This window comes from Amblyraja radiata, chromosome 2, assembly GCF_010909765.2.
Source record: "Amblyraja radiata isolate CabotCenter1 chromosome 2, sAmbRad1.1.pri, whole genome shotgun sequence".
Lineage (NCBI taxonomy): Eukaryota > Metazoa > Chordata > Chondrichthyes > Rajiformes > Rajidae > Amblyraja > Amblyraja radiata.
Genome location: NC_045957.1, coordinates 146214879 through 146497128, shown reverse-complemented (window position 1 = coordinate 146497128; position 282250 = coordinate 146214879). Strand labels below are relative to the sequence as shown.

The 282250-nt window shown below is 43.5% G+C and overlaps 2 protein-coding genes, 2 long non-coding RNA genes and 1 other non-coding gene across 5 annotated transcripts; 1 reads left to right on the top strand and 4 right to left on the bottom strand.

The window, feature by feature from the left end:
- Positions 1 to 112525: 112525 nt before the first annotated feature.
- On the bottom strand, positions 112526 to 113308 carry LOC116970213 (tissue factor pathway inhibitor 2-like). The gene is made up of 2 exons (XM_033016905.1): positions 113166 to 113308; positions 112526 to 112735 (listed from the first exon to the last, which is right to left on the bottom strand). The coding sequence occupies exons 1-2, from the start codon at positions 113299 to 113301 to the stop codon at positions 112563 to 112565; spliced, it is 309 nt and encodes a 102-aa protein (XP_032872796.1). The 5' UTR covers positions 113302 to 113308; the 3' UTR covers positions 112526 to 112562.
- Positions 113309 to 133768: 20460 nt separating this feature from the next.
- LOC116985528 (collagen alpha-6(VI) chain-like) lies at positions 133769 to 272097 on the bottom strand. The gene is made up of 23 exons (XM_033040304.1): positions 271487 to 272097; positions 268183 to 268806; positions 263356 to 263916; positions 256608 to 257174; positions 255610 to 256179; positions 244544 to 245107; positions 243304 to 243531; positions 205179 to 205321; positions 202109 to 202162; positions 197479 to 197550; positions 197362 to 197388; positions 197192 to 197236; positions 196545 to 196598; positions 195316 to 195378; positions 177615 to 177668; positions 163876 to 163938; positions 158048 to 158110; positions 153660 to 153710; positions 152530 to 152565; positions 152390 to 152429; positions 137184 to 137219; positions 136146 to 136160; positions 133769 to 134277 (listed from the first exon to the last, which is right to left on the bottom strand). Exons 1-23 carry the CDS (start codon positions 272094 to 272096, stop codon positions 133769 to 133771), a joined length of 5049 nt encoding a protein of 1682 aa, XP_032896195.1. The 5' UTR covers position 272097.
- On the bottom strand, positions 152374 to 153709 carry LOC116970221. The gene is made up of 3 exons (XR_004411067.1): positions 153660 to 153709; positions 152530 to 152565; positions 152374 to 152429 (listed from the first exon to the last, which is right to left on the bottom strand). It is a non-coding gene; the product is annotated as an uncharacterized LOC116970221 (long non-coding RNA).
- LOC116970230 lies at positions 154998 to 163934 on the bottom strand. Its single transcript, XR_004411074.1, has 3 exons — positions 163876 to 163934; positions 158048 to 158110; positions 154998 to 155061 (listed from the first exon to the last, which is right to left on the bottom strand). It is a non-coding gene; the product is annotated as an uncharacterized LOC116970230 (long non-coding RNA).
- Positions 184918 to 185109, top strand: LOC116970580. Its single transcript, XR_004411199.1, has one exon. It is a non-coding gene; the product is annotated as a U2 spliceosomal RNA (small nuclear RNA).
- Positions 272098 to 282250: the final 10153 nt, after the last annotated feature.

Genomic DNA, 282250 nt, shown 5'->3' with positions numbered 1-282250 from the left:
GCATGTCCATTCTTTAGCCGTCGACATGGATGCTGCCCTGGTGGAATAAAATTTGTACATGTTAGTGTTTATCCCAGCAGTTTCTAGCACCTGCTTGAGCCATCTCGCAATAGTTTGGCTCGTACCCCACCATAAGGTTTTTGTGACTGACCCACAAGGCTTTTCATCTCCCTCGAATATTCTGGTTGTGTCTATGTAGGATAGTAGGTGGGTCATGGCACATAACCGTGGTTCTTGTGGGTAAGCCACAACTGGATTAGGTGTTCCTGGTCTGCTCTGTTTGACCAGTCGCTGGATAACGACAGATCTGGTCTGGAGCTGTGATCATGTTGTCCAGTCGCAATAGGTGTAGTGACTGGACCCTCTGAGCGGATACAAGTGCCATCAACATGAGCGTCTTTAGTGTAGCTTGCTCGAGGCCGGGGGATCTGGCTGGTGGCCATTCCCTGAGATATGTCAGGACCACACTGATATCCCAAATATGGGTAGACCTGGGCTTAGGGCTTGATATTGTAAATGCCCTTCATCAGTTTTAGCACCAGTGGATGGGATCCCATCGCCTGTTGTCCTGGCGCTGGTTTGAGATAAGCAGAAAGAGCACTCTGCGCTGTGTTGATGGCACTGTAGCTGATCCCTACATCGTGGTGTAGATGGCCAGGAACTCCAGTAGGTTGGTGGCTGTAGCTGTTGCGTATGATGTCCATGTTTCCTGGCAGTACTTCTCCCTTTTTTGATGCTGGTTAAGTACTGCCTCTTGGTGGATGTTCGAAGGGATGCCGACATGGTGGTGATGGTTTGTTTGGACAATCCCAGTTCCAGGTAAGGTCTGTTCAAACTTGCAACCCAGGCGTTTAATTTTCTCATGGCATGGGTGTTTAGCTTACCTGGTAGGTAAGTAGCTGATAGCCAAATATGTCTTTCGACATACCATTGCCAAATCATGTTGACCAATTTGTCGCATGATAATGATTTTATGCCACCCATATGGTTAATATAAGCCATCACCGTAGTATTTATCAATTTGTAACCGAACATGCAAGTGCTGCATATTAGATACATATGCTTTTAAACCATAAAAGGCGCCCAACATCTCTAGATAGTTAATGCCCAGTGTAAGTAGTAATGATGACTCTAGTTTAGTCCATCTATCACTTGTGCTGGATATGGAGTTAGTCGCTCCCCAGCCTTGAGCACTGGCATCTGTTTGAATAACTAAAGTAGGGTTAGTGATAAAGATAGGGCTGAAACTATGCCAAACGTTTTCTGCCCACCACTGTAGCTCTGATATTGCTTCAGTGGGTAAGTTCATGACACGATCATAGTGACCTGTATGTCGTTTTATTGCCCGTACCTTTGCTCTCTGTAAATCTTTTGATAGTGCAAAGGTCCGAATTGTGTAGCCGGAAATGCTGCTACCATTTCCCCAATTACTCTTGCTACTTGTCGAATAGTTGGTCGCTCGTTGACCATTAATTTGTTGCATGATTGTGCTAATTCAACCATTTTTGCCTTTGGCAAGGTAACAGTCATATGGACTGAGTTAATTGTGAAGCCCAGGTAGTCCATGATAGTGGATGGCTTCAACTTAGATTTATCTGGATGTAGGACGAACCCCAGAGTTTCGAGGAGCTGTTTTGTAGCTGATACTGCTGCCACAGCCAATTCCATCGTTTTCCCTACTATCAGAATATCCTCCAGATATGCCATGACAATATGTTTTTGTTTTCTTAGTATTGCCATGGCTGGGTTCAATATTTTGGTGAATAATCTTGGGCTGAAGTTCGCCCATAGGGCAATGCTTTGTACCATCCAGATAAATTTTAGGTATCTGCGATGATCCTTGTATATGGGTACTAGATAGTAAGCATCTTTAAGATAAATGCTTGCCATGTAGTGTCCTTTGGAATTCAGTTGTTTGGCAGTAACATATGTCTCCATTTTGAAATGTATATACTTAACAAATTTGTTTAATGATGTTAAGTCAATGATGATGCGACAGACACCATCTTTTTTGGTTTTAGTGAATATATTCGATACAAATTCCAAAGGTTCATGTTTGGTCTTTTCGATGACCCCCTTTGTGATAAGTCTCACCAGTTCAGCTTGTCCCTCACGTTTCTCTTTGACGGAGGGAGAAATACCCTTTGGGGCCATTGTTGAACTGGCGGCGTTTTTTCTGACATGAATTGTATTTTATATCCTGTAATGTTGTTGAGTATATACTTGTCACTCGTGACCATACCCCATGCTTCTTTAAACAAGTGTAATCTCCCCCCTGTTAATAAAGCACCTTTATTCTCTATATGCTGGTAGGGACCAGAACCACCTACCTCCATGGTTATTGGCGATTCTGTTTCTTCATTTTCCTGAAGATTTTGTTCTGACGTGCTGGCGATGTTGGGAGGAGGCGCATTTTCCAGAGGGTCCGCTGCGGGCCCTGATCTAAAAGATCTTTGGGGATAATGTGCGGACCCCAAACGTTCACCAGTCCCATATTGCGGACGTCGACTGGTGGATGCCGTGGGGTGCTGCCGCTTGGGTATCGGAGGTCTTGGTTTGCTCGTCCCGGGGCCTGCCCTCATTAGGCCGAAGGTTTTTGATGCTTCCTGCATCTCCTTCAGTTTTTTATTGAAATCTTTCCCAAATAGCAGCGCGTCCGTCTCCGCAGCTGGGGCTTTACACAAGCCAGCAAATTTGGGATTGAGGGCAGGTCTTATGTTTCCCTCCGGAGATTGTTGATCTCAAATTGTGTGGTACACATTAATGCCAGCACATCCTGCTGGCAGGTATCCATCTCCGTGGTCTCCACGGAACGAGCAAAGGCTGTGATGGCTGACGTCAGGAGCCTTAGGATCCGCTGTAGCTTGAGTTCTTGGGTCTGGATGTGTGACCCACATGCCCCCAGATTTGGCTGTTGACACTTTTTACTTTGAGGGCCTCACCGTTTTCTGGTGCTGTGTTGTTTCAGCACCTCAGCGAGCACCTTTTCCAGTAATGGTTGATGCTGGCCGCCATTCTTGGTTCCAGCGGTGCTCCAGCCCGTGGGGTTGCTACAAGCGGTCCATCACACCCAACAGCTCTTCATGTTCCTGCACCCCTGGCATACTCCCGAATTCGTCCGCCTGCCCCTGTTCCAGACCAGCTCAGCCCTGGTCACCAATGCTAGCCTCCAGTAATGAGGGAGCAGAGGGCAGTGCATGAAGCACTGTGGAGGGGGTGCCTGACCTCCCTCCGCGAGAGCGCTCTTTCTGCGCATCTCGCTGGAGCTGCTCCAATTGCTGTTGGATGCAGCTCAGGCGGCTGTCTCTCCTCCATTTAGGTGGAGACATGTCCCCGTCCGACGAATCGGACGCCACCGGCCGGATGCCTGTTCGGATGGCTAGACATCCAGCCCGCAGTTCAGGTACTAGCGGGACTGGGCTCGGCGCGGTGATGGGGATAGCGGTGCGACCGGTAATTATTCCTACCGCCTGTTGCTGCCCCCCCTGTAATGGAACGCTCCTCCGCTGGAGTCGAGCGGGGGACAGGTTCTTCTGGAGCTTTTGTGCCTTGTAGTAGCGAGAACGCCCCTCAAGCAGCGCGTCTCGCAGGCACCTGCTCCGTGAGCCGCTCCAGCGGCACAGGCGGCTCTCTCTCCCCCCGTGCGGGTGGAGAGACGTCCCGTCCGACATCGGGAACACCTGCCGGATGCCTCTCGAGTGGCTATGCATCCAGCCCGCTGCTTCAGGTACTAGCGGGCTGGCCTCGGCACGGTGTCGGGGAATTACGGAACACCGGGTAACGCTCCTACCGCCTGTTGCTGCTCCCCTCCCCAACGGGAAAACGGGGGACAGTTTTGTTCCAGAGCCTTTTTCTCTGCCTGTAAAAAACACAAGCAGAAAAAGGCTCACCTGTAAAAGAAAACCCGACCTCAGGGTACTCACCTGATGGTCCGGTTCATCCTGTAACGGGAGTGCCTAACACCCATGGCAGCCGCTGTTGCACTGCTGGCGTAATGCCGCACCTGCGCACTGAGCGGGTTCTTCACGTGGTCACTCACGTGACTCCGAAGTAAAATTCTATACGGCCATCGTAGAGCCTGTCCTCACCTTCTCCATCGTGGTCTGGTTTGGCTCAGCCACCAAGCACGACATCTGGAGGCTGCAACGAATCGTCCAATCAGCAGAGAAGATTATTGGCTGCAACCTTCCCTCCATTAACAAACTGTACACTGCAAGGGCCAGGAAGCGAGCGGGCAAGATCATCTCTGACCCCTCTCACCCTGGCCACAAACCCTTTGAATCACTTCCCTCTGGAAGGCAACTCCAGACTGTCAAAGCTGCCACAGCCAGACATAAAAAAGTTCCACGAGTAGTAGCTCTACTCAATAACCAAAAATCTGTAGCCTCCTTTTGCTCCGGTATTTTATTTAATTCACATGATTAATCGATGATGTTTTGTTATTAGTGTTTAATGTTTTATGTATCATCCCTAACTTTCACTGAACCCCTGTTGTCACATGCAGGGGGAGCACCAAGGCAAATTCCTTGTGTGTGAATACTTGGCCAATAAACTTGTCAATTAATTAATCAATTAATTAATCAAACAATTAATTAATTAATTGATAAATTGATCCAATCCCCTCGTCCAAATCATTAATATACAACGTGAAAAGTAGCGGCCCCAGCACCGACCCTTGCAGAACTCCACTAGTCACTGACAGCTAAGGCACTGGCATTCTCAAAGTACTTGGGCAAATGTTTTCAAACTGGGTTTACCATTCATAAAACCATGTTGACTTGGTTTGATTTACCATTCAGCAAAAAAATGTTGACTTGGTCCGCATGCAATGATCTTCTCAAAATGATTATTTCTTCATTGATAACAGATGGCAGCATCTTGCCAGCAGCACATATTAAGCTGACAGACCTATAGTCATTGCTTTTTGTCTTTCTCCCTTCTTGAGCAATTCATGTTTTTTCATCAGGCCGTGGAGGCCCGATGACTTGTCTGCATTCAGTCTCATTAGCTTTTCCTGTAGTCTGTGTCTCACAACAATGATTGCTGCAGGCTCTTCCATAATTTTCCTCAGTATCCCATCTGAAATCATTGGCATGTTTGCAGTGGCAGTGAAGATTATAGCAAAGTATTGGTTTAACCGATCCCCCCAATTTCTTGTTTCCTGTCATTAACTCCCTAGTCTCACTGTCTCGTGCTCACACACTTAGCATTGGCTAACTCTTATTATAAATCCATAAAATGTCTGGTTTTTGTTTTGATATCATGGTTCATGCACAATCAATGTTCTCCCTCCTGATTAATATTTTAGTCTCTTGAATGTCTGCTGAACAGACGCCAAGATAAACTAGTCTCCTCTGCTCCACATTTTCCATTTCCCTCCACTCCCTGCTTATCCATGTGCCTATCTATAAGGTTCTTAAATGCCACTACTGTATATGTCCCGCTGAGTTACTCAAGCAATTTATGTCTATCTTCCTTTTACTCTTACTGGAGCCCCACTTGATGTTCCATAAACACACCGGGGCCCTATTCTCAGGCTCCTTTGAACTTGCTGGTGTTCAGTTCCCTTTAAATCAGAATCAGATTTTATTCACCAAGTATGTTTTGGAACATACGAGGAATTGCACTGGCCAGGTCAGTCATACAATTAAAAGCAACAGACTCAAAAACACATTTTAACATGAACATCCACCACAGTGACTCCTACACATTCCTCACTGTGATGGAAGGCGAAATAAAGTTCAAGTCCTTCCTTTTGTACTTCCTCGGTCGTGGGCCTCGAGCCCTCCGTTGACGGGACGGTCTTGACTCCCGTAGCCGGCGGCATTCGGGCACTCCGCGTCGAGGCGTTCAGCTCCTGCATCGGGGGGTTGTCAGCTCCCCGCTCAGGGCGACCGAACCTCGCGTCAGGGCTGGTATAACCTTCTTCGGCATTGGAGCTCCCGACTAGCCTCTCCCGAGACTGCGAGCTCTTGATGGTAAGTCCGCGGGTCGCGGTGGGAGCGATCCCAGGCAAGGGATCCGCTCCGATGTTAAGTCCGCTCCCCGTGGTGGGGCTCACGACAATCCGAGGTGGCTCCCAGCTCCAGCGATCGTAGGCCGCAGAGCCCGGAGAATGTGATCCGAAAATTGATCACATCTCCGGGAAGGTAAGAACTTGAAAAAAAGTTTCCCCTCATCCACCACAGTGATTCCTCCGCATTCCTCACTGTGAAGGAAGGCGAAAAAAATGTCCCTGTTTAAGAATGAACTGCAGATGCTGGAAAATCGAATGTAGACATAAATGCTGGACTTTCTCCTCCCCTTCTCAGCTCTCCCCCAGCCCACTGGCTCCACCTCTTCCTTTCTTCCTCCCGCCCCACCCTCACATCAATCTGAAGAAGGGTTTCGACCCGAAACGTTGCCTATTTCCTTCACTCCATAGATGCTGCCTCACCCGCTGAGTTTCTCCAGCATCTACCTTCAATCTCTTCCCTTATTTGTTCTCCCACGGTCATATGCATGCTTTACTTCAAATCCTATGTCAAAAATGTACAGTTGTTTGATAACTCTTTTGTTTTAATCTTTATTATCAAACTTAGCACCGCTGTTTGTAATAAATAACTAGTATAACCTGTCAATCCTATTTATTTTATAAACTATGCAGTTTAAACATAATATAGTACAGCGTTTTTAAAAATCTTTTATTGTTTCCAAATATCTGTAATACTTTTTCTGAAATAAAATGTTATAACCGCAGGATGTGTCAACATGGAAATATTTTGAGAATTAATTGTACTTGATAGGAGCTATCATCACAGTGGGAACACTTTTATAAATTCAACATGTGGCTGAAGACTGAGATGCAGAACTAATGCTTGAATACATCAGTCTCAAAAATTCGCTCATATATTTTACTTAGGCCTGGTTCTCAATTATGCTTTGCATTGTAATTCCACATTTTCCATCACCATAAGAGTGGTAAAACTGCGGGTACGTTACTGGCACAACATAAATGCAGGGTCTCCTATTAATACTACAGGACAGCTCCGGGTCGGAATTTCTCGATTGATGCTTTTACCACAACCATTGTTGGGCCAAGTTCTCCAGATGTAATTTTCTGTTTTTTGCTGAGTTAGGATGATGGATGTGATTTATTCTTTCGCCAATTGCCTCAATTTGCATTTCAGTGTCCAGAGTATATCATAAGACATCAGATATTGAGCAAGGTCGGACCTTATGCCTCCTAAACAATGGATTTGTCCATCTCAATTTATATAATTGGACACAAGTCTCATGTTGATGGAGATACCAGGCAAGATGATGGCAGATTTAAGCCAGCAATTCTTAATATACATTGAAGCCATATATAATACTACATTGTCTTCACTTTATGTCACAAGTTTCATAGATATACAATTCTCTATGCCCATGGCCTTTCTCCAGCATGGTTTCCAATGAAATGACTCGATAAAATCTGTTCATTGCCAAATTATAAATGGCAGTTGAATATCAAGATGGGTCTCGACCCGAAACATCACCCATTCCTTCTCTCCAGTGATGCGGCCTGTCCCGCTAAGTTATAGCCCTGTCCCACTGTGCGAGTTCATTCCAAGAGCTCTCCCGAGTTTAAAAAAAATCAAACTCGTGGTAAGCACGGAGAATGAACTTAGCGGGTACGTCGGAGCTCGGGACGTCTCTTAGCGCTAATGGCAGGTACTCGGGAAGACTCGCTAACGGCAGGTAAGCATGGGAAGACTCGTGAAGATTTTTCAACATGATGAAAAATGTCCACGAGAGCCCCGAGTGCCAACGAGTGGCCATTACCGTCAATCTCCGAGTTCGAATCAGGGCAAACGCAGGAGAACTCTTGGAATGAACTCGTACCGTGGGACGTTGATTTTACTCCAGCATTTTGTGGCTATCTTCAGTTTAAACCAGCATTTGCAGTTTCTTCCTGCACAGGTGAATATCCTCTGTTATTTAGCAGGCAGCAATTATTGTCAGACTTGTCTTGGAGATTTGCAGAGAAATCTTGTCCCACAGTGGCAGAGTGCGTATGTTAATTGTTACCACTAACTGGTTTATCTAATGGATTAGAATTCTTCGGATGATCCTTTTATGTGACGTGGATTGTTAATCATCACATGGGGATTCCAAAATTATAGCTCCAATTCACTGAGATCTGAAAGGTTGCAACATCATTTGTTAAATTAAAAACACATGTACAGGGACTCAAACCCGAAAATATGTTGAGCCAGTAACGAAATTGAAGTTTTCTGCCAATAAGATTGTTTCAATTGATAATTATCTTTTGAAAGCAGTTAATCATTAGCTTTCCACATTAGGAAAGTTAGGATATCTATCCATGTGTCATCGCCCTTTGGAAACAGGCCCTTCAGCCCATATTGTCCTAGCTGATCAAGTTGGCATACTGGGTTTGTCCCATTTGCCTGTAATTGTGAAAAACTCTCTAAACCCATACATATGTCCAAATGTCTTTGAAAAGTCACAATTATATCTGCTTCTACACCTTCCTCTGGCAGCTCAATCCAGATATGGATAAAGCTCGGAGTGAAAAAGCTGTGCCTGAGGTCCCTTCATGCTGTATTTCAAAACTAAATCTCTCCCATCTCTCTTTAAGTCGATGCCCTCTAGTTTTAGAATTCACTACCTTGGGAAAAAGTCTGTCAGTATCACTTTATCCATGCCTCTCGTGATCTTCTACACTTCAATATGGTCACCCCTCAACCTTTTGTGCTTCATGGAAAAAAGTCTCAATCTAACCAGCTTTTTCCTGTAATTCAAGCCCACAAAGCCCATTTAACATCTTCGTGAATATCTGTTGCACCCTTTCGAACTCAATGCAACATAGCAACAAGATGTCCTCAAGTAGGATGCAAGTTATTTAGACAACTTCCAATAACATGTAGTCACTTTGCAACCTTAATGGGGCTTTTTCACGGGGCGAGTTGACGCAAGATGTCACCAGAGTGAAGAGGTCGTGGTCCAGCACGAGTCTCGCACGATATAACAGGGGTAGATAAAGAGTTCCCACGGTACTCGGCATTTCTGTTATTTGTGCGAGTGACTTGTCCGTTTCCCGAGCTTTCGCGTTAAATCTTGAATGAACACCGTGAACTACACGTGACACAAATGATGTAACTTTTTTTTTCACACACTATAAATATCCTCCCTTGGTTGAATTGGCTCATTTGGAGACATGCCTATACTAAGTAATTTCGAGTACAGGATGGTGGTTTTTTTCATTGACGCGCTGTCTGCGACTTTTTTACTTTGCAGCTGCAGGGCACAGACAGACTTATAAGAGAAGTTTAAGTTAACTGCAAACACAGCACTTTTACATCAATAGCAATGTATGTTTTTAAATCTTGGATAACATGAAATGGTTCTCCTCTTGATGAACTTATATATCGTTATATAAACTCACATGAGCACTCGGGAAACTTGGCAGCCTTCGTCTCCAGCAGGTTCCTTTTTCTCTCCCTGTTTCTATAATCCTCTCTGGATTTATCGTAGAGAATCTCGTTAAATTGGTACCATTCTACAAGTTCCCCCTCTTGTTCCCTGGTGAAGTTATATGGCCTTACCTTCTGCCATCTTCCCTTTACATAAGCGTCTGTAGACGCTATTCCTACAACAGCTACTGGGGAGGCAATCTGAAATCCACCTTGCTCACCCTCTCCCTGCTCCAAGGAGCCCACAGGCAGTGTTATCTGTGGCATCTCCTGTTGCCTCTCCACCTGTCTCCACCACTCACCTTCTGTCCCCTCTGTCCAGCTTCCGGGTTCACTGTTCGCAGGAGTTCCCACGGTACCCGCAAGAGTTATTACGGATATCGCACTGGCTACTACGTTCATATAATGTTGCAATACTCAACCACAAGTGTACAAGTCAATCTTGGAGAAATTCAAACTTTCTTGAATTTTCTCCCGAGTGACCAAGTTACACGATGACCTGCCGTTAGCGCTACGGTGGTCCACGGTGGTCCACGAATGCCGTACTGTTATCGCACGAGGTTCCCACGATGTTAAACTCCGGTTAACTCTTGCGTCAAGTCGCCCCGTGAAAAGGCCGCTTAACAGTTTCATTGGATTACTTAATTAACTTTTATTGAGGGATGGATCACTCAAATATCTTCCAATTTAAGATAGGATTTTAAATTGTCTCACTGCAAGAGTGGAGTTTCATTTGTCTTGCAAAATATGTGCAGAGTGAATCAATTATTTTCTCTATGGGGAATGGCCATGGCAACAAGAGAGAGTGTTAGCCAGCAAATTGCTCAAAATAATAACCTATTTATTCTTAATAGACAAATGAAATATAATGCATAAAGTTTAATATTAACCATTAATATATTAATGCCATGTGGAGATTCTAGAAGTACAGACAGATGATTGAGAGTGTGTAGGATTGAGAGAGGTGGCATCTTTTGAATATGACATTAAACCATGGTCCTATCTTTCCATATATTTTGAACAACAAATGAGTTCTCCTGGTGTCCCGGCCATTATTTCTCCTTCAACCCTTATCTTTAAAACAGTTGATAATTGATCATTCATCCCATCCAGTCAGAATGGTTTTTTTTCCCAGGGTGGAAATGTCAAATGCTGGTGGTCATTGCTTAAAGGACAGCTTTTAAGGGGGAAAGTGTTTTCCACAGAGGTGCCTGGAATGTGCTGCCAGGAGAGGTGATAGAAGCAGATAAGATAGTAACTTTTAAGAGGCATTTAAACAGACACATGGACATGCTGGGAATGTGGGGAATGCAGGCAGATGTGCAGCTTAAATTGGCATCATTATCGACATAAACATTGTGGGCTGGAGGGCCTGTTCCGGTGCTTTACTGGTTTATGTAAATTGAGAGTATATTTTTAAAGTATTCTAATATCTGTAGCATGACTTGAGACATCCTGAGTGGGGGGGGACCGCCATGAGGGAGGTGGGGGGAGAACAATGGGCAATAGGAATGGGGGGGGGGGGGAATGGGGAACAATAGGGACCTGGCGTGGGGGAACTGTTGGGGGAGAGGGGGGGCAAAAGGAGAAGCCGGCAAGCATTGTAACTTTGTCAGCACCGTAGGTGGCTGCTATGTGTATACATTGTGTATGCAAGCAAAGAATCTCACTGTGCCTATTCACATGTGACAATAATGTATTCCTATTCCTTTCATAAGGTCATGACGTGCACTAAGGGCCTGAAATTCTATACAGAACACAATATTTTGTGCCGGACATATTTAAATGTTATGAAAAACCTGGCTTTCACTGGCATTCAATGTCCTATGTTATTTGGTCACCTTCACTGGTTTATTTTGAAGTTTCCTAAAGTCTCTTGAGTTCAAACTATTTGAGATACTTAATTCTTCTTCAGAAACGGAGTCACAATCAGCTCTATTGCACCATGTGTATCAAAATAACGGTCTTTGCAGCAAGATGAAATAAAACAACCATCGAGTAATTCCTGTACTGCAATTGAAAACCATTGAACAGTGTTCCCATATCACTGTAGCCGTTTTGTCATTGAATTACTTTATTTAATTGAAAGCAAATATAGTTAATTCAAGCCCATGTGTAGAAACTATACTTAAGAATTGAAAAATGTGAACTTAGTTCTGGATTTTTTTTAAAACAAGAAATAATTATCTCTTTGTAATATTTTCTACTTGTTCTCACAAATGCAATGGAATTATGCTGACTTTGCATCACATTAGAGTGACGCTGGTTTCCTGAGGTGTCTTTTAACGGCCCAGTGAATAAATTCCACGTGTTCTTCCTGACAACATTCAACAATCCTGTTCTGTTCGGACAAGCAACATGATCCTTCAGGTAATCTTTTGCTTCCTTACACGTATTTCCTTTAAGCTTTGCATTTGAAATTTGTTGCATTAGAAATGCCTGTTTGCAGGGACAGACCATGAGAGTGAAAGGAAATAAGAAATGGGAATCCCTAGAACATAGAAAGACTAATAGAGAGCGAGTGACAGAGTGTGACGGACATAAAGGGAGAGAAAAACACAGTCATAGTGAGATAAATAGGAAAACCTTTAGGAAAAAGAGAGGTTAGAATCTCCGGTGGACAAAAATGCTGGAGAAACTCAGCGGGTGAGGGAGCATCTATGGAGTGAAGAAAATAGGTGACGATTCGGGTCGAGACCTTTCTTCAGACTGATATGGGGGTGGGGGGGCAGGAAAAAGAAAGGAAGAAGCGGAGACAGTGGGCTGTGGGAGAGCTGGGAAGGGGAGGGGAAAGAAGGAGAAAGCAAGGACTACCTGAAATTGGAGAAGTCAATGTTCATACCGCTGGGGTGTAAACTACCCGAGCGAAATATGAGGTGCTGTTCCTCCAATTTACGGTGGGCCTCATTCTGGCCATGGAAGAGGCCCAGGACAGAAAGGTCGGATTCGGAATGGGAGGGGGAGTTGAAGTGCTGAGCCACTGGGAGATCAGGTTGGTTAATGCGAACCCAGCGGAGGTGTTGGGCGAAGCGATCGCCAAGCCCACGCTTGGTCTCACCGATGTAGAGCAGCTGACAGCTAGAGCAGCGGATGCAATAGATGAGGTTGGAGGAGATGCAGGTGACCAACCATAGATGGTATTGTCCGAGAAACCTGTGAGGCGATCATCCAATTTTATTCAGCTGAAGTGATGGAATGCCCCAGTACACCAGATGCGTGGAAGAGAGTTGCACTGGGGTTTGAAAACAGGTGGAACTTTGCTCACACATGTGGGGCTTTGGATGGCAAGCATCTCTGCAAGTCTTACTGTGAAAAAGATTCTCAAACAATGACAATTAGGTGGGACATCCTCGATGGACACATGGTCCATTGGCGATATTGAGACCACCTTTTTTACTCACCTTATGTCCCCTCTGTCAAGCTTCCGGGTTTACCGTTCGCAGGAGTTCCCACGGTACCCGCAAGAGTCATTACGGATCTCGCACGGATATCGCACTGGCATCCGCGTTCATACAATGTTGCAACGCTCACCAAAAAGTGCTCAAGTCACTCTTGGAGAAATTCAAAAATGTTTGAATTTTCTCCCGACCTTACAAAGTTACACGACTACCTGCCGTTAGTGCCACGGAGGTCCTCGGTGGTCCACGAATGCCGTACTGTTATCGCAGGAGGTTCCCACGATGTTAAACTCTTGTTAAGTCTTGCGTCAGGTCGCACCGTGAGAAAGCCCTTTTACATTGTCTCCAGACAACATCTACTCCCTGTATTCATCAATCCCCTTAGATACCTTATTTATGAGTCAAGATTTCCCATGCACAGAGCAATCCTGACTATCCTTAATCAGTCCTTGTCTTTCCGAATGCCGGTAAATCCTGTCTGGCAGAACCCGCACCAGATACTTTCCACCACTGATGCAAGGCTCAATGGCCTGTAGTTTCCTGACTTGGCCTTGCAGCCCTTAAACAAAGGTGGTATGTACTCCATCTTACATAGTGCTCATGTTATTGAAAGAACATGAATACAGCTCCATATTGTACATCGAGTTCTTAAATCTCTTTTACACTTGATTGTTTCCAAATGTGCTTTCATTTGGAGATGATGTACATATTTAATAACAGATGCATTTTCTATATCAAAGCATCGCATTCCCTTTATAGTGGGGAAACATACTTTATATTCTAAAGGAATGGCCAGAGCAGAGATCTTTCACATTTTGTCAAACATTCTCACAAACAGACACCCATGAAACAATTTTGCTTTCAAGATCTAACATGTTTTTGTTGATGGATTAGGAGGCAAGTGAGAGGTGCCATTAAATAATAAACTACAGACATTTTAAACTTTTCCTATGAAGAGTAAACCTTTCATGATATGAAAGTTAATAAATAGTAGTAGAATTACCCATTGGATAGGCTGCCATAAAGCAAAAATATGGGAAATAACTGTATTTAGGTTCGGTCTCAAAGTAAATTTCAAGAGAATTGCTAATTGATCACATTTTTTTCAGAACTTTCATTTTTCAATTTTTGTTTTTCCATATTTCAGAAGATGAACAAATGTAAATCCATAGTTCCTTGCAAGCAGGTGCACAAGTGGATAGTGTGACCAAAAGGCATAAGACTCATTCTATACCCATGACTGCGTAGCCAACCACAGTGCGAACTCCATCATCAAGTTCGCTGACGACACCACTATTGTGGGGCGTGTCACTGATGGGGATGAGTCAGAATATAGAAGGGAGATCGAGCAACTGTCCATATGGTGCCAGCGCAATAATCTGGCCCTCAACACCAGCAAAACCAAGGAACTGATTGTGGACTTTGGAAGGAGTAGGATTGGAAGGAGTAGGAGTTGAAAGAATAGAATAGAATATAGAATAGAATAGAATATAACTTTAATTGTCATTCAGGTATACACATAGACACAGTGCACATAGAACGAAATTTGCATTTGCATTGACTCTTCAAAGTAGCAGCAGAATATAACATTTATATCAGGCGATCAGTAAAAGTGCTTAGTGTGTCCATAAAAAGTGCTTCATGTGCATAGTTCTGTAAAATAGATATATAGGAAAGTTTTTAAAAGTGGCAATGTATAAGAAAGTTCTAGCATCGGATTGATTGTGAGTTCAATAGTCTCAGAAAGGCACTACTTCCTGCAAATGGTGGCTTGGTTGCTTTGGCTTGAAGTTGAAAGGCACTATTACTGCAAATGGTGGCTTGGGTGTGACTTGAAGTTGAAAGGCACTACTTACTGCAAATGGTGGCTTGGGTGTGACTTGAAGTTGAAAGACACCACTTACTGCAAATGATGGCTTGGGTGTGGCTTGGGTGTGGCTTGAAGTTGAAAGACATCACTTACTGCAAATGGTGGCATGAAGTTGAAAGGCACTACTTACTGCAAATGGTGGCTTGGGAGCTTTGGCTTGAAGTTAAAAGGCACTACTTACTGCAAATGGAGGCTTGGGAGCTTTGGCTTGAAGTTAAAAGGCACTACTGCAAATGCACTTACTTCCTGTTTGCACTGTATATTGATTTTAGATAAAACGATACCACTTACGGCTGTGATTTTTGGCCATCTTACTCAGTCCCCCCTCCGCTGAGCAGGTGCAGAGAATTCTTCCCATCAATGAAAAATAAAAGTGTTATTAGTTTTTTTTTAAATGTTGAGAATCTCTCTCCTGTCAATCACTCCATGAAAGCCACACCTTTTCCGGTGGGGGGGGGGGGGGGGGTTATAAAACCTGGAAATGTGGTGTGGCTCAGTCTCTGCAAGATGGCGGAGGGAGAGGTCACGACTCGCTGTCTTTAGTGACTTTGCACCCTACTTCAAATGGTATGAAACTGCACTTGAATTTGGTGGCCTTGCACCCTGCTAGAAGTGGTAAGAAACTGCACTTGAATTTGGTGGCCTTATACCCTGCTTGAAATAGAATTTCAAGGATTAGCCGTGAGTCAACTACCAGCCCACCAGCCGTGAGTGAGTGAGTTGCCAGCACAACAGGCTTGATTGACTGAGACGCCAGCCCAAGAATCCATTTGGCGCACAATTTGCATACTAGCCCTCTGGAAACCAGTCCCTTCAGCCCACAACATCCTAGCGCTCCAGAACGCCGCCCCCCCCCCCCCCAACTGGCCACCAATATTAGAATTGGTGGAGAGGTGGAATATTGCGTTGGATGACCAGCCCTCCTGTGATGCTGGGACCCAACGGGTCCCACTTAGTCTAGTATATATTATAAATTACTTGGGTCCTGGCACCGAGCCTTGCGGCACCCCACTAGCCTCTGCCTGCCATTCTGAAAAAGACCCTTTAATTCCTATGCTTTGCTTCCTTTCTGCCAGCCAGTTCTCTATCCATGTCAATACCCTACTCCCAATACCATGTGCATTCATTTTACATAATGATTTCTTCTGTGGGACCTTGTCAAAGGCTTTTTGAAAGTCCAGATACACCACATCCACTGGCTCTCCCTTATCCATTATATTTGTTACATCGTCAAAAAATTCCAGAAGATTAATCAAGCATGATTTCCCCATCATAAATCCATGCTGACTTTGTCTGATCCTGTCACTACTTTCCAAATGAGCTGCTATAACATCTTTAATAATCGACTCAAGCATCTTCCCCACTACTGATGTACGGCTAACTGGTCTATAATTCCCCGTTTTCTCTCTCCCTCCCTTCTTAAAAGTGGAGTTACGTTAGCTACCCTCATATTCCTCCTCAGTGATCCACACAATGACATAAACAATTAACTCTCTACTTTCAGGTAGTCCTATCCTGTCCCTCTATTCACCTTGACCTTCCCACACATACCTTTCCATCTCACCATATCCTAGCTCCCTCACACCCAGCTTCTTCCTCACCCACATCATCGGCCCATCACCCACATACCTCATGTACCAGTCCAAATGTCTCTTAAACATGACCGAACATCTCTTATGGACTCCATCCACCAATCCACCAATCCACCCCTCCTCACCTGGGTTCATCTAATGCATGCCAGCTCTTAGCCCACCGCTCCCTCCTCATTATCCTGGCTATTTCCCCCTCACTTTTTCTGACCAGAGGAAAGGTCTCGACCCAAAGCATTGGCTGTCTATATCTCACCACAGATGATGTCTGACTCGCTGAGTTTCTTGAGCAGATTGCTTTTGGCTCAAGATTTCATCATCTGCAGTCTGTTGTATCTCTGTAACTTTAAGATACGTAAGCCAGTTGCAGTATTGTGCTCTTGGTAAGGAATATAATCATTCAGCAGATTAGGTTAGAGCTGGCTGCTAGCTGCTATTATGCAAGTGTTCCACAGTGTTGTACTGCCCCCATGAAGTAACCAGTGTGGGTTATTCCTGCATCCAGATCCCCTGCATGTATCACTCAACTCAACATGCCCACCCTACCCCCTTATCTGCTGCTATCTTTTTCCCAATATTTGCTTCGGTTTGTCAAAATTTTATTAGATTACGTTAATCGGTCATTAAAAGTCTAATATTAATTTCTACTCTGTTTGAAAATTGTTGTTCTCCAATAAACCTTCACAGTTCCAAGGCTGGCAATCAGTAGATAGCAGAGTAAACATTCCTCAATCTGCTTGTCATGTGCTGTGTGTAACAGCCAACTCCATAATAACAAATTAATTGGTGATTTGTTTGTTGAACACCATGAAATTTGAAGGCTGAATTGAGAACCAGAGTGCATATAATTACTTTCTTTCAAGCATTACGCCAAATTGATTAACTGCTGAATAAAAGTTAACATTTTACTTCTGTCATTAGTTTATTTTAGCTTAGAGATACAGCACGGACTCGGTGGGCCGAAGGGCCTGTTTAATTTAATTTAGTTTAATTTAGTTAAATTTAGTTTAGTTTAGTTTAGTTTAGAGATACAGCACGGAAACAGGCCCTACGGCCCACCGAGTCCACACCGACCAGCGATCCGTGCACACTATCGCTATCCTACACACACTAGGGACAATTTACAATTATACTAAGCCAATTAGCCTACAAACCTTTGAAGTGTGTGAGGAAACCGGAGCTCCTGGAGAAAACTCACTCATGTCACGGGGAGAAGGTACAAATCATGAGAAGGATCAAACCTGGGCCTCTCGCGCTGTGCCACCGTGCCGCATATTTGTAGTGGTAATCAGTTCCCGGTTATCTATATTACTAAAAGTCTGATCTTGACCACTTCCTGTTGTTCTGCATATTGATTTTAGAAAAAACGCTGCCACTTACGGCTGTGATTTTTGGCCATCTTACTCAGAGTCCCCCTCCGCTGCGCAGGACTAGAGCATTTTTCCCATCGATGAAAAATAAAAGAGTTTAAAAAATGTTGAGATACTCTCTCCTGAAGGGAGTCCTAGTCTCCAGAGGGACTATAAAAACCCGGAAGTGTGGAGGTGCCTCAGTTCTCTGCAAGATGGGGGAGCGAGACGTCGCAATTCTCAGTCTGCGATGTGAATAACACTGAACACATGTCTGCTAAACTGTGAGTGGTTTTACTGACCCATCAGTGCCATTAATGTGGTTTGAAAATGTAGTTCAAAAATGCAAAAGTGTGTTTTGGTTTAGAAAGTGCTAAAGGAAGCTGTGTTGCCGTTGGTTTTGAAAGTGTTAAAGCAAGCTGTGTTGCCTTTGGTTTTGAAAGTGCTAAAGCAAGCTGTGTTGCCTTTGGTTTTGAAAGTGCTAAAGCAAGCTGCGTTACCTTTGGTTTTAAAAGTGCTAAAGCAAGCTGTGTTGCCTTTGGTTTTGAAAGTGCTAAAGCAAGGTGCGTTGCCTTTGGTTTTGAAAGTGCTAAAGCAAGCTGCGTTGCCTTTGGTTTTGAAAGTGCTAAAGCAAGCTGCGTTGCCTTTGGTTTTGAAAGTGCTAAAGCAAGCTGCCTTGTCTAATTAGAGCTGCCTTGCCTAATTAGAGCTGCCTTGCCTAATTAGAGCTGCCTTGCCTTCTATATAATTAAAAGTTTAATCTTGACCACTTTCTGTTTGCGATTTTAGAAAAAACGCTACCACGTATGGCTGTGATTTTTGGCCATCTTACTCAGAGTCCCCCTCCGCTCATCAGGTGCCGAGGATTTTTTCCATCGATGAAAAATAAAAGAGTTATTAGTGTTTTAAAAATGTTGAGATTTTCTTTCCCCTGTCAATCACACCATGAAGGCCACGCCCCTTCTGGTGGGAGGGAGGGAGGGACTATAAAACCTGGAAGTGTGGGTGTGGCTCAGTCTCTGCTAGATTGGGGAAGGAGAGGTCATGACTCGCTGTCTTTAGTGGCCTTGCACCCTGCTTGAAATGGTATGAAACTGCACTTGAATTTGGTGCCCTTGCACCCTGCTTGAAATGGAATTTCAAGGAATAGCCGTGAGTCAACTGCGAGCCCAGCAGCCATGAGTGAGTGAGCTGCCAGCACTACAGGCTTGAGTGACTGGCCGCCAGCCCAAGAATCCATTCGGCCCACATTGTCCATACTAGCCCTCTGGAAACCAGTCCTTTCAGCGCACAACACCTATACTAGCGCTCCAGAAAGCCCCCCCGACACTGGCCACCAATATTGGAATTGGTGGAGAGGTGGAATATTGTGTTGGGGGACCAGGCCTTCCGTGTGATGCTGGGACCCAATGGGTTCCACTTTGTCTAGTTTTATATATTTCTTTGTGGATTTTCTCCTTCATTAAGTTGAGAGATATTTATTTAGAGCAATGAAACAATTTTCATTGACTAGGTTAATTTAATTGACATTCATTTGCAATGCTAGGTGGAAACACTCCCAGGTGATTCATTGCATTGGTGAGTTCCATCTATACCATCCCACAATGTTCCTGTGTTCCATTCTCAAACAGTATTGCCAAGTGCAGCAGTGAGATTACTCTCATGCCCTACAAAATTCTGGAGTTTTAATGACCAACACAGTAGTTCTAATGTGTTGGTCATTAAAACTCCAGAATTTTGTAGGGCATGAGAGTAATCTCACTGCTGCACTTGGCAATGCTGTTTGAGAATGGAACACAGGAACATTGTGGGATGGTATAGATGGAACTCACCAATGCAATGAATCACCTGGGAGTGTTTCCACCTAGCATTGCAAATGAATGTCAATTAAATTAACCTAGTCAATGAAAATTGTTTCATTGCTCTAAATAAATATCTCTCAACTTAATGAAGGAGAAAATCCACAAAGAAATATATAAAACTAGACAAAGTGGAACCCATTGGGTCCCAGCATCACACGGAAGGCCTGGTCCCCCAACACAATATTCCACCTCTCCACCAATTCCAATATTGGTGGCCAGTGTCGGGGGGGCTTTCTGGAGCGCTAGTATAGGTGTTGTGCGCTGAAAGGACTGGTTTCCAGAGGGCTAGTATGGACAATGTGGGCCGAATGGATTCTTGGGCTGGCGGCCAGTCACTCAAGCCTGTAGTGCTGGCAGCTCACTCATTTTCTAAATTAATACTATTTTTGGAATAGCTCGAGAAACTAGATAATTCAGTCTCAATATATTTTTTATTATTGTCAAATTGAGGAATTTCTTCATTAAAAATCAGTGCACAATAGTAATTTGATCTAAATTTATTAATTTAAATGTAGGAGAATAAATTGGGAGCAGTTGCTATTAAGTAAGTCCACATCTGGCACGTGGAAGTAATTTAAAGGCCAGCTGATCAGAGTTAAAGACCAGTACGTTCCATGGATGGGGAAGGATAAGGATGGCAAGGGATCCTTGGAGGATGAGCAAAGTTGTAAATTTGTTTTGTTTTTTTAAAGAAAAGGGAAGTGTATGTATCGTTTAGAAAGATTAAATCAGACAGGTTCTTTGAGGAATATAAAGCAAACAGGAAATAAATCAAGTGGGCATTTAGAAGGGCCAAAATGGGTCATGAAATGTCATTGGTGAGTTGAATTAAAGAAACTAACTAAGCGTTTTATATGTATATTAAAAACAAAAAGGTAGAAACATCGAAAATAGGTGCAGGAGTAGGCCATTCGAGCCAGCATCGCAATTCAATATGGTCATGGCTGATCATCCAAATTCAGTACCCCGTTCCTGCTTTTTCCCCCCATATCCCTTGATTCCATTAGCCCTAAGAGCTATATCTAACTCTCTCTTGAAAACAGAGAGAAGGCAAGGTAACCAGAGAGAAGGTAGGGTCGCTCAAGGGTAAAGGAGAGAATTTATGCAGGCGAGGTACCAAGTACTATGTATCTGTATTCACCAAGGAGAAGGACATGGAGGACAACAAGATCAGTGTCCAGCTGTAAATCAAGGCCTGAGATCCATTTAATGGCATTGATTGTTACTTACACCAGGATTACCAACTTCTCCCAAAACACTGAGCTTAGTTTACAATGTGATCAGTTGTTTGAGTTGATGTTTTTATCTGACATTTGTGCTGTCAATAGCTATTCTGCATTTACCCATTGAAACTACAATTCAGGACTATCCGAGCCATGTTTGCAATGGGGATCAATTTGTGAGACATCTTTTAAAGTCATAAAGAAATAGAGCATTGAAAGAAGACCTTAGGTCCACTGAGTCCATGCTGTCCATCAAGCACCTATATATCCTAATCCCTTTATGTTTTTCCCAATTTCCCCAACTACTTCCCCCAGATTCAACTATTATACGTGCCTACACACCAGGGGCAATTTACAATGGCCAAGTAACCTTTCAACCAATATGTTTGGGATATGGGAGGAAACGGGAAAACCCAGTGAAAAAGAAAATGTGCAAACTCCACGTAGACAGCATCAGAGACTGAACTGGGGCCACTGGAGCTGCTACTGGGCTACTGTGCTACCGGGTCTTTGAAATTTCATCTGCACCTACTGTTGCTGTCCGTTCACGAGTCCTTCCAATGACTTGGCAGAAAGTGGCTCCATTACCCGAGACTTGCAATGGTGAACTAGTTGGGCTAGTAATATTTCAATCAGACTGATGGAGGAATCTGCAAGAACTCTTTAATTTGGGGTTGTACTCTTGATTATACTCTGATCACAATAAACTAATGGTGACTCAGTGTTTGAAAGGACAGGGAGTCATTCAATCTACATCAGTTTAAAGGCTCCAGGTGCTATTTTAGTCAGCAGATATTAAATAGACATCAACGTGGAAGCTGTTAACTCGTGTTAAACAGCAATAACCTATGGTGTCGGCTGGTGGTCAGAAGGATGGAGGTGACAAATCAATGGGACTGATTGTGTACTTGGGATAGGCAGGTTAGTTCTGGTGAACAACTCCAGATGGTGTGATCTCAGATATCTGGCAGGTTAATTCCCGGATGGCGGGACGGACATATGATGAAAGAATGGGCCGCTGGACTTATATTCACTGGAATTTAGAAGGATGAGAGGGTATCTTATGGAAACGTATAAAATTCTTAGATTGGACAGGGTAGATGCAGGAAAAATGTTCCCGATGTTAGGGGAGTCCAGAACCAGGGATCACAGTTTAACAATAAGGGGTAGGCCATTTAGGACTGTGATGAGGAAAAACTTCTTCACCCAGAGAGTTGTGAATCTGTGGGATTCTCTGCCACAGAAGGCAGTGGCGGCCAATTCGCTGGATGTTTTCAATAGGGAGTTAGATTTAGCTCTTAGGACTAAAGGAATCAAGGGATATGGGGAAAAAACAGGAACAGGGTACTGATTTTAGATGTGTAAGAAGAAACTGCAGACGTTGGTTTAAGCCTAAGATGATCAGCCTTGATCATATTGAATGGAGGTGGTGGCTCGAGGGGCTGAATGGCCTACTCCTGCATCTATTTTTCTATGTTTTTGGGTCAGTACATTGGTTGCCAATGCTGCTCATGCTTTTCCTCAATTTTTGCACTGCTGAAGGCTGGTGAGGCTGGTGATTCATCATGGTAAAGTCACAGAGTGTCTTATGGTGAAAGCTTCTACATTTGTCTTCCTGGATGCTGTATTGTTATTAGTGCAGAACAATGACATGCAGTGTACAAAACAATCATTTCAAAAATATATGAAAATATTCAATAACAATTTAACGTTTTACTGTCCGATATTACCGTGATCAGTATCTTACAGTGCCCGAGGCCCAGGTTTAATCCAGACCGTGGGTTCTGTCTGTGTGGAGTTTGCATGTTCTTCCTGTTTCCTCCAAGTCCCAAAACCATGTGGACTGACAGGTTAATTGGCTGATATAAATAATCCCTTGTGTGTAGGTGGGTGATCGAATCTGGGGGGGGGAGGGTTGATAAGAATGTGCGAAGAATTAAAAAAAAAAGATTAAGGGCCTGCTCCACGAGCATGCGGCAAGCGCGACCAAACCGGAAGCGTGGGTCGCGCCGGGGTCGCGCGGAGGTTGAGTGTTCCCCGTACAGGGCCGGTCCCACCAGCATGCGACTGCATGCGGCGAACGCGACCAAACCGGAAGCGGGGGCCGCACGGAGGTCTAGTGAGTGACGTGAAGTTCGAGCGAAGTCCGCGGGATGTTCGCGTGTGACGTACGGCATCTAGATGCTGCGTGGATAGGGGAGAACCAGTGGATGTGGTGTATCTGGACTTCCAGAAGGCTTTCGACAAGGTCCCACATAAGAGATTAGTTTACAAACTTAAAGCACACGGCATTGGGGGTTCAGTATTGATGTGGATAGAGAACTGGCTGGCAAACAGGAAGCAAAGAGTAGAAGTAAACGGGTCCTTTTCACAATGGCAGGCAGTGACTAGTGGGGTACCGCAAGGCTCAGTGCTGGGACCCCAGCTATTTATAATATATATTAATGATCTGGATGAGGGAATTGAAGGCAATATCTCCAAGTTTGCGGATGACACTAAGCTGGGGGGCAGTGTTAGCTGTGAGGAGGATGCTAGGAGACTGCAAGGTGACTTGGATAGGCTGGGTGAGTGGGCAAATGTTTGGCAGATGCAGTATAATGTGGATAAATGTAAGGTTATCCATTTTGGTGGCAAAAACAGGAAAGCAGACTATTATCTAAATGGTGGCCGACTAGGAAAAGGGGAGATGCAGCGAGGCCTGGGTGTCATGGTACACCAGTCATTGAAAGTGGGCATGCAGGTGCAGCAGGCAGTGAAGAAAGCGAATGGTATGTTAGCTTTCATAGCAAAAGGATTTGAGTATAGGAGCAGGGAGGTTCTACTGCAGTTGTACAGGGTCTTGGTGAGACCACACCTGGAGTATTGCGTACAGTTTTGGTCTCCAAATCTGAGGAAGGACATTATTGCCATAGAGGTAGTACAGAGAAGGTTCACCAGACTGATTCCTGGGATGTCAGGACTGTCTTATGAAGAAAGACTGGATAGACTTGGTTTATACTCTCTAGAATTTAGGAGATTGAGAGGGGATCTTATAGAAACTTACAAAATTCTTAAGGGGTTGGACAGGCTAGATGCAGGAAGATTGCTCCCGATGTTGGGGAAGTCCAGGACAAGGGGTCACAGCTGAGTCACCATTAGAATGATGGAGCTGAGAAAAGTGCATACACTTTTCCATGCTGATTAGCTCTGTAATCTCAACAGTGGTAGGCAATTGTGGTGGCACAGTGGTGCAGCTGGTAGAGCTGCCACCTCATAGTACCAGAGACCTGGGTTCAATCCTAACTTCAGGTACTATCAGTGTGGAGTTTGCACGTACTACCTGTGACTCTGTGGGTTTCTTGCAGGTGCTCCGATTGCCTCCCACATCCCAAAGACGAGCGGCTTTGTAGCTTAATTAGCCTCTGTAAATTAAAGCAATTGTGTAGGGAGCGGATGAGTGTCATAATGTCAATCAAATGTGAATGGGTGAGTGATGGACTTGGTGGGGTGAAGGGCCTGGTTCCATGCTGCATCTCTAAAGTAAGCTAAACTAAATAATGTGGAATAAATCATCTCTGACATACTGTTAGATTAGATTCGTTTTATTGTCATTCAGACCTTTCGGTCTGAACGAAATTTTGTTTCCCTGCAGTCATACATATATTAAAAAATATAGAACTTCAATAATTAAATACTTATTTAAAAAATGACAAAAACACACAATCAACACAAATCCAACATCCACCACAGTGAGTTCACCAAACACCTCCTCACTGTGGTGGAAGGCAAAATCTTAAAGTCTCTGTCTCTTCCCTCCCCGTTCTCCCTCTGCGCCGAGGCGACGGTTCAAACTCGCGGGTGGTCGCTGCCTCCGCCACAGCTTCGGGGCCGAGTCGGGTCTCCACTGCTGCCGCCGCTGCTGCTGCTGTTGCCCCATCCAAAGGAGGCAAGTAGCCTTATAAAAGTACTGAAGAAGGGTTTCGGCCCGAAACGTTACCTATTTCCTTCGCTCCATAGATGCTGCTGCACCCACGGAGTTTCTCCAGCATTTTTGTGTACCTTCGATTTTCCAGCATCTGCAGTTCCTTCTTAAACAAGTAGCCTTACAACATGCACAAAGTCATAATGTCACTTATAGCTGAAACTGTAGCCACAAAATAAATAAATGTTTCTATCACTGCTTAGCTGTACAGTGCGTGTGAATTTAATCATATAGAACTTCAATAATGGGTGATGCACAATGGAAGAGTCCCACCGAGTCCACGCCAACCAGCAATCCCTATACACTAACACTATCCTACACACTAGGGACAATGTTACAGTTATCAACACCACTTAACCTACTAATCTACACGTCTTTGCAATGTGGGAGGGAACCGGAGCACCCAGAGAAAACCCACATGGTCACACGGAGAACGATCAAACTCTGTACAGATATCCCCCATAATCAGGATTGAACCAGGGTCTCTGCCACTACAAGGCAGTAACTACCGCTGCGCCACCGTGCCGACCCAAGTAGAGACCATGCATTCAGTTTTTATTCTGGATTCAAACAACTACAATCTCTGTTATCTAACCCTGAGCATTCTTCCCTTAACCACTTATGCTGCCTGCAAGCTGTTATGCAGGATCTCAAGAATCACTGCCAACTCCCCGCCACAAACTTCAACACTGACACTTCATAATCTGAAACAGAGTCTCGACCTTGATATTCTCTGAATGGTGAAGAAAGACTGGATAGACTCGGTTTGTACTCGCTAGAATTTAGAAGATTGAGGGGGGATCTTATAGAAACTTACAAAATTCTTAAGGGGTTGGACAGGCTAGATGCAGGAAGATTGTTCCCGATGTTAGGGAAGTCCAGAACAAGGGGTCACAGTTTAAGGATAAGGGGGAAATCCTTTAGGACCGAGATGAGAAAAACATTTTTCACACAGAGAGTGGTGAATCTCTGGAATTCTCTGCCACAGAAGGTAGTTGAGGCCAGTTCATTGGCTATATTTAAGAGGGAGTTAAATGGGGCCCTTTTGGCTAAAGGGATCAGGGGGTATGGAGAGAAGGCAGGTACAGGATACTGAGTTGGATGATCAGCCATGATCATATTGAATGGCGGTGCAGGCTCGAAGGGCCGAATGACCTACACCTGCACCTAATTTCTATGTTTCTATGTTTCTATGTACGGCGTCGAGACACTGCGTATGCCCGTCGAGGCGGTGCGTATGGCGCAGAGGCGGCTGCGGGCCGGCAGGCCGTTGCCGCACGGAATTTTTGAACAGTCAGTTTTTCGGTGCCCCGCGCGATGTCGGGACCAGCTCCGCACAACTATATACGGCTCCAGCGATCGAAGTGGGACAGGCCCTTTGGTATAACCTTAGTGTTATACAGGCGCACAGCTCGTGGCGCAGGCCCTTTGGTATAACCTTAGTGTTATACAGGCGCACAGTAGAGAGCAAGTTGACTGGCTGCATCATTGTCTGGTTCGGCAACTTGAACGTCTGGGAGCGGAAGAGACTGCAAAAAGTTGTGAACACTGCCCAGCCCATCAACTGCTCTGACCTCCCTACCATCGAAGGGGTTTATCGCAGTCACTGCCTCAAAAAGGCAACCAACATCATCAGACACCCTCACCATCCCAGATTCACACATTTCACCACTGCCATCGGGAAGAAGGTAAACCGTAACGTTCAGGTTCAGGAACAGCTTCTTCTCTACAGCCATCAGGCTATTAAACACTACAACCTCATATAGGCTCTGAACTACAATAGACTATTATTTTTTATTGTTGCACTGCTTTGTTTGATTTTTGAGTATGTGTGTATGTGTATATATATATATATATATATATTCTGTTGTGCTGCAGCAAGTAAGAATTGCATTGTTCTATCTGGGACAATAAAACACTCTTGACTCTTGACTCTTAATGGATGGTTCTTGGTTCTTGGTTTCTTGGTCCTCCAAAATATTCCAAATGGAATTTAAATTGGAGGTTGATGGTTAGCAAGGAACCAATGGGCTGAAGGGCCTGTTTCTGTGCTGTATGTCTATGAGTCTCCAAGACCCTATATTGCTGTAAAAGGACACAAAGTGCTGGAGTAACTCAGCATGTTTAAGAAGAAACTGCAGATGCTGGAAAATCGAAGGTAGATAAAAATGCTGGAGAAACTCAGCGGGTGAGGCAGCATCTATGGAGTGAAGGAAATAGGCAACGTTTCAGGTCGAGACCCTTCTTCAGACTGATGTGAGGGTGGGGGGCGGGAAGAAGAAAGGAAGAGGCGGAGACAGTGGGCTGAGGGAGAGCTGAGAAGGGGAGGAGAAAGCTGGGACTACCTGAAATTAGAGGTCAATGTTCATACCGCTGGGGTGCAAACTGCCCAAGCGAAATATGAGGTGTTGCTCCTCCAATTTACGATGGTCCTCACTCTGGCCATGGAGGAGGCCCAGGCAAGAAAGGTCAGATTCGGAATGGGAGGGGGAGTTGAAGTGCTGTAACTCAGCAGATCAGGCATCAGTCTGAAGAAGGACTTTGCTTCCTTTTGTGCAGTTGTGTATCATCTGTAGTTCCTTGTTTCTCTGCATTGCTAGAACTGATCCTGGACATGATCGAAGGTGGACCAATTCTGGTGTGAGATGGGCATGCAACCACTGCTGTGCATGTAAAACGGGCAGAGTACTAATTAATTTCTGGGACCACATTTTTCAAAGGAAGACAATTTGGCTCTTTTGGCATTGCAACGGCTACATCAACTATGTCACGCAACGTCATGTTATAGTGATCGAGAGAAAAAGCTATAGCATTGTACAAAGGGATTTTTTAATCAGAACTTACACGTACGCTGTGATACATTCAACATAGTTTCACAAAATATCCTGGAAAATTATGAAGATAGCACATAAAAATTCTTAAATGCAAGTCTATGCGGGTGATACTGCCCACCGGAAGTGCAGTTAAATAAAATCACCTCTATTATGGACACAAACTTTGATCTTGACAGGATAGCTGGAGGTGGGCGGTCAACATTTGCAGAGCTCCCACTGAGCATTGCAATGTAAATGAGAGGAGGACAACTGCGCATAATGTTATCAAGTGGCATCAAGTGTGGGGGGGATACCAGAGTAGCAGCTTCTATCAATACAAACAAGGACCAGTTTGATGTTAAGACTATCAAGAGTGAGTAGTATGATTCCTTCTGCTCATGATAAGCGGAACAATGATCTTAACTGACTCCCTGGAGAGAATAATGTTTTCTCTCTTTGACTTGATGACAAGAATGATGACTTAGCTGACTGCATTAACAAGCTCTGTTCACCTCTGCCATAAGACACATGCTGGAGGCACAGGAGAGGAATCTCCGACCAATTAAACAAAACTACTTGAGATTAAATAAATAAATATAGAAGCTACTTCTAATTAAACGAGAAGTCATGGTGATGCTATCACTAATCAGATCTCTGTGAACCTAAACAAGAAATTCTTAGGGAATCAGTGTGACATGCAGAGAATGGATGAAGGCAGCCCACTGAATTTAAGGGGGCCCCAGTGCTGAAAATGGAGGAGGGGGAAAGGGCAGACTGCAAATGAGATTACAAGAGGCAGTCTCGTGCTCATGAAAGATTTTCATTAATACGCACCTCCTCATGCGGTGGGTGTTAACTGTGAGACATGAAGAAAGTGTAACTTGTTGAGACATTAGCGCAGCTTTTCTCTCCTCTTTGGTGGGATTCAGAGCAGGAATGCGTCAAAGGCAGGATTTACGCTCTTCCAATGACCCCACACTGGCCTCGTTGAATTTGCCAGGATCTTCATTGAAATTTCTTAGGACATCCCCAAACAATCTTTCTACCTTTGATAAAGGGAATGGGAAATGATGCTCTGGGAATTAGCAAGCTGATAGGTCAGGCAGTAGTCTATATAATAGTTAGATCATTAAATTATGAAATGTTCAGATACTGAGCCCTTAAATTTAGTACGACTTCCGACACACTTAAATTCAGATGAGATGCAAGGCTCTGTTTTGGGACAGAGAGAAGGCTGGAAAAGAGAGTTGTGGGAAAAGGTCACATTTACAGCAAGTGTACTTTCACTTCCATGCTTGACAATTCAGTGTAGCAAAACATTAAATGGTGCAACTACAAATAACCATGACACAAAATAAGTCGTCGGCACAACGGACTGCAGATGCTGGTTTACCAAAAAAAAAGCCCCCCAAAAAGTGACAAAATAAGATTGGTTGCATCTCTAGTTCTATACTCCATCCATTTGTATTGCTTATCGAAGTTAATGGGATGTAAAATTAGGCAGAGTTTAAAAGCAGGGTTTCATCTGATCCAAAACACAAAAGACTGCAGGAACTCAGTGGGTCAGGCAGCATCTGTGGAGGGAATGGACAGACGACATTGTGGGTCAGGGCACTTTTTCAGTCCAAAGAAGGATCTTGACTCAAAACGTCCTCTGTCCATTCCCTCCACAGATGCTGCCTGACCCATTGAGTTCCACCAGCTGTCTGTTATTTTTTGCTCAAAATTCCAGTAAACTGCAGTGGCATGTGTCTCCATATCATCTAAAATAGTGTTTTTTTCTGGTCTAGTTAATTAGATATAAACTACCTGCAATAATTGTTTGACATTGGGTAAAAAAGAATTAGGCACTACATCCATGTCAGTTACAGTCACCTACCTCTTCCTGGTATTAAGTTCTTTAAGAGATTCCTATAAATAAAGAGTAATGCCCCTGTCCCACTTAGGAAACCTGAACGGAAACCTCTGGAGACTGTGCGCCCCACCCAAGGTTTCTGTGCGGTTCCCGGAGGTTGCAGGTGGTTGCCGGAGGTTGCAGGTAGTGGAAGCAGGTAGGGAGACTGACAAAAACCTCCGGGAACCGCACGGAAACCTTGGGTGGGGCGCAAAGTCTCCAGAGGTTTCCGTTCAGATTTCCTAAGTGGGACAGGGGCATAAGAAAGAACAGCAGATGCTGGTATAAACTCTGAAGAAGGTTCTTGACCCGAAACGTCATCCATTCCTTCTCTCCAGCGATGCTGCTTGTCCCGCTGAGTTACTCCAGCTTTTTGTGTTGTCTTCCGATAAATATCTATTGACCCATCTCCTCACCTCTTTATACTGGACCTCCCCTCCACATTTCAGTCCAGAGAAAGGCTCCCGACCTGATACATAGGCTGTCCATTGATCTTTCACGGATGCTGCTTGACCTGTTGAGTCATTTTCATTTTTGCTGCAGATTCCAGCAGTTTCACTTCAGCTCCAGATTCCAGCATCTGCAGTCTTTTGTGTTGTAACTGGTTCCACACCCACCTGTTGACAACAGGCCAAGTTGCTTTACTTGGTACCAAAAGGGCATTCACATTTATCACCTGAAGTGATGCTTGAAAATCACAACCAAACTCCTGGATGAAGATGTCAGCAACTCCCTCTGTAACTAGATCCTCAACTTCCTAATTTGTAGACCACAATCAGTGAAGATAGGTGACAAAATATCCCCTACATACAGTTCAAATCCAATTTATTTAAAAATAAATTGGATAGGTATATGGATGGGAAAGGAATGGAGGGTTATGGTCTGAGTGCAGGTAGATGGGACTAGGGGAAAATAAGTGTTCGGCATGGGCTTGTAGGGCCGAGATGGCCTGTTTCCGTGCTGTAATTGTTATATGGTTATATGGTTATATGGTAAAATATCTTCCATGATAATTCTCAACTTTGTACACAAAATGCATTCACAGCCCTTCATTAAACTCCCTCTACAGTCACGATGTGTGGCCATATCTTGCTCTAACTCCCTTCGTTAGAGCAAGATATGTTTGTCTATCATGTATATATTGTTCGTCTATCATGTATACCGAGGTAGAGTGAAAAGCTTTGTTTTGCATGCTCACCATTCAAATCAGATAATATTATCCATAAATACAATCAAACCAAACTTGAGTACAATAGGTAGAGTGAAGGGAAAGATATAGATTGCAGAAGATAGTTTCCAGCTTTGAAACGCACACAGTTTTAGAGACAAAGTCTAATGTCTGTATTGAGGTAGAGGAGAATTGGTCAGTACCCTAGCTTCTGGAAGAACCATTCAAAAGATTGATAGCAGAAGGGAAGAAGCTGTCCCTGATTTGGTGCTGTGTGCTTTCAACCTCCTGTATCTTGTATGAGGGAGTGCAGCGTAGGTTTACAAGGTTAATTTCCGTGATGGCGGGACTGTCATATGCTGAGAGAATGGAGCAACTGGGCTTGTATACTCTGGTGTTTAGAAGGATGAGAGGGCATCTCATTGAAACATATAAGACTGTTAAGGGCTTGGACACGCTAGAGGCAGGAAACATGTTCCCGATGTTGGGGGAGTCCAGAACCAGGGGCCCCAGTTTAAGAATAAGGAGTAAGCCATTTAGAATGGAGACGAAGAAACACTTGTTCTCACAGAGAGTGGTGCGTCTGTGGAATTCTCTGCCTCAGAGGGCGGTGGAGGCAGGTTCTCTGGATGCTTTCAAGAGAGAGCTAGATAGGGCTCTTAAAATGAGCAGTCAGGGGATATGGGGAGAAGGCAGGAACGGGGTACTGATTGGGGATGATCAGCCATGATCACATTGAATGGCGGTGCTGGCTCGAAGGGCCAAATGGCCTACTCCTGCACCTATTGTCTATTGTCTATTTTGCTTGACGGGAGCAGGCAGAAGGAATGATCCGGTTGGGACAAGTCGTTGATTAGGAAGACTTTTCCAAGGAAGTGTGAAGTGTAAGTGGAGGCAATGATGGAGAATCTGGTGTGTTTGATGGACTGTGCTACATCCACAACTCATTATGATGCAACCTGACCAGATGCTTTGCATGATGCATATGTACAACTTTGTGAGAGTCACTATCGGCATGCCAAATTTCTTCAATCTCCTTAGGAAGTTAATGTACCTTCTTGACTCTCACTTCAATGTGATTGGTCCATGACAGTTTGTTGGTAATATTTCCACCTAGGAACTTGAAATTCTCAACCATCTCCACTTCAACACCACTGATGCTGATTGGGGCCTGTATTCTCAGGAGAGCAGCCAAAATAATCAAGGACCATTTTCACCCCAGTCATTTGCTCTTCTCTCCTCTCCCATAAGGCAGAAGATGCAAAACATGAAAGCGAATATTATCAGATTCTTGCCTGTTGTTATCAGTCTTCCCGTAAGCTAGGGAGTGAGTAGTCCTGATATTCCAACCGATCTTAATGCAGAACTTTGAACTTTCAACTTGCTAATGTATAACTTGGAAGGTACACAAAAATGCTGGAGAAACTCAGCGGGTGCAGCAGCATCTATGGAGCGAAGGAAATAGGCATTGCCTATTTCCTTCGCTCCATAGATGCTGCTGCACCCGCTGAGTTTCTCCAGCATTTTTGTGTACCTTCGATTTTGCAACATCTGCAGTTCCTTCTTAAACACATAGTGTATGACTTGATTGTACTCAGGCCTGGTATGATTTGACTGGACAGCATGCAAACATATATTTTCATTGAATCTCGGTACATCACAATAATAAACCAATGTCAATAACAAAATATGTCTGTAAGACGGGAAAGAGATCCCCTACATATAGTTCAAATCCAATTTTTGCTGTCACCCATTGATGCAACAATTCAAAAATGAATTTTTAAAAGTTACAAATCTCCTCCAATTGTCATTAGAGGACAGTAATAATGAAGAACAAATACGAGCAAATGTTAGTTTGAGGATTTGGTAGTTGTCGGCAGAATATACATTGTTGTGAGATGTTACCTGCCCCCTTTCTAATGATTCATATGAAGAAAGACTGGATAGACTCGGCTTGTACTCGCTAGAATTTAGATGATTGAGGGGGGATCTTATAGAAACGTACAAAATTCTTAAGGGGTTGGACAGGCTAGATGCAGGAAGATTGTTCCCGATGTTGGGGAAGTCCAGAACAAGGGGTCACAGTTTAAGGATAAGGGGGAAATCTTTTAGGATTGAGATGAGAAAAACATTTTTCACACAGAGAGTGGTGAATCTCTGGAATTCGCTGCCACAGAAGGTAGTTGAGGCCAGTTCATCGGCTATATTTAAGAGGGAGTTAGATGTGGCCCTTGTGGCTAAAGGGATCAGGGGGTATGGAGAGAAGGCAGGTACAGGATACTGAGTTGGATGATCAGCCATGATCATATTGAATATCGGCCCTTCAAGCCGGTGCAGGCTTGAAGGGCCGAATGGCCTACTCCTGCACCTAATTTCTATGTTCCTATGTTTCTATGATTATTTTCAGTGTTATTCCATTTGAAGGTTTAAGCCAAGCTCAGAGACCCGACTCACTCAGATTTCCAGTTAAATAAAAGTAGACTGCCCTAGTTGTCAGTACCGATGTTATTTCCTGCTCTTTTTGAGGAGGATCTGGGGAGGCAAGATAAGTAAAATGATTCAGAAAAACATAGGTGAATAATGGGGTAACAAAAAAATCTCAGTGAAAGCTAACCAGTGTACTGGCATTTTGTTTCACAGCCACTCACACCACCCCCACCATAATACCCTCCTTATCCCCTACAGTGATTTAGTTTATCTCTTTTAATATGCATGACCACCTCACCAAGTCACCATCTATGCATAGAAGAAACACCTCTAGCTGTTAGCAGTGATTACAAGTTGGAATTAAAAAGGGACATTTTTGTTTGACACTAAAACCTTGTTGCTCAGTCGACACTTTTCATGCTTTGTGTGGTTGATCCTATCTTAATAGATTCAATGTTGCTCCTGGTCCTGTGCACTTCACTATTTTCATTTAAATGCATTGACCGCAGGAGACCTTGCAGCTTCTCTTGCGCATTTCCTTTATTCCCTGTTATGAGAATGAAGAGAAGGTTACGGAAAAAAAAACAATACAGAGAAGTCACACTAACCCACCTCTATGGTGTATCGGCAGCACTGATAAAAGGTTGTGTGTTTTTAAGTTCCACTTCAAAGATTTGATCAGAGAACCTTGGTTAACACTCGAGTTAAACGCATCAAAGGACCTGAGTGACACCAAGATCTTCTCCACAAAATCCTATCAATCCATTGGTGGCATAAACAAACCAGGCTACCATTCCCAGTAAGCACAGTAGAATTACACTCAGCTAACTCTGTAGATGGCCCACATCAACAAGTGGTAGAGTTGTTGCCTCACAGCGCCAGAGATCTGGGTTCGATCCTGACCACGGGTGCTATCTGTTACGGAGTTTTACGTTCTCCCTGTGACTGTGTGCACTTTCTCCGAGTGTTCCGATTTTCTCCCACACTCCAAAGACGTGCAGGTTTGTAGGTTAATTGTCTTCTGTAAATTGTCCCTAGTTTGCCTCATAGTGCTAGTATACAGGGTAATCGGTGGTTAGCGCGGACTCAGTGGACCGAAGGACCTGTTTCCACGCTGTATCTCTAAACTAATCATTTACATTCTCAATCCAAGATTCCTGAAAGGCACTCTGTTTTGAGCTCTAAAAAACAAGAAATTGCCAGAAGGATATGGAAAAGCTTGTTCTCATGGCACTCTAGAATACCCTCGCCATCTTGTGGGAACACATGTCCCTGTCCAGTCATAATGGAGAAGTACCATTTGGGTTGGCAACAAGAATCTTAGAAACATAGAAAATAGGTGCAGGAGTAGGCCATTCGGCCCTTCGAGCCTGCACCGCCATTCAATATGATCATGGCTGATCATCCAACTCGGTATACTGTACCTGCCTTCTCTCCATACCCCCTGATACCTTTAGCCACAAGGGCCACATCTAACTCCCTCTTAAATATAGCCAATGAACTGGCCTCAACCACCTTCTGTGGCAGAGATTTTCAGAGATTCACCACTCTCTGTGTGAAAAATGTTTTTCTCATCTCGGTCCTAAAAGGTTTTCCCCTAATCCTTAAACGGTGACCCCTTGTTCTGGACTTCCCCAACATCAGGAACAATCTTCCTGCATCTAGCCTGTCCAACCCCTTAAGAATTTTGTAAGTTTCTATAAGATCCCCCCTCAATTTTCTAAATTCTAGTGAGTACAAGCCGAGTCTATCCAGTCTTTCTTCATATGAAAGTCCTAACATCCCAGGAATCAGTCTGGTGAACCTTCTCTGCACTCCCTCTATGGCAAGAATGTCTTTCCTCAGATTAGGAGACCAAAACTGTACGCAATAACTGTACAGTCACCAAGACCCTGTACAACTGCAGTAGAACCTCCCTACTCCTATACTCAAATCATTTTGCTATGAATGCTAACATACCATTTGCTTTCTTCACTGTCTGCTGCACCTGCATGCCTACTTTCAATGACTGGTGTACCATGACACCCAGGTCTCGTTGCATCTCCCCTCTTGAGTCCGTTCGTCAGGAACATATGGAAACCCACCAAATTTATGGGAAGAAGCAACCTAGTCTTCAATGGCATCCATGCACCTATCCTGTCAAGTCACTTGTTCCATCACTGGCAGTGTCTGCAAATCCCACATTATTGGCCATATCAGGCATCTCAGAACTGGGGTGAAAGCAAGTCATTCTTTTCTATGAGAGCCCACACAGAAGAGCACCGAGATAATTGTTTTTAAACACAAAATACTGGAGTAACTCAACGGGTCAGGCAGCATCTCTGGAGAAAAGGAGTAGGTGATGTTTCGGGCCGAGACGCTTTTTCAGACTGCCAGTGTTTCATTGTTTTGTCCAATGCTATCCATCCATCCTATTTAAAGGTGGAATTCTCCAGGTGTCCATTTCTCATGTACTGTAAATTGAATACCATGTTGAGATGCCATGTTGACTGCATTATTTGCATCAGCTCTATCAACTACCATCCGTGGCGGCGCTGCCCTGGCAGCAGCGGCTCGCCTGCAGTCCGTTTGTTTTTACTTTTTTGTGTTGTTTTTTTTCGTTTTGTCTAGTTAAGTTTATGGTTTTTAGGTTGTGTTTATGTGGGGGGGGGGGGTTGAAACAGGGCTTGCTGTCTCTCCCTTTGGGGGAATGCGACTTTTGTCGTATCCCCCTTCTCTGCCTCCGTCTGCACTGAGGCCTAATGACGGAGCTGGCGACCTCGAGACTCCGGAGGCAGAGCCAGTCAGGACTTGCCCTGGGCTCGCTCCCGTGAGGGCGGTCTGGCTCGGGGCTGGAACGGCGCTCCCGTGAGGGGCTGTGACTCTCCCGTGAGGGCGGCCTGGCGCGGGGCTGAGACTCTCCCGTGAGGGGCTGTGGCGCTCCCGTCGGGGTGGCCCAGCCCGAGGGTGGAACAGCACTCCCGTCGGAGCGGCCCAGCTCGAGGGAGGAACGGCGCTCCTGTCGGAGCGGCCCAGCTCGAGGGAGGAACGGCACTCACATGAGGGCGATCCGGCTCGGGGCTGGAACGGTGCTCCGGTGGCTGGGACCGGGGTTCAGCCGCGGGCCAGCGGCTGCGTCCACTGGACTGGAGGGCGGCAGCTTCGACCACCCCGGGCCGCGGTTTTTGAGCCGGCCCGTTTGCGGGGTTCAGTGAGCCGTGGGACTGTTTGTACCATCGCCCGGTGGGGTATCGCCTCAGCGCAGAGGGAGAAGAGGAGGGAAGAGACTGCAGCCCTAAGATTTTTGCCTCCACCACAGTGAGGAGGTGTTTGGAGGATACACTGTGGTGGATGTTAATTTGTGTTTATTGTTGTTTATTATTGTATTATTGTATGTATGACTGCAGGCACGAAATTTCGTTCAATAAAGGAAATTCTAATTCTAAATTCTAATTCTAAACTACCTTCTGATAATTGTGCCAATCACGATTTGCCCTTAATAAATCCAAAATGGCTTGTTTTGATCCTCCTTGTGTTTATTACTCTCTTCCCAAACTAATCCCTCTATAAAGCTAAAGATAGACACAAAATGCTGGAGTAACTCAATGGTAAAGTAACATACTTTTTTGCATATCTTTCATTCATTTGTTCTATATCGCTCTACATCACTGTCTATATCTCTTGTTTCCCTTTCCTCTGACTAGTCTGAAGAAGGGTCTTGACCCAAAATGTCACCCATTCCTTCTCTCCAGAAATGCTGCCTGTCCTGCTGTTACTCCAGCATTTTGTGTCTATCTTATACAATACAATACAATACAATACGGTTTATTTGTCACATTGCACACAGTGAAATGAATTTGCCAGCAGCGGTACAATAATAAAGAACACACACAAAAACACAATAAAAATTTAACATAAACATCCACCACAGCATTCATCACTGTGGTGGAAGGCACACAATTTGGCCAGTCCTCCTCCATTTTCCCCCGTGGTCGGGACCTCAACCCTCCGCAGCCGTTGCTGCGGGCGTCCAGATGGTAAAAGGACAAGGTACAAGTCCAGGTAAGTCCAGAGTCGGCTCTTCCCCACCGGAGACCGCGGCTTTAAATTGGTGTAGGCCGCAGGCCGGCGGTCGAGATTTAAAGTTTAAAGTTCCCGCCGCGCCGCAGCCAGAAGCACCGCAGACCGCAGGGCCGGCGGTCGAAGCTTCCCTCCAGGGGTGATGGGAAGTCGCCACCGCGCCCGCGGTAGAAGTTGGCCGCGGGCCGGCAATGATGGCTTCTTCTTCCCCCGGGTACCCACGAGGGATCCCGGGCCATAGACGCCACGCCAGCTGGAGCTGTGCAGACCGCGGCTTCAGGCTGCCCACTGCCCCGGGCCAGCGAAACGGAGCGCTCCCCTCCAGCGAGCCCCAGCGAGGGCTCACCCGTTCCACGACGAGAGTCCACGCTGTGCCCGCCGCTGAAGCCCCGGGCGCGTCTCTGGGAAAGGCCGCGCCGATCCTTGTTGTTAGGCCACGGGGGAGGCGACCTGGAAAAAGTCGCCTCTCCATGGAGGAGGCGACCGAAGCGGTTTCCCCCTTAACCCCCCACACCACCCCCCACACAATACACACCTAGAAACATCAAACACATACTTTAAAACAGACAAAAAAAACAAATAAAGTTGGAAAATCTAACGCGCTGCTGACAGGGCTGCCGCCATTGCAGCGCCCCCACCGACCAAATCTTTGGTTTAAACCAGCATCTGTAGTTCCTCTTACATTCTCTATAAAGCTTTGCCAGGACTGAGGTTAAGTTGTATTTGCTGAGATTCTTTTTTCTCGAACAAGATTGTAACATTTGCCATTCTCCATTCATCTGATACCAATCCTGTATCTGATGGGCATTGAAAGATTAGTTTGTTTCCTCACAATTTCCTCAGCTTTTCTCAAAATTATGGAATGCATCCATTCCAATTCCGTTGATTTGTTCATTTAAAATTCAGCCAACCTTTCTGAAACCTCCATACTATCAGTTTTAAATGTATCAATTGTCTAAACTCTTTCCTGTTCTCTATTATCTTGGAAGCACCTTCTCTGGTGAAGCCAAATGCAATAAACATACATGTACCTTAATACTGCAGATGACACCAGTGCGGTGGGCTGCTTCATGAGCAGTGATGAGACAAAACACAGGAAGGAGATAGAGAACTTAGAGACATGGTGCCAGGGCAAAAATCTTTCCCTCAGTGTTAGCAAGCCAGAGGGGTTAGTTATTAACTTCAGGAAGCATGGTGGAGTATATGCCCCAATGAGCATCAATGATGCAGATATGGACATGGTTGAGATCTTCAAATTCCTTAGCATTTAAAATGACCAAAGATCTGTCCAACAACAACCTGATTGATGTGACAAAGAAGGCACTCCATTGCTGCTTTTTCCTGAATAGAAGGAGGAAATTTGCCATTGTTCCAGTGACTCCTACAAACCTCAACAGATGCGCCATGCTGTCGGGCTGCATCACAACTTGGTTTTGGAACAGTTCTGCCCAAGACCGCAAAAAATAGCAGAGAGTTGTAGATGTAGCCCAGACCATACTTCCCACCATTGACTCCATCTACACTTCAAGCTGCCTTGGAAAAGCAGCCAAAATAATCAAAGACATGACCCAACCTGGTCATTCCTTTTTGTTTTTGCTTTCCTCTGGCGGAAGGCACAGAGGCATGAAAGCACGCACCACCAAGACTCAGGAACAGCATCTTCCCCACCATTATCAGGCTCTATAAGCTAGAGTATAGTTCGATTCACCTCTTTTGTCTCACATCTTTTGTTTTTTTTCTAGCTATCTTCCTTTCAAAAACATGTACTTTTACAGGGAACCGCATTACGGACATTCAGGTATTGGATATTTGCCCTTGCGGAATTCATGAATCATAGAAACATAGAAACATAGAAATTAGGTGCAGGAGTAGGCCATTCGGCCCTTCGATCCTGCACCGCCATTCAATATGATCATGGCTGATCATCCAACTCAGTATCCCGTACCTGCCTTCTCTCCATACCCTCTGATCCCCTTAGCCACAAGGGCCACATCTAACTCCCTCTTAAATATAGCCAATGAACTGGCCTCGACTACCCTCTGTGGCAGGGAGTTCCAGAGATTCACCACTCTCTGTGTGAAAAAAGTTCTTCTCATCTCGGTTTTAAAGGATTTCCCCCTTATCCTTAAGCTGTGACCCCTTGTCCTGGACTTCCCCAACATCGGGAGCAATCTTCCTGCATCTAGCCTGTCCAACCCCTTAAGAATTTTGTAAGTTTCTATAAGATCCCCTCTCAATCTCCTAAATTCTAGAGAGTATAAACCAAGTCTATCCAGTCTTTCTTCATAAGACAGTCCTGACATCCCACAAATTAGATATGAAATAAAATTCACTTATGGAATTTATGCACAAATGTAGTTTAAAAAAAACATTTTTTTCACACTTAATTTCTTGACACAATCGCAGATCATGCTGTTGTGCATTACAGAAAATCGCATTACGGTTTTCTTGATATACAATCTCCTCCGTATCACCAGTGTTGACCTGAAATATCATTGACCAATGTCATTAACTATCTCCCTTCACAATCATTGACTGAGCAACTCAGCATTTCCAATATTTTCTGTTTTTCCTTCTACAGTTGGCAGTTGTTTTATCTCTTCTTAATATTTGCACTTTCCTTTAGGAGAAATGTCTTTGCTCGGGTCTTGTCATATGGGCAAGGGGATGAATAAACTATTGGGGCCACATGGTGTTACTTGTGGCTCATCTCGTTAATTTTGACTTGCGGACCTCATTGCAATATCATTGAAGCACTTCACTTACAAATTGTTTTTCAAACCAAGCAACCTGCTCAATTTTTCAATGCAATTTCCAACAAATATACAGAGGCTACATCGCAAGTTCACAAGTTATAGGAGTAGAATTAGGCCATTCGGTCCATCAGGTCCACTCCGCCATTCAATCATGGCTGATCTCTGCCTCCTAATCCCATTTTCCTGCCTTCTCCCCATAACCCATGACACCCATTCTAATCAAGAATTTGTTTATCTCTGCCTTAAAAATACCCACTGACTTGGCCTCCACAACCCTCCGTGGCAATGAGTTCCACAGACTAACTACCCTCGAATGAATTTTAAAGTGAGAATTCTCCTCCTTTCATGGGTTAATATAAAATTGTCTTGTGTTCTTTTTTGGAAAAGTAAGGAGAGCATTCTTATCACAGTGCTGAAATCCTGTGTTACCTAGATCTCCCTCGGTGCAGGAGTAGAGATCATGTGGGAACGTTGCCTGAGTTACTTAATGCTGAATGATGATGCACTGGGCTGGCAGATGGCAGACAGTGCTCGCAGCAACATCTGGGGATCCAGACCCGTGTACAAAGATGTTTAAAGGCTCCATAAGAACAGCAAGGTAGATGCAATCTCTCCACTATACTCAAAAACCTCTGAAAATGTGCCTCCCCCTCGCCCATCACCCTGAATGATTCCCTCCTTTCCATTACATTTTTCAGCATTCAATGGCAACAAGAAACTTCTAAACCTGTACATCTCGTTCAAGGAAACTCCCTCCTCATGTATTATGTGCATACCAGATGCTGACTGTCTTCCCTGCTCACATTCAGGCATTTCCACAAACACCAGTTGCTCTTAAAACCCCTTCTTCATCACATTCCAACTGCTCACCTTGACTCAATCCTCATGCTTTTCCTTTGTTGTCAATGTAAGTATTATCTCCACCAGCACTGGCCTATTCTATAGCTACTTGTTAACTGGGTGTGGAAACGGCTCCTTTGGTCCACCAAGTCCACGCCGACCAGCAATCACCCGGATTTCATTCCACATGTCAAATCCACACATAATGTCGGGGGGTAGGATCTGAGCCAGCAGTGGCATGATTTCCATCAGATGCTCATCTGTAGTTTAGTGGCCCAGCAAATTCAGCGATTGGAAAGGTATAGGTTGGCTGGATATGGGGGTCTCAATGTTACTAAATTCCAATATCCCCCTCAATAAATGTTCAGTCAGCTTCACCACTTTGGTCATCATTCACTGGTCCATCACCTGCAGTGTGCACTGTCTCAGTACTAGTTTAACTCTTGGTCGTTCTCTAATTTATTTGAAACACCAAAGGTACACAAAAATGCTGGAGAAACTCAGCGGGTGCAGCAGCATCTATGGAGCGAAGGAGATAGGTGACGTTTCGGTCCGAAACCCTTCTTCAGGCTTCTTTGAAACACCAGGTCACCGCAGGAGGTGACACAGCTGAAGGATCCTACATATGAACCCCAAACAATTACTGTAGCACCAGCACCATCTCTCCTTCATCTAGCCTGGTTACTACATTCCTGTCCTATTCTGTTCTAGTCCTACACCTCCCGATCAAAAACAAGAGAACAATAGTTCACCAATTACAATGTTTAAAAGGCATTTGGACAGGTATCTGGATATAAAAAACACTGGAGATATACGAGCCAAACACAGGCAAATGGAACCAGCTCAGATAGACAACTTGGGTGGCATGGGGTGGTTTCTGTGCTGTATAACTCCATGAATGTATGACTCTGTGACTCTGCCAACATGACTACTGCAGAGCAGCTGAAGAGACTGCTGCAAGAGGCACTAGAGATAGCTCTTTTTTCACTTCAGGCCAAAATCAGACGCTCCATAACACTGCATGAATGGCGATTATTGTGCTTGTAATTGAGAGAATTCTGCTTCTTATCATATCTTGCGTGCCATTTGACAATATTAGCCAACGGCTGGAAATAATGTTACTTCACCTTGGTTAATACAAAACACACTGACTCATGTCTGACACTCAAGGACAGCTTTCAGTCCGAAAGCAAGTTCTAAAAAAAATGACCTTGAGTTTAGTCACTGTTAGTCAATGTGGCTAAGAAAGTTCTGTGCTGACTTTGTGTTAACACCCACATATTCTTCTGCCTCATAATGGGAGGGGGGGGGGGGGGGGGGGGGGAGGGCTGGTAGCAAGATTCTAGGTTGGTTGTCTATACTTAAATTATTAATGGTGTGAAAAAAAGTGTCAACGTATGCATCAATGCATTTATGAAAACAGTGTTGTCCACATAAAAGGATCAGGCCAAATACTTACAGCCAGTTTTCAATATGTGGATATGCATAATATTATTGGGGAGTGAGGCTTTCTATATTTACATTCTTAGCAAGTTATCTCTGAGGCTTTATATGAAGTGCACATTTACTGTTATGCCACAAATAGTGAATGGAAGGTATCATCGTACAAAGTTAGGGAGGTTTATTCTTGCAACTCCAACCTTCACCTTGAACCACACAAGCAATCCATAATGGATTTACTAAAGGAACAACAGATTGAATTTAAAGGATAGTCCGGCAGCATTGTTCATGGGGACTGCAGCACGCTTGTGCTGTTTAAATAGATGCTATTCCAAGATGAGGAGGCGAAGCACAGCATGCAGCCATGAGTGGAGGGGGAGGGGCACTGAGCAAGTGAAGGGAGACGGGGCTTTAAAATGAAAACTACCGGTTCTGGAAAGTAGAATTTTACCCTTGTAATCGTATCATTGGGATAAAGAACAGTGCCAGCAGGTGCCAGATATTGTAGAAAACATTTTATCTTCAAACCAATTTTCTGATTAATTAGATATAATTTAGATATAATTTAATTGCCACACAACCAAGGTCGGTGGTATTTGGGTTGCCAGCAGCGGTACAATAATAAAGAACACAACCACAATAAAATTTTTACACAAACATCCACCACAGCATTCATCACTGTGGTGGAAGGCACAGAGCTTGGCCAGTTTCCCCCGTTCCCCCGATCGGCGCGTCTCCGGGAAAGTCCGCGCCGATCCTTGCTGTTAGGCCACGGGGGAGGCGACCTGAAAAAGTCGCCTCTCCATGGAAGAGGCGGCCGAAACGGTTTCCCCCTCATCCCCCCACACCACCCCCCACACATAACACACAAAGAAACATTAAAAACAGACTTTTAAACATACTAAAAAAAAATTAAAAAGTTGAAAAAAAACGGACACGCTGCCGACAGGCTGCTGCCAGTGCAGCGCCCCCTTTAAAGTGCCTGTAAATGAGAGAAAAAATTGTCTTTGTTCAATTTCTTATGGCACCAGGTTTGTATTTTAACTCCATGCTGATGCCAGCATATCACTGACGATTTTTAAACTAATGTCCCATTGGCGTAGTGAATTGGAACCTCACTTATAGCACAAATGGGGCCAGGGCTATTTCGAGTCTCATTAACATTTGCTTTCATCTGGAACAAGTAGCTGTTGACATCCAAAAGGTTTGAAGTGGGGCGAAATCTCTTATGGGAAGGAAGGTAGGCATGGAGATCCGAGAGGAACAACTTGTGTCTTGTTTATTGTCATATATACAAGTATGACGAGACATGGGTACAATTAAAATCTTGCTTGCAGCAGCATCACAGACACATAGAGACACAGTGCACAAAACCTGAATAATGAAAGCCAGTGCAAAGAAAGACTGTGCAAAACAAGGCATTCATGCAAAAACGCGGTTAGATAGCCTATGGAGGTGGTCCATAACGTTCCATCACTGAGGTAGGATTAAGGTTGTGCAGGTCGAATCAAAACCTAACGATTGCAGGAAATTAGCTGTTCCTACCTGAACCTGGGGGTGTGAGGCTTCAGGCGTCTGTACTTTGTGCCGATGGTAGCAGTGATAAGATGGCATGGCCTGGATGGTGAGGACCCTTGATGTTAGATACTGTCTTCTTGTAGATGCTTTCGGTGGTGGAGAGGCTATGTCCGTGATTGACCGTGCTGAGTCTATCATTTTCTGCAGTCTCTAGTGTTACTATGCATTGGAATTGCTACCAGGCCGTGATGCACCAGTCAGGTTCTACACCATTGTTATTGGGCCTAGAGGAGTATTCATCTGGCTCCATAAAGGCACATTTCAGAGTCACACAATAGCATGGTTAATGTGTTGGGCTATCAACCAGAACTGGAAAACCACTGTGGCAGCCCTGGGAATTTACTTTCAGGTTATTGAATTCATGTGATTTATTTTTAAAAAGCTACTCAATGGTAGGATGGTGACATTACAGTAATCTGACAAAAAAAACAAGAGGCCTGGGGTACCAAGCGGGCGGCACGGTGGCACAGCGGTAGTGTTGCTGCCTTACAATGCTTGCAGCACCAGAATCCTGGGTTCGATCCTGAGGTGCTGTCAAGATTCAAGATTCAAGCTCCGGGGGAACTGGCACAGTAGCATAGTTGAAGCCTAGATTAGATTTGTGGGCGGCACATTGGCGCCAGAGACCCGGGTTCGATCCTGACTACGGGTGCTGACTGTACAGCATTTGTATGTTCTCCTGTGGCCTGCGTGGATTTTCTCTGGGTGCTCGGGTTTCCTCCCACATTCCAAAGCCATACAAGTTTTTTGTAAGTGTTCGGCACAGACTTGAAGGGCCGAGATGGCATGTTTTCCGTGCTGTAATTGTTATATGGTTATAAGAGAGTTTATTGTCATGTGTCCCACATAGGACAATGAAATTCTTCCTTTGCTTCAGCACAACTGAATATAGTAGGCATAAATACAGAACAGATCAGTGTGTTCATATATACTATTGAATATATATATATACACACATAAATAAATAAACAGATAAAGTGCATTGGGCTATTAATGTTCAGAGTTTTGTTTGAGTTGAGTTTAATAGCCTGATGGCTGTGGGGAAGTAGCTATTCTTGAACCTGGATGTTGCAGATTTCAGGCTCCTGTACCTTCTACCTGAAGGTAGCAGGGAGATGAGTGTGTGGCCAGGATGGTGTGGGTCCTTGATGATGCTGCCAGCCTTTTTGAGGCAGTGACTGCCATAGATCCCCTTGATGGTAGGGAGGTCAGAGCCGATGATGGACTGGGAAGTGTTTACTACTTTTTGTAGTCTTTTCCGCTCCTGGGCACACAAGTTGCCGAACCAAGCCACGATGCAACCGGTCAGCATGCTCTCTATTGTGCACCTGTAGAAGTTCGAGAGAGTCCTCCTTGACATATCGACTCTCCGTAATCTTCTCAGGAAGTAGAGGCGCTGATGTGCCTCTACATCAAAAGCATCTACAAGAAGACAAGAAATTCTTTATAATTGCATCAGTGTTCTTTGACCAGGAGAGATCTTCAGAGATGTGCACGCCCAGGAATTTTAAGCTCTTGACCCTTTCCACCATTGATATAAACGGGACTGTGGGTCCCCATCCTACCACTTCCAAAGTCCACAATCAGTTCCTTGGTTTTGCTGGTGTTGAAAGCCAGGTTATTGTGCTGGCACCATTTGGTCAGTCGGTCGATCTCTCTTCTATACTCTGACTCATCTCCATCAGTGATACGTCTCACAACAGTGGTGTCGTCAGCGAACTTGATGATGGAGTTCGCACTATGACCGGCTACCCAGTCATGAGTATAGAGTTTGTACAGAGTTTGTATGTTCTCCCCGTGACCGTGTAGGTTTTCTCCGAGATCTTCGGTTTCCCACCACACTCCAAATACGTACAGTTTTGTAGGTCAATTGGCTTGATATAAATGTAAATTTCCCTAATGTGTGTAGAACAGCGTTAATGTGCGGGGATCACTGATTGGCGCAGACCCGGCCGGCTAAATGGCCTGTTTCCGCGATGTATCTCTAAACAGACCTGAATTTCAATTCCATGACGAGGACAGTGGAAAATAAAGAAAAACTACTAACCTGTAACAAAAAACCCCTGCAGGATTTAATGTGAAATCTCCCAATTCTAAAATGTTCATCAGGGGTGGAGATCTGCTCCCCTTTATCTAATTTGGCCTTTAGGCATTTACAGGTGCACCAAAGTATATGGAGTAAGCCATTTAGGACGGAGACGAGGAAACACTTTTTCTCACAGAGAGTGGTGAGTCTGTGGAATTCTCTGCCTCAGAGGGCGGTGGAGGCAGGTTCTCTGGATTCTTTCAAGAGAGAGCTAGATAGGGCTCTTATAAATAGCAGAGTCAGGGGATATGGGGAGAAAGCAGGAACAGGGATGATCAGCCATGATTACATTGAATGGCGGTGCTGGCTCGAAAGGCCGAATGGCCTACTCCCGCACCTATTGTCTATTGTCTATAAAGAACATGCTGTCAGAGGAACTCAGTAGGTCAAGCAGCATCTGTGGAGGGTAAGATGGGGTAGGAGAATGAAAAGCAAGAATAGTCAATACTCGGGGTGAGACCCCGCAAGGGGACTAAATCACCAGACTCGCCAATGTGTTTGGTTCTTATAAGTAGTTTGTGAAATGGCAGAAACACTCCATTAACAGGCAACTTGCCAGAGATACCAGATCCTAATGAATGAATGATTGAAGAGCTGAGACTACAGCACAGAGTTGCACAGAGCCTAACTGGTCCACTGATATCTTATAAGGAAAGAAACCTGAGAAAAAACACAAAGTGCTGGAGCAACTCAGCAGGTCAGGCAGTACCTGGGGAGGGAATAGACAGGTGATATTTCAGTCGGGATCCTTCTTCAGACACCTGTCAATTTCCTCCTCAGATGCTGACCTCTGAGTTCCTCCAGCGTTTTGTGTTTTGCTCAAGATTCCAGCATCCGCAGTCTCTTGTGTCCAAGGAAGGAATCCTGCCATCCTTTCGCAGCCTGGCCTACACCCGACTCCAGACCTACCATAGAAAGACACAAAAAGCTGGAGTAACTCAGCGGGGCAGGCAGCACCTCTGGAGGGAAGGGTCTTGACCCGAAACATCACCCATTCCTTCCCTCCGGAGATACTGCATCTGAAGAAGGGTTTCAGCCCAAAACGTTGCCTATCTCCTTCGCTCCATAGATGCTGCTGCACCCGCTGAGTTTCTCCAGCATTTTTGTGTACCTTCGATTTTCCAGCATCTGCAGTTTCTTCTTAAACATACTGTCTGTTCCTCTGTTACTCCAGCTTTTTGTGTCTATCTTCGGTTTAAACCAGCATTTGCAGTTCCTTCCTGCACATCCAGACCCACCATAGTGGTTGACTCTAAACTGCCACTTCAGAAGCAATTAGTAAAAAATGTCTGCATAATTGATCAGATGCAGTGAAGAAACTATAACCAGTCACAGCTCTTTTCAGCTTTCTTGGAAATTCATGATGGAGTTGGACCTAGATCTGTACCTTAGTAAAGAAACCTTCCATTCACAAGCCGCATAAAACGTATGATTATACAGGGAGGAATAACTAAATCAGACAACCCTATAAATTGGGTTTCTTAGCACACGGTAGTTTGAAATCATCCTCCTTCCTCATAAATACAGTAGTCCCAATTTGCCCTGCACAGAGGAAGCTGGATACATTTTGTAAGCATAAGGTAATCTCGGCTCCATAAAGTACATTGGGATTTCATGAGTGCTGCACAAGTGATTTTCTGTACAAATTTAATAGAGAGAAACTTGAAGACAGTATATCATCAATTTCCTGATGTGGATTTGCAGTGAGGGATCCCCCCTCCCCCCCCCCCATGCATTCTTGGAATGCTGCATGCCAGTAATTAACAGAGGAAACTGTTCCGTTTAAGTTCACCTAAATACCTGCAGCTGGGCATCCTGCTCTGATTAAAGCTTCCTCAATATTTTCCTGTCTGTACAGCTGGTGTAATTTTAAAAGCATGTCCCTTTCAATCAGTAGGGATGACGTATCTTTTTTTCGGTGAGGGCAGCGCTAGCTCCAGCAGGTTCTAGGCTGAACATCAAGGACCCGGCGATCGACTCGCTCCCATGTTTGCCATTTGCTCTGTGACCTTACCACCACTGGCCACCCCAAAAAAATTGTGCTCTGTGCGGCATTAGCCACATCACGAGTGCCTGCAGGGTTTTGTCTGTGGAATATGCTTTGAGTTGTTGCCCAGCAGCTGCCATTGCCGTCAGGTATTGCTGGTTGCTCAGCTGTTGTAATGAACTTTAGGCCTTTAAGTACTGGTTAAGTGCCTAATAATTGCTACTTAGGAGGACTCATTATGTAAACACTGGCAGCAGAAAAGTTCATAAGCTGTAACGGAACGGGTCATGCTGGAAGCATTCTGCATAAAATAGGAAGTAGCTAAAACTTTATGACTGGAAGTAGCAATTTCAGTCGGTAATGGGATCAATGCTTTTCTTGTGCACTGAAAATAACTCCTGTGCCAGAATTTGGAAGATGCTCACAGGGTGAAAGCGAAGAAGGTTGAGAGAGGCACTCCAGATTTATCAATGGGGGAAGATGTGTAGTCAACATGGATGTAGCAGTTTATTTAATGTAACATTTAATCACAAAACAATTATCAAGCTTCAATTAATGAGTAATAAATTCTTTTTTTTTTTTTTTTTAATATATTTTTTTATTAAAGATAATCAATTACAATGCTTCAAACAACTTTATATCAAATTAATTCAATTTGCATTAAGTAAAACACTAGTAATACTTATCTATTATTTTTTTAGAAATAATGATAGAGAAAGAATAGAACAGTTATAAATCATTAAGAGAGTGATTAAATAATAATTTGATTATATATAAGAAAGAAAAGAGAAACGAAAAAAAAAAAAAAAAAATTTGAGTAACCACAATATGTATTATTAATAACACTACTACAACACTACTACTACTACATATATTATCAATAAAGACATATATGTTAATTCCAAAAATGAATTATTCTCACCAAATCCCGCAGGGTGCACGCCGAGCTGTGTTGCCAAGAACAGCTACTTCTCTAAATACTGTATATATGGAGACCATATCTGTTCAAAAGAATTATACTTGTCCAATAGGACAAATCTAATTCTTTCCAGATGTAACGTCTCCATCATCTCTGTTGCCCACATTTTGGTTGTGGGGGATAATGTTCCCTTCCAAAATTTCAATATGATTTTTTTCCCAATTATCAAACAGTAATCAAAGAAATTTCTTTGATTTACTGTAAGTGATAGATGTAAATCCGGAATTCCAAATATTATTAGCTTTGGGTTAGGGTCCAATTTAACTTTGATGACTTCAGAAATAACTTTAAAAATTTCTGTCCAGTAATAATTCAATTTAGGACATGTAACGAAACTATGTATTAAATTTGCCTCTGCTTTCTTGCACTTATCACAAATAGCGGAGAGATTCGGAAAAATACTATTTAATTTAGTTTTCGAATAGTGTAACCTATATAATACTTTAAATTGTATCAGTATATGTCTGGCGTTTAATGAACACTGGTGTATTCGTTGTAGACTTTCTTCCCAGTTTTCTTTTGTTATAGCCAATCCCATTTCATTTTCCCATGCTTGACGATATGTTTCCGTTATTGGATTCTCCTTATCCAAAATGATGTTATATATATAGGCTATTAATTTTTCTGTATTTGGATGTAAATTAAACAGTTCGTCTAACAATCCTGCTTCTTTATTTTTATAATCTTGTGTATTGGATTTAATATAATCTCTAATTTGTAAATACCTAAACAAATGTTGTGGAGACAATCCATAAATATCTTGTAACTCCTGGAATAAAAGAAATTTTCCTTTTCTATAAAGGTGTTCTATCCTTGTAATTCCTAAATCATCCCATTGTTTAAACCCCCCATCTAATATAGCAGGTTTAAACGATGGATTATTCATAATTGGTAATCTAAATGAGAGATTATCCAAATGTAGAGTCTTAACTATTTGTTTCCAAATACGTCTATTATTATATATTATTAGGTTGTCTTTATAATATTTTTTTTGTACTTCCGTTGGTGCAAAAATTATCGAACCTACATTGAAAGGTAGACAGTCTTCCTTTTCTATATTTAACCATGTCGGTTCATGATCCATATTTACCCACCAGAAATTCATATTCTTAATCTGAACAGCCCAGAAATAATATAAAAAGTTTGGAAGTGCTAATCCTCCATTTATCTTAGCTTTGCATAGATGTTTTTTATTTATTCTGTGATTTTTATAATCCCAAATAAAACTATTGACAATATTATCAATTTTTTAAAAAAAGTTTTCGGAAGAAAAAAAGGAATAGCCTGAAACAAATATAACAACTGCGGTAGAAATACCATCTTTATGGCACTTATTCTACCAATCATGGATATAGGAAGTGTTTTCCAATATAAAATATTTTTTCTAAGTTTATCTAATAGTTGAGGATAGTTGGATTTTATTAATGAGTTATGAGTTTTAGTTACGTTAATCCCTAAATATTTAAGTTTGTCTGTAACTACTTTTAATGGGTATTGTTGTAATGTATTTAGATTTATTCCTGTTATTGGCATAATCTCGCTTTTATCCCAATTAATCCTATACCCAGAAAATGCACCAAACTTAGTTATAATGTTTAGCAGGTTGGGAATACTAATTTCCGGTTTTGTAATGTAAATCAAAACATCATCTGCATATAAAGAAATTTTATTAATTGTTGTATCAGTATTATAGCCATATATTTCAGGTTCAGATCTAATTTTTTCCGCCAATGGTTCTATCACCAATGCGAACAATAAGGGTGATAACGGACATCCCTGTCTGCATCCCCTAGAGAGTTTGAATTTGGCTGATAAAATTTGGTTAGTCAAAATTCTTGCCATAGGATTCGAGTATAAAATTCTTACCCATTTACAAAATCTATCCCCCAATTGAAACTTTTCCATTATATTAAATAAATACATCCATTCCACCTGATCAAACGCTTTTTCTGCATCTAGTGATATAACCGCTAGTTCCGTATCTCGTATTCTTTTTGAATATATAATATTAAACAAACGTCTGAGATTATGGGATGAGTAACGTTTTGGGATAAAACCTGTTTGATCATAATGTATTAATTTAGAGATCACTAAACTTAATCTCCTAGATAAGACCTTAGTTAATATTTTTTGGTCTGTATTTAAAAGGGCAATCGCTCTATATGATCCAGGATCTTCCAAATCCTTATCTACTTTAGGGATGAGTGTAATTGTGGATTCATTTAAAGATTCTGGTAATTTTCCTTGGTCATATGCATATCTATACATTATTTGTAATCTTGGGGAAATCAGATCTTGAAATTTTTTATAAAATTCTGCACTCAGGCCATCTGGGCCCGCTGCTTTTCCGTTCTTTAGCGAACTAATTGATTCTATAATGTCTTTTACTGTTATTTCAGCATTTAACAATTCTCTACCTTCCTGATCTAAGCTATTGATTTGACATTCTTGTAAAAATATTTCCATACTATCTGTTTGTCCTGTTAGTTTTGACGAATAAAGATTTTTATAATATTGTAAAAATCTATCATTAATATCTTTTGGAGTAATTAATATATTTCCATACTCAGATCTAATTCCGTGTATCATCTTCTCATCTTCTAATTTTCTAAGCTGTCGTGCTAGTAATTTTTGTGGCTTATCTCCAAATTCAAAATACACTTGCTTAGTTTGTTGAAAAAGTTTAATCACTTGATTAGAATATATTTTATTTAATCTATATTTTACTGATGCAATTTTATTACTTAACTCTTTGGAAGGCTGTTTTATATTTTCATTATCTAGACGTTTTATCTCATTTTCTAAATTTTGTTCTATTTTTCGATTTTCTTTATTGAGATGTGCTTGTGCGGATATTATTGCGCCACGCATGAATGCCTTAAATGTGTCCCAAAATAGTGATGGAGAAGTTTCAGGATTATCATTAGTTTCAAAAAATAATTTAATCTGATCCATCACATATTTACAACAGTCATTGTCCTTTAATATCTGAGGGTTAAATCTCCAGGTAGTAGTTTTATTAGATATATCTTTTAATTTTATCTTAAATGTTAATGGCGCATGATCCGAGATGATAATATTATGATATTTTGCATCATACGTAAAAGGAAGTAATTTAGAATCTATTAAAAAATAATCTATCCTCGAATAGGTTCCATGTACGGGCGAGAAAAAGGAATATTCTTGTCCGGATGGATTATCTAACCTCCAGATGTCTTTAATATTAGATGTATTGATAAAAGCATTTATGAATTTACTTGATTTCGAGGCGGCTTTCCTTTTTGCAGATGATCTATCTAGATAGTTATCTAAAGTACAATTTAAATCACCTCCAATTATTAAATTGTGTTGAGTGGATATAGGAATATTATTAAATATTTTCTTAAAAAATAATGGATTATCAAAAATTAGGGGCATATATATTCATTAAAATTACCTTTTTTGAATATAATTCCCCTGTAATTATTACATATCTGCCTTCTTTATCCTCTATAATAGAACTTTGTATGAAAGGTATACCTTTGCGAATAATTATTGCAACTCCTCTAGATTTATGAATAAATGTAGAATGATACACCTTAGAAATCCATTTAGCTGTTAATCTATGTTGAGCATCTTTTTTAAGATGAGTCTCTTGAAGGAAAATGACATCTGTCTTCAATCTGTTCAACTGAGCTAACACCTTTCCCCTTTTAATTGGTTCATTAATTCCTTTTACATTCCAACTGCAGAAGGTTACTCCATCACCCCCAGTCTTCACCTTTATATCATGCATTTTACTATTAGGGCGGCTTTTTTTGGAGTAGCCTTCTTGACTCCCTCAGCTCCCCGTTGCACCCGGACATCAATCCAATGAGAATTTCTATCCACCTTAATCCGCATCTATGTCTTCTTAAACTAAATACACAATATCCTTCACATCTACATTCAAATAATATATAATATAAGATCAATAAAAAACAAAAACAATAAGAAATATCAATAATAAAAAAAAAGTAAAGGGTGTTAATAGGGTGCTCAGAAAAAAAAGAAACTACACTTGTATAGTGTGTAGTATGTGAAGGTGAAAGCCACACTAACGTGGCCATTAATCTAAAGACTTCCGTTTTTTTAATAAAAAAAAAAGATGTTGATTATACCAGCTCCTATCTCAAATGCTATATATATTGGGGTGGGGTACTAACTTTATATACTTAGTACTTAGTAATTATTTCTATTATTCATATTACTATTTGCTAATTACTAATATCAATTATATTTAATACTATAATATGTAATACTATTATCATGGAATAATTAAATATTTTCTAATAATTAATACAGAACTACTACTAAATGCCCATTATTCCACTTCCTTCTAAGTGAATATTTCATAACCACAGGTCGATGATAAAAGTTCAGTCCTCTCCTTCTCCTTCTCCCTCGGGTTCTTCCTCCGCATCTTCTCTCTCTTCATCTTCTGGCTTCTGCTGTATGTCTCGGGCGAATTTCAATGCTTCAGTATGCTTAACGAAACGATATTCCTTGTCATCATAAGTTACTCTCAGTATTGCTGGGTACATCAAGCCATATCTCAGATTCTTAGTATTCTGTACATTCCTCAGGATACCTTTTGTTTCTTTAAATAGTGCTCTTTTCTTGGCCACTTCTAAAGTCTCTAAAAATACTGATGTTGTCTCCCTCGTATTTCAGGTTTCTCTTTTTTATTATTATCTTCATCATTTCTTCGAAGACATGGTCAAAGGCGACTTTTACAATCATTTGTCTGGGCGATGAACCTATCCCAGGGGCCCGTCTTAGAGCCCTATGTGCACGGCTCAACAGGGGTTCATGATCCAAATTCAGAATATCCATTAAAAGTTTTGCAACAAATTTTCGAGGATCTTGACTCCCCTCACGACCTTCGCTCAGACCAACTATACGCAAATTTTTACGGCGTTGGCGTCCCTCCAGATCAATACATTTCTCGTTTGTTTTACGTAATAATTCTAAGAGGCGTTTGTTCTCGGCACGGAGTTTTTCGGTCTCCTTAGTATTCACTTCAGCAATTTTAGTTAGCACTTTAATTGCTTCGCCTTGTTGGTCTAGCGAAATTTTAGTAGGATCTATCTTGTCATCCAGATTTCTTTCCATCCCAGCAGCTATATCCTTTACATCCTCAATTTGAGTTTGTAACTCGGCATTAGCCTTTTCCTTCCACTCATCCATCATACTTTTTACCGTCGTTATAACTTGTTTTATTAAGTCTTCTTTATCTTCTTTATTTTTCTCGTGAGACACCAGCATATCCGCTTTTAAACTTTTTATCTCCTCCATATACTCCTTCCTCTGCTTCTTTATCTCCTCCATATACTCCTTCCTCTGCTTCTTTATCTCACCTAGAATGGTAGTCTTAAGTTCCTCCATTTCAGCTTTCCTCTGTGAGATATCTTCTTGAGAAGCAGCAGCAGCAGCAGCTCCCGAGCTGAGGCCAGTTTCCCTTCTCGTGGCTTTTTTTCCAGTGGTGGGGGGAGGGGAGCGCTGGGTCATAATTTCTTCTTAAAATCGCGCGCCTGATGACGTCACGCACCTTTTAAACGCTGCCGGAGCCGTTCACAATCGATCTCCTGTGGTAAGTGCGTTTGTTTGACCCTTTTACCCCCGTTTTAAATTCTGTTTTTTGCGGAGCTGTAATGGCGCGATTCCACTCACATCGTGGCGCCAACCGGAAGTCTATGAGTAATAAATTCTTGTCATCCAATTTTCTGCCATGTGCCCTGCACAACAATGAAAGCATACCTCAGGAATTCTTTCCCTTTTAAGTAGGAATGTTTATAGGAAACTCATAAAAATCAATATTAATTAGTTGTCTCAAGAAGAGGAGACAAAGAAAAAATCTCTAATTGGCAACTAGGTTAAAGTTGATAAAGATAAGAAAAACGCGCAGTGCTCTCCACAATCACCACCCACCACAATGGATTTGACTCATTAATCTCATTCAGAGATATGGGTCCACAAAACATCGCCATGTTGCGGGGTTATAGATAAACTAGGAAGTTTACTTTTAATTTCATATGACAAAATTGATAAGCAGCAGAAACAAGGAACTGCAGATGCTGATTATCTAAAATTGGAGAATTCAATGTTCATAATGTCTGAAGAAGGGTTTCGGCCCGAAACTTTGCCTATTTCCTTCGCTCCATAGATGCTGCTGCACCCGCTGAGTTTCTCCAGCATTTTTGTGTACCTTCAATGTTCATACTGTTGGGTTGTAAACTACCCAAGCGGAATGAGGTGCTGTCCCTCCAGTTTGCGTGTGGCCTCACTCTGGTAATGGAGGAGGCCCAGGACACAAAGGTCAGTGTGGGAATGGGCAGGGGAGTTAAATTCTTTGTAACCGGGAGATCCAGTGGTCCTTGGCAGACCAAGCGCAAGTGTTCAGCGAAGAGTTTTCGTCTGACTGTGGGTTAAAGTTTACACACCTCACAATGGGTACAGAGATATTGCTGTGTAATTACTCTTGATAGCAATGTATGGAGCAACGTTATGCTGTTTTCTCATTTCAAAGATACCAGCATCCAGTCAGAATAAAACTGTAATTTATTAGATTATAAAAGGGTTCCAATATTGTGAGAGGTTATCTCTAGTTAAAGCTGAACTGGTTAAAACTATCCACAATTCATAGAGGGGAGATGTTATGTACTTTGAGCAAGTGCTGGCAGACATTCATAAAAGTGAGTCTAAAACGTGCAGCGTTGAAGAGTGGGACAAAGTGGATGAGGAACAGGCTAAAGATGTTCAGATACTTTGCTGGAGGCTGAGTGAAGAGAGTGCAAAGTGTGAGGGAGAACCTGGGTCTGCCTGGAGCCAGGAGGACATCTAGAACCATGATTCGAAGGCAGAGAGCCAGGAGTCATCCCAGGGAGCGGGATGCTAGTTGTTCAAAGAACCACAGGTGGCCACGGTGGCGCAACGGTAGAGTTGCTGCCTTACAGTGCTTGCAGCACCGGAGACCCGGGTTTGATCATGAATACGGGTGCTGTTTGTACGGAGTTTGCACGTTCTCCCTGTGACTGCGTGGGTTTTCTCCGCGGCCTTCGGTTTCCTCCCACACTCCAAAGATGTACAGGTATGTCGGTTAATTGGCTTGATGTAAGTGTAAATTGTCCCTAGTGTGTGTGTAGTCCCCCGCATAGTGTTAATGTGCGGGGGTCGCTGGTCGGTGAGGACTCTGTGGGCCAAAGGGGAAGCTCTCATGATGGCAATGACGAATGCAAGGCGTGGGCGGGTAGGAGAGGGACCGGGCATTGACTACAGCGCCTTCAAGGCCGTCCCGTCCCCCCCCCCCCCCCGGGTACCTGCAGCAGCCTGGCCTTACCTAGTTCGGGGGCGCTCCAGTACTTCCAACTTTTGTGGGTTGTGCAAAAGGAATTTCACTATGCTGTGCACACGTGTCAATAAAGAACTATTGAACCATTAACAAGAACAGGCCCTTCAGCCCACATTGTTTGTACCGAATATAATGCCAAGACCAACTCTTATCTGCCCGCACATAATCCATATTCCTCCATTCCCTGCATATCCATATGCCTATCCAAAAGTCTCTCAAATGCCACTGTCACATCTGCCTCAACCACCATTCCTGGCAGCACATTCCAGGTACTCACCACCCTCTGGGTAAAAATAAACTTGCCCTGCACATCTCATTTAAATGTTGTCCCTTCCACCTAAAGCTAAACCTTGGGTAGCACGGTGGCGTAGCGGTAGCACTATTGCCTTACAGCGCCAGAAACCCGAGTTCGATCCTAACTACGGGTGCTGTCTGTACAGAGTTTGTACGTTCTCCCCGTGATCTGCATGGGTTTTTTCGAAAATCTTCGGTTTCTTCCCACGCTCCAAAGAAGTACAGGTTTGTAGGTTAATTGGCTTTGTATAACTGCAAATTGTCCCTCGTGTGTGTAGGATAGTGTTAGTGTGCGGGGATTGCTGGTCGGTGCGGACTTGATGGGCCGAAAGGCCTGTTTCCGCGCTGTATCTCTAAGCTAAAAAAACAATGCCCTCGAGTATTTGATTTTTCCATCCTGGGAATAGGTTCTGACTGTCCATCCTGTCTATGCCTCTCATCATTTAACATAATTCTATCATGTCTCCTCAAAATCTCAGGCATTCCAGAGAAAACAATCCAAGTCTGTCCAACCACTCCCTGTAGCATCATTCTGGTAAACATCCTCTACACCCTTTCCAAAGCCCCCATATCCTTCCTCGAATGCGGTGACTGGACCTGCACACAACATTTCAAATGTGGCCTAACCCATGTCCTATAAAGCTGCATCATGACTTCCTGACTCTTATACTCAATGCCCCGACCTATGAAAACAAACAAACCTTATAGAAACATAGAAACATAGAAATTAGGTGCAGGAGTAGGCCATTCGGCCCTTCGAGCCTGCACCGCCATTCAATATGATCATGGCTGATCATCCAACTCAGTATCCCGTACCTGCCTTCTCTCCATACCCTCTGATCCCCTCCCCTTAGCCACAAGGGCCACATCTAACTCCCTCTTAAATATAGCCAATGAAATGGCCTCGACTACCCTCTGTGGCAGAGAGTTCCAGAGATTCACCACTCTCAGTGTGAAAAAAGTTCTTCTCATCTCGGTTTTAAAGGATTTCCCCCTTATCCTTAAGCTGTGACCCCTTGTCCTGGACTTCCCCAACATCGGGAGCAATCTTCCTGCATCTAGCCTGTCCAACCCCTTAAGAATTTTGTAAGTTTCTATAAGATCCCCTCTCAATCTCCTAAATTCTAGAGAGTATAAACCAAGTCTATCCAGTCTTTCTTCATAAGACAGTCCTGACATCCCAGGAATCAGTCTGGTGAACCTTCTCTGCACTCCCTCTATGGCAATAATGTCCTTCCTCAGATTTGGACGCAATACTCCAGGTGTGGTCTCACCAAGACCCTGTACAACTGCAGTAGAACCTCCCTGCTCCTATACTCAAATCCTTTTGCTATGAAAGCTAACATACCATTCGCTTTCTTCACTGCCTGCTGCACCTGCATGCCCACTTTCAATGACTGGTGTACCATGACACCCAGGTCTCGCTGCATCTCCCCTTGTCCTAGTCGGCCACCATTTAGATAATAGTCTGCTTTCCTGTTTTTGCCACCAAAATGGATAACCTCACATTTATCCACATTATACTGCATTTGCCAAACATTTGCCCACTCACCCAGCCTATCCAAGTCACCTTGCAGTCTCCTAGCATCCTCCTCACAGCTAACACTGCCCCCCAGCTTAGTGTCATCCGCAAACTTGGAGATATTGCCTTCAATTCCCTCATCCAGATCATTAATATATATTGTAAATAGCTGGGCTCCCAGCACTGAACCTTGCGGTACCCCACTAGTCACTGCCTGCCATTGTGAAAAGGACCCGTTTACTCCTACTCTTTGCTTCCTGTTTGCTAGCCAGTTCTCTATCCACATCAATGCTGAACCCCACAATGCCGTGTGCTTTAAGTTTGTATACTAATCTCTTATGTGGGACCTTGTCGAAAGCCTTCTGGAAGTCCAGATACACCACATCCACTGGTTCTCCCCTATCCACGCTACTAGTTACATCCTCTAAAAATTCTATAAGATTCGTCAGACATGATTTACCTTTTGTAAATCCATGCTGACTTTGTCCAATGATTTCACCACTTTCCAAATGTGCTGCTCTCCCATCTTTAATAACTGACTCTAGCAGTTTCCCCACTACCGATGTTAGACTGGTCTGTAATTCCCCGTTTTCTCTCTCCCTCCCTTCTTAAAAAGTGGGGTTACGTTTGCTACCCGCCAATCCTCAGGAACTACTCCAGAATCTAAAGAGTTTTGAAAGATTATTACTAATGCATCCACTATTTCTGGAGCTACTTCCTTAAGTACTCTGGGATGCAGCCTATCTGGCCCTGGGGATTTATCGGCCTTTAATCCATTCAATTTACCCAACACCACTTCCCGGCTAACCTGGATTTCACTCAATTCCTCCAACTCCTTTGACCCGCGGTCCCCTGCTATTTCCGGCAGATTATTTATGGCTTCCTTAGTGAAGACGGAACCAAAGTAGTTATTCAATTGGTCCGCCATATCCTTGTTCCCCATGATCAACTCACCTGTTTCTGACTGCAAGGGACCTACATTTGTTTTAACTAATCTCTTTCTTTTCACATATCTATAAAAACTTTTGCAGTCAGTTTTTATGTTCCCTGCCAGTTTTCTTTCATAATCTATTTTTCCTTTCCTAATTAAGCACTTTGTCCTCCTCTGCTGTTCTCTGAATTTCTCCCAGTCCTCCGGTATGCTGCTTTTTCTGGCTAATTTGTACGCATCATCCTTCGCTTTGATACTATCCCTGATTTCCCTTGTTATCCACGGATGCACTACCTTCCCTGATTTATTCTTTTGCCAAACTGGGATGAACAATTTTTGTAGTTCATCCATGCAGTCTTTAAATGTCTTCCATTGCATATCCACCGTCAACCCTTTTAGAATTAATTGCCAGTCAATCTTGGCCAATTCACGTCTCATACCCTCAAAGTTACCTTTCTTTAAGTTCAGAACCATTGTTTCTGAATTAACAATGTCACTCTCCATCCTAATGAAGAACTCAACCATATTATGGTCACTCTTGCCCAAGGGGGCACGTACAACAAGACTGCTAACTAACCCGTCCTCATTACTCAATACCCAGTCTAAAATAGCCTGCTCTTTTATGCCACCTTTACCCCTCTAAATACTTGCCACTTTGAGGGAGATATGGACTTGTATCCCAAGATCCATCTGTACATCAATTCTTTTTTTATTTTTTATTTATTTATTAGAAGTAGACATATTATACAATGTAATTACATATTATAGTAGAAAAAAAACTTTTCATATACATCAGTCATACATTATTAAAATTTTCCATTATCAATTACTTCTGCTTCTAGTATTTTTATTTTTTATAGAAAGCGAGAAAAAGAGAGGGTAGAAAGTTACAAATAAAAAAGAAAGCAAAAAAAAAAACACAACAGAAAAACAAGGGAGGTGGAATGGGTTACCTGTGATACATCAATGGAGATAGGTTCGTAGGTTATAAAGTATAGAGTATAGTTTTTCATCTGTTCCTGAGTTCAAGTTTCAGCTGGGTCCTCGTGCTGTGCCAGTCTATCCCTTCAGATAGTTAATGAATGGAGCCCAAATTTTATGGAAAAGATCTTGTTTGTCCATTAAGACAAGTCTAATTCTTTCTAAGTATAGGGTCTCCGACATTTCCGTAATCCACATTTTGATTGTGGGGGTTGTAGGGCCTTTCCAAAATTTTAATATTAATTTTTTTCCGGTTATTATACTGTAATTGAGGAAGTTTCTTTGGTTTGTTGTGAGTGTTAAGCTTTGTTCTGATATTCCAAGTATTATTAATTTTGTGTCTGGGTCCAGTTTTGTATTAATAACTTTTGAAGTTATTTCAAAAATATCTGTCCAGAAATGTTTAAGTTTTATACAGTTTGCAAAAGTATGTGTTAAATTAGCCTCTAAATGTAGACATTTATCACAAATAGGAGAGATTTGTGGGAAAATTCTATTTAGTTTTATTTTAGAGAAGTGTAGTCTATGTAAGACCTTGAATTGTATTAAAATATGTCTGGCATTTAATGAACATTGATGTATTTGTTGTAAACTTTCGTCCCACATATCTTTCGTGATAGGATGACCTATTTCAATTTCCCATTTGTATCTATGTAGTTCGGTCGGTGGTACCTCGTTATTTAGTAGGGTGTTATAAATATAAGCTATTAGTTTTTCAGTATTAGGATGCTTGTTCAGACACTCATCAAGAATTTCTGATTCCCTATTCTTGTAGACTTGTGTATTAGATTTAACATAATCTCTAATTTGTAGATATCTGAAAAAATTATTTGAGTGCAGTCCATAATTCAGTTGTAACTCTTGAAATGAAAGAAAAGTACCTTTCCCATAAAGATGTCCTATATTTTTCCATTGTGTGAAACCTTTGTCCATAAAGGATGATTTGAACAAAGGATTATTTACAATGGGAAGGCAGAGTGGTATATTATTCAATTTTAAATCTTTTTTTATTTGTTTCCAAATTCGTATTCCACTATGTATTATGGGGTTTTCTTTATAGGTTTTTTTGTGCTGTTTTGTGGGGGCAAATATGATCGGTCCAATTTCAAAAGGTAGACAGTCTTCCTTTTCCATCATTAGCCAATCTGGTTGTTGGTCCATTTCTTCCAGCCAAAAATTCATGTTTTTAATATGGACTGCCCAAAAATAAAATAAGAAATTTGGCAAAGCCAGACCTCCATTTATCTTTGATTTACATAAGTGTTTTTTACTTATTCTATGATTCTTATAATCCCAGACAAAACTTGTAACAATGGAGTCGACTTTTTTGAAAAAAGTTTTTGGGATATATATCGGAATTAATTGAAGTAGGTACAGTAGTTGCGGTAAAAAAATCATTTTTATAGCATTAATTCTCCCAAGCATTGAAATGGGGAGTGTTTTCCAGTATTGAATATTCTTATGTAGTTTATTCAGTAAGGGTGGGAAATTTAGTTTAAATAAAGAGGTATATGTCTTAGTTACCCAGATTCCTAAGTATTTAAATTTATCTTTAACTATTTTAAAAGGGGATTGTTGTATTGTATGTAAATTAAATTTTGTTATTGGCATGATTTCGCTTTTATTCCAATTGATTCTATATCCCGAAAACTGACCAAATTGAGTTATTAGATTTAATAGGTTTGGAATACTAGTTTCTAATTTTGTAATATATATTAGTATATCATCTGCATATAAAGAGATTTTATTCCTTGTGTCTCTAGTATTGTATCCAAATATTCCTGGATGGTTTCTAACGCTTTCTGCTAGGGGTTCAATTGCAAGAGCAAATAATAGTGGGGATAGTGAACATCCTTGTCTACAGCCTCTAGAGAGATTAAATTTAGTTGATAACATTTTGTTTGTTAATATTCTAGCTGTTGGGTTAGAATATAACAATTTAACCCATGTACAGTACTTCTCTCCTAGTTGAAATTTTTCCATCACTGAAAATAAATATGGCCATTCTACCTGGTCAAATGCTTTTTCAGCATCTAACGAGATAATTGCTCGCTCTGCGTTGGGGATTCTATTGGAGTATATAATATTAAATAATCTTCTCAGATTAAAAAATGAATACCGTTTGGGGATAAACCCTGTTTGGTCAGGATGTATTAATTTACTGATCACTAAGCTCAATCTATTAGATAGAATCTTAGTTAATATTTTCTGATCAGTATTTAAGAGGGCTATAGCTCTGTATGAACCTGGGTCTTCAAGATCCTTGTCCGTTTTTGGTATAAGTATGATTGTTGATTCATTTAGAGTTTCTGGGAGTTTCTGTTGAGTATAAGCATATTTGTACATTGTCTGTAGGCGTGGGGAAAGCAAGTCATAAATTTTTTTATAAAATTCCGAATTTAGTCCATCGGGTCCTGCCGACTTTCCATTTTTTAAGGACTTTATTGATTCTTCAATGTCTTTTATCGTAATTTCAGCCCCTAGCAATTCTGTACATCAATTCTGTTAAGGGTCATAACATGAATTGGATATTTTCCCTTTACGTTTGACCTCCCAAAATGCAACACCTTACCCTTGTTCCGATTAAACTCCACCTGATATTTTTCCGTCCATTTCTGTAGCTGATTTATAGAAACACTAGACCAAGTGCAGACCCGTTGGGTCTGCTCCCCCAACACAGCCGTTCCCTACCCGTAGCTCCCACAGGAGACGTGGTCCTCCAACTCAGGCGGCTCAGGAATCAGCAGTGCGGCTGTTTTTAAATGGCGCCTTTGAGGCGAGATGCGGGCGCCAGCAGTCATTATGGTCGCTGGCCAGCAGGAGGCGACAAACTGAGTGAGTGGGGGGGGGGGAGAGAAGGATTTTATTAAAAATGTGTACATAAACACGACAAAATTTAGTGAGGAGTGGAAACTTGGAATGAAAAGTGAAATCTCAACCAAAATGGAAAAAACTCGGCGTTGCTGGGTCTGACGTTGGCGTAGCAACTGAATCAAAGGCTGGCAGCCACGTCAGGCAGAAACACACACAGCCAGCCGGCAGCCGCACAGTTTTAATATTATATAGATAAATAGAAACATAGAAAATAGGTGCAGGAGTAGGCCATTCGGCCCTTCGAGTCTGCACCGCCATTCAATATGATCATGGCTGATCATCCAACTCAGTATCCTGTACCTGCTTTCTCTCCATACCCCCTGATCCCTTTAGCCACAAGGGCCACATTTAACTCCCTCTTAAATATAGCCAATGACTGGCCTCAACTACATTCTGTGGCAGAGAATTCCAGAGATTCACCATTCTCTGTGTAAAATATGTTTTTCTCATCTCAGTCCTAAAAGATTTCCCCCTTATCCTTAAACTGTGACCCCTTGTTCTGGACTTCCCCAACATCGGGAATAATCTTCCTGCATCTAGCCTGTCCAACCCCTTAAGAATTTTGCAAGTTTCTATAAGATCCCCCCTCAATCTCCTGAATTCTAGCGAGTACATGCCGAGTCTATCCAGTCTTTCTTCATATGAAAGTCCTGACATCCCAGGAATCAGTCTGGTGAACCTTCTCTGCACCCCCTCTATGGCAAGAATGTCCTTCCTGCTGTATACTTTGACAGTTTTCCACACAGCTCGCAGTTTACCGCAACTCCAGCAAAATTGATGTCATCTGCGAACTTACTAATCAACCTGTCTACGTTTACATCCAAGTCATTTATATATATCTCACAAACAGCAGAAATCCCGGCACCTTGATCAGATTGGATGTTGGGCCGAAGGGCCTGTTTCCCTACTGTATTATTCTATGTTTAGATAAATGTCATACTCTGTCAACTGCTGGGTTGGCTACTCCCACGGCTTAAAGCACCATAACTCAGTCACTTGTATATTAACTACCAGTATTTCTAACTTCACGTAACCCTTACATCCCCTCTCCATCCTGCCCCTAGTCATCGTACTAGTTTCACTGTTGTCCTGCTGAGTTTCACTGTCTTACGCATTATCACCTTCCCCACAGCCAACAATTAGAACATTGTGGGCTCCACCTATCCTTGATCATCATTGCTGGCTTGGATCTGTCTTTTTGCATAACTTTCATTAATTTGTTCTATGTACCTTTTCATATCTCTCAGTTCCTTCTCCCTTGACTCTGTCTGAAGAAACGTCACCTATTCCTTTTCTCCAGAGATGCTGCCTGACCTGCTGAGTTTCACTAGCTTTTTATGACTATCTTCGTTGTTAATAATCTCTGTCAGTAAGTTCTTATGCTTACTATCCATGGGCTCCACTGCACCCTGGGATGAATGGCATTGCTACAATTCCACATCTCAGTGCTTATACACATTATTCACCCAGTCTTGTCAGCTAAGGTTTAGAGGGCAGGCAAATGGAATTAGCTCATAACGAATAAACTGAATGAGAAATGTCAAGATTTAGAGGCCAGGTCAAGGAGGCAAAATTTGAGAATAGTAGGAGTTAAAGAGGGTGCTGAACACAGCCTTCAAATGCGTGATTTTATTACTAATCTACTTAAAGATGTTTTCAAACTTCCAGAAAAACCAAAGATAGATCTGGCTCATCGAGTGGGTCGCTTCCAAAAACATGATAATGCTAAACCAAGGCAAATTATTGTAAAGTTCCTGGATATTTCAACTTTGGAAACTCTATTAAAGAAGATAACCTATGGAGAAAATCTTACATTTGCTGATAATATCGTAAGATTCTACAGGGATTATCCTCGGGAAACTTTGGCAAAAAGACGCGAGTTTAAAAGGGCAAGCAGTATTTTATATGGACATTCTGAAGTTCGTTATGGCGTGATCTATCCAGCGAAAATGCTAATTACGTTTAATGCTAAGCAACGTTCATTCACGGACCCGGACTCTGCTTGCAAATATGCCCAGGAGATTTTAAACAAAATTCAAGGAGGAACATAGACATTTTATCTGTGGAACTTTGTTTTTTCTGTTTCAATTAAGACACTAGAATGCTTCAGACGGTTACCAGACAGGCTTATCTGGCAAGAATGTGTTGTTCAATAACAGAGGCCGAATTAAACTTCTGAACTGAAAGCACAGATGGAAGCTCAAGGTCGCAAGCTCGTCACCAAACCCCTCAGCACGGAGAACTATGAGCCCGTCTCCTTTTGAAATGGCCATGATATGAGGCATCTGTTCCACACTATATCAATAAACTCAACTAACGTTAAAGGCGTAATGTACTATACTAACACGACTAACTATATAGCAGGAAGGATAGGGGAGGTTAGACATATATTTTAAATACTAAATACTAATTATGAATTAATTAACATACAGGTAAATGAAAAGTGTAATTATTGACGAGGTACTTTAACCCATAATTTATTTTATTTTAATCCAAATCTTCTACCTTCCCTTTTATTTTATTTTATTTTATTTTAAACTGTTCAGCGATTAACTGACCTGATATGATAATTTTGGTAACAATTAGAGGGAACCGACTAACGTTGGGTCAAATTCTAATAGGGGGATAAGGCCCAGTGCATAATCTCATCGACGGAGGTCAATTTAAAAACAAACCTAGCTACCTTAGGTGGCTTTTTTGCAATTTGTCGCTTTTTTGATCAATTACATTCACTTTTTTTGTTTATTCACAATTATGTGTTGTATGACTTAATAATTTTTATGTACACTTTATTTTATGTTTTTCTCTTTGCCTTAATTATGTTTAATAGTGTCAGGAGATGTAAAACTACTGTAGAAATTATGAAGGACAACTCTGGATTCGGGATTCCGAGGTACTTGGCTGCATCACATGAATCATACAGTCTGGTAATAATAGCCAATGCAAGATAATAGTCGAATAAATATCGGAGGTCTCACCTTCTGTAGTTGGAACATCAGAGGTGCGAATGAGCCAATTAAGAGGGGTAAAATTCTGGCACAATTAAAATCATTAAATATGGATATTGCTTTCCTACAAGAGACACATCTGAAACAACAAACTCAGGTCAGATTAAGGGCAAATTGGATAGGTCAAACCTATTACTCCTCATTCACCTCTAAAGCAAGAGGCACGGCTATTATAATTTGGAAGGGTATACCTTTTAAATTAAAGAAATCTATATCTGATAAAGAGGGAAGATATGTTATAGTCATGGGAGAAATTTACAATACACCATTAATTATGATAAATATTTACGCGCCTAATTTTGATAACCCACAATTTTTTAGGAAAATAATAGATTTAATCGCAGAGCATAATTATCAAAATATAATAATGGGGGGAGATTTTAACTGTGTTATAGATCCATACTTAGATAAATCAATAAAGCTAGGGAAGCGTCTTGTTAAAACTAAGACCTGTGAATTTTTAAATACTTATATAAAAAATAATAACATAGCTGATATTTGGAGAATAGCAAATCCAAGTGGTAGGGAATACTCATTTTATTCATCAGTTCACAAAACTTATTCGCGAATTGACTATTTTTTATTGGACACAAAATTAATCCCGTATACGAATAAACCATCATATCATAATAGTATTATTTCTGATCATTCACCATTGACTTTTATACTTAAAATTGAGGGAATGCCGAGTATAAAACCTTTTTGGAGATTCAATGTACATATATTAAATAACCCGCAGGGTTATGAGTATATAAAAGAACAAATAAAACTTTTTTTCGAAATAAATGACACGCCGGGTATTTCTGCACCGCTATTATGGGAAACCTTCAAGGCATATATTCGCGGTGTCATAATTTCTTACCAAAGTTTTCAAAATAAGGAAAATAAAAGAGAACTTCAGCGGATAGAACAGAAAATAAAACTACTAGAACTGGACAATGCAACTGACCCAACCATAAATAAACACAATAAGATAACTTTATTGAAATATAAAGTCAATAGAATACTATCGGCTAGAGTAATAAGATTATTCCAAATTACAAAACAAGCACACTTCGAATTTGGGGATAAGCCACATAAACTACTTGCGAGGCAACTGAAGCAACGAGAAAAGGAAAAAACTATTACTAAAATTAAATCGGATAAGGGTGAGTTTTTAACACTGCCTAAGGATATTAATAAGAGGTTTGCCCAATTTTATCACAATTTGTATACATCTAAAATAAATACAGATGTAAGTAAAATTACAAATTTTTTAGATAATTGCAAGCTCCCAAAATTGGATAGTTTAGAACAAGAGCAATTAGGAGCACGGATTACTAATGAAGAAATAAAACAAATAATAAACTCACTGAAAAATGGGAAGACCCCAGGACCAGACGGTTTTAGTAATGAATTTTATAAAAGATTTCAGGAGTCAATTGTACCAAGATTATTCAATTTATACATGCAGGCTTATACTGAAAATAAACTACCAGAAACCCTAGCAGAAGCAACAATAACACTTATACCAAAAAAAGGTAAAGATTTAGATGAACCGGGTTCTTATAGAGCTATTTCACTACTAAATACGGATCAGAAATTTTTTAGCAAAGATTCTAGCTAGAAGGCTAAATAATTATATTAACAATTTAATAAATACGGATCAAACGGGATTTATACCCAAAAGACAATCATTTAATAATTTGAGAAGGCTTTTCAATATAATGTACTCTCATAATGAGGACAATGAAGATATTTCAGTTGTCACGCTGGATGCAGAGAAGGCATTTGATCAAGTAGAATGGCAGTATTTATACAAGGTACTCGAAAAATTCAATATGGGAGAGAATTTTATTAGATGGGTTAAACTACTTTACGATAGACCTACGGCAAGAATACTAACTAACAATACGCTATCTCCAAAATTTTATTTATCAAGGGGTAATAGACAAGGGTGTGCCTTATCACCATTGCTATTTGCCCTTATGATAGAACCGTTGGCCGAAATGATTAGAAATCACCCGAATATTCACGGATATAACACTAAGGACTCAAAGAATAAAATTTCACTATATGCTGATGATATCCTTTTATATATTACTAATACACAAACGAGTATACCCACCTTATTAACACTAATTGAGGAATTTGGCTCTTTTTCAGGATATAGAATAAATTGGAATAAAAGCAAAATTATGTCTTTAAAACCACAGAAATCGAGACACTTACTAAAATTCCCCTTCAAAATTGCAACAGAAAAATTCAAGTATCTGGGTATTCAAATTACGAGAAGACACAAATCATTATTTAGTGCCAATTTTATACCACTATTAAATAAACTGAATGATATGATTACATTTTGGAAAACACTTCCGCTCTCATTGATAGGTAGAATTAACACTATAAAAATGACTTTCTTACCACAATTAATATATTTGTTTCAAGCGATCCCAATATATATTCCAAAATATTTTTTCAAAAAAATAGATTCCACTATCACTAATTTTATATGGGATTACAGAACACATAGAATTCAACGAAAGCATTTGTGCAAATCTAAAGAAGTTGGGGGTTTATCATTACCTAATTTATGTATTACTACTGGACAGTGCATATTAAGAACATAATGTACTGGCTGGAAAGTTCCACTCAGCAGTTGGAGTGGATAAGAATGGAGAAAGAGGAGTGCTATCCGCACGATATAGGAACGACCCTGCTCTCACCGATAAAATAGTAAGATTAAACGAGAACTTACCAGTTTGAAGTTTGATCTGTATTTTATGAGGAGTTACGATGAGGGATTACGTGAAGAACCCACTTACGACGCATGCGTGTCATTCTTCAAAGCAGCGGTGTGGAATCACAGATAACTATAATGACTAAACATAGTAAGATTAGACAACAGATACCAGTTCAGACTATGATCAAGGGTGGGAGCGGAGGGCACGTAGTCCCTCAACGTTGCTCCTCATAAAATAAGGATCAAACTTCAAACTGGTAAGTTCTCGTTTAATCTTACTATTTTACTTCGTAGTCACGTGAGTGACTACGTGAAGATTTTAAAGCTCTGTGATTTCATGCCGTGGAACGAGTCCATGCATCACATCTGCCTTGATTTTTGGGGAGAGTAGAGTTAACAACATTAGACATCAATACGATATTGAAATCCAACAGTAAAATTATGAACACCAATTATTGCCCCTATTTATGGGTCTATTATATTACAGAACTTAAATTTGTTTCTGTAAATGTTTCAGGTTCAATGACTGGTTTGTTATAAAGTCGTTGGAAAATTCCTCCGTTGGCCATCCTGCTGTCTTGAGGATTTGGTCCATTGGTACGTCCAACTTCATAGCTGCTAATGTAGCTGCAGCCCTGGTGGAGTGAGATTTGAAAAGCTAGTTCCCACTCCAGCCTATTTAGGACTTGTTTTAGCCATCCAGAGATGGTCTGGACTGTCACTGTTTTAAATGGCTGTTAGTAGCTGATTAAAGTGACATTCCTCCCCTCTGATGATCTTAGTATACTTCAAGTATGATAGTGAGTGTGTTATAATACAGAGGCGACCATCTGTAGGGTAGGCCTTGAATTCTGTTTTTTAGGCCTGCTGACCCCTGTCTGTTCTGTATGACTATTACACTGATGTAAACCTTAAATTCCAGATGAATTAATCATGTTGTCCAATCTTGTTTTCTGTGGTGACTGGACCCTTGTGGCGTGACCAGGACCATCAGCATGACTGTTTTCATAGTCAGTTCCCGTAGGAACAGAGCTGTAGCTGGAGACCAGTTTCTTAACATGGTCAGTGCAATGCTCACACCCCATATTTGGGAGTACCTGGTTCTTGGGGACTAATTTTAAAAATGCCCCTCATGAGTTTGTTTACCAGGGTTTGTCCCAACAGAATGCCGCTCTGTACCTTTGACAGGTATATTGACAGAGCACCTCTGGCGCAGTTGATGGCACTATGACTGAGCCTCTCATCGTAATGGAGGCTTGCCAGGAATTCCAGAACAGACGGGATGTTCATAGATCTGTGGGTGATGATTATTGTTATGACAGTACTTCCCATTACTAGATGATACCAAGTACTGATGTTTAGGTGGACAGTCTGTGACCCGCTGAAATAATTCCGCATTCGGTCCGTCAGTCCCAGGTGTAGAAGAGATGCTTTCAACTCTAAATAAATAGGTTAATAAATAATAGTGACGGGTAACTCCCCTTGTTGCGGGAAGACCCAGTAAGTTAGGTCTATGATGGATGGTGATGTATGGTTCTGACCCATGTTGATATCACCAGTACCCCGGTTGCGTAGGGCAATCAGGTATATCAAGATTCGAGACGTGTAGTCTATAGTTTCTTCCTAAATAACCGACTGATGAGGCAAAGGGAGGGATGCATAAATGATCCCCCAATCAGCGAAGATACATCTGAACCACTGCCCCAGGTTCTGGCTCCCAAGAACATAATTTGATAACTGGTAAGAGCATGGAGGTGAATAGGTCGTCATCTGGTGTTCCATACCAGCTGTTCCAGCAATACATATTTTATCCAACATCCATACAGAGTTTTTAGACTTAGCGTGACCTGTTGTCTGCCACTAAATTCAGTTTCCCTGGTAGTTGGAAGCTGATATCCAATCTCTATCTGGATACGCTATTAATCCAGATTAACAGAGACAGTGACTCTAAGACTATTGCCTGCATCACAGTGAGGAGGTACCCGGTGAACTCACCGCGGCGGATGCCAGCCCGTGTCCATTGTGTGCTGCTAGTATTACATGTATGGCTGCAGGCAACAACATCTCGTTCAGACCGAAAGGTCTGATTGACAAGAAGGATTCAATTCAATTCAATTCACAAATAGTGTTGGCCAGATAGTCACATGGTGTCGATATGTTTCTACCCATATGGTTGACATATGCTACCCCGGTGGTGTTGTCAATTTGTAGATTAACATACTGGTGTTATAACCCAAAACAATTTGACTTAAAGCCATGACTAGCTCTCACTTCCCCAGGTTAGTAGTGATGCCTCCTGAGCATTCCATCTCCCCCACAGCTGGAGATGGAATTAGTAGCATCCCAATCCAAGGCCCATCAGTATGTGGTTCCATAGACGGGTAACTGTGTTTGGTTGTTTCATAAGTCTGTCAGAATGACCCCCACATAATTTCTTGAGTGACGCGTGTTGCGCTCTGTACTATGATTATGTAAAGGTCCGATATCATGTGGCTGTCACACAGCCCCTAATGCCAATTATTCTACTACCAGTCTGATGGCTGGTTTAGTTCCCTGGAAGCCTCCATAAAGGCTGTACCCTTTCTTACGGCAAAGTACTGCCATGTGAAGTGTGTTAACGGTGGACCGCAGACGATCTGTTGAGTTAAATACATCTGTGGGCACCTTCAATGAGTCCTATATAGCAAGCGTATTTTAATACCATGCTTGCCATGTAGTACCCTAGGATCAATCCCTTAGTTGCACCAAAGGTTCCCATCTGTAATGAATATAAAGTACGAAGTATTCAAATTAGTCAATCTAAAATGAAGTGGCAACCACCTCTAAATTATGATAAGGATATTTAGGACACGAATTCCTGTGATTCGTGTGGATGTCCTCCATAACTCCTATATATGGGCACTGTAGTTCAGTGTGCGCTTTAGTTGTTTCTTTCCCTGTGAGCATGAACATTCAGTTCGGTACATGCTGAACTGGAGGATAATGGAATGAAGAATTCTGAGGTATTCCCCTGTACTTCTGAATTTTAAGTGTCGGTAGAATAATTATATGCATACAGATAGATCTGTTATCCCCCACCAACCTCCCTGGTTCCTATTAGTAGGTTAGTTACGATTTCGGCATCCTCCGTGGTCGTTGAGGTGCCGGTGTCTGATGAGGGTAGCACATTTCTCAGGAAGTAATTTTTAAGACGTTCCTTAATATGTCCCAAAGTTCCATGTGAGGATCTTTCCCTGTTAAGATAGGATGCCTCCAAATTTTAATATAGGAGGTTGGGAGGTTCCAGGTTATCATGTTAGGACTTAGAACATTCTTTCGTTTCAATTCCCTGCCCTACCATGTTTTGGTTGATACTGGGAACATTCAGGTTTTGCAGTTCCCTGATGGTAAGTGTTTTCCCCATAGGGTTTCCGCACCCTAAGTGTACTAGGGGTATGTTCTGCTCCCCTGTTCAAGTGGAGCCCAAACTTGACCCCCTATACTCCCCTCTGATGAGGGAGAACACTGTGCAGCCCTACAAGAGGTACTGCTGTAGGACTCACTAGCTGCCCCTCTGTGACTAGTCTCCATCTCATGGAGCTGCCACTTACATGCTCCAACAGCCGCTCCAGCTGGTCCCGATGCTCTCCGGCACCCAACCGGCTCCAATGCACATGATCACTGGCCATCGCGGCTGCTCCTGAAGCCGTTACTCCTGAGGCTGCTCCTGCTGCAGTACCTGCAGCCACTCCATCCGGCTCCAATGCTCACGGGCAATGGCCGTCACGGCTGCTCCTGAAGCTGCTCCTGTTCCAGCTCCTGCAGCCAGCCCAGGATTGAGTCTCGGTGTTCCCCTCTGATGAGTGAGAAACTCTGTGCCGCCCCACAAGGAGTACTGCTGTGGGACTTATTAGTTGCCCACTGTGGCTTTGCCACTTTGGAGTATTTCCACTCTGCAGCCCCACAAGGGGTACTGCTCCTGCAGCCGGTCCAACCGGCACCTATGCTCTCGGGCACTGGCCGCTCCCGGCTGCTCTTTATCCTGCATGCTGCAGCCGCTCCAACCGGTCACGGGCACTGGTCGCTCGCGGCTGCTTGCCATCTCCTCCAGCCGCTCAAACCGACCCCCATGCACACGGGCACTGGTCGCTCGTGGCTGCTCCTCTCCCGACCGGCCGGGGCCGGCGCGGGAGCGAAGTCGGGTGCGAAATCGGGCACAGCTGTTCCCATTACGGGAGATCAGCGTGCCGTTTGCTGCTGCTGCTGCCGGCTGCCCGCAATTTTGCGGTTCTCCCCCGCCAGCTTTCCCGCTCCTTCCAGCGCCTCGGACCCATGTATAGGTCCGTGGGGCTGTAGTCCGAGTCGTCGGCAATGACTGCTCCAGAAATGCTCCACCGCTGTCGGCGTTCTCCTGGAGCTGAAGTTGGCTCCGGCTCCCGTTTAGGGGAGATAGCAGCGACCCGGCCGTTGCTGGCTGCCTGCAGTTCTGCAGACTCTCCCCAGCCAGTTCTCATCAGCCTTCTGTAGGAAAAAAAATGTAAGTAAAAGAAACGACGTTCCCTCACCTTACTGTTGCAGGTTCAACCCCTGCCGTTTGGGAGGAACGTCCTTCCTCCAGCAATGACGAGTTCGAATGCGTGTAGCGTAATGACACGCATGCGTCGTAAGCAGGTTCTTCACGTAGCCACTCACGTGACTCCAAAGTAAAATTGAATAGTATAATATATAAGAAGAACCCAATTATTCACAATATAATAAGAATTTGGAAACAAATAAAAGTATCCTTGAAATTAAATAATTTATCAGTACTAACCCCACTATTGAACAACCCCACATTCAAACCTTCTCTCATCGACAACACATATCAACAATGGGATAGACTGGGGATTAGGAAAGTAGGGATATGTATGAATTGAGCAAACTGTTATCATTTCAACAATTAAAATTTAAATTTAAATTGAAGGATAATCAATATTTTAAATATATACAGGTATGTGACTTTATGAAGAAATATACACATAGATTTCAAACTATATTTTTAGACCCTTTAGAAGAAGCAATGAATATTAAGGCTGATTCTCAAAAATTAATATCATACTTTTATAATAATACTAGACCAAGTGCAGACCCGTTGGGCCTGTTTCCCCAACGGCGTTTGCGGGGGGGGGGGGGTGGGTGAGAAGAGGGGAGGGAGAGGAGAGGAGGAAACGGGATAGATTTGGGAGGGAAAGGAGAGCGGGGTAGGGGGTGTGAGATGGGGAGAGAGATGTGGGGGAGGGGGGATGGGGAAGATGGGGAGGAGGGAGGGAGGGGGAGAGGGGTGGGGGAGAGAGGGGAAAGAGTGGGGAGGGAGAGTGGAGGGGGAGGGGGAGAGAAGTGGAGGAGTGGGGAGGGAGGAGGAGAGGGGTAGGGGGAGTGATGGAAGAGGGACAGAGGGATAGGGGGAAGGGGGTGGGGGGAGAGAGGGAAGGGGGTGGGGTAGAGAGGGAAGGGGGGTGGGAGAGAGGGATGGGAGAGGGGTGAGGAGGGGGGAGGAGAGAGTGGGAGAGAAGTGGCAGAGTGGGGAGGGAGGGAGGGGTAGAGGGGTAGCGGGAGTGGTAGAAGAGGGACGGGGGAGTGGTTGGAAGAGGGACAGAGGGGAAGGGGTGGGGGAGAGAGGGGAAGGGAGCGGAAAAGAGAGGGGTGGGGGAGGGAGAGGCGTAGGGTAAGGGGATAGAAGTGGAAGAGTGGGGAGGGAGGGGTAGGGGGAGTGGTGAAAGAGGGACAGAGGGGTAGGGGTAAGGGGGTGGTGGTAGAGAGGGAAGGGGGGTGGGGGAGAGAGGGATTGGTGGGAGAGGGGTGAGGAGAGGGAAACATAGAAGCATGGAAATTAAGTGCAGGAGTAGGCCATTCGGCCCTTCGAGCCTGCACCACCATTCAATATGATCATGGCTGATCATCCAACTCAGTATCCTGTACCTGCCTTCTCTCCGTACCCCCTGATCCCTTTAGCCACAAGGGCCACATCTAACTCCTTCTTAAATATAGCCAATGAACTGACTCAACTACCTTCTGTGGCAGAGAGTTCCAGAGACTCACCACTCTCTGTGTGAAAAATGTTTTCCTCATCTTAGTACTAAAGGATTTCCCCTTTATCCTTAAACTGTGACCCGCTTGTCCTGGACTTCTCCAACATCGGGAACAATCTTCCTGCATCAGACAAATGCAATTCAGGACTTTTCTCTTCACAAGCAAAGTCAGAATGACGGTTAGTGAAGCATTCGAATATTCGCTGAGCGTTCAGATGATGCGCGCGCCTCCTGCACCAAAGGCCCCTGCATCAAAGGGAGAGATGGATGGAAGAGGGGGGGGGGGAGCGTGTGTCGTCACACACAAAGATCTTGTAGCGGAGAGTTCCGCTATAAGATCTTTGGTCACATACTAAGCACGCGCCTCCACAAACAGATGAGCGTCTTCTTGAATGGAGAGCGCGTGGCCGCCTCCACAAACAGTCACACACACTGAGGACCCGCCCCCACAAAAAATATTTTGTGAGGAAGGGGAGGAGGAGTGTGGAGAGGGAGAGGGGGAGGGGGGGGGGGGGAGAAGAGGATGGGGGAGAGAGGTGAAGGGGGTGGGGGGAGGGGTTGGAGCGGGCATGCATGACTCGAGAGAAGAGAAAAGGGTAGAGAGAGAGAGAGAGGCTGGTACAACAACAAAAACGCTGGATAAACTCAGCGGGTGCAGCAGCATCTATGGACCGAAGGAAAAGGGCAACGTTTTCGGCCGAAACCCTTCTTCCGGGTTTCGGCCAAAAACGTTGACCATTCAATTCGCTCCATAGATACTGCCGCACCCGCTGAGTTTATCCAGCTTTTTTTATGTCTACCTTCGATTTTCCAGCATCTTTAGTTCCTTCTTAAAGACAGAGACTGTGCACGGTAAGGGAATGAGGAGGGAGAGGGGGAAGAGTGTGGAGGGAGGGGGAGAGTGGAATTGGAGGGGGAGAGGGGTGGGGGGAGAGAGAAGTGGAAGAGTGGGGAGGGAGGGGTAGAGGGACTGGTGGAAGAGGGACAGTGGGGTTGGGGAAGGGGACGGGGGAGAGAGGGAAAGGGTTGGGGTAGAGAGGGAAGGGGGGTGGGGGAGAGAGTGATGGGAGGGAGAGGGTTGAGGAGAGGGAATCATAGAAACATAGAAATTAAGTGCAGGAGTAGGCCATTCGGCCCTTCTAGCCTGCACCACCATTCAATATGATCATGGCTGATCATCCAACTCAGTATCCTGTACCTGCCTTCTCTCCATACCCCCTGATCACTTTAGCCACAAGGGCCACATCTAACTCCCTCTTAAATATAGCCAATGAACTGACCTCAACTACCTTCTGTGACAGAGAATTCCAGAGATTCACCACTCCCTGTGTGAAAAATGTTTTTCTCATCTCTGTCCTAAAGGATTTCCCCCTTATCCTTAAAGTGTGACCCCTTGTTCTGGTCTTCCCCAACATCCGGAACAATCCTCCTGCATCTAGCCTGTCCAACCCCTTAAGAATTAAGGGCAGCATCACACACACTAACCACCCCCACACACAGAGTTGGAAAAGTGTATAAAGACCGTTCCCTACCTGTAGCCCCCAGGGGAGACGTGGTCGTCGAAGTCTGGTCCCGGCGTGTTGTCGCCAGCAGGAGGCGACAACATGAGTGAGTGGGGGGGGGGGGGGGGAGAAGGTTTTAATGAAAAAAATGGACTTAAACATAACGAAATGTAATGAGGAGTGGATAGCTGGAAGGGAAAGTGAAATGTCTACCGAAATGGCTGCTTGTATGGGTGAGAAGCCAGTTTATTTTTGAAAAACTGGTGGGGGGGGGGGGGGGGGGGGGTGGGGGGGGGGGGGGGTGGGGGGGAGAAGGATTTGATTAAAAACGTGTACTTAAACACGACGAAATGTAATGAGGAGCGGATACTTAGAAAGAAAAGTGAAATCTCTACCGAAATGGAAAAGATGTTGGCGATTCTGCTTTCCCCCTTATCCTTAAACTTTGACCCCTTGTTCTAGTCTTCCTCAACATTCGGAACAATTTTTTTTGCATCTAGCCCGTCAAACCCCTTAAGAATTTTATACGTTTCTATAAGACCCCCCCTCAATCTTCTAAAATCTAGCGAGTACAAGGCGAGTCTATCCAGTCTTTCTTCATATGAAAATCGTGACATTCCAGGAATCAGTCTGGTGAACCTTCTCTGTACTCCCTCTCTATGGCAACAATGTATTTGAGCATTGGGCATTGTGACATCACACGATGGAACGTTCACCATTGGCTGGGGCTCCTGCATAGGCATATGTAAATGAATCCATTCCGATTGGACATATGTGAGCATTGGGCATTGTGACATCACACGATGGAACGTTCAGCAGGGGCTGGGGCTGGTGAAGCTTCTGTGGGTGTGAAGCCAGTTTAGTTTTGAAATATTGGGGGGGGGGGGGGTAAGGATTTGATTAAAAACGTGTACTTAAACACGACGAAATGTAATGAGGAGCGGATACTTAGAAAGAAAAGTGAAATCTCTACCGAAATGGAAAAGACGTCGGCGATTCTGCGTCCGGTTTCGGAGTTGCAGGGAATCAAAGGAAGAAATGCGGCCGGAAGTCGTACATGTAAATGGATCCGATCCGATTGGACGTCCGCGAGCGTCGGGCATCGCGATTGGACGTCTGCGAGCATCGGGCATTGTGACATCGCACTGGCGGGAACGAATCGAAAGGCAGTAAGGCAGCCGGACGGATGTCGGACGGATGGGGCGAGAGTTTTAATGTATAACTAGACCAAGTGCAGACCCGTTGGGTCTGTTTCCCCAACGGCGTTTTGCGGGGGGGGGGGGTTGAGAAGAGGGGAGGGAGGGGAGAGGAGGAGGAGGAAACGGGATAGATTTGGGAGGGAAAGGAGGGCGGGGTAGGGGGTGAGAGATGGGGAGAGAGATGTCGGGGAGGGGGGATGGGGAAGATGGGGAGGAGGGAGAGGGGTGGGGGAGAGAGGGGAAAGAGTGTGGAGGGAGAGTGGAGGGGAAGGGGGAGAGAAGTGGAAGAGTGGGGAGGGAGGGAGGGGTAGGGAGAGTGATGTACCTGCCTTCTCTCCATACCCCTTGATCCCTTTAGCCAACGCAGCCGTTCCCTACCTGTAGCCCCCACTGGGGGGGGGGCGGCATCACACACACTAACCACCCCCACACACAGAGTTGGAAAATTGTATAAACACCGTTCCCTACCTGTAGCCCCCAGCGGAGACGTGGTCGTCGAAGTCGGATCCCGGCCGTCTTAAAATAGCGTATCTTGAAGTCGTCGAAGTCGGGTCCGTCTCAGCAACGCGGGGGGGGGTGAGGGGTGGCGGGGCGGCATCACCCACACGAAGCATCCCCACACACAGAGCCTTAAAAGTGTAATGCCCCAACGCAGCCGTTGCCTACCCGTAGCCCCCACGGGAGACGTGGTCCTCGAAGTAGAGCCGTTCCCGAAAGGCCGTTTTTAAATGGCGTCGCTTGAGGTTGTGCTGCGGGCGCCAGCAGCCGTTATGGTCGCTGGCCAGCAGGAGGCGACAAAATGAGTGAGTTGGGCGGGGGGGGGGGGAGGTGAAGGTTTTAATGAAAAAAATGGACATAAACATAACAAAATGTAATGAGGAGTGGATAGCTGGAAGGGAAAGTGAAATGTCTACCGAAATGGCTGCTTGTATGGGTGAGAAGCCAGTTTGTACTCTGTACTGTCACTATGGCAATGATGTCTTTGAGCATTGGGCATTGTGACATCACACGATGGAACGTTCACCATTGGCTGGGGCTCCTGCATAGGCATATGTAAATGAATCCATTCCGATTGGACATATGTGAACATTGGGCATTGTGACATCACACGATGGAACGTTCAGCAGGGGCTGGGGCTGGTGAAGTTTCTGTGGGTGAGAAGCCAGTTTAGTTTTGAAATTTTGGGGGGGGGGGGGGGATTTGATTAAAAACGTGTACTTAAACACGACGAAATGAAATGAGGTGCGGATACCTAGAAAGAAAAGTGAAATCTCTACCGAAATGGAAAAGACGTCGGAGATTCTGCGTCCGGTTTCGGAATTGCAGGGAATCAAAGGAAGAAATGCGGCCGGAAGTCGTACATGTAAATGGATCCGATCCGATTGGACGTCCGCGAGCGTCGGGCATCGCGATTGGACGTCTGCGAGCATCGGGCATTGTGACATCGCACGGCGGGAACGAATCGAAAGGCAGTAAGGCAGCCGGACGGATGTCGGACGGATGGGGCGAGAGTTTTAATGTATAACTAGACCAAGTGCAGACCTGTTGGGTCTGTTTCCCCAACGGCGTTTTGCGGGGGGGGGGGGGGGGTTGAGAAGAGGGGGGGGGGGGGAGGGGAGGAGGAGGAAACGGGATAGATTTGGGAGGGAAAGGAGGGCGGGGTAGGGGGTGAGAGATGGGGAGAGAGATGTCGGGGTGGGGGGATGGGGAAGATGGGGAGGAGGGAGAGGGGTGGGGGAGAGAGGGGAAAGAGTGTGGAGGGAGAGTGGAGGGGAAGGGGGAGAGAAGTGGAAGAGTGGGGAGGGAGGGAGGGGTAGGGAGAGTGATGTACCTGCCTTCTCTCCATACCCCTTGATCCCTTTAGCCAACGCAGCCGTTCCCTACCTGTAGCCCCCACTGGGGGGGGGCGGCATCACACACACTAACCACCCCCACACACAGAGTTGGAAAATTGTATAAACACCGTTCCCTACCTGTAGCCCCCAGCGGAGACGTGGTCGTCGAAGTCGGATCCCGGCCGTCTTAAAATAGCGTATCTTGAAGTCGTCGAAGTCGGGTCCGTCTCAGCAACGCGGGGGGGGGTGAGGGGTGGCGGGGCGGCATCACCCACACGAAGCATCCCCACACACAGAGCCTTAAAAGTGTAATGCCCCAACGCAGCCGTTGCCTACCCGTAGCCCCCACGGGAGACGTGGTCCTCGAAGTAGAGCCGTTCCCGAAAGGCCGTTTTTAAATGGCGTCGCTTGAGGTTGTGCTGCGGGCGCCAGCAGCCGTTATGGTCGCTGGCCAGCAGGAGGCGACAAAATGAGTGAGTTGGGCGGGGGGGGGGGGGGGGGGAGGTGAAGGTTTTAATGAAAAAAATGGACATAAACATAACGAAATGTAATGAGGAGTGGATAGCTGGAAGGGAAAGTGAAATGTCTACCGAAATGGCTGCTTGTATGGGTGAGAAGCCAGTTTGTACTCTGTACTGTCACTATGGCAACGATGTCTTTGAGCATTGGGCATTGTGACATCACACGATGGAACGTTCACCATTGGCTGGGGCTCCTGCATAGGCATATGTAAATGAATCCATTCCGATTGGACATATGTGAGCATTGGGCATTGTGACATCACACGATGGAACGTTCAGCAGGGGCTGGGGCTGGTGAAGTTTCTGTGGGTGAGAAGCCAGTTTAGTTTTGAAATTTTGGGGGGGGGGGGGGGATTTGATTTAAAACGTGTACTTAAACACGACGAAATGAAATGAGGTGCGGATACCTAGAAAGAAAAGTGAAATCTCTACCGAAATGGAAAAGACGTCGGAGATTCTGCGTCCGGTTTCGGAGTTGCAGGGAATCAAAGGAAGAAATGCGGCCGGAAGCCGTACATGTAAATGAATCCGTTCCGATTGGACGTCCGCGAGCGTCGGGCATGGCGATTGGACGTCTGCGAGCATCGGGCATTGTGACATCGCACGGCGGGAACGAATCGAAAGGCAGGAAGGGATTCGGACGCCAGCCGGACGGATGGGGCGAGACTTTTATATAATAGATAGATAGATAGATAGATATTATATAGAGAATCACCCTCAACAGAAGCACTAAGGGAAGAATGGGAACATGAGCTAATGATAAAGATCTCGAAGGATAGATGGGAAAAGTATTTGACGAATACACATAACTGTTCTATTAATGCAAGACATAATTTAAATCAATTCAAATTATTACATAGACTATATTATTCAAAAACTAGGTTGAATAAATTTTATCCAAACGTCTCTCCCAGATGCGATAAATGTTTGTTTCAAAACGCTAATATAACACATTTATTTGTACGATGTACAAAGTTGAATAAATTTTGGAGTGATATATTTGATATATTTACAAAGCTCTTCAAGTCAAGAATAGAACCCAAAATGCAATGGATTATATTTGGAATAATAGGAGAAGATACCAATTTAAATAAAGACCAAAATGTTTTTTTTAATTATGGGTTAATAATTGGAAAGAAATTGATACTTAAATTTTGTAAAAATACAACCATACCAACTGTTAAAATGTGGATTAGGAATATGATGGACATAGCACGCCTTGAAGAAATGAGATTCCGACTAATAGATAAATATGACCAATTCTTAAGGAGTTGGTCTCCTTTCATCGACTTTTTGGAATCATGTGATGCAGCGGTACCATAAGGATTGCTGATTTCAGTTCATGACGTGGATAGATTTACATCTCCGATTATAGATTTGAAAAATTCTCTTTTAAGGGGCCTTCTCTTCTATTTCTACTTTCCACTTTTTTTATTTATTTTTTTTTTTTTTACATACACACTTCACGGTTTTCTACTCTCTACCATCTATTTTCCACTTTTTCCCCTTTCTATTGTTTTCTTTTTCTTGTCTTGCTTACTTCCTTCTCATAACATAAAACTAGAGGTTGTACATAGAATGGATTACGGTATGACATAGTTGGCACCTAAAATTAGGTGCAACTGTATTGTTTTGTACTGTATTAACTTCTAATAAAATAAATTAAAAAAAGCTCAGGAAGGCACCTTGGTTGCACGTACAACTTGGGTCAAGGGGCCTATTTCCATACTGTATGACCCTCTATGACCCTAAATATTTTACCACTCGAACTTTCCGCAAGCTCGGAGTAAAAGGGAACAGATCATGACATTGCCACCCAGTGGAAAAAGCTTGTGACTGCACGCAGAATTACTTCGGCTTTGCAATTTGCCTTCTTTACTCACACTTCAGTCAATTATGAAGCATTAGGCTGTCATGTAATGTTAGTTCAAAACCAGGACACTTAATTTACACTGAAATTCCTTTAACTCAGCGCCATCTGCAGGACTAACTGGCATGGTTTTATAATGAGTTTTCCCTGTGAGATAGTGTTGGAAATCGCTTTGGAGTTCTGATTCTAACTTCTAGCTCCCCAGCGTAACTATATGTAGAGGGCTTCCAACAGGAGACTGGCCAAGTGGAAGCAGCACATCTTCATTGATGTAGCGGAGAAAGAGTTGGGGGATGGTGCCAGTGTACGTGTGGAGCAAGGACTGTTTGACATAACCTATGAAAAGGCAAGCGTAGCTCAGGCCTATGCAAGTGCCCATGGCTGCACCTTTAACTTGGAGAGGTGAGACGAGTTAAAAGAGAAGATGTTGGAGGCTGAGAACGACGGGCCGGGAAAATCATCAAGGACCCCTCTCACCCTAACCATGGACTGTTTGCCCTCCTCCCATCAGGGATGCGGTACAGGAGCCTCAGGTCTCGCACAAGCAGGCTGAGGAACAGCTTTTTCAACAACATCATTACACTGCTGAACTCAGAGTCCCGTCGCTAGCTATCTCTAGACTCTCCCATTTGTATACAGTTATTTGCCTATGTACCAGTTTTAATTCATCCACAATCCACACATTGTTAACCAGTATTTTTTATTTTTATTGTATGCTTATTTTGTTTTTTTATTTTTACTTCTACTATCTTGCACTATGACTATGACCAGACGCTAAACTGCATTTCGTTGTACCTATACTTGTATTTGTGCAATAACAATAAAGTTGAATTGAATTGAATTGAATTGAATTTCAACCAGGCGGAGGAGGATGTTAGTGGAGGGAAATTGATTGGGTCTCTGTTCAAGGAAGAACTGGAGGGCCTAGAGAAAATTAAACGATGAGTTTCTCCAGCATTTTTGGCTACCTTCGATTTTCTAGCATCTGCAGTTCTTTCTTAAAAATTAAACACTTACCATTTTATATCTATTCCAGGGCAAACATATAAAAACAATTGAACCACTACTCGAAAAGGACAAATTTACAGATTATGAAGAGAAAGTCAGACCATTAAGTAAGAGCAGGTATAATGAACAGTTGACACAATTTAGTACATTACTCAACCAAGCCAAACAAATATACTAAATAAACTACTATATATTACAATCCCCATCGAGGATAAATTCCACCCCACGTGGTGCCCAACGGTCCCGGAAATCCCCCAGGGCATTGAGGGCGCCCTTGGACCACACGTAGTCCCTCTCCAGTGTAAATGGGGCACGGACGTAACCCCTGAAAAGAGGCAGGGTGCTGGGCCATGTGTGCAGTCCAGACATGGATCAAATCAGCAATATTGTTTGATCTACAGCCGGGGCTTTCCTCGTGTGGCCCGTGTGCCTGGCTCTCTCCACTGGTAAGTGATCCGTGGTGTATCACGATCAGGGTTCGCGGGCTTGGGCCCAGACCTTGCCAGCAGGCGTAGTGCAGGGCATCGGCATGTTACCATCGGCGCTGCCCCGTGTTAGGTTTCACCACGTTAGGGGGTACAGGATAGGGGGCTGAGGGTTAGACGGGACCGTGGGGCGGGAATCAGGGCCAGAAGTTCGAGCTCGGAACCTCGGTGGGGGCAGCACGGGTTTCGTAGATACCCGAAGAGTCGTCGGCGCCACGTGCGGGCCGCGACCCGTCAGCCGGTGAGTGGCCGAGCGAATGTACCGCTGCCGGGTAATCTGCCGAAATCACGCTAGGCCGAGGGGCACCTCTCAGAGGCCATGATCTCTGTTGGACCGGCAACACTGTTAATCCAGAAAGCCTCCGGAACCAAGGGTGCTGGAAGATCAGTGGTGGACTTGTACAACCCCCCGATTAAAGTGACCTCCCCTTCTTATTCCTAGTTTCTACCCATTTACCCATTTAGCCTCGTCAACCCTGCGAACCATTATTGAGATCTTGTCAAAGACTTTGCTAAAGTGGGTGTATGTTAGTGCATTTCCTTTAACATATCATTACTGTCTCAAGAGATCTCCCAGCTCACTGCAGTCAATGAAGTGTATTCAATGTGTAGTCGTGGCTGTGAAATTGGAGAATGACCATAGGATGTAGGAACGTGATCATGATCTGTTTCTCTCCAGTGAAGTTTATTGAGGAAAAGCTATTGGCCAGGACACTGGGAGAACCTGCCAACAATGTTTCCAAATATTCAACTCTTTTGTATTTTCATTCTTAAGGTAAATTTACAATCAGGAGCAGACTTGTGTGAACACAAATAACTCCAAAAAACACTTCGAATGTTTTGCATCACATCACATTATACACTAACAATACTTTGGAGGTGATGATTTTTCTAACAATTGCATTAGTTTAGTTTAGAGATACAGTGCGGGAACAGGCCCTTTGGCCCACCGAGTCCACACCAACCAATGATGCCCGCACATTAGCACTATCCTACACACACCAGGACCAATATTTACATTTATACCAAGCCAATTAACCTACAAACCTGTACGTCTTTGAAGTGTGGGAGGAAACCAAAGTTCTCGGGGAAAACCCACGCAGGCCATGGGTAGAATGTACAAACACCGTACAGACAGCGCCCGTAGTCTGGATCGAACCCGTGTCTCTGGCGCTGCAAGGCAGTAGTTCCATCGCACTCCAATGCTGCCCTAATTGGAGATAATTGGCTCATTTCCAGTACAATCAATATGATAACCTGAACCAGAGGAAACAACAGGCATGAGACCTCTGGACCCTGACCAAAGACAGGCACAGTGTGAACATGAAAGAAAGAAGATGTTGGAAGGAACTAATTATGAACCTTCCCATCTTGGGTTAGACAGTAAGTGAGAACATGATTAATTTAGTGAAGATGTTGTAATGTGTATCAAATTGTTATGCTGTGTACAATAAAAGAAAGAAAATGAATTACACCTAAGGTGAATGGGTCTCTCTCTCTCCCCCCCCCCCCCCCCCCACACACACACACACACACACACACACACACACACACACAACACACACAACACACACACACACACACACACACACACACACACACACACACACACACACCCACACACACCACACACACACACACAATCCCTCTCCCACCCACACTCTTGAATAAGTACATTTGTTTCATCTGAGAATGGACGAGCAAGTGATCCCTTACTCCACAATGCTGCCTCCTTATGGAAGAAAACAAATTGTGGAACTGCATGTGTTGGAAAAAAGGGAAGTTTTGGATCGATCATCAGTTTCAAAAGGTTGTGAGCCGGGCATCTGCTCATTACTATGTGTGAAAAGAAAGAGATTAGTTAAAACAAATGTAGGTCCCTTGCAGTCAGAAACGGGTGAGTTGATCATGGGGAACAAGGATATGGCGGACCAATTGAATAACTACTTTGGTTCCGTCTTCACTAAGGAAGACATAAATAATCTGCCGGAAATAGCAGGGGACCGCGGGTCAAAGGAGTTGGAGGAATTGAGTGAAATCCAGGTTAGCCAGGAAGTGGTGTTGGGTAAATTAAATGGATTAAAGGCCGATAAATCCCCAGGGCCAGATAGGCTGCATCCCAGAGTACTTAAGGAAGTAGCTCCAGAAATAGTGGATGCATTAGTAATAATCTTTCAAAACTCTTTAGATTCTGGAGTAGTTCCAAATTTACAGATTATGAAGAGAAAGTCAGACCATTAAGTAAGAGCAGGTATAATGAACAGTTGACACAATTTAGTACATTACTCAACCAATTCGGAAATATATGAATTTAGCCTGGCACAACAAATTCTGTTATTTCTTTGTTCATTCCAGATATTTGCTTTCTCGAATGGGATATGGGAGACTGTGAGGATTATGCCTTAAAGTGGCACTTTGATGAAGATGTTCAGGCTTGCAATCAGTTCTGGTATGGTGGATGTGGAGGAAATGCGAATCGATTCAATACCCTTGAAGAGTGTGAAGACTACTGTGTCAAATCACAGTAGAAAATGTTTAATCAGTTATGGGCAACAAAATGACTGCTTTAAAATCTGTAAACTCCAGAGCACAATGGTCTTACCCTGTGAATTAGTCAGAAAATATCAAATTTGGTTTAGTTTAATGATACAGTGCAGAAACAGGCCCTTCGGCCCAGCGAGTCCATGCCGACCATCGATCACCAATACATTGATTCTATGTTATCCCACTTTCAAATCCTACACACCAGGGGCAATTTACAGAAGCCAATTCACCTGCACGTCATTGGAATGTGGGAGGAAACCGGTGTACCCAAAGAAAACCCACGCAGTCACAGGGAGAATGTAGAGACAGCATCCGAGGTCAGGATCGATCCCGCGTCTCTGGCTTGTAACAGCACATGGAGGATCACCATGAGTAACTAGGATGGCTTTATTTAGTTAACAAATGTCATAAAACATGGTCCAGTACGGCACCGCAATGGGCATTTCGGCCGACAATGTTTGTGCTGAAAATGATGCTAAGTTAAACTGATTTCATCTGCCTGTACATGATCCACATCCCTCTATTCCTTGCACTTCCATGTGCCAATCTAAAAACCTCTTACACACTACTCATGTATCTGCCTCTACCATCACCCCAGGCAATGAATCGCAGGTCTCCACCACTCTCTGCATAAGAAAATCCTGCCCCAGACATCTCCATTAAACTTTCCCCCTCTCACCTTACAGCAATGCTGCTAAGTGTCAATGCCACAAAATGGTTAATGACAACAGCAACACACTCCCCAATGCAAAGGCCATCCTTGATCATCCACGGTTCCTTTACCTTGCCATCCTTATCCCTCTCCCTTACTGGAACATGCTGATCTTGTACTTTGATCAGCTGGCCGTTAAATAACATCCATATGTCAGCTGTGGACTTACCCAATAACAACTGCTCCCAACCTTCCCTCCCTAGCTCCTGCCTAATGACATTATAATTTGCTTTTCCCAATTCAGTACCCATCCAGATTTATTCCTATTCAAAACAATCTTAAAATGTATGCTGTGATCACAATCTCCAAAATGTTCTTGCACCATAACACCGATCATCTGGCTAGACTTGCTTCCCAATGTAAGGTTCAGTACGGTCCCTCTTTGAGTCGGACTGTACCCATACTGTTTAAGAAAACCTTCTTGGATACACCTGACACATTCTGCCCCGTCTAGTCCCTTTGCACTGCGTAAGTCCAAGTCAATATTGGGGAAGTTAAAGTCACCCACTACATCAACCCTGTGGTTCTGGCATGCTTCCATAATCTGTTCTGTAAACTGTAATATGTTGATGTAGTATCATGTAGAGTATTATTGTCTTTCTGTATTCACAGCCATTGTCTTAGAGTTTGGTCATGTATATGTTTCATCAACAAAAATATTGCTATTTGATTTGAATAAAAACAAAGTAATCTGCAATTATATTTCTATCACTGGTTTATCTTCTGTCCATTCACCAACATTGCTACATGTTTTGTAAGAAAAGTTGCATGTGAGCATAATCAGTCCATCAGCATTGTGTGTTAATGCACCACATTGCTCAGATAATACAATACATGAATGGGTTGAGCATCATTGCAATAAAAAGAGGACTCTAGTTGTGAATGTCCTATAGGCAACGGGCATTGGAGGAACAAATATGCTTGGAGCTTGCAGGTAGCTGTAAGGTTAATAGGCCTTTCAATAGACAATAGGTGCAGGAGTAGGCCATTCGGCCCTTCAAGCCAGCACCGTCATTCAATGTGATCATGGCTGATCATCCTCAATCAGTACCCCGTTCCTGGGGTCAAGGAAAGAGCGTTCACGTTGCGGCCCTGTTTCAACCAATCTTTCCACCACCACGCACAAGACGCACAAGAAGCGCAAGACAGACACCATTGTGCAGATGCCGAGAAGTGTGTTCAGCTCTTGCTGAACAACTTCTAATCTTGTGTGTGGACACGATAAGAAGAAGAAGACCCCGTTCCTGCCTTCTCCCCATATCCCAAGACGCCACTATCTTTAAGAGTTCTATCAAGCATCCAGGGAACCGGCCTCCACCGCCCTCTGAGGCAGAGAATTCCACAGACTCACAACTCTCTGTGAGAAAAAGTGTTTCCTCATCTCCGTTCTAAATGGCTTACCCTTATTCTTAAACTGTGGCCCCTGGTTCTGGACTCCTCCAACATCGGGAAGATGTTTCCTGCCTCCAGCATATCCAAGCCCTTTATAATCTTGTATGTTTCAATAAGATCCCGTCTCATCCTTCTAAATTCCAGAGTATACAAGCCCAGCTGCTCCATTCGCTCAGCATATGACAGTCCCGCCATCCCGGGAATTAACCTTGTAAACCTACGCCTCACTCCCTCAATAGCAAGAATGTCCTTTCTCAAATTAGGGGACCAAAACTGCACACCATACTCCAGGTGTGGTCTCACTAGGGACCTATAGAACTGCAGAAGGACCTCTTTGCTCCTATACACAACTCCTCTTGTTATGAAGGCCAACATGCCATTTGCTTTCTTCACTGCCTGCTGTACCTGCATGCTTACTTTCATTGACTGATGAACAAGGACCCCCTGATCCTGTTGTACCTCCCCTTTTCCCAACTTGACACCATTTAGATCGTAATCTGCCTTCCTGTTTTTGCTACCAAAGTGGATAACCTCACATTTATCCACATTAAACTGGATCTCCCTAGTAAGGCCCACTCACACAACCTGTCTAAGTCACCCTGCATTCTCATAGCATCCTCCTCACAGTTCACACTGTCATCCAGCTTTGTGTAATCTGCAAATTTGCTAATGTTACTTTGAATACCACATCCAAATCATTGATGTATATTGTAAATAGCTGCAGTCCCCGCACCGAGCCTTGTGGTACCCCACTAGTCACTGCCTGCCATTCTGAAAGGGACCCGTTAATTCCTACTCTTTGTTTTGGGTCTGCCAACCACTTCTCTATCCATGTCAGCACTCTACCCCCAATACCTTGTGCCCTAATTTTGCCCACTAATCTCCTATGTCAGACCTTATCAAATGCTTTCTGAAAGTCCAGGTACACTACATCCACTAGCTCTCCCTTGTCCATTTTCCTAGTTACATCCTCAAAAAATTCCAGAAGATTAGTCGAGCATGATTTCCCCTTCGTAAATCCATGCTGACTCGGACCGATCCTGTTACTGCTATCCAGATGTACCGCTATTTCATCTTTTATAATTGACTCCAGCATCTTCCCCACCACCGATCATAGTAGGGAATTTTAACTTTCCCATTATACCTGGGACTGCCACATTGTCCAAGAGTGTAGATGGAGTGGAATTTGTCAAGCCTGCTCAGGAAAGTTTCCTCAGGCAATGTGCAGAGGGCCTTACAAGGGAGATGACAAAAGCCTCAACACCTCTTAGGGAATTGAGAAGGGTAGGTGATTACGTATCAGTGGATGAGCATTTTGGGACCAGCAGCCACAGTTCTATTAACTTTGAAATAGTTATATAAGGACAGGGCTGGTCCTCAAGTCAAAGTTATAAATTGGGGCAAGGCCAACTTTGATGGTATTAAACATGATCTATTCGCTTTAAAATATGCTTTAATGGGCAAAGTCCGGTGCCTGTGGAAAAGTCCGGCACCCGGGCCAAAACTCCTCAGCTGGCACAAGGGCTGGGCTTTATAAAAATTAATTATTAACAATAATATTTACAGTACAAAATAAAACCCACCACCACAATACAAGCCAAACAAATATACTAAATAAACTACTATATATTACAATCCCCATCGAGGATAAATTCCACCCCACGTGGTGCCCAACGGTCCCGGAAATCCCCCAGGGCATTGAGGGCGCCCTTGGACCACACGTAGTCCCTCTCCAGTGTAAATGGGGCACGGACGTAACCCCTGAAAAGAGGCAGGGTGCTGGGCCATGTGTGCAGTCCAGACATGGATCAAATCAGCAATATTGTTTGATCTACAGCCGGGGCTTTCCTCGTGTGGCCCGTGTGCCTGGCTCTCTCCACTGGTAAGTGATCCGTGGTGTATCACGATCAGGGTTCGCGGGCTTGGGCCCAGACCTTGCCAGCAGGCGTAGTGCAGGGCATCGGCGTGTTACCATCGGCGCTGCCCCGTGTTAGGTTTCACCACGTTAGGGGGTACAGGATAGGGGGCTGAGGGTTAGACGGGACCGTGGGGCGGGAATCAGGGCCAGAAGTTCGAGCTCGGAACCTCGGTGGGGGCAGCACGGGTTTCGTAGATACCCGAAGAGTCGTCGGCGCCACGTGCGGGCCGCGACCCGTCAGCCGGTGAGTGGCCGAGCGAATGTACCGCTGCCGGGTAATCTGCCGAAATCACGCTAGGCCGAGGGGCACCTCTCAGAGGCCATGATCTCTGTTGGACCGGCAACACTGTTAATCCAGAAAGCCTCCGGAACCAAGGGTGCTGGAAGATCAGTGGTGGACTTGTACAACCCCCGATTAAAGTGACCTCCCCTTCTTATTCCTAGTTTCTACCCATTTACCCATTTAGCCTCGTCAACCCTGCGAACCATTATTGAGATCTTCTCAAAGACTTTGCTAAAGTGGGTGTATGTTAGTGCATTTCCTTTAACATATCATTACTGTCTCAAGAGATCTCCCAGCTCACTGCAGTCAATGAAGTGTATTCAATGTGTAGTCGTGGCTGTGAAATTGGAGAATGACCATAGGATGTAGGAACGTGATCATGATCTGTTTCTCTCCAGTGAAGTTTATTGAGGAAAAGCTATTGGCCAGGACACTGGGAGAACCTGCCAACAATGTTTCCAAATATTCAACACTTTTGTATTTTCATTCTTAAGGTAAATTTACAATCAGGAGCAGACTTGTGTGAACACAAATAACTCCAAAAAACACTTCGAATGTTTTGCATCACATCACATTATACACTAACAATACTTTGGAGGCTGATGATTTTTCTAACAATTGCATTAGTTTAGTTTAGAGATACAGTGCGGGAACAGGCCCTTTGGCCCACCGAGTCCACACCAACCAATGATGCCCGCACATTAGCACTATCCTACACACACCAGGACCAATATTTACATTTATACCAAGCCAATTAACCTACAAACCTGTACGTCTTTGAAGTGTGGGAGGAAAGCAAAGTTCTCGGGGAAAACCCACGCAGGCCATGGGTAGAATGTACAAACACCGTACAGACAGCGCCCGTAGTCTGGATCGAACCCGTGTCTCTGGCGCTGCAAGGCAGTAGTTCCATCGCACTCCAATGCTGCCCTAATTGGAGATAATTGGCTCATTTCCAGTACAATCAATATGATAACCTGAACCAGAGGAAACAACAGGCATGAGACCTCTGGACCCTGACCAAAGACAGGCACAGTGTGAACATGAAAGAAAGAAGATGTTGGAAGGAACTAATTATGAACCTTCCCATCTTGGGTTAGACAGTAAGTGAGAACATGATTAATTTAGTGAAGATGTTGTAATGTGTATCAAATTGTTATGCTGTGTACAATAAAAGAAAGAAAATGAATTACACCTAAGGTGAATGGGTCTCTCTCTCCCCCCCCCCCCCCCACACACACACACACACACACACACACACACACACACACACACACACACACACACACACACACACACACACACACACACACACACACACACACACACACACACACACACACACACACACAATCCCTCTCCCACCCACACTCTTGAATAAGTACATTTGTTTCATCTGAGAATGGACGAGCAAGTGATCCCTTACTCCACAATGCTGCCACCTTATGGAAGAAAACAAATTGTGGAACTGCATGTGTTGGAAAAAAGGGAAGTTTTGGATCGATCATCAGTTTCAAAAGGTTGTGAGCCGGGCATCTGCTCATTACTATGTGTGAAAAGAAAGAGATTAGTTAAAACAAATGTAGGTCCCTTGCAGTCAGAAACGGGTGAGTTGATCATGGGGAACAAGGATATGGCGGACCAATTGAATAACTACTTTGGTTCCGTCTTCACTAAGGAAGACATAAATAATCTGCCGGAAATAGCAGGGGACCGCGGGTCAAAGGAGTTGGAGGAATTGAGTGAAATCCAGGTTAGCCGGGAAGTGGTGTTGGGTAAATTAAATGGATTAAAGGCCGATAAATCCCCAGGGCCAGATAGGCTGCATCCCAGAGTACTTAAGGAAGTAGCTCCAGAAATAGTGGATGCATTAGTAATAATCTTTCAAAACTCTTTAGATTCTGGAGTAGTTCCTGAGGATTGGCGGGTAGCAAACGTAACCCCACTTTTTAAGAAGGGAGGGAGAGAGAAAACGGGGAATTACAGACCAGTTAGTCTAACATCGGTAGTGGGGAAACTGCTAGAGTCAGTTATTAAAGATGGGATAGCAGCACATTTGGAAAGTGGTGAAATCATTGGACAAAGTCAGCATGGATTTACAAAAGGTAAATCATGTCTGACGAATCTTATAGAATTTTTCGAGGATGTAACTAATAGCGTAGATAGGGGAGAACCAGTGGATGTGGTGTATCTGGACTTCCAGAAGGCTTTCGACAAGGTCCCACATAAGAGATTAGTATACAAACTTAAAGCACACGGCATTGGGGGTTCAGTATTGATGTGGATAGAGAACTGTCTGGCAAACAGGAAGCAAAGAGTAGGAGTAAACGGGTCCTTTTCACAATGGCAGGCAGTGACTAGTGGGGTACCGCAAGGCTCAGTGCTGGGACCCCAGCTATTTACAATATATATTAATGATCTGGATGAGGGAATTGAAGGCAATATCTCCAAGTTTGCGGATGACACTAAGCTGGGGGGCAGTGTTAGCTGTGAGGAGGATGCTAGGAGACTGCAAGGTGACTTGGATAGGCTGGGTGAGTGGGTAAATGTTTGGCAGATGCAGTATAATGTGGATAAATGTGAGGTTATCCATTTTGGTGGCAAAAACAGGAAAGCAGACTATTATCTAAATGGTGGCCGACTAGGAAAAGGGGAGATGCAGCGAGACCTGGGTGTCATGGTACACCAGTCATTGAAAGTGGGCATGCAGGTGCAGCAGGCAGTGAAGAAAGCGAATGGTATGTTAGCTTTCATAGCAAAAGGATTTGAGTATAGGAGCAGGGAGGTTCTACTGCAGTTGTACAGGGTCTTGGTGAGACCACACCTGGAGTATTGCGTGCAGTTTTGGTCTCCAAATCTGAGGAAGGACATTATTGCCATAGAGGGAGTGCAGAGAAGGTTCACCAGACTGATTCCTGGGATGTCAGGACTGTCTTATGAAGAAAGACTGGATAGACTTGGTTTATACTCTCTAGAATTTAGGAGATTGAGAGGGGATCTTATAGAAACTTACAAAATTCTTAAGGGGTTGGACAGGCTAGATGCAGGAAGATTGCTCCCGATGTTGGGGAAGTCCAGGACAAGGGGTCACAGCTTAAGGATAAGGGGGAAATCCTTTAAAACCGAGATGAGAAGAACTTTTTTCACACAGAGAGTGGTGAATCTCTGGAACTCCCTGCCACAGAGGGTAGTCGAGGCCAGTTCATTGGCTATATTTAAGAGGGAGTTAGATGTGGCCCTTGTGGCTAAGGGGATCAGAGGGTATGGAGAGAAGGCAGGTACGGGATACTGAGTTGAATGATCAGCCATGATCATATTGAATGGCGGTGCAGGCGCGAAGGGCCGAATGGCCTACTCCTGCACCTAATTTCTATGTTTCTATGTTTCAACTGCATTTGGATTCTGTGAGTCAAAGCAAAAAGTAACCCAGTGAACCTGGAGAAGAGCGGGTTCATGAGCTTCACAGTTCCTGAAAATACAGACCCTGGCAGGTGTTACATTCAAGTGTCAATAGACAGATTTACAAAATGTGTGGGAAGGAACTGCAGATGCTGGTTTAAACTGAAGATAGATGCAAAATGCTGGAGTAACTTAGCGGGACAGGCAGCATCTCTGGAGAAGGGTCTCGACCCGAAACGTCACTCATTCCTTCTCTCCAGGGATGCTGCCTGTTCCGCTGACTTACTCCAGCACATAAGTTGCACTAGCTTCTCGTTTTCACCGAACAGCTAACAATGGCCTATAACCATATTTCCATAAAACAATTACGGCACGGAAACAGGCGATCTCGGCCCTTCTAGTCCGTGCCGAACACTTACTCTTACCTAGTCCTATCTACCTGCACTCAGACCATAACACTCCATTCCTTTCCCGTCTATATAGCTATCCAATTTATTTTTAAATGATAAAATCGAACCTGCCTCCCCCACTTCCACTTGAAGCTCATTCCACACAGCTACCACTCTCTTAGTAAAGAAGTTCCCCCTCATGTTGCCCCTAAACATTTGTCCCTTAATTCTCAAATCTTGTCTTCTTGTTTTGAATCTTCCCTACTCTCAATGGAAAAAGCTTATCCACGTCAACTCTGTCTATCCCTCACAACCTTTCTCTGTAACTTAGGTGCTGAAACCAAGGTAACATTATAGTAAATCTTCTCTGTACTCTCTCTATTTTGTTGACATCTTTCCTATAATTTGGCGACCAAAATTGTACCCCATACTCCAGAATTGGCCTCACCAATGCCTTGTACAATTGTAACATTACATCCCAATTTCTATACTCAATGCTCTGATTTATAAAGGCCAGCACACCAAAAGCTTTCTTTACCACCCTATCTACATGAGATACCACCTTCCGATTCAGATTCAGATTCAATTTTAATTGTCATTGTCAGTGTACAATACAGAGACAACGAAATGCATTTAGCATCTCCCTGGAAGAGCGACATAGCAAATGATTTAAATAAATAATAATAAGTGATAATAAGTGTCCGGGGGGTGGGGGGGTGATTGGCAGTCACCGAGGTACGTTGTTGAGTAGAGTGACAGCCGCCGGGAAGAAGCTGTTCCTGGACCTGCTGGTTCGGCAACGGAGAGACCTGTAGCGCCTCCCGGATGGTAGGAGGGTAAACAGTCCATGGTTGGGGTGAGAGCAGTCTTTGGCGATGCTGAGCGCCCTCCGCAGACAACGCTTGCTTTGGACAGACTCAATGGAGGGGAGCGAGGAACCGGTGATGCGTTGGGCAATTTTCACCACCCTCTGCAAGTGCCTTCCGGTCGGAGACAGAGCAGTTGCCATACCATACTGTGATACAGTTGGTAAGGATGCTCTCGATGGTGCAGCGGTAGAAGTTCACCAGGAATCTGAGGGAGACAGATGGACCTTCTTCAGTCTCCTCAGGAAGAAGAGACGCTGGTGAGCCTTCGTGATCAGAGTTGAGGTATTGTGGGTCCAAGAGAGGTCATCGGAGATGTTGACTCCCAGGAACCTGAAGCTAGAAACACGTTCCACCTCCGTCCCGTTAATGTGGATGGGGGTGTGCGTGCCGCCCCTGGACTTCCTGAAGTCTACAATGAGCTCCTTGGTCTTCTTGGAGTTAAGGGCCAGGTTGTTGTCAGCGCACCATGCTGCTAAGTGCTGGACCTCCTCCCTGTAGGCCGACTCATCGTTGTTGCTGATGAGGCCAATCACCGTTGTATCATCTGCATACTTGATGATGGTGTTAGTACCATGTACAGGTGGGCAGTCATAGGTGAAGAGGGAGTAGAGGAGGGGGCTCAGCACACAGCCCTGTGGAACGCCGGTGTTCAGGGTGAGGGTTGAAGAGGTGTGCTTGTCTAACCTAACAGACTGGGGTCTGTTGGTTAGAAAGTCCAGTATCCAGTTGCAGAGGGAGGGGTCGATGCCCAGGTTACCGAGTTTGGTGATCAGTTTTGATGGTATAATGGTGTTGAAAGCTGAGCTGAAATCGATGAACAGCATTCTTACGTAAGTGTCTCTGTTGTCGAGGTGGGAGAGGGCGGAGTGAAGTGCCGTTGAGATGGCATCCTCCGTACTCCTGTTCTTGCGGTAGGCAAACTGATAGGGATCCAGTGTGGGGGGTAGGCAGCCTTTGAGGTGTGCCAGGACCAGCCTCTCGAAGCACTTGGTGATGATGGGGGTAAGTGCAACTGGGCGGAAGTCGTTGAGGCTTGCCGCAGTGGAGTGTTTTGGCACTGGCACGATGGAGGTGGTTTTAAGGCACGTGGGGACAACTGCTTGGGCAAGTGACAGGTTGAAGATGTCAGTCCAGACGTCTGTCAGCTGCGCAGCACAGGCCCTGAGCACGCGCCCGGGGATGCCGTCAGGGCCAGCAGCTTTACGTGCATTAGTCCTACTCAGTGCCACGAATACGTCGTAGGGGGTGAGTGTGAGGGGTTGGTGATCGGCAGGTAGCACAGCCTTGATGGCTGTCTCTAGATTGTCCCTGTCGAAGCGGCCATAGAAGTGGTTAAGCTCCTCAAGGAAGGAGGCGTCGCTGGATGTGAGGGTGGTGTTGGAGGGTCTGTAGTCCGTGATGGCCTGGATGCCTTGCCACATGCGTCGGGGGTCAGAGTTGTTGTTGAAGTGCTCCTCAATCCTGAGCTTATGGCAGTGCTTGGCCTTCTTGATGCCCCTCTTCAGGTTAGCCCTGGATGAACTGTAGGCTCGAGCATCGCCTGACCTGAAAGCAGTGTCCCGTGCTTTCAGCAGTAGCCTAACCTCGCTGTTCATCCATGGCTTCTGATTCGGGAATATGGTCACCTGTTTGAGGGAGGTGACACTATTGATGGTGGAGTTTATAAAGTCCAGAACAGAGGATGTGTAGGAATCAATGTCCGTGTGGGAGTCAAGGGTGGCCTGGGCTGCAAACGCCTTCCAGTCAGTGTTTCCAAAACACTGCTGAAGTGTGAAGTCCGCTTCCTCTGACCAGACTTTAACTGTCCTCACAGTTGGTTTAACCCGTCTGATGAGTGGGGAGTACTTAGGGAGCAGGAACAATGAGACGTGATCAGACTGACCAAGGTGGGGGAGGGGGATGGCTTTGTAAGCTTCAGCCATGTTGGTGTAGACTTTGTCCAGTGTCTTGTCTACTCTAGTGGGGAAGGAGACATGTTGGTGGAATTTGGGGAGTACAGTCTTCAGGTTGGAGTGATTGAAGTCACCCGCAACAATGAAGGCTGCCTCGGGGTTGTGCGTCTGTTGTTTGCTAATGGCAGTATGCAGCTCTTTCATTGCAAGCTTGGCATTAGCATCAGGAGGGATATAGGCTGCAGTCACAATAGTGGAGGTGAACTCTCTGGGCAGATAGAACGGTCTGCATCTAACCAAGAGGAACTCAAGGTTAGCTGAGCAGTGACTCTCGATGATGGTGGAGTCCGTGCACCATGCTTTATTTACATAAATGCACAGACCCCCACCTCTGGTCTTACCGGAGTCTGATGTCCTGTCCGCTCGGAGTAAATGACGCCCCGATAGCTGGATGGCGCTGTCAGGAACGTCAGTGTTGAGCCAAGTTTCCGTGAAGATCAGGATGTTGCAGTCCTTGATCCAGTTGTAGGAGGTGATCCTTAGCCGGAGTTCGTCCATTTTGTTTGCCAGTGAGCGCACGTTGGCGAGGAAAAGGCTAAGAATCGCTAGCCTGTGTGGGGCTAGCTCTAACCTGGCCTTTAACCCACCTCTGCGTCCCCGGCGGTGTTTTCGTACGCGTCGCCGTCTGTTGGTGCTTCTGGTCGGCCGAGCTGGCTTGGTGCGCGCTGGTGTTCTGCCGCTCCGTTGCTCCGCGTCTGCGTCTCCGTGACTCCGCAGGCGTTCTTCAGCCCCACGGCTCTGCTGATGGTCTCCAGCCCCGGGGCTCACCTGGCGTTCTCCAGCCCAGCGGGTCGGCTGGCGTTCTCCAGCTCCGCGGTGTTCTCCAGCTCCACGGGTCGGGTAGCGTTCTCCAGCTCCACGGGTTGGGTAGCGTTCTCCAGCTCCACGGGTCGGGCAGCGTTCTCCAGCTCCACGGGTCGGGTGGCGTTCTCCAGCTCCACGGTGTTCTCCAGCTCCACGGGTCGGGTGGCGTTCTCCAGCTCCGGGACTCACCTGGCGTTCTCCAGCTACACGGGACGGTTGGGCTCCGCGGGTCGGGTGAGGGCCGCGGGTCGGGTGAGGGCCGCGGGTCGGGTGAGGGCCGAGGGTCGGTTGGGCTCCGCGGGTCGGATGGCGGTCTCCAACCCCGCGACTCACCTGGCGGTCTCCAGTCGGGTGCTCTGTTGCTCTGATGAGCTCAGACGGAAGACGGACATCGCCCAGAAAGTTGTTGCAGCCGCAGGAACCGAAGTCCAGAAGTTCCTGTTGGCTGTACGAGATGGATACAAGACTGCTCCGAGTGAGCAGCCTTGAAACAGGTAAGGGGATCGTCGCTATTTTTCCCATTTTAGGGAGACACAGGGCGTCGCGGTGTGCCCGCGCCGGCTTCAGGGAACTATGCACAGTTATTCCTAGATTCCTCTGTTCAACTGCATTCCTCAATTCCCTACCATTTATCATGTACGTCCTATTTTGATTTGTCCTGCCAAGATGTAGCACCTCACACTTATCAGCATTAAACTCCATCTGCCATCTTTCAGCCCACTATTCCAAATGGCCTAAATCTCTCTGTAGACTTTAAAAATTGACTTCATTATCCACAACACCACCTATCTTAGTATCACCTGCATACTTACTAATCCAATTTACCACACCATCATCCAGATCATTGATGTATATGACAAACAACAGTGGAACCAACACAGATCCCTGAGGCACCCCACTAGTCACCGGCCTCCAACCTGACAAACTATTCATAGAAAGTAGGTGCGAGAGTAGACCACCAGGTCCGTCGAGCCCGCACCGCCATTCACTCATGGCTGAACACTAAACAGACACACTTACCCACAAACAGCAGACACAAGACACAGAACACAAGACACTACCCTCCCCTTTATACCGCTATCACCCCTCTCCACCCCAAGAACCGCGTGATCTCCTGGGGGAGGCAAAAAACCGGATAAAAACCCAGGTCCAATTCGGGAAAAAAATCCGGGAAATTCCTCTCCGACCCCAATCCAGGCGATCGACACTTGTCCAGGAGATCACTCAGGTCTACTATACTAACCATACCTAGGTCCATATCCCTGCCCTCTCCCCGTAGCCCCTTATCCCCTTGGCAGCTAAAAAACCATCTATTTTTTACTTAAATATATTTAACGTTTCTGCTTCCACTGCTCCCTGGGGCAGTGAATTCCACAAACTAACCACCCTCTGGGTGAAGAAGTTCTTCCTCATCTCAGTTTTAAAAGAGCCCCCCCTCACTCTGCAACTATGTCCCCTAGTTCTAGCCTCCCCGATCATTGGGAACATCCTCGGTGCATCCACCCGATCAAGGCCCCTCACGATCTTATACGTTTCAATGAGATCGCCTCTCATTCTTCTAAACTCCAAAGAGTAGAGTCCCAGCTTACTTAACCTTTCCTCATATATCAATCCCCTCATTGCAGGAATTAATCTTGTAAACCTTCGCTGCACTGCCTCCAGGGCTAGTACATCCTTTCTTAAGTATGGACCCCAGAACTGTACACAGTATTCCAAATGTGGTCTCACTAATACCGTGTACAGCTGCAGCAAGACCTCCGTGTTTTTATACTCAATCCCCCTAGCAATAAAGGCCAAAACTCCATTGGCCTTCCTGATCGCTTGCTGCACCTGCATACTGACTTTTAGTGAATCATGTACTAATACCCCTAGATCCCTTTGCGTTGCATTACAACGCAGCTCCTCCTCATTTAGAAAATAACTTGCCCTATCATTTTTTTCCCCAAAGTGAATGACTTCACATTTATTAGTATTAAATTTCATCTGCCAAGTTGTTGCCCACTCACCTAGCTTATCTATATCCTTTTGCAGACTCTTCCTATCCTCCTCATCCCCTACTTTCCCTCCCATTTTCGTATCGTCCGCAAATTTTGATATATTACACTTGGCTCCCTCCTCCAAATCATTTATATAAATTGTGAACAACTGTGGTCCCAGCACCGACCCTTGCGGAACCCCGCTAGTTACCGGTTGCCATCCCGAGTATGAACCATTTATCCCCACTCTCTGCTTCCTATTTGTTAGCCAATCCTCTACCCATGCTAATATATTACCCCCAATCCCACAATATTTTATTTTTAGCAATAGTCTCTTATGTGGCACCTTGTCAAAAGCCTTTTGGAAGTCCAAGTATACCACATCCACCGGTTCCCCTTTATCCACTCGGCTTGTCACTTCCTCAAAGAATTCGAGCAGATTCGTTAAACACGACTTCCCCTTCACAAAACCATGCTGGTTCTGTCTGATGAAGTCATGTTTATCCAAGTGGCCCGTTAGTGATTCTTTAATAATTGTCTCCAACATTTTACCCACCACCGATGTTAGACTAACCGGTCTATAGTTACCCGCCTTCTGTTTACTTCCTTTTTTAAATATAGGTGTTACATTGGCCATTTTCCAATCCACTGGGACCGTTCCTGCCTCCAGGGAGTTTTGGAAAATTATCACCAATGCATCCACAATCCCCACTGCTATCTCCCTCAAGACCCTTGGATGTAATCCATCAGGTCCAGGGGATTTATCCTCCTTCAGTCCCATTAATTTCCCTAATACCACCTCCTTGGTGATCTTAATAGTATTTAGCTCCTCCATTCCTACCGCCTCCTGTTTAACCAGCGTTGGAATATTTTTTGTGTCTTCTATGGTGAAGACTGATACAAAATACTCGTTTAATGCCTTTGCCATTTCCATGTTCCCCACCAACAACTCTCCAGTCTCACCCTCCAATGGACCAACGTTCACCTTAACCACCCTTTTTCTTCTTATATAGCTATAAAAACTCTTACTATTAGTTTTTATGTTGTTCGCTAAATTCCTTTCATAGCCTATTTTCCCCGTCTTAATTAATCTCTTAGTTACTTTTTGCTGACCTTTAAATGCTTCCCAATCCTCTACCCTCCCACTACCTCTGGCTACCTTGTATGCCCTTGCCTTCAGCCGAATACTATCCTTTATAGCTTTACTGAGCCATGGCTGACTGTTCTTACCCTTACCCCTTTTTTTCTTCATAGGAATAAATTTATCTTGAAGGTTATACAGTAGACCTTTAAACGTACACCACTGCTCATGTACCGTCTGATTCTTGAGTCTACTATCCCAGTCAACTTTGATCAGCTCAGTCCTCATACCTTCATAATCCCCCTTATTTAGACTAAGCACCCTAGCCTGAGTTTCAACCTGCTCCCCTTCTATCTGAATATGGAATTCGACCATATTGTGGTCACTTGTTCCCAACGAGTCCCTAACTATGACATTTTTAATTAATCCTGCTTCATTACACAGGACCAGATCTAAGATTGCCTACCCCCTTGTCGGTTCCGTGACATACTGTTCTAGGAACCCGTCTCTAATACATTCTATAAACTCCTCCTCTAGTCTACCCTGCCCAGTTTGGTCTGCCCAATTAATATGAAAATTGAAGTCCCCCATGATTACAGCAGTTCCCTTTTTACATGCGTCAACTATTTGCAGATTTATGTTCTGACTAACAGCGTCACAGCTATTTGGAGGTCTATAAATTACACCCACTAGTGTTTTTTTCCCTTTGTTATTCTCTATCTGTACCCAAGCTGTTTCACTATCCTGATCCTTCAACGCAATATCCTTCCTCTCCATTGCCGTTATTCCCTCCCTTATTAAAAGGGCCACCCCTCCTCCCTTTCTTTCCTGTCTATCTTTTCTAATTGTCGAGTACCCCTCTATATTTAACTCCCAGTCCTGATCCCCTTGCAGCCATGTCTCCGTAATGGCCACGATATCATAACTATATATACTTAATTGCACCGTTAATTCATTTATCTTATTTTGAATACTCCGCGCATTTAGATAAAGCACTTTCAGATGATTTTTACTACCCTTCCTTTCCGTTTTTGCCCCTTTTACATCTAGAGCTTTATCTTCACACATTCTGGATCCTCCTGTCACATTTTGATTTTCCGCTTCCCTAGCCTCCCTTAGCTCACCGTACCCTTACTAAATCACTGTACCTTTAACCAGAAAGCAGAAATGCTAACCTGAGGTTGCACCCAATCAGCTGCTTCCTCTAGTCTGCTCCCACCAATCAGCGGCTTCCCCAGAAACCCTCCCTATGGAGTGTGGAACGTTACGGGATTGGTAAGCTCTGACCCTCCACCGCTGTCTCCAACGGTCCTGGGTCTCTGTGAGAACAAGCCCCGTGCCCGATTCAAGCCCTCACCGCTCTGACCCTCCACCGCTGTCTCCAACGGTCCTGGGTCTCTGTGAGAACAAGCCCCGTGCCCGATTCAAGCCCTCACCGCTCTGACCCTCCACCGCTGTCTCCAACGGTCCTGGGTCTCTGTGAGAACAAGCCCCGTGCCCGATTCAAGCCCTCACCGCTCTGACCCTCCACCGCTGTCTCCAACGGTCCTGGGTCTCTGTGAGAACAAGCCCCGTGCCCGATTCAAGCCGTCACCGCTCTGACCCTCCACCGCTGTCTCCAACGGTCCTGGGTCTCTGTGAGAACAAGCCCCGTGCCCGATTCAAGCCCTCACCGCTCTGACCCTCCACCGCTGTCTCCAACGGTCCTGGGTCTCTGTGAGAACAAGCCCCGTGCCCGATTCAAGCCCTCACCGCTCTGACCCTCCACCGCTGTCTCCAACGGTCCTGGGTCTCTGTGAGAACAAGCCCCGTGCCCGATTCAAGCCCTCACCGCTCTGACCCTCCACCGCTGTCTCCAACGGTCCTGGGTCTCTGTGAGAACAAGCCCCGTGCCCGATTCAAGCCCTCACCGCTCTGACCCTCCACCGCTGTCTCCAACGGTCCTGGGTCTCTGTGAGAACAAGCCCCGTGCCCGATTCAAGCCCTCACCGCTCTGACCCTCCACCGCTGTCTCCAACGGTCCTGGGTCTCTGTGAGAACAAGCCCCGTGCCCGATTCAAGCCCTCACCGCTCTGACCCTCCACCGCTGTCTCCAACGGTCCTGGGTCTCTGTGAGAACAAGCCCCGTGCCCGATTCAAGCCCTCACCGCTCTGACCCTCCACCGCTGTCTCCAACGGTCCTGGGTCTCTGTGAGAACAAGCCCCGTGCCCGATTCAAGCCCTCACCGCTCTGACCCTCCACCGCTGTCTCCAACGGTCCTGGGTCTCTGTGAGAACAAGCCCCGTGCCCGATTCAAGCCCTCACCGCTCTGACCCTCCACCGCTGTCTCCAACGGTCCTGGGTCTCTGTGAGAACAAGCCCCGTGCCCGATTCAAGCCCTCACCGCTCTGACCCTCCACCGCTGTCTCCAACGGTCCTGGGTCTCTGTGAGAACAAGCCCCGTGCCCGATTCAAGCCCTCACCGCTCTGACCCTCCACCGCTGTCTCCAACGGTCCTGGGTCTCTGTGAGAACAAGCCCCGTGCCCGATTCAAGCCCTCACCGCTCTGACCCTCCACCGCTGTCTCCAACGGTCCTGGGTCTCTGTGAGAACAAGCCCCGTGCCCGATTCAAGCCCTCACCGCTCTGACCCTCCACCGCTGTCTCCAACGGTCCTGGGTCTCTGTGAGAACAAGCCCCGTGCCCGATTCAAGCCCTCACCGCTCTGACCCTCCACCGCTGTCTCCAACGGTCCTGGGTCTCTGTGAGAACAAGCCCCGTGCCCGATTCAAGCCCTCACCGCTCTGACCCTCCACCGCTGTCTCCAACGGTCCTGGGTCTCGTTATCCACCATTACTCTCTGGTATCTCCCATTCAGCCACTGTTGAATCCATCTTGCTACTCCACTATTAATACCCAACAATAGAACCTGCTTAACCAACCTTCCATGAGGAACCTTGTCAAAGGCCTTACTGAAGTCCATATAGACAACATCCACTGCTTTACCCTCATCAATTTCCCTAGTAACCTCTTCAAAAAATTCAAGAAGATTAGTCAAACATGACCTTCCAGGCATAAATCCATGTTGACTGTTCCTAATTAGACCCTGTTTATCCAGATGATTATATATATTATCTCTAAGCATCCTTTCCATTAATTTGCCCACCACTGACGTCAAACTAACAAGTCTATAATTGCTAGGTTTACTCTTAGAACCCTTTTTAAACAATGGAACAACATGAGCAGTACGCCAATCCTCCGGCACCATTCACGTTTCTAATGACATTTGAAATATTTCTGCCATAGCCCCTGCTATTTCTACACTAAGTTCCCTCAATGTCCAAGGAAATATCCTGTCAGGACCTGGAAACTTATCCACTTTTATATTTTTCAAAAGTGTCAGTACTTCTTTTTCTTTGAATCTCATAGTATCCATAGCTACTCTACTTGTTTCCCTTACCTCACATAATTCAATATCCTTCTCCTTGGTGAATACCGAAGAAAAGAAATTGTTCAATATCTCCCCCATCTCTTTTGGCTCTGCAGATAGCTGTCCACTCTGACTCTCTAATGGACCAATTTTATCCCTCGTTATCCTTTTGCTATTAATATAGCTGTAGAAACCCTTTGGATTTACTTTCACCTTACATGCCAAAGCAACCTCATGTCTTATTTTAGTTTTTCTAATTTATTTCTTAAGATTCTTTTTACATTCTTTATACTCCTCAAGCTCTTCATTCACTCCATGCTGCTTATAATTATTGTAGATCTCTCTCTTTTTCCGAACCAAGTGTCCAATTTCCCTTGAAAACCATGGCTCTTTCCAATTATTACTCTTTCCTTTCAACCGAACAGGGACATAAAGATTCTGTACACTTAAAATTTCACCTTTAAATGTCTTCCATTTCTCTACTACATCCTTCCCATAAAACAAAATGTCCCAGTTCACTCCTTTTAAATCCTTTCATATTTCCTCAAAGTTAGCCTTTCTCAAATCAAAAACTCAACTCTTGGTCCAGTTCTGACCTTCTCCATAATTATATTGAAACTAATGGTATGGTGATCACTGGACCCGAACTGTTCCCCAACACATACCTCTGCCAGCTGACCTGTCTCATTTCCTAACAGGAGGTCCAGCACTGCCCCTTCTCTAGTAGGTACTTCTATGTATTGCTGCAAAAAACTATCCTGCACACATTTTACAAACTCCAAACCATCCAGCCCGTTTCCCAGTCCATGTGTGGAAAATTGAAATCTCCCACAATCACTGCCTTGTTCTTCCTCCTAATATTTGCTATCTCCTTACATATTTGCTCTTCCAATTCTCGCTCCCCATTAGGCGGTCTATAATACACCCCTATACGTGTTGCTACACCTTTCCCATTTCTCAGTTCCACCAAAATAGCCTCCCTAGACGAGCCCTCTAATCTATCCTGCCAAAGCACTGCTGTAATATCTTCCCTGACAAGCAATGCAACACCTCCACCTCTTGCCCCTCCAATTCTATCACACCTGAAGCAATAAAATCCTGGAATATTTACTTTCCAATCACAGGCATCCTGCAACCATGTTTCACTAATCGCCACAACATCATACTTCCAGGTGTCAATCCAGGCTCTAAGCTCATCCACCTTTCTTACAATGCTCCTAGCATTAAAATATACACATTTAAGAAACCCACCACCTCTTATTCTCTGTTTATTCTCTTTTTCTTCTTTCTCCCCTACATGTTGGGTCTGAGTGCTTCCCTTCTCTGCCTCCTGCCTCACACACTGTCTACTAGCTTTCTCTATTTGAGTCCCTCCCCCCAACCGTTCTAGTTTAAAGTCTCCCCAGTAGCCTTTGCAAATCTCCCCGCCAGGCTATTGGTCCCCCTCGGGTTCAAGTGCAACCCATCCTGTTTCCTTTATCATAGTTACTTTTTTTGCATTTATTTTATTCATTGTCCTTTATCTCTCTATATCATCGTCTATATCTCTTGTTTCCCTCATCTCTAACCAGTCTGAAGAAGGGTCTCGACCCGAAACATCACCCATTCTTTCTCTCCAGAGATGCTGCCTATCCTGCTGAGTTACACCAGCTTTTTGTGTCTATATTCAGTTTAAATCAGCATCTGCAGTTCCTTCTTACACATTATGTGTCTACTGACAGATTTACAAAACCATCTTCCAATCGAGAGCTTTTATCAGGAATTCAAAAGTGTGCTCACATAATTTTCTACCTTAATTCCCAATTTCCACATTCAGTGGATATGATACATTGATTGAACACAGCTCAATGAATATCAGGCCACCAAATCTCAATGTATCTTTTAGCCACAAATACCCACTGACTCGTTGGTGCCAATATTTATACAAAATTCAGGAAAGATAAATGTTTATTGAGGGCCTTGGATGTGATGGAAACACAGAGAGAAATCTCCCATTTAAATTGGCAGGATCTCAATCATTTTTAATGAACTCTGATTCTTATCTTGCAGCTGATCATAATAAGCTGCTGACAGCTGCAGTGCAGAAAGGTCACTGGTGGAAAGACACAGTCTGACCTATGGACTGGTGCCCACCACAGTTGTGACGATGAGATCAACATTTGGGGGAAATGAAACATAGAAACATAGAAATTAGGTGCAGGAGTAGGCCATTCGGCCCTTCGAGCCTGCACCACCATTCAATATGATCATGGCTGATCATCCAACTCAGTATCCCGTACCTGCGTTCTCTCCATACCCTCTGATCCCCTTAGCCACAAGGGCCACATCTAACTCCCTCTTAAATATAGCCAATGAACTGGCCTCGACTACCCTCTGTGGCAGGGAGTTCCAGAGATTCACCACTCTCTGTGTGAAAAAGGTTCTTCTCATCTTGGTTTTAAAGGATTTCCCCCTTATCCTTAAGCTGTGACCCCTTGTCCTGGACTTCCCCAACATCGGGAGCAATCTTCCGAAAGCATGAAGCAAGAGTGGGTTTGGCAGGTGTGTGCACTTATTTCACATACATTTTTTTGTAATCCTGCCATGCCACCCCTCTTTTTGAAAAGCTTCGTACGAGCCATGTGTATAATATTTTTGACACTGTCATAGGCCTTTCTTACATATGCTGTCACAACTCACTGTAGTCTCTAAACAACACTTCAGTAATTTTCCTTGCCCTCCATTTCAGAATAATAGTGTTTTAAGCCGATAACTCGACACTAGCGCTGGAAATAAATAAAAAGCGCAGCTTTCAGCCCCTCATCTCATTGGCCACGCTCGGCTGCACATCGGTGTCGATCTGGTGGACTCTTCCATCTTCCTCTGGTCATGAGGGTGGGGGATTGGGAGGGGCCTCACAAGTGGAATAGCCTTGGGCCTCTCTTTATCTAAATTCGGCCCTGCGTGCAGCCGCCTGGCAGGCGACGGCAAATCCATCCCCATTGCTCAGCTTATCGTTACCGACACACTGACCAACACTCACAATTTCTCCCGCAAAAGTGTGCACCTCAAACAGCAGTACTTTTAAATTTACTCCCGTACGTGTGTACATCACGAACCAAATCGAAAGAAATCATGAACCAAGTGGCGAAACGGTGAACCAAGCGTGCTACTCATGGGCTAACACAGTAGAGTGTATGAACCAGGCGTGCAACTCATGCACGGCAAATGACAGGACATCAACCAAGTCACGAAACACCCTAGTACCAGATGTTCTGTGCACTCAGTCCGTCCAGGACAATTCATTAACCGACTCAGCCGTGGCTGGGTGAATGATGAGTTGACCCGGGTGCTAGACTGCACACATGGCCCAGCACCCTGCCTCTACTCAGGGGTTACGTCCGTGCCCCGTTTGCACTGGAGAGGGACTACGTGTGGTCCAACGGCGCCCTCAACGCCCTGGGGGATTTCCGGGACCGTTGGGCACCATGTGGGGTGGAATTTATCCTCGATGGGGATTGTAATATATAGTAGTTTATTTAGTATATTTGTTTGGCTTGTATTGTGGTCGTGGGTTTTATTTTGTACTGTAAATATTATTGTTAATAATTAATTTAAAAAAAGCCCAGCCCTTGAGCCAGCTGAGGAGTTTTGGCCCGGGTGCCGGACTTTTCCACAGGCACCGGACTTTGCCCATTAAAGCATATTTTAAAGCTAATAGATTCTGTTTAATACCATCAAAGTTGGCCTTGCCCCAATTTATAACTTTGACTTGAGGACCAGCCCTGTCCTTATATAACTATTTCAAAGTTAATAGAACTTTGGCTGCTGGTCCCAAAATGCTCACCCACTGATACGTAATCACCTACCCTTCTCAATTCCCTAAGAGGTGTTGAGGCTTTTGTCATCTCCCTTGTAAGGCCCTCTGCATATTGCCTGAGGAAACCTTCCTGAGCAGGCTTGACAAATTCCACTCCATCTACACTCTTGGACAATGTGGCAGTCCCAGGTATAATGGGAAAGTTAAAATTCCCTACTATGATCGGTGATGGGGAAGATGCTGGAGTCAATTATAAAAGATGAAATAGCGGTACATCTGGATAGCAGTAACAGGATCGGTCCGAGTCAGCATGGATTTACGAAGGGGAAATCATGCTCGACTAATCTTCTGGAATTTTTTGAGGATGTAACTATGAAAATGGACAAGGGAGAGCTAGTGGATGTAGTGTACCTGGACTTTCAGAAAGCATTTGATAAGGTCCGACATAGGAGATTAGTGGGCAAAATAGGGCACATGGTATTGGGGGGAGAGTGCTGACATGGATAGAAAATTGGATGGAAGACACAAAACAAAGAGTAGGGATTAACGGGTCCATTTCAGAATGGCAGGCAGTGACTAGTGGGGTACCACAAGGCTTGGTGCGGGGACCGCATCTATTTACAATATACATCAATGATTTAGATGATGGTATTTAAAGTAACATTAGCAAATTTGCAGATGACACAAAGCTGGATGGCAGTGTGAACTGTGAGGAGGATGCTATGAGAATGCAGGGTGACTTAGACAGGTTGGGGGAGTGGGCCTTACAGGGGAGAAGCAAAGAGGTCCTTCTGCAGTTGTATAGGGCCCTAGTGATCCCACACCCGGAGTATTGTGTGCAGTTTTGGCCCCCTAATTTGAAGAAGGACATTCTTGCTATTGAGGGAGTGAGGCGTAGGTTTACAAGGTTAATTCCCGGGATGGCGGGACTGTCATATGCAGAGAGAATGGAGCGGCTGGGCTTGTATACTCTGGAGTTTAGAAGGATGAGACCGGATTTTATTGTAACATACAAGATTATTAAGGGCTTGGATATGCTGGAGGCAGGAAACATCTCCCCGATGTTGGGGAAGTCCAGAACCAGGGGTCACAGTTTAAGAATAAGGGGTAAGCCATTTAGAACGGAGACAAGTAAATACTTTTTCTCACAGAGAGTTGTGAGTCTGTGGAATTCTCTGCCTCAGAGGGCGGTGGAGTCTGGTTCCCTGGATGTTTCAAGAGAGAGCTAGATAGGGGCCTTAAAGATAGTGGCATCTTGGGATATGGGGAGAAGGTATGAACGGGGTACTGATTGGGGATGATCAGCCATGATCACATTGAATGTCGGTGCTGGCTTGAAGGGCTAAATGGCCTACCCCTGCAACTATTGTCTATTGAAAATCCTATTAACCTTACAGCTACCTGCAAGCTCCAAGCATATTTGTTCCTCCAATGCCCGTTGACTATAGGACATTCACAACTAGAGTCCCCTTTTTATTGCAATCTTGCTCAACCTGAAGGAACTGATTGTGGACTTTGGAAGGAGTAGGAGGGGGACCCACAGCCCCATTTATATCAATGGGTCGATGGTTGAAAGGGTCAAGAGCTTCAAATTCCTGTGCGTGCACATCTCTGAAGGTCTTTCCTGGTCCGAGAACACTAATGCAATTATCAAGAAAGCTCATCAGCGCCTCTACTTCCTGAGAAGATTACGGAGTCGGTTTGCCAAGGAAGACTCTCTCTAACTTCTACAGGTGCACAGTAGAGAGCATGCTGACCGGTTGCATCGTGGCTTAGTTCGGCAATTTGAGCGCCCTGGAGAGGAAAAGACTACAAAAAGTAGTAAACACTGCCCAGTCCATCATCGGCTCTGACCTTCCTTCCATCTTGGGGATTTATCGCAGTCGCTGCCTCAAAAAGGCTGGCAGTATCATCAAAGACCCACACCATCCTGGCCACACACTCATCTCCCTGCTACCTTCAGGTAGAAGGTACAGGAGCCTGAAGACTGCATCAACCAGGTTCAGGAATAGCTACTTCCCCACAGCCATCAGGCTATTAAATCTGGCTCGGACAAAACTCTGATTATTAGTAACCCATTTTCTGTTATTTGCACTTTATCAGTTTATTTATTCATGTGTGTATATATTTATATTATGGTATATGGACACACTTGTCTCTTTTGTAGTAAATGCCTATTATGTTCTGTGTGCTGAAGCAAAGCAAAAACTTCATTGTCCTATACAGGGACACATGACAATAAACTCACTTGAACTTGAACTTGAACCCATTCATGTATTGTATTATCTGAGTAATGTGGTGCATTAACACACAATGCTGATGGACTGATTATGCTCACATGCAACTTTTCTTACAAAACATGTTGTAGCAATGTTGGTGAATGGACAGAAGATAAACCAGTGATAGAAATATAATTGCAGGTTTACTTTGTTTTTATTCAAATCAAATAGTAATATTTTTGTTGATGAAACATATACATGAACAAACTCTAAGACAATGGCTGTGAATACAGAAAGACAATAATACTCTACATGATACTACATCAACATATTACAGTTTACAGAACAGATTATGGAAGCATGCAAGAACCACAGGGTTGTTGTAGTGGGTGACTTTAACTTCCCCAATATTGACTTGGACTTACACAGTGCAAAGGGACTAGACGGGGCAGAATGTGTTAGGTGTATCCAAGAAGGTTTTCTTAAACAGTATGGGTACAGTCCGACTCAAAGAGGGACCGTACTGAACCTTACATTGGTAAACAAGTGTAGACAGATGATCAGTGTTATGGTGCAAGAACATTTTGGAGATTGTGATCACAGCATACATTTTAAGATTGTTTTGAATAGGAATAAATCTGGATGGGTACTGAATTGGGAAAAGCAAATTATAATGTCATTAGGCAGGAGCTAGGGAGGGAAGGTTGGGAGCAGTTGTTATTGGGTAAGTCCACAGCTGGCATATGGATGTTATTTAAAGGCCAGCTGACCAAAGTCCAAGATCAGCATGTTCCAGTAAGGAAGAGGGATAAGGATGGCAAGGTAAAGGAACCGTGGATGATCAAGGATGGCCTTTGCATTGGGGAGTGTGTTGCTGTTGTCATTAACCATTTTGTGGCATTGACACTTAGCAGCATTGCTGTAAGGTGAGAGGGGGAAAGTTTAATGGAGATGTCTGGGGCAGGATTTTCTTATGCAGAGAGTGGTGGAGACCTGAGATTCATTGCCTGGGGTGATGGTGGAGGCAGATACATGAGTAGTGTGTAAGAGGTTTTTAGATTGGCACATGGAAGTGCAAGGAATAGAGGGATGTGGATCATGTACCCTGGATCAGCATCAATTTGCGTATAGAGCCAATAGGTCAATGGAAGATGCCATCAACATAGCTCTACATTCTGCACTGACACATCTGGAGCGCCCTGGCTCATATGTGAGGATGTTATTTGTAGATTTTAGTTCTGCATTTAATCCAATCATCCCCAGCAGAATGGTGGACAAACTGTCTGATCTAGGTGTTAATGCAAATACATGCGGATGGATTAAGGACTTTTTAACAGACCGCCCACAGACTGTCAGGATGGGGTCCAATTACTCCCCAGTCCTGACGCTCAGCACAGGAGCGCCACAAGGTTGTGTGCTGAGTCCCATCTTGTACACAATATACACTTATGACTGTATACCAACACACAGTACAAACAGGATCATTAAGTTTGCGGACGACACGATTGTGGTGGGACTGATAAACAACGATGACGAGTCTGCCTACAGGGATGAAGTCCAAAAACTGACTGTCTGGTGTACAAAAAACAACCTGGTACTCAATCCATCAAAGACAAAAGAGCTGGTCGTTGACTTCAGGAGGAAGAGGAGAGAGGAACCTGCTCCCTTATACATCAAAGGAGACATGGTGGAGAGAGTCACTGGCTTTAAGTTCCTGGGAATAAACATCTCCCAGGACCTCAAATGGCAAATGAACATCATCACTCTCGTGAAGAAGTCACATCAGCGGCTGTATTTCCTGAGGTCTCTGCGGAGAGCAAACGTCTCACAGCCGCTGCTGTTGTCCTTCTACCGATGCGCCGTGGAGAGTATCCTCTCCTATGGAATCCTGGTGTGGTTTGCTAGCTGTACTGTGGCTGAGAGGAGGGCGCTGCAGAGAGTTATAAAAACTGCACAGAGCATTACAAACGCTCAACTGCCCTCCTTGGATGATATATATAGGGCCCGATGCTTGCGCTGGGCCACAAACATCAAGCAGGACACATCCCACCCTGCCAACCACCTTTTCACTCTGCTACCCTCTGGGAGGCGATTCAGGACTCTGAAGGCTCGCACCGGTAGACTAAAAAATAGTTTCTACCCATGTGCGATAAAAGAGCTAAATTCCAACAGAGAATGCTGGGGAAACAAAATGTAATTCCAAGAAATGCCGCCAAATTCTTTTAAATTCTTTTAAATTCTTTTAAAATACCTATTTATTTTTTACTAATAAGTGTACATATGTGTTAATGGTTGTCGTGTTTGTATTTTTTTAACCGGAGGAGATGAAATGGAATTTCGTTGCACAGTATTGTGCAATGACAATAAACGTATTCATTCAATTCATTCAATGTACAGGCAGATGAAATCAGTTTAACTTAGCATCATGTTCAGCACAAACATTGTCGGCCGAAATGCCCATTGCGGTGCCGTACTGGACCATGTTTTATGACATTTGTTAACTAAATAAAGCCATCCTAGTTACTCATGGTGATCCTCCATGTGCTGTTACAAGCCTGAGACCCAGGATCGATCCTGACCTCGGATGCTGTCTCTACATTCTCCCTGTGACCGCGTGGGTTTTCTTCGAGTACACCAGTTTCCTCCCACATTCCAATGACGTGCAGGTGAATTGGCTTCTGTAAATTGCCCCTGGTGTGTAGGATTTGAAAGTGGGATAACATAGAATCAATGTATTGGTGATCGATGGTCGGCATGGACTCGCTGGGCCGAAGGACCTGTTTCTGTACTGTATCATTAAACTAAACCAAATTTGATATTTTCTGACTAATTCACAGGGTAAGACCATTGTGCTCTGGAGTTTACAGATTTAAAGCAGTCATTTTGTTGCCCATAACTGATTAAACATTTTCTACTGTGATTTGACACAGTAGTCTTCACACTCTTCAAGGGTATTGAATCGATTCGCATTTCCTCCACATCCACCATACCAGAACTGATTGCAAGCCTGAACATCTTCATCAAAGTGCCACTTTAAGGCATAATCCTCACAGTCTCCCATATCCCATTCGAGGAAGCAAATATCTGGAATGAACAAAGAAATAACAGAATTTGTTGTGCCAGGCTAAATGCGTATATTTCCGAATTGGTTGAGTAATGCACTAAATTGTGTCAACTGTTCATTATACCTGCTCTTACTTAATGGTTCTTTGTGGACTATTTCCATTGGAACACAGGGCAATTAGAAATTACACCAGCCTGCACGTGTGTGAATGTGATCAAACATTTCTTAGCGTGGACCAAGTGTACATTGGAATATTTAAGTCAATGCTAAATCATGCACACTAAGTAAAATGAAGAAGGGACATTAAAAAAATGGGATTAAGAGAGAATAAAGACAGAAAGAAGAGTAAAAATCTTTTTTTAACCAATGCAGTTAAAATATGAAGAAGTGAGAGTTTTCAAATAGCTTAGGTTTAAAAAAAAGTGTCCATAAACATATAATTGGGCTTACCGTGATGTGTGTGTATTTGTTCCTCAGCTTCTTTTTTTCCTGCGTATTCTTCAAATTCTTCCTCATCTTCAAGTGGATTGCAAATAAAAAATGTTTTATTATCAGAGAGGTTAGTGGAGAGTAATAAGTTAACCATTGTACCACGAGAAGATCGATAGATTTGGAATGTACCATGTCTATCTAACATTGACTGGTTAAACATAGAAACATAGAAACATAGAAATTGGTTACTTTGGCAAGCATTCCACCTGTTCTAATGACAAGTCCCTTGATAATGTACTTGAATAGTCAATCAACTGCAGGAACTGGGAAAGCAAATGGAGCATAAACAAACTGCCTGAGGAACTCAGTGGGTCAGCAGCATCTGTGGAAAAAAGGAAACAGACAAATCCAGGGCCATTTTTCAACATTATTGTATAAGCCTGAAGGCTTTGTGTCTCAATGCAAGGAGTATTCGTAATAAGGTGGATAGGTTGAATGTGCAGATAGCTATTAATGACTATGATATAGTTGGGATCACGGAGACATGGTTCCAGGGTGACCAAGGCTGGGAGCTGAACATCCAGGGATATTCAATATTCAGGAGGGATAGACAGAAAGGAAAAGGAGGTGGGGTAGCGTTGCTGGTTAGAGGGGTGATTAACGCAATAGAAAGGAAGGATATTAGCTTGGAGGATGTGGAATCGATATGGGTAGAGCTGAGAAACACCAAGGGGCAGAAAACGCTAGTGCGAGTTGTCTACAGGCCACCTAACAGTAGTAGTGGAGTTGGGGATGGCATCAAACAGGAAATTAGAAATGCGTGCAACAAAGGTAAAACAGTTATAATGGATGACTTCAATCTACATATAGATTGGGTGAATCAAATTGGCAGGGGTGCTGAGGAAGAGGATTTCATGGAATGTATGCAGGATATTTTCTAAACCAACAAGGGTATGAGATGTGAATTGGCCAAGATAGAGTGGCAATTGATTCTTAAAGGGTTGACGGTGGATATGCAATGGAAGGCATTTAAAGGCTGCATGGATGAACTACAACAATTGTTCATCCCAGTTTAGTAAAAGAATAAATCAGGGAAGGTAGTGCATCCGTGGATAACAAGGGAAATCAAGGATAGTATCAAAACAAAAGATGAAGCATACAAATTAGCCAGAAAAAGCAGCCTATCAGAGGACTGGGAGAAATTCAGAGTCCAGCAGAGGAGGACAAAGGGCTTAATTAGTAAAGGGAAAATAGATTATGAAAGAAAATTGGCAGGGAACATAAAAACTGACTGCAAAAGTTTTTATAGATATGTGAAGAGAAAAAGATTAGTTAAAACAAATGTAGGTCCCTTGCAGTCAGAAACAGGTGAATTGACCATGGGGAACAAGGACATTGCAGACCAATTGAATAACTACTTTGGTTCTGTCTTCACAAGGGAAGACTTAATGAATCTGCCAGAAATAGCAGGGGACCAGGGGTCAAATGGAGGAACTGAGTGAAATCCAGGTTAGCCGGCAAATGGTGTTAGGTAAATTGAATGGATTAAAGGCCGATAAATCCCCAGGGCCCAATAGGCTGCATCCCAGAGTACATAAGGAAGTAGCCCCAGAAATAGTGGATGCATTAATGATAATTTTTCAAAACTCTTTAAATTCTGCAGTAGTTCCTGAGGATTGGAGGGTAGCTAATGTAACCCCACTTTTTCAAAAGGGAGGGAGAGAGAAAACGGGGAATTACAGACCAGTTAGTCTAACATCAGTAGTGGGGAAACTGCTAGAGTCAGTTATTAAAGATGGGATAGCAGCACATTTGGAAAGTGGTGAAATCATTGGACAAAGTCAGCATGGATTTATGAAAGGTAAATCATGTCTGACAAATCTTATAGAACTTTTTGAGGATGTAACTAGTAGAGTGGATAAGGGAGAACCAGTGGATGTGTTATATCTGGACTTTCAGAAGGCTTTCGACAAGGTCCCACATAAGAGATTAGTATACAAACTTAAAGCACATGGTATTGGGGGTTCAGTATTGATGTGGATAGAGAACTGGTTGGTAGACAGGAAGCAAAGAGTAGGAGTTAACGGGTCCTTTTCAGAATGGCAGGCAGTGTCTAGTGGGGTACCGCAAGGCTCAGTGCTGGGACCCCAGCTATTTACAATATATATTAATGATTTGGACGAGGGAATTGAATGCAACATCTTCAAGTTTGCGGATGACACGAAGCTGGGGGGCAGTGTTAGCTGTGAGGAGGATGCTAGGAGGCTGCAAGGTGACTTGGATAGGCTGGGTGAGTGGGCAAATGCATGGCAGATGCAGTATAATGTGGATAAATGTGAGGTTATCCACTTTGGTGGCAAAAACAGGATAGTAGACTATTACCTGAATGGTGGCCGATTAGGAAAAGGGGAGATGCAACGAGACCTGGATGTCATGGTACACCAGTCATTGAAAGTAGGCATTCAGGTGCAGCAGGCAGTGAAGAATGCGAATGGTATGTTAGCTTTCATAGCAAAAGGATTTGAGTATAGGAGCAGGGAGGTTCTACTGCAGTTGTACAGGTTAGTGGTGAGACCACACCTTGAGTATTGCATACAGTTTTGGTCTCCTAATCTGAGGAAGGACATTCTTGCCATAGAGGGAGTACAGAGAAGGTTCACCAGACTGATTCCTGGGATGTCAGAACATTCACATGAATAAAGACTGGATAGACTCGGCTTGTACTCACTAGAAAATCGAAGATTGAGAGGGGATCTTATAGAAACTTACAAAATTCTTAAGAGGTTGGACAGGCTAGATGCGGGAAGATTGTTCCCGATGTTGGGGAAGTCCAGAACAAGGGGTCACAGCTTAAGGATAAAGGGGAAATCTTTTGGGACCGAGGTGAGAAAAACATTTTTCACACAGAGAGTGGTGCATCTGTGGAACTCTCTGCCACAGAATGTAGTTGAGGCCAGTTCATTGGCTATATTTAAGAGGGAGTTAGATGTGCCCCTTGTGGCTAAAGGGATCAGGGGGTATGGAGAGAAGGCAGGTACAGGATACTAAGTTGGATGATCAGCCATGATCATATTGAATGGCGGTGCAGGCTCGAAGGGCCGAATGGCCTACTCCTGCACCTATTTACTATGTTGCTATAACTTGCTGAACCTTTTACTTGGTCTACAAGAACACTGAACTTTCAGTTTCCTGTCAATTTGAATCTATGTTTCTATGTTTCTACAAGAGACTGCAAATGCTGAAATTTGCAGTATTGCCCATTTCCTTCCACAAATATTGCCTGGTCACCTGTGTTTCTACAGCAGTTTGGTTTTTACGTGAGGATGCTCTTCATTGACTATAGCTCTGCATTCAATACAGTCATCCCCACCAAGCTCACCACCAAACTCCACCAGCTAGGCCTCAGCTCGCCGATATGCGATTGGATCCTGAACTTTCTGATGGAGCGACCGCAGGCAGTGAGACTGGGCCCGCACCTGTCCTCCACTATCACCCTGAGCACCGGCACACCACAGGGCTGTGTACTAAGCCCCATGCTCTACTCCCTCTTCACTCACGACTGTGTTCCTGCATTCGACACTGACACCATCGTGAAGTTTGCAGACGACACAACAGTGATTGGGCTGATCACCGACGGTGATGAAACAAATTACAGAGCGGAGGTGCAGAACCTGGCGGACTGGTGCGCACGTAACAACTTGTCACTAAACACCTCCAAGTCCAAGGAGCTGATTATTCAGGAGGTCCCATAATGGAGAATATCTACGGGGAAAGTGTGGAGAGAGTGTCCAGCTTTAAGTTTCCGGGCACTCACATTTCAGAGGACCTCACATGGTCCACCTACACCACTGCGCTGGTCAAGAAGGCACAGCAACTACTGTTCTTCCTGAGGACATTAAAAAAGACTGGTCTGCCCGAACAGCTGCTGACAACGTTCTACCACTGCACCACAGAGAGCATATTAATGTACGGCATCTCTGTGTGGTATCTCAGCTGCACGGAGGCGGAGAGGAGAGCTCTTCAGCGCGTCGTACACAGAGAGCAGAGGATTATTGGGACACCGCTACCAGCCTTGGAGGGCATCTACCACACACGGTGCCTCAGGAAGGCCGTCAGCATCCATAAAGGGTCCTCACACCCTTGTAATGGACTGTTCGAACTACTTCCCTCCGGCAGACGTTACAAGTCCTTCTACGCCCGAACCTCCAGACTCAGAAACAGCTTCATTCCCAGCTATAGCGGCTCTGAACCGGCCCTGCTGAGTGCCCCCCATCCCACCTGGACTGTCTCCCTCAGATGGTCACGTCGCACAGTTTATTTATTTTTTATTTTTTTGACATCGGTTGGAAGCTGCATACTAAATCTAGTTGCACTGATGTGCAATGACAATAAAATATATTATTATTATTATTATTTTACCCAAGGTTCCAGCATCTGCTGACACCATTGGAAAGCAACTTCCCGATTTCTGCATTTGACTCTACATGTGGTCGTAAAGGTTGCTCTCTGGTCTGTTCTTTAATAGAGGGAAACACTTTCCTTCATTGTTAATATTACAGCAAAATTCAGTAAACAGTTTTTTATGAGACAACGGGGGCTCAATATTTGTTCAAACACTTCAAACTGAACAATAGCCGTTCGATTAAAAGAAAGCATTCTTATAATGCATCTTCAAAGATCTCGTGAGGTTCCAACCATTTTACAGCCAATAATGACCTTTTTGAAGGGCAGATACTTGTAATGTAAGAAAAAGTAATCTCCCTCTACACTCTCAGTCCTGATGCAAAGACTCGACCCAAAGCGTTGGCCATCCCTTTATCTTCACAGATGCCGTGTGACCCGCTGAGTTCCTCCAGCACCTTGTTTTAATGCCATGGTGCAGGAACATAGCAGCCAAATTGCTCAACAAGAATCATATGGTACTGAGATTAAATAACCAGATGACTATAACGCAGAACTCAGAAATCTCCACGGATCTTAGTCAAAATAGTGCCTGCCATACTACACCGACGTCCAAAACTGGATGTTATTCCAAAGTGTCTGATGCGAGAACAAACCACATAATCTTCTGACATGTTTTAATAAATAACTAGAACTCAACTCTGCATTTATTAAGGCCAAGCAGAAAGCAACTACTAGAGGAAAGCCTACAATACACCCCCACCGCCGTGTTTCACAGATGAGGTGGTATGCTTTGGATATTGGGCAGTTCCTTCTCTCCTCCATACTTTGCTCTTGCCATCACTATGATACAAGTTCATCTTTGTCTCATCTGTCCACAAGACCTTTTTCCATAACAGTGGTCGCTCTTTTAAGTATTTCTTGGCAAACTGTAATCTGGCCATCCGATTTTTGCGGCTAACCATGGGTTTGCATCTTGCAGTGTAGCCTCTGTATTTCTGTTCATGAAGTCTTCTGCGGACAGTGGTCATTGACAAATCCACACCTGACTCGTGAAGAGTGTTTCTGATCTGTCGGACAGGTGTTTGGGGATTTATCTTTATTATAGGGAGAATTCTTCTGTCCTTGTACACCAGTCACTGAAGGTTGGCGTGCAGGTACAGCAGGCAGTGAAGAAAGCTAATGGAATGTTGGCCTTCATAACGAGGATTTCAGTGTAGGAGTAAAGAGGTTCTTCTGCAGTTGTAAAGGGCTCTGGAAAGACCACATTTGGAATACTGTCTACAGTTTTGGTCTCCTAATTTGAGGAAGGACATCCTTGTGATTGAGGCAGTGCAGAGTAGGTTCACGAGATTGATCCCTGGGATGGCGGGACTGTCATGAGGAAAGATTGATAAGACTAGGCTTGTATTCATTGGAGTTTAGAAGGATGAGGGGAGATCTTTTAGAAACATATAAAATTACTAGACTAAGTGGGACCTGTTGGGTCCCATGTTTACACAGGAGGGCTGGTCCCCCGATGCAATATTCCACCTCTCCACAAATTCCAATATTGGTGGCCAGTGGGAGGGCTTTCTGGAGCGCAGGTATGGGTTCTTGGGGTGACAGCTCCGTCCCTCAAGCCTGATCTGCTGGCTGCTCACTCACCGCTGGTGGGCTGGCAGTTGGCTCATGTCTATTCCTTGAATTTCTATTCCAAGCAGGGTGCAAGGCCACCAAATTCAATTGCAGTTTCTTACCACGTCGAGCAGGGTGCAAGGCCACCGAAATCAAGTGCCGTTTCCAACCACTTCAAGCAGGGTGCAAGGTCACCAAATTCAAGTGCAGTTTCATACCACTTCAAGCAGGGTGCAAGGCCACCAAATTCAAGTGCGGTTTCATACCACTTCAAGCTGGATCCAAGGCCACCAAATTCAAGTGCAGTTTCATACCACTTTCAGCAGGGTGCAAGGCCACCAAATTCAAGTGCAGTTTCATACCACTTCAAGCTGGATCCAAGGCCACCAAATTCAAGTGCAGTTTCATACCACTTTCAGCAGGGTGCAAGGCCACCAAATTCAGTGCAGTTTCATACCACTTCAAGCAGGGTGCAAGGCCACCAAATTCAGTGCAGTTTCATACCACTTTCAGCAGGGTGCAAGGCCGCCAAATTCAAGTGCAATTTCATTCCACTTCAAGCACGGTGCAAGGCCACCAAATTCAAGTGCAGTTTCATTCCATTTCAGCAGGCTGCAAGACCACCAAATTCAAATGCAGCTTCATACCATTTCATGCAGGGTGAAACCACCATAAAACCACAAAACAGCAAACTCACAGTTCAGTAGACAGTCAGTCTGTTCAGTTGATTCACAGCTCAGACAGAGTCGTGACCTCTCCCTCATGCAGAGACTGAGCCACACCCACACTTCCGGGTTTTATAACCCCTCCCCCTCCCTCCGAAAAAGGTGTGGCCTTCATGGCGTGATTGACAGGAGAGAGATTCTCAACATTTTTTAAACACTTTTATTTTTCATTGATGGGAAGAATTCTCTGCACTTGCTGAGCAGAGGGGGACAGGGTAAGATGGCCAAAAATCACAACCGTAAGTGGTAGTGTTTCATCTAAAATCAATATACAGTGCAAACAGGAAGTAAGTGCATTTGCAGTAGTGCCTTTCAACTTCAAGCCAAAGCACCCAAACCACCATTTGCAGTGTAGTGCCTTTCAACTTCAAGCCAAAGCACCCAAACCACTATTTGCAGTAAGTAGTGCCTTTCAACTTCAAGCCAAAGCACCCAAACCACCATTTTTAGGCAGTGCCTTTTTACTTCAAACTAACAATATTTTCATTTTCAAACCACATTAAGGGGACTCACAGTTGAGTAGACATGTGTTCAGTGTTATTCAGAACTCAGAGAGACGTGACCCTCTGACCTCCTCCATCATTCAGTGACTGAGTGAGGCACACCACTTCCTGGTTTTATAGTCCCTCCAGCAATGGCAAATTATTTTAAAACATTAATATCTCTCTGTTTTTTCATCGATGGGAAACATCCTCTGATCCCGGAAGGCGGACGTGGGCTCTGAGCGAGGTGGCCAAAAATGATGGCCGTAGGTGGCGGCGTTCTCTCGGAAATCACACCACAGTGGGCAAAACGCGGTCAAGATCAGACTTTTAGTAATATAGATAAAAGAACTGGACAAGCTAGATGCAGGAAAATATTCCGAATGTTGGGCGAGTCCAGAACCAGGGGCCACAGTCTTAGAATAAGGGGGAGGCCATTTAAGACTGAGGTGAGAAAAAATATTTTTCACCCAGAGAGTTGTGAATTTGTAGAATTCCCTGCCACAGAGGGCAGTGGAGGCCAAATCACTGGATGGATTTAAGAGAGAGTTAGATAGAGCTCTAGGGGCTAGTGGAATCAAGGGACATGGGGAGAAGGCAGGCACGGGTTATTGATTGGGGCCGATCAGCCATGATCACAATGAATGGCGGTGCTGGCTCGAAGGGATGAATAGCCTCCTCCTGCACCTATGTTCTATGTTTCTATGTTTCTATCTGCTGTGGAGGTTTTCCTTGGCCTGCCAGTCCCTTTGTGATCAGTAAGCACATAGTGCTCTCTTTCTTCATAATTATGTTCCAAACAGTTGATTTTGGTAAGCCTAAGGTTTGGCTGATGTCTCTAACAGTTTTATTCTTGTTTCTCAGTCTCATAATGGCTTCTTTGACTTTAATTGGCCCAACTTTGGTCCTCATGTTGATAAACAGTAATAAAAGTTTCCAAAGGTGATGAAAAGACCGGAGGAAAAACTAGGTGCTGAGAGCTCTCTTATACCTGCATTAAGGAGGCATTTAAACACACCTGAGCAATTACAAATGCCTGTGAAGCCATGTGTCCCAAACATTGTGGTGCCCTGAAATGGGGGGACTATGTATAAACAAACACAACTGTAATTTCTACATGGTGAAATCAAAATATATAAAAATACTCTTCAATAACATCTGACAAGTGCACTTTAACCACATGTGATTTTTTCTATTACAAATCTCAAATTGTGGAATACAGAGGCAAATAAATAAATGATGGGTCTTTGTCCCAAACATTATGGAGGGCACTCCCCCACCTGGCTCCGCTTGCCTGTCATACTTCACCACTCTAAAGGGCCTGTCCCACGAGCATGCAACTCCATGCGGCAAGCGCGACCTAACGTGGTCGCTTGAGCCGTACGACCTGGCGGGGCCGGTCCCACTTCGATCGCCGGAGCCGTATGGAGTTGTGCGGAGCTGGTCCCGACATCGCGCAGGGCTCCGAAAAACTGACCGTGTTCAAAAACTCCGTGCGGCAACGGCCTGCCGGCCCGCAGCCGCCTCGACGCCGCACTCACCGCCTCAACGGGCAAACGCAGCGTCTTGACGCAGTACACAGCGCCTTGACGCCATATGTCACGCGCGAACTTCCCGCGGATTCGCTTGAACTTCACGTCACTCATTCGACCTCCGCTACCGGTTTGGTCGCGCTCGCCGCATGCAGGCGCATGCTGGTGGGACCGGTCCTGTAACGGGGATCACTCGACCTCAGCGCGGCCCCCGCTTCCGGTTTGATCGCGCTTCCCGCATGCAGGTCGCATGCTCGTGGGACAGGCCCTTTGGGCTCACCCATCACCCGCTGGCTCTTGTTTCACCACCTCCCCCTTTCCCCTCACATTGGCTATCTACCCTCACTACTTTCAGTCCTGTTACAGGGTGTTGGCCCAGTGTGTTCACAATTCCTATCCCCCACCGATGCTGTTCATCTCGCCAACTTCCTCCAGCAGTTTGTTCTTTTGTGATGACATTTTTCAAGTTGAGGCCAATGCTATTATGACGTTTAAAAAACCATCTGGCCAGGGATGTGAATAGGAGAGGTTTGAAGAACATGGGCGAAACACAGGCAGGTGTGACTAATGTAGATGGGACATGTTTCCATGGGCAGACAGCAAAACTGTCTGTAACAAATGTAACATTTGCTCTACCAATATTTTGCTTTCAACTCTAATAGTGTTTCTATAAACTGTGCATATATTGTGTCATATAGACTTGGGGAAAAAAGTGACTACAGAGGGTCCCATTTCACCTACCATAACGTGTTTTTGCTTCTCTTTCACCTTCTGATATCAGTTCATAGTTTTCAAATTCTTCCTCATAAGTTTCTTCTGTTTCTTCCACTTCAGTTCTGTAAAGAATCAATTAAACCAGTATAAAATCAATAAAAAGGCAATGAATATATATTAAAAACATAAGCATTAATCTAAAAATGCAATGCTTTTGAAAACATACTCGCTTTCATACAAGTCCATCTCCCTTTCACATTCCTCCTGTAAGTCTGGATGTGGATATTCGTTGATTTTCACTGCAAAAGGCAAATTTAATTAAAAGCAGAAAGAAATAGTAAGCATATCAAAATTCCCAATATTTAATTTTGAGTCAATAAAAACTGAAGTAACCAGTAATGATTTCATGAGCTGATTAAAATTAATTGACTTGTTCTTGAGATTATTTATGAAACTATCAGATTTGGCCCCAATCCCAACTCACTGTACTTTCTTTCAGGTGTCAGCCCATTTGCAGTTAAAGATTGTAGAAATAGACCGATAACTGAAGCAGTGACAGGCAGGTGAATAAACTACCATGCTAAGGGGCAAATAGTGGGAATGGCCTTCCAATGATCTATTTTCTTCATAATATGAAAAAGTAATTATAAAAATATGAAAATGTAAAATCCCATATCATAAAACAATGTTTTTTCTCACCCCTCGAATGGGGCCTCTGAAAATGACTACATGGAAACATAGTTCAACCAATGTGTAGGAAGGAATTGCAATAGTGGTTTACACCGAAGATCAACACAAAATGCTTGAGGCAGCATCTCTGAAGAGAAGGAATAGGTGACGTTTTGGGTTCAGACCTTTCTTCAGTCTGATGCTGCCTGTCCTGCAGAGTTGTTCCAGCATTTTGTGTTATCTATAGGTGAACCAAGGTGATTTATTCTAAATCATTAGATTATTGACCCATTTGACACTGATGCAGTGTAATACAGTATGTATCAATAGAAACATGAATTAATTGACCATAGATTCGTCATGGATTTAGTTGCAACGTTTTAAGGTGATTAAAGATGTGGTATAATTTAGAAATACATCATGGAAACAGACCCTGCGGCCCACCAAGTCCATGTCAACCATTAATCACACACTGACCACTGATTTCAGTAAGAGGCAATAGATATAAAGGGTCACACAATCCAAAACAAGAGATCTTAATCTTACAATTTGAACAGAGCAGCTCAGGATGTGGCCAGTCAACACCTTCTACACATGTCTGGAATTTGCTTTATATTTACCATAATTACCATAATTACGCTCATTTATTTGTGTCTGGAAAGAGGGCATTCTGTACTTTTGTTACTTTAAACACTTACGGTGCACTGTGCTAACACCAACTCCAATTTCCTTAAAAATAAATTTCAGAATTGGCTAAAAATTGTGAAAAGTATTCATATGGCAATTAATGCTCGTATTCAGCCTTCAAAATCAGACCTGTGCATTGTCAGTGGAGAGATGCATGCACAACTCCAAGCTGGAGCATCATTGGCCAACTTATTGTGGGGATGGGATGGGAAGTGAGCCAACACTTGAAAGACCATCTCTGGAGAAAATGAAGAGAGGACGTTTCAGGTCCAGACCCTTCTTCAGACTGAGAGTCTGGGAAGAGTGGAACTAGAGATATGGAAAGGTATAAAGAACAAACGAATGAAAAGCCAGCAACAATGATGAAGGAAAGGTGGAGCCCACAATGGTTCATTGTTGGCGATGGAGATGGTGATACCAAGTAGACACAAACAGTGAAATTAAGCAGGAAGACAGAGAAACAAGGAGGACAACTAGGGTGGGAGTGGGACAGAGAGGGGGAATGCAACCGTTAAAGTTAGAGAAATCAATATTCATACCGCTGGGTTGCAAGCTGCCCAAGCAAAATATGAGGTGCTGTTCCTCCTATTTGCATTTGGCCTCAGTTTGACAGTGGAGGAGGCCCACCCTCATCTGCCTACTAGTTTCCCTGCCATCCTGCTTAGTTTCACTGTTTGTATTTGCTCGTTATCACCTTCTCCTTAGCCAACAATGAACTATTGTGGGCTCCACCGTTCCTTGAACATTGGTGCTGGCTTTGATTTGACGTTTTGCACACCTTTTGTTCATTTGTCCTTTGTATCTCTTCATATCTCGAGTTTCCCTCTCCCCTGACTCTCAGTCTGAATAAGGGCCTCGACCCAAAATGTCACCTGTTCCTTTTCTCCAGAAATGTTGCCGAACCCACTGAGTTACTTCAGCATTTTGTGTCTGTCTTTGGTGTAAACCGGCATCCGTTGTTCCTTCCTACACACTCGAAGGACCATTCTGTGCGGTGGCTAGTGCACAACTGAGTAATATTGGGGAGCGAGTGAAACATTGGGGCGGGGGAATGGAACTTTCCAATTTACCTGTGTACTTGAACAGTTCTTGCACCATGAGTGATCCAAGTCACTGTGGGCTGACAGAGCAGCTATTCGGTGCTGCAGGCCATTTACAAAAGCCTTAAAACAGAACTGTGACAAGTGAGGGAGTTCCATGGAAATATCTGACAATACTCTGGTCATTGATAAGCGAGGCTGGCAGATGCTGTGCGGAGGATATCAGTGTAAGAATACACCCCCTCTAATTGTTGTCTCAGTCCTGGATTTTGCACATGGGGATTTGGAAGTCTTAACCCGGTTACTCCAAATGTTGCTGGTAGAGGAGGAGGTGGAGCAATGTCATTTAGTGCATGAATGACTGAAATAGTACACTGAAATACCCAGGAGAATTTTCCAAAGGGTGCTAATAAACCGAGAAATAATCTGACATGATCTAACAGGTGATTAGAAGGGTGAAACGGGCCACAAAATGACTTTGGCAAGTCAGATTCGATACCTACATTACAAACAAAAAGATAACCAGGGAGAAGGTGAGACTGCTCAAGGATAAAGGAGGGAATTTGTGCTTGGAGTCTGGGGCTGTAGACGAGGTAGAATTAGTACTTTGCATCTGATTTCACCAAGGAGAAGTATATGGAGGACAGGGAGATCAGTGTGGAGAATACCAATATGCAAGACAGACACAATATGCTGGAATAACTCAACATTGTTGGGGTAAATGGATAGGTGACGGTTCGGGTCGGGACGTTTCTTCAGACTCAAACCCTAAATGTCACCTATCCATTTTCTCCAGAGATGCAACCTGACCACTGAGTTACTCAAGCAATTTGTGTCTATCTTTGGTATAAACCAGCTAAGAGGAGGAGGACTGGACGTTTTAGTGCATTCAATCACAGTGGAAAATATTGATTCTGCTGTGGGGGGACTTTCATGTTAAATTCTATCATGTGTTGTGTCTTTTTAATTTATTTTATTTTATATGGATGTATGGTAATCTGATTTCTTCTCTGTAAAGCACTTTGGCTTCAACGTGATTTGATTTAAAAGTGCTATATAAATAAAAATTAGTTACTTACTTACTAGTACACTGCAAGATATAGATCAGCTGCAGAAGTGGGTGGAGAAATGAAAATGGAATTGAATGCGAGCATGTGTGAGGTGTTACACTTTGGGAGGCTAAATGCAAGGGGGAAATATACAATTGATGGCATGATCCTTAATGGCATTGATGTATAGAAGGATCTAGTGGTCCAAGTCCATAACTTCATGAAAGTGGCAATATCTCTATATTACTAAAAGTAAGATCTTGACCGCTTTTGGCTCGCTGTGCTGCGATTTCCAAGAGAACACCACCACCTACGGCCGTCATTTTTGGCCACCTCGCTCAGAGCCCCCCTCCGCCTGCCTGGACCGGAGGAGTTTTCCCATCGATGAAAAATTAGAGAGATATTAATGTTTGTTTTTAAATCGCCGTTCTCTCTGCTGCGACAGGGGGGAGGAACTATAAAACCCAGAAGTGTCATGCCTCTCTCAGTCTCTGCCAGACCCAGGAAGCAAGGGGGTCACGGCTCTCTGAGCTGCGAATAACACTGAACGCTTGTCTACTCCACGGTGAGTCCGGGATGTGATTTTCAGCAAATGTCTTTGTTGGCTTTTAAGTGTTTTTGCCCTAATTGGCTTTTTTTTAAGTGCTTTTAGAAAAAACGAATGTCTTTTGTTGGCTTGCTAAGTGTTTTTGCCCTAATTGACTTTTTTAAAAGTGCTTTCAGCAAAAGGAATGTGTTTTGTTGGCTTGCTAAATGTTTTTGCCCTAATTGGCTTTTTTCTAAAGTGCTTTCAGCAAAACGAATATCTTTTGTTGGCTTGCTAAGTGTTTTTGCCTTAATTGGCTTTTAAAAAAAAGTGCAGCAAAACGAATGTCTTTTGTTTACTTGCTAAGTGTTTTTGCCCTAATTGGCTTTTTTTTTAAGTGCTTTCAGCAAAACGAATGTCTTTTGTTGGCTTGCTGTGTTTTTGCCCTAATTGGCTTTTTTTTTTAAGTGCTTTCAGCAAAACAAATGTCTTTTGTTGGCTTGCTAAGTGTTTTTGCCCTAATTGGCTTTAAAAAAAAATCAAGTTTTGCTATGACGATCCATAAAGCACAAGGACAAACAATACAGAAGTTGTTGATCTACCTCGACAAACCGGTATTTCAGCATGGACAACTATATCTGACTTAGCCGAGGAAAGATGAAGGGAAATGTCAAAGTTTTCCTGACGGATGGAACATCGACCAAGAATGTTGTCATTAAAAGCGTGCTTCGTTGAATGATGACTTCTGAGATAAATTCTCATATTTTCTTTCTTAAAATTTGACCGCTGAATTTCTCTATATTAAAATTGTCTCTTTTTAACAACAGGAAATAGTCATCAAGAGGCAGTGAGCAGCAGAACACAACAAGAGACACAACAAGAAATAACTCAATAATTATCATCTTTAACATTTAAATTGTTCTTATATTTTAAGAGTCATTCACATTTTAAACTTTAATAAATCCTTTTTGCACTTTTGATGCCTGTGTGTTCTTCATCACAATGGGAACCTAATAGGCAGGAATGGCTGCTCTGTGGGAGAGCCACTAAGAGTGCATGGGGGGAGGTTGTGGGAGATGCACTGAATGCGTGGGTGGGAGGGGAATGGCAAGGAGCAAAGTGGGGAGGTGAAGGGAGCAGGGGTGACTGAGTGAACTCCCAGCGTACCAGGTGTGAGTGACTGCACTGCCAGCCCACGAGCCTTGAGTAAGTGAACTGCCAGCCCACCAGCCGTAAGTGACTGAACTGCCAGCCCAATAATCCATTCAGTCCAGCCTCTCCCCCATCTCTCTCACAGTCTGTCACCTGTTTTGGGCAGAATTTCTGGCAGTTTCTCAGCTGCCAGCCTGCCCGGTCCGAGTGACTGTACTGTCAGGCCTCAGTGACTGAGCTGCCTGGCCTCAGTGACTGAGCTACCAGCCCAATAATTCATTCGGCCCACAAACTCCATACTAGTCCTCTGGAAACTAGTACCTTCGGCCCACAACACCCATACTAGCGCAACAGAAAGCCCCCCTTCTCCCCCCACTGGCCAGCAATATTGGAATTTGTGGAGAGGTGGAATATTGCGTTGGGTGACCAGACCTCCCGTGTGATGCTGGGACCCAACGAGTCCCACTTAGTCTAGTATGTAGATAGAAATAAAGAGGGTACCTGGTATGCTTGCTTTCATAGGTTATTGAGTATTAGAATCAGGAAGTCATGACTTTGTTTGGGCTGCATTTGGAGTATAACCATATAACCATATAACCATATAACAATTACAGCACGGAAACAGGCCATCTCAGCCCTACAAGTCCGTGCCGAACAATTATTTTCCCCTAGTCCCATCTACCCGCACTCAGACCATAACCCTCCATTCCCTTCCCATCCATATACCTATCCAATTTATTTTTAAATGATAATATCGAACCTGCCTCCACCACTTCCACTGGAAGCTCATTCCACACAGCTACCACCCTCTGAATAAAGAAGTTCCCCCTCATGTTACCCCTAAACTTCTGTCCCTTAATTATGAAGTCATGTCCTCTTGTTTGAATCTTCCCTACTCTCAATGGGAAAAGCTTGTCCACGTCAACTCTGTCTATCCCTCTCATCATTTTAAAGACCTCTTTCAAGTCCCCCCTTAACCTTCTGCGCTCCAGAGTACTGCATGCAGTTCTGGTCAGAACCTTTTGCCCAGGATGAAAACATCAAATACCAGGGGCATAGCTTTGTGAGAGAGGAAACATTTAAAGGAGATGTACTGGGCAAGTTTTTTCTTACCTAGTGGGTTCGGAGGGCCTGGAATGCACTGTCAGGGGAGATGTTTGGGACTGATATGCCAATGGCAATTAAGAAATTTTTGGGTAGGCGAAGTAATATGCAGGAAAAGGAGGGATATGGATTAGAGTTGGTCGAGGTTGGAAATTGTTTACATCTGACTAAGGGTGGTTTAATGAAACAGAAAACACCCTGGGAGTGGAGCACTTCTCAGTACTGCAACATATTGTCAACCTGGAGCATGTGGACAAGAATCTAGAGGTGGCTTTGAACTCATGATGTGATTGAACAGAAAATGGTGGAAGCATTAAGTATGTCAAGCAACACCACTGGAGAGAAACAAAAACTTGTTCTATCTTTTATGCATGTTAGCAGATTCATTTTTGTCTTGATGAAGGACCGTGACCCAACGTGTCTGGTCTCTTGACTATGAACATTTTATGCTTTGAATATCCTGCATCTGCGGTGCTTTGCAGCAGTCAACTGGGGTAGGGTGCAGCTGGAAGTCAGTGCAGCGATGGGTCCCTTCAACCCCTTTATCAATTGATGCCTATCGTGGTATTAAAGGAAAGAAGGTCTGAAGTCCGCAACACCATTATATGGAAAAATAATTAAAAATACACGATTAAGTATCTGGCTACTGTCAAAGCAACAACTTCTCTCTGTAAAGAATACATATGCATTAAGAACTTAATATCGTTTTTAGGTTTTAATCAAGCATAACTTACGTGAGAGACTATTCAGGAAGGCCCTGGCAAACCCTTTGGCATAAGTGATTTCAGGATCGAGCAGCTGGACAAAGCGAATAGCGTGTTGGTCAATAGGAAAACTAACAAGATCATCCAAGTTGTTTCTGATTGTTTCCTTCGCAAGGGAGAATGCAAAGATCACAAAACCATCACACCTAGCTTGTCGGGACACAGCTCTTAGCTTTTCCATATCAAAGGAACTTGTTTCTCCCGCAAGTATAACAAAGATCACTTTATAACGACGTGCTGCTGCATCGCTCATGAAAACATTATTTATGGTCCATTCAATAGCATGACCAATCCCAGGAGGGCCATCTAACTTATTAAAGGAATTCTCAATGTATCTCTTCATCAGGTTCTTGCTGTTATATTTGATGAACCCAAACTCCAAATTGGCTGGATTCTGACGACCCCTAGGGAAATAACCTGCCGGTGAGTATTGTACCAATGCTACCCTGGCACGATTATCACGGGTACGTGGACTTCTTGAAATCATAAGCATGTCCAGCATTGAGCTGAGGAAACCCTTTATTCTTGCAAAGTCCATCATTTTCATGTTGCGCGACCCATCGACGACAAAAGCCATGTCCATGTTGACTGAAATAGGAGGTGGGGAGATGACGTGTCCACATTGGGCATTTGGTCGACACATATCTGCGAGGGAAGAGGAAAGTCTAATGTTTAGATCTTGATATGAACTAATCAAAGGATCCTTGCAGATCAGGTACACTTAAATTCATGCAGGTTAGCTTTTGATTTACTATTATGATTAACTGAATACAATTAAAAACATACCAAAACAGAAAGTACATAATCGGATGCTCTGCAATTGTTCCTTAGCTTCTTGCCGATCTCTTGACAAAGAAAGTACTTGAAATGTTTTTGTATCATCGACCTTTTATGGGAGAAAAGACTGGTCATTCAAATTTAAATTACAAACATTTTTAAACACGTCAAATATATAAAAAGGAGATTACACCCTTGAAGCTCAACCAGTTAGATTAGAGCCATTGCCATAGGTCAAATAATCTTGTAGAAATCTCATATCCAAGACAAAATGTGGACATTTACTGAAGACATATGAAGGGTGGCACAGTGGTGTAGAGGTGGAGCTGCTGTCTTACAATGCCAGAGACACCTGTTCAATCCTGACTACGGGAGCTCTCTGTATGGAGTTTGTACGTTCTCCCTGTGACATAGAAACATAGAAACATAGAAAGTAGGTGCGAGAGTAGACCACCAGGTCCGTCGAGCCCGCACCGCCATTCGCTCATGGCTGAACACTAAACAGACACACTTACCCACAAACAGTAGACACAAGACACAGAACACAAGACACTACCCTCCCCTTTATACCGCTATCACCCCTCTCCACCCCAAGAACCTCGCGATCTCCTGGGGGAGGCAAAAAACCGGATAAAAACCCAGGTCCAATTCGGCAAAAAAATCCGGGAAATTCCTCTCCGACCCCAATCCAGGCGATCGACACTTGTCCAGGAGATCACTCAGGTCTTACTATACTAACCATACCTAGGTCCATATCCCTGCCCTCTCCCCGTAGCCCCTTATCCCCTTGGCAGCTAAAAAACCATCTATTTTAGTCTTAAATATATTTAAAGTTTCTGCTTCCACTGCTCCCTGGGGCAGTGAATTCCATAAATTAACCACCCTCTGGGTGAAGAAGTTCTTCCTCATCTCAGTTTTAAAAGAGCCCCCCCTTATTCTGCAACTATGTCCCCTAGTTCTAGTTTCCCCGATCATTGGGAACATCCTCGGTGCATCCACCCGATCAAGGCCCCTCACGATCTTATATGTTTCAATGAGATCGCCTCTCATTCTTCTAAACTCCAAAGAGTAGAGTTCCAGCCTACTTAACCTTTCCTCATATGTCAATCCCCTCATTGCAGGAATTAATCTTGTAAACCTTCGCTGCACTGCCTCCAGGGCTAGTACATCCTTTCTTAAGTATGGACCCCAGAACTGTACACAGTATTCCAAATGTGGTCTCACTAATACTGTGTACAGCTGCAGCAAGACCTCCGTGTTTTTATACTCAATCCCCCTAGCAATAAAGGCCAAAACTCCATTGGCCTTCCTGATTGCTTGCTGCACCTGCATACTAACTTTTAGTGATTCATGTACTAATACCCCTAGATCCCTCTGCGTTGTAATGCAACGCAGCTCCTCCTCATTTAGAAAATAACTTGCCCTATCATTTTTTTTCCCAAAGTGAATGACTTCACATTTATTAGTATTAAATTTCATCTGCCAAGTTGTTGCCCACTCACCTAGCTTATCTATATCCTTTTGCAGACTCTTCCTATCCTCCTCATCCCCTACTTTTCCTCCCATTTTTGTATCGTCCGCAAATTTTGATATATTACACTTGGTTCCCTCCTCCAAATCATTTATATAAATTGTGAACAACTGGGGTCCCAGCACCGACCCTTGCGGAACCCCGCTAGTTACCGGTTGCCATCCCGAGTATGAACCATTTATCCCCACTCTCTGCTTCCTATTTGTTAGCCAATCCTCTACCCATGCTAATATATTACCCCCAATCCCATAATTTTTTATTTTTAGCAATAGTCTCTTATGTGGCACCTTGTCAAAAGCCTTTTGGAAGTCCAAGTATACCACATCCACCGGTTCCCCTTTATCCACCCGGGTTGTTACTTCCTCAAAGAATTCGAGCAGATTCGTTAAACAGGACTTCCCCTTCACAAAACCATGCTGGTTCTGTCCGATGAAGTCATGTTTATCCAAGTGCCCCGTTAGTGTTTCTTTAATGACCGTGTGGGTTTTCTCTGGGTGCTCCGGTTTCCGGCCACATTCCCAAGATGTACAGGTTTGTAGGATAATTGGCTTCGGTCGGTGTGGACTCATTGGGCTGAAATGCCTGTCTCCACACTGTATCTTTGTTGTGGTCGCTACCTCCTAGTGGTTCCTTTACCTTGAGTTCTCTTATCAAATCCAGTTCATTATGCATTTTTGGTGCGGAGCTGTAGGAAAGAACTGCCACACATGTTCCTTCTGGGCAGGTTCCAATTCACCCTATCGATCTATCTCATGATCTCGTACACCTCTATAAGATCAGCTCTCAGCCTCTTACGGCCCAAGAAATCAAGTCATAGCCAGTCTAACTTCTTATAGCTCAAGCCCCCAAATGATGGCAACCTCCTTGTAAATTTTCTCTATACCCTTTCCACATTAAAACTTCTTTGCACCCTTTCCATGTTAGCGATCAGAATGATCAGATAATCATTATATTACCTTCTCCACCTCTCTTCCCTGTATCTCATCCGGATGTAAACCAATTGCTCCCTTTCTCTTTCTCCTGTATTCTTTCCTCTGGCTTCACATTTCACGCCTCTTCTATCGTTATTTCCTTATCTCACTTTTTGTCTTTTCATCTCCGGCCTTTGTCCAACCCATCTGACAATCAACCCCCCCCCCCCACCTCCACCTGTTTCCACCTATCACTTGCCAGAATTTGTCTCGCTTCCACCTCTTTTCCAGCTTCTCCCCTTACTACAGCAAGTTTGGTCATGACCCAAAACGTCACCTATCCAAGATATCAAGATACCAGTCAATTCCTTACGGCACTATATGCAGGAAGTTGAGAATAACCTTTTGAACCTGCTGAATTTTGTAGTCAGCAGGGCAGTAGTCTGTATATCGCCAACTTGGAATTTTGAAAATTTTTATCAAACAAATTAAACAAGTCAATTAACCTACAAACTTGTACGTTTTTGGAGTGTGGGAGGAAACCAAAGATCTCGGAGAAAACCCACGCAAGTCACAGGGAGAACGGACAAACTCCATACAGACAGCACCTGTAGTCGGGATCGAACCCGGGTCTCCGGCTTTCCATTTGCTGTAAGGCAGCAACTCTACCACTGTGCCACCGTGACTGCCCTGAATATGAGGACTTTAGCTGAAGAAAGGTGAAGTAACCTTATTTTTGCAATAAACAATGTATAAAGCCAGATTCATAATGAAAACTGCCCATGTAAATGTCACCCTGCAATTAGATCCCCCCCTCCCACATGATGATGTAGTGTCTCCACTGGCAGGTGGGCTCAATAATAACATGAGGAATTTGTATTACAAATGCAAGCATGGTAACTTGACGAGGTGTATAAATAAATGCATTGTTTGTAAAATATCATAGATATCCTACCTGGAAAGGAAGCTGTATTTCAGGGACCCTAGAGAAAGAAATGACAACCGGCGTAATGTCCAAGGCTTTGAACTCCAGGGCTGCTGACATGATTGATGTTGTCTCTTGAGATGGGCCATTGGTAATAAATACTGCTACTTTTCTGACAAGAAAGCCACCACGTGCACGCTTGAAGATATTTCTTGCAACGAACCTCATTGCTAGTCCGATATTTCGGTAGTCGGCTGACTGCTCATAATTTAGCTTCGCCAGCGCTTTCAGAAAAGCCTGTTTTTTCCTAAATTCTGTGAATCGTATATGCATTTTTGGTGTGGAGCTGTAGGAAAGAACTGCCACACGTGCTCCCTCTGGGCAGGCACCTTCAGTGACTTTAAGATCCTGCACAAAGTCATTTACTATCTTCCGCATTCTGTTAAATATGGATGGCGTCACCTCCTGGGACATGTCCAACGCAAACACTAAGTCCATAGGGTAAACAGGGCACTCTAAACTTTCTGAAATGAGAGATCATTCATTAGTATTAAGGTACAACAATGGAAAATCTCACATTTATGTTGCATATTAAATTGCCTTAGGACTGATTTAGAACTAGTTTAATATGTCTAACGAGTAGTCACCACTCTATTGAAAGAAATGCGACAAGCAATTTGCAAGCAAATTCCCAAAAACAGCAAGTTAGAATAAAAACAACTTTAGATGCTGGAAATCTGACATTAACAAAAAAACAGAAAATGATGGAAACACTCAGCAGTCAAGATCTGTGGCAGGAAAAAACTAGAATTAATGTTTCACATTGAAGCCCCTGCGTCCAGAACCAAAGTAATTGACCTGAAATATTAACTTTGTTTCTCTTTTGAAAATGGTGCCTAACCTGCTGAATGTTTCCAGTATTTTCTGTTTTTATAGCAATGTTGATTTATCCAGATAAACAGAAGGAGAATATATTGGCCGAGATACCAAGGAAACTATTTATCTCTTTGAAATAGTTGCACAGCATTGTAAAATCATGTTACAATGAGTAGGTGGCTATTCAGCCCAATATACGTCCTTGCTGTCTCCACAGCGAGTAATCTTTTTAGTTCCATTCATATATTTCTTCCGATCATCTGTATACATGCTTTCCATCAAACGGCTACACTGCTAAAGCCCGCAGTTGCTTCAGCTTCCATCACGCTTGCAATAACCACTGTGCATGAAAGTATTTTTCCTCCTCATCTCTCTGATCTTTCACCCTTTAAATCTGTACAAACTTATCCTTGAACCATCCAATAATGGAAAGTGGCTTGTGCTCTATAAACCCATATTGATCTTGTAAAAAAGATAGATATAAAATGCTGGAGTAACTCAGCGGGTCAGGCAGCATCTCTTGAGAAAAAGAATACATGATGTTTCGTGTTGAGATCCTTCATCCAGTTTGGTGAATGGTCTCGACCCGAAACATCACCTATTTCTTTTCTCCCGAGATGCTGCCCGACCTGCTGAGTTACTCAAGAATTTTGTGTCTATCTTCGGTGTAAACTAGCATCTGCAGTTCCTTCTTAAATTTGATCGTGTAAACTTCCTTCACCAAGAAGAATCCACATTTTCCAGCATTGCCTTGTATCTGAGATCTCACCTCCCTGGAACAATGTTAGAAATCTCTGATACACTCTCTCTGGGATTGCCCTACTCTTCCTAAAGCATAATAACTAGAATCAGATTCTAGTACCAAGCGGTCTATTACTAAGTGTTTTGTGTCTCCAATGGTGCACGTCCTCAGTGCTGATTTTGCTGGATTATGCGATTAAATGGGCAATATTATACTAGAATGCCTTTGGACACAGAGGCACTAGGCCATTGCTTAGCTATAGAATTGTACCGCACAGAAAAATGCCCTTGGGCTCAACTCATCCATTGCACCCAATATGTCTATCTGAGTTTGTCCCATCTACCTGCATTTGGCCCATATCCCCCCCCCCCCCAACTTTTCATATCCATGTACCTGTACAAATGTCTTTTAAAACATTGTACCTGCCTCCACAGCTTCCTCTGGCAGCTCGTTCCATATATCCACAACCCTCTGTATGAAAAGGTTTGCCCCTCAGATCCTTTTCAATCTTTCCCCATTTATCGTAAATCAATGTCAATAAGTTTTGGACTCTGCTATCCAGGGGAAAATGTGGGGAAATATCCACAGCAATATTCCAATCTTCTGTCACTGTTCCCGTTGTTAAAGATGACACAAATAACTCAGCCAGTCTCCCTGCAATTTGTTCCCCTGTTTCTCACAATTTCTTAGGAAATGCTTGATCAGACCCTGAAGATTTATCAACCATAAAACGCCTTAAGATGCGACAATTGAAAATAAAGCAAGAGCACTTACTTGATGAACAGCAAGCTGGAAGGAGAAAAAGAGGAAAAGTCCACAATTACTTCCTTTGTAATTAAACCCCACCGTTTAGAGATGATGCATCCCAAGAGTGGTGAACATTAGCAACAAAGATCTCTCAAATTCTTAGCATTGGTCAAAGGATTGTTTTAGTTACTGGTCCATAACACACTATGCAGTACATCTCACAAGAAAAAAATGTGCATTAGATTGGTGGGTCAGGGTGAATGAACCTACAAGCTAATATATCTTCTGTGTGCCTGATGTAATGAAACGGTCTAGAGCAGTGGTTCCCAACCTTTTTTAGCTCATGGCCCCCTTGGGATCTTTTAATTTTTCTGTGCCCCCCCCCCCCCCTGACATTATTAGCGGAAAAAATGTACTTCAATATTATAATACCTTCCATAAAAATATCAGTGTCTATTAATTGCACATATATTCTCTTTTATTCTATTCCACAAACATCAAAAATATTTCAACGACATAGATTTAAATTTATTAGAACTTAAATTTAGGAGGCAACAGCTCTGTGGTAGCTCTGTGGCCCCCTTCATTGAACCTGTGGCCCCCTAAATCCCAAAACATTTCTGTGACCCCCCCTGAAATTTGCCATGTGGCCCCAGGTTGGGAATCACTGGTCTAGAGGATCTTTCTTCTGTTGTTTCAGATTGCATTTGCTTCCGCATTCAAAATCCACCGAAACAAGACGTAAATGTGGGCGAGTGGTGACCTGAGAGGATGATGAGTTGTTTCCCACAATGTCTTTAAAACTTTACAAACATAATGAAGTTATCCCCAGTAAATATCAAATCTTACCTTTTTAAAGTCTTCGCATGAGAATTAATTAAAAGAAACAGCTGCTTTAAAAACATTGTGATGTAGTGAAGAACTAGGCTACTTACGGCAATGATTACGAATGTATGACATGAGTTCACATGGCTGCAATAGAAACATGGAAAGTTCAAGATCTGAAGGATAGCATCAAATTTTGGGAAGAACTTGCAGTCCACAGTGTGTACAAAAGTGACTTACTTGCAAGGATGCCGGCCCCTTTGGCCCTTTGAGCCCCTGAAACAGCAAGAAAACAAAAACAACCTTTAGAGGTTTCATGTAATGTACGAAGGTGTTAACATTGTGGAGATGAAGGATTATTATTTTAAAATCCAATGGGAAATTTGTTCCTCAAGAGAGCAGAATACGGCTCTGGCCTACTTAATAATATTATTGTTTGAGTAATTTATCTCTAAGATTTATCCCTGAACTCAGAGAAATTAGACATCAGCTATATTGCAATAGATCTGGAGTCACATGTAGGTCAGACTTCCTTCAAATACATGAGTCAATATAGAAGATAGGTGCAGAGGTAGGCCATTCGGCCCTTCGAGCCAGCACCGCCATTCAATATGATCACCGTTGATCATCCAAAATCAGTACCCCATTCCTGCTTTTTCCCCATATCTCCTGATTCCATTAACCCTAAGTGCTATATCCAACTCTTTTGAAAACATCCAGTGAATTGGCCTCCATTGCCTTCGGTGGCAGAGAATTCCACAGATTCACAACTCTCTGGTTGAAAATGGGTTTTATTCACCTCAGTCCTAAATGGCCTACCCCTTATTCTTAAACTGTGACCCCTGGTTCTGGAATAAGATATGTTTCTACAACTATCCAGTAATTTGAATGAATTAGTTTATTGACCAAGTATTCACATACAAGGAATTTGCCTTGGTGCTCTGCCCGCAAGTGACAACATGACATACAGTGACAGGAATGACACATAAAACATTAAACATTAATAATAAAACATTTTATATCGAAGTCACGTGAGTGACTACATGAACATCCCGCCAGCCCGCATGCGTGTCAATACATCGACGCATCGCTCGAGAATCGGGGCAGTTTGAAACTGCTCCGGCAGGTAAGGAGTTTTTGTTTCAGGAACAGGCCACTGCTCCGAAAATAGGGGCAACGGGCCCGGAGAAGCTGGCACAGCCTGTGAGGTTGCCGCCATGGAGGCTCCGTAAGAAGCAGGCGGCTAAAATTCAGCGGCTGACGGCTCAACCGGTGCAGCGACCAGTGTGGAGGCTCCGTAAGAAGCTGGCGGCTAAAATTCAGCGGCTGATGGCTCAGCCGGGACAGCTACCGCCATGGAGGCTCCGTAAGGAGCTGGCGGCTGAAATTAAGTGGCTGATGGCTCAGCCGGGACAGCTACCGCCATGGAGGCTCTGATAAAAGAGCAGGCAGCCTCATTCAATAGGCTGACGGCTCGGCCGATGCAGCTATCGCCATTAAGGCTCCCAGAGGGAGCAGCCGGCGGGATTCAATAGTCTGATGGCACGGCCGGTGGCCACCGTCATTGAGGCTCCGAGTGGGAGCAGTTTTGAGGCTCCATGGGAGCAGGCGACTGGTTGAGGCTCAAAAAGGGAGCCAGCCAGATGCCTGTAGGGAGCAACACCTGGCTCAGGGTTGCGTTATATTCCTCCCCTCTAGACTCCGTTGAGGCTCCAGAAGGGAGCAAGCCAGGACTCAGAGTCATTAGCAGGCATGATCTGCCCAGTGCGTATATAATAGAATTGTGCTCCTGGCTCAGGAGACACTTAGTAGAGGGGAGTACTGGAGATTATTACATATGTAACTCTGACTATGGGGATGTCGTCAAGGAATTAGAATCCCTTGAACTTATGGGGGATTTGCTGCAGTTTAATCATATGAAGGAGTTCCGGCTCTTGTCACATAATTTGCCATCCCTTCGGGGATAGGAGATCCACAGGAGGAGATCTAGCATCAGTGATTTAACTCCTCATCAGCTAAGGAGGTATGTGTTGGATACGGCTGGGAAATATACCAATCCACATGAACTGTCGGACTTTGGATGTTCCAAAAGTCAATCTCACCATTTGGGATATGTCAGTGGTGATAGGTGGGCAAGAATTAAAATGTCAGCGTATTCAAAGACTATTAACCCAAGGGCAGTAGATGGGTTCAGCTCTCGATAGTGCAGAAGTTGGCTTAGCACTTCTATGTAATACACAGTTGGAGCTAAATTGCCTTCACAAAATGCTACAAGGCCTGAGGTAATTCCCAAAAAAGTTGCTCGTTTATGCAGTGCCAGTAACATGCAGCCTGCAATGTATCTCTTTGGAGCGGACTGATGTTAGCAAGGTTAAGACTTGCAGGGAGAATTTTATGCGGCTGCGGGGTGGTAGAACCATCCTATGTGGGTAGGGCTCCAGTATCTTGGCATATCACCTCCATGTATAAGCAGGTACAGCAGGCAGTGAAGAAAGCTAATGGAATGTTGGCCTTCATAACAAGAGGATTTCAGTATAGGAGTAAAGAGGTTCTTCTGCAGTTGTATAGGGCTCTGGTGAGAACACATCTGGCGTATTGTGTACAGTTTTGGTCTCCTAATTTGAGGAAGGACATCCTTGTGATTGAGGCAGTGCAGCGTAGGTTCACGAGATTGATCCCTGGGATGGCGGGACTGTCATATGAGGAAAGATTGAAACGACTAGGCTTGTATTCACTGGAGTTTAGAAGGATGAGGGGGTACTTATAGAAACATATAAAATTATTAAAGGACTGGACAAGCTAGATGCAGGAAATATGTTCCCAATGTTGGGCGAGTCCAGAACCAGGGGCCACAGTCTTAGAATAAAGGGGAGGTCAATTTAGACTGTGAGAAAAAACTTTTTCACCCAGAGAGTTGTGAATTTATGGAATTCCCTGCCACAGAGGGCAGTGGAGGCCAAATCACTGGATGGATTTAAGAGAGAGTTAGATAGAGCTCTAGGGGCTAGTGGAGTCAAGGGATATGGGGAGAAAGCAGGCACGGGTTATCGATAGGGGACGATCAGCCATGATCACAATGAATGGCGGTGCTGGCTCGAAGGGCTGAATGGCCTCCTCCTGCACCTATTTTCTATGTCTATGTTTCTATAAACTAATGGCTGGAAGCGCTGCTCTGAGGCTGGTTGGAACACCAGGCCTACTCAATTCAGACCTAGCCAGAGGCCTTTGTTAGGCCCAGGGCCATCGGGCTCACCTTGGTTAAGAGAATGTGTTGTGCTCTCTGGCGACTGAGATAGGTTGTTCCAGGCAGAGGACTGTGGCAGCAACTCCTGGTTCAGGTTTGCATATTTTCCACTCTGAGGGTGACTCTGACTGTGAGGAGTTGACAGGGAACTCGTATTCCCACACAAGCGGATGCTACGCTTCAATTCTAGTCGCATAAGGATCTGATGTATGTTCTGATTCAGTCAGACACTGGAGATTGTAGGATAATGCCATCAGTTAAGGCAAAATCTAAGTCGAAAGGCTTTACCTCAGAAAGTTTTGAAACTTCTCAGGGAAGGATTCACCTTGTACAAGGTCAGTAGAGGGTCTTCTGTGTTATACGCAGTCTAATTTGGCTAGGATGCTATAGGCTTGAGGCCTATCCAATTTATGCTAACATTTTTCAAGAGTAAGAGGATACACAGAGGCTGGTTGGAGCATCAGGATTACTCTTCTATCAAAGCCAGAGGATTTTTATCCGCAGGTTCAGCGCTCACCATGGTTGCTGTGCTTTCTTCATATTCAGTACTGTCCCCAGCGGATCATGATGTATGTGCAAAAGGACAGAGCAAAGTCTAGGATCAGCTGACTGTTAGTCTTCTGTCTGAGGCCAAGAATCTTCTTGGTGGATGTTATAGCAAGTGCTCTCTCAGAAACTGTCTTGATCTCATCTTCAGTCATCGTCTATCTTCTCATGGATAGCAAAGCAACATTGAGCTGGAGGTGGTTTGAGTATGGGAATGTTATTCCATTAGTCACATGAGGGCTGCTGTCGATATTCAAGTCGGGGTTCGACCAACAGGTGGGGACAGATAACCTCTGGAATGTTTCCAGTTTACAAATCACAACCGATTAGAAGGTTCATTTTCTGGTTGGTTATTCCTCCGTGGCAAGAGAAGCCAAACATTTCCGTCTTTATGGTCAATAAAGGAAACTATGGTTATCCAAGTGGAAACAGAGACATCTCACAAAGGATGAGTAGTCTGCCCAAGAACAAGAGGGGTATAGTTCTAATATTATTTCAGGGTTGAAAAAAAGTGGAGCATGCCAAATCAGGTTAGGATTTGTCTAGTCTGATCATGTGTTTGCTTAACCAGTTTAAGATGGATTTAAGTCTTTCAGCAATTTAGCTGATTCAGAGGATTTAGGGCCTCAATCGATCTTGAAGATGCATACTTTTCCATATCTATACACGAGAGGCACAGATATATCTGATGTTTTTGATAACAAGCCGGTGGTGGAAATTTTAGGCTCTACCTCGGGGTTGTCTTCGGGCCTAGGCTATTTACAAAGATTCCAAAGCTAATTCTGCCCTACTCAGATCAAAAGGGCATTGTGTCATTCAGTTTATAGACAACATGCTTTTGTAGCTGATAAGACTCAGGGGTTTTATCAGTAGATGCCTCTTACGATATTAATGACGAGGCGACATGAATTTTAATAGTGCCAATTTGGCCTACTCATTCAGGGTGTCCATTGTAAAACTTGGCTGAAAGAAGCTCCGACTTACTCAAAGTTATGAGTGATGGCTAGTTTAGCCTATTTCTCGTGTAGCTAGCTCTGCACGGTTGTATGGCAAGTTCAAGTTCAAGTGAGTTTATTGTCATGTGTCCCTGTATAGGACAATGAAATTCTTGCTTTGCTTAAGCACACAGAAAATAGTAGGCATTTACTACAAAACAGATAAATGTGTCCATATACCATGATATAAATATATACACACATTAATAAATAAACTGGTAGTGCAAATAACAGAAAGTGGTTGCTAATAATCAGAGTTTTGTCAAAGTTTGTGAAGAAGACACATGTGAGCCACTTTTAAACAGAAGTAGCAGAGGTTTGTGGTTCTTTCAGTTTGGGCTTAGAGAAGCGATTATGTTATAGCACAATTGACACTGCTCGTGCTGCTTTGTCCTCTCAAATACCATAAATGGGACAATAAATGATTGGTTATTCACCCACTGTTGCCTAACGTTATACAAGATGTTTTTTATATGAACACTCTAAAGCCTAGACTCATAGTAGTGTTGAATGTGTATCAGTAAAAATTATTATACAGATATTCATCTACTGTATTCCTAATGGGAGCAGTATCTTTTAAGTTAATTAGGCTTTTAACAACTGATTTCAGCACAAAGAACACAGTATTTACTCAATTTCCAGCTCGGTCTCTGGGTCATAACTAACATGAGGGTAGCTTGTTATGGGAATGATCTCATGAAGCAAAACGGGCACGGTTGGGTACAATTTGGAGTTGACAGCATACCCACCAGATCAGAGTTTAAATTCCATTTGGAATATTTTGGAGGACCAAGAAACCAAGAATCAAGAACCAAGAGATTGGGGGTGTTATTGTATATACAGGTACACTGAGCTTACTAGTACCTATGAGATGAAGGATAGTTTCTTCATTGAGATTTCTGGTGCAGGCTATCTCAACATGAATAGAGTGTAAACAGCTAATAGCGGGTGTGAATTCAAATAATTTAAAGTCTCACTCTTCCAAGGGGGCTGGCTCATTAGCAGCCAATAGAATGGATATTCCCATTTGATAATCTTCTTGCAACAGCAGGAGGCTTACATAGTGCACTTTCAGAAGTTATAAAATTTGGTTGAATATATCTGGATGACTGCAGATAGAATTCTGAACAGTGTTGCATGATTTATTGTCTAACTCAAAGCCAATTGGGACTGTAGTCCGATTAAGGGCAAGGGACATGTATGTAAGATAGCATCATGTTGATAATAACCCATGTCTTTTCTACCATTTATGGTTTATCTGTTTAAGTGTTTCACACACAGATTTGTTTACTGCATGAAACCATAGAGTTTTACTAGAATGTTGCCTGGGTTTCAGCAACTAAGTTACAGAGAAAGGTTGAACAAGTTAGGGCTTTATTCTTTGGAGCGCAGAAGGTTAAGGGGGACTTGATAGAGGTCTTTAAAATGATGAGAGGGATAGACAGAGTTGACGTGGATAAGCTTTTCCCACTGAGAGTAGGGAAGATTCAAACAAGGGGACATGACTTGAGAATTAAGGGACAGAAGTTTAGGGGTAACATGAGGGGGAACTTCTTTACTCAGAGAGTGGTGGCTGGGTGGAATGAACTTCCAGTGAAGGTGGTGGAGGCTGGTTCGTTTTTATAATTTAAAAATAAATTGGATAGTTATATGGATGGGAAAGGAATGGAGGGTTATGGTCTGAGCGCAGGTATATGGGACTAGGGGAGAATACGTGTTCGGCACGGACTAGAAGGGTCGAGATGGCCTGTTTCTGTGCTGTAATTGTTATATGTTATATGGTTATAGAGCTTCAAAGGCTTCACGTAGTCACTCACATGACTTCGATATAAAATAGAAAGATTAAACGAGAACTTACCGTTTGAAGTTTGATCTTTATTTTATGAGGTTGAAGTGAGGGACTATGTGCCCTCCATTCCCAACCCTGAATCTCATAAAGATCATTCGGTAAGTCGAGGGTTATTAGTCTTTCTATAGTTTAAGTTTATGCAAGTGGTCTGTGGTTTCATACAGTTGCTCTGAAGATTGACGCACACGCGGGCTGGCGGGCTCTTCAAGTAGAAGTCTTCTACTTCTCATAAAATAAAGATCAAACTTCAAACGGTAAGTTCTCGTTTAATCTTTCTATTGTAGTTTAAACATGTGAATTAAATAAAATACCAGAGCAAAAGGAGGCTACAGATTTTTGGTTATTGAGTCGAGCCACTACTCATGGAAAAAAGCTGTTTTTAAGTCTGGCTGTGGCAGCTTTGACAGTCTGGAGTCGCCTTCCAGAGGGAAGTGATTCAAAGAGTTTGTGGCCAGGGTGAGAGGGGTCAGAGATGATCTTACCCACTCGCTTCCTCGGCCTTGCAGTGTACAGTTCATCAATGGAGGGAAGGTTGCAGCCAATAACCTTCTCAGCTGATCAGACAATTCACTGCAGCCTCCGGGTGTCGTGCTTGGTGGCTGAGCTAAACCAGACCATGATGGAGAAGGTGAGGACAGACTCTATGATGACCGTATAGAATTGGACCATCATTGCCTGTGGCAGATTGTGCTTCCTCAGCTGCCGCAGGAAGTACATCTTCTGTTGTGCCTTTTTGACTGTGGAGTCGATGGTGGCCCCCCATTCAAGGTCCTTGGAGATGATGGTTTTCAGGAACTTAAAAAGACTCCACAGATGTGACTGTGGTGTTGTTGATGGTGAGTGACATGAGGGGAGGGGGAGCTCTCCTAAGGTCTACAATCAATTCCACTGTCTTATGAGCATTGAGCTCCAGGTCTCCCATTGCATTTCCTATAGGAAGGTTTCATGTGATATGTATAAGATTTTTGCCAGGCAAGGATATTTCAGTAACGTCAGGCAAATTGAGCTAAATTCTGAACCAACCATCGTAGGGAAGAACTGACAAGCGAATGTTTTACTGTTCTTATTTAAGAAAATTTTGCTCATCTACAGAGTGTCTGCTATTCTGATGTGGCTGATTGTACCACACTGTAAAACAGGCATAACCAGCAAAGATTTTAACAAATAATTTCTAGATACAACATATTTCTTGGTCCAGTAGATTTTCCCTTGGCTTAAGGGTTCAGTAAAATAAGATTATTGAAAGAATAACTACAGTATATAAAGTTATCCAAACACATGTTTAAACCAACTTAATAAAGCACAGATACTGGGTTTGGACTTTGTCCACCTTTCATGTGAAAGGAGCAAAATTAAGCCATTTTGGCCCATCAAGTCTACTCTGCCATTCAATTATGGCTGATCTATCTCCCTCTCAACCCTAATCTCCTGCCTTCTACCCATATCCCCTGACATCCATACTAATCAATAATCTGTCAATCCCCGCCTTGAAAATATCCATTGATTTGACCTCCACAATCTTCTTTGGCAACGAAGTCCACAGATTCACCACCTTCTGACTAAATAAATTACTCCTCGTCACCTTTCTCAAGGTACATACCATATTTTCCTGCAATGAAGACACAATTATTTACCCAAAAATAAGGCACGCAAATTTGCCTGCATCTTGGAGGTCAAAGGTTAGGTTGTTAGCCAAGAAAGATAGACTTGGCTATCCCTCAATACAGCAACGTCATACTCAAGAATGTTGTTGCTGTATTGAGGGATAGCCAAGTCTATCCCTCATTGCTGGCAGCTGATGGGAAGCGGCTGTAAAGTGGGAAGTGGCTGTAAAAGGACAGCGCCTCTGGGGGGGAGAGTTCCTTTCACAGCGTGTGGGTAGTCTGGCCCGGGTCAGCACGGCCTGGGCTGCACAAATTGGCTGGGCTGCCAGCACCTTCTGCCCACCAGCCAGTCATGGTGTCCTTTGGCACAGTCGCTACCGGTGGAGATGGTGGTTGGCGGGTAGCTACTGGGCGGCTGGCTGGCTGCTCCGTCCCGGGCTCGCTCTCCCTCTCTCTCTCTCTCTCTCTCTCTCTCTCTACTAGTCCCGGAGCAGACAACCTGGGAACTGCAGCTAGACCTGGGACTCGCAGGCAACCTGGGAACTGCAGCTATTCCCGGGGACGTCAGGGATCTGGGAACTGCAGCCAGTCCCAGGGCACGCAGGCGATGTTGCCGACCCCTGGACTAAACCAAACCCTTGATCCTGTCCCGCCATCCTTTTTTCAAAATTTAGCAACTTAAATTGGGGGTGCGTCTTCGATACTTTTATTCTAAGGCTATGACATCTGGTCCTAGATTCACCCACTAGTCTTCGTCTTCTTCTTGCGTATGGCGTGCATAGCCTAAAGATGTAGGACAACTTGTTCTGTTTGATCTTATTTGATTGTGCACACTAGGTTGATTGCATTCGTCAAACCACGTGAAGGTTGCAATCTCCCACCCCTCCCACCAGTGGAAACATCCTTTCCATATTCATTCTATCCAGGTGTTTCACTATTTGGTAGGTTTCATCGAGGTCCCTCTGCATCCTTCTAAACTCCAGCGACTACAGGCCCAGTGCTGTCAAACACTCATCATATGTTAATCCAATCATTCCCTGGATCATTCTCGTAAACCTCTTCTGGACACTTCCAACACCAGCATATCCTTCCTCAGATATTGTGCCCAAAACTGCTCACAATACTCCAAATGTGGTCTGACCAGTGCCTTAAAACCTCAGCATTACATCCCTGTATTTGTAGTCTAGCCCTCTTGATATAAATGTTTAGGAAGGAACTGCAGATGCTGGAAAATCGAAGGTAGACAAAAATGCTGGAGAAACTCAGCGGGTGAGGCAGCATCTATGGAGCGAAGGAAATAGGCAAACAGAAGAAGGGTTTCGGCCCGAAACATTGCCTATTTACTTCGCTCCATAGATGCTGTCTCACCCGCTGAGTTTCTCCAGCATTTTTGTCTACTCTTGAAATAAGTGCTACCTTTGCATTCGCCTTCCTTACTACCGATTCGACTTGCAAATGAACTCTTTGGGAATTCTGCACCAGCACTCCCACGTCCCTCTGATTTCTGAATTATCTCCCCATTAAGAAAAGAGTCTATGCCTTTATTCCTACTACCATAATGCATGACCACGCTTTGCTATACTGCATTCCATCTACCACTTCTCTGTCCACTTTCCCAACCTGTCAAAGTCCTTCTGCAGAGTTCCTGCTTTCTCTACACTCCCTGCCCCTACATCTATCTTCGTATCATCTGCAAACTGGACCACAAAGCTTACAATTCCCTCATCCAAATCATTGATATACGACGTGATGAGTAGCGACCCCAGCACTGACCCCTGCGGAACACTACTAGTCACTGGCACCAACCAGAAAAAGTCCCCTTTATTGCCACTCTTTGCTTTCTAATGGTCATATCAACCTAGGGAATAACCTAAACTGTAAACACCACAACTTCAACTTCCTTCGAAGCCCTGACCTCTATCCTTTCTAATCAATCAATAACATCTAAATGGTGGCCGACTAGGAAAAGGGGAGATGCAGCGAGACCTGGGTGTCATGGTACACCAGTCATTGAAAGTGGGCATGCAGGTGCAGCAGGCAGTGAAGAAAGCGAATGGTATGTTAGCTTTCATAGCAAAAGGATTTGAGTATAGGAGCAGGGAGGTTCTACTGCAGTTGTACAGGGTCTTGGTGAGACCACACCTGGAGTATTGCGTACAGTTTTGGTCTCCAAATCTGAGGAAGGACATTATTGCCATAGAGGGAGTGCAGAGAAGGTTCACCAGACTGATTCCTGGGATGTCAGGACTGTCTTATGAAGAAAGACTGGATAGACTTGGTTTATACTCTCTAGAATTTAGGAGATTGAGAGGGGATCTTATAGAAACTTACAAAATTCTTAAGGGGTTGGACAGGCTAGATGCAGGAAGATTGCTCCCGATGTTGGGGAAGTCCAGGACAAGGGGTCACAGCTTAAGGATAAGGGGGAAATCCTTTAAAACCGAGATGAGAAGAACTTTTTTCACACAGAGAGTGGTGAATCTCTGGAACTCCCTGCCACAGAGGGTAGTCGAGGCCAGTTCATTGGCTATATTTAAGAGGGAGTTAGATGTGGCCCTTGTGGCTAAGGGGATCAGAGGGTATGGAGAGAAGGCAGGTACGGGATACTGAGTTGGATGATCAGCCATGATCATATTGAATGGTGGTGCAGGCTCGAAGGGCCGAATGGCCTACTCCTGCACCTAATTTCTATGTTTCTATGTTTCTATCTCTTCTAAGTTACTGTACCTGTTCAGTGTCATCCAACTTCCTGTTATACCACATGCCCGAGCTTTCAATAGGCTTCTCCATTATAGATGGGATTTCATCCTCATCTACATAGAACCTTTTCTCCATTTCCTTCTCTCTAGCCAAATAAATATTCAGTGACTTACTCGGCTTCATCTTCAATCTAGTCCATTTAAGATTATCACAAGGCCCTGGTGACAACCCACGACATGGCTCCAGGGGTCGCCTGTATGGTCGTGAGAGGTCGCCGGGGGTCGCCTGTATGGTCGTGAAAGGTCTCCTAGTCACCCAAAGAGTCGTAGCGTCTTTCTGGTCGCCGCTGAATTTTCAACATGTTGAAAATTTTCGGTGACCTATGACGGGTGCCGGCAGTCTCCGAAAAGATTGCGTAAGAGGGTGGCCATTAACCTTCTTTTCATTTGCTACTCTCACTCTAGCCGAGCCAATCAACACCTGCCTCAATCTAATGTCCAATCCCCACAAATCAGCAACACTGAAAAAACACTCTACACCTTTTCCTGCCGATATTTCAAAGCCTTTAAAGTTGATTCTTGCTTTCAGCAAGATGGCTGCTCTCCCACAGTCTTCAAGTTTTGAAAGTAGAAAGAAAAATCTTTATTTTGTAACCCTAAATTATGTAAAAATAGTAACAAATATACATCGGACCACTTCAGAAATGTGGTTCCATTGAAGCCACCAAATCATGGGCTATGGCAGGTAGACCCAGACAGGGGCCTGTGTTTGAGTACAAGAAGCTCACTAATGCAAGGTATAAGTATGCTGTTCGCTTCATCTGTAAAAATGAGCAAGCTATGAGGGCTGATTCCATGGCTAGGAAGCTGCTAAGTAACAATGCTACAGATTTTTGGAAGGAAGTGAGAGCTCTTAACAGTTGCAAAAAAATCTCTACCACGCAATGTAGATGGATCTCCGGAACAGCTAATGAGTTATGACGACAACATTATAGTACTTTATTTAACTGTGTCCAAGGTGACGTATAGGGTGGACAATATTGAGAGTAATGACTCGATGGTGATTATGTCACATGAGGTGTATCATGCCATGAACAAGCTGTCCAACAACAAAGCAAGTGGCTTGGATCATATTTCTGCTGAACATCTTAAGTATGCGAGTATGAGGATCGCTCCTCTCCTTGCTATTTGTTTTACTGGCTTTATGATTCATGGCTTGTTACCAGACTCAATGTTGTCTGTTCTGTTAGTGCCGGTCATTAAGGACAAAGCTGGTAAAGTAGGCAGCCTAAATAATTACAGGCCCATAGCTTTAGCCAGCATATTGTCAAAAGTCTTAGAAAGAGTTTTGCTGGATAGAATAAATGAGTTTGTTAACTCCACAGATAACCAGTTTGGCTTTAAAGCTAAATATGGCACTGACATGCATATATGCCCTAAAGGAGATTGTAAACAAATATAGAGGCAAAAACTCTTCAATCCTTATGTGCTTTATTGATGCTTCCAAAGCCTTTGACCGTGTTAATCACAGAAAGCTGTTTGGTAAAATGAGTCAAAGAGGGGTACCTAAATACATTGTGAGAATTCTGACCTACTGGTACAATACAATTCAATTTATTGTCATTTGGACCAAACGAAATGTCGTTTCTGCAGCCATACATTACAAACAAATAGACCCAAGACACAACATAATTTACATAAACATCCATCACATTGCTGTGATGGAAGGCCAAAAAAACTTATCTCTCCACTGCACTCCCCCCCCCCCCCCCCCCCCGATGTCAGAGTCAAAGTCAAAGCCCCCGGCGGGCGATGGCGATTGTCCCGTGGCCACCGGGTCTTGGTGTTAGAGCCCCCGGCGTGCGCTCGCAATCCCGCGGCCATTCCAAGCCGCGTGGGGCGATGATGTAAGGCCCCGCTCCAGGAGCTCTTCAACCCCGCAACTCGGGCGGGAGAAGTCGCCGTTGCGGAAGCCCCGAAAAGCGGTCTCCCTCCAGGGACCCGCGGGCTCCCGGTGTCACTGTCCGCCAAAGTTACAGCCTCCGAAACTCCGGAGGTCGGGCCGCAGCAGCGTCCACCACCGCTCCACCCGCTCTGGACTCGGCCAGCTCCGCGACGGTGAGGTGAGTAGTCGGCACCACAGCCCCCGGTCTTCCTGTTGGAGGCCGCTCCTCGTTGCAGCCCCAACGACAACGGAGACCCGACAAAGAAAAGGTCGGGTCTCCCGTGCAGGGAGAGATTTAAAAGTTACCCCCTCCGCCCCACACCACCCCACCCCCCCCCCCCCCACACACATACCCCAACAAAAAATAACAAAAACTACATAAAAACATAGACATAAAATAATAAAAACGCAGACGGACTGCAGAGGCCGCTGCTGACGAAAGTCGCGCCGCCCACCGATTCAAAAAATATATAATGCTAGTAAGAGTGCTGTTATGATCTGTAGAACCAAAGAGGATAAATGGCAAAAAATTCCTGATTTTAAATTGTCTGACGATAATCTTAGTGTCAGTAATAAGGTAAAATATTTAGGGCATTTTATTACAGAACAAATGACAGATGATGAGGATATTTATAGGCAACGACGCATGCTGTATTTATAGGCGAATATTCTCCTGCGTAAATTTGGTGCGTGTGCAGATATGGTGAAGATGTCGCTATTTAGAGCATACTGCACACCACTCTACACTGCACACCTGTGGTCGAACTATTTAAAGACAAGTATGCAGAGACTAAAGGTGGCATATAATGATGCCATGAGAACACTGCTAAGGAAACCCAGATGGAGTAGTGCCAGTAATATGTTTGTGGCTGCAGGAGTCAGTACTTTAGAAGCTATCCTAAGAAATCACATGTATAAATTCATTTGCAGGATAAATGACTCTAAAAATGTAATTATTGTGGCCTTGTCAAACATAAGGGTTAGCACTACACGCTACAAATCCCAGCTGTGGAGACACTGGTATCGTTGTGTCGTTGCAGGACATTGATCATTCTTTTAATCTGGATTTTTAACTCATGTATTGTGTTTTTTAAAATATATTTTATGATGCTTTTATAAGTGATATACTAAGATTTTATATGTACTTTATGCATTTTTATGTAATGTTGCCCCTTGTCTGGACCTCGAGTGTAATAATGTTTATTATTATTATTATTATTATTATTAATTTACATGAGTTTGCACACTAAAATTCAAAGCACTTTCATTACCCTTAAAATAAGGGATAACAAATAATACTGTACTGTACTGCCAAAATGAATTTCTTGGAACATCTTGTCTTTACATTATGAAACAGGATTTTGTGGATATCTGATATGGCTTTAGAGTTTTGTCATTCTTTTACTCCAAGTATTATTAGGCAGCCAAGTAAAATATGTGGAAACTTGGCACAAGGAATCACAGGATATAATTTAACAACAATGCTTTCAGTTTGCTCCCAAATAAGCGTGCACCTCACCCTTGTTCCTGGATATCCCACTTCACCTGGACTTCCCAGCACACCAGGTTGGCCCGAGTCCCCCTCAAATAGAAAGAGAACATTTTATTCAGTTAAAACCAAAAAAAAGGACTCCTACCTGTAATAAACTATCTCCGGTTTGACCAGATTCCAAATGAGATACATTGAATCGTTGAATTCTCCCAATTTTGTTAGCCCTTGCTGTCTCCTCCCCTTGCTCAGCCCTCGGGCTGTCTCCTCCCATTCCCCAGCCCTCGGGCTCCTCCTCCTCCTTTTTCCTTCCTTCTCCCCGCCACCCCCTATCAGTCTGAAGAAGGGTTTCGGCCCGAAACGTTACCTATTTCCTTCGCTCCATAGATGCTGCTGCACCCGCTGAGTTTCTCCCGCATTTTTGTGTACCTTACATTGAATTGTTGTTCTTCTCAGAACAATACTCAACATTTCACATATTAATTTGGTGTTTGGATGACTTTCATAGCATTTAAACTCATAGGACTGCCTACTCCAAGTAATCATATTGGCAGTGGCTGGTGTCAGTCAGAATGAATTGTAATATTTACCTATTTCAAATCTGTATCAATTCAAATATTAATTTTGCTTTTCTCATAACGCACAACACATTGATGCAAAGCAGCTGGAATGTCAATGGTAAATTATACATATTTTGCCTCAATGTACACCAACGAGGATGATGTTTTACAAGATACGTCAACGGCTCAGCTATCTCTACATGAGCATGGTTTGTTGGATTTGAAAAGTATGGATGGAAGGTATATCAAGTTGTACATTGGTGGACAACAGTTAACGGAGAATCAGATGGTCATGTGGACAAAGTTTGCTTAAAGAGAGATTGCGATGTTAGGAATTGCTATTGATAATGGTAATTTCATGCACTGTCTAACATTTCAAGGAGTTTCCAAAAATATTTATTTTGCCTGATTGGCCAGCTCTCTTAAATGTGTCCATTTGAGAGAGAAAATTACAAGGGTTAAAACATGATTTGAACAGATTAAATAACATACCCTGCGCCCTCTTGAACCATTACGTCCCCCAACACCAGAGGTTCCAGTGATACCATTTGGTCCCTGAAAATTGAGAATGCAACATACATGAATAACTGGCTCACATCCTATTAAAAAAAAAATTGTATATCCTTTTACAAACATAAATGTTTTCAATTCGTACCAGCTGACCAGGAAAACCAGGGTATCCTCGTGGTCCCTTAAACGATAAGAAAAGAGATGAAATTAGGTTGCACTGTTCAACTGTTTGTGGCCTTGACATCCACCATCATGAGGAGGGGGCGGTACAAAGATAGAAGATAGGCGGAGACAGTAAGACCACTAGGAGAACTGGGAAGGGGAAGAGGAAGGGGATGGAGAGAGAAAGCAAGGGTCATAGTCATCCCCTTCCGCTTCCCAGATCTCCCACTAATCTTACTGTCTCTGTCTTTGTCCCACCCCCTCCCCTGACATCAGTCTGAAGAAGGGTGTCGACACGAAATGTCGCCCATTCCTTTTCTCCAGAGATGCTGCCTCACCCATTGAGTTACTCCAGCATTTTGTGTCTACCTTCGATTTAAACCAGCGTTTGCAGTTCTTTCATACACATCCACCATCATGAAGTGGTTTGAGAGGCAGGTTATGGAACATATTAAATCGAGTTGACCAAGCAACCTTGACCCACTGCAATTGAACCACCGTTACATCAGGTCCACATCTGATCTTCAAACACATTGCAGATCAATGGTTTATTTTGACTGACATCTAAAATATACTAAGGTAGACAAAAATGCTGGAGAAATTTGGCAAGTGAGGCAGCATCTATGGAGAGAAGGAATAGGTGATGTTTTGGGTTGACACCCATCTTCAGGCAGACTGATTCTTCTTCAGAATATACTTGCACAAAGTATTACGCCACTTAAACAAAATTGAGGGATAGCCAGAGTGAATAATATAGGGCAAATGAATGATTCGCTGCTCACTAAAATGAATTGGATAGATTATTAGCAACAACTTGCATTCATACAACCCCTATAGTGTACTTAAATAACCCAAAGTTCTTTATAGGAATGGGCGTACACAACTCCAAGAGTGAAGACCAAAAATATGGTGCAAGAATAACATTTTGGGAAGATAGATGGGCATGCACTGTGCACATATCACTGAGTTTTGCTTCAGTCTATGCACTGTGCACATATCACTGAGTTTTGCTTCAGTCTATGCACTGTGCACATATCACTGAGTTTTGCTTCAGTCTATGCACTGTGCACAGAAGGCAAAAACAAACAGTTGGGTTACTCTGCATCTCCTCACCTCTCGCCCTTTAGGTCCAGGGGTTCCAATTTCATCAGATCCATCCATGCCCTGTGTATTACCAAAGAGAATACAAGTGAGTCATCTCTAAACTCCTGAGTACACTGTTTCATCAGAATCTGAACAAAATGAAAAATATATTTTTGGTCATGTGCATTGCAGAAAACTAACACAGTACAGGAAGCAACAGCAACTCTCAGCATTCAGACTACGGGATGGAAAATTATCATAAGACTGATCTGCGTACTAAGTCTTTGCAGTCTAGCACTACTTACCATCGGTTACACAGACTACAGCACTCTGTCTTTTTTTGGTAAATCAGAGTCTGCAGTTCTTTTGTATCTACGTTTTACCAAAAATACATTTTCAGCTTGTGACTAGTGGTGTGGCTCAGGGTTCAGTGGAGGGCCTATTGCTGTTTGTCATCAAGAATCAATGATTTGGATAAAAACGAATATGGCATGGTTAGCAAGTTTGCAGATGGGTGCTTCTGTAGAAGTTGGTGAGAGTTGCAGGGGACATGCCCAACTTCCTAAGCCTTCTGTTGCCAGGACTTGAGGCCCTAAGCTCAAGGATACAAGGATACAAGGATACAAAGGACATTTATTATCACATACACCAAATGGTGTAGTTAAATTTGACTTGCCAATGCAGCACACGAATAAAGATAAGACACAACATTAAAGAATTTAACAATAAACATTAAAAAAAAAAAGGAAGATGTTGAGCAGGCTAGGACTTTACTTCTTGGACTGCAGGAGAATGAGGGGTGATCTTATGGAGGTGTACAAAATCATGAGATGGATTGATAAGATAGACGCACAGAGACTCTTGCCCAGAGTAGGGGAATCAAAAACTAGAGGACATACGTTTAAGGTGAGAGCGGAAAGATTTAATCAGAACCTGAGAGGTAACATCTTCACGCAAAGAGTGAAGGTAGCTGAGGAAGGTTCTATTGCAATGTTTAAGAACATTTAGACATGGATAGGACAGGTTTAGAGGGCTATGGGCCAAATGCAGGCAGGTGGGACTCATGTAGATGAGACATGTTGATCGGTGTGGGCAAGTTGGGCCGAAGGACCTGTTTCCACACTGTATGACTCTGTGACACTCTGACTCTAAGTGCTACAAATTAGGGCTTCAGGGAAGCACTTTTCTACTCTCATGTCAGCGAGAGGCTAGTTAACTTCTTTGGAACACTCTCAGACCTAAGATGTGCAGACCATCCTCTGGCTGTAACTTTATCCTTTTTCCATGCATCAATTCTCCTTTTTATTGAAAACAAAACAATATCTCAGAACCACCCAATGTAACATTAGTAAAGTAATACCAAACTAACCTGCAGCCCACGAGGTCCAGCTCTTCCAGATTCTCCTTTAGGACCCAGGGATCCAGCTTCACCCTAAACACAATTTCTATATATGATTATATTTATCATGATTTCATTCTACACATTATTACGATCTAGTTTGTACCACTTAGCTATAAAATTCATGGTCACTAAATTAATGAAGCCTTTTCTGTTTGAGGGCAAGAACTAGCAATTGTTAGTGTTCAAATTCTCTTCAGTCAATTTTACAACTCAGTTGTTGAAGATGACAAACAAAAGCCATCATGAACTGAACTGTGTTTGCCCTCTTCCATAACTGCACCTTATTATCCTTTGCAGCCCTCTTTGATTCATGGGATAGATCATTTCAAACTCCATGAATTTAGCTTGAAATGATACCTATATATTACTAAAAGTCTGATCTTGACCGCTTTTGGCTCGCTGTAGCGTGTTTTCCAGGTAAAACGCCGGCACCTATGGTCATTTTTGGCCACCTCGCTCGGAGCCCCCCTCCGCCTTCCGGGACCGGGGGATTTTTCCCAGCGATGAAAAATCAGAGAGATATTAATGTTCTTTTTTTAATTGCCATTCTCTCTGCTGCCCCTGCTGGTGGGAATGGGTAGGAACTCTAAAACCCCGAAGTGGTGTGCCTCACTCAGTCTCTGCAAGATGGAGGAAGCCAGAGGGTCACGTCTCTCTGAGCTCTAAATAACACTGAACACATGTCTACTCAACTGTGAGTGCCCTTAATGTGGTTTGAAAATGAAAATATGGTTGGTTTGAAGTAAAAATGCACTGCTAATGAAGTAAAAATGCACTGCTAATGAAGTAAAAATTCACTGCTAATGAAGTAAAAATGCACTGCTAATGGATATTTGGGTTGAAGTAAAAATGCACTGCTAATGAATTAAAATACACTGCTAATGAATTAAAATACACTGCTAATGAAGTAAAAATGCACTGCTAATGAAGTAAAAATGCACTGCTAATGAATTAAAATACACTGCTAATGAATTAAAATACACTGCTAATGAAGTAAAAATGCACTGCTAATGGTTGTTTAGATTGAAGTAAATATGCACTGCTAATGAAGTAAAAATGCACTGCCAATGGAGTAAAAATGCACTACCAATGAACTAAAAATGCACTACCAATGAACTAAAAATGCACTGCCAATGGAGTAAAAATGCACTGCCACTGAAGTAAACATGCACTGCTAATGAAGTAAAAATGCACTGCTAATGAAGTAAAAATGCACTGCTAATGAAGTAAAAATGCACTGCTAATGAAGTAAAAATGCACTGCTAATTAAGTAAAAATGCACTGCTAATGAAGTAAAAATGCACTGCTAATGAAGTAAAAATGCACTGCCAATTAAGTAAAAATTCACTGCTAATGCTTGTTTGGGTTGAAGTAAAAATGCACTGCTAATGAAGTAAAAATGCACTGCTAATGAAGTAAAAATGCACTGCTATTGAAGTAAAAATGCATTGCTAATGAAGTAAAAATGCACTGCTAATGTAGTTAAAATGCACTGCTAATTAAGTAAAATGCACTGCTAATGAAGTAAAAATGCACTGCTAATGAAGTAAAAATGCACTGCTAATGAAGTAAAAATGCACTGCTAATGGTTGTTTGGGTTGAAGTAAAAATGCACTGCAAATGGTTGTTTGGGTTGAAGTAAAAATGCACTGCAAATGGTTGTTTGGGTTAAATTAAAATTGCACTGCTAATTGTTGTTTGGGTTGAAGTAAAAATGCACTGCTATTGGTTGTTAGTGTTTAAAAAATGTTGAGAATCTCTCTCCTGTCAGTCACACCATGAAATCCACACCTTTTCTGGTGGAAGGCGGAGGGATTATAAAACCCGGAAGTGTAGGTGTGGCTCAGTCTCTCTATGATGGGGGAGGGAGAGGTCACAACTCTGTCTGAGCTGTGAAAAAAACTGAGCACACTGAATGTCTACTGAACTGTGTGTGGTGTTTTGTGTGGTTTTATGGTGGTTTTACCTTGCTTGAAATGGTATGAAACTGCATTTGAATATGGTGTTGTTGCACCCTGCATGAAATGGTATGAAACTGCATTTGAATTTGGTGGCCTTGCACCATCCTTGAATGGTATGAAACTGCATTTGAATTTGGTGGCCTTGCACACTCCTTGAATGGTATGAAACTGCACTTGAATTTGGTGGCCTTGCACCCTGTTTGAAGTGGTTGGAAACTGCACTTGAATTTGGTGGGCTTGCACTCTGGTTGAAATGGAATTACAAGGAATAGCCGTGAGTCAACTACCAGCCCACCAGCCGTGAGTGAGTTGCCAGCACATCAGGCTTGAGGGTCTGAGCTGCCTCCCCAAGATTCCATTTGGCCCACAATGTCCATACTAGCCCTCTAGAGACCAGTAGTCCCTGCAGCCAACAACACCCATACCAGCTCTCCAGAAAGCTCCCCCCCCCCCCCTCCCACTGGCCACCAATATTGGAATTGGTGGAGAGGTGTAATATTGCATCGGGGGACCAGCATCCCGTGTGAACATGGGACCCAACGGGTCCCACTTAGTCTAGTGATAATAATAATATTATCCTGGGATAAGGGGAGATAAAGTAGTAAGTGGGTGTCAAGGATCTTGGGAAGATCCACGACTGGCCAAAATATACAATCTCTGCAAGATTTTAAAATGCCTATATATTATTTTACCTAATAATGTCTGCACATATTATGTACAATTCCAGAAATAGGAACAAGATGTAGCTGATATCATCCCTTGAGGAAGGAATGTCAATAGAAAAGCTTGGTCTTCATCAAATAATGGTATTGGATTATTGACATCCATCTAAAACAGCAAATGAAATATGAATTTCACTTCTTGCCCTCTGTGGACTTGCACTGAAAATGTACTCATTTGTGAATCTACCACCATCTCGATCAGAGAACAGTGATGCGAACAAAGCAAAAGTTGGCAATTGCCTGTCCTCAGATTTTCATTTTCCATTTTAGCAAGTTCTATTTTATTGAGCAACTATTAAGAGATGAAACGCATAATAAGATATTGTTCACAACCTTTCGCCCATTGAATCCTTCATTCCCTTTGGCACCGATGTCACCTTCTCTTCCCATTGGGCCCTGAAACACAAAGAATTGATGTTAAAAATACTTCAAGTACGGGCTATCATTGCAGGTTAGATGGTCACGCCAATCAGCTTCTCTGCACACTTCTGTCTCCATCTCACCTCCATCCTTTGTTAATATCACCACCCATCTGCCTATAACCCCTCCTGAAGAAGGGTCTTGACCCAAAACTTCATCCATTCCTTCTCTCCTGAGATGCTGCCTGTCCCGCTGTTAGTCCAGCATTTTGTTCATATCTTCAGTCTAAACCGGCATCTGCAGTTCCTTCCTATCACCACCTCCTCATCTGAATTCACCTGTCACCTACCAATTTTAGCCACCTCTACCCCTCATCTCTCTTTACCAGGTTTCCCCCCCTCTACTCCACCAGTCTGAAGCATGGTCCCAACTCAAACATCGCCTGTACGTTTCTCTCCACAGATGCTGCGGGGTTAAAAAACAAAATAAAATAATACATTTTTAATTTAAATTTAAAAATTAAATTTAAAAAATATATTTTTTGCTCAAGATTTTTATTTGTAATTATTTATTTATTTACTTGGGTTTTTTTCCCCTCAAAAATATAAAATAAAATAGTTATTTTTTGCTCAAGCAACTGCAATCTTTTCTGTCTCCAGCGTACTTCTCATGGCTAATTAAGGATAACTATTCCAAAGATTGGGATTAACCGGGGATAGAACTGGAAATTATTCATTTGTGCTGTGACTTTATGTGGACTTCACTCAGTTAGGAAACAGAAACACATCATTTGAAACCTTTTCAGATAATGTTAGGTTCTACGAAAAATTACAAATCTACAACTAAAGTAGACAACTTTGATATTGACGTGGCAAACAGCCATACTTTACAAAAACATTATCAAATGACCATTTGAGACCTAGCCATTTCAGGAGATTTTAGAGCAGATAGCCAAAAAACTCAGTCCAACAGCAAACTTCCTGATGAGGCTGAAAGAAGGAAGGAGAAAGACGATTGCAGAGGGGTCAAGTAGGAAATACTGTTTATGGGGATTAACAACAGAAGGCACAATGGTAAATTCTCATAAGGTCCTAAGATCATAAGTGATAGGAGCAGAATTAGGCCATTCAGCCCATCAAGTCTACTCCACCATTCAATCATGGCTGATCTATTTCTCCCTCCTAACCCCATTCTCCTACTTTCTCCCCATAACCCCTGACATCCTGATTAATCAAGAATCTATCTATCTCTGCCTTTAAAAATATCCATTGATGGCCTCCGCTGCTTTCAGTGGCAAAGAATTCCACAGATTCACCTCCCTGCAGCAATTAAATGTGCGATTGACGAAGAGGCCAAGATTGCAGGAGTGGAGTTTACAGGAATTGCTGTAGAATTATTGGCATTAATTCAAAACCCCATGGTAGGCTGATCCAAAAGATTAACATACATGGGATTCATGATGGGTTGGTCGTAAGGATTCACAACTGGATTGCTGATGGAATACAGAGGTTTGTGGTGGAAGGGTATTAATCTGTTTGGAATTCTGTGACCAGAGGAGTTCCACATAGATCTGTGCTGGGACCTCTGTTGTTTGTGTATACTGTATGTATACACAACTTGGATTTAGATAGATTAGTTAGTAAGTTTGCAAATGACACCAATATTGTTGGGGTTGCAGACAGTGAGGAAAGTTGTCAGAATACAGAACGGCATATAGATCAGCTACACCAGTCATTGAAAGTAGGCATGCAGGTGCAGCAGGCAGTGAAGAAAGCGAGTGGTATGTTAGCGTTCATAGCAAAAGGATTTGAGTATAGAAGCAGGGAGGTTCTACTGCAGTTGTACAGGGTCTTGGTGAGACCACACCTGGAGTATTGCGTTCAGTTTTGGTCTCCTAATCTGAGGAAAGACATTCTTGCCATAGAGAGAGTACAGAGAAGGTTCACCAGACTGATTTCTGGGATGACAGGACTTTCATATGAAGAAAGACTGGATAGACTCGGCTTGTACTCGCTAGAATTTAGAAGATTGAGGGGGGATCTTATGGAAACTTACAAAATTCTTAAGGGGTTGGACAGGCTAGATGCAGGAAGATTGTTCCCGATGTTGGGGAAGTCCAGAACAAGGGGTCACAGTTTAAGGATAAGGGGGAAATCTTTTAGGACCGAGATGAGAAAAACATTTTTCACACAGAGAGTGGTGAATCTCTGGAATTCTCTGCCACAGAAGGTAGTTGAGGCCAGTTCATTGGCTATATTTAAGAAGGAGTTAGAAAAGGCTGAGGAATGGTTGATGGAATTTAATACAGAGAAGTGTGAGGTGTTGCATTTTAGGACGTCTAACAAGGGCAGTACCTTCACAGTGAATGGTAGCCTGTGGGGAATGTTGTGGCCCTTGTGGCTAAAGGGATCAGGGGATATGGAGAGAAGGCAGGTACAGGATACTGAGTTGGATGATTAGCCATGATCATATTGAATGGCGGTGCAGGCTCGAAGGGCCGAATGGCCTACTCCTGCACCTATTTTCTATGTTTCTACAGAAATGGACGGAGAAATAGCAGATGGAGTTTAATCCAAGCAAGTGTGAGGTGTTTCACTATGGGAGGTCAAATATAAGGAAATATTTTATAGCAAAACCCTGAACAGCAGTGATGTGCAGAGGGATCTTGGGATCTAGGTCCCTGAATGTGGCAGCACCAGTAGATAGAGGGGTAAAGAAGGTGTATATGGTATACTTGCCTGTATTGGCTGGGGCATTGAGAATAGGAATTAGGAAGCCATGATGATGATTTATGGGTCTTTGGGTAGACTTCATTTGGAGTATTGGGTGCAGCTCTGGTTGTCCCTTTGGAAGAAGGATATGGAGGCTTTGGAGAGGTTGTAGAAGTGACTTACAAAATGCTGCCTGGATTAGTAGGTATTAGCTACAAGGAAAACATGGACAAACGTGGATTGTTTTCTCTGGAACGGAAGATGCTGAGGGGAGACATGATAGAGGGATATAAAATTATGAGAAGCATTGATAGGATAGACTGTCAGAACCTTTCTCCCGCAGTGGTATTATTAAAGACTATGCTTTATGGTTGAGGATCAAAATTTGAAGGAGATGTTCGGGACAAGTTATTTTGATCCATTGTGATATGGAGAGTCAGCTTTCACATCACGAATTTTAGGTGTCGGGGGTCTTTGTCCTATTAAGGACAGAGCTTTTGAGATAGACCCTCCCTAATACTTTCCCCTGCAACTGCAGAAGATCTAATAGGTGTCCTTACACCTCTCTTACGTCCATCCACAGACCCCCAGCAGCCCTTCAAGGTGAAACTGAGCACTTCTTCAAGTTTTTAGACCATCCATGTGCATAACTTTATTCCAGCAAAGGTGTTTGAACATTCAGAGGTGTCTTGGAGACTGAAGAAACTGCAGATACTGGAATTTGGTGCGAAACACAAAGTGCTGGAGGAAATTATTAGGTCAGACAGCATCTGGGCAGGCATGGAATGGACATGTGCTGTTTCGAGTCGGTACTGTTCTTCAGGAAGGGGTGGGGGGGGGGAGTAGCTGGGAAAGAGAGAGGTAAGGACAGGGCAAAGCATGGCAAGTGTTGGGTGAATACAGGTGGGGGGGGGGGGGGAGGAGTATTTGAAAGATGGGTGGAGTAGGTAACAAAGGTTAGAGGTGAAAAAGAGATGATAGGATGTCAGATAAGAAGAGGAGAGAACGAGTGAAATGTAAGGTAGACAAAAATGCTAGTGAAACTCAGCGGGTGCAGCAGCATCTATGGAGCGAAGGAAACAGGCAACGTTTCGGGCCGAAACCCTTCTTCAGCGTGAAATGTAAAGCAGCAGGGAGGAATGTGGGAGGAAGATAATAGGGTAGAGCTGTAGATGTTGTGTACATGGATTTCAGTAATGCATTCGACAAGGTTCCGCATGGTAGGCTGCTCTAGAAGGTTAGATCGCATGGGATCCAAGGAGAGATAACTGAATGGATAGCAAATTGGCTCCATGGAAGGAAGCAGAGGGTGATGGTGGAAGGTTGATTCTCGGACTTGAGGCCTCAGGGTTCTGTGCTGGGCCCGTTACTGTTTGTCACCTACATACTGATTTGCATGAGAACATACAGGGCAAGATTAGCAAGTTTGCTGATGATACAAAAGTTGGTGGTTTTGCAGATAGCAAAGACAGTTGTGAAAGATTGCAGCAGGATCTTGATCGATTGGCCAGGCGGGCTGAGAAATGGTTGATGGAATTTAATACGGAGAAGTGTGAGGTGTTGCATTTTAGGACGTCTAACAAGGGCAGTACCTTCACAGTGAATGGTAGCCTGTGGGGAGTGTTGTAGAGCAGAGGGATTAGGAGTGCAGGTGCATGGTTCCTTGAAGGTCGAGTCGCAAGGTGGTCAAAAAGGCTTTTGGCACATTGGAGTCAGAGTATTGAGTGTAGAAGTTGGGAGGTCATGTTGCAGTTGTATAACACGTTGGTGAGACCACATTTAGTGTATTGTGCTCAGTTCTGGGCACCATTTTATAGGAAAGCTATTGTCAAGCTTGTCTTGCCCAGAGTAGGGGAATCGACGACCAGATGACAGGTTCAAGGTGAAGGGGAAAAGATTTAATAGGAATCTGAGGGGGATCTTTTTCACACAAAGGGTGGTGGGTGTATGGAACAAGCTTCCAGAGGAGGTAGTTGAGGCTGGGTCTATCCCAGCATTTAAGAAACAGTTAGACGGGTAAATGGATAGGACATGTTTGGAGGGATATGGACCAAGTGCAGGCAGGTGGGACCAGTGTAGCTGGGTCATGTTAGCCGGTGTGGGCAAGCTGAAAGGCCTGTTTCCACGCTGTATCACTCTATGACTCTCTATGACTATGAGAGGAAAGAGAAAGGATAAAAGGGAAATGCCGAACTTTTGGGGTGGATACAAAGGATGGGAAAGGTGCAGGGTGATGGAGGGATAGGCAGTTTGGGTAATGGTGGGAGAAATGAGAGTGTACTAAAGTGGCGGTGAAAGAAATATGTGGTAGGGGATTTTGTTACTTGAAGTTGGAGAATTCAATCTTCATACCATCTACCCAGAATATGAACTGCTATTCCTCCAGTATGTATGTGGCCTCACTCTGGCAATGGAGGAGGCCAAGGACAGAAAGGACAGTAAGGGGTGGGAAGGGGAATTAAAATGATTAGCAACCTGGAGATCCAGCAAGCTTTGGCAGGCAGAGTGTAAATATTTGGTGAAATGGTTGCCGAGTCTATGCTTGGTCTTGCCAATGGAAGTGAGATAGGAGGTGTAGGAACAGGTGTTACATCTCCTGCAGTTGCAAGGTAAGGCTTTTCACTGTACACATCACAATACACTAAACTGAAGGTACCTGAGGAGTGGGGCAGGTTGAGACTATTCATTCCATTTTCATTTATAGAACCTTGCAGTCTGCAAACTTAATACCAAATCTATATTTCTTGTAGCTTATGGGCAACAACATGTTTTAGGATGTTCTGGGATTGTGAAAGAGTTGCTACAAATGCCAACCTGCCCCTGCCATCTGTCCCTTCCTATCTAGATCGGTCTGATGAGAATGATTTTGTCAGTCTAGTCTATCCTACTCAATAGAATCCACATTAAAAGTTCATGAAATTTAGCTCTGACTTTCAAAGTCAAGCAAACTTAGTAACTTACCTGTCACTTGATTCTCAGCTGCACTTCCACTTGCTCTCCACAACTTGAAGAGTCAACTTCTTTGCAAAGGACTTTTGGAAGTCCATATTTTTTACTTGGTTCAGTAAGTTATTGATGCAACTGACTCACCTGAACCCCTGTTAATCCTTTCTCTCCTCTTATTCCAGGAGAACCAAAAGCTCCATTAGATCCCTGCAAAATAATACACATGTTGTGGTTCAGGTGGGACAATTTAAAATATTGTAATCAGAAAATGGGTCGTACACCTTTCCTGATTCTGCTGGTATCCAATCTTGTCCAGCAAACATTCCTACACAGAATTAACATGCACAATCGTTATTTTGACTCCTCAGGTCTTCAGTTTACAGATAATGTCAAGAAAATTAATCACAATTTCAATTAAAGAATTTTAAACCAAACTCTGCAATTCCTAATAGGGATGAAGAAATAGAAACTGGGATATTTGAACATGACAGACAGGCGTATGACATTGTTAAAAAATATAAATGCAGGATCTATAAACTTATAAGTGAAATATAAAGATAAAAAAAGCATGGAAATTATGCTAAACCTTTAGAAATGAGTGCTTTGGGCTAAGTAAACTATTGTGTCCTCTTCGAGTCACTTTTGTAAACATGTCAAGGCATGAGAGAGAGTACACAAGATTTAAGAAGGAACTGCAGATGCTGGAAAATCGAAGGTACTTCTTCCCACCCTGCTTCCTGTAAGGACTCCATCCCCTACTCCCAATTCCACCTTCTACGCCGCATCTGCTCCCAGGATGAGGCGTTCCACGCCAGGGCATCTGAAATGTCCTCATTCTTCAGGGAACGGGGGTTCCCCTCCTCCATCAAAGATGAGGCTCGCACCAGGGTCTCTTCGATACCCCGCAACACTGCTCTCTCTCCCCATCCCCCCACTCGCAACAAGGGCAGAGTCCCCCTAGTCCTCACCTTTCACCCCACCAGCCGTCACATATAAAAAGTAATCCTCCGTCAGTTTCGCCACCTCCAACGTGACCCCACCACTCGCCACATCTTCCCATCGCCCCCCATGTCTGCCTTCCGCAAAGACCACTCCCTCCATAACTCCCTTGTCAATTCTTCCCTTCCCTCCCGTACCACCCCCTCCCTGGGCACTTTCCCTTGCAACCACAAGAGATGCAACACTTGTCTCTATACCTCCCCCCTCGACTCCATTCAAGGACCCAAGCAGTCATTCCAGGTGCGACAGAGGTTTACCTGCATCTCCTCCAACCTCATTTATTGCATCAGCTGCTCTAGATGTGAGCAGATCTATATTGGTGAGACCAAGCGGAGGTTGGGCGATCGTTTCGCCGAACACCTCCGCTTGGTCCACATTAACCAAGCTGACCTCCCGGTGGCTCTGCACTTCAACTCCCCCTCCCACTCCGTATCCGCCCTCTCTGTCCTGGGTCTCCTCCATGGCCAGAGCAAGCAACACCGGAAATTGGAGGAACAGCACCTCATATTCCGCTTGGGGAGTCTGCATCCTGGGGGCATGAACATTGAATTCTCCCAATTTTGTTAGTCCTTGCTGTCTCCTCCCCTTACTCAGCCCTCCTGCTGTCTCCTCCCATCCCCCAGCCTTCGGGCTCCTCCTTTTTCCTTTCTTTTGCCCGCCCCCCCCACCCCCCATCAGTCTGAAGAAGGGTTTTGGCCCGAAACGTTGCCTATTTCCTTCGCTCCATAGATGCTACTGCACCCGCTGAGTTTCTCCAGCTTTTTTGTGTACACACAAGATTTAAGAGTCTCTATTAGATGCAACGACTAGAGAAATTGATGTTACTCAGTTTAAATATTGAGGATTAATGGAAGTTATGGAGGTGCTTACAATTATGAGGGCTTTTGAAGAAAGATATGGCAAAATAGTAGTAAAATTAATGTCTGACTGCTTACATTTTTGTAAAGGTGTGATTTTCTGTTTACTCAAACACCAAAAGATGAGCAGGAATTCATCTTAAGGAGCAAGAACAATTTTATCCTGACCCCAAACAATATGGATATAAAGCGATCAACATTCATATCAGTTTTTCATTAGCATTTTTTATGTAAGTACTAATTTGCTGTATTCAATCAGAAAATGCAGGGCAAGAATTGAACTTGGAACCATTTCATAGAATGTAGAATAATACAGCAGAGGAAACGGGCCCTTCGGCCCACAATGTTTGTGCTGAACATGATACAGTTAAATTGATCTCATCTGCTTGTAGACGATCTATATTCCTCTATCCTTGCACTACCATGCAATTATCCAAAAGTCTCTTAAATGCCACTATCGTACCTGCCTCCACCAATACCGCACGGAGTGCATTCCAGACCTCCAACATTCTCCGTAAAAAAACTTGTCCCACATAATTCTATTAAACTTTACCTTTTAGTTATGCCCTCTAGTATTGGATGTTTTCACCCTGGGAAAAATATTATGATTGTCTAAGCCTTTCATCTATATTACTAAATCTCTGATCTTGACCGCTTTTGGCCCACTGTGCTGCGATCTCCGACAGAACGCCGCCACCTACGGCTGTCATTTTTGGCCACCTCGCTCAGAGCCCCCGTCCGCCTTACAGATGCGGAGGATTTTTCCCATCGATGACAAATCAGAGAGATATTAATGTCACCAATATTAAAATCACCATTCTCTCTGCCGCCTCTGCTGGAGGGAGGGGGAGGGACTATACAACCAGGAAGTGGTGTGCCTCACTCAGTCTCTGCAAGATGGATGAAGCCAAGAGTCACGTCTCTCTGAGCTCTGAATAACACTGAACAAATGTCTACACAACTGTGAGTACCCTTAATGTGGTGTGAAAATGAAAATATTGTTTGTTTGAAGTAAAAAGGCACTGCCTGCAAATGGTTGTTTGGGTGCTTTGGCTTGAAGTTGAAAGGCACTACTTACTGCAAATGGTGGCTTGGGAGCTTTGGCTTGAAGTTGAAAGGCACTACTTACTGCAAATGGTGGCTTAGCTGTTTTGGCTTGAAGTTGAAAGGCACTACTTACTGTAAATGGTGGCTTGGGAGCTTTGGCTTGAAGTTCAAAGGCACTACTTACTGCAAATGGTGGCTTGGGTGTGTTGCTTGAAGTTGAAAGGCACTACTTACTGCACATGGTGGCTTGGGTGCTTTGGCTTGAAGTTGAAAGGCACTACTTACTGCAAATGGTGGCATGGCGTTGAAAGGCACTACTTACTGCAAATGGTGGCTTGGGTGCTTTGGTTTAAAGTTGAAAGGAACTACTTATTGCAAATGGTGGCTTGGGAGCTTTGGCTTGAAGTTTTAAAAAAATCACCATTCTCTCTGCTGCCCCTGCTGGAGGGAGGGGGAGGGACTATAAAACCAGGAAGTGGAGTGCCTCACTCAGTCTCCGCAAGATGGATGAAGCCAAGGGTCACGTCTCTCTGAGCTCTGAATTACACTTAACAAATGTCCACACAACTGTGATTACCCTTAATGTGGTTTGAAAATGAAAATATGGTTTGTTTGAAGTAAAAAGGCACTACCTGCAAATGGTTGTTTGGGTGCTTTGGCTTGAAGTTGAAAGGCACTACTTACTGCAAATGGTGGCTTGAGTGCTTTGGCTTGAAGTTGAAAGGCTCTACTTACTGCAAATGGTGGCTTGGGAGCTTTGGCTTGAAGTTGAAATGCATACTTACTGCAAATGGTGGCTTGGGAGCTTTGGCTTGAAGTTGAAAGGCACTACTTACTGCAAATGGTGGCTAGGGAGCTTTGGCTTGAACTTGAAAGGCACTACTTACTGCAAATGGTGGCTTGGGAGCTTTGGTTTGAAGTTGAAATGCATACTTACTGCAAATGGTGACTCGGATGTTTTGGCTTGAAGTTGAAAAGCACTACTTACTGCAAATGGTGGCTTGGGGGTTTTGCTTGAAGTTGAAAGGCACTACTTACTGCACATGGTGGCTTGGGTGCTTTGGCTTAAAGTTGAAAGGCACTACTTACTGCAAATGGTGGCTTGGGTGCTTTGGCTTGAAGTTGAAAGGCACTACTTACTGCAAATGGTGGCATGAAGTTGAAAGGCACTACTTACTGCAAATGGTGGCTTGGGTGCTTTGGCTTGAAATTGAAATGCACTATTTACTGCAAATGGTGGCTTGGGAGCTTTGGTTTAAAGTTGAAAGGCACTAATTACTGCAAATTGTGGCTTGGGAGCTTTGGCTTGAAGTTTAAAAAAAATCACCATTCTCTCTGCTGCCCCTGCTGGCGAGAGGGGGAGGGACTATAAAACCAGGAAGTGGTGTGCCTCAATCAGTCTCTGCAAGATGAATGAAGCCAAGGTTCACGTCTCTCTGAGCCCTGAATAACACTGAACAAATGTCTACACAACTGTGAGTACCCTTAATGTGGTTTGAAAATGAAAATATGGTTTGTTTGAAGTAAAAAGGCACTGCCTGCAAATTGTTGTTTGGGTGCTTTGGCTTGAAGTTGAAAGGCACTACTTACTGCAAATGGTGGCTTGGGTGTTTTGCTTGAAGTTGAAAGGCACTACTTACTGCAAATGGTGGCTTGGGAGCTTTGGCTTGGTTGAAAGGCACTACCGCCTGCAAATGGTTGTTTGGGTGCTTTGGCTTGAAGTTGAAAGGCACTACTTGCTGCAAATGGCGGCTTGGGTGCTTTGGCTTGAAGTTAAAAGGCACTACCGCAAATGCACTTACTTCCTGTTTCCACTGTATATTGATTTTAGATAAAATGCTGCCTCTTACGGCTGTGATTTTTGGCCATCTTACTCAATCCCCCCTCCCCTGAGCAGGTGCAGAGAATTCTTCCCATCCAAGAAAAATAAAAGTGTTATTAGTGTTTAAAAAATGTTGAGAATCTCTCTCCTGTCTATCACGTCCTGAAAGCCACACCTTTTCTGGTGGGAGGGGGAGGAGTTATAAAACCCAGAAATGTGGGTGTGGCTCAGTCTCTGCATGATGGGGGGGGGGAGAGGTCATGACTCTGTCTGAGCTGTGAGTCAACTGAACACACTGAATGTCTATTGAACTGTGAGTTTGATGTTTTGTGTGGTTTTATGGTGGTTTCATCCTGCATGAAATGGTATGAAGCTGCATTTGAATTTGGTGGCCTTGCATCCTGCTTGAAGTGGTATGAAACTGCACTGAATTTGGTGGCCTTGGATCCAGCTTGAAGTGGTATCAAACTGCACTTGAATTTGGTGGCCTTGCACCCTGCTCATAGTGGTAAGAAACTGCACTTGAATTTGGTGACCTTGCACCCTGCTTGAAATTGAATTTCAAGGAATAGTCATGAGTCAACCGCCCGCCCACCAGCCATGAGTGAGCTGCCAGCAGATCAGGCTTGAGGGACTGATCTGCCACCCCAAGAACCCATACCAGCACTATAGAAAGGCCCCCCACTAGCCACCAATATTGGAATTGGTGGAGAGGTGGAATATTGCGTCAGGGGACCAGCCCTCCCTTGTGAACATGGGACCCAACAGGTCCCACTTAGTCTAGTAACTTTATATACATCTATCAAGTCTCCTCTGAACCTCTGACATTCCTGAGAAAGCAATCCAAGTCTATCCAATCTCTTCCTATTGCTGAAACCATCTACTCCAGACAGCATTCTGATAAACCTCCTCTGCACAAGCGACCACAATACTACAAATGCAGCTTAACCACATCCTATACAGCTGCATCTTGACTTCCTGGCTCTGATATTCATTGCCCCTAGCAATGAAGACAAACATACCATAAACTTCCTATCCACCCAATTTGTTTGTGCTGCCACATTCAGTGAGCCATGAACTCAGACACCAGGATCCCTCTGCACATCAATGCTGTTAAGGGTCCTGAAATTTTTTAATTTTTTAATTTATTTATTTAAAAAAAAAAATTTAATAAGAAGAGAAAAAGGGAAAAGAGGTTGTAGAAAGTGAAGGATAGGCTAGTGAGCATGGGTGAAAGGCAGATAAAGAAAATAGTGAAGAAAACAAATAAGTGAAGAGGGAAAGCAGGAGGGAGTTTATTCAATCGCCACAAGGAGATTAATTTTTTATATTCTAGATCGTCTTTCACCCATACCTGAAACTTTTAATTTTCACGATACTGTAGCACCACATGAATCCAAGATAGCAATAAATGGGGACCTACTCATTAAGAATTGGTCTTGTTTGCCTATTAGGAGGAGTCTCATTGCTTCCAAATGTGCTGTGTCCAGCATATTACTGATCCACATTTTAAATGTTGGTATATTAGCATTTTTCCAAAATTTAAGTATGAGTTTTTTTGCTATTATTAACCCATAATTGAAGAATGAGTTTTGGTGTGTATTTAATTTGTTCCCATCTCTACTTACTCCAAACAACAATTAACTGTATACTTTCCTTACATTCAAACCCAAAGTGCTGTGCCTTACACTTGCTCAGGTTAAACTCCATCTGCCAATTCTCTGCCCATTTCTGCAGCTGATGTATATCCCGCTGTATCTTCTGACAGCATTCCTCACTGTCGACAACTCCTTCAATTTTGGTGTTGTTAGCAAACCTACTCACCAACCCAATTACATTTATGTCTAGGTCATCAATATATATCACAAACAGCAGAGATATCAGCACAGATCCCTTGCAGAACTGCATTGGTCAAAGTCCTCCAGCCAGAATATCTACCTTCTACCACAACCCTCTGTCCTCCATGAATAAGCCAGTTCTGAATCCATATAACCAACATCGTGAATCTTCGTGATCAGCCTACCATGAGGGACCTTATCAAAAGCCTTACTAAAAATCATGTATACAACAACCACCACCCTACCTTCATCAATCTCCTTTGTCACTTCTTCAAGAAAATTAATCAAGTTAATGGGACAAATGTCAATTTCAATAATAACAGAAACTTAAAATTGTTTAAATATTTTAATTTAAACGTTCCACAGCTATGTCCCTTTTAGGGGCTTCATTAATTAGCAAATAGCATTATAGTAGGGAGATCGATAGTTAATTTACATAGCTAACTATGTCCCTTAAATAGATTTATAATTGTAGGGCATTTACTCAATCTGTTCAAAAAATAAATACTGAGTTTTCAGATGAAATGACATAAAATATTTGGATTCACCTGCGTGCCTTCATATCCAGGGGGGCCCATTGGTCCAGTGACCCCAAATCGTCCCTGGCGATTCTGTAGGAGGAAAGTTTGTATGTTATTGAGAGGATTGAAGAAAATTATCCAAAAAATTGCAAAACATTACAGCACAAGATTTTGCTTCTATATATTATTGCTTGATTTGGGCGACTTCTGAAGTTTGAATTTAACATGCAATTGCCACAAGATAGTTAAATCCATGCTCCTTCTAGCCTGGATATTTTGTATCATCTCCCAACAAGGAACCGGAATGGAAAATTTATAATGACGATTCTTTAACCTGATCTGTTTAGTGTGTCCAGCATTTCAATCTATATTACTAAATCTCTGATCTTGACCGCTTTTGGCCCACTGTGCTGCAATTTCTGACAGAACGCCGCCACCTACGGCCGTCATTTTGGCCACCTCGCTCAGAGCCCCTCTCCACCTTATGGGTGCGGAGGATTTTTCCCATCGATGACAAATCAGCGAGATATTAATGTTTTTTTTAAATTCACCATTCTCTCTGCTGCCCTTGCTGGAGGGAGGTGGAGTGACTATATAACCAGGAAGTGGTGCGCCTCACTCAGTCTCTGCAAGATGGATGAAGCCAAGGGTCATGCCTCTCTGAGCTCTGAATAACACTGAACAAATGTCGACAAACCCGTGAGTACCCTTAATGTGGTTTGAAAATGATAACATGGTTTGTTTGAAGTAAAAAGGTACTGCCTGCAAATGGTTGTTTGGGTGCTTTGACTTGAAGTTGAAAGGCACTACTTACTGCAAATGGTGGCTTGGGTGCTTTGACTTGAAGTTGAAAGGCACTACTTACTGCAAATGGTGGCTTGGGAGCTTTGGTTTAAAGTTGAAAGGCACTACTTACTGCAAATGGTGGCTTGGGAGCTTTGGCTTGAAGTTGAAAGGCACTACTTACTGCAAATGGTGGCTTGGGTGTTTTGGCTTGAAGTTGAAAGGCACTAATAACTGCAAATGGTGGCTTGAGAGCTTTGGCTTGAAGTTGAAAGGCACTACTTACTGCAAATGGTGGCTTGGGTGTTTTGCTTGAAGTTGAAAGGCACTACTTACTGCACATGGTGGCTTGGATGCTTTGGCTTGAAGTTGAAATGCACTACCTACTGCAAATGGTGACTCGGGTGCTTTGGCTTGAAGTTGAAAGGCACTACTTACTGCAAATGGTGGCTTGGGTGCGTTGGCTTGAAGTTGAAAGGCACTACCTACTGCAAATGGTGGCTTGGGTGCTTTGCTTGAAGTTGAAAGGCACTACTTACTGCACATGGTGGCTTGGATGCTTTGGCTTGTAGTTGAAATGCACTACCTACTGCAAATGGTGGCTTGGTTGCTTTGGCTTGAAGTTGAAAGGCACTACTTACTGCAAATGGTGGCTTGGGTGCTTTCACTTGAAGTTGAAAGTCACTACACTGTAAATGGTGGCGGGTGCTTTGCTTGAAGTTGAAAGGCACTACCTACTGCAAATGATAGCTTGGGTGCTTTGGCTGGAAGTTGAAAGACACTACTTACTGCAAATGGTGGCTTGGGTGCTTTGGCTTGAAGTTGAAAGGCACTACTTACTGCAAATCATGGCGTGAGCTTTGGCTTGAAGTTAAAAGTCATTACTTACTGTAAATGGTGGCGAGTGCTTTGCTTGAAGTTGAAAGGCACTTCTTACTGCAAATGGTGGATTGGGTGCTTTGGCTTTAAGTTGAAAGGCACTACTTACTGCAAATGGTGCATGAAGTTGAAAGGCACTACTTACTGCAAATGGTGGCTTGGGAGCTTTGGCTCGAAGTTGGAGGGAGGGGTAGAGACTATAAAACCAGGAAGTGGTGTGCCTCACAGTCTCTCCAAGATGGATGAAGCAAAGGGTCACGTCTCTCTGAGCTCTGAATAACACTGAACAAATGTCGACACAACTGTGAGTACCCTTAATGTGGTTTGAAAATGAAAATATGGTTTGTTTGAAGTAAAAAGGCACTGCCTACAAACGGTTGTTTGGGTGCTTTGGCTTGAAGTTCAAAGGCACTACTTACTGCAAATGGTGGTCTGGGAGCTTTGGTTTAAAGTTGAAAGGCACTACTTACTGCAAATTCTGGCTTGGGAGATTTGGTTTAAATTTGAAAGGCACTACTTACTGCACATGGTGGCTTGGATGCTTTGGCTTGAAGTTGAAGTGCACTACCTACTGCAAATGGTGACTTGGGTGCTTTGCTTGAAGTTGAAAGGCACTACTTACTGTAAATGGTGGCTTGGGTGCTTTGCTTGAAGTTGAAAGGCACTTCTTACTGCAAATGGTGGCATGTAATTGAAAGGCACTACCTACTGCAAAGGGTTGCTTGGGTGCTTTGGCTTGAAGTTGAAATGCACTATTTACTGCAAATGGTGGCTTGGATGCTTTGGCTTTAAGTTGAAAGGCACTACTTACTGCAAATGGTGCAATGAAGTTGAAAGGCACTACTTACTGCAAATGGTGGCTTGGGTGCTTAGGCTTGAAGTTGAAAGGCACTACTTATTGCAAATGGCGGCTTGGGTTCTTTGGCTTGAAGTTGAAAGGCATTACTTACTGCAATTGGTGGCTTGGGTGCTTTGGCTTGAAGTTGAAAGGCATTACTTACGGCAAATGGTGGCTTGGGTGCTTTGGCTTGAAGTTGAAAGGCACTACTTACTGCAGCTGGTGGCTTGGGTGCTTTGGCTTGAAGTTGAAAGGCACTACTTACTGCAAATGGTGGCTTGGGTGCTTTGGCTTGAAGTTGAAAGGCACTACTTACTGCAAATGGTTGCTTGGGAGCTTTGGTTTGAAGTTGAAAGGCACTACTTACTGCAAATGGTGGCTTGGGTGCTTTGGCTTGAAGTTGAAAGGCACTACTGCAAATGCACTTACTTCCTGTTTGCACTCTCTATTGATTTTAGATAAAACGCTACCACTTACGGGTGTGATTTTTGGCCATCTTACTCAGTCCCCCTCCCCTGAGCAGGTGCAGAGAATTCTTCCCATCAATGAAAAATAAAAGTGTTATTAGTGTTTAAAAAATGTTGAGAATCTCTCTCCTGTCAATCACGCCCTGAAAGCCACACCTTTTCCGGTGGGAGGAGGAGGGGTTATAAAACCCGGAAGTTGGGTGTGGCTCAGTCTCTGCATGATGGGGGAGGGAGAGGTCATGACTCTGTCTGAGCTGTGAATCAACTGAACACACTGAATGTCTACTGAACTGAGTTTGGTGTTTTGTGTGGTTTTATGGTGGTTTCACCCTGCATGAAATGTTATGAAGCTGCATTTGAATTTGGTGGCCTTGCATCCTGCTTGAAGTGGTATGAAACTGCACTGAATATGGTGGCCTTGCAGCTTGCTGAAAGTGGTATGAAACTGCACTTGAATTTGGTGGCCTTGGATCCAGCTTGAAGTGGTATGAAACTGCACTTGAATTCGGTGGCCTTGCACCCTGCTTGAAGTGGTTGGAAACTGCACTTGAATTCGGTGGCCTTGCACCCTGCTCATAGTGGTAAGAAACTGCACTTGAATTTGGTGGTCTTGCACCCTGCTTGAAATGGTAGGAACATGGATTTGAATTTGTTGGCCTTGCACCCTGCTTGAAATGGAATTTCAAGGAATAGTCATGAGTCAACTGCCAGCCCACCAACCGTGAGTGAGCTGCCAGCAGATCAGGCTTGAGGGACTGAGCTGCCACCCCAAGAACCCATACCAGCACTCCAGAAAGTCCCCCCACTGGCCACTAATATTGGAATTGGTGGTGAGGTGGAATATTGCGTCGGGGGACCAGCCCTCCCGTGTGAACATGGGACCCAAATGGTCCCACCTAGTCTAGTATTTATATATGATTACCAGCATCTGAATTTGTTGTTCTTTAGTTGTTTTGTCCCATTGGCATGTTCTGAATGAAAATTAAGTGCTATAACTGCCCCCTAGGTACCCAGTTATGTCCTGTTAGCCTTAACTGCAAAATTACAGCATCTTTGTGAAAAGTTCCAGCACAAAGATGCACCACAAAGTCATGGCATCACAGGTTCCTCTTGAAAGTAGTTGTAACTAAATGTTACTGTCCTAATCCATTCTTTGCGACACACCACTCACTTGGGGATGAGTGGACTAATTCAACTGATCAGATCAAGGGCTCATTTTACACACAGTGGTAAACCTCACAGCAGAAAGGCTTTTAAAGAAGATAAAGCCAGTTCTGTATTGTATGATTTTGTGTGGCCCCACTATTACATTATTCTGCAGCAGAACACCACAAATGAAAAAAATAATTAGCCTGCTGCATGCCACCTTTTTAACTTGACTTCACAGATACTGTCTCCAGGCTATATCTAGCTACAAAGGTACTAGCATATCCTAATAAGAGATAACATTTATAATATAATAGTGTTGGAATATATTTCTCCATTTTTGGTCAATGTACTGGCAGAGAATATGCACAGTCAGATCCCTACCTTGATCCAAATATAATAAACACACACAGAATTGGAGGAAGAAGAGGGCAGAGAGGTGGATACTATCAACATGTACACCATGTTGATGAGTGTGATTATTATATTCGGATCAAGGTGAGGATCTGACATGCACTTCTGCCCATTGCCTGGGCTTTTGTTAACTGATTAATATTATTATCTGTTATATTATAAACAGGGCCAAGAGGTACTTTCTTTCCCAAACTTTTTGCAATTAGAACAAATAAAAGTACAGAGGTCTTTCCAAGTGAGCAGTGATCCAAGTTATTCTACCTGCACTATTGTGGACCCATATCAGGCACAATGATGTTCAACTGGTTTGAAATAGATAAAAACTAATGCTAGTGATTTAAAGATCTGGACCCAGATAAAATACTTAGATTATTTTTATTGGTACTAAAATAACATTTTGACACAAACCAATACTCACCTTACTACCTACATCTCCTCTTCGACCAGGTCGCCCCTTTAAAGATGGAAAATTAAATTTGTTTTAGGCTGGTGATTAAAGTCCAATGGTTTACATTACATCAATCGTAAAGACAATGTAAGGTTAACAACATTAAAGTTGATCTTAAGGAAGAATAATAATTCATCTACACAACACATCTAATTATTTGTTGGCAATCAAATACTTACCCGATATACTGCCAAGCCAAGTCCTCCACAGATGTTGCCTGACTAAGTGCTTATGGATAGTGATACGTATTCAAGCATAAGTACATTATGGGAATGGGGAGGTCTTCAAGAGAGAGTTCGATTTAGTTCTTAGGGCTAAAAAAACAAGGGATATGGGGGAATAGCAGGAACGGGATACTGACTTTAGATGATCATATTGAATGGCTCAAAGGGCTGAATGGCCTACTCCTGCACATATTTTTCTATGTTTCTACTCCTGATATAGATTTAGTAATTTGGCTGCCTGAGTGCTTAGGTGGATAATTAGAAACAGACTGTTCAGTTCAATTCATAGAAACATAGAAAATAGGTGCAGGAGTAGGCCATTCGGCCCTTTGAGCCTGCAATGTGATCATGGCTGATCATCCAACTCAGTATCCTGTACCTGCTTTCTCTCCATACCGCCTGATCCCTTTAGCCACAAGGGCCAAAGGGATCAGTTACATAATTTGTGGCCAGCACATCTTAAAACCATATATCTGTCATTTGCAGTTTGCATTCTTATTCTCACAAGTTTAGCAATCATAGGGAGGCCATAGGGTGGTGAGAGAAAATGGAGTGCTCAAGAAAGATAAAGACACTCTTAGACCTCCACATTTATTTTTTTTTAAAAGGCTACCACGTACGGCTGTGATTTTTGGCCATCTTCCTCAGTCCCCCTCCGCTCATCAGGTACCAAGGATTTTTTTCCATTGATGGAAAATAAAAGTTATTAGTGTTTAAAAAATGTTGAGATTCTCTCTCCTGTCAATCACGCCATGAAGGTCACGCCCCTTCTGGTGGGAGGGGGGAGGGACTATAAAACACAGAAGTGTGGGCATGGCTCAGTCTCTGCAAGATGGAGGAGGGAGACGTTACGACTCGCTGTCTTTAGTGGCCTTGCACCCTGCTTGAAATGGTATGAAACTGGCCTTGCACCCTGCTTGAAATGGAATTTCAAGGAATTGCCGTGAGTCAACTGCCAGCCATGAGTGAGTGAGCTGCCAGCACAACGGGCTTGAGTGACTGAGCCACCAGAGCAAGAATCCATTCGGCCCACAATGTCCACACTAGCCCTCTGGAAATCAGTCCCTTCAGCCCACAACACTCATACCAGCGCTCCAGAATGTCCCCCCCCCCCCACTGGCCAGCAATATTGGAATTGGTGGAGAGGTGGAATATTGCGTTGGGGGACCAGCCCTCCCGTGTGATGATGGGACCCAACGGGTCCCACTTAGTCTAGTATATATTGTAAGTAACTGGGGTCCCAGCACCAAGCCTCGTGGCACCCCACTGGTCACTGCCTCTAGTGCACAGATATACTGGATACAACCTTTGGAGAAAAAGGATGGATGATATTTCAAGTTGGGACCCTTCTTCAGACTTCGGTATCTTTGGTATCTTCATACTTTGGTGTCTATATTTTGGTAACACCAGCATCTGCAGTATCTTGTTTCTACTAAGTATTGGTTCTCCCAGATTGTAAACTCTCAACTTTGGCACAGCCTGTACATGTGAATGAGCATTTGGGAGACCGACAAGATGGATTTGCCAATAGATCAGTGTAAATAATATGAAGTAATCATGCATGGTCTGTGTAGCTAATTGGGAGCAGGATATATCTTACGCGATTTCCTTCATTGCCAGCCTGGCCTGGTGTACCGTCTAATCCGACTTCACCCTACAAATCACAATGAGAGAAACAAACATCAATGTAATTCCATCTGTAATTCTCAACTGTTCCACACATGGAATGAGTATAATAAGAAAGCTCATGCTTTCAGCGGAGTACATTTTTGTTTAAACTCCCAATATTTGTAAGATGAAATTTTCTCTGTTGATGAGTCTGGGACTTTCCTTAAATTATATTATCAATAATTTTCTTCTTACCAACTCCTTCTAGTTTGCAGTTTACCCTTGCAGCTGGGAAAGATAAACAAACACATTAGCTGCTTTTATTAGCAGTTTGAAGCTAAATGGTAATATTTAGATTGATCTTGCAATCCTGTGAGTAATGAAGATGAAGGATACACAGAAATAAGTTATTTCCTTTGTTCAAGGAGATTAGAACAAGAGTCTTGAAATTTGAGTGAGGCTGTTCACAATGATATGAAGAAGTACTGCATCTAATCAAGGCAGAGAAAATCCACAGCTTCAACTTGAAAAAAAGCCGCTCCAAATAAGCTCCGGACTACATGGATATGGGGGCATTGGTTTTGTCATTTTGCACTATTATTGTTTGTTTGTCGTGTTAAGGGACACACTACACAGAATCACACATATATAAGAAGGGTCTCGACCCAAAACGTCACCCAATCCTTCTCTCCCGAGCTGCTGCCTGGCCCGCTGAGTTACTCTAACATTTTGTGTCTACCGACACACACACACACACACACATACACACACACACACACACACACACACATCTATATATATAATTTTTTTTCTCGCTTCTAATATTGTTTGCAGAGTACTATGCTGACATGTTCTGTTGTGCAGCGGCAAGTAAGAATTTCATTGTTCTGTCTGGGACTTAATGCAATAAAATTCTCTTGATCTTCAGCTAGCTCAGTTGAAAAGTTTGAAACTGAGATCATCATACTTCTGTTGGTGAGGGTGTTAAAGAAAACAGGGATATTGCAGGGAAATGGAGTTTAGACATTGGCCATTAGCCAAATGACTGGTCGAGCAAGCTTGAGTCTGCTACTATCACCATGTTCCAAAAAGCTTCAGCCTCAATAAATGAATGGATTAATAAGAGCTCTGAATTTCCATTCATCCTCTGTCAACTGTGCTGAACACACTGCATATTAACAGTGGTGCATTGTCCACTTGCTCTGAAATCCATTCTGATTAAGTAAAGAATAAAGACTCCACCTGTATACCACGTTGTCCTTTATCACCCTTCCTTCCTCGAAAGAAATTATCTGAACCACGTGTACCCTGAAATAAAAAGCACATGCAAGTTACACAAAAATTCTTTCTTTTAAAATATTTTTATGAATATTTTCAAAAGCTATAAACAAAAATTTAAAAAAATATTGATAAACATAACAGTGATATTGATACATAGGGATCAGGATTACATTAATAACAAGCATAACCTAAGTATGAGTCCAGTGTCAAAATACACATTGAGTATAAACCTCCCGGTCTCTATGTAAATATAATTAAGTGTTTAAAAGAGAACTTGTCTATATAAAAACAAAAAGATAAAAAGAAAAAAAAAGAAAAAGAGAGAAAAAAGGGAAAAACAAAACCCCCTAAACTAGAAAAAAAGCAAAACAAAATCTGGGCTACAAAGAATTTCAACAATTTAAGTCCCTGTTTGTCGTCAAGTCCGTTCCACCGTATAAAGATAAAATAATTATTATAACGGTTGGAGAGGGGACAATTTATATTGTATGAAAATGTTGAATAAAGCTTCCCCAAGTCCTATCAAATTTAACCAAGGGTTCGACAATGTCACTCCTAATTTTTTCTAAGTTTAAACATGATATCGTTTCAGAGAACCAATGGAGTGGGGTAGGAGGATTAGAGTTTTTCCATTTAAATAAAATAGATCTTCTGGCAATTAATGTAGTTAAAGCAATCAGCCGATGGGCAGAACGGGACAGATGAGTAGAATCTAACATTGGTAGCCCAAAAATTGCAGTAATAGGATGAGATTGTAAATCAATACCTAAAACTACAGAAATTGTATCAAGAATGTCTTTCCAATATTTTTCCAAAAATGGACAAGGCCAAAACATATGAGTCAGTGAGGCCATTTCAGAATTACATCTGTCACAGGTAGGATTTATATGATCATAAAAATGAGCTAACTTATCTTTTGACATATGAGCTCGTTATGAAACCTTTCTGATAAGGGTTCAAAAATTCCAATATTTCGGTTTGATGTGGTAACGGAAAAGAGGGTAGAGTAGCTTTCAAAAAATGTCTAATCTGTAAATATCTAAAGAAATGTGAGTTAGTTAGATTATATTTATTGGAGAGTTGTTCAAAAGACATAAAACAACCATCCAAAAACAAATCGCGAAAAGCTGCTAATCCCTTCCTCTTCCATAACAGAAGGCTTGCTCAGTACCGGAAGGTTGGAAGAAAAAAAATAGATATGATAGGACTCGATAAGATAAAATCATTTAATCCAAAAAATTTATGAAATTGAAACCATACTCGGAATGTATGTCTTATTATTGGGTTAATTTATTTATTCAATCTCGTAATTGTGAAAGGTAACGAGGCCACTAGGATACAAGCCAATGATAACCTTTGCTTAGAATCACGTTCAAGATTTATCCATCCTGGGCATTGGGTATCTTCAAAATCTTTTGTCCAAAACATTAAATAGCGAATATTAACTGCCCAATAGTAAAATCTAAGGTTCGGCAATGCCAAACCACCGTCTTTTTTTATTTTTTGTAAGTATTTTTTACTTAGTCTGGGATCTTTATTCTGCCATATATATATGAAGAAATATTTGAGTCTATAATATCAAAGAAAGATTTAGCAATAAAAAGTGGTATCGTCTGAAATAAATACAAAATTTTAGGTAGGATAAATTTTAGACGAACCTTAAATTTTTCAAGTCTATTGAATAAGTATTCCCATACTACTCCATCAAATGCCTTCTCAGCATCAAGTGAAATGACACATTCTGGAGTTTTATTTGACGCTGTATATACAATATTCATTAATCTCCTAACGTTAAAGTATGAGTAACGATTTTTAATAAAAACCTGTCTGATCTTCAGAAATAATTTGCTGTAAAATATTTTCCAATCTCATAGCTAATATTTTTGAAAAAATTTTGGAATTTACATTTAATAGTGATATAGGTCTATATGATGTCACTTCAGTAGGGTCTTTATCTTTTTTAAGAATTAAAGAAATAGATGCTTCATAAAAGGATTGTGATAATATATTCATTAAAAAGGCTTCCTTAAAAACCTTGCATAGCCAGGGGGACAGTAAACTTGAAAAACACTTTAAAATTCCACTGTCAACCCATTCAAACTGGGAGCTTTACCAGAATTCATCGAAATAATTGCTTTCTGTATTTCTTCCTCCGTGATGGTTCATCTAACAACAGAAACTCTTCATGTGGTAAATTTGGCAAGTTCAATTTCTTTAAAAACTCAGTAGGAAATTCTGATTGGTATAGGGAGGTATAAAATTCCTGAAATGATTTATAAATTTCATCCTGATCTACTGTCAATGTACCATCCCATTTATTCACTTTAATAATCTGATCATATTTATATAATAGTATTCTAAATATAGACCTACCATCGACAGAGGTACTTAGAGAAGAGTGGGAACGGGAACTAATGATAAAAATTACGAAGGTTAAATGGGAAAAATACCTGATATATATTCACAAATGTTCAATTAATGTAAGACATAATCTAATTCAATTTAAAATTGTACATAGATTATATTATTCAAAAACAAGATTGAACAAATTTTATCCAAATATATCCGCCACTTGTGATAAATGTCTAGCCCAAAAGGCAACTATAACACACTCCTTAGTTTCCTGCATAAAACTTTATAGATTTTGGAATGATATTTTTGAAATATTTACAAAATTGTTCAAGACAAGAATGGAAACTAATACTGAAATGATTATATTTGGCGTAATGGAAGATGGGAATAAATTGAACACATCTCAAAATCTATTCCTTAACTATGGTTGAATAATTCTTACATTTTGGAAGGGTACATCAATACCAACGCTTAAAATGTGGATTGCAAGTATGTTGGACACCGCTCATCTTGAGGAAATGCGATTCCTCCTAATGGATAAATCAGACCAATTCATAACGAGTTGGTCTCCATTCGTCGTTTTTTTGGAATCATATGGTGCAACACAATTGTAAAAAAATAACTGTTTCAGGACTGGACGAGGGTTGGTCAAGATTATAAATAATGATCTCCTTTTCTTTTTTATTTTATTTTATTTTCTCTATTTTCTTTCTCAACTTTCTTCATTTACTCGTTTTCTATTTTCACACACTATATATTTGACATCTTTCTATCCTTTACTATCTAACTTCTTTTTCTTATTCTAATCTTTTTTCAATGTAACAAAAAAAAAAGAAGTTGTACATAAAATGTATTATGAAAATATATATTAGGCACTTTGGTGCCATATGACTGTACTTACTTCTAATAAAATAAAATATAAAAAAAAAAAATAATCTGACGTTTGGCTGACATAGCTTTCAACTGATTGGCACATAATTTGCCAGATTTATCACCATGTATATAAAATTGACTTTTGGTTTTAAGTAAATGATTTTCAATCGGTGATACTAATAACAAATCATGTCTCATTTGAAGTTCAACTCTATTCTTATAGAGCTCTAAACAAGGAGCTTTTGAATATTTTTTATCAATTTCTTTAATCTCATCAGCCAATATACGTATTTCATTTTTAGTTTGTTTTTTTAATCCCGCGGAGCAATAAATAATTTGTCCACGAATATATGCATTAAAAGCATCCCAGACTACGCCATTGGATATTTCTTCAATAGAGTTTGGTAAGAAGAAGACAATCTGATCTTTAATAAAATTAACAACATTTAGATCTTGAAGTAAAGTAGTATTAAATCACCATTGTTTAACACTAAACTTGGAATCAGGCAGTTTGATTGATAGTTTCAATGGTGCATGATCAGAAATAGCAATTGCATCATACTCACACGCAGTGACCGATCAAACTAGCCGAGAATCTATTATAAAGTAGTCAATCCTAGAGTAACTATGATATACATGAGAGAAAAAAGAAAATTTTACTTCGGAGTCACGTGAGTGACTACGTGAAGAACCCGCTCAGTGCGCTGGCGCGGCATTACGCCAGCAGTGCAACAGCGGCAGCGGGAGTTATGCTCTCCCGCAACAGAGAAACGGACCGTCAGGTGAGTATCCTGAGGTCCGGTTTATTTTACAGGGGAGCCCCTTTTTCTGCTTGTGTTTTACAGGCAGAGAAAAAACCTCTGGAACAAAACTGTCCCCCGTTCGAGGAGGAACGTTTCCCGTCGGGGGGAAGGGGGGCAGCAACAGGCGGTAGGAGCGACCCGGTGTTCCGCAATTCCCCGACACCGTGCCGAGGCCAGCCCGATAGCGAGCTGGATGTATAGCCACCCGAAGAGGCATCCGGCAGGTGTTCCCGATTTGGGACGGGACGTCTCTCCACCCGCACGGGGGGAGAGAGAGCCGCCTGAGCTGCTGGAGCGGCTCTCGGAGCAGGTGCCTGCGAGACGCGCTGCTTGAGGGGCGCTCTCGCTTCTACAAGGCACAAAAGCTCCAGAAGAAGACGGTAGGAACATTTACCGGGCGTTCCGCTATCCCCACGCCGCGCCGAAGCCAGTCCCGCTAGTGCCTGAGCTGCGGGCTGGATGTTCAGCCATCCGAAGAGGCATCCGGCCGGTGGCTTCCGACTTGTCGGAGGGGACGTCTCTCCACCCGCATGGGAGAGAGACAGCAGCCTGAGCCGCTGGAGTGGCTCCTGGAGCAGGAGCTCCTGCGAGACACGCTACGTGAGGGGCAGTCTCGCTGGAGGGTTCAGGCATACCCTCCCCAGTGCCTAGGCACTGCCCATCGCTTCCTCCTTAGTGTGGTTAGCTTTGGGGTGACCAGTGGCTGGGCTGGTCATGAAGAGGGGTCACTGGCTGAACAATATCGGGAGTATGCTTGAGGTACAGGATCAGGAAGAGCTGCTGGGTGTGGCCGCTATGTGGCTCCACCACTAGCGAGATGGCTTTTCAGTCTCAACTGATGGCCAGCTTACTACCTGTCTTTTCCAAAAAAACCTCTCCAAGACAGGTAGCCATGAGGCGTTGGTTTTATCACGCCTCCCCTAAATTGCATTTACTCAAAGTGCCCGCCATTATTGGGGGATACATTGAGCAGCGCATTTAACCTAAATATTTTTAAAATGCATTTGGTACCCTGACGTCGGCTATCATGTCCACCTGCTCATTCCAGAAGGGCAGGGTAGTATGGCAAAACACCTGACCCTACTGTTCAACGGTATACCTCATAACTTCTGAAATGAACTCACAAACCTGCCCTCAATCTATGAAATTAACAGGACTATGAGAACGCCGACCTCACAAGCACAGATCCTGCTACCTGGCACTTACCAAACCAGTCCTAAAAAACTGGACGAAGTGTTCAAACTATTCGGCACAAGAGGGCAGAGTCTGGAATGAGCACCACACTAAACCAGACAGCAGTACCTCTACGTGTCCACCAGGGGCGTCTTCATCATGGTACTGGTGAAAGCTCGGGGCCTGCATGCCAAACCCGTAGCATTTTAGGCCACGGCCCAGAGCAGGCCCCAGGGGATAATGCGCCACCCCCCAACAAACATCGTCCCTACAAGAACAAGGAACCAGAAACCGAAGAAAACAACAGTGAAGACAGATAAGTATGGTTCCTACCATCACATAAAGGTTAAGGGTTGTACTAACAAGGGGTGGATGAATCACGCCTGGTTAGGAAGCTATCACTCTTGGTAGTTATATACCAAAAAATAAATACAAGGGGAATAGAATTAATATCTTGCCACCAATTCAGCAAGCACCCCAAGTGGCCTACCCTCCCACGATGGTGAATGTCGCACCATCGTTGATAAACCACTTGAGTATTTCACCAGGTATACCCATTCATGGGATTTGTAACTACTACCATGGATCCAAGGATACTTTATGGTAGACATCGACCTTGAAGATGCACACTATTCAGTACCTTCTCATATAAGTTTCGGATACCGCAATTACCTGGATGGAGTAACCATGATGAGCGTTGCGGCATTTAAGTCAAAGTTATCCAGAATCAACTAGCCCTGACACTTAGAAACATTCCGTCATGGCATGTCTATATATTAACGACAAACTATCCTTGGATACAGCTTTAGCTGCATCGCTTCTCGGCCTTTTGGCTAAGATCAAGTGTAGTATCTGTTCTTATCAGTTTAATAATCTGATACGTCCCTTATCTAGGGACCATATATTAAATTGAATTTTGGAACAGGGAGATGGAATAGGGGCTTGCTCCGTCCACTCCACGCATCGACCCAGTATTGCAGTGCCTCTGGGAACGGTGCACAAAATATATATCCAGATATTTACGTTGACCATCCACAACGTTGTTATCTGGTATTCATTAAGACTATCAGTCATGGTGCATTAACCACCAATCAACTACGTGGCAAAGTAATTGGGATATAGCAGCATTACCAGCTACTGAACTTTGTACCTTTCCTATGAGCTGAGATACTAGTGTTCAAAACTATCTCCATACCTGTAATATGGGGGCAAATGGATTAATCTGTAGTGTTATCATGGAATTTATCGGCAGGAAGGATTATGGTTGTACACTTCCACCTGTTTTGAGTAACATCTTATGTGTCCTGATGTGTTACTGAGCTTGTAATACTTAATGCCAATATGAATTGACTTAAACATATTATATATTAACTTACTTAATTCTAGTGAAGCATTTGCTCAGTAATCCACCAAATTTGCATGTTCGTTTATAAGATAACAACATCAGTGGTGGCATATACCAAACCACTTGGGCGGAGAACATCGATATTAGGTGACAATTTATTAACAATTGCAAACCGTATGTCGTCAAACATGTTTGACCATCAGTAACTCACCTATCAGGTGAGCTAAATACTGTAAACATACATTTAAACCAAAAATATTTGCTGAAATCACTAAGCAATATGGACACCAGATATCGATTCCTTATATCCAATTAAATCACCACGTACTAACTTACGTCACATGAAACCAATCTCAAGGCAGCGGCAATGGAGACATTCCCGCGTATTGAGGGGTGGGGGGAACCTAATCTCTATGTCCTTCTACCTCTTCAATAGGTACTACGGCTTCATCAGTCGGGTACTACGCAAATTACAGTGGACCAAGTCCACAAGCATGGTTCCCAGTGATCCTCGACATGGTCATTAAAAGAATTGCAGAATTGGGAAGACCATTGCTGTGCTTGGATCAGCAGCACTATCAACCTGATGACAGCATTCCGTCGCATATCCTAGGGAACATACCTGAGGAGCATCAAGAAATGGTACACTGTTTTCCAAAACAGGAATTACACATTCAACTATAACAAAAAACTGTACTGGAGCTCCTGGCAGGTCTTCACCACAATGAAGGACATGTTCTGTTAGCCTACTCAACTTGGGTACCGCTCACTGGTGATCAGATACAGGAGAGGTATATCAATCCATTCCCCAGAAATAGGTACACCCAAATTGGGATGTCAGTGAAATCCTGACATACCTTAGGGGATGATCACCAGCCAGGTCACTCACCCTGGAACAGCCTACCCTGAAGATGGACATGCTGGTGGCCTTACATCAACACAAAGAGCCAGCTCTCCCATCTACTGCGATGGGACAACATGGTTATAACACCAGATAGTGTCACATGCCCATTCAAGGGTTGGCCAAACAGAACAGACCAGGAACATCAGGTCCAGTCATGAAATTCCGGGCATACCCACCTGAACCACGTTTTATGTGTCATGACCCACTTAGAGATCGACACAATAAGGAATACCGAGGGAGAGGAAAAAGCCTTATGGGTCAGCCACAGGAAACCTCATGGTCGGGTGACGAGCTAAACTATCTCTAGTGGCTCAAGCAGGTACTGGGAGTTGCTGGAGTAAATACTAACGTGTATAAAGTCTTATTCCACCAGGACAGCTTCCACGTCAGTAACTAAGAGGATGGACGAGCCTATGGACCACATCCTGGCTACTGCAGGGTGGTCTAGGGAGTATACGTTCCAAACTTTTATAACAAACCACTGACAGAACCTGTATCGTTTGCAGAAAAAGAATCTGCAAAAAATATATAATTTAAGACCGGGGGAGCAATTGGTCTTGTTGTTGTTAATAACACCATTATTGTTTTTACAAACAGATTCATGGTTGATTACGATAACATACTTCCTCCCTCGAATGACTTCGGCAGCGAGTGAAGTATGAACTGTTACACGGTTTGAAATCACAGAGCTTTGAAGTCTTCACGTAGTCACTCACGTGACTCCGAAGTAAAATAGTAAGATTAAACGAGAACTTACCAGTTTGAAGTTTGATCTGTATTTTATGAGGAGTTACGATGAGGGATTACGTGCCCTCCGCTCTCACCCTCATTATTTGGATCAAACTAATAAATTGATGTCTCCTTATCTTTACTATGTTTACTTCAAATAACTGTGTCTATCTGTGATTCCACACCGCTGCTTGGAAGTATGCCGCGCCTGCGCACTGAGCGGGTTCTTCACGTAATCCCTCATCGTAACTCCTCATAAAATACAGATCAAACTTCAAACTGGTAAGTTCTCGTTTAATCTTACTATTATTTGTCATTTGGGTGCAGGAATCTCCAGACTTCTAACATTCCAGAGTCAAGTAAAAAAGAATTGATAAAGATAGCGGATTTATTTGGAAGCGCATGATCATATGCAGATCTGTCCATCGAGGGGTTTAAACAACAGTTAAAATCTCCACCCATTATCAAAAGATGTTCATTTAAATTAGGAAAGGATGTGGATCTGGATAAACAGGGTCTGATTAGGAACAGTCAACATGGATTTGTGCCTGGAAGGTCATGTTTAACTAATCTTCTTGAATTTTTTGAAGATGTTACTCGGGAAATTGATGAGGGTAAAGCAGTGGATGTTGTGTATATGGACTTCAGTAAGGCCTTTGACAAGGTTCCTCATGGAAGGTTGGTTAAGAAGGTTCAATGGTTGGGTATTAATGGTGGAGTAGCAAGATGGATTCAACAGTGGCTGAATGGGAGATGCCAGAGAGTAATGGTGGATGGTACACAAAATTGCTGGGGAAACTCAGCGGGTGCAGCAGCATCTATGGAGCGAAGGAAATAAGCAACGTTTCGGGCCGAAACCCTTCTTCAGACTGTAATGGTGGATGGTTGTTTGTCAGGTTGGAGGCCAGTGACGAGTGGGGTGCCACAGGGATCTGTGTTGGGTCCACTGTTGTTTGTCATGTACATCAATGATCTGGACGATGGTGTGGTAAATTGGATTAGAAAGTATGCAGATGATACTAAGATAGGTGGGGTTGCGGATAATGAAGTAGAGTTTCAAAGTCTACAGAGAGATTTATGCCAGTTGGAAGAGTGGGCTGAAAGATGGCAGATGGAGTTTAATGCTGATAAGTGTGAGGTGCTACATCTTGGCAGGACAAATCAAAATAGGACGTACATGGTAAATGGTAGGGAATTGAAGAATGTAGGTGAACAGAGGGATCTGGGAATAACTGTGCACAGTTCCCTGAAAGTGGAATCTCATGTAGATAGGGTGGTAAAGAAAGCTTTTGGTGTGCTGGCCTTTATAAATCAGAGCATTGAGTATAGAAGTTGGGATGTAATGTTAAAATTGTACAAGGCATTGGTGAGGCCAATTCCGGAGTATGGTGTACAATTTTGGTCACCTAATTATAGGAAGGATGTCAACAAAATAGAGAGAGTACAGAGGAGATTTACTAGAATGTTGCCTGGGTTTCAGCAACTAAGTTACAGAGAAAGGTTAAACAAGTTAGGGCTTTATTCTTTGGAGCGCAGAAGGTTAAGGGGGGACTTGATAGAGGTTTTTTAAATGATGAGAGGGATAGACAGAGTTGACGTGGAAAAGCTTTTCCCACTGAGAGTAGGGAAGATTCAAACAAGGGGACATGACTTGAGAATTAAGGGACTGAAGTTTAGGGGTAACATGAGGGGGAACTTCTTTACTCAGAGAGTGGTAGCTGTGTGGAATGAGCTTCCAGTGGAGGTGGTGGAGGCAGGTTCATTTTTATCATTTAAAAATAAATTGGATAGCTATATGGATGGGAAAGGAATGGAGGGTTATGGTCTGAGCGCAGGTATATGGGACTAGGGGAGATTATGTGGTCGGCACAGACTAGAAGGGTCGAGATGGCCTGTTTCCGTGCTGTAATTGTTATATGGTTATGTCATTAACTGTTTAAAAAACTCAGGGTGATCAATATTAGGTGCATAAACATTCACCATAACAACTCTTCGGTTATGAAGAACACCAGTGATCATCAAAAATCTACCAAATGGATCAGAAAATGTTTCATAATGAACAAACGAGATTGAGGGGTCAATAAAAATAGAGACTCCTTTCACTTTCGCCTGTGAATTTGAACGAAACTGCTGTCCTTTCCAAAACTTAAATAATCAATGATTGTCATCTTTCCTTACATGAGTTTCCTGAACAAAGATAATCTGAGCATTTAGTCTACGAAGAACTTTAAAAAAAAAATTCAGACCATTAACATTCCATGAGAGGTAGTTAATAACTTTATCTATATTGTTTGTACAAATCATGTGGAATGTAAAGGGTTAATTTCGTAGACCGTAGCAGTTCATGATACTGGAAGGAGAAAAATCTAAGGCGGAGCCGGAAATGAGGACATTTCAGACATTTTTGTAGTTCAAATTTTGCCCAGATAGAAAACACTAAACAAAAATCAAAAGTCCACCCTCCCCACCCATGCAAAGCCCGAAACTGACCAGTAGGCAGTCAGTACGCTACCTAACCCCTTCCCTACCCCCGTCTCTTCTAATGACAGCTCCAAATGTTTAAAAAATGGATATTTACCACTCAATAGCCAAAACAAATTAATATTATATTTAAAAAGTAAGTGCAAACAGTGAAAAACAAGAATTGCTTCACATTGTTTGTCTAAAAACAAGGAAAATTCCTTCGGAGGACATTTTAAAAGTGGAAGAGCTAACAAAGACGATCTTAAAAGTTAATGTATAATACCATTACATTAAATTAACAGTATCTTAGAGAACTTAAAAGTTATGGTTTGATACCATCATACTAAAATTCTAAAAAGTAATTAGAAAATAACTCATCTGATTAAATTCTTAATCATTTACAGAGCATTATATTGTCAAAATAGGAACAATAAATCTCTGATTTAAACTCAGTCGGTTATCAGTAACTCCCCGTGGCGGCTAAAGTATCCACCCCGATAACCCTCCAGAAAGCTGGAAGCGGGTTGTTAAAAAATCGGCTGTTACCATTAGGGAGTTGTATACGCAGTCTAGCTGGGTAGAGCAATGCAGGGTGTAACTGTTTCTTAAACAAATCAGACATTACATTATGGAAAGGCATCTCAGTCCCATAAGCTTACGGCTGTAATCAGGAACAAACCAAAACTTGCATCCTTCAAATTCAACCATGCCCAACTGTTTTGCTGCTTGAAGGATATGCTCCTTCATCTGCAAACGGCTTCTGTTTTCCAGATCCATGCTATTAGTCTTGTATTGCTCGAGTGCCCAAGTATTTTCGGTTATTTTCCGTTCCAGTGTTTCAATCTGCAAATCTCTTTATGACCCAAGATTCGCAAGTTATCAATTTGTTCCTTCTGTTCACAAGATTCATCTTGTAACATAATCAGCTTGTCTTGAACTTCCTTCAATTTGATCGAAATTCCTTTCATCATTTCTTCCAAACCACAGAATCTTGTGTTCATTTCTCCGTTCATTTTCGATATTGCTTCTCAGGTACCGGAGTCAGAAGCCATGCCTTCACCACGCTCCTTCCTTAGAGAAGCTTGTTTTGCTCTTGTCTCCATCCTTTACATGGTTGAAACGTATAAAAAATCTATTGAAGGCATGTCCAGTTCAGAGAAAGTCTTCAACCTAATTTTTTTCTCTTTTCACAGATGCTGCGTGGTCTGCTGACTGCTTCCATTATTTTCTGTTTTATTCTTCAGTTATCATAATCATAATCATATTTTATTAGCCAAGTATGTTTTGTAACATACGAGGAATTTCATTTGCCATAGTCATACCAATAAAAAGCAACCAATGACTCATACAATCATTCTGCAGATGCACCATGCGGACAGGTTGAGTCACATCTTGGTTTGGGAACAGCTCTGCCCAAGACCACAAGAAATTTGAGAGAGTTGTGGATGTAGCCCAGTCCTTCACAGAGACTAGACTCTCTACCTTTGACTCCATCTATACTTTGCGCTGCCTCGGAAAGACAGCAAACATAAAGAAAGACAAGACCCACCCAGTCATTCCTTCTTTAACCTGTTTCTAACCTGCAGAAGATACAGAATATTGAAAACACACACAACCAGACTCAGGAATAGTTTCATCCTCTCTGTTTTCAGGCTTCATAGGATGGGATACTATCTAATTCACCTTGACCTCATTGCAGACATTGGTCTTTGTCTATGGAACTGATGTGGAACAATGTTGAGAACTATATTCTGTACTTTATGTCTTGATCTTTCTTCTGTCTGAAGTATCTATTGTCATCTTGGTACACATGACAGAATAAACTTAAACCTGAACTCCCCATCCATTCTGTTGCCCATTCAACAGACTCATATTTAAGAAGATAAGTATCTGCTTCACACCTTTCCCTTTATGGATCTTACATTGTGCATCCTAGTAGTGCCTTGGACTTGAGCTGAAACTTGTTAATTCAATGTCTGGCAATAACCCTTGGCTCTGGGACGATGCTCAGGTTTTTTACAGTTGATTTGCCCACCAACATCCTCATCGTTCATTGCTCTCCTCTTCCAATGGAAAGTATAATTGAGTGTAGACACAAAATGCTGGAGTAACTCAGCGGGACTGGCAGCATCTCTGGAGAGAAGCAATGGGTGACGTTTTGGCTCGAGACCCTCCCAAATTGTCACCCATTCCCTCTCTCCAGAGATGCTGCCTGTCCCGCTGGGTTACTCCAGCATTTTGTGTCTACCTTCGATTTAAACCAGCATCTGCAGTTCTTTCTTTCACAAGTGTAATTGAGTTTTGTTTTCTGGACACAACCAGAATTGTGCCCATTATGATGACATCAGTTTACATACAGGTGTCCTCCCAGAGTGATTGGAAGCTTCAAGTGTCAATGAAAGTGTGAAAACTGGACTGAAGAAAATATTGACCCCAAACCAGGATACCTTTTCTCATGTATTTTAATTTATATCTGAATCCATGTATCTGTTACTTGTGTATATCAGAACACAGCATCTATTGTCTGGGAAACTTTTTGATTATTTTTAGCTAATATCACAAAAATAAATTAATAAATTCAGGAAGTACATAAAACAGTGAAGGTCCGTGCTTTCTATAATTCAATCAATAGAAAACTTAATCAACCAGTGCAAAACAGATAGAGTTATCCAATTTCTCTTGTTCTAGCCATAGCTGTGTTAAACCCAAGCAATTCCCTCATATAATGCCCCCACCTCAAGTTTGATAGCACAGCCATTTATGATTTATCATATTTGGTTTTGCTCATGTTTAAGTTATTTCATGTTTCAAAGAATCCACAATGTTTCACCAGCAAGTTTAATGTGTGGCTGCACCAGCTGGCCCTTTGTGTGATTTGTGAGGCATGATGTTTCACATACAAAACCATCAGCCCATCTAAATCCATGTATATATTGTATTATCCCTCAGAATACTCTTTAGTATTCCTACCACAGATATTAATCTCATTAGCCTGTAGTTCTCTGGATTTTCCCTACAACCTTTCTTAATTAGGGATACAACATTTGTTACCCTCCAGTCTTATGCCACCTCACCCGTGTTTAATGATGATTCATAAATCACAGCCATGGCACCTGCAATATCTTCTCGTGCTTCCCACTGTGTCCTCGGATATATCTGACCAGGCTCGGGAGATATATCTACCTTCATATGCGTCAGGAACTTCAGCACCACCTCGACCATAATACTGACTACCCTCAAGACACTTCCATTGCCTGCCCCACGTTCCCCATCCATATGTATTTCTCCATGGTAAAAACAGAGAAGAAATACTCATTAAGGAGCTTGCTCATTGCCTGTGACTCCACAGAGTTTACCTCTTTGATTCCTGAGGGGTCTCGTTCTCTCTCTGGTTACCCTTTTTCCTTTAATGTATTTATAAAATCTCTTAGGATTATCCGTAATATTATTTGCCAGAGCTATCTCCTGTCCCCTTTTTTGTCCTCCTGATTTCCTTTATCAGTTTGACCGTCCGTTACTGAAACTGCTCCAGGGATACGCTTGATCCCAGCTGCCTAAGCCTGCCCTATGCCTTCTTCTTATTCTTGATCAGGGCCTCAATTTCACTCGTCTTTCAAGCTTCATCACTCCCATCTGCTTTGCCCTTCACTCTATCAGGAATATGCAGGTCCTGGGCTCTTGTCAGCTGTACACACAGGGAAAATCCTTGCACCGCACAAAGAATGTGCAAAATCCCTAAAGTTAGCATTCAAGCTCAGGATTGCACTCTGGTTACTCGAGTTATAACACTTAGAGTTACTTTGATTTACAGTTTCCTTTTGTCAGGCTGGGAAGAAAGAGCTTATGGTCGCAGTGTATCTCACTGTTGATCAGGCAACATTGAGATACTGATGGAATAAGACATCACATTGGGAACGTGCATTTCTGCTTGCAATTAAAAAAATTATTAAGAGAAAAATCAAATTAATCCATCACAGAAACACATTTAAGTGGGTCATGGGAAATAGCAACTAAATGTGACCATGATGCTTGGGTCATGATCTGATGTGAAGAAGCAGTCATTGGTCAAGTCAAACTGAATATTCAATTTGCACCTCAATACAAAATTCACTAGGTATACCAAGTCCTGATTAAAATAGGGCTCCAAAATGATTTTTTGATATGATCATCTATATTACTGAAAGTCTTATCTTGACCGTTTTTGACTTGCTGTGGCGTGATTTCCGAGAAAACGCCGCCACCTACGGCCGTCATTTTTGGCCACGTCGCTCAGAGCCCCCCCCCCCCCCCCCCCCCCCCCTCCGCATTCCGGGACCGGAGGATTTTTCCCATCAATGAAAAATCAGAGAGAAATTAATGTTTTCTTGAAAATTGCCATTCTCTCTGCTGGTGGGAGGGGGAGGGACTATAAAACCTGGAAGTGGTGTGCCTCACTCAGTCTCTGCAAGATGAAGGAAGCCAGAGGGCCACGTCTATCTGAGCTCTGAATAACATTGAACACATGTCTACTCACCTGTGAGTACCCTTCATGTGGTTTGAAAATGAAAATATGGTTGGTTTGAAGTCAAAATGCCCTGCAAATGGGTGTTTGGGTTGAAGTAAAAATGCACTGCTAATGAAGTAAAATTGAACTGCTAATGATTGTTTGGGTTGAAGTAAAAATGCACTGCTAATGGTTGTTAGAGTTTACAAAATGTCGAGAATCTCTCACCTGTCAATCACACCATGAACGCCACACCTTTTCTGGTGGAAGGGGGAGGGATTATAAAACCCGGAAATGTGGGTGTGACTCAGTCTCTGTATGATGGGGGAGGGAGAGTTCACAACTCTGTCTGAGCTGTGAATCAACTGAACACACTGAATGTCTACTGAACAAATAGTGGTTTTATGGTGGTTTCACCTTGCTTGAAATGGTATGAAACTACATTTGAATATGGTGGCCTTGCACCCTCCTTGAATGGTATGAAACTGCACTTGAATCTGGCTGCCTTGCACCCTGCTTGAAGTGGTATGAAACTGCACTTGAATTTGTAGACTTGCACCCTGCTTGAAGTGGTTGGAAACTGCATTTGAATTCGGTGGCCTTGCACCCTGCTTGAAGAGGTAAGAAACTGCACTTGAATTTGGTGGCCTTGCACCCTGCTTGAAGTGGTATGAAACTGCACTTGAATCTGGCTGCCTTGCACCCTGCTTGAAGTGGTATGAAACTGCACTTGAATTTGTAGTCTTGCACCCTGCTTGAAGTGGTTGGAAACTGCATTTGAATTCGGTGGCCTTGCACACTGCTTGAAGAGGTAAGAAACTGCACTTGAATTTGATGGCCTTGCACCCTGCTTGAAATGGTAGGAAAATGGATTTGAATTTAGTGGCCTTGCACTCTGCTTGAAATGGAATTTCAAGGAATAGCCGTGAGTCAACTGCCAGCCCACCAGCCGTGAGTGAGCTGCCAGCACATCAAGCTTGAGGGACTGAGCTGCCACCCCAAGAATCCATTTGGCCCACAATGTCCATACTAGCCCTCTGGAGACCAGTAGTCCTTGCAGGCAACAACACCCATACCAGCTCTCCAGAAAGCCCCCCCCCCCCCCACCACTGGGCACCAATATTGGAATTGGTGAAGAGGTGGAATATTGCGTCAGGGGACCAGCCCTCCCGTGTGAACATGGGACCCAACGGGTCCCACTTAGTCTAGTATATATATATAAAACTATAGCGATATTAGTTTAAAATCATGTTCAGTGTAATGTAACATTTTGCTTTGTCTACTTACAGTGTCCCCTGGTAGACCAGGATCTCCTCGTTCACCCTTGAATCCTTGAACACCTTTACTTCCCTGAAAAGTTAATGTGACAGGTAAATTGCCAAAGATCAGATGATATTTTCTGAAAGTTACTGGCAGCAGATCTTTCCATGGGTTTCTGAATGTACTGTTAATATTATTTTTAATTATTGAACAGAAATATATAACTTGACTGATCAATACAGCAGAGACAGAGATTAGAATGTTGCAAATACATTTGTAGGGTACAGAACAGCTGATAAGGTTGTTACAAACAGGGGAATCATCAGCTTTTTAAATGCACTCAAATTATGAGGGCATGGTCCAAAGAACACAGATTTTTAGATAACTGAAGAGACAAATAAAAGAGGGTCAGATTCAAAGTATGCTTTATGCCTCTAGCTGTTATGATTTGGAATGCACTGCCTGGAAGGAATAAGGAAACAGATCCAAGATGGATTTTCATAAATAAACTGGATATTTAAAAAAACAGACTACGCTGAGCATGCAGAGAAACACTAAGTAGTTCTCCCAAAGATTCACCGCAGACATAATGAACAGCAGATCCTCATTCCCAGCTGTTTGATACTATGATTCATGAAGGGATCATTCATCTTATTATTCTGCACTGTTATCATCATCTCAACATCACAAAGGAAGATTGTTCCCGATGTCGGGAAAGTCCAGAACAAGGGGTCACAGTTTAAGGATAAGGGGGAAATCTTTTAAGACCGAGATGAGGAAAACATTTTTCACACAGAGAGTGGTGAATCTCTGGAATTCTCTCCCGCAGAAGGTAGTTGAGGCCAGTTCATTGACTATATTTAAGAGGGAGTTAGATGTGGTCCTTGTGGCTAAAGGGATCAGGGGGTATGGAGAGAAGGCAGGTACAGGATACTGAGTTGGATGATCAGCCATGATCATACTGAATGGCGGTGCAGGCTCGAAGGGCCGAATGGCCTACTCCTGCACCTATTTTCTATGTTTCTATGTTTCAAGAAATAGGAATGATAATTCCAAAATAGGCATAACTTTGAATTAGGAATAACAGAATAGAAAACTGAAAATCAAAAGGATTTTGATTGCTTTATATGTTTATAATGATAGAGGATAAAATAATAATTAAATTAATTACTTTAAATTGTTTCATTATGGACTGGTGTTTTTTGTCTATATATTGTAAATTCTAAAAATATGAGATAAAACAAATTTTTTTTTACAGTGTTTCCATCAGCCCCTTTTTCTCCACCGAGTCCAGGAGTTCCAGGATCTCCCTGCAAGATAATATTTATGATTCAGTCATCGAATACATTTAATACATAAGAAGAGGTGAAAAAGAACCAGAAAATGTAGTGTCTGTCTGTCTGTGGGTGTGTGGGTGCGTGCGTGCGTGCGTGCGCGTGCGTGCGTGTAAAAACCCTGTATGAAGAAAACATTGACGTATCCTCTAAAGTCCCTCTGCAGGAGCACTAGATTCCATCATTTCCTACTTAAGTCTAGTCTTCGAACACTCATTTGAAGTAAGAACCCAGAGGACAATTGAAATCAAGTTTTTTGCCTAGATCCCTTCAGTGTGGGACAAGCAGAAAAATTGCCCAAAATGGTCTTTGCACCGAGTCAAATGAAAATAATAAATCACATGCGTTAAGCCTAAAATGCAAAATGTGCTATTTGATATCATTATGACAAAATGTTCCGATATCTGCAAGGTCTAAAAATATGTAGACAGGATAGGCAGTCCTGTTTCAATTTAGTCTTTATATTCTCAGGGAAACACCAACTCTACAAGCACATGTGATGCATCTAACTCAGCAGTGAAGAGATGTTGTAAGCACAAGTTACAAACTGAGCATGACTCCTGACTTACCTCTTTTCCATTTATTCCATCCACACCATTGAGACCACTGTCACCCTATCAAGAGAACATTAGACCATTGGTGAACCGTTGACCAAATGATCAGCAGTTACAAGGCATTCTCCATAGTAAAAGCAAAAAAAAATTGATGGAGAATTAGTTAAGCTTGAAAATATATTCACCTTCGCTCCTCGATACCCTCTTGATCCCTGAAAAACAATGGTTTTTGGGTTGTATTGAGTTAATACTGGAAATTTAAACTGAGCTGGAATGTAAGTTCACAAAGTTGAAACACAGACCTTGAGGCCTCTGGGACCTTGGCATCCATCTGCTCCTTGTGCTCCAGTAACACCTACAGGTCCCCTGCTGCCCTAAGAATGACAGAACATGATTTCTTGGTGACAGCGAAATACATAATTGTGTGACATAAACATCATAGTTCTCCCTGACACATTCAGTTTTCAAACCTTGACGTTTCTTTCTTGTATTTTAACTCAACCATTTACATTTGCCGCTCCTGCGTGAAAACACAAGGAAAATTTGGGGATTAACAGTTCGTTCGCTCGTTGTCTGACGACGCACAGCTCGCTGTTTGCTTCCGTCATCGTCCAACATGTTGACAGAATTGGTCACCCGACACATCACAGAGTGCATCGTGTCGTCGTTTCCATGGAGAGGCTTCTGTCATGATCCCCGGATTAACAGTGATTTGGTTGTATGGATTCAGAACTGGCTTTACTTTTAGATGACAGAGAGTTATGGTGGAAGGACAATATTCAGGCTGGTGGTCCGTGACCAGTTATGCAGAAATCTGTGCTGGGACAAATAGATGACTTAGATGTAAACGTAGACGGGTTTGTTAGTAAATTAGCAGATGACACCAAGATTGTTGGGGACAGGGACTGTGAGAAAAGGTCTCAAAGTGTTAATCCTGTCTAAATTGGACCAGTCAGGACTTCTAAAATGGGGCTAAATTACAGGGCTTGTTAAGAGATTTGGTCAGATTGGGAATGATCTCTGCAGAGCTGGGACCGGCTGCGAGAGGTGTCAGATAGTCTGGAGTTTAGATACAATTCATATGCAAAAGTGTTGGGAACCTGCAAGCCTTGTCAATCTGATACCAAATGCATAGGATGGATTGTGTGATTGCAAACTCGATATACATTTGTAAATGTATTGCGTACAGTTTTGGTCTCCAAATCTGAGGAAGGACATTATTGCCATAGAGGGAGTGCAGAGAAGGTTCACCAGACTGATTCCTGGGATGTCAGGACTGTCTTATGAAGAAAGACTGGATAGACTTGGTTTATACTCTCTAGAATTTAGGAGATTGAGAGGGGATCTTATGGAAACTTACAAAATTCTTAAGGGGTTGGACAGGCTAGATGCAGGAAGATTGCTCCCGATGTTGGGGAAGTCCACGACAAGGGGTCACAGCTTAAGGATAAGGGGGAAATCCTTTAAAACCGAGATGAGAAGAACTTTTTTCACACAGAGAGTGGTGAATCTCTGGAACTCCCTGCCACAGAGGGTAGTTGAGGCCAGTTCATTGGCTATATTTAAGAGGGAGTTAGATGTGGCCCTTGTGGCTAAGGGGATCAGAGGGTATGGAGAGAAGGCAGGTACGGGATACTGAGTTGGATGATCAGCCATGATCATATTGAATGGCGGTGCAGGCTCGAAGGGCCGAATGGCCTAATCCTGCACCTAATTTCTATGTTTCTATGTTTCTATGTAAATAAGTTGTATACAATATTGCAGAATCTAACTCTGCTGGTTGTTTATTGGATGAAGTGTTGAGCCCCTGTGCCACGATGCGAGTTCACACAAGAGCTCTCCCGAGTTTAAAAAAATCAAACTCGTGGTACTTCATCACGAGTATTTTTAGACGTTTGGAAATTATTCACTGTGGAAAAACCTCACGAGTTTACCGCATTTCCCGAGTAGCTGCCGATAGCATTACGAGCCGCTACGAGACATCCACGAGCTCCGACGTACCCGCTACGTACTTACCACCAGTTAGATATTTTTTTAAACGCGGGAGAGCTCTTGGGTAAACTCGCATCGTGGGACAGGGCCTTAAAGCCTTGTCTGGAAACTCTGTAAATCGGGGTACATGTTTCAATAGTTGACTAAAACCTGGAGTTGGTTGGAAATACAATGTATTGAGCTGATGTATTGTTGGGTTAGGGAAATGTCTGTTATGTATGGGGTTAATCGATATCTGTTATTGAGTAATTGTAAGACAACCCCCTGTGTGGTTCGGCCCTCGTGTTCGCGGGCATATAAAAGACGGTGATCACGAGGTTCGTGGTTGATCCTCAGGAGAACTTCTGGAATGTCTCTGTCTGCGCAAGGCCTAGAGTGCTTGACTGGAAGAAGCAGGGATCAAATCCACGGTGGGGATAGTAGGTACAGTGTATAATCTGTGACGCGCTTATAATTTTGGTAGAATAAACTTGATTCAGTGTTTTTACTGAAACTAGACAGACTGGTCGGCTCGTATTCGGCTGACATTTTCAAATCTATCTAATATACTGGGGGGAAGCTCAGAAACGAGCAATTATCAAAAGCATACAATGAGATATAGATCAGCTGTTGAAATGGGAAAAGAAATGGCAGATGAAGTTTTATCCGAGTAAGTTAGAGGTGTTGCACTTTGAAAGGACGAATGTAAAGGGGAAATATATATAATTAATTGCATGATCCTTAACAGCATTGATGTTGAGAGGAATCTTGGAGCCCAAGTCCATAACTCCCTGAAAGTGGCAGCATGTGGATAAAATGGTAAAGAAAATAGATGATATACTTACCTTCATTGGTCATGGCATTGAGGATAAGAGAGTGGAAGTCATGATGCTGCTTTATAGGACTTTGGCTACACTACATTTGGAGTATTGTGCATAGTTCTGGTCACCCCAGTACAGGAAGGATGTGGAGGCTTTGGAAAGGTTGCAGAGGTGGTGTACCAGAATGATGCCTGGATCAGGGGTATTAGCTACATAGAGAGGTTGGATAGACCGGGATTGTTTTCTCCGGGATGCTGGAGGTTGCCTGGTGATCTGATAGATGTATATAAAATTATGAGAGGCATAGATTGAATAGATTGTCAGAACCTTTTTCTCAGGATGGATAATTCATATATTAAACGGCATAGGTTTATGATGAGAGGGGCAAAGATTAAAGGAAATGTTCACCCCCTGACCAGTAATATGGCCTCTCCCTTGTTACACTACACTTGATGTTCACCCCATAATAGATAAAGAGAAAATGGTCTCAAAAGTGTCATAACTCCTGGAGATAAAGTAACGTAAGGCATTTATTCAGCCTCCTGAGCCTGTCCCCCCTCTTGCTGAGATTGGGCCATTCTGTCTCCACATTGATTTCTCAACCCTTGCCACACTTGCCGAAAAAAAATCTTTAATTTCAATGTTGGATTATCCACGGCATCAAACTTCAGGTCTGTATTGTTGGATGTAGTTTCTGATTCAAATGTTCATCAGTTATAGGAGCAGAATTAGGCCATTCGTCCTATCAAGTTTACTCTGCTATTCAATCATGGCTGATCTATATTTCCCTCTCAACCCCATTCTCCTGCCTTCTCCCTATAACCCACGACACCATTATTAATCAAGAATCTGTCAATCGCCACCTAAAAGCATCCATTGACTTAGCCTCCACAGCCGCCTGTGGCAATAATTTCCACAGATTCACCACCTGACTAAACAAAATTCCTCCTCATCTCCTTTCATAAGGTATGCCCTTTATTCTGAGGCTATGGCCTCTGGTCCTAGACTCCCACTAGTGGAAACATCCTCTACACATTCACTCTATCCAGGCCTTTCACTATTCTGTACATTTCAATGAGGCTCCCCTCATCCTTCTAAACTCCAGTGAGTACAGGCCCAGTGCCTTTCAATGTGCATCATATGTAAACCCAATCACTCCTATGGACCCTCTCCAAAGCCAACACAACCTTCCTCAGATATGGGGTCCAAAACTGTTCAAAATCTTCCTAATGCAGTCTGACCACTGTCTTATAAAGCCGCAGCCTTACATCCCTGTTTTCTTGTGTTCCAGCCCATGCTAGCATTGCATTTGCCCTCCTTACTACCGATTCGACTTGCAAATGGACTTTTTGGGAATCCCGCACCAGCACTCCCAAGTCCCTTTGCATCTCCATTTTATGAATTCTTTCCTCATTTAGAAAATAGTCCACATCTTTCTACTTTCCACTTCCCTTTGCCTCACGAATGATTCCTCGCATCATCTGCAACATTTCTGTGATTCCATGATCAGTGCTGAACAACCTACCATGCATGTTATGCATTTTCACCCCTAAATCAGAGGTTATCTCCCACTGTTCTTTTGTTTCCAAGATGGCACCCAACCAATTTGCGACCATTTGCATGCTAGCCACAGAAGCAGATCCACAAACACATATTACAATCGCGCCACACTCTTAAATCTCTATTTCTACAGGAACATTTTGTCACGAAACGTTATTCCCTTGTGCTGTAAATGTATTGTAGTACATTGTGAATACACTGGAAATACACTGTATGGTTCGATAGTAATCATGTATTGTCTTTCTGCTGACAGGATAGCACACGACAAAAGCTTTTCACTGGACCTCAGCACATGGGACAATAAACTAAACTGAAGTTAATCACCCTAAACACCTTAACTTGATTGCCACTTAAAATACTCTGTTTGTCCCTTTCTGAAACCTCCCTTATATTTCAGATTCTCTCTTCAGTTTCCACACTCCTTTCCAACATATCCCTTGGCAATGCAGGACCTGCCTACCTGCCTGTTTCTATACATTTTACATCATTTCAATAGTTTTCCAATCAACAATATTTCCATCTTACCTTAAACATTTAAAAATCGTTTTGAAAAAAAAATGTTTCACCGTAACAAACTTACCATAGTTCCGTCTTCTCCTGCATATCCTCTACTTCCCTCTTGACCTGCGTTCCCCTGAAATAATATAGTTGCATTCACAGTTATCAAACATGTTCAATTTGGACATTGGAGATTTCAGCATTAGCTCCAATAATATTTCAATAAGGCTGTGAATTAGCTGGCATGGTTCTGAGCCCAAAGATCAGGAAAATCCCAAGTTCAAATCCTGATCTGAACCACCTTTTCCTAGCACGTTAACCGATGGAACCTTCACAATTGCTCACAGACTTCTACATTGTCAAATTAAAGAAAAGACGCATTATCTTTCACAGTAGAATTGCTACTGAGACAGGCGACCTGCATTTTGTCTCTCTTAGTGATATACCACTGGTTTGGTTGTCCCAGAATGTGGCTCAAAATTCTGACATGAATACTCATTTGTAAGAGTCTCAAGATTGTCATGGAAAGATTTCCAAATTATTTTGGAAATAATAAATTGAGATCCCGTCCAGATTTAGCACCCGAAGATGCTTCTGGTGTTGACTCTAATCAAGTTATTTTGATCAGAGAGGAGGATCCTTCATTTAGATGGAAAATGGAATATACTATTAAATGAGATTTTGGACTTTGACATAGATGGAATTCGATGGCATTCCCCCATTACAATTTCCATTGTGCAAAGGATCTGATATTGTTTTATATTCAGATGGTCATTCCATGATATTAGGTGAAACTTCAGATCTTCGCCCAACAATCATCCATACATTTTAGTCCAAGAGCAGAGGAAGACCCAGGCTGAGACCGTGATCACTGCTGAAGGTTCTTGGTTATGAGGCTGTACATACTACAAAATCCGCAGCAAAATCATCGTAAGCTCAGACCTGGAATCTTTGGAACTGGGCTTATTGTTAGGTTGAATAACTGCAATAGATGAATCCTAGCGTAGCCTATCAGAACATTCTCACATGGAGTCGTGAGGAATTGGAGATGCTGGCACCCTGGAGACAAGAGGAACTGCAGATGCTGGTTTACTAATAACCCACAAAAAAAGTGCTGGAATAACTCAGTTGGTCAGGTAGCATCTCTGGAGAACATGGATAGACAATGTTCTGGGTCGGGTCCTTTCTTCAGACTAATTGTAGTTGGTGGGGGGGATGTGAAGAGGGGGAAGAATGCAGGAAAAGGGGTGGGGTAGGACAAAGCTTGGCAAATGATAGATGGATAATAGGCGAGGGGGGGTTGATTGGCAGATGGGTGGACAAAGGCTAATCCATGTTGTATCTTTCATTCAATCCTTCAATGGCATCGATCCATGTTTTCCAGAGATGCTACCTGACCCGCTGAGTTACTCCAGAAGATTTGTCTTTTTACAATGTGTCTATTTTTATTTTATCAGCAGAACTATGGTAAGTGTAAATCAGAAAATTCCCAGCAGACCCAAAGAGAAAGCTCAGATTTTCACAAAAGGCAACAAAAGGTAACAGCTGAAAATTCTTCCCACTTCCCACTCTTCAAGTATTCAAGACTTGAAGTACAGTCTTCAAGTATTCGTCAAAATATTCCTGCCAGATATATTGTTGAGAGTTCATTTAAATGATTCCACAAAAAAAGAGGGAATCTATCTATCACAGCAATTTTCCCCATATTAAATAGAAACCACAGACCATTTTCTGCCAGTAGCAAGCACTTCTATCTGATTCTGATGGGTTACAGCAGAAAAATAACAGACATTACTGCTCAACTTGTTTTAATACATAACTTATACAAATTCACAAAACATACAACTGCAGAAATTCACTGCAAGTATTTATTTCCCTAATATGTGCTCCAAATATTGGAACATAATAGTGTAAACCATGCCTTTTAATGAAAGTATCTCTTTGCCATTTGCTTTGAAAATCTATTCATTGACTATGACAGCATTTATTGTTATATTCCCATTATCATTGAACAACACATTGTTATGGGTCTGGAGTCACATATAGAACTAAGCTGCCACCAAGTTCCCATCTTACAAATGTATTAAAGACATGGCAAAACTCTGAACAGTCATGGTTATTTTTTATTAATTTTTATGTACTTCTCCATAAAACCTACTTTCAAATAATGAGATTTCGGCTCCAGAATTCTGGTCCAACAACATAATCACCAGTTTTTTTAGAAATTTAGAAATCATGTGTCATTCAGTGAAATCTAAAATTTGGCTTACACGAGGTCCTTTTTTTCCTTGAGGTCCTCTTGCTCCAAGCTGCCCTGAGCACTTGCAACACACTTGACAGCATTGTCTCTCTGCAACTGTTTCCTGAAACATAATAAAATGTTATGAAAGATTAACCATTTGTTACCGGCATTGTTAAGTTTATTTGTTTTCTATTTTGCTTTAAATAGTAGTCGGTGAGGAACAATTAAACTCCATAAGTATAGCAGTGAAGAGGTTGACAAAGGAGAAATTACATTTATTGTCACATACACCAAATGGTGCAGTGAAATTTGTCTTGCCATGCAGCACACAGATAAAGATTAGACATAACATTAAAGAGATTTATCAATAAACATAAAAACAAGTTGTAGTCAAATTCCAGTTGTTTTTCTTTAGATGGAAGCCAACTGAACAAAATAAAAGACCAAGCATAATTATCACTCATAATGCATCGATAACTGATTGGTTAAAGATGGATGGTGAGGTAAGAAGTGTAACGTGGGAATTCAGGACAACTGTTCGCAAATTAGTGAGCGATGGTAAAGAGTCGAGACTTAAATGAGTGCAGAGTACTCAAGAGTACAACTAAACATTGATGCTGGGAGGCTCACCACCATACAGAATGTTCTTGAACAAATCCAAAGCTGTTTTCAGTTCTTCTTTGGTACTAGTGTCCCATGACATTTGCAAATTTCAGATGCAAAACTGAATTAGGCTCATGTGGTGTCAAAACATGCATGGCATGTACTTTACAGTACACCACTACACATCTTTGTCTGCGGATGCATGTCATTTACATAATGGACCCAGAGTAAGTTTTGTCAAAATTAAAATTATTTATTACAGCTATTTTCCAATACTTCTGCTAACTTATCTTACAAAATAACTTACAATTTCTGACATCAAAGCATTTCCAATATCGGGCATATCGATCCTCAGTTTGTTTCTGTAACCAAACCCTCGTCCAAACTCTAGTTCAGCAAAGTTGTCAGTACTTTTTGTTTCCAGAGGAACCACAATCAATGCATTCACACCTGTTTCGAAAATAAAATGATTGTCCACTATTATCGTACAAATTAGCCAGAACAAGCAGCCTACCAGAGGACTGGGAGAAATTCAGAGTCCAGCAGAGGAGGACAAAAGGCTTAATTAGGAAAGGGAAAATAGATTATGAAAAAAACTGTCAGGGAACATAAAAACTGACTGCAAAAGTTTTTATAAATATGTGAAGAGGAAAAGATTAGTTAAAACAAATGTAGGTCCCTTGCAGTCAGTAACCGGCGAATTGATCATGGGGAACAAGGACATGGCAGACCAATTGAATAACTACTTTGGTTCTGTCTTCACTAAGGAAGACATAAATAATCTGCCGGAAATAGCAAGGGACCGGGTGTTAAATGAGATGGAGGAACTGAGTGAAATCCAGGTTAGCCGGGAAGTGGTGTTAGGTAAATTGAATGGATTAAAGGCCGATAAATCCCCAGGGCCAGATAAGTTGCACCCCAGAGTACTTAAGGAAGTAGCCGCAGAAATAGTGGATGCATTACTGATAATTTTTCGAAACTCTTTCATTTCTGGAGTAGTTCCTGAGGACTGGAGGGTAGCTAATGTAACCCCACTTTTTAAAAAGGGAGGGAGAAAGAAAACGGGGAATTACAGACCAGTTAGTCTAACATCGGTTGTGGGGAAAATTCTGGAGTCAGTTATTACAGATGGGATAGCAACACATTTGGAAAGTGGTGAATTCATTGGACAAAGTCAGCATGGATTTATGAAAGGTAAATCATGTCTGACGAATCTCATAGAATTGTTCGAGGATATAACTAGTAGAGTGGATAAGGGAGAACCAGTGGATGTGTTATATCTGGACTTTCAGAAGGCTTTCGACAAGGTCCCACATAAGAGATTAGTATACAAACTTAAAGCACACGGGATTGGGGGTTCAGTATTGATGTGGATAGAGAACTGGCTAGCAGACAGGAAGCAAAGAGTAGGAGTAAACGGGTCCTTTTCAGAATGGCAGGCAGTGACTAGTGGGGTACCGCAAGGCTCAGTGCTGGGACCCCAGCTATTTACAATATATATTAATGATCTGGATGAGGGAATTGAATGCAACATCTCCAAGTTTGCGGATGACACGAAGCTGGGGGGGCAGTGTTAGCTGTGAGGAGGATGCTAGGAGGCTGCAAGGTGATTTGGATAGGTTGGGTGAGTGGGCATATGCATGGCATATGCAGTATAATGTGGATAAATGTGAGGTTATCCACTTTGGTGGAAAAAACAGGAAAGTAGACTATTATCTGAATGGTGGCCGATTAGGAAAAGGGGAGATGCAACGAGACCTGGGTGTCATGGTACACCAGTCATTGAAAGTAGGAATGCAGGTGCAGCAGGCAGTGAAGAAAGCAAATGGTATGTTAGCATTCATAGCAAAAGGATTTGAGTATAAGAGCAGGGAGGTTCTACTGCAGTTGTACAGGGTCTTGGTGAGACCACACCAGGAGTATTGCGTATATTTTTGGTCTCCGAATCTGAGGAAAGACATTCTTGCCATAGAGGGAGTACAGAGAAGGTTCACCAGACTGATTCCTGGGATGGCAGGACTTTCATATGGAGAAAGACTGGATAGACTCGGCTTGTACACGCTAGAATTCAGAAGATTGAGGGGGATCTTATAGAAACTTACAAAATTCTTAAGGGGTTGGACAGGCTAGATGCAGGAAGATTATTCCCGATGTTGGGGAAGTCCAAAACTAGGGTCACAGTTTAAGGATAAGAGGGAAGTCTTTTAGGACCGAGATGAGAAAATCATTTTTTACACAGGGAGTGGTGAATCTGTGGAATTCTCTGCCACAGAAGTTAGTTGAGGCCAGTTCATTGGCTATATTTAAGAGGGAGTTAGAGGTGGCCCTTGTGGCTAAAGGGATCAGGGGGTATGGAGAGAAGGCAGGGATGGGATACTGAGTTGGATGATCAGCCAGGCTCGAAGGGCCGAATGGCTTACTCCTGCACCTATTTTCTACGTTTCTATGTTTCTATTATATATTTTTTTAACTTTCATGATTTCTGTCATTTATCGGAGTGTTTCTCTGCAACATTTATACCTTACTGCATCGCATATTGCTCACAGGTTATCCTTTTTCATTTTGGTCATTTACAGAAATTACATGGGTAATACTTTCCATTGTTTCAGCTAATTGCACTGATGATCAGGCAACCCCCCTCTCTCTCTTTCGTTTTCCTTCACTTCATGTACTTATCCCCTGCAGTCTGAAACATCATTACATGAACTAAGGGGCACATTTACTATTTGTTTTGCAAATCACATGCAGATGCAGAAATGCAGATGATTGGGATATAGATGAAAGGGATATAGTCTATCCAGTAAAAGTACTATCATAGACTCAAGACTCAAGCAGAAATGCAGATGGTTTATATTTTCTTCTGTTTCTATTTCTGCAGTGGAATCCCTTACTTCATAATATCTGAAAACATTCTAATGATTAAGAACAGATAAGATCTCCATATCTAAAATAAACAGAACAATCAAAATCAGACAAAATAATTTTGAAATGTCTGAATGTTTCATTAAATACCACCACTCTTTGCCCACATTTAGTGCTAATAATATTTTAAAAACTGCATTGTTCGTAAGTTACCATCATGGCGGAGTGTATGTGATGCTTCCTTTAGGCTTTCCATATGGTCATCTATTCCATCTGTAAATATTACTATTATCTGTGAAGAGAGTTTAAAAAGTACAATCAGAATATGCAGCTCAAGGAAATAATTGCAATACATGCTCCAACCATTCACCTCATTTAAGAGCCAATTCTATGCTCTGCAATTCCCCTTACAATTATTTTAAACCAAAGGTCCTAATGCATATGAAAGTAGACAGATTTTCCGGGACTGATCAGACATATCTAAGGACACTGTGAGGAGCAGAAACTGCAGGTGCACTGGCTGAGATTGATGAGTCATCATTAAATAAGGGTGAAGTGCCAGAAGATTGGAGGGTGGCAAATGTTGTGCCTCTATTTAAGAGGGGCTGCAGGGAAAAGCCTGGGAACTACAGGCCAGTGAGTCCAACATCTGTGGTCAGAAAATTACTAGAGAGTACTCTGAGGAATAAGATATGCAGTACATACATTTAGCCGGACAGGGACTGATTAGAGATAGTCAGCATGGACTCATAAAACATAGAAATATAGAAAAATAGATGCAGGAGTAGGCATTTGGCTCGTTGGCCCTTTCACTGCCATTCCCAGCTATTCATAAAATCAGTACCCCGTCCCTGCTTTTTCCCCATATCCCTTGATTCATTTAGCCCTAAGAACTAAATCTTAAGGGGTTGGACAGGCTAGATGCAGGAAGATTGCTCCCGATGTTGGGGAAGTCCAGGACAAGGGGTCACAGCTTAAGGATAAGGGGGAAATCCTTTAAAACCGAGATGAGAAGAACTTTTTTCACACAGAGAGTGGTGAATCTCTGGAACTCTCTGCCACAGAGCGTAGTCGAGGCCAGTTCATTGGCTATATTTAAGAGGGAGTTAGATGTGGCCCTTGTGGCTAAGGGGATCAGAGGGTATGGCGAGAAGGCAGGTACGGGATACTGAGTTGGATGATCAGCCATGATCATATTGAATGGCGGTGCAGGCTCGAAGGGCCGAATGGCCTACTCCTGCACCTAATTTCTATGTTTCTATGTTTCTATGTTTCTAACTCTTTCTTGAAAACATCCAGTGAATTGGTCTCCACTGCCTTCTGTGGCAGGGAATTCCACAGAATCACAACTGGGTGATTTTTTTTTTTCCTCATCTCAGTCCTAAATGGCCTACCCCTCCTATATATCGGCGAGACCAAACACAGACTCTGCGATTGTTTCGCTGAACACCTACGTACAGTCCACCTTGCCTATGTCATCTCCAAGTTACCAAACAATTCAACTCCTTTTCCAATTCCTATACTGACCGTCTGTCCTGGGCTTCCTCCACTGTCAGAGTGAGTCACACGCAGATTGGAGGAACAGCACCTCATATTTCGCTTGGGTAGCTTGTAACCCAGTGGTATGAATATTGATTTCTCTAATTTCAAGTGACACTTGCATTCACACTCTGTCCATCCCTCTCCCACCCTAGTCTTGCTAATTTCCCTGTTTGTATCCCTTAATTTTACTTCGGAGTCACGTGAGTGACTACGTGAAGAACCCGCTCAGTGCGCAGGCGCGGCATTACGCCAGCAGTGCAACAGCGGCTGCAACGGGAGTTAGGCTCTCCCGCTACAGAATGAACCGGACCGTCATGTGAGTCCCCTGAGGTCGGGTTTTCTTTTACAGGTGAGCCTTTTTCTGCTTGTGTTTTTTACAGGCAGAGAAAAAGGCTCTGGAACAAAACTGTCCCCCGTTCAAGGAGGAACGTTTTCCCGTCGGGGAGGGGGGCAGCAACAGGCGGTAGGAGCGTTACCCGGTGTTCCGTAATTCCCCGACACCGTGCCGAGGCCAGCCCCCTAGTACCTGAGCAGCGGGCTGGATGCATAGCCACTCGAGAGGCATCCGGCAGGTGTTCCCGATGTCGGACGGGACGTCTCTCCACCGGCACGGGGGGAGAGAGAGCCGCCTGAGCCGCAGGAGCGGCTCTCGGAGCAGGTGCCTGCGAGACACGCTGCTTGAGGGGCGCTCTCGCATCTACAAGGCACAAAAGCTCCAGAAGCAGGCGGTAGGAACAATTACCGGGCGCTCCGCTATCCCCATCACCGCACCGAGCCCAGTCCCGCTAGTGCCTGAACTGCGGGCTGGATGTCTAGCCATCCGAACAGGCATCCGGCCGGTGGCGTCCGATTCGTCGGACGGGGACATGTCTCCACCTAAATGGAGGAGAGACAGCCGCCTGAGCTGCATCCAACAGCAATTGGAGCAGCTCCAGCGAGATGGGCAGAAAGAGCGCTCTCGCGGAGGGAGGTCAGGCACCCCCTCCACAGTGTTTCATGCACTGCCCTCTGCTCCCTCATTACTGGAGGCTAGCATTGGTGACCAGGGCTAGGCTGGTCTGGAACAGGGGCAGGCGGATGAATTCGGGAGCTGGAGCGCCGCTGGAACCAAGAATGGCGGCCAGCATCAACCATTACTGGAAAAGGTGCTCACTGAGGTGCTGAAACAACACAGCACCAGAAAACGGTGAGGCCCTCAAAGTAAAAAGTGTCAACAGCCAAATCTGGGGGCATGTGGGTCACACATCCGGACCCAAGAACTCAAGCTACAGCGGATCCTAAGGCTCCTGACGTCGGCCATCACAGCCTTTGCTCGTTCCGTGGAGACCACGGAGATGGATACCTGCCAGCAGGATGTGCTGGCATTAATGTGTACCACACAATTTGAGATCAACAATCTCGGGAGGGAAACATAAGACCTGCCCTCAATCCCAAATTTGCTGGCTTGTGTAAAGCCCCAGCTGCGGAGACGGACGCGCTGCTATTTGGGAAAGATTTCAATAAAAAACTGAAGGAGATGCAGGAAGCATCAAAAACCTTCGGCCTAATGAGGGCAGGCCCCGGGACGAGCAAACCAAGACCTGCGATACCCAAGCGGCAGCACCTCATGGCATCCACCAGTCGACGTCCGCAATATGGGACTGGTGAACGCTTGGGGTCCGCACATTATCCCCAAAGATCTTTTTAGATCAAGGCCCGCAGTGGACCCTCTGGAAAATGCGCCTCCCCCCAACATCGCCAGCACGTCAGAACAAAATCTTCAGGAAAATGAAGAAACAGAATCGCCAATAACCATGGAGGTAGGTGGGTCTGGTCCCTACCAGCATATAGAGAATAAGGGTGCTTTATTAACAGGGGGGAGATTACACTTGTTTAAAGAAGCATGGGGTATGGTCACGAGTGACAAGTATATACTCAACAGCATTAGAGGATATAAAATACAATTCATGTCAGAAAAAACGCCGCCAGTTCAACAATGGTCCCAAAGGGTATTTCTCCCTCCGTCAAAGAGAAACGTGAGGGACAAGCTGAACTGGTGAGACTTATCACAAAGGGGGCCATCGAAAAGACCAAACATGAACCTTTGGAATTTGTATCGAATATATTCACTAAAACCAAAAAAGATGGTGGCTGTCGCATCATCATTGACTTAACATCACTAAACAAATTTGTTTAGTATATACATTTCAAAATGGAGACATATGTTACTGCCAAACAACTGAATTCCAAAGGACACTTCATGGCAAGCATTTATCTTAAAGATGCTTACTATCTAGTACCCATATACAAGGATCATCGCAGATACCTAAAATTTATCTGGATGGTACAAAGCATTGCCCTATGGGCGAACTTCAGCCCAAGATTATTCACCAAAATATTGAACCCAGCCATGGCAATACTAAGAAAACAAAAACATATTGTCATGGCATATCTGGAGGATATTCTGATAGTAGGGAAAACGATGGAATTGGCTGTGGCAGCAGTATCAGCTACAAAACAGCTCCTCGAAACTCTGGGGTTCGTCCTACATCCAGATAAATCTAAGTTGAAGCCATCCACTATCATGGACTACCTGGGCTTCACAATTAACTCAGTCCATATGACTGTTACCTTGCGAAAGGCAAAATGGTTGAATTAGCACAATCATGCAACAAATTAATGGTCAACGAGCGACCAACTATTCGACAAGTAGCAAGAGTAATTGGGGAAATGGTAGCAGCATTTCCGGCTACACAATTCGGACCTTTGCACTATCAAAAAATTTACAGAGAGCAAAGGTACGGGCAATAAAATGACATACAGGTCACTATGATCGTGTCATGAACTTACCCACTGAAGCAATATCAGAGCTACAGTGGTGGGCAGAAAACGTTTGGCATAGTTTCAGCCCTATCTTTATCACTAACCCTACTTTAGTTATTCAAACAGATGCCAGTGCTCAAGGCTGGGGAGCGACTAACTCCATATCCAGCACAAGTGGTAGATGGACTAACCTAGTCATCATTACTACTTACACTGGGCATTAACTATCTAGAGATGTTGGGCGCCTTTTATGGTTTAAAAGCATATGTATCTAATATGCAGCACTTGCATGTTCGGTTACAAATTGATAAATACTACGGTGATGGCTTATATTAACCATATGGGTGGCATAAAATCATTATCATGCGACAAATTGGTCAACATGATTTGGCAATGGTGTGTCGAAAGACATATTTGGCTATCAGCTACTTACCTACCAGGTAAGCTAAACACCCATGCCATGAGAAAATTAAACGCCTGGGTTGCAAGTTTGAACAGACCTTACCTGGAACTGGGATTGTCCAAACAAACCATCACCACCATGTCGGCATCCCTTCGAACATCCACCCAGAGGCAGTACTTAACCAGCATCAAAAAAGGGAGAAGTACTGCCAGGAAACAGGGACAACAGACGCAACAGCTACAGCCACCAACATACTGGAGTTCCTGGCCATCTACACCACAATGTAGGGATCAGCTACAGTGCCATCAACACAGCGCAGAGTGCTCTTTCTGCTTATCTCAAACCAGCGCCAGGACAACAGGCGATGGGATCCCATCCACTGGTGGTAAAACTGATGAAGGGCATTTACAATATCAAGCCCTAAGCCCAGGTATACCCATATTTGGGATATCAGTGTGGTCCTGACATATCTCAGGGAATGGCCACCAGCCAGATCCCTCGGCCTCGAGCAAGCTACACTAAAGACGCTCATGTTGATGGCACTTGTATCCGCTCAGAGGGTCCAGTCACTACACCTATTGCGACTGGACAACATGATCACAGCTCCAGACCAGATCTGTCGTTATCCAGCGACTGGTCAAACAGAGCAGACGAAGGAACACCTAATCCAGTCGTGGCTTACCCACCAGAACCACGGTTATGTGCCATGACCCACCTACTATCCTACATAGACACAACCAGAATATTCGAGGGAGATGAAAAGCCTTGTGGGTCAGTCACAAAAACCTTATGGTGGGGTACGAGCCAAACCATTGCGAGATGGCTCAAGCAGGTGCTAGATACTGCTGGGATAAACACTAACATGTACAAATTTTATTCCACCAGGGCAGCATCCATGTCGACGGCTAAAGAATGGACATGCCTATAGACCACATCCTGGCTACAGCAGGATGGTGGGAAGGGAAAAGACCGTTCAGAAATTTTATAATAAGCCGTTGGCAAAACCTGGTTTATTTGCAGTAAAGATTTACGAACTGCAAATATTTAATTTAAGCCCAGGGGAGCAACTTAATTCTTTGTTGTTATTGTTTAAAAAATACCATTGTGTTTTTCTACAAATAGACTCATTGGTTCATTACGATAACACTTCCTCCCTCAAGAACTTCGGCAGTGAGTGAAATGAAACTGTTACACGGTTTGAAATCACAGAGCTTTGAAATCTTCACGTAGTCACTCACGTGACTCCGAAGTAAAATAGTAAGATTAAACGAGAACTTACCAGTTTGAAGTTTGATCTGTATTTTATGAAGAGTTACGATGAGGGTATTACGTGCCCTCCGCTCCCACCCTCATTATATGGATCAAACTAATAAATTGATGTCTCCTTATCTTTACTATGTTTACTTCAAAATAACTGTGTCTATCTGTGATTCCACACCGCTGCTTGGAAGTATGCCGCGCCTGCGCACTGAGCGGGTTCTTCACATAATACCCTCATCGTAACTCCTCATAAAATACAGATCAAACTTCAAACTGGTAAGTTCTCGTTTAATCTTACTATTATCACCTCTTCCACAGGCAACATTGGACCATTGTGCCTTGAAACATCTCCTATTCCTTTTCTTCAATGATGATCCGCTGAGTTAATCCAGCATTTTGTGTCTATCTACAGTTTTGTACATAAGAGATCATGTCTCACAAAATTGATTGTGTTTATTGAAGATGTGACCAAAAAGGTTGATGAGGGCAGAGCTGAAGACATTGTATACATGGATTTCAGCAAAGCAATTGATAAGGTTCTGCATGGTAGACTGCTCTGGAAGGTTAGATTGCATGGGATCCAAGGCTGGCTGAATGAATAGAAAATTGACTTCATGGAAGGAATCAGTGGGTGATGGTGGAAGGTGGTTTTTTGGACTGGAGGCCTGCGACTAGTGGTGTGCCTCAGGATTCGGTGCAGGGCCCATTGCCGTTTTTCATTTATTTCAATTAATAAATTTTGCAGGTGACACTAAAGTGGGTGATATTATAGATAGAGAAGATGGCGATACAAAATTGCATCAGGATCTTGATCTGTTGGGCACATATGCTCAGGAATTGTTGATAGAGTTTAATATGGAGAAGGGTGAGGTGTTGCATTTTGAGAAGTCTAACCAGGGCAGGACCAACACAGTGAATGACAGAGCTCTGGGGAGTGTCGTAAAGCAGAAGTATTTAGGAGTGCATGTACATACTGTAGTTCCTTGAAAGTTGCGGGACGGACAGATAGGGTGGTCAAGAAGGCTTTCGGCACATTGGCCTTCATCAGTCAGAACATTGAGTATAGAAGTTGTAAGGCCATGTTATAGAAGACATTGGTAAGGCCACATTTAGAGTATTTTGTTCAGTTTTGGTCACCCAGTTGTAGGAAAGATGTTGTTAAGCTGGAAAGGATAACAAAGAGGATTTATGAGTGTAAAACCCAGCGCGGGGCTTGTTTTCAACCGAGGCCCAGGAGCCGTTGGTGAGGGAGGAGCGACGTCCGAGCGGTGAGTGTAAAAACCCAGCGCGGGGCTTGTTTCAACAGAGGCCCAGGAGCCATTGGTGAGAGAGGAGGAACCAAAATCTGCAACGTTCCATTCGCAGATCACACTTCAAATTAAGTGGGCTAGAGGAAGCCGCTGATTGGTCGAATGGACTAGAGGAATCAGCTGATTGGCTTGTATCCCGGGTAAGGCTTTGTATTGTATCCAGGATAAGGGGGAGAATGAGGGCCAGGGCAGTTTACTGTTCTGGATGTCAGATGTGGGAGGTCATGGAGTCTGATAGCCCTCCAGACGTCCACATCTGCGCCAGGTGCGTCGAGATGGGGCGCATAAGGGTCCGTGTTAGGAACCTGGAGCAGCAGCTCGATGACCTCTGTCTGGTCAGGGAGAGCGAGGAGGTCATAGAAAGGAGTTATAGGGAGGTGGTCACTCCATGACCACGGGAGGCAGACAACTGGGTCACAGTTAGGAGGGACAATGGGCAGAGGCAGGGACTGGTGAGTACCCCGGTGGCTGTACACCTTGAAAATAAGTACTCATGTTTGAGTACGGTTGGGGGAGACAGCCTACCTGGGGGCAGCGACAGCGGCCGGTCCTCCGGCACAAAGACCGGTCCTGATGCTCAGAAGGGTAAGGAAAAGAAGAGGAGGACAATAGTAATAGGGGACTCTATAGTCAGGGGGTCGGATAGGCGATTCGGTGGACGCAGACAAGAGACCCGGATGGTAGTTTGCCTCCCTGGTGCCAGGGTCAGGGATGTGTCTGAACGTGTCCAAGATATCCTGAAATGGGAGGGAGAGGAGCCTGAGGTCGTGGTACATATAGATACCAACGACATAGGTAGACAAAGAGAAGAGGTCCTGAAAGGAGAATTTAGGGAGTTAGGAAGAGAGTTAAGGAGAAGGACCGCAAAGGTAACAATCTCAGGATTACTGCCTGTGCCACGCGACTGTGAGAGTAGGAATGGAGTGAGGTGGAGGATAAATGCGTGGTTGAGGGACTGGTGCAGTGGGTATGGATTCAAGTTTCTGGATCATTGGGATCTCTTTTGGGGAAGGTGCGACCTGTACAGAAAGGATGGGTTGCACTTGAACTCGAGGGGGACCAATATCCTGGCGGGGAGATTTGCAAAGGCTACTGGGGAGACTTTAAACTAGAACGGTTGGGGGGAGGGACTCAAATAGGGAAAGCTAGCAGTCAGTGTGTGAGGCAGGAGGCAGAGAAGGGTAGCACTCTGACCCAAAATGTAGGGGAGAAAGAAGAAAAAGACAATAAACAGAGAATAAGAGGGGGTGGGTTTCTTAAATGTGTATATTTGTAACGTGTATATATTGTAAATGTGTATATATGTAATGCTAGGAGCATTGTAAGAAAGGTGGATGAACTTAGAGCCTGGATTGACACCTGGAAGTATGATGTTGTGGCGATCAGTGAAACATGGTTGCAGGAAGGCTGTGATTGGAAACTAAATATTCCAGGATTTCATTGCTTCAGGTGTGATAGAATTGGAGGGGCAAGAGGTGGAGGTGTTGCATTGCTTGTCGGGGAAGATATTACAGCAGTGCCTTGGCAGGATAGATTAGAGGGCTCGTCTCGGGAGGCTATTTGGGTGGAACTGAGAAATGGGAAAGGGGTAGCAACACTTATAGGGGTGTATTATAGACCGCCAAATTGGGAGCGAGAATTGGAAGAGCAAATATGTAAGGAGATTGCAGATATTAGTAGTAAGCACAAGGTAGTGATTGTGGGAGATTTCAACTTTCCACACATAGACTGGGAAACACATTCTGTAAATAGGCTGGATGGTTTGGAGTTTGTAAAATGTGTGCAGGATAATTTTTTGCAGCAATACATAGAGGTACCTACTAGAGAAGGGGCAGTGCTGGACCTCCTGTTAGGAAATGAGACAGGTCAGGTGGCAGAGGTATGCGTTGGGGAACAGTTCGGGTCCAGTGATCACAATACCATTAGTTTCAATATAATTATGGAGAGGGTCAGAACTGGACCTAGGGTTGAGATTTTTGATTGGAGAAAGGCTAACTTTGAGGAGATGCGAAAGGATTTAAAAGGAATGAATTGGGACATTTTGTTTTATGGGAAAGATGTGGAAGAGAAATGGAGGACATTTAAAGGTAAAATTTTAAGTGTACAAAATCTTTATGTCCCTGTTCAGTTGAAAGGAAATAGTAAAAATTGGAAAGAGCCATGGCTTTCAAGGAGAAATTGGACATTTGGTTCGGAAAAAGAGAGAGATCTACAATAATTATAGGCAGCATGGAGTAAATGAGGTGCTTGAGCAGTATAAAGAATGTAAAAAGAATCTTAAGAAATAAATTAGAAAAGCTAAAAGAAGTAAGGGGAAAGTAAATCCAAAGGGTTTCTACAGCTATATTAATAGCAAAAGGATAACGAGGGATAAAATTGGTCCATTAGAGAGACAGAGTGGACAGCTATCTGCAGAGCCAAAAGAGATGGGGGAGATATTGAACAATTTATTTTCTTCGGTATTCACCAAGGAGAAGGATATTAAATTATGTGAGGTAAGGGAAACAAGTAGAGTAGCTATGGAAACTATGAGATTCAAAGAAGAGGAAGTACTGACAATTTTGAAAAATATAAAATTGAATAAGTCTCCAGGTCCGGACAGGATATTACCTAGGACATTGAGGGAAGTTAGTGTAGAAATAGCAGGGGCTATGATAGAAATATTTCAAATGTCATTAGAAACGGGAATAGTGCCGGAGGATTGGCGTACTGCGCATGTTGTTCCATTGTTTAAAAAGGGTTCTAAGAGTAAACCTAGCAATTATAGACCTGTTAGTTTGATGTCAGTGGTGGGCAAATTAATGGAAAGGATACTTAGAGATAATATATATAAGCATCTGGATAAACAGGGTCTGATTAGAAACAGTCAACATGGATTTGTGCCTGGAAGGTCATGTTTGACTAATCTTCTTGAATTTTTTGATGAGGTTACTCGGGAAATTGATGAGGGTAAAGCAGTGGATGTTGTATATATGGACTTCAGTAAGGCCTTTGACAAGGTTCCTCATGGAAGGTTGGTTAAGAAGGTTCAATTGTTGTGTATTAATGGTGGAGTAGCAAGATGGATTCAACAGTGGCTGAATGGGAGATGCCAGAGAGTAATGGTGGATGGCTATTTGTCAGGTTGGAGGCCAGTGACTAGTGGGGTATCACAGGGATCTGTGTTGGGTCCACTGTTGTTTGTCATGTACATCAATGATCTGGATGATGGTGTGGTAAATTGGATTAGTAAGTATGCAGATGATACTAAGATAGGTGGTGTTGTGGTAATGAAGTAGATTTTCAAAGTCTACAGAGAGATTTAGGCCATTTGGAAGAGTGAGCTGAAAGATGGCAGATGGAGTTTAATGCTGATAAGTGTGAGGTGCTACATCTTGGCAGGACAAATCAAAATAGGACATACATGGTAAATGGTAGGGAATTGAGGAATGCAGTTGAATAGAGGGATCTAGGAATAACTGTGCACAGTTCCCTGAAGGTGGAATCTCATGTAGATAGGATGGTAAAGAAAGCTTTTGGTGTGCTGGCCTTTATAAATCAGAGCATTGAGTATAGAAGTTGGGATGTAATGTTAAAATTGTACAAGGCATTGGTGAGGCCAATTCTGGAGTATGGTGTACAATTTTGGTCGCCTAATTATAGGAAGGATGTCAACAAAATAGAGAGAGTACAGAAGAGATTTATTAGAATATTGCCTGTGTTTCAGCAACTAAGTTACAGAGAAAGGTTGAACAAGTTAGGTCTTTATTCTCTGGAGCGCAGAAGGTTAAGGGAGGACTTGATAGAGGTCTTTAAAATGATGAGAGGGATAGACAGAGTTGACATGGATAAGCTTTTCCCACTGAGAGTAGGGAAGATTCAAACAAGAGGACATGACTTGAGAATTAAGGGAGGGAGGTTTAGGGGTAACATGAGGGGGAACTTCTTTACTCAGAGAGTGGTAGCTGTGTGTAATGAGCTTCCAGGGAAGGTGGTGGAGGCAGGTTCGATTTTATCATTTAAAAATTAATTGGATAGTTATATGGACGGGAAAGGAATGGAGGGTTATGGTCTGAGTGCAGGTAGATGGGACTAGGGGTGAATACATGTTCGGCACGGACTAGAAAGGCCGAGATGGCCTGTTTCCGTGCTGTAATTGTTATATGGTTATATGGTTATATGAGTCTGTTGCCAGGACTTGAGAGCCTGAGCTATGGAGAGATTGAGCAGTCTATGACTTTAATCCATGGAGCGCAGGTAGATGAGAGGTGATCTCCATGAGTCAAGGGAGCTAAGAGTCAAGAGTGTTTTATTGTCTTTTATCCTGAATAGGAAAAATATATATAAAACAAATAAAGACAAAAACAATACTCCTAAATCTGAGTTGGGTGTATATTTGGAGGTTGGAGCATTTAATTGGCTGTAGGGAAGAAGCTGTTCCTGAACTTGAACATCATAGTTTTCAGGCTCCTGTACCTTCTTGGGTCTGGCAGGAGTGAAATATGTAGGTAAATATTTCGAGATGTACAGTTTAAGATCATGAGAGGAATAGATGGGGTAAATGCACTATTTTACTTCGGAGTCATGTGAGTGACTACGTGAAGAACCCCGCCAGGACGCATGCATGTCATATCGCTTTCACGCTTGCGAAACGACAGGCGGGGTGGAGCGTTCCCTCGCAGCGGTAAGTTTGAAACCGCGACCTGCAGGTAAGTGACTTACTCTGCAGTAGTTTTTGTCCCCGTGCTGTTTTTACACAGGGGGGGGGAAGCTGGACAAAATAGTGTCCACAAGTGCTGCGAGTAAAGCTGGCTGGGGAGGACCGCGAAGTTGCGGGAGCCAGCAGCAGCTGAAGTCACAAGCCCCGTAAGGGATCAGCTGTGCCGACGTTTGGTCCCGCGCCGGCACATGCAAAAGGCAACATGCACAAGGCGCCGGAAACATGCACAAGGCAAAGAAGTCGACCAGAGCTGCGACAAAGCTGGCGGGGGAAGACCGCGGAGTTGCGGACGCCAGCAGCGGCTGGCGGCACAGGAATCACCCGTAAGGGAACAGCTATGCCCGACTTCGCCCCCGCACCGGCCAGATTAAACACTGTGTCTGGGCGGGAAGGCAAGAAGAAAACCAAAAGAGTAGTTGACTGATGAGTCCGACTTTGAGCAGCCGCGAGCGGCCAGCGACCGTGAGCGCTGGAGCCGGTTGGAGCGGCTTATGGAGCAGAGCTCCAACATGACAGACTCCGGGAGATGGAGTCTAGTCACCGTGGGGATATAAAAAACACCCACAGCAGCAACGTAGGGCTGCACAGTGCAGGGGGGTCAATTCTGGGCTGACCCTGAAGAGGGGTTTTGACGAACAAAACTACAAGTGTGCAGGGGGTGCAGAAAGGCAAATTCTACTGGTCATGGTGTCCAAATACATACAGCCAGACCACGATGGACACCACTGCAAAAATATTTGGGACCAGGAAACTGCGCATCCCTAATTGTTCCAGTCGTGGAAATAGCATCTGGAAACATGTCAGAGCAGGACTTAGGAAAGCCCTGGGGATCATAAAGGCGACAACATTAAGGATCTCCTACAGCAAAAGACAGCACCCTTATGCACCCACCAGCAGAACAAGAGAAGCTGGTGAAAGCTCAAAGGCCGGGCATACAGGACAGCGGTATTTTAGAGGATAGCCCAGACCGGCATTTCTGGAAGATGCGCAAACCCCCAACCCAAAAACAAACCCAGACACCGGCGCCTCAACCTCCACGAAGACCGCACAGAAGAAGCAAACTTCCACTGGTAACAATGGAGGTAGGTGGGTCTGGTCCCTTACAAATTATAGGAAGAGTGGATAATACACACATTGGTGGGAGATTACACTCTTTTGGATACATGGTGTATATTAACTACAGACACTTATCCTAAGCAGTATCCAGGGATATACCATTGAATTGTGCAAAAGGGGTAATGGGTAAACCCAACACGATTGGCTGGAATTTGGAATCTTTACCAAAAACAATATAGATGGTGACAGTCGCATCATCATCGAATTGCCCAAATTGAATACATTGTACTATATATTCAGTACAAAATGGGAACTGGTAACTGCTAAAGGACTGATTTCCAAAGGCTACTCCATGGCTAGCATCGACCTAAAAGATGCTTACTATTCAGTGCCTACACGGACTGATCACAAACGTTATTTTAAAAAATTCAACTGGATGGGGCAGCTCTGGCAGTATAGAGCTCTACCAAATACATAATCATATGATCATACTAATTGTGGGCATAACTTTGGAGTTGGCCTAACTAGCTGTAACAGCCACCATACAATTGGGTGAAAACTGGGGTTATCATCCATCCAGTTAAATCTAAACTAACGCCTACCAACATAATGGATTATTTGTATTGTATTGTATTCAAATTTATTGTCATTGTCTCAGTTAGAGACAACGAAATGAATTTCCCTTACAGGCAGTATCATAAAAATAAAAAATAAAAAATAATAATAAATAATAAAACATATTAAAAATAAAATAGAATTTAAAAAAAGCACAAACACTGAAAGTCCACGACACAACATAACACAGTGGCACCAAGGTGAGGAAGGCACCATAGTCCAGCCAGCCTCCCCTCCGTTCTTCCCAGATGTTCACTCGTGGTCGAGGTCTTCCTAGCACCCGCAGTCGCTGCACCGGGTGGCCCGATGTTCAGGCCCTCACGCCAGGCCGGTGGAACGTCGACGCCGAACTCCGACGGTGAACATCCTCCTCAGCGGCCCAGACCTCCTGATCAGCCGCCTCCCGCAGCTGGAGTCCGCAGCTCCCGAGTCCGCAGCTCCCGAGCCGGGCAGAGTCACAGGACCCCGCGCTGTCCATCAGCGCCGCCCGCGTTGGGAGCTCCGCAAACCGCAGCTCCATGATGTCGGTGCAGCAGGTCCAGCACTCCGGGCTCCAGACGGCGATCCCCGGTAAGGCATCGCCTGCCCCGCGACGTATCAGCGCTGTCCAGCCGCTGCTGGAGCTCCGGTCGATCCCCGCAGGAAAGGCCGCGCTAATCCAGTAGGTAGGCCGCTCGGGGGGGGCGAGGACGCGACTCGAATAATAGTCGCGTCCTCACCAGGAAGCGGCTGAAGGACGGTATCCCCCGCACCGTACCCTCTTCCCCCACATAAAAACACAAAAAAAACACAAAAAAACACACTTTTACATAACTAAATAAACAAAAAAACAAAAAGATACCGGGCTGTAGGTGGAGGTTGCTGGCACCAGCGCCACCGGAAGTACAACACTGTTCAGTTGGGGTTCACTATTGACAGCTCACATGTCGGTGACTTTACCAAAGGACAAGGCTACAGTCTTAACTGAGGCCTGCAACAACCCCACTGACATCAGTGAACCGTCTATCAGATTGGTAGCAAGTATAATTGGCATATAGTGTCTGCCTTTCCAGCCACACAATTTGGACCTTTGTATTACCAAAAATCTACAAAGGGCAAAGATACAAACACTCAAAGTTAATACTGGTCATTTCGACAGACCAATAAGCCACCAATCAAAGCTTATGGAATTAAAATGGTGGAGGGATAACATTCGGCATTGTTCCAACCCTATCGTTATCAGCAAACCCTTAGTGGTGCTACAAACTGATGCCAGTGCGCTTGGTTGGGGTACTACCAATTTCCATCTCCATCTGTGGAGGTAGATGAAAGGCACAGGAGGCATCATTATCACAGACACTGGGCATAAACTACCTGGAAATGTGGGGTGCGTTCTATGGCCTAAAGTCATACTGTTCTGGGATAAATCACCAGCATGTTAGACTACAGAGTGACAATCTGACTAATACAATTTGGTAATGGTGTATCCAGAGAAATATTGGAATATCAGCTACTTACCTATCAGGTAATCCAAAATTCAGTGACAGACATCAGGTCACGTAAATTCAATAAAATAAGACTTAGAAACATAGAAACATAGAAACATAGAAATTAGGTGCAGACTTAATCACCAGTTACCAAACTGTGTTTCTTGGGAACCAGACCCTGGGACAGCAGGGACAGATGCCTTTCACTGCATTGAGGGGGCAATTGTTTATCTATGCATTCTCTCCTTTTCTGCATCATCAGTCGGGTATTACGAAAAATACAACAAGACTCAGCGTCTGTTAATTGGTAGTGCCGATTGGCCTACTTAACCATGGTTCCCTGTGATACTCAACATGGGTTTTAACCATGCATCACCATCCTGAAACAACCAGATTATTGGTTCATCCCGTAACAGGGGAACCCATCCATGTCAAAAACAACAAACCTATCAATTTGTAGAGTCTAAAGAAACCTCCACTGTAACTGGGACTGGCGGACCGAACATTGAACATTATCTCAGCGGGCCACAGACAGTCCACCAAAAACTATATCTGGTATACATCAGGAAATGGGAGATATATTGTCACAGAAACAACATCACCTACAGTTCGATGAACATAACGTCTGTTCTCGAATTCCTGGCAGGCCTCCATTATGATGAGGGGCTCAGTTACAGTGCCATTAATTGCGCCAGAAGTGCCCTTTCAACATATCTATGGCGAGGATCAGAGCGTCATTCTGTTGGGACTCACCCATGGTAACCAAACTTATGAGGGGAATTTTTAATATCAATCCCCCAAGAACCAGGTACTCTCTAAATGGGATATGAGTATTGCCCTAACGTTGCTAAGGAATTGGTCTCCAGCAACAGCTCTGTCCCTGCAAAGACTGACGCACAAAACAGTCATGCTGATGGCTTTGGTCACGGCACTAAGGGTACAGTCGTACATAAGTTAAGGCTGGGCTATATGACTTCTTCAACAGGAATATAACGTTTCATATTACGAATTAGTCAAACAGAACAGACCGGGATCATCAGGCCTCAAAATAGAATTTAGGGATTACCCTACAGATATCGTCTCTGTATAATAAGACAATTATTGTTCTATATGGAGAACACCAAAAACATCTGAGGCTATGAGATGGCACTAATCAGCCACAAACAACCCACAAAAAAGTGTTGGTTCAAACTATTTCCAGATGGCTGAAACAGGTTTTAACAACAGCTGGGGTGGATACTAACATATTCAAATCTTATTCCAACAGGGCTGCAACTACATCGGCAGCTATGGAGTTGGATGTACCAATGAACCAAATCCTCGAGACAGCAGGATGGATCAGGGGAAAATGTTCCAACTATTCTACCACAAACCAGTAGTTTTACTTCGGAGTCACGTGAGGGACTCCATGAAGAACCCGCTAGTCCGCATGCGCATCATTACGCTACACGCATTGCACGAGTCATGTCGATGGAGGAAGGACGTTCCTCCTAAACGGCTGGTGTATAAAACCAGCGAAGACAGGTAAGAGATCTACATTTTTCTTACCTCTAGGATGGACAGAAGACGAACCAAAGCTGCAAAAAAGCTGGCGGGGGAGAGCCGTGCAGGAACGGGCAGCCAGCGGCGGCAGACGGCAGCGCTGTCTCCATTGTCGGGAGCACCTGTACCGGAGCTAGCCTTACCACCGGCGGGTGGAAAGGCTAAACGTAAAACCGACAGAGCCGTTCTTTCGGACGACTCAGATTTCGAACAGCCCCACGCCACCTACGCTCAGGGGCCTGTGGGGCTGAAGGAATCGGAGGAGCAGCAACCGAGATCACTGGAACGCGTTTGAGCTGCGGGACCAGCGACCGCGAGCGGGCAGCGCTCGAAAGCTCTGTACCGCGTTGGAGCGGCAGCTGGTCCAGGACAAGCCGCAAGAGCCAGGTGCCCGAGAGCACTGGACAAAAATGGAGCGGCTGATGGAGGCAATACACCAGAGGGGGTCTGGCTCTACTGGGCAGACATTCAGCCCCTCTGCAGTACCTTATTCAGGGCTGTATTTGGCGTCTATTGCCTCCCAGGACAGCATAGCGGGGCAGATTTGGACTGACCCTGAACAGGAACTGATGGAAAACTCAGTGCAAGGGGTGAGTGGGAACTTACTTGAAATGGTGGCTCAGTTCGCAAAACCAGAACTCACAGGGGATAATTTACCAGCCAGGTTAGCGGCAAGCATTAATTACAAGTCCCTGAACCAGCTACAGGGACAAGCCCTAATTGACACCATGGGGCGTCACTTGCAACAACCTGGAAACTGTAAATCCCTTAATGTCCCAACCGTGAACGCATGTATTTGAAAGCATGTAGGAGCAAGCATCAGGACAAGGGATGTCTTACTGCAAAAAGTACTTAAAACCTGCAGGGATAACAGCATTCACACGAACCCTGGATGAGGAAGATATGCATCAACACCAGAAAGATGCCCTGGCCCTCTTCTGCAATACCCAATATGAACTAAATAATATCAGAAAGAAGAGCATACAGCCGGTGCTAGACCCAAAATTTGCAGGATTATGCAGAACGGAAACGACCACGGAAAAGACTTACCTGTTTGGAGGGGACCTACCAAAACAGGTAAAAGATTTGGACAAAGAATCCAAAGCCCTGGGAATGATAAAAGCAACCAAACGCCACCCCCAGAAGTACCACCCCTATGCACTCATGGGTCGCAACAACTACTCCGGGGAACAGTCGAGGGCAAGACCAATCCAACAGCGGCCTTTTTTAGGACATGGCCCAGGCCGGCCCTCGTGGAAGATGCACCCATCTACAACACAAATCAAGACACCGGGGCCTCAACGTCCTCGGGGACAAGGGAAGAAATAAGACCACGGGTAACCATAGAGGTAGGTGGGTCTGGTCCCTTACTTAATAACAAAGGCATGGGTGTTGGTGGCAGATTACACTTTTTTCTGGATGCATGGTATAAGTTAACATCAGATACTTATATCCTAAGCAGTATCCAGGGATACACGATAGAGTTCTTACAACCACGTAATCCTCCAGTCCAGCATGTACCGAACAGAGTGTTCAGGCTTAAGGGCGAAGATAAAGCAAAAGCACATGCTGAACTGCAGAGACTCCATAAAATGGGGATAATTGAACAAACCCAACACGAACCTTTAGAATTCGTGTCCAACATTTTTATTAAACATAAGAAAGATGGTGGTTGCCGCATCATCATAGATTTGAGTAATTTGAATGTTTTTGTAAAATATATTCACTTCAAAATGGAAACCTTTGCTACTGCTAAACTATTAATCTCCAAAGGTTACTATATGGCAAGCATTGATTTAAAAGATGCTTACTATTCAGTACCCATAACAGGTGACTACAGACGTTATTTGAAATTTAATTGGATGGATCAACACTGGCAATACAGAGCACTACCAAATGGTCTTACTTCTGCACCTAGGTTATTTACTAAAATATTAAAACCAGCCTTAGCTTTCCTACGGGAACATAAACACATTGTGATGGCTTATTTGGATGACATACTTATATTGGGAAAAAGGGTAAAACAAGCAGAATAAACAATAACAGCCACCATACAATTATTTGAAAGCCTAGGATTCATTATCCATCCAATTAAATCTAAATTGAAACCTTCAACAACAATGGATTTCTTGGGATTTACCATTAACTCAGTTCTTATGTCAGTGACTTTGCCACAAGACAAAGCAATAGCCCTCGAGGAGGATTGCAGCAAAATCATTGACACAAGAAAACCATCTATTAGACAGGTGGCGATAATGATTGGCAAGGCAATAGCAGCTTTTCCAGCTGCACAATTTATATTATCAGAATTTACAAAGGGCAAAAATAAGAGCTCTAAAATACAATGGAGGTCATTTTGATAGACCTATGGAACTACCAAAAGAAGCCATATTAGAACTACAATGGTGGAAAGAAAACATTAGGCATTGTTCCAATCCAATCATTATCAGCAATCCGTCTATCACACTACAAACGGATGCTAGTGCTCTCGGATGGGGTGCCACGGATTCCATCACCAGCTGTGGTGGGAGATGGAATGAACAGGAGTCATCATTACTACACACTTTGGGCATAAATTACTAAGAAATGTTGGGAGCTTTTCACGGCCTTGTCATATTGCTTAGGGTTATCTCACCAGCATGTAAGATTACAAATTGATAACACCACTGTGGTAGCATACATCAACCACATGGGTGGAAACAAATCGACATCATGTGACAATCTGGCAAACAAGATCTGGCAATGGTGTATCCGCAGAGGAATTTGGATATCAGCTACCTACTTACCAGGTAGACAAAACTTAGTGGCAGACACCAGGTCACGCAAATTCAATGAGAACATCGAATAGATGTTGGACAAAAAAGTATTTGCTGAAATTACAGCATGATACGGAACACCAGATGTCGATCTATTCGCATCCAGGCTTAACCACCAAGTGCCAAAATATGTATCATGGGAACCAGACCCTGGGGCAGCAGCTACAGATGCTTTTTCACTGCATTGGGGGAAATTGTTCTTTTATGCATTCCCTCCCTTCTGCCTCATCAGTCGGGTACTAAGTAAGATAAGACAAGACTCTGCGTCTGGTATCTTAATAGTACCCGATTGGCCTACCCAACCATGGTTCCCAGTGGTACAGGAGATGACATTAGAACCGCACATCACCATTCAACATAGACCGGATCTACTGGTAAATCCAGCAACTAGGACAAGTCATCCTTGTCATCGTCACATTCATGTTTTGGTTTGTAGAGTCTGAAAGCTCCTTTATTACACCTGGGCTTAACAACGAGAGCTATGAACGTGATCGCTGGAGCCCAACGAGACTCAACAAAAAATCAATACCAAGTATATATCAGAAATTGGCACAGGTATTGCAACCAGAACAACATTATCCACAGACCTACGAACATTCAACCGGTATTGGAATTTCTGGTAAATTTACACCATGACGAACGACTTACGTACAGCGCCATCAACTGTGCCAGAAGTGCCCTGTCTACCTACCTCTGGAGAGAAACGGAACGACAGCCTGTGGGGTCACACCCTTTGGTAACCAAGCTCATGAGGGGCATATTCAATGCTAAATCTCTGGAACTCTCTGCCACAGAGGGTAGTCGAGGCCAGTTCATTGGCTATATTTAAGAGGGAGTTAGATGTGGCCCTTGTGGCTAAGGGGATCAGAGGGTATGGAGAGAAGGCAGGTACGGGATACTGAGTTGGATGATCAGCCATGATCATATTGAATGGCGGTGCAGGCTCGAAGGGCCGAATGGCCTACTCCTGCACCTAATTTCTATGTTTCTATGTTTAACCCTCCTAAGGCCAGATATTCCCATATATGGGACGTTGGCATCGTTCTGAATCTACTAAGGAACTGGACTCCAGCCACTAGCCTGTCATTACAGACTTTGACCTTAAAAACGGTCATGCTGATGGCATTGGTCACAGCACAAAGGGCGCAGCCCCTACACAAATTGAGGCTGGATAACATGACCAGTTTGCAGAGAAATTTACTTTTTTACATCCAGGAACTGGTAAAACAGAACAGACAGGGGTCGGCAGGCCTAAAAGTGATTTTCAATAACTACCCTGCAGATGAGCGACTGTGTGTCGTAACACATCTAAAAGAATACATTAAACAAACCAAAACCATCAGAGGCACAGAAAAGGCACTGCTCATTAGCCACAGACAGCCTCATAAACGAATAACAAAACGGACCATTTCCAAATGGATAAAACAAGTACTTACTAAAGCAGGTATACAATACAATACAATACAAATTTATTGTCATTTGAGCCCCAGTGAGACTCAAACGAAATTTTGTTTCCACAGCCATACAAACAAAAACAATGTCCTACAGACATACACACAATTAAGTTCACACAAACATCAATCACAGTGAACCCACTGTGATGGAAGGCAAAAGTCTTTTCTCTCCCCTGCTCTCCATGTCTCTCCCGATGTCCAAGCCCCAGGCGGGCGATGATAAGTCCCACGGCCATTTTAGGCCGTGCCGGGCGATTTACGGCCCCGCTCCCGGTCTAGAAGTCTCGAAGTTGGAGCCCCCGGCGGGCGCTGTAATGTCCCACGGCCACGAAGCCGTGCCGGGTGATGTACTTCCCCGCTCCGGGTCGTTCCAAACCCCGCGACACGGGCTGGAGAAGTCGCGTTGCGGGAGCTCCGGGAAGCGGTCTCTTTCTCCCCCCGGACCCGCGAGCTCCCGATGTCCCAGTCCACCGGACCTGCGGCTGCGTTGCTGGAGCCTCCGAGCCCCAGGAGTCGAGTCGCAGCAGCGAGTCACCACCGCTCCCCACGTTCCGAGGCCGGCCAGCCCCACGATGGTGAGTAGTCTGCAGCGCAGTCTCCGAGCCCCTAGCCACTAGCTAGTATCTAATAGTATCAATTAGATACTAATTGTTTTAAATCTCACTCCACCAGGGCTGCAACTACGTCAGCAGCATACAAGTTGGATGTTCCATTGGATCAGATCCTCAAGACGGCAGGATGGTCATCAGAAGGAACTTTCCGTAAATTTTATAATAAACCAGTGGAGGAAACTGGAACTTTTTCAAAAACTATTTTAAGTTCTGTAATATAATTTGTCCCCATGAATATACGGGGTTTTATGATTTATTTTGTTAATAAATTTGTTTGTTGCATCTATATACCGTATGGATGTCGAATATATTTCTCCCCTATACCAAGGCAGATATGTGTCATGGACTCGTCCACGGCATGAAATCACAGAGCTTTGAAATCTTCATGGAGTCCCTCACGTGACTCCGAAGTAAAATAGTAAGATTAAACGAGAACTTACCAGTTCGAAGTTTGATCTGTATTTTATGAGGAGTAACGTTGAGGGAATACATGCCCTCCGCTCCCACCCTGGATCATAAACTTGACTGGTATCTTTTCTCTAATCTTACTATGTTTAAGTCATTACAGGTATCTGTGATTCACACCGCTGCTTTGAAGAATGACGCGCATGCGGACTAGCGGGTTCTTCATGTATTCCCTCAACGTTACTCCTCATAAAATACAGATCAAACTTCGAACTGGCAAGTTCTCGTTTAAACTTACTATTAAACTGGAACTTTTCAGAGCCAATTTTAAGTTCTGTAATATAATTTCACCTCATAAATAGGGGCTATAATTTGTTGTTAACAATTTATCATGGATTTCAATGTTGGATTCATGTCTAAACATGTTAACACAATTCCTCCCGCAGTCAATTAAGGCAGATGTGATGCATGGACTTGTTTCCACGGCATGAAATCACAGAGCTTTGAAATCTTCACGTAGTCGCTCACGTGACTCCGGAGTAAAATAGTAAGATTAAATGAGAACTTACCAGTTCGAAGTTTGATCGTTATTTTATGAGGAGTACGTTGAGGGAATACGTGCCCTCCGCTCCCACCCTTGATCATATACTCAACTGGTATTTTCTTCTCTAATCTTACTATGTTCAGTCAAAGGTTCAAAGGTTCAAAGGTTGTATTTATTGTCACATACACCTGGGTGTAGTGAAATTCTTTTTGCCAATGCAGCACATAAAAAAGAATACAAACATAGCAATAATAAATAGCTTCAACATAAAAACATAAAAACATCCCCCCACAATGGTTCCCATTATGGGGGAAGGCACAAAGTCCAGTCCCATCCCCAATGTCCACCCATAGTCGGGCCTATTGAGGCCTCCACAGTTGCCTTCACGGAGGCCCGATGTTCCAGGCTGTCCTCGCCGGGTGATGGTGTTCCGGCGTCGGGAGAGTCCTCTCAGCGGCTTGGGAACCCTGGAACGGCCGCCTCCCTACTCGAGACCGTGGCTTCCGGAGCCGACAAGGCCGCGCCGAATGGAGCTGAACTGGTGATCTCGTCGCGAGATCCCAGGCTCCCGATGGAAAGTTTCAGCGCCGCCGCCCGCAGCTCCGCGATGTTTTTAACTCCGGTCCCAGCTCACCGGAGTTCCAGCGCGGCGACCCAGGCAAGGCACCGCCCGCCCCGCAATGGCGCTCCAGTGCTGCACTGCCGTCCTCAGACCCGCAGCTCTGCCGATGCCGGTGCCGCCACCGCCACCGCCGATGCCGGTGCCGATGCCGAGGCTCAGGGCGGTCCCCTCACTCCTCGGACCCGCAGCTCCGCAGCCGCCGCCGATGCCCCGGGCGATCCCCTCAGGAAACGCCGCTCCAGGCCCGCTGGTAGGCCGCGGGGACGGGTCGAAAGTGCAGCCCGGAGAAAAGCTGCATCTCCGACCAGGTAGGGACCCTGAAAATTAGTTTCCCCCTTCCCCCCCCCCTCCCCCACACATAAAAAAGCTAGAACTCCTCAAAAACAAAACACTAAACTAACTAAAAATAAGAAAAAATATGAAAAAACAGACAGCTGCAGGCTAGGCAGCCATACCCCCTACAGGTCGGCGCCAAACAACGGCGTCATTACAGTTATCTGTGATTTCACACCGCTGCTTTGAAGAATGACACGCATGCGTACTGGCGGGTTCTTCACGTATTCCTTCAACGTACTCCTCATAAAATAACGATCAAACTTCGAACTGGTAAGTTCTCGTTTAATCTTACTATTTTAATGAAATGAGCAGATAGATAATGAATGTATTATTTTGAGCCCAAACTGCCCAATTACAATATATTTTACCTGGAGTAGGGGGATATACTAACTGAGCAGATCATAGAAAGGGACAGATGGGGAGGGGGGGGGGGAGAAAAATGAGGCACAGATAAATGAAATCACAGATAAGAAAGATCATATACAAATGCATTCATGTGGATCATTGGGACACAATGGATTGCAGATTATATTGTGGAGATTTCAGATGGTAGAGATCAAAATGATGTGTAGATCGGGAGAGTTGCAGAGACATATAGATATAAGAGATTCCAGCTATATTTGAATAAAGCAAATTTTACCAATATAGCAGTTTTCGAAACCATGAATGTTAAATATATTGAGGATTTCGAGTTAACTCTCTGGGCAGTAACTAGTGTTGTGAAGTACTGGACTGGTTTTATATTGAATTAGCAATGAGCAGATAGACAATTAATTTATTCTTTTGGGCCCAATTCCAATATTTTGTTTACCCACACCAAAATATATGAAGTGAATATATGAAGTGAATTAACATCAAAGGAATCCCAGGTGAGTTTCAGTGCGGGAAATTTAAAAACCCCACCGACAGCCGTAGGTCGGAAGAGGAGCGGCAAGACATAAAAATTAGTTCATTGAATAGCGAATAAAAGTAAGGCTAGGTGTGTTGGGATATTACAAGGACTACTTTGTTTGCCCGTGTAGCAACACGTATATATGCGAATTACATAATATGGGCACAGCACTTTGGTTCCAGACGGCCTCGAAATAAACAGAGCCTTGATTTATGCCCAGCTTCAAACTCCTAAGTACCTGGTGAAAGGTGAAAAGCTCCAGGGTAGTTATCTCTGGATTGTTTCCTGTGCCTCGTGCTAGTGAGGGTAAGAACAGAAAGATAGGGGGAGATGAATGGGTGGCTGAGGAATTGGTGCAAGGATTTAGATTTCTGGACAATTGGGATCTCTTCTGAGGCAGAGGTGACCAATACAAGAGGAGTGGGTGACATCTTAACTGGAGGAGAACCAATATCTTGGCAGGCATGTTCGCTAATGCAACATGGGTGGGTTTAAACTAAATTGGAAGGGGAATGGGATCCTATACAGGACGAGGCAGGTGAGAGGTTAGAAGTTGGGGGGGGGGGAGGGAGGGAGGGAGGGAGGGAGGGAGGGAGGGAGGGAGGGATTTAAATTTAAATTGCATGTATTTTAATGTTACAGGCCTGATGAGTAAGACAGATGAACTTGGGACATGGATAGGGATGATGTAGCCATTATGGAAACCTGGTTAAGAGAGGGGCAGAACTGGCAGCTCAATGTTCCAGGGTACAGGTGCTTCAGGAGAGACAGAGGTGACGGTAAAAGAGGAGGGGGACTTGCATTAAAGAGGATGTCACGGCAGTGATCGGGTGAAGTTACGAACAGTTCATATAGTGTGGCTATATATGGGAGGAGCATGAAAGGGATGTCCACAGAAAGTAGTCCACAGGAATTAAGAGTAAATGTGCTCGGAGATTGCAGGCAGTTGCCGGTGTAATCACATTGTCATAGTAGGGGATTTTAATTTTCCGAACATTGTCTGGGAATGTCACAGAGTAGGGATGTTACAAAACCTACCATCAGCGGCCCTGTAGATCTGCCACTGCCTATGCGGCCGATTCTGGAGGCTTTGGAGGGGGGTGCGGGGGGGGAGCGGGTTTAAAATGTAGGTTTGTATTGATTGTCGGAGAGGGATTTCCTCGGGCTGCTAGCTGATGAAGAAAAATTGTTCGTGCTTCTGTTCGTGGGTTTTTATTTTAAATTTTGCTGAAAGTTTGCATCGCTGGATTACATTTAAACCCGACTAAAAACGCCTTCAACATCATGGATCGCAATAAAGGACAAAACAAAAGGTATGTCGTTTATTTAACGTATTATTTTGCTTTATGGTGTGCCTTTATTTTAATCTTATGATGCAAAAAATGTTATTTCAGCCCACATACGAATCGGCCATGTCTTGCCTGCCGATATGGGCTTAAATTCACGGCAACGGCAAGATTCCAATCGATCACATTCTAGAAACACCCACTCTCAAGATAATTCAATTCATTCTTTTTTTTAGACAATCATATCATAAGAGCATCTAAATCATCTATATTTAGTGTTATCCATGATCAATATTTTCACACTAAATATCCAGAGTACAGTTTTAGTCAGATGTATTGTGCAAAAAATATTGATTTTGATCAAAGATTGATTATCTTGAGAGTGGATGTTTCTGGATTGATTTATGGGAATTAAATATTAAATTCCTTCCATTTGGCATTTAAATTAATGACAAAGTGAAATTTTAAACACATGTTATAATTTGAATACGTGTGTGAATGGGATCAGTTTGTTATTTGTGATTTGGATACTTAGGCTATTTAAAATATTTTGCTGTTTCTTAAGAAATGGATAGTTGTTTAGACCTAGTAATTGAATTTAGATGAATTGATTTGATGAATGATGAATTTGAATTTTTTGTTAGGTATTTACTATTTGTTTTAGCGTTTAACTTTATCATTTCTACCTTTTTTTCTAAAACTGCAAATAATAACTTGTTTCTGTTAATGCTGTTCAGTGTTCTTTTTCCTTTACATTTTAAACAGGTGTCTCCGAAGAAGAAATGCAAAATTGTCAATCCAAATGCCCAGCAAAAGAGACTGATTTAGACAGCATTCGCAGAGATTATCCCAATATTCCTACTCCAAATGTGATGATCTACAAGACATTCTTAATGGGAAAGTAGTGGGCAGAAAGGCATGTCATGCATGGTTTGAAGAGCAAAAACTTGTAGTTTACAATGCCAAAATTGAAAAGTCGAGGAAAAACAAGGTGTACAGAGTTGCTAATTGGTTACAATCTGAGAAGTATGATGATGCTACTGATTATGATATGCCAATGTACCAGCTAGCGGCTCGTACGAGTAACGGTAGGTACTCAGGAAATCTGGTAAACTCGTGACGTTTTTTCAACACTGTGAAAAATGTCCACAAGTAAAATTACAGCTGAGCAAAGGGGACTACCGAGGCATGAGCTGGCGAAGATTCACTGGAAAGGTGCAATAGTAGGAATTATGGTAGAGCAACAATGGCAGGAATCTCTGCAGATAATTCGGAAGGTGCAGGATCATTTCATTCCAAAGAGGAAGATTCCAGGGGGAAAATAAGATGACTATGGCTGACAAGGGACGTCAAGGACAACGCAAAAGCAAAAGAGAAGGCATATAACATTGCAAAGATTAGTGGGAAGTCAGAGGACTGGGAAGTTTTTAAAGAACAACAAAAAGTAACTCAAAGGACAATGTGGAGAGAAAAGATGAAGTACGAATGTAAGCTTGGCAATAATATCAAAGATGATAGCAATATTCTATGGATATATAAAGAGTAAAAAAGAGGCAAGAGTGGACCTTGGGCCACTGGAGAATGTTGCAGGAGACGTGATAGCGGGAAATCAAGAAATGGCAGAGGAATTGAATAACTTTTTTGCATCAGCCTTCACAGTGGAAGAAACCAGCAGTCAGGGGGTGGAAGTTAATAGACAATATACAATAGGTGCAGGAGTGGGCCATTTGGCCCTTCGAGCCAGCACCGACATTCAATGTGATCATGGCTGATCATCCCCAATCAGTTCCTGCCTTCTCCCCATATCCCCTGACTCCGCTTTTTTTAAGAGCCCTATCTAGCTCTCTCTTGAGAGCATCCAGAGAACCTGCCTCCACTGCCCTCTGAGGCAGGGAATTCCACAGACTCACCACTCTCTGTGAGAAAAAGTGTTTTCTCGTCTCCGTTCTAAATGGCTTACTCCTTATTCTTAAACTGTGGCCCATAGCTATTAAGGTGAAAGTGCTAGGAAAACTGAAAGGTCTGATGGTGGGTAAATCACCTGGATCGGATGGTGGCCTCAGAGATTGTGGAGGCATTAGTTGTGATATTTCAAGAATCTAGTGAGTTACGAGATGTTCCTAAAGATTGGAAAAATGCAAATATCACCGCGCTGTACAAGAAGGGACCAAAGCAGAAGAGCAGAAACTATAGGCCGGTTAGCCTGACTTCGGTGGTTGGTAAGATTTTAGAGTCAATTATAAAGGATGAGGTTACAGAGTTCTTAGAAGTTCACGATAAAATAGGCCGGTCAGCATGAGTTTGTGAAGATAAGATCTTGCCTGACGAATCTGCTGGAGTTCTTTGAGGTAGTTAATAGCAGGACAGACAGAGGGGAGGCTGTAGATGTTGTCTACCTAGAAGGCTAAGCTGATAAGCTGCTGCAAGTCAGACTGCGAGGGAAGATGAGAGCCCATGGTATTAAAGGGAAGATAGTACCTTAGATAGTGGATGGCAGAAGATATCCCACCCTTGACTCCCACACGGACATTGATTCCTACACATCCTCTGTTCTGGACTTTATAAACTCCACCATCAATAGTGTCACCTCCCTCAAACAGGTGACCATATTCCCGAATCAGAAGCCATGGATGAACAGCGAGGTCAGGCTACTGCTGAAAGCACGGGACACCGCTTTCAGGTCAGGCGATGCTCGAGCCTACAGTTCAGCCAGGGCTAACCTGAAGAGGGGCATCAAGAAGGCCAAGCACAGCCATAAGCTCAGGATTGAGGAGCACTTCAACAACAACTCCGACCCCCGACGCATGTGGCAAGGCATCCAGGCCATCACAGACTACAGACCCTCCAACACCACCCCCACATCCAGCGACGCCTCCTTCCTTGAGGAGCTTAACCACTTCTATGGCCGCTTCGACAGGGACAATCTAGAGACAGCCATCAAGGCTGTGCTACCTGCCGATCACCAACCCCTCACACTCACCCCCTACGACGTATTCGTGGCACTGAGTAGGACTAATGCACGTAAAGCTGCTGGCCCTGACGGCATCCCCGGGCGCGTGCTCAGGGCCTGTGCTGCGCAGCTGACAGACGTCTGGACTGACATCTTCAACCTGTCACTTGCCCAAGCAGTTGTCCCCACGTGCCTTAAAACCACTTCCATCGTGCCAGTGCCAAAACACTCCACTGCGGCAAGCCTCAACGACTTCCGCCCAGTTGCACTTACCCCCATCATCACCAAGTGCTTCGAGAGGCTGGTCCTGGCACACCTCAAAATCTGCCTACCCCCCACACTGGATCCCTATCAGTTTGCCTGCCGCAAGAACAGGAGTACGGAGGATGCCATCTCAACGGCACTTCACTCCGCCCTCTCCCACCTCGACAACAGAGACACTTACGTAAGAATGCTGTTCATCGATTACAGCTCAGCATTCAACACCATTATACCATCAAAACTGATCACCAAACTCGGTAACCTGGGCATCGACCCCTCCCTCTGCAACTGGATACTGGACTTTCTAACCAACAGACCCCAGTCTGTTAGGTTAGACAAGCACACCTCTTCAACCCTCACCCTGAACACCGGCGTTCCACAGGGCTGTGTGCTGAGCCCCCTCCTCTACTCCCTCTTCACCTATGACTGCACACCTGTACATGGTACTAACACCATCATCAAGTATGCAGATGATACAACGGTGATTGGCCTCATCAGCAACAACGATGAGTCGGCCTACAGGGAGGAGGTCCAGCACTTAGCAGCATGGTGCGCTGACAACAACCTGGCCCTTAACTCCAAGAAGACCAAGGAGCTCATTGTAGGCTTCAGGAAGTCCAGGGGCGGCACGCACACCCCCATCCACATTAACGGGACGGAGGTGGAACGTGTTTCTAGCTTCAGGTTCCTGGGAGTCAACATCTCCGATGACCTCTCTTGGACCCACAATACCTCAACTCTGATCAAGAAGGCTCACCAGCGTCTCTTCTTCCTGAGGAGACTGAAGAAGGTCCATCTGTCTCCTCAGATCCTGGTGAACTTCTACTGCTGCACCATCGAGAGCATCCTTACCAACTGCATCACAGTATGGTATGGCAACTGCTCTGTCTCCGACCGGAAGGCATTGCAGAGGGTGGTGAAAATTGCCCAATGCATCACCGGTTCCTCGCTCCCCTCCATTGAGTCTGTCCAAAGCAAGCGTTGTCTGCGGAGGGCGCTCAGCATCGCCAAGGACTGCTCTCACCCCAACCATAGACTGTTTACCCTCCTACCATCCGGGAGGCGCTACAGGTCTCTCCGTTGCCGAACCAGCAGGTCCAGGAACAGCTTCTTCCCGGCGGCTGTCACTCTACTCAACAACGTACCTCGGTGACTGCCAATCACCCCCCCACCCCCTGGACACTTATTATCACTTATTATTATTTATTCAAATCATTTGCTATGTCGCTCTTCCAGGGAGATGCTAAATGCATTTCGTTGTCTCTGTACTGTACACTGACAATGACAATTAAAATTGAATCTGAATCTGAATCGGATAAAGAGTTGAAATAAAAGGCGCTTTTCAGGTTGGCTGCCAGTGACCAGTGGAGTTCCGCAAGGGGTCGGTGCTGGGGCCGCTTCTCTTCACGTTGTATATTAATAATTTGGACGAGGGGATTGGAGGCTTTGTGGCCAAGCTTGCAGATGATGCTAAGATAGATAGAGGGGCAGGCAGTGTAGAGGAAGCAAGGACTTGGACAGGTCAGGAGAGAGGGCAGAGAAGTGGCAGATGAAATTCAGTATAGCAAAGTGTTGAGTCATGCATTTTGGTAATTAGAATAAAGGTGTAGATTATTTTCTAAATGGAGCGAGAATCCAGAAATCAGAAGTGCAAAGGGACTTGGGAGTGCTGGTGCAGGAATCCCTAAAAGTTAATTTGCAAGTCGAATTGGTAGTAAGGAAGGCAAATTCAATGCTAGCATTCATATCAAGAGGACTGGAATACAAAAACAGAGATGTAATGCATGTAATGTTGAGGCTCTGTAAGGCGACGGTCAGGCCACATTTGGAGTACTATGAGAAAATTTGGGGGCCGTATTTGAGGAAGGATGCGCTGGCTCTGGAGAGGGTCCAGAGGAGGTTTGCAAGAAGTTGAGGAGGGACCTCATTGAAACTTACAGAACAAAAAAAGGCAAAGATAGAGTGGATTTGGAAAGAACGTTTTGATTGGTGGGAGAGTCTAGGACAGGCACGTGTGGTGAGTTATTACTCAGAATAGGCAGTCAGTCGGCTTTTTAACAAAATCTTAAAACGCGCATGCGCAGATTATTCTCCTCTCCATAAAAATAAAAAATAAAAATAAGTAACAATTCAATTTGCCCTAGTCTTCCAAATCTCCTTCATTCTGAATTACTGAATGGGTGGGGGGTGGAGGATGATGGCAGGTGGAGAGATGGTGGGAAAAATGGGAGCACAGCGGGACAAGTTGAATCAGTTGTTATCTTATTGAATGACAATACTTGTTCAAGGGACCAATTGGGGGGAGAGTTCCTTTTACAGCATGTGGAGAGTCAGGCCAGGGGTAGTTGCGGGGAGGGCAGGAGTGTTGAGAAGGAGGGGGTCGGGGATCATGCCAGTAACTCACTCACTCACCACAGCCGCAGTGCTCCGGACGCGGAGCCACCGCATTGTGGCCGGGGAGGGAATAGCTCGGGTGCCTGCGAGCGGCCACTGGGCCCTCAGCGCTTTCTGCCAGCCCACTTACCTCTGGCAGTGCTCTCCGTCTGAACATCTCTCACCTGCCGCTCACCGGCTTTGCTCATGTCAATCACTTCCCGCAAATCCTTAAATTCCGACAGCTGAGTAACCTTATTTGTTCCCTTGATCGTAATTTAAGGATATGCGGGAAGCGGCTGACACGAGTGAGGCCGGCGAGCGGCAGGAATGAGGTTTTCAGATGGAGAGCACTGCCAGAGGTGAGCGGGGGTCCGCTCCGGTCCCGGCGGCCGCTCGCAGCCACCCGAGCTAATTCACTCCCCGGCCACAATGCGGCGACTCCGTGCCCGGAGGGTCGCAAGTGGGTTACTGGCATGACCCACGATCCCCACCTTCACAACGCTCCTGCCCTCCCCGCAACTTTACCCCGGGCCAGACTCCCCAAAGGTGCTCTCCCCCCCCCCCCCACCCACCCACCCCAGGAAATACGGTATTTAAAAACATATAGCACCAAGAGATTTACCTGCCACATTATCGGTACATGAACTCCATTCTTCTCTCTTTGTTTCCTAAGATACTCTTAGGATAATGACAATCCATATTTGAAAAACCCGCCAAGAAACTTGCGATGCGCATGCGCAGTAGGCTGCTGCGCATGCGCAATACTGCAAAGGCAGAATTTCAAGTGCCTTTAGCTCCCCTAGTCGTGAAGGCTTGAAGCAGTGCCGACGGCACGTGGGCTGCACAGACTTTCGTGTGTTGCAAGTACTGCGTATGAAAGGCACGGAGAATTATGCCTACCTAAGAGAACGATCTCTTAAATAGGCATAATTCTCCCATGCCTTTACTATTTATATTTAATAATTACCATTTTATAATTTTAGTCAGGGTAGGCAGTGCCTACCTTGCCTACCCCGACGGCACGTGCCTGGTCTAGGACCATAGAAACATTGAAAATATGTGCAGAAGTAGTCCAGTCGGCCCTTCGAGCCAGCACCGCCATTCAATATGATCATGGCTAATCATCCAAAATCAGTACCTCCTTCCGGCTTTTTTCCTATATCCAGGTTCAAGTTCAAGTACAAGTTCACATTTATTGTCACATGCACCAATTGGTACAGTGAAATTTGAGTTACCATACAGCCATACGAATATCCCTTGATTCCCTTAGCCCTAAGAGTTATATCTAACTCTCTCTTGAAAACATCCAGTGAATTGGCCTCCACTGCCTTCTGTGGCAGAGATTCCACAGATTCACAACCCTCTGGGTGAAAAAGATTTTCCTCATCTCAGTTCTAAATGGCCTACCTCTTATTCTTAAACTGTGACCCCTGGTTCTGCACTCCACCAACATCAGGAATATTTATCCTGCATCTACCCTGTCCAATCCTCCAAGAATTGTATATGTTTCTATAAGATACCTGCTCATCCTTCTAAATTCCAGCAAATACAAGCCTAGTCGACCCATTCTTTCATCAGAAGGTCATAGCCTCAGGATTAAAGGGCGCTCTTTTAGAAAGGAGGTGAAGAGGAATTTCTTTAGTCAGAAGGTAGTTAATCTGTGGAACTCATTGCCGCAGAGGGCTGTGGACGCCAAGTCAGTGGATATTTTTAAAGCAGAGAAAGACAAATTCTTGATCAGAACGGGTGTCAAGGGTTATGGGGAGAAGACAGAAAAATAAGATTAAGAGGCAGAGATCAGCCATGATAGAATGGCGATGTAGACCCGATGGGCCGAATGGCCTTATTCTACTCCGAAAACTTGTGAAAGTGAAATTGGGAGGGGCAAGTCGATGAAGTGTTCGAAGAGGAATATTTTAGGACCAGGGACCACTGTTCTATTAGATTTAAGATAATTATGGATAAGGGCAGAGCAGGCCCATGAGATAAAATGCTAAATTGGGGCAGGGCCAACTTTGATGGTATGAAACAGGAAAACACTAAAGTAGATTGGATTAGGTATTTTGATGGAAAAGGATCATCAAGAAAGTGGGATGTTTTTAAATGTGTGCTGACAAGAGATAAGGACAAGCACATCCATATTAGAGTGAAGGGCAAAGCAGGCCAGTGTAAGGAAGCCTGGATGAGGAGGGATATTGAGGCTTTGATCAAAAGTAAGAAGGAGAACGGGACAGCTTTACGCAACAGGGATCAAGTGTATTACTGGAGTAGTTTCCGGAACTAAGGAGAAAGCTAAAAAAGGAATTCTGAATGGTAAAAAGGGGACAGGAGACAGCTCTGGCAGATAGCATTAAGGGTAATCCCAAGCGATTCTATAAACACTTAAAGGGAAAAAGGATAAGAAGAGAGAGAGTGGGAACCCTCAGGAATCAAAGCAGTCAACTCTGTGTGGAGCCACATGAAATGGGCAAGGTCCTCAATGAATATTTCTCCCCTGTTTTTACCGTGGAGAAAGACTAGAGGATGGGGGATCTAGGGGTAGTCACTGGAAGTGTTCTGAGAGCAATCAGTATTACAGTCACAGAAATGCTGAAGGTCCTGATGTGTATGAAGATAGACAAATCTCCCGGGCTTGATCAGATATATCCGAGGACACTTTGGGAAGCTCGAGAGGAAATTGCAGGAGCTCTTGCTGAGATTTATGCATCGTCATTAAATACAGGCAAGGTGCCAGAAGACTGGAGGGAGGCAAGTATTGTGCCTCTATACAAGAAGGCCTATTGGGAAAAGGCTGGGAACTATAGGCCAATGAGCTTAACATCTGTGATCGGAAAGTTATTGGAGAGTATTCTGAGGGATGGAATATCCGTGCACTTAGATGGACAAGGGCTGATTAGGGATAGTCAACAAGGTTTTGTACATGGGAGGCCATGTCTCACAAACCTGATTGAGTTTTTTGTTGATGTGACCAAAAAGATCAACAAAGCCAGAGCTGTTGACGTTGTATATATGGATTTTAGTTTGACAAGGCATTTGACAAGGTTCTGCATGGTAGGCTGCTCTGGAAGGTTAGATCTCACTGGATTCAAAAATCGATAGCTGAATGGATAGAAAATTGGTTTCATCGAAGGAAGCAGGAGGTGAAGGTGGACGGCTGCTTTTTGGACTTGAGGCCTTTGACTTGATCTGTGCCTCAGGGTTTGGCGCCAGGCCCATTACTGTTTGTCATCAATATAAATAATTTGGATAAGACCATGCATGGCATGGTTAGCAAGATTGCAGATGACACTAAAGTGAGTGGTATTGTAGATAGTGAAGATGTTTGTCAAAAATTGCAGCGGGATCTTGATCGGTTAGGCAGGTGGGCTGAGGAATGGTTGATGGAATTTAATGCAGAGAAATGTGAGATGTTGCATTTTGGGAACCCACACAGTGAATGGTAGGCCTCTGGGAGTGTTGTAGAGCAGAGGCATCTCGGAGTACAGGAGCATAGTTCATTGAAGGTGGCATCACAGGTAGATAGGGTGGTCAAAAAGGCTTTTGGCACATTGACATTCATCAGTCTGAGCATTGAGTATCGAAGTTGGGAGGTCATGTTCCAGTTGTATAAGATGTTGGTGAGACCACATTGAGAATATTGGGTTCAGTTGTGGGCACCATGTTAGAGGAAAGATGTTGTCATGCTGGAAAGAGTGCCGAGAAGATTTACGAGGATCTTGCCAGGACTCGTGGGACTGAGCTACAGGGGGCGGTTGGGTAGGCTGGGACTCTATTCCTTGCTGCACAAGAGGATGAGTGGTGATCTTATAGAGGTGTATAAAATCATAAGAGGAATAGATCGGGTAGACACACAGAGTCTCTTGCCCAGTGTAGGGGAACCAGAGGACATAGGTTTAAAGTGAGGGGAGAAAGATTTAATAAGAATCTGAGGGGTCATTTTTTCAGGGACAGGTTGGTAGGTGTATGATGCAAGATGCCAGAGAAAGTAGTTGAGGCAGGTACTCTCGCAATGTTTAAGAAACGTTTAGACAGGTATATTGATAGGACAGGTTTAGAGAGATATGGGCCAAACGCAGGTAGACGGGACATATTGGCTGGTGTGGGCAAGTTGGGCTGAAGGGCCTGTTTCCATGCTGTAAGACTCTATGGATACTGAACAACTTTATTTAAAAGAGTAATCCTCATCGATTATGGCACATAGTCATATCCAGACTTTTCAAATGTTACCTTCTGATGCTTTTCCGAGTGAATCTTAAATTTGTTTAAAAATGACAGCAGATAATCAGCAGTCAAAGTAACTCGACTCTGCAATGGTAATTCACTTCTGGAATCAATGCTTTTAAAGTCAAACGCTGTATCCATTTTGGACTTGTGAAAGTCAACCCTCATGTTGAGACCGTGACCTCCCTTGCAGCTGATATTGTGAAGATCCAACATTCTGTCAATGATGCTATTCAGATGCATCTGCATTTTCAGCTGACTGCCAGGTGTCGTCTGCAATTGTTTCAGACTACTGACATCTATTCCAATGGCAACATCAATGATGCAATCTGGAAGAAAGAAGAAGCTGCTCACACACATGTACCAGCACAGTCGGCATTGTTTTTACTCTTGCAATAGTTTCAAATGTGTCTAATATCAAAAGAGTATATTATGATTTGAGGATTTAAGCAATTTCTTTGCAATATTGTTTTCTTTTACTCCAGATTTTACTTGAAAATATATCCATCTCTCAATCATTTTGAAAAAGCAGGGAGATCAGACACCCAACTAAGTTATTAGACTCTTTAGACTGACACAAATTAATATGAAGCCTCGTGGATGAAATATCCATTAAAGGTTGAGAGGCAGAACCAAGACTTCATAATGTCTTTGACGGGCTTGTCGTTCCTGCTTTTTCTGCGTAAGTTATTCACTGTTTCAAATAGCTATTTATTCATCACTTCTGGAAGTTGCTGGGCATTTAGATACTATTCTAATCATACAGCATAGAAACAGGCCCTTCAGCCCAACTTGTCCATGCTGAGCAAGATGCCCCAAATAAGTCAATTTCCCCACTTTTGGCCAATATCACTCTAAACCTTTTCTATCCATCTACTTGCCCACGTCTTTAGATATTGTAATTGTACCTGCCTCAACTACTTCCTCAGGCAGCTCCACCATCCTTTGTGTGAAAAAGTTGCCCTTCAGGTTCCGATTAAATCTTTCCACTCTCAATTTAAACCTACATCCTCTAGTTCTTGATTCCCCTAACCTGGGAAAAAGATTCTGTGCATTCACCCCAGCTCCTATTCCCCTCATGATTTTATATATCTCTATACGATCACCCCTCCATCTCCTGCACTCCAAGGAATAAAGTCCTAGCCTGCCCAACTTCTGGTTTACAACTATAATTACATTGTAGCTGTCAATTTCGAAAACATTGTGTTGAAAAACTAAAGAAATGATATGTAATATCGTTAAATAATATTATGAATAATATTAATTCTGACAATTAATATACAGTCTGTAATAAATCTTAACCAACTAAATTAAAAGGAAGAAAAAGAACCCTTCACTCACCTGCGCTTGGCGTACAGAAACTGCGGATGACCCTTCTTTTAATCTTGTCCAGATCTTCAAATTCTTGAACAAAAAATATGTTTTCAGTTGACCCTGCGATTTGTAAAAGTTGGGTCTCACTTGCGTCCTTTATACCAACAGCAAATATGTTTATCTTATCTTGACTAATATTTTTAGCAGAGGCGACCACAGGATCTGTTGACTCCCCATCAGTGATCACTAACAGGTTTTGGGGAACTCCAGATGATTTCCGACTACCTGCTTTCTTTGTGAACAAGTCAGCCGTCTCTCTTAGAGCCATTCCAATATTGGTGTTTCCCGTCAGTTGGTCCATATCTTCAATTTTCCTCAGCATAGGAATTTTGGTTGCAAAAGCATTTAATTCAAAGACCTTGTCATAACGTGTACTGAACTGCGCCAGACCAAACTGGAATTTATTTGGGTCGACAGGAAAAACACGAATCACATATTCCAGAAAAGATTTCATGAGTCTAAAGTCTTTAGGATCAATACTCGTTGATCCATCCACGAGAAAAACAATATCTGCTTCCTGAAGTTCACAATCTATCAAAGAAAAGAAAAACTATTTTTAGATTTATGGCAGACTGCAATACACTTCCACCCTTCCCCGACTACAACCCTCATGCAAGTTTCTGACGTGTTCCACAAATTATTTCATGGTATCTCCCACCCTTTGGAAAATAGTCTCTATCGATCACCGCAGACAATGTCAATACAATCTGCCCGCTATGCACAATGCATGGTGAAATCAAGAAAACATTCTGAATGCAGAATTTTCATCCTTTATCTCCCATTTCCTACTCTGACAATGTCCTCATCCCACTGTTAATTAGCAGGTCAGGTAGCATTTATGAAGAGAGAAATAGAAATAATGCTTCAGATTGAAGGCTTCTCATGGCAACTGCAATATAACAGAAAATAACTCATGTTGCAGAGGAAGAGGAGAGAAAAAAGCGAAAATCTGTGAAAAATGGACAGCATTAGTACACATGGTGGTGATGCTGATCGAGAGAAAGTGGTAAAGTCTTGACTGAAGGAAATGTAAATAGGAGAAGATCGATAACATCTTAAATATTGATATTGGTTTATTATTGTCACATGTACTGAGATACATCCTTGGGCAAATTAATTGAATCATGGGCTGATTTTGCTGTTGTTCACATAGTAAATCTCTATGACAACCATATTTAAAATTGTTTACATTCAAAATAAATTAGACACAAAATGACAACCTTACATCATAAATGCATGGAATGCACTGCCGGCAATGGTGGTTGAGGCAGATATGATAGTAACATTTAACATAGAAACATAGAAAATAGGTGCAGGAGTAGGCCATTCGGCCCTTCGAGCCTGCACCGCCATTCGATATGATCATGGCTGATCATCCAACTCAGTATCCTGTACCTGCCTTCTCTCCATACCCCCTGATCCCTTTAGCCACAAGGGCCATATCTAACTCCCTTTTAAATATAGCCAATGAACTGGCCTCAACCACCTTCTGGGGCAGAGAATTCCACAGATTCACCACATCAAAAATGATTTTCTCATCTCGGTCCTAAAAGACCTCCCTCTTATCCTAAAACTGTGACCCCTAGTTATGGACTTCCCCAACATCGGGAACAATCTTCCTGCATCTAGCCTGTCCAACCCCTTAAGAATTTTGTAAGTTTCTATAAGATCCCCCCTCAATCTTCTGAATTCTAGCGAGTACAAGCAAAGTCTATCCAGTCTTTCTTCATATGAAAGTCCTGACATCCCAGGAATCAGTCTGGTGAACCTTCTCTGTACTCCCTCTATGGCAATAATGTCTTTCCTCAGATTAGGAGACCAAAACTGTACGCAATACTCCAGTTGTGGTCTCACCAAGACCCTGTACAACTGCAGTAGAACCTCCCTGCTCTTATACTCAAATCCTTTTGCTATGAATGCTAACATACCATTCGCTTTCTTCACTGCCTGCTGCACCTGCATGCCTACTTTCAATGACTGGTGTACCATGACACCCAGGTCTTGTTGCATCTCCCCTTTTCCTAATCGGCCACCATTCAGATAACAGTCTACTTTCCTGTTTTTGCCACCAAAGCGGATAACCTCACATTTATCCACATTATACTGCATCTGCCATGCATCTGCCCACTCACCCAACCTATCCAAGTAACCTTGCAGCCTCCTAACATCCTCCTAACAGCTAACACTGCCACCCAGCTTTGTGTCATCCGCAAACTTGGAGATGTTGCATTCAATTCCCTCATCCAGATCATTAATATATATTGTTAAGATACATTTTTAGAGGCATATAGATATGCAAGAAATGGAGGGATATGGACTATATGCAGGCAGATACGAATTGGTCTTGGCATAATGTTCGGCACAGGCATGGTGGGCCGAAGGGCCTGTTCTTGTGCTGTACTGTTCTATGTTCTATCTACACCAGCAATACATCAGTATTGCTTCATCTGCCTATTGTTTTATTATCATTTGTGAAGCAATTCATAAAATGGGTATCAAAGAATTCACAAAGTGGATATCACTCCAAGGAGGCGAACAATGATCACAACCTTCCTCGTGGTCACAGACTGAAGAAGGGTCTTGACCTGAAATGTTCTCTCCAGAGATGCTGCCTGGCTCGTTGAGTTACTTTAGCATTTTGTGTCTATCTTCGGTTTAAACCAGCATCTGCATTTCCTACACATGTTCGGTGATTAGTAGGAGAGCCGGTAAGAAAATGCCACAACAGCCAGTTTGTCAAACATTCTGAAAAGATGCTCTGTGGTTATTTCAGCTGCTATGGTGTTGGTCTGCTGCACCCAGTTGGTCGAATGATGAGAAGGTAGAGGGGCCTGAAAACTGTAATGTTCATTCAGCTTCTTCACAACAACAATCAGGCCATTGAATACTACAAACTCCAATTCAACTCCGATCTACAAACTGCCTCGATTGCACTAGGGACTTGGGGGAATTGTTTTTATCTTGCACTATATTGTTCGTTTAAAAAAATATATATATTGAACTTATTTTTGTTGCTTATGATGGTGTCTACTGAGTACTAGGTTTACATATCTGTTGTATCGCTGCAAGCAACAATTTCATTGTTCTGTTTTGGGACATATGACAATAAAACACTCTTGACTCTTGAATTTGCTGCTATACATCAGTGTATTGCTGGGAAGCGTTTTGCCAGAGATTGCAAAGACTTTTCCAGATGAATCTGGGATATCCCAGCAAGAACTTGCACCATGGCAACAGCAGAAAGGGGATACATGGCTTGGGCAGGCCTGGTAGTTTGCCTGACCTGAATCTGTCTGAGAATGTGTGTTCAATTATCAAGGTGAGGCAGAAAGGAAAGGACTGTATCATGAAACAGACAATAGACAATTGACAATAGGTGCAGGAGTAGGCCATTCGGCCCTTTGAGCCAGCACCACCATTCAATGTGATCATGGCTGATCATCCCCAATCAGTACCCCGTTCCTGCCTTCTCCCCATATCGCCTGACTCCGCTATTTTTAAGAGCCCTATCTAGCTCTCTTTTGAAAGCATCCAGAGTACCTGCCTCCACCGCCCTCTGAGGCAGAGAATTCCACAGACTCACCACTCTCTATGAGAAAAAGCGTTTTCTCGTCTCCGTTCTAAATGGCTTACTCCTTATTCTATTCTATTCTATAGCTATTAATGACTATGATATAGTTGGGATCACGGAGACATGGCTCCAGGGTGACTAAGGCTGGGAGCTGAACATCCAGGGATATTCAATTTCCGGGAGGGATAGAGAAAAAGGAAAAGGAGGTGGGGTAGCGTTGCTGATTAGAGAGGCCACCTAACAGTAGTAGTGAAGTTGGAGATGATATCAAACAGGAAATTAGAAATGCGTGCGACAAAAGCAACACAGTTATAATGGGTGACTTCAATCTACATATAGATTGGGTGAATCAAATTGGCAGGGGTGCTGAGGAAGAGGATTTCTTGGAATGTATGCGGGATAGTTATCTAAATCAACATGTAGAGGAACCAACGAGAGAGCAGGCTATTTTAGACTGGGTATTGAGTAATGAGGAAGGGTTAGTTAGCAGTCTTGTTGTACGTGCCCCCTTGGGCAAGAGTGACCATAATATGGTTGAGTTCTTCATTAGGATGGAAGAGTGACATTGTTAATTCAGAAACAATGGTTCTGAACTTAAAGAAAGGTAACTTTGAGGGTATGAGACGTGAATTGGCCAAGATTGACTGGCAATTAATTCTAAAAGGGTTGACGGTGGATATGCAATGGAAGACATTTAAAGACTGCATGGATGAACTACAAAAATTGTTCATCCCAGTGTGGCAAAAGAATAAATCAGGGAAGGTAGTACATCCGTGGATAACAAGGGAAATCAGGGATAGTATCAAAGCGAAGGATGATGCGTACAAATTAGCCAGAAAAAGCAGCATACTGGAAGAAATTCAGAGACCAGCAGAGGAGGACAAAGGGCTTAATTAGGAAAGGAAAAATAGATTATGAAAGAAAACTGGCAGGGAACATAAAAACTGACTGCAAATGTTTTTATAGATATGTGAAAAGAAAGAGATTAGTTAAAACAAATGTAGGTCCCTTGCAGTCAGAAACAGGTGAGTTGATCATGGGGAACAAGGATATGGCGGACCAATTGAATAACTACTTTGGTTCCATCTTCACTAAGGAAGACATAAATAATCTGCCGGAAATAGCAGGGGACCGCGGGTCAAAGGAGTTGGAGGAATTGAGTGAAATCCAGGTTAGCCGGGAAGTGGTGTTGGGTAAATTGAATGGATTAAAGGCCGATAAATCCCCAGGGCCAGATAGGCTGCATCCCAGAGTACTTAAGGATGTAGCTCCAGAAATAGTGGATGCATTAGTAATAATCTTTCAAAACTCTTTAGATTCTGGAGTAGTTCCTGAGGATTGGCGGGTAGCAAACGTAACCCCATTTTTTAAGAAGGGAGAGAGAGAGAAAACGGGGAATTACAGACCAGTTAGTCTAACATCGGTAGTGGGGAAACTGCTAGAGTCAGTTATTAAAGATGGGATAGCAGCACATTTGGAAAGTGGTGAAATCATTGGACAAAGTCAGCATGGATTTACAAAAGGTAAATCATGTCTGACGAATCTTATAGAATTTTTCGAGGATGTAACTAATAGCGTGGATAGGGGAGAACCAGTGGATGTGGTGTATCTGGACTTCCAGAAGGCTTTCGACAAGGTCCCACATAAGAGATTAGTATACAAACTTAAAGCACACGGCATTGGGGGTTCAGTATTGATGTGGATAGAGAACTGGCTGGCAAACAGGAAGCAAAGAGTAGGAGTAAACGGGTCCTTTTCACAATGGCAGGCAGTGACTAGTGGGGTACCGCAAGGCTCAGTGCTGGGACCCCAGCTATTTACAATATATATTAATGATCTGGATGAGGGAATTGAAGGCAATATCTCCAAGTTTGCGGATGACACTAAGCTGGGGGGCAGTGTTAGCTGTGAGGAGGATGCTAGGAGACTGCAAGGTGACTTGGATAGGCTGGGTGAGTGGGCCAATGTTTGGCAGATGCAGTATAATGTGGATAAATGTGAGGTTATCCATTTTGGTGGCAAAAACAGGAAAGCAGACTATTATCAAAATGGTGGCCGACTAGGAAAAGGGGAGATGCAGCGAGACCTGGATGTCATGGTACACCAGTCATTGAAAGTAGGCATGCAGGTGCAGCAGGCAGTGAAGAAAGCGAATGGTATGTTAGCTTTCATAGCAAAAGGATTTGAGTATAGGAGCAGGGAGGTTCTACTGCAGTTGTACAGGGTCTTGGTGAGACCACACCTGGAGCATTGCGTACAGTTTTGGTCTCCAAATCTGAGGAAGGACATTATTGCCATAGAGGGAGTGCAGAGAAGGTTCACCAGACTGATTTCTGGGATGTCAGGACTGTCTTGTGAAGAAAGTCTGGATAGACTTGGTTTATTCTCTCTAGAATTTAGGAGATTGAGAGGGGATCTTATAGAAACTTACAAAATTCTTAAGGGGTTGGACAGGCTAGATGCAGGAAGATTGCTCCCGATGTTGGGGAAGTCCAGGACAAGGGGTCACAGCTTAAGGATAAGGGGGAAATCCTTTAAAACCGAGATGAGAAGAACTTTTTTCACACAGAGAGTGCTGAATCTCTGGTACTCTCTGCCACAGAGGGTAGTCGAGGCCAGTTCATTGGCTATATTTAAGATGGAGTTAGATGTGGCCCTTGTGGCTAAGGGGATCAGAGGGTATGGATAGAAGGCAGGTACGGGATACTGAGTTGGATGATCAGCCATGATCATATTGAATGGCGGTGCAGGCTCGAAGGGCCGAATGGCCTACTCCTGCACCTAATTTCTATGTTTCTATCTATGTTTCTATGTTTCTTAAACTGTAGCCCCTGGTTCTGGACTCCCCCAACATCGGGAAGATGTTTCCTGCCTCTAGTGTGTCCAAACCCTTAACAATCTTATATGTTTCAATGAGATATCCTCTCATCCTTCTAAACTCCAGAGTATACAAGCCCAGCTGCTCCATTCTCTCTGCATATGCCAGTCCCGCCATCCCGGGATTTAACCTTGTAAACCTACGCTGCACTCCCTCAATAGCAAGAATGTCCTTCCTTAAATTAGGGGACCAAAACTGCACACAATACTCCAGGTGTGGTCTCACTAGGGCTCTGGAGATGGTGTCACAAAATATGCTCCATGTTACAGAAGCATGCACAGGCAGTTCGAGTCATACGCATGTGGCAACGCCTGGTTCGGGGTGCACTCTTTCTCCCACTCTAAGGGAGTGCCAGAGATCAGTATGGAGCTGACTCCGAACATGACTCCGAACATGACTATGTGTCTGAATCCCATGCTTTAATGCATGATATACGAGAGTTGCATGAGGCCACTACTAGAAGAGTTGGCCAGTGGCATCAGCTATCTAACATCACACCAGCTGAAGAAATGACATGACAGACAGGGTCAGCATATGGAACTTAGCTGAAGCTCCAACAAGCAAATCGACCCGGGTTCAGAAACGATGGCAGGCAAGGTCTCTTTATTAACCGCCGTAAAACTCTGAAAGGGAGCAGTCTGTCGGCCCAGGTTTGGGTTTACTGGCAGCATGGGCTGTCTAAAATGTTTTCACTGTCTCTGGGATAGATCAGGTTGATGCAGAGACATTGGCAGGGTGCCTTGCATAGTAACCTCTGTAAGTTCCAAGTAGGAACAGCTTGGTTAACCTGGTTCAGGGTAGACCATCATGGAACTGGCTGGCCATATGGGTCATATATTGACCAGGGAAGCACTACCTCTTCATCTGTGATCGAGGTTATCAGACTGCTCAGTAGAATGAAGTAGTTGAAGTCTTCCTCAACACATGGTTTATTTTCTCCTCAGCCAGTAGAGTTGCCAGCTCATTGAAATCATCATTGCCATCCTCTCTGGGGTAGGTAGCTACCAGCAGGAAGCTGGTCTGGCATGTAATATTTTTTTCTGACGTACAGGTTCATGTTGTGAATCAACAATGTATTTATAATAATCCGTAAGCTCAACACCAGTATTCCTGATTGAGTGGCGGGTTGAAGAGATTGTGTTGTGCGCTCTAGCTGCTCAGACAAGTGGTTTCAGTCAGATGACTGCGAGGCAATTCCTGATTCAAGCTTGCATTATGCTAAATTCCACTGAGTAAGAACGCTGAGAATTCGTGGTGACTCTTATAGTCAAGAGTTGACAGGGAACTCGTATTCCCACATCAAAGGGTGACTGTGTTTTTCAGCACTAGTCATAAGGTTCTGATTATATGCTATCAGCGAAATGTATGAATAACTAGATAATACATCTTCCGCGGCAAGAGAAGTCAAAATATTTCCGTCCGTATGGTCAATAGAGGAGCGGTGGTTCTGAATGGAATCACTGACATTTCATCGAAGGATGAGTGGTCTGGCCACGAACAAGAGGGGTATATTTCTGATACTTCTCAAGATTACAGAAACATGGAGCATGCCAAATCAGGTTAGCATTTGGCTAATCTGATCATGTGTTTAGTTACCCAGTTTAAGATGGATGATTCCTTTTCAGCAGTTTAACTGATTCAGAGAATCGATCTTGGAGATGCATTCTTTGCCATATCTATACACATGAGGCACAGATGATCTGGTGGTTTGATAACAAAGCCAGTGGTGGAAGCCAATGCTACCTTACTCAGATCAAAGGGCATTGTGTCATCGAGTTTAGGTAATATGCAAAATTTGCAGCTGATTAAACTTTGGGGTTATCAGTAGATACCTCTTGCGATATTAAGAATGAGGCAACATGAAATTTAATAGTGCCAATTTTGCCTATTCATTCAGGCCATGATAAGGTGACTGAAGCACCTCCTATTTACTCAGTTGCGAGTGATGGCTGCGGCAGCCTGTCTTCTCGGGCAGCTAGCTCTGCACGATTGAAAGGGAAGCTTGTGAACAAAATATGTGAGTTACCTTTAAACGGAAGTAACAGAGGTTTTTGTGGCTTTCAGTTTGAGCCTAGAGAAGCGTTCACGTGACAACACAATTGACACTGCTTGTGCTGCTTTGTCATTCTCTATAGTAACATAAGTGGGACAATAAATGATTGGTTATTCACCCGCTGTTCACTAAAGTTATGCAGGGTGTCTTTTATATGACCACTTTAATAGCCTACACTCATTGTAGTGTGTGATGTATATCAGTAAATTATTATGCAAATATTCTTCTGGTGTATTCCTAATGGGAGCAGTATTTTTAAGATGATTATGCTTTTAGCAACTGATCTCAACACAAAGAACACAGTCTTTACTATATCTCTGGCTCGGTCTCTGGGTTATAACTGACATTTGGGTAGCTTGTTATGGGAATGATCTCATAAGCAAAATGGGCATGATTGCGTACATTTGAAGTTGACAGCATACCCACCAGAGCAGAGATTGGGGGTGTCATTAGGTATACAAGTGCACTGAGTTTACTAGTACTTATGAGATGAAAAGTATTATATTTATTGTTATTCAATAGTCTCAAGATATTGCCAATGGCTCATTAGCAGCCAATAGAATGGATATTTCCCTTTCATCATACAGCAAGAGGCTTACATAGTGTGTGTTAATAAATTAAGAAATTTGATTGAATATGTCTGGATATTTGCAGATAGAATTCTGCACAGTGTTGCATGAGTTATTGTCTAACTCAAAGTCAATTGGGACTATGGTCCGGTTAAGAACAATGGCCATGTATGCAAGTTAGCATCATGGTATTAATAACCCATGTTTTTCTACCATTAATGTTTTATCTGTTTAAGTGTTTCACACAGATTGGGTTACTGCATGAAACCACAGAGCTTTGAAGTCTTCACGTAGTCACTCACGTGACTTCGATATAAAATAGAAAGATTAAACGAGAACTTACCGTTTGAAGTTTGATCTTTATTTTATGAGAAGTTGAAGTGAGGGATTGCGTGCCCTCCACTCCGAACCCTACTTCTCAAAAAGATCATTCAGTAGTTCTAAGGCCATTAATCTTCCTATAGCTTAGGTCAGCAACTATTCTGTGGCCATACAGCTGCTCTAAAGTTTGATGCGCATGCGGACTGGCGAGCTCTTCACATAATCCCTCACTTCAACTTCTCATAAAATAAAGATCAAACTTCAAACGGTAAGTTCTTGTTTAATCTTTCTATTAATTTGCACAAGGATATATATTGAAAAACTTTGATTTGCTTGCTATCAGACAGATCATGGCATACATGAGTACAATTGGATAGATGCTGCCTGACCTGCTGTGTTTACTCCAGCCCTTTATGTATTAATCTGCATCTGCAGTTCTTTGTTTCTTCAGTACAAAAAAAAGAGAAAGGAAATAAAATAAAGAGTATAGTGTTACAGCTACAAAGATATCACAGATTTTTTAAAGTGCGAGGGCTACATGAAGATAGATGATGAAAAAATGAATACATCCCTGACATATGAGAGGTCTGTTCAAGAGGGTGATAATAGCAGAGAAAAAGCTTTCTTCAAGCTAGTGGTATATATTTTCAAATATTAGTTCCTTCGGGTCAATCGGAGAGGAGAGAATGAATGTGAAGAATGAAATTGTGAGTGCTCCTTGATTGCATGGGCTTCTTGCAGTCTTGGGCAGAGCAATAGCCGTGATGCAGTCCAAGGTGGAAATTGAGAAAGGAATGCAATTGGATGCTGGAAATAGAAGATAAATGATTGGAAGGCTGACATTGTTGAGTTCAATATTGAAAACTGCAATGTACCAGAAAAAAAAATGAGGTTCTGTTTCTCAATCTTATATTGAATTTCACAGGAACAGCACAGCGAGCAAGGACAGAAAGGCCAGAGTGGGAGAAGGATTGAGATTTAAAATGACAGGAAACTGGAAGTTCAGCGTTCTTGTAGACCAAGTAGAAGGTTCAGCAAGTTATGTTTGATTCTTCCCATGCAGAAGTCACGGTATTTGTCAGTAACAAATGCTATGTGCTAGATTACTTTGTTTGTGAAATGTTTAAGGTGGGATGGGATGAGGTAAAGGGCCTGTCCCACTTGGCAATTTTTTCAGCAACTGCCAGCATCATTGACTGACGTATCAGGTCACTAAAAAAGTCGCAGCATGATGTGACATGATGCGCCATGACCTGGCGGTGATGCGCCGTGACACGGCGTGATAACGTATTGACGCGCTGTGTTTTTTTAAATGTCGCAACATTTTTATTGTCGCCGCTGGAATTTGAAATGTTCAAAATCTTTTAGCGACCCTGATATGACGCCGACAGTCGCCGAAAAAATTGCCAAGTGGGAAAGGCTCTTAAGTTTTTCAAGATCACCTCCGACTCAGTGTTGGCCAAGGCGATAACCAAGATTGTGTTTGGCTAACATTACCACCCAATTTCTAACCCTCACCTCTCCAGCCCCATTGCACCAAACTCAATATAAAATGCAATGTTTTCTCAGGTCAATAACGATATTTTAATTAACTCATACTGTTAGTTTTGGTTCAACCCAAATACACAAATATCCCTTTACCTGGCTTTGTTTTTTCACAAATCTGCTGCAGAATGCTGTTCATTATTTGATTCATGGCATCAGGACTTTGAAAGCTCAAGTCAGTTTCATTGGCACCTTCTATTCGCAGGAATGCTTCGTTGCGTCTGGGCGTTCTCACGGTGATTACAGTAATTTCACTCTTTCTAAAGTCATCCACCAATTGTTGTTGGATTAAATCTCTCGCTTCTACATTAGTCATCACTATAATGAACTGTGAGGCACCATGTGCTTTTCGGCCCCCTTTGTCTGTGGCTAAAACCTGTTTTGCCTGATTAAGAGCATGTGTAATGGCTGCGGTTCCTCCTAATGGCTGCATTTGGTTTATGGCTTTGTGGATCTCCATTTTGTTCCGGAATTGGTTCAGTTGGAATTGGACATCAGCTTTCTCATTGAACAGTATGGCAGCAAACTGCACATGGTCGGAGGCGACAACTGAAATGTTCACCATTGTCATCATGAAACTTTTCATACGCTCAAACGCATCTGGTTGTGTGTCGCTTGATCCGTCAATCACAAAAACAATATCCATTGCATCCGTTTTCAGGCAGACTGGAGGGGAGAAAGAACAGTAACGGAACAGTTGTTCAACCTTCACATCATAAAGAATATCCACATTTTGAAACTGAAAAGTTGCTAGGCTCTTTGCAATGGTTTGAACTACATGGTCAGCACCATGAGGCAATGTTAGAAACACTTGCCCTCTGACAGCAGGGAATGATGAGAATATAAGGCTGGGATTTTGCCCACACTCCCAAATCATCCACTCAAGAATATTGCTCCAAACAAATTTCCAACAACAGTGTGAATTGAAGACTACCAATTACCCATCCCTTTCTATCCATTTTATCGTGAATGTGTGTCATTGGGAATGGATTTTGACCACAAATTAATGAATTTGTTGATATTTCTTTAATTAAGGAAATCTTATAGTTAGCTTTTTATTTGCCTTTCTCTAAGAATAATTTAAACCAGCTTACCAAACTTCCCATCAGGAGCAATACAGATCTGCCAGGATATTTTTTCTTCCAGATCTTTCAGCAGGTCAAACTTTTCAATGTAGTTAATCTTATCATGAGCTCCTCCAATTTCCAGAAGTTGAGTAATGTTGGCGTCACGAATACCCACAGCTAACACTGTGACTTGTTTATCCCTGATGTTTTTCGCTGGTGTCAGAACCCCATCCTGTGACTCTCCATCAGTGACCACGATGAGAAACTGGGAGGCACCAGTCTGACTCACTGTTAATTTATCAAAGTAGTCTGCTGCAAAGTTCAGGGCTTTGCCAGTCTCAGTGCGTCCGGCCAACTGTTTCATTTTATGAATCAGCTCATGTAATTCTTCCGATGGATATTCATTAAGAGGAAACTCTTCTTCAGGATCTGCGGAATATTGTATTAGACCTATGCGCACATGATCAGGTCCAGTAGTCAACTTGTCGACAATGTTAATCATAAACTCTTTCATTTTTACAAATTCATTCATGCCTATGCTTCCCGATCCATCAATTAGGAAGACGATGTCAGTGTGGCCCAATTTACTGCAGGCTGGGAGAAAGAAACAATTAAAATTTGGTGACTTTATTATGCTCATGTTCTACCATCCTAATACATGACTGGTACAACGACAATGCAACGTTGCTAATCAAAATATCTAGACCAGATTCGGGCACAAGGAAACTTCCAGTTGGACAGACCTTTGAGAATCACGAGTTCTTTATGTTAATTTCTGCAATTCTTATATATGATACATCAGATATCATATGATCCTACCTTATGATTTGATTTATTTTAATAGTTTACAATCCTTGAACTTGAAGTGGGCAGTGTTGCAAAGTAGACTATTGCATGCATAAGCTGTTTCACGACAGTTGGGAGAAGGGTTAGAGTTTATTCACAATTCATTGCCACAGAAGGGATTGCCACAGACAAGTCAATGGATATTTTTGAAGCAGAGCTTGATAAATTCTTGATTGGTATGGGTGTCAGGGTTCACGGGGAAAAACAGGAATATGGGGTTGAGAGGGAAAGATGCATCAGCCATGATTGAATGGCAGAGTAGACTTGATGGGCCGAATGGCCTAAATCTTCTCCTATCACTTATGAACTTATGAACTAAGGAAGACTATGAGTCTCCAGCCTGAAACCAACAATTTACCCTTCCACCTCTCAACTTTTCTCAGCAAAATAAAAACCATTCAATAAACATTGATGTTAAAATAAAATAACTATGGTAAGACATCCCTTCCAATGATCTCAATAGAAATAACAACAAAAAGACATAATGCCAGTGCCAATTTGTTATTGCTCATTGTCTTCTTATACAATCTCTCAGTGTCAGGGATGACTTGTTTTCTCTACAATTTTACTTCGGAGTCACGTGAGTGACTACGTGAAGAACCCGCTTACGACGCATGCGTGTCATTACGCTACACGCATTCGAACTCGTCATTGCTGGAGGAAGGACGTTCCTCCCAAACGGCAGGGGTTGAACCTGCAACAGTAAGGTGAGGGAACGTCGTTTCTTTTACTTACCTTTTTTCTTTCTACAGAAGGCTGATGAGAATTGGCTGGGGAGAGTCTGCAGAACTGCAGGCAGCCAGCAACGGCCGGGTCCCTGCTATCTCCCTTAAAACGGGAGCCGGAGCCGACTTCAGCTCCAGGAGAACGCCGACAGCGGTGCAGCATTTCTGGAGCAGTCATTACCGACGACCCGGACTACAGCCCACGGACCTATACATGGGTCCGAGGCGCTGGAAGGAGCGAGAATGCTGGCGGGGGAGAACCTGCAAAATTGCGGGCAGCCGGCAGCAGCAGCAGCAAACGGCACGCTGATCTCCCGTAATGGGAACAGCTGTGCCCGATTTCGCTCCCGACTTCGCTCCCGCGCCGGCCCCGGCCGGTCGGGAGAGGAGCAGCCGCGAGCGACCAGTGCCCGTGTGCATGGGGGTCGGTTTGAGCGGCTGGAGGAGATGGCAAGCAGCCGCGAGCGACCAGTGCCCGTGAGCACCGGGGTCGGTTGGAGCGGCTGCAGCATGATGAGCAGCCGTGAGCGGCCGGTGCCCGTGAGCACCGAGGTCGGTTGTAGCGGCTGCAGCATGCAGGATAAAGAGCAGCCGGGAGCGGCCAGTGCCCGAGAGCATTGGAGCCGGTTGGACCGGCTGCAGGAGCAGTACCCCTTGTGGGGCTGCAGAGTGGACATACTCCAGTGGCAAAGCCACAGTGGGCAACTAATAAGCCCCACAGCAGTACTCCTTGTGGGGCGGCACAGAGTTTCCCACTCATCAGAGGGGAACACCGAGACTCAATCCTGGGCTGGCTGCAGGAGCTGGAACAGGAGCAGCTTCAGGAGCAGCCGTGATGGCCATTGCCCGTGAGCATTGGAGCCGGATGGAGTGGCTGCAGGAACTGCAGCAGGAGCAGCCTCAGGAGTAACGGCTTCAGGAGCAGCCGCGATGGCCAGTGATCATGTGCATTGGAGCCGGTTGGGTGCCCGAGAGCATCGGGACCAGCTGGAGCGGCTGTTGGAGCATGTAAGTGGCAGCTCCATGAGATGGAGACTAGTCACAGAGGGGCAGCTAGTAAGTCCTACAGCGGTACCTCTTGTAGGGCTGCACAGTGTTCTCCCTTCTCAGAGGGGAGTATACGGGGTCAAGTTTGGGCCCCACTTGAACAGGGGAGCAGAACATACCCCTAGTACACTTAGGGTGCGGAAAACCTATTGGAAGACACTTACCATCAGGGAACTGCAAAACCTGAATGTTCCCAGTATCAACCAAAACATGGTAGGGCAGGGAATTGAAACGAAAGAATGTTCTAAGTCCTAACAGATGAAAACCTGGAACCTCCCAACCTCCAATATTAAAATTTGGAGGCATCTTATCTTAACAGGGAAAGATCTTCACATCGAGGGAACTCTGGGACACATTAAGGAACGTCTTAAAAACTACTTCCTGAGAAATGTGCTACCCTCATCAGACACCGGCACCTCAACGACCACGGAGGATGCCGAAATAGTAACTAACCTACTAATAGGAACCAGGGAGGTTGGTAATGGATAACAGATCTATCTGTATGCATAGAATTATTCTACCAACACTTAAAATTCAGAAGTACAGGGGTATACCTTAGAATTCTTCATTCCATTATCATCCAGTTCAGCATGTACCGAACTGAATGTTCATGCTTACAGGGAAAGAAACAACTAAAGCGCATACTGAACTACAGTGCTCATATATTATAGGACTTATGGAGGACATCCACACGAATCACAGGGATTCGTGTCCTAAATATCCTTCTCATAATTTAGAGGTGGTTGCCACTTCATCTTAGATTGACTAATTTGAATACTTCGTACTTTATATTCATTACAAATGGGAACTTTTGGTGCAACTAAGGGATTGATCCTAGGGTACTACATGGCAAGCATGGTATTAAAATACGCTTGCTATATAGGACTCATTGAAGGTGCCCACAGATGTATTTAACACAACAGATCGTCTGCGGTCCACCGTTAACACTCTTCACATGGCAGTACTTTGCTGTAAGAAAGGGTACAGCCTTTATGGAGGCTTCCAGGGAACTAAACCAGCCATCAGACTGGTAGTAGAATAATTGGCATTAGGGGCTGTGTGACAGCCACATGATATCGGACCTTTACATAATCATAGTACAGAGTGCTACACATAGAAACATAGAAATTAGGTGCAGGAGTAGGCCATTCGGCCCTTCGAGCCTGCACCGCCATTCAATATGATCATGGCTGATACACGCGTCACTCAAGAAATTATGTGGTGGTCATTCTGACAGACTTATGAAACAACCAAACACAGTTACCCGTCTATGGAACCACATACTGATGGGCCTTGGATTGGGATGCTACTAATTCCATCTCCAGCTGTGGGGGAGATGGAATGCTCAGGAGGCATCACTACTAACGTTGGGCATATATACCTGGGGAAGTGAGAGCTAGTCATGGCTTTAAGTCAAATTGTTTTGGGTTATAACACCAGTATGTTAATCTACAAATTGACAACACCACCGGAGTAGCATATGTCAACCATATGGGTAGGAACATATCGACACCATGTGACTATCTGGCCAACACTATTTGGGAATTGAATCCTTCTTGTCAATCAGACCTTTCGGTCTGAACGAGATGTTGTTGCCTGCAGCCATACATGTAATACTAGCAGCACACAATGGACACGGGCTGGCATCCGCCGCGGTGAGTTCACCGGGTACCTCCACACTGTGATGCAGGCAATAGTCTTAGAGTCACTGTCTCTATTAATCTGGATTAATAGCGTATCCAGATAGAGATTGGATATCAGCTTCCAACTACCAGGGAAACTGAATTTAGTGGCAGACAACAGGTCACGCTAAGTCTAAAAACTCTGTATGGATGTTGGATAAAATATGTATTGCTGGAACAGCTGGTATGGAACACCAGATAACGACCTATTCACATCCATGCTCTTACCAGTTATCAAATTATGTTCTTGGGAGCCAGAACCTGGGGCAGTGGTTCAGATGTATCTTCGCTGATTGGGGGATCATTTATGCATCCCTCCCTTTGCCTCATCAGTCGGTTATTTAGGAAGAAACTATAGACTTCACGTCTCGAATCTTGATATACCTGATTGCCCTACGCAACCGGGGTACTGGTGATATCAACATGGGTCAGAACCATACATCACCATCCATCATAGACCTAACTTACTGGGTCTTCCCGCAACAAGGGGAGTTACCCGTCACTATTATATATTAACCTATTTATTTAGAGTTGAAAGCACCTCTTCTACACCTGGGACTGACGGACCGAATGCGGAATTATTTCAGCGAGTCACAGACTGTCCACCTAAACATCAGTACTTGGTATCATCTAGTAATGGGAAGTACTGTCACAACAATAATCATCACCCACAGATCTATGAACATCCCGTCTGTTCTGGAATTCCTGGCAAGCCTCCATTACGATGAGAGGCTCAGTCATAGTGCCATCAACTGCGCCAGAGGTGCTCTGTCAATATACCTGTCGAAGGTACAGAGCGGCATTCTGTTGGGACAAACCCTGGTAAACAAACTCATGAGGGGCATTTTTAAAATTAGTTCCCAAGAACCAGGTACTCCCAAATATGGGATGTGAGCATTGTACTGACCATGTTAAGAAACTGGTCTCCAGCTACAGCTCTGTTCCTACGGAAACTGACTATGAAAACAGTCATGCTGATGGTCCTGGTCACGCCACAAGGGTCCAGTCACCACAGAAAACAAGGTTGGACAACATGATTAATTCATCTGGAATTTAAGGTTTACATCAGTGTAATAGTCATACAGAACAGACAGGGGTCAGCAGGCCTAAAAAACAGAATTCAGGGCCTACCCTACAGATGGTCGTCTCTGTATTATAACACACTTACTATCATACTTGAAGTATACTAAGATCATCAGAGGGGAGGAATGTCACTTTAATCAGCTACTAACAGCCATTTAAAACAGTGACAGTCCAGACCATGTCTGGATGGCTAAAACAAGTCCTAAATAGGCTGGAGTGGGAACTAGCATTTCAAATCTCACTCCACCAGGGCTGCAGCTACATTAGCAGCTATGAAGTTGGACGTACCAATGGACCAAATCCTCAAGACAGCAGGATGGCCAACGGAGGAATTTTCCAACAACTTTATAACAAACCAGTCATTGAACCTGAAACATTTACAGAAACAAATTTAAGTTCTGTAATATAATAGACCCATAAATAGGGGCAATAATTGGTGTTCATAATTTTACTGTTGGATTTCAATATCGTATTGATGTCTAATGTTGTTAACTCTACTCTCCCCAAAAATCAAGGCAGATGTGATGCATGGACTCGTTCCACGGCATGAAATCACAGAGCTTTAAAATCTTCACGTAGTCACTCACGTGACTCCGAAGTAAAATAGTAAGATTAAACGAGAACTTACCAGTTTGAAGTTTGATCCTTATTTTATGAGGAGGAACGTTGAGGGACTACGTGCCCTCCGCTCCCACCCTTGATCATAGTCTGAACTGGTATCTGTTGTCTAATCTTACTATGTTTAGTCATTATAGTTATCTGTGATTCCACACCGCTGCTTTGAAGAATGACATGCATGCGTCGTAAGCGGGTTCTTCACGTAGTCCCTCAACGTTCCTCCTCATAAAATAAGGATCAAACTTCAAACTGGTAAGTTCTCGTTTAATCTTACTATTCTGTGGGTTGTGAGGTGTCTGATAAGGTCAGTGAGGGACCAGACACATGTAATGAACTATGTAGGTGGGTGGATTATTTGGGACACTTTACTCCATCCACCCACTTAATACAATTGATTAAAATCAAAACTTTTCCAGGGTCCCAACATTATCCTTCTTTATTCTGATTATATTACTTTTACGAATGCATAAATTAAAAAATAGAATGTGATTATTAATTATTTGGTCAAAGTAAAGATCTAGATCCATGCAAACTAAGGTGTTTCAAGACGAGTGCTCAGTTTATATTTTTTGCAACAACTAATGGTCAATTATAAATACTCAATCTTTACAAACCCATTTTACATTGTGCCCTCCTAATGAAATTTAACAGCCATGAATTGCTCTATATTGCACATTTCTCACCGGGAAAATAAAGGAGATGCCAGCAATGAACAATGACAGATACATTTTCTAAACCAGTTAGCAGCATTTTGAAATCCATTGCAAAATTTACCTTCCGGTGAGCATATTTGCTGGACTATGCGATTCTTCAGATATTTTAATGCATCAAAGTTATCGACGTAATAAACCCTTTCTTTGGTTCCACCAATCAGTTCAAGTTCAGCTGTATCTGCCTGACCTACCCCTACAGCATAAGTAGTTATTCCTTGCTGCATTAACTCTCCAGCAGGAATTTTTACATCATCATGTGATTGTCCATCGGTGATGGTGATCAGATAGCGTGGTACAGTACTTCTGCGGCTTCTTGCGGCTTCCCTGAAGTGATCTTTCATGTGGCTTAACGCAAGACCTGTTCCAGTATTTCCGCCAATTTGAGAGATTTTTTTAATTGCAGCCTCCAAACTTGTTTTATTGGTATATTGAGTGACTCCAAATTCAATTATTGGGTCTGTTGCATACTGGACAACCCCAACACGTACTTGATCTGCACCAATGTTGAATACATTAACAACCTCGATCAGGAAACTTCGAACGTCCTCGAAGTGTGGAAGCTCAATGCTGGTTGACCCATCAATGAGAAAAAAAATATCAGCTTCTTCAGTCTGAATGCAGCCTGGAATAGAAGAATTGGATCAGGTACTGAAGAACAATGAGGGCACACAGCAGGATTTGGATGCTTACCTGTTTCCATGTTGTATAGCACTCTATGAAAAGGGTACAATTACCAAAGGGATCTTACCTCTTAGTGCTGTGGAGTGACCAACCAAGAGATCAGATGCATCAGATGAATGTTAAGATAATACCATATTTCCCGGCAATGAAGACAATATTTTTTACATTAAAATAATGCCCAAATATTTACCTGCGTCTTGGAAACCAAAGGTTAGATTGTTAGCCAAGAAAGATAGACTTGGCTATCCCTCAGTACAGAGGCTGTAAAAGGGCAGCACGGCTTGGTGGGGGGTGGGGGGGGGGGGAGCTCCGTCCACAGCGTGTGGGGGTCTGATCCGGGTCAGTACAGCTGGGCCAAAATGGGGTAAAGTTACAGGAAGGGCAGGAGCGTTGAGAAGGAGGGGGTCGGGGATCATCCCAGCAACTCACTCAGTAGCTCGGGTGGCTGCGAGCGGCCGCCGGAACCAGACAGCGGAACTGCAGCTAGACCCAGGGCTCGCAGGTGACCTGGGCGCTACAGCCAGTCCCGGGGCTCGCAGGCGACCTGGGAACTGCAGAAAGTCCTGGGGCTTGCAGGCGACCTGGGCGCTACAGCCGGTCCCGGGGCAGGCAACCTGGATGCCGCAGCTGGTCCTGGGGACGCAAGGGATTTGTGAACTGCAGCCAGTCCCGGGGCACGCAGGCGATCTGGAAACTGCAGAAAATTAATTGAAAAACACGTGCCCCTATGTAAAAAAAGGTTGCCGACCCCTGGACTAAACCAAACCCTTGATCCTGTCCCGCCAGCCTTTTTTTCAATATGTAGCAACTCAAAATGTGGGTGCGTCTTCAATGCAGGTGCATCTTCATTGCCGGGAAATACGGTACTTGTTTCACACATAAGCTTGGGCCTTCATATCCATGTCTTGTCTTTCAAAGAACATTACACTCAGTCTTACAACTATATACTTTTCCCAGATCCTTGCAATTTTTTTTGTCCTATTTATCTGGTTACCTTTTGGGCAACCATTGAATCTCAATTTACCATCTTATTAGGCCTGTTCGTTTCAAACTCTAACCATGCACTGCATCATTATCTTTATCATATGGTGCATGAATAAATACTAAAACTAAATAGAACTAACTGACCCAATAAAAGGCAAATACAACCCAACTTACCCAGCTGGAAACTGAACAAGATCAAGGGAACATAACATACTTTGTTCTGGTAGTTTGAGAAATAACCACCAGTCAGCACATTCCTGACGTATGATATGCACTGGAACGCACAAGTCAAGAACATGCTTAACATCAAATATTGATGCATCTGATCTCTTGGTTGGTCACTCCACAGCACTAAGAGGTAAGATCCCTTTGGTAATTGTACCCTTCTCATAGAGTGCTATACAACATGGAAACAGGCCGATCTGCCCAACGTCCATGTTGAACATGTTGCTTAACTGACCTAGTCTTACTTGGCTACACATGGTCCATATCCCTCCAAACCTTTCCTATCCGTGTGCCTGTCTGTCTTTAACGTCATTATTGTACCCACCTCGACCACTTCTCTAATAGGTCTCACTTGAAAAAGTTGCCCCTCTGGTCCCTTTAAATCTTTCTCCTCTCACTTTAAACTGATGCTCTCTAGTTTTTGACTCACTTATGCTAGGCAAAAGGCCATGGTTGTTCAACCTATTTAAGCCCCAAATTATTTTCTGTACCTCTATAAAGTCACCCTGAAGCCTCCTCTGCTCCAATGAAATAAACACCCAGACTATTCGGCCTCTCATTATAACGCAAACCTTCCAGATCGGGTAACATTCTTGTAAATCTTATTTGCACCTTTTCTCCTTGATGCTGGATTCAATACAATTTCTAGTGTAAGATAGCAGATTACACTGAGGCAATACATCAGAGTCACCACCTTTTTGTACCCTCCATGTTTAGAGTTGTTAAAAATGTCAGAGTCTCAAGTTGGCGATAAAGGCCCATTGTCCTGGTGGTGGCTCTGGGTTGGGGTTGCAGGGATTTGAACTCATGCCTCTGGAACATTAGTCAAATCCTAGATGCTGCATCACAAGAAACTGCGACACAATTTTAGATTTATTGGAATATTTATCTATGCTACAGTTATTTCCATATACAGGACATAGACAATAGACAATAGGAGCAGGAGTAGGCCATTCAGCCCTTCGAGCCAGCACCGCCATGCACTGTGATCATGGTTGATCATCCACATTCAGTACCCCATTCCTGCCTTCTCCCTGCTATCTTTAAGAGCTCCATCTAACTCTCTCATGAAAGCATCCAGAGAATTGGCCTCCACTGCCTTCTGAGGCAGAGAATTCCCCAGATTCACAACTCTCTGGGTAAAAAAGTTTTTCCTCATCTCCATTCTAAATGGCCTACTCCCTATTCTTAAACTGTGGCCCCTGGTTACATAGAAACATAGAAAATAGGTGCAGGAGTAGGCCATTCGGCCCTTCGAGCCTGCACCGCCATTCAATATGATCATGGCCGATTATCCAACACAGTATCCTGTACCTGCCTTCTCTCCATACCCCCTGATCCCCTTAGTCACAAGGGCCACATCTAACTCCCTCTTAAATATAGCCAATGAACTGGCCTGGTTCTGGACTCCCCCAACATTGGGACTGTTTCCTGCCTCTAGCATGTTCAATCCCTTAATAATCTTATTTGTTTCAATAAGATACCCTCTCATCCTTCTAAATTCCAGAGTATACAACCCTAGCCGCTCCATTCTATCCACATATGAGAGTCAAGCCACCCCGGCAGTTAACCTTGTGAATCTACGCTGCACTCCCTGAATAGCAAGAACGTTCTTCCTCAAATTTGTAGACCAAAACTGCACACAATACTCCAGGTGTGATCTCAATAGGGCCCTGTACAACTGCAGAAGGATTTCTTTGCTCCAATACTCAACTCCTCTTGTTATGAATGCCAACATGTCATTAGCTTTCTTCACTGCCTGCTGTACCTGCATGCTTACTTTCATTGACTGATGAACAAGGACCAGATCTCGTTGTACCCAATTTGACACCATTCAGATAATAGTCTGCCTTCCTGTTTTTGCAACCAAAGTGGATAACCTCAAATTTATCCACATTAACCTGCATCTGCCATGCATCTGCCCACTCACCCACCCAACCTGTCCAAGTCACCCTGCATCCTCATAGCATCCTCCTCACAGTTCATACTGCCACCCAGCTTTGTGTCATCTGCAGATTTACTCATGTTAGTCTTAATCCCGTCATCTAAATCATTAATATATATTGTAAATAGCTGCAGTCCCAGCACCGACCCTTGCAGTACCATACTAGTCACTGCCTGCCATTCTGAACGGGACCCGTTAATCCCTACTCTTTGTTTCCTGTCTGCCAACCAATTTTCTATTAATGTCACTACCCTACCACCAATACCAATTGTGCCCATTAATCTCCTATGTGGGACCTTATCAAATGCTTTCTGAAAATCCAGGGACCCTACATCCACTGGATCCCCCGAGCTACCCCACCCCCTCCACCCACCTGTCTGTCTTTTTGATAGAATGTATAACCTTGAATATTCAGTTCCCAGCCCTGGTCCTCTTGCAGCCATGTCTCTGTAATTCCCACAACATCATACTTGCCAATTTCTAACCGAGCCTCAAGCTTATCCACTTTATTTCTTATACCTTGCATTCATATATAATACCTTTAATCCATTGCTTCCCTCACCTTTCACATCGATTCCTATTTCACTTGGCAATACTCTCCTATCCCTTCCAGAGCTTTCTGCCCTATTAATTCTGGTGTATTTCTTAACTTTTTTAAATATTCTCTTTCCTTTTAACTCCATCCCTATACCTTCAGTTTAAACCCACCCATGTAGCAGTGGCAACCCTGCCTGCCAGAATGCTGATCCCCCTCCTGTTAAGGCGCAACCCATCCTTTTTGTACAATTCACCCTTCCCCCAAAACAGATCCCAGTGGTCTAAGAATCTAAATCCCAGCTTCCCACACCAGTTCCTTAGCCACACCATCAGATCCTCTATCTCTCTGTTCCTGCCCTCACCAGCACAAGGAACTGGAAACCAACCGGAGATAACTACCCTGGAGGTTCTGCTTTTCAACCTTCTTCCGAGTTCTCTGAAGTCACGCTGCAGAATGTGAATAACAATATTAAATTATGAGCTGAAATTTATGGAATATCTGTAACATCTACAAACCTTGTTTAAGGTCATCTTCTTGGCCCGCTACCACTGAGATTTGTCTGTTGATCTCAGAGCAAATCTTCTTCTGCAGTATCTCTGTAGTAGGTGACAACTGAATGAAGTCTTTCACTCTGGAAACATATGTCTCTGAAGGATATGAAGCGATTTTCTTCAACTCCGTTACGTTGACATTTCCAATTCCCAAGGCAAAAACTATAACACCCTTACGGCGCAGAGATTCTGCTTGCTCCTCCACCTGATCCTGGGATTCACCACTTGTGATCAAAACCATAATTTGGGGGATCTCATTCGTGGCACGACTGCCAGACAGTGGTGTAAAGCAGTTTCTCCATACAAAGTTGATGGCATTGCCCGTCATTCTGCCTCCTCCCCAGTAGGGTAATGATCTGACATGCTCCAGGATTTCACTCTTCTGGTGATAAGTTCCTAAATAAAACTCTTCTGTCGGTACTTTGTTGTACTGGACCAAACCAATGCGAACTTTATCGGCTTTGACGTCCAGGCCAAAGATTACATTTTGGAGGAAAATTCTGAGTAATTGAAAGTTGATTGGCCCAATGTTATCAGATCCGTCTACCAAGAAGATAATGTCAGCGATTGAATCAGACTGGCATGGAGCTGTGAGGAAACAAATGATTCTTCAGGTCAAGAGTTGAAGTAAATTAATAGCACAGAAACTATTTCCGAGGATGGATATATCAAATGCTAAAGGATATAGCTTTAAGGGGAGAGTGACAAAGTTTAAAGGAGATGTGTGGGCCAAGTTTTTTTTTACACAGATGATGGTGAGTGCCTGGAATATACTGCTGGAGATAGTGGTGGAGTCAAATACGATAGCGATATTTAGGAGACTTTTGGAAAGGCACATGACTTTGAATGGAATGGTCGCTCTTGGCATCATGCTCGACACAAACATTGTGGGCCAAAGGGCTATTCCTGTCCTGTACTGTCCTGTGTTCTATGTCAACAATTATTTAGAGACAATCTTCAATTAGTTGTCAATTAGTTACTGCACATGCTTTCAGAGGCGACTCATGGGTCACATTAGAGGAAGGAGATATTCCCTCTGGCCCCATAGTCAATATTTATCTCTCAAGCAATGTAACTTTTCTACAATCTGGCCATGAGCTCATCTTGTTTTTTGTGGGAAATTTGTTATGAGAAAATTGTTTTATACTTTGCACAAGAGCTGCCACACTTCATTGGCTCTGAGATATCGTGACATTGTGAATAACATAGAAACATAGACAATAGGTGGAGGAGTAGGCCATTGGGCCCTTCATACCAACACTGTCATTCAATATAATCATGGCTGACCATCCAAAATCAGTACCCCGTTCCTGCTTGCTCCCCATATCCCTTGTTTCCGTTAGCCCTGAGCTATATCTAGCTCTCTCTTTAGATAGAGCTTTACACATTGATGTTCTTTTCTTCAAACAAAATATTAAAATACACGACAGGTTGCAGACTTTATGGAAATATTCCCTCAACTTCAGAAGATTGTTCCAGTGGACACTTAAAATGATTAAAGGAATTGTTGAATTGGTAGAAACCTTTTCCTTGCCTACTGGAGTGTAGCAACAAGGAACATTTTCACAGGTGAATTCAAAGCATTTCTTCCAACATCTGAAATGCACCTTCCATGCTAAGATGTTAATATTAGGTTAATTGAAAATGAAAATAAAATAATTGATTGAAAGCTTTGTGTTAAATAATATTTTTGTTAACTATGAGATTAAGTTGTGTGAAAGGAAAAAAGGTGTAGATCAGGCACGATATAACTGAATAGAAGAGTGAGCTCATTTATCTGAATGGCATCTGTGTTTAACATTCCAATGTTCCAATTCCTCATCATAACACCTTATGCAAATTAGAGCAGCATCGTGCCAACTTCACTCTAACTATAATATTCAAGCATTTAGTCTTTAATTAAGTTTATGAAGACATTATCATCCTACAGTCAGCCTCAAATAAGGTTATATACAAGAGCTGACGTTGTCAATTTAATGATTGTGAATCACCTCCTGTTTCCTTCACAATTCCCCTGTTGAAGTTAGGGGGGGGGGGGGAGGAGGGATACATAGCTATATGTTACTGTCTACTTGGAAAGGACAAACACACAGGATGCCTTCCCATTCTTTAAGTTCTGATGAGAATCTAGCTCAATGTGATGTCTCTGGTTGAGAATTACTCTTTGACGGGGCACATAAACCTTCCCCGATTTTGCCTTTCTCTTTCAAAAACTAATAGTGTTGTACAGCATGGAAACAGGCCCTTTGGCCAAGCCCATGCTGACCAAGATACCCCATCTAAGCTTGCCCGATTTGCCACGATTGACCCATATCTCTCTAAACCATTCCGAGCCCTAAAACCCGCAAATCAAAAAGAAAAACAGGATTTTTTTTGGAAATAACAGATCAGGCTGCATCTGTGGAAAGGAACAGAGTTAACATTTCTGGTTCGAGACTCCGTGTCGGCCTCATAACTTTTAAAAGCTGTTTCTAGCCATCTCCTGAGCAATCATTCGACTTTGGCATTGGGTCTCAATATTTAAATAAAATGCAGAAGCTGGGAACCTGACCAGTTGCCAAGCAGCACATCGCAGACTGCAAATGGTCCCAATCTACATTCCCACAGAGGTATCTGGACCTGGTAAACTCAACAAGGAGGGAGTAAATACCAACCCATGAAAGGCCAATATACTATTCTTCTTCTCTATATACAACATCTGACATGATGTAATAATTAGACAAAATGGGGCCAATTTTTATTTGAGGCACTGAACAGGCAATCGGCAGCATTATATAACTATGTCATAGGAGTCTCATCCTCCAAGATAACCAACAGTTTTAGCTGTGTATCTTGGAACCCATTCAAAGTGATAGTGGTTGTTACAACACAGAGTTGAGTTTGTGCTCTTTGATAACTGTATTTCCTATATTCAGTCTTTAAGGAGCCCTCGGAGAGAGCCGAGGAGATGGCAACCATCAATTTTCTAAATCTACAATTGTAGAGGGTAACGGAGAAGAGAAGTGGAGTAAATTAAAAGTTCAGTAAGTAGAAGCCACCTGATTGCCCTTTCCCCAGGAAAGATGGTGTTGGAATGAGGAATGGATGGTAATGAGTGGCAAGTAGCAGAGCACCATTTTCATGTGCACATTCTGTTATTATCGGGCAGTTGGAGTGAGGGAGCACTTACAATGCACATCTTAATGTTAGAATAATATGGAAAGATATTAATACCAGAACTGGATAAACACACAATGTGGATATATAGTGTCAGACGAATCAACAATACCTGTTTGGCTACTTGACTCTCGGAACTGAAATTCCTCTTGTGCTGTCCTCACGATGGTGCTGGATATTTTATTGGATAACCCAACAAGTGCATCACCAGCATCAACCTGGAAATAAAATTGCTTACTGGGAAAGGCTATATCCTTCAGCTCATCAAGAGAAGAATTCTTCACACCAATGGAGATAACCTTCACCCCTTTGCTTCTTATCTCTCTGGCAGCCGGGATAACATTATCCCTTGAAGATTCCGAAGTAATTATTACAGCAATCTGAGGAAATCCTTGAGCCTGTCGACTTCCAGTGGACTCATTGAAAAAGGTCTTCCTCAGGAAGTCAATGGCATTGCCTGTTCTGAGCCCACGACTCCCCCGAAATGTAGGCCTACGAATATTCCTTATGTAGTTTCTCACTTTTGCATTTGTTTGGAAGGTATTCAGTACGAAGTCAGAATGGGTGGACATACCATATTGGGCGAGACCAACTTGGAACTTGTCCACCCCGATCTCAAGTTGAGAAACAGTTTTTAAGATGACGTTTCGGATCTGATTGAATCTGGAGAGTCCCATATACTGAGAACCATCAACTAGGAAAACAACATCGGCATATTGCATAGCAAAGGCTGTAAAATAAATAATATGATGGATTAGTTCAAGGATCAAATCTGGGGAGCTCTGAAATCCTAACCCTTACATTAGCTCCCCTTTTAAAGGCAATACTTCATGGCAAAAATGATAGCTATTTTGATGTGGGTAGGAGCAGGATAAAGAAAGGTCTACAAGTGAATGGCAGGGGAGAAATAAATGGTGGAATTGTGGAAACAAGTGAATAGAGAGATGGTGGAAGTGATTAGACAGCAAAATTATGGAAATAAACCTTTGCTGGGAAAATGGAAGAAAGTGCGGGGTTATTGGTTAGTGAAGGAGATTGGATGATGGAAAGGTGGAGGAGATGAGAAGTTGAAAGAGAATAGCAAGAAGGAGGAGAGCATACTGGAATCCCAAAGGAATATTTCTGTCAGATTCCATATTATAGATCAATTTGAAAGTGTTCATTTGGGGAGTGTTGCATCACATGAGGAAAAAAAGGGAAAATGTGTACCAAAGATAAAGACTATTACATTAGAATATTAAAGGTTTGTTTGAGATGGGGCAGGAATCAGAGAGAATTGAAGACTTTAGATGGGCCTCCGAATTAGATAATGGTAGCTTTGTTAAAGAGGGAACTATGAGAAAAGTACTTGGCCAAAGAGAGATCATTCTAACCATATAACCATATAACCATATAACAATTACAGCACGGAAACAGGCCATCTCGGCCCTACAAGTCCGCACCGAACAATTTTTTTCCCTTAGTCCCACCTGCCTGCACTCATACCATAACCCTCCATTCCCTTCTCATCCATATGCCTATCCAATTTATTCTTAAATGATACCAACGAACCTGCCGCCACCACTTCCACTGGAAGCTCATTCCACACCGCTACCACTCTCTGAGTAAAGAAGTTCCCCCTCATGTTACCCCTAAACTTCTGTCCCTTAATTCTGAAGTCATGTCCTCTGGTTTGAATCTTCCCTATTCTCAAAGGGAAAAGCTTGATCACATCAACTCTGTCTATCCCTCTCATCATTTTAAAGACCTCTATCAAGTCCCCCCTTAACCTTCTGCGCTCCAGAGAATAAAGACCTAACTTATTCAACCTATCTCTGTAACTTAGTTGTTGAAACCCAGGCAACATTCTAGTAAATCTCCTCTGTACTCTCTCTATTTTGTTGACATCCTTCCTATAATTGGGCGACCAAAATTGTACACCATACTCCAGATTTGGTCTCACCAATGCCTTGTACAATTTTAACATTACATCCCAGCTTCTATACTCAATGCTCTGATTTATAAAGGCTAGCATACCAAAAGCTTTCTTTACCACCCTATCTATATGAGATTCCACCTTCAAGGAACTATGCACGGTTATTCCCAGATCCCTCTGTTCAACTGTATTCTTCAATTCCCTACCATTTATCATGTACGTCCTATTTTGATTTGTCCTGCCAAGGTGTAACACCTCACATTTATCAGCATTAAACTCCATCTGCCATCTTTCAACCCATTTTTCCAAATGGCCTAAATCACTCTTTGGAAATCCTCTTCATTATCCACAACACCCCCTATCTTGGTATCATCTGCATACTTACTAATCCAATTTACCACCCCTTCATCCAGGAAAATTCTAGGACAATAATAGATCGAGATTGAGTCCAGGGTGTGATATGTGGGTCTAATAATTGAGATGAGCTTCATGAGGGCTTGGGGATATAGAAGTAGAAATAATTAAATAGTATAGGTCAGTTTATCAAAGTTAAAGGTGTGAAGATGTAAAATAAACTGGGAAGGGTGAGTGTGGATGAAGTGGGTTCAGTGTGGTCATTACGGAAAATCATGACAAGGGCTAAGCTAAAAATGAAAAAAGAAACAAAGGCTACAGGGCAAGTGTTGAGGAATGGGATTATATAGATAGGTCCTTGATAGCTGGAACAGAGGCAGTGGACCAAAGGCATGTTTTGCATAACACTATGACATTTCAGTTGAACCAACCTTGGATATGGTCTACAACTGTCCCACACACTGACTCCAATAATGTTTTTGAAAATTCTGATAGCGTGTTAAAGCTTTCAACTTTGTGGGCGTATTTCTGAGGTGGTCTGCTGGATACATCATAAAGTTTCCTTGGTGATTTGACTTCAACTCCGACAACATAAATTGTAACACTTTTGCTTCTCAGCTGAGCAGCTACCTCACTTGCCTTGCTGACAGATCCTCCGTCGGTAATCACAATGGCAATTTGTTTCACACCTTCTTCTGCTCTACTCCCAGCTGTCGGAACAAAATGTTGACTCTGCAGGAATTCCAGAGCATTCGTCAAATTTGTTCCACCCTTCTTCTGGGACATATTCTCTAGATAGTTCAATATGCTGTCCTTTGACGAATATTGATTCAGGAAAAACTCGGTTCTTGGGCCGCTGCTGTACTGAACTAACCCAATCCTCACTCCGTCACTTGCAATGCGCAGGCCATTAACAAATGTGTAAAGAAAGTCCTTCACTTTTTCAAAATTCTTGCTGTTTATGCTCGATGAACCATCCACCAGAAGGACAATATCGGCGACTTTGGCATCACTGCAATCTGAGAACACATGAATGACATTTTCTGTTAAATTGGTCTTTACCAAATGTATTTGGACAACAGATCTACCAACATGCCTTTATTCATTCTGCTCCACTGTATGAATCATACTGCCTTAGAATAAAGTGGTGTAAGGTTAATGTTTGGATTATTGAAAGACATAGTTCCTAAATTTGTAACAGTCCAAAAGAACCCTACTTCACCGTATCAATCTCACATCCTCATATTAGACAGCTTCCACTTCCAACAATCAATTAACATATGATGAACGTTTGAAGGCAGTGTGCCTGTACTTGCTGGGGTATAGAAGGATCAGGGGGAGATCTCATTGAAACTTACCAAGTAGTGAAAGGCCTGGATAGAGTGGATGTGGAGAGGATGTATCCAGTAGTGGGAGAGTCTTGGACCAGAGGCCATAGCCTCATAATAAAAGGACATTCATTTAGAAAGGATTTGAGGAGGAATTTCTTTAGTGAGAGGGTGGTGAATCTGTAGAATTAATTGCCACAGAAGGCTGTGGAGTCCATCAATGGATAGTTTGAAGGCGGAGATTGATTAATGAGGGTGTCGGTTTTGGGGAGAAGGCAGGAGAATGGGGTTGAGAGGGAAAGATAGATCAGCCATGATTGAATGGTTGAATAGACATGATGGGCCGAATGGCCTAATTCTGCTCTTAACCCCCTCTCTACAATGAAAAAAAAACAATTATTCTCTCACTTTTCCAGTTCTGATAAGGGTTATTAACTTAAATATTATCTTTCCCTCTCTCTGACACTATCTCCCTCTCTCTGACTCTCTCTCTCCCTCTCTCCTTCCCTAGCCTGCACTTTCTGTTTTTGTTTCAGATATCCATCATCTGTGGACGTTTTGATTTTCAGTTTCTTTAAATCATGTGGCAATATTAGGGCTCATTCTGCTCCCAAATGCTAGGCTCTCAACCAATAAAGTAACCATGATTCTATCCCTGTTAGTACACGATGAATAAATAGAGCTCTAGTTTCCCTGAGTGTTAGGAATAAGGGAGTAGTAGATTTTAAATGTATTGCTTCATTGAAGTATTTAATACAATGTGTGTTAAGAAATTATTTCCAGTTATGGAACAAGGGAATAATCTCAAAAACTTATTAGGGCAAGAGAAATTTTCAAAGATATCACTGATATGGTATTTTTGTTTCAAACAAAATACAAAGTTCTGGAGTAACTCAGCTGGTCAGCCAATGTCTGTGGAAGTAATAGTTAAGCCCCTGTCCCACCTGCATGACCTAAATCGCGATCTCTGATTACCTTAAACAACCTAAAAAAATCAAGGTTGCGGTAACCTACGGCCTCCTAAGACCTTTCACAACTATGTCTACAACCTCCTACGACTATGTTGAAGACCTCCCACGACTATGTTGAAGACGTCACACGACTATGACGAAGATACTCTGTATGCTCTGGAGTTTAGAAGGAGGCTTGTACACTCTGGAGTTTAGAAGGATGAGAGGTTATCTCAATGAAACATATAAGATTGTTAAGGGCTTCGACACACTAGAGGTAGGTAACATGTTCCCGACGTTGGGGGAGTCCAGAACCAGGGGCCACAGTTTAGGAATAAGGAGTAAACCATTTAGAGCAGAGACGAGAAAACACTTTTTCTCACAGAGAGTGGTGAGTCTGGAATTCGCTGCCTCAGAGGGCGGTGGAGGCTGGTTCTCTGGATGCTTTTAAGAGAAAGCTAGATAGGGCTCTTAAAAATAGCGGAGTCAGGGAATATGGGGAGAAGGCAGGAACGGGGTACTGATTGAGGATGATCAGCCATGATCACATTGAATGGCGGTGCTGGCTCGAAGGGCCAAATAGCCTACTCCTGCACCTATTGTCTATTGTTTAATACCTCCTTCAACATCCTTCGACTATGTTGAAGACTGGCTTCGACCATGTATGTTTTACTGCTGTTTGCAGCTGCCCTTTTGCTTCAACAGCCTTTTAAGAAAAGCAGAAGGAATTATTGAATTATTATACAAAAAACAAATGAGTGCGCTATAGTAGCTTCTTGAGATCGGCATTTATCACAAATAGGTGAGGCGTTAGGAAAAAGTTTATTTATTTTTGTTTATGAATAGTATAATCTATGTAAGATTTTAAATTGGATTAGAAGGTGTTTTACGTTAATCGAGCCTTTATGCACATGTAGTAAATGTTTATCCCACCTCTCTTTTGAAATTTTTATAGCTAGTTCTTGTTCTCAGTCTCTTCTAATACCGTCGGTTGATGGTATTTCTATATTTAGAATGATGTTATACAAGTATGAGATTAAATTTGCTGATTCGGCCTTTGTCTTCATTGCTTCTTCCAGTAAGTCTGGTGACATATTATAATAATCTTGTGTATATTTTTTCAGATAATCACATATTTCAAAATATTTAAATTAGTGATTATTTCTCAAATTATATTTTAATTGTAATTGTTGGAATGATAATAATTTTCCAGTTTCATACAAGTCTCCGAGCATTTTAATTCCTATTCTTTCCCATTGTGTGAATGATTTGTCTATAATAGAGGGTTTAAACGACGGGTTATTAACTATTGGAGATAAAACAGATACATTTCTTAATTGAGATAAAAGAGATAAATTTCATGTTTGAAACATTATACCTGGAAGATATGAGACTCCTCCTTGCAGGTAAATCAAACCACTTCCAAGAGACGTGGTCTGCATTTATCGACTTACCACAAGTATAAGGTGCAACAATACTTTAAAAAAGAAATGGTATCAGGTTCTGGTAAGGGGGATTGAAAAATATGAAATTGGTATATCCCTTTTTGCGCGGTATTTATAATAGAGCTTGTGTTTCTTTTTCTTTTTCTTTTTTTCTATGGCCTATTTCTTAACTTTCTTCTCTAATTCTTTGTTTAAGGGGTTTTTCTTTTTGATCACTCTTTTACACTAACACGACTATCTCTCTTTCATAACTTTCTTTATGTCTATCTTTCCTTAAAGCTTAAAAGATGAAGGGGTACAATAAATGTAATAAGATATAAGAGCTTGTACTACTGTAACTTACTGTACTTCTAATAAATTTAAAAAAAAATATATATTTTTTTTAAAGGCAGAAGTGGAAGTCAAGGGTGAAGAGGAAGCACAAGAAGAGGTCTCAATGGGTGAATGGAGATGATGTGATGGACTGTCCCAGTACACCAGATGACTGGAAGAGAGTGGCGCTGGGCTTTGACAAAAGATGGAGCTTTAAGCACACATGTGGGGCAGTGGATGGCAAGCATGCCATTCTTGTCCCTGTCCATGTATCCCTCATTTTCCTTTTCATTCAGGATGGCTGGCATTCTGCTGGAACCCTTCCTCAAGGTCCCCCTCCTGCTGCCTGCTGAAGGTGTAGTGCACAACCTTCCTCCAGCCCTCCCTCACCACTAATGGGACATCTGCCTCTGATGCTGTGTCAGACACAGGAGAAAGGGCTGCTTTGCTGCCTTCAAATGAGGCAGTGAAGGATGGGGTGGTGGTGGGGACATATACAACCACCCTGGTCTCCTCCTCCAGGGGTCTCTCATGCAGGGCTACCTCCCCCTGCACTATCACCTCCTGTGGCATCACCTCCTGCCACTCCTCCTCCTGGGTGGGAAACACCTGCATGGCTGTTTTTTTTAAGGGTTGTGCAATCCCCTGCGCTGCTGCCTTTTTGGTGTCATCTCTAAAACACAAGTCTCCTCTCCAAAAAACTCTCCAGCTATGAATGAACATAGGTGGATGCGTTGAATGTGCAGATAGCTATTAATGACTATGATATAGTTGGGATCATGGAGCCATGGCTCCAGGGTGACCAAGGCTGGGAGCTGAACATCCAGGGATATTCAATATTCAGGATGGATAGACAGAAAGGAAAATGAGGTGGGGCAGCATTGCTGGTTAGAGAGGAGATTAACGCAATAGAAAGAAAGGACATTAACTTGGAGGATGTGGAATCAATATAGGTAGAGCTGCGAAACATTAAGGGGCAGAAAACGGTAGTGGGAGTTGTGTACAGGCCACCTAACAGTAGTAGTGGAGTTGGGGATGGCATCAAACAGGAAATTAGAAATGCATGCAACAAAGGTAAAACCGTTATAATGGGTGACTTCAATCTACATATAGATTGGGTGAATCAAATTGGCAGGGGTGCTGAGGAAGAGGATTTCTTGGAATGTATGCGGGATAGTTTTCTAAACCAACATATAGAGGAACCAACGAGAGAGCAGGCTATTCTAGACTGGGTATTGAGTAATGAGGAAGGGTTAGTTAGCAGTCTTGTTGTGCATGACCCCTTGGGGCAAGAGTGACCATAATATGGTTGCGTTCTTCATTAGGATGGAGAGTGACATTGTTAATTCAGAAACAATGGTTCTGAACTTAAAGAAAGGTAACTTTGAGGGTATGAGACATGAATTGGCCAAGATTGACTGGCAATTAATTCTTAAAGGGTTGATGGTGCATTGGGAGGAAGGTATTTAAAGACTGCATGGATGAACTACAACAATTGTTCATCCCAGTTTGGCAAAAGAATAAATCAGGGAAGGTAGTGCATCCATGGATAACAAGGGAAATCAGGGATAGTATCAAAGCAAAAGATGAAGCGTACAAATTAGCCAGAAAAAGCAGCCTACCAGAGGACTGGGAGAAATTCAGAGACCAGTAGGGGAGAACAAAGGGCTTAATTAGGAAAGGGTAAAAAGATTATGAAAGAAAACTGGCAGGGAACATAAAAACTGACTGCAAAAGTTTTTATAGATATGTGAAGTAAAAAAGATTAGTTAAAAGAGGACTGGGTGAAATTCAGAGTCCAGCAGATGAAATCATGTCTGACAAATCTTATAGAATTTTTCGAGGATGTAACTAGTAGAGTGGATAAGGGAGAACCAGTGGATGTGTTAGATCTGGACTTTCAGAAGGCTTTCGACACGGTCCCACAGAAGAGATTAGTATACAAACTTAAAGCACATGGTATTGGGGGTTCAGTATTGATGCAGGTAGAGAACTGGCTGGCAGACAGGAAGCAAAGAGTAGGAATAAACTGATCCTTTTCAGAATGGCTGGCAGTGACTAGTGGGGTACCGCAAGGCTCAGTGCTGGGACCCCAGCTATTTACAATATATATTAATGATTTGGACGAGGGAATTGAATGCAATATCTCCAAGTTTGCACATGACACAAAGCTGGGGGGGGCAGTGTTAGCTGTGAGGAGGATGCTAGGAGTCTGCAAGGTGACTTGGATAGGCTGGGTGAGTGGGCAAATGCATGGCAGATGCAGTATAATGTGGATAAATGTGAGGTTATCCACTTTGGTGGCAAAAACAGGAAAGTAGACTATTATCTGAATGGTGGCCGATTAGGAAAAGGGAGATGCAACGAGACCTGGGTGACATGGTTCACCAGTCATTGAAAGTAGGCATACAGGTGCAGCAGTCAGTGAAGAAAGCGAATGGTATGTTAGCATACATAGCAAAAGGATTTGAGTATAGGAGCAGGGAGGTTCTACTGCAGTTGTACAGGGTCTTGGTGAGACCACACCAGGAGTATTGCGTACAGTTTTGGTCTCCTAATCTGAGGAAAGACATTCTTGCCATAGAGGGAGTACAGAGAAGGTTCATCAGACTGATTCCTGGGGTGTCAGGACTTTCATATGAAGAAAGACTGGATAGACTCGGCTTGTACTTGTTGGAATTTAGATGAATGAGGGGGGATCTTATAGAAACGTACAAAATTCTTAAGGGGTTGGACAGGCTAGATGCAGGAAGTTCCCGATGTTGGGGAAGTCCAGAACAAGGGGTCACAGTTTAAGGATAAGGGGGAAATCTTTTAGGACCGAGATGAGAAAAACATTTTTTACACAGACAGTGGTGAATCTCTGGAATTCACTGCCACAGAAGGTAGTTGAGGCCAGTTCATTGCCTGTATTTAAGAGGGAGTTAGATGTGGCCCTTGTGGCTAAAGGGATCAGGGGGTATGGAGAGAAGGCAGATACAGGATACTGAGTTAGATGATCAGCCATGATCATATTGAATGGCGGTGCAGGCTCGAAGGGCTGAATGGCCTATTGCTGCACCTAATTTCTATGTTTCTATGTTTCTAACATGCCTTGGAGTGACAGAGGTGACATTCTGCTGTTTAAATTACCTTTTTTTTCTACTGACCTTTTTTTAACCCTTCTTCTGCCTCCGACCACCTACAACTACCTACAACTACCTACGAATATCTGCGACCTACCTACGACCTACCTACGAGTACAAAGATTTCGATTTTTTCCATGCCGACCTTTTTTTTTACTCGTGGACATTTTTTATTTGACTTGAAAGAACAGCGCGACCTAGTTGATGCCTACCTACAACCTCCTACGACCTCGTGGCGACCATGCTACGAGTTTGAGTCAAGGGCAAACTCAGCAGAGGTCGTGAATTAGGTTGTGAAAGTGGGACAAGGGCTTTAGGGGAAGTTTTGGATCGACCTGAAGCGTTCCCTCTCAATTCTCTCCACTTATGCTGCCTGATCCACTGAATTACTCCAGAACTTTGCTCAACACACAATTTCTCTCTAAGGTGGCAGCAATTGTGCTGTAGTAGAACTGGACTTTGTTGATCCCACATAAGGGCACAAAAGAAACTGATGAAGAGTAAATCTGGGACCCAATGCCCTGCATCCAAATGGTTGAAAACATCAGTTGGAATTTCTGAGGCTTCTTAAATATTATGTGGTGCTCCTAGTGTGCAGATGAGCAGCATAACATCTATTTGAGATCATGTGGCTGATATTCAATATCAAAGCAGTTCTTCCTCTTGACTTTCATTATCATTGTGTTTCAAAAGCCTTAGGAATACTCCCTGGTCTGCATTATACAACCATTATCATTCACCCCCATCCTGCTCAGGATTTCACCAAATGAATGGACACCAAGGATGGGACACCAAGGTTCAATTAATGTGAGTACTGCTCTTGGGCCAACTTCTAAACACATGGTTTTGGATTTAATCCGTGGCACATTCCCTGTTATTTAACCTGGGATGTTAATGTCTGTCATCTATTCAGGTGGGAAGATTTTTATAACCTCTCAGCATGTCACAAGTTTAATTCCCGAGATGGCGGGACTGTCATATGTGGATAGAATGGAGCGGCTGGGCTTGTATACTCTGGAATTTAGAAGGATGAGACGGGATCTTATTGAAACATGTAAGATTATTAATGGTTTGGACATGCTAGAGGCAGGAAGCATGTTCCCGATGTTGGGGAGGTCCAGAACCAGGAGCCAGAGTTTAAGAATAAGGGGTAAGCCATTTAGAATGGAGATGAGGAAAAACTTTTTCATCAGGTTTGTGAATCTGTGGAATTCTCTGCCTCAGGGGGCAGTGGAGGCCAATTCTCTGGATGCTTTCAAGAGAGTTGGATAGAGCTCTTAAAGAAAGCGGAGTCAACGAATAATGGAAGAAGGCAGGAACAGGGTACTGATTGTGGATGATCAGCCATGATCACAGTGAATGGCATTGCTGGCTCGAAGGGCCGAATGGCCTACTCCTGCACCTATTGTCTATTGTCATGCTTTATTCGACATTTATTAGAGGAGGT

Excerpts from the sequence above, each read along its gene's own strand:
- LOC116970213 (XM_033016905.1), bottom strand. The coding sequence starts at position 113,301 with ATGGTTAACTTATTACTCTCCACTAACCTCTCTGATAATAAAACATTT. Across the intron at positions 112,736-113,165 it reads ACAAATACACACACATCACG|ATATTTGCTTCCTCGAATGG; the intron begins GTAAGCCCAATT and ends TGTTCATTCCAG.
- LOC116985528 (XM_033040304.1), bottom strand. The coding sequence starts at position 272,096 with ATGCAATATGCCGATGTTGTTTTCCTAGTTGATGGTTCTCAGTATATG. Across the intron at positions 197,237-197,361 it reads GAGGGTATCGAGGAGCGAAG|GGTGACAGTGGTCTCAATGG; the intron begins GTGAATATATTT and ends TTCTCTTGATAG. Across the intron at positions 163,939-177,614 it reads CTGGCAATGAAGGAAATCGC|GGATCTAATGGAGCTTTTGG; the intron begins GTAAGATATATC and ends ATTATTTTGCAG.